Source organism: Homo sapiens, chromosome 9 (genome assembly GCF_000001405.40).
Source record: "Homo sapiens chromosome 9, GRCh38.p14 Primary Assembly".
Classification (NCBI taxonomy): Eukaryota; Metazoa; Chordata; class Mammalia; order Primates; family Hominidae; genus Homo; species Homo sapiens.
Genome location: NC_000009.12, coordinates 118,522,802 through 118,768,952, shown reverse-complemented (window position 1 = coordinate 118,768,952; position 246,151 = coordinate 118,522,802). Strand labels below are relative to the sequence as shown.

At 37.8% G+C, this 246,151-nt stretch overlaps 4 long non-coding RNA genes and 1 pseudogene across 10 annotated transcripts in view, besides 1 other annotated feature; 3 read left to right on the top strand and 2 right to left on the bottom strand.

Annotated features, from left to right (window-relative positions):
• Nucleotides 4,674-5,086, bottom strand: TUBB4BP6 (TUBB4B pseudogene 6; annotated as a pseudogene).
• On the bottom strand, nucleotides 23,641-89,282 carry LINC02578 (long intergenic non-protein coding RNA 2578). Its single transcript, NR_151725.1, has 4 exons — nucleotides 89,229-89,282; nucleotides 85,708-85,826; nucleotides 28,304-28,390; nucleotides 23,641-23,809 (listed from the first exon to the last, which is right to left on the bottom strand). It is a non-coding gene; the product is annotated as a long intergenic non-protein coding RNA 2578 (long non-coding RNA).
• LOC102724929 (uncharacterized) lies at nucleotides 36,195-124,646 on the top strand. 7 transcript variants are annotated; one of them, XR_007061892.1, is made up of 6 exons: nucleotides 36,195-36,239; nucleotides 38,059-38,330; nucleotides 39,916-40,220; nucleotides 62,996-63,126; nucleotides 67,250-67,291; nucleotides 80,950-81,190. It is a non-coding gene; the product is annotated as an uncharacterized LOC102724929 (long non-coding RNA). The 7 variants fall into 7 exon arrangements; XR_930298.4 differs by lacking the exon at nucleotides 67,250-67,291; XR_930303.3 differs by lacking the exons at nucleotides 38,059-38,330; nucleotides 39,916-40,220; nucleotides 67,250-67,291 and adding an exon at nucleotides 124,544-124,646 and having other exon boundaries at nucleotides 80,950-81,048.
• Nucleotides 98,356-99,102: an enhancer, noted in NCBI's record as "NANOG hESC enhancer chr9:121432129-121432875 (GRCh37/hg19 assembly coordinates)". NCBI's record gives its function as "activates a minimal SCP1, AML or CMV promoter by ChIP-STARR-seq in naive H9 embryonic stem cells {active_cell/tissue: H9 hESC(naive)}" and the evidence as "EXISTENCE:reporter gene assay evidence [ECO:0000049][PMID:30033119]".
• A 47,134-nt stretch (nucleotides 124,647-171,780) lies between the features above and the next one.
• Nucleotides 171,781-175,958, top strand: LOC105376249 (uncharacterized). Its single transcript, XR_930297.2, has 3 exons — nucleotides 171,781-171,812; nucleotides 174,737-174,866; nucleotides 175,766-175,958. It is a non-coding gene; the product is annotated as an uncharacterized LOC105376249 (long non-coding RNA).
• Nucleotides 175,959-245,455: 69,497 nt separating this feature from the next.
• The window catches only part of LOC105376248 (uncharacterized), a 6,457-nt gene continuing 5,761 nt past the window's right edge, over nucleotides 245,456-246,151 (top strand). The window contains exon 1 of the long non-coding RNA XR_930294.2: nucleotides 245,456-245,799. This is a non-coding gene — a long non-coding RNA (uncharacterized LOC105376248). The remainder of the gene's footprint in view (nucleotides 245,800-246,151) is intronic.

The window sequence follows — 246,151 nt, the reverse complement described above, 5'->3', positions numbered from 1 at the left end:
GCTCCGCCTCCCGGGTTCATGCCATTCTCCTGTCTCAGCCTCCCTAGTACCTGGGACTCCAGGCGCCTGCCACCATGCCTGGCTAATTTTTTGTATTTTTAGTAGAGACGGGGTTTCACCGTGTTAGCCAGGATGGTCTCGATCTCCTGACCTCGTGATCCGCCCGCCTCAGCCTCCCAAAGTGCTGGGATTACAGGCATGAGCCACTGCGCCCGGCCAGACTTGGGTTTTCACTTGATGAATAAATGGGAACAACATAGAAAGTGAAATACAAGCAAGGGCCATATTGCAGTAGTGTAGTCAGGAGGTAACAATGGTCTGCATTAAACAGTGGCTTAACATGATTGCTTCTTATTGTCTCTCTGCTATCCAGCTGGTTGCTTTCAGTTAGGAGGAACTATATTTTTACACACCAGATCTATATCAGTTTTGGCACATAGCAAGTGTGAAATAAATCTAAGAATAAGGAAGGAAGAAACTCATCTTACATTTCGCCTCCTCAGTGTCACAGGTTGAGTTCTCCTGAAGCAGGGACTGGGATTGGATTTGTTATTAGAAATAACACCTATGAAAAGAAGGAAGGAAAACAGGCTTGGGCAGAGGAAGAAGTTGAGCCACGATGCAGGTCCCCAAAATACTCCAGTTCACCTCTAGCTGATATTACCTGAAAGAATAGAAATCGCAAAGGCACAGAGGCAGGAAGGCACAAACCCCTGTTTGGGAAAGATTCCTGCCTCTGGCCCTTATAAAAGGTACTCATATCTCTCAGTGCTTAGAGAAGGGCATGGGCTCCTGATAAGGATCTAAATCATACTGAAAGTATGAGAATATTGAACAGAGGTTGGAAAGGAAAAAAGTGCTCTTTCATCAGAGGTGTCATTGCATGAATGCCCTTCTCTGCTCCTCAGTTTCCCCCAAGCAAATGAGAGACTTGAAACAGATGGACTTGAATCACCCTCCAAGTTCCGAAATTCTGTGATTCTAAGTAAGAAAACCCAGTTCAGGAAGTCCATTACAACTATGGCTGTCCTTTTCCATTAGTCCAAATGCATCTAGACTCATCAAAATGGGCTTTGACTTGCAGGGACCAAATGTCTTCATTTAGATGAGACGGGGAAGGCAGTCTTGCAAATTACACCATTTCTACCACCTCCATTATGCTCCGAGCATTCTGCCAGTGCTGTTACAAGCCAACAGCACGCAGCCAATTGGAGCAGAAAAGACAATAACCTTAATGGGAAGGAATTGGGAGCTGGGAGACGCCACAGATTGTATTAGGAGAAATGAAATAATATTTAATTTCTCTGGTCATAAATAATCTGTCTGCCAGCATTATGAGCATATCGGAGTTGACAGGGAAAATATTCACCAACATGGGAAAAAAGATCATTATTTTTTCATTATTAGTGGGTAATGGAGGTGGGGGGCATGTCAAATGTGCTTTTTTTTTCCTTTTCTTTTCTTCTGACAGATGGAACTGCAGTAGCATAGGAACTCAGATTAGCTGGTAATCCTCACAATTTGTCTACAAGAGGAAACAACAGTTATTGTGGTGATGCCTCATTCATATTGATAAGGTTCTTAGGTAGGTGTTTTGTTTTGTTTTGAGAGACAGTCTTGCTCTGTCACCCAGGCTGGAGTGCAGCGGCACGATCTCGGCTCAATGTAACCTCGGCCTCCTGGGTTCAAGCGATTCTCGTGCCTCAACCACCGGAGTAGCTGGGACTGCAGGCATGCACCACCATGCCCAGCCAATTGTTGTATTTTTAGTATAGACTGGGTTTCAACATGTTGGCTAGGCTGGTCTTAAACTCCTGATCTCAGGTGATCCACCCGCCTCAGCCTCCCAAAGTGCTGGGATTACAGACATGAGCCACCATGCCCTGCCCGTAGGTAGGTTTAAAAGTGCTTTTCAGTTTGTTTCCTCAAATGCACCTCAGTATGTGAGAAGGTATAATAATCTTTTCGGAGATAAGGACACTGAGGCTCAATAACTGGTAAAATCTTCTGGCAAGATGACTCAAAAGGCTTTGGCTAAATTAGTGACTCACAGACTCCAGGTTTTCCTTTACTACTTTCAAATTTTGCTATGACAGTAAACAACCTGTACCCTGTACTATTCTTTTTAACTTAAGTGTTTTTATTTAAATTGGCTTGCTTTTAACTTGAATAAATTCATTTTAAATAGTACCATCATAAAAAGAAAGTTTTAAGTCACTTGCCTAAAAGAGAATTAGATCGTCATTATTCATGGTAGTTAGGTTCTATAAAGTGTCTGCAAACATAGAATGGGTGAATACTGAATTATTACACCTAAGAAAAAATATAGGGTTAGGTTCCTTCTAGCCTGTAGTCACATGTTGTCATCAATCAATCAATACATACACGTGTTTTATGTATGTTTCTGTTTAAAGATGCCTCATCTAATATATGTTGTTGATTCTTTAACATTCAGCTCACAGCCAACAGCACTATAACTCGTGCCTGAACAAAGCTTATCTAACATATGTTTTTTCCCTGTAAGGCACATTGCAGCATTCCAGTGCTTAGGAACACTAGACAGCCCTTCAGTACTGTGTTTAGAAACCATTTTCAACGACAAAATCACTAACAATAAAACCCACCAAAATCCAAAAACGTAACACTAAATAGACCATGAAAAGGATGCTTGTTTACGGTATGGGATCTGAAACAAGAAGACAGAATGTCACATTACTCAATGTAAGCTGAGAGCAAGCATGTACAAGAACTCAAACTTTTTCACTACTTTGAACATGTCTGAATGACTGCAGAAACTTTGTGAGTATTTCAGGATTGCAAGTAGATTTTAGCAAGTAGCTGAATTCACAAATATGGATCCATAGATAATGAGGATCAACTGTAGCTTTAAATTTGACTGAATCCTAGTTAGATATTTTTAGTGGCCTAAGGCTCTTGAGATGAGACCTGTTTCCTCTTTGTTAAAAAACAAACAAACAAACAAAAAAAATCCCAGCCCTTTGGGAGGCTCAGACAGGATCGCTTGAGCCTGGGAGTTGGAGACCACTTGGGCAACAGAGCGATATCTAAAAAAAAAAAATAAATAATAAAAATAAAAATCAGCCAGGTGTGGTGGCATGCACCTCCTGAGTAGCCCCAGCTACTCAGCAGTTTGAAGACGGAGGATCGCTTGAGCATAGGATGTTGGAAGTGTGATGAGCCAGGATTGTGCCACTGCACTCCAGCCTGAGTGATGAAGTGAGAACTGTCTCAATTTTTTTCTTTTAAAGGGGTGTTAAATTAGGCGTTGAAGACCCATTTTAGCTCAAAATTGGAAGGTTTTATTTTCCTTGACTTAATTCAAAGAGTTGGAAGAAAATTGAAATAAAAATAATTCTGCCATCATGTGATTCACTTTTCCTTAGCATTGGAATTGTGTACCATCTACAATTTTTGAGTGCCCTTTTCAATTTCAAGAATGCTTTCAATCATCACAAGTATTACATACAAACATTTCAGAACTACCAAGGTTACAAATCCACATTTTGGGGAGCAATGTGCTAGAAATATGAAAGTCACCTAGATTTCTGGGTGCTCAGGTTTCCTCACAACATTGTGGTAGGAAAACATTGTCCTGGTGTCTCGTCTATGAGGATGAGGCTAACTCTTTGGCAGTGACAACTCTTTGGCAGTGACAACTCATTGCACTATTGAGCTTGCTTTGCGTGCTGTTGTGGTTTCTGAGAGAAAATCCTCACTTATGAAATGTGCAGAAAGCTGAAGGAAATCACGGGGGTTTGAATGGTTGACCTGTCTTCCCTATGTGTTTAAGGATTCTTTTGATACTTAAAAAAAAAAAAAAGAAAAAGAAAAGAAAAAAAAAGCCAGAGAGGAAAGTTGGCTTCCTTTTCAAATGCGCCTCAGAAATAAATTCATTCCCTCATTTCCTTTTGCAGAGTTCAGGAGCCAAATCTGAACTCAGCAGAAGAAAGTCATCTTTTGCTATCAATTTATTCCCTTGTTATTGGGAAGGGATCTTCTATGGGCTTGAGTCTCGTTTTTTGTTTTGTTTTGTTTTTTGTTTCTATGTCAGAGTCCAGGCACAGGTTCTCCTTTCTTTGAGATAGATTGGTCCAAAACTGCTTTGTATTATCATCTCGTGAAACATACATAGAAAACACGTATTACATTTGTTTGTAGAGTATGGATGAATCAGAAAATGAGATTTGAAGTGCTAGTCATCATAAACAGAGCCAAGCACACTTATTGACTTTCCATGATGAACATTGCTGGTGTGTGAAAAATAGAATTATCTAAGGTTTTTAAAACAATGGATTCTTGGTTGTAATTTCCCAAGGCTCTAAGCAAATCATTTAGCTTTTTAACTGTGGACTTGGTCAGTCCACGTTTATTTATTTTATTTATTTATTTTTATTTTTATTGTTTAATTTATGTAATTTTATTATGTTTCTCTGAGAGGCTTTTTAATTTTTTTTACTATGAAAAGGTTGTAATAGAGGTGAATACACAGCAAGTGCACACACAGTGAGGTGTTGCTATCACAGAAAACACTGTGAGTGATTAAAAAATACATGCCACTTCCATCCTTCACCTAGTAACAGAAGGGTCTAAGCCACCTTTTCCTTGGCCCACTCCTCAAACTCTCTCTCCTCCTCTGTATGGTGTCTTGGTACTGTTAATACTCAGACACCAGGTTGTTCATGTTGCTCTCGACCTCAGCGAACTCCACGTCATGCATGCCCTTGCCTGAGTACCAGCTTAGGAAGGCCTTGCACCTGAACTTGGCTGTGAACTGCTCCAAGATACACCTGAACCTGAACAGCTCCTGGATGGCCGTGTTGTTACTGATGAAGGTAACAGACATTTTTAGCTCAAGGGGTGGGATGTCACAAGCAGCTCTTTCCACATTGTGGGGGATCCAATGAGCAAAGTAGCTGCTGTACTTGTTTTGGATGTTATACGTTTGCTCATCCACCTCCCTCATGGACATGCAGCCACCAACAATGGGAGCTGCCATTAGGTAGCAGCCATGGCAGGGATCGCAGGCAGCCAACATGTTCTTGGCATCAAACATCTGCTTGGTAAGCTAGGTCAAGTGAGTTCATTGTGAAGATATCCAGGTTTGCAAAGGTATTTTGGTCCTGCCAATTATTGCATGTGACCAAGAGAAATGATGTACTCAGTTTCTTTGCTTCTCATTTTTGTATTTATAAAACAAGAGTAATAATACCCACTTAAGAGAACTGTTGCGAGTATTCAGTGAGGTTATTTAGGTATAGTGAGAGCACAGGGCAACTAGGAAATTATTGAATCCATAGAAAATTTCTTTCAATCTAAGCCTCAGATTTCTTAATAAAGAGAAATTTTACCATGTAGAGGGAAGTGGTATAACAGAATGGTAAGGAAGAAGCGTTGGGAGATAGACAGGCCTGAGTTCCAATTCCTCTTCTGCTACCTACTAGCCTTGTGAACTTGAGAAAACAAGATAGCTACTGTGCATCTCAGATGTCCCCTTTGTAAAATGATTTAAAAATAGGCTTTCTGAGATGTTGTTATGGGGTTTAAAGTGTGTAAAGCACTTAGTGACTGAAGCTATGTAAGGGATAAATAAATTCTAACGTTTGTTTTATTTGTCTATTATGTTTCTCTGAGGAATGTTGATAGCAACCTGTCTTAATCATCCACATAAATACTGTATGCGTTGTGAACTCTTAGGAGCACTGGCTGTTACAACATGCTAGAACTTGGTTATCAAAGAGCCATAAACTCTCAAGGTTGGAAATGACCTTGGAGTTCATCTAGTTCACCTTCTATCATGCCCAGATGGCCATAAAGATATCCCAGATGAATATTTGCCTCGCCTCTGTTTCAATGCCTCCAATCACTAACTCTAGTGAGATACTCATCCAATCGTCTTGCAGCTTCATTTGTTAAGAAGTACATAATTGAGGTGAATTTCATCATCATACTTAAGTCTTGTATGACTTCATACATAAGTCATACAGGCCTTACTTCCAGATGTAAGTCCTGGTTCTGCTACTAGAGACAGACAGAGCACCTGTGACACTCTTTAAGGACTTAAAAACTCTTGCTTTCTTTTGTGGCTGTTATGAGTTAGGGGCTAGGTCTTTTGCCAGAATCACATAGACTTGAATCCAGGCATCCTCACTCTCTGTGTGTTGTCAGAAATATTAATGTCATTCATTAAAACTCAGTTTCATCAGTTTTACTACAGAGTAACACACATACGCACATACACATACATACACACAGAAACACACACATTGATTCCCTCAGATACAGTGTGAGAATTAAATGAAATGGTACATTCAAAGTTTCTAAGACACTACTTAGCACAAAACAAGCATTCACTCCTTGTAGCCATGTCTTGACTATTGTAATAAAATGAAGCAAATTTTTTTCCTCTGGTTATTTTTTGCTCCAATAGCATATTTCCCTGATTTTGAGTTTTCTCATTTACTGCCTCAGTTTCTCTCCCCTTAATATGTCCTCTAAAAGCATAATTAAGAACTAGTCTTTGTATTTCAGACAATCTGATCAGTACAGAACAAAATAGAACAGACATCTCCCTCCTTAAGCAGTCTAATATCGCCTTAATTTCATCAGAGTTACATCATGTCACAGATCGATACTGAGTTTACGGTCAACTAATTGAGAGAGAACCCAGGGCTTCTCTCTTTTTCTTTAACTTTCATTGCCAACAACATTTCACCAATTCAACAGGATGTAGAAACAAAGACCAGGAGAGATTGCTTTACTTCTCTAAGGTTATGCCAAGGTTTGACCAAGGTTTCAGGCCCAGAAGGCAGGTCTTCCAACTCCCAGGACACAGTTTTTTAAAAACAACTGTACTGTTTCTCATACTTCACTTCCACACAGATTGTTTGACAGCTTTAAATTCTTTTACTTTTATCTCACCTCTGGAACGAAGAATCATTCTTGGTGTGAGAAGAGGGATATATTTGAGGAGTACGAATGTGGGCCAGGCTGTCAGGTCGTGGCTCATCTCTTCCTGAGGCAGGCAGCTTTCACAAGGGTGATCCCAATGACCTGGTGTTTCTACTTTCTCATCAGTGACCCTCACTGACTCTGGGGCCTCTAGACCTGGGCAGATCACAAGTGCTTTTACCTTAGAAACCTCAAGGGGTGGAGGCACCAGTGAGGGAGACTTCTGATCATGCCTCTTTCCTCCCTGATACTCCTCAGAAGACCCTCCATCCAAGACCTCTGAATGCCTCCACTGCCGCTGCTTTCTCCCTCCATAAGCAGCCCTCCCCCAAGGCAAAGCATCACTGCCTTGCCCTCCAGATTGCCTAACAGCTGCTCCTGAGAAGTACCCAAGTAACTGAGCTTCTGCAGGAAATGAAGCGCAGCCAGTGGCTGGCTGTGGCTACTGGAGAAAGATAGAGGCATTCAAAAAGTCCTTCGGTGGAAACTCAGAGGGAGAATTTTGAAGTTCAGCTGTGGAGGGTGGGAAAATAAGACACAAAGAACACAGAAGAGATACAAGGAGCACAATACCAGACAACTACAGGGTAATTTCAAAATATTCTGATGATCATATTTTTTAAAAGTACAGATTTGTGGATTCCATTCCTAGTAACTAATTTAATCCACTGTATAGCTGAGTCATTGAGAGCAAATATACAGTTAATCAGTTTCCTCAGTTTGCAGCATACTCTCATAGAATTGGTTCATGCAAGACTGCTTTCCAGTTTTATTATACTAGATTATTTGCTTTTGTTTTATTCCTCTACATGCCTTCTCTCCACTTCCATTCTTCATGCACGACACCACATCCTGCTCCAGGCATCTGCTCTAATGTACTTGATATATGTGTTTGGTATGAAAAATATTTAGGTTCTTTGTATTTCTAACATGGAATGAAATTGCAAGTTGTCACATGTATCCTTACAACACACACACACACCCCCACGTGCACACACAATCACTGAAAAGAAGCATGTTCTTGGACCCATTAGAGAACTGAGGTTGCAGAGCAAACCAATCTCTTAACTTGAAAATATAGGCAAATACAGAGAATATTCACACTTGAAGCGGAAGGTACTAGAAACCTTTAAATAGTAATTTTGATGGTTTTGTGAAGGTAGAATGTAGACTAGTATAAAAGTGAAAATTTTCTAGGGCCACAGACTTAGTAGATTCCTCATACATTCATAAGATTTACCAGTAGGAACCCCACCAGGTTCTCATGGTAAGGAAAGAGAGAGATCCACTAGTGACTGTTGCAAGAAATGGAGAATAGTAATGATAGTGAAATGGTTCTTCATAACACATGAACAAGGCCCCATCAAATGGCACTGGATAATACTTACAGGGATGCAGGACACAGACTCTCTCTGAAGAAGAGTAATTAGAGAAGTCTAAAGTCGACAAGAGAGACAAAAGAAAAATAAGAGAAGGGTTTGAAGCTTCTGTCACGTAAAGCTATACCAAGCATTAAGCACGTTTAATTCATAACAAGAGTAGAATAAAACTAAACATTAAACCAGATTCATCTCAATCGCTATTATGCAATATATTATGTCTTTCAACAAAAAATTACAAGACCTTCTAAAAACAAAACAAATAAACTAAAAAAACCCCACACAGTCTGATGAGAAAAAGTAAGCATCAAAAGAAGATTCAGATATGACATAGCAGTTTGAAATATAAAAAAAAGGATTACAGCCAGGAACGATAGCTCACACCTGTAATCCCAGCACTTTGGGAGGCCAGGGCGGATGGATCACGAGGTCAGGGGATTGAGACCATCCTGGCTAACACAGTGAAACTCTGTCTCTACTAAATGTACAAAAAAAAAATTAGCCGGGCATGGTGGCACACTCCTGTAGTTCCAGCTACTTGGGAGGCTAAGGCAGGAGAATCGCTTAAACCCTGGAGGTGGAAGTTGCAGTGAGCCGAGACTGCGCCATTGCACTCCAGCCTGGGCAACAGAGTGAGACTCCATCTCCAAAAAAAAAAAAAAAAAAAAAAATTTAAAATAACTATGTTTAACATGCTAGGAGTTCTTAGGAGTTGTAATAGAAAAAGTAGACAACATGGTAAAACAGATGAGTAATTTCTATCATTTAAATATGTCCCTCAAAATTCACATTGGAAATGTAATTTCTAATGCAATTAGAAATTATGAGAGGTGTGACCTTAAGGGGGCATGCAGGCCATAAGGGATTCTCCCTCATGAATGGATTAGTGCAACTATTAAAAGGGCTGTCAGGAGAGAGTTCTCTGTCTTCTGCTCTTCTACCATGTGAAGAACAGTGTTTCTCCCCTCTGGAGTAGGCAGTATTCAAGCTTTGAAGTGGAGACTAGATTCTTACTAAACACCAGATGCCTGCACCTTGATCTTGGATTTTCCAGTATCCAGAACTATAAGAAAAAAAAAATCTGCTTTTTAATGAACTATCCAGTCTCAGTTTCTGCTATAGTAGCACAAAACAGGCTATGCCAGAATTAGTAACAGGAGTATCATGTTGCTATAATAAATACCTAAAAATGTGGAAGCAGCTTTGGAAATGGGTAATGGTAGAGGCTAGAAGAGTTTTGAAGTGAATGCTGTAAAAAACCTGTATTGCCATGAATGGGGCATTAAGCATACTTCTGGTGAGGACTCAGAAAAAGAGAAATTGTAGAAAGAGCCCAAGTCTTAGAGAAGATTATCTAAGTGCTTGTGAACAGTATCTTGGTAGAAATATGTACAGTAAAAGGTGTCCTGATGTGGTCTCAGGTGGAAATGAGGAATATCTTCATGGAAACTGGAAGAAAGGCCATTACTACTATAAGATGGCAGAAAACCTTGTTTGAAAGGTGTCCATGTCTTAAGACTTCATAGAAGGCAGAACTTAAGAGCAATGAACTAAGATATTTGGCAGAACAAATCTCTAAGCAGGAAAACATTCAGAGTGCTTTGTTGCTTCTCTTAACTACTTATAGTAAAATGTAAAATGTGAGAACAATTTAAAGATGGAATTTATAATTAAAAGGGATGCAGGATGTAAAGATTTGGAAAACTCTCAATCTAGCCATGTGAAGATACAAAATTTTGTTTAAGAGAGAAAATCGAGGGTGTGGCCAAGCAACCATTTGATAAGGAGATTAGTAAAAATAGAATGAAGCCAGGTGCTATTCATCCAGACAATGGGAGAATAACCTTGAAGTCATTTTGGAGATAATCAATAATGTCCCTCCCATCACAGCATCAGAGTATTAGGACGTTCAGGGCAAAATGGTCTCAAGGAATGGGTTCAGGATGCCTGTGAGACCTCAGGTATTTGCTGCCCAAAACCACCCTGAGTCTAAACTCCTCACATTTTGAAGTGTTCCTTGGCTTCCCCAACTATGGCTTAAGTGTGCCCAGCTCGGGCTACAACTTTGGAGGACACAAGCAGTGAACCTTGGCAGTGTCCACTTGGTGCTAACCCTACATAGGGTGCAAGAGCTATGTGAAATGGCTACCTCCACCCAGATTCCAAAGAATGATTCAGAGAGACCCCAGTAGGGCAATGCCCAGTCAAACTGTGGGGTTGGAGCCACTGAAGAAAGTCCTCACTAAGACAATGCCTACAGAAGCCATGGAAATGTGGCTGTTCCCAAGACCCCAGAGCTACCAGCATGTAGTACCAGCCTAGGAAAGCTGCAGGGACTCAACTGCAACCTGTGAGAGCTGTATGAGCTCTGCCTAACCAAGCCATGTAATCAGAGCTGCCCACAGCCTTGTGGACCCAGCACCCACTCCAGTGTGCTCAATAATTGGGACATAGGGTCAAAGAATATTATTATCCAGGAATAAGATTTAATGTTGTTTGCACTATTGGGTTTTAGACTTATTTGGGAACAGTTACTCCTTCTTTCTTTCCTATTTCTCCCTTTTGGAACAGGAATGCCAATGTTATCCCTGTACCACCATCGAATTTTGGAAGTACATAATTTGATTTCCCAGGCTTACAGCTTGAGAAAAAAATCTCAGAATGAATTGTTCCTTGAGCCCTACCCATATCTGATTTAGAAGAGACTTTGGACTTGGACTTTTTATTTAATATTAGAATGGGTTAAGACTTTGGGAGCTATTAGGATGGAATGGATGTATCTGTATGTGAGAAAGACATGAATTTGATTGGAGGAGAGGGGAATGGACAGAATATGGTTTTAAAGTGTCTCCCAAAACTCATGTACTGAAAATTAAATCCCCAGAGCAACAGTATTGAGAGCTGTGGCTCTCTGGGAGGCATTTAGGACATGAGGGTTCTCCCTCATGAATAGATTAATGCCACTATAAAAGTGGCTTGTGAAATGGTTTCTCTCTTTTCTGTTTTTTCTGCTATGTGAGGAACAGTGCTCCTCCCCTCTGGAGGAATCAGCACTTAAGCTGCTATCTTGGAAGCAGATGCCAATGTCTTGAACTTGGACTTCCCAGCCTCCAGAACTGTGACAGAATAATTTTCTATAACTTATAAATTACTCCGTCTTAATTATTCTGATATAGCAGCATAAAATGAACTAGGACAGTAATGTGAGGATAAAGAAAGAAACTCTAAGAAAGAATCCAATGGAAATGCTAGAAATCTAAAACACTGTAACAGCAATGAAGAATGCCTTTATTGGACTCATGATTATACTGGGTGTGGCTAAGAAAAACAGCAAGCTTGAAAATGTGTCAGTAGGAATTTACGTAACTGAAATAAAGAAAATGAGAGAAAAACAACAGCAAACAAACAGAATAAAATATTCAACTATGTCACAATTTCATAAAGTGTAACATAGTTATAGTTGAAATATCAGAGGAGAAGAAAGAAAGAAGCAGAATGGAAACTTGGAGAAATAATGGCTGAGAATTTTTCTAAATTAATGAGAGACAGCAAATCATAAATTCAGAAATCTTTTTTTTTCTAATCAAGCAAGATAAACACCAATCATCATCATCACCATCATTGTCATCAACATCTATACATAGGCATATCATATTCAAATTGTAGATAACAAAAGACAAAGATAAAATCTTGAAAGAAGTCAGATTTGAGGAACTGGGGGAATTTGCTTATAAATGAAATAATAGTTATATATCATCAGAAGACATGCAAATAAAAAGAATGTGATGATATATTTTAAATATTGAAAGAAAAAAAAAGAGCATCAACCTAGAATTCTACACTGAGAGGCATCATCCTTTAAAAGTTAAGAGAGGAAATCATAATTTCTTCAGCCAAAAACTGAGGGAATTTTTCATCAGTAAACCTGATTTTTCAGATATATTACAAGAAGTTCTTCAGGAAAAAGAAAAACATGTAAGTCATAAACTTGGATTTACATTAACAAAAGTTTGGATATTGGGAAAAAAATTTATGATGGTAAAGTAAAATCTTGTATTTTTATTATTAATTGGCCAAAACAATAACTATTTATTTAAATTAATAATAGTAATAACATATTAAGTATTTATAATATATAAATAGATAAGTGAAATAAATAACAGCAATGGCATGACGTATAGGTGGAAATAATTTGAAATACTCTGTTAAAAAAATACACTATAGTCCCAGCACGGTGGCTTATGCCTATAATCCCAGCACTTTGGGATGCCGAGGCAAGTGGATCACCTGAGGTCAGGAGTTCGAGACCAGCCTGACCAACATGGTGTAACCCTGTCTCTACTAAAAATACAAAAATTAGCCAGATTTGGTGGCACACACCTCTAATCCCAGCTACCTAGGAGGCTGAGGCAAGAGAATCACTTGAACCTGGGAGGCGGAAGCTGCAGTAAGCTGAGATTGCTCCACTGCACTCCAGCCTGGGCGACAAAGCAAGACTCCGTCTTAAAAAAAAAAAAATACACTATAAGTGATGTGGTATGATGTTATTTGAATACAGATTTAGATTAGAGAAAATTTAATTTGCAAATTCCAGACAAACTACTATTTTCTAAAGAAGTATAATTCATATATTAACAGAGCAGAAAAAAATGGAATAATATAAAATTCTCAGTAAAAACCAAGAAGGCAATAAAAAAGGAGAGGGCAAAGAAAACATCAACAAAAACTCTTACCAACACTATAAATGAATTTAACTATGTCAGTAATCAGCTTTAGTATGAACAATCTAATTATACCAATTAGCTTCTTGGTGTAGATTAAAAAAAAAGATTCAACTATATGTTGTCTACAAGAAACTCACTGAAAAAATCAAGACTCAGGCTCACAGTAAAAGGATGGAGAACAATATGCCAGACTAACACTAATCAAAGAAAGAGTAGTTATATTAATTTTATACAAAGCAGATTTAAAAGCACAATAAGAAATATTATCATAGTTAAGGATGAGTATTACTTAAATTTGGGAAATTTTGGTCAATTCCTCAAAAAGAAATAAAAATTCTAAACATGTATGCACCTAACAGCAGAGTCAGTTATATTTAAGAGTCGAAAGACAAGAGGCAGAAACTGTTAGAAGTAAGGAGTAAGGGTCATATCCACTATTATAATTTAAAAATTCAACAGTGTTTTTATTTTTAGTAATTGGTAGAAAAATCAAGCAGAAAATTAGTAAGGATGTAGTTTACCTGGACAGCTAAATCAACTTGATCTTATTGACAATTTTAGAAAAATCATGATAAAAACTTTTCAGCAAACTAATAACAGAGGCAAGATTCTTCAACTTGAAAAATAATGTCTACAAAACAAACAAACAACAACAACAAAACCCACTATTGCTTTATGCTTAGAAACTGAATACTTCTCTCCCAAGATGAGGAATGAGTCAAGGATGTTCTTTCTCAGCACTCCTATTCAATATCATACTGCAGTTCCTAACTAGTGCAATAATTAAAGAAAATGATAAAAATTATATGAAGATTAGGAATGCACAAATAAAACTGTTCTTGCTTAGAAATAAGGTGATTGTCTACATAGAAATTCCCTAAGAATTGACAAAAACAACAGCAACAACAACACTCCTGGACCTAATTAGTGAATATAGTAAGGTTGCAGGAAAAGGGTAATGTATAGAAATCAATTGCTTTCCTATATACCAGGAATGGACAAGTGAAATTGGAAATACCACCACTACCGCATACACAAAAAAAACTTTATAAATCTAACAAAGTATCTATAAACTGATTAAACAAGTTAAAGAAGATGTAAATAAATGGAGAAATGTTCAGTGTTCATGAACAGAACAGCTCAATATTATTATGATGTAAGTTCATCTCAGTTTGATCTACAGAGTCATTGTAATCAACATCTCAATAAACCATTTTATAAGTATTAACAAACTTATTCTAAAATTATACAGAAAGACAAGTGCCCTAGAATACCCAACACAATATTGACCAAGAATAAATTTAAAGAACCCACACACTGAACTTTAAGATTTATAAGACTTAGGTAACTAAGAAAGCATGGTATTCGTGAAAAAAAAATATCTCCATAGGTCAATGGAATAGAATATATTGCCCAGAAATTGATTTATGCAAATGAAGTCAATTGACCTTTAACAAAGACACAAGAAACATTTAATGAAGAAAATATGCTTTTTTCAACAAATTGTGCTGGAATAAGTGACATTCACATATCAATTATATATATATATACATATATATATGTGGAGAGAGAGAGAGAGAGAGAGAGTCACATTTTCTTCATTCATCCATTGACAGACACTTAGGCTATTTCCATATGTTGGCTATTGTAAACACAGTAGTGAGATATCTCTTTGAGATACTGGTACTTTGGATATCTAATCAGAAGTGAAAATCCTTGATTATACAGTAGTTTTATTTTCAGTTTTGTGAGGGGCCTCCAGGCTGTCTTTTATAATGCTTTGACTAATTTAAAATTCTACCAATAGTGTGCACATATTCCCTTTTCTCCATTTCCTCTCCAACACTTGTTAGTATACGATTTTAAAATAATCCCCTTTCTACCATGTGCAAGGTGATATCTTATTGTTTTGATCTGTAGTTCTCCAATGATTAGTGAAGCTGAACATCTTTGTGTATTCTTACTGGGCATTTGTATGCGTTTAAAAAAACATACTATTTGCTTCCTTTGCCCATGTTATTAATATGATTGGGTTACTTGATTTTGTTGCTATTGAGTTGTATGAATTCCTTATATATTTTATATATTAGCCACCTATCAGATATAACATTTGCAAATATTTTCTTCCATTCCATAAGTTGCCTTTTCATCTTATTATTTCTTTTGCTGTGCAGAAACTTGTAAATTTGATGTAGTCCCATTTGTTTATTTTTGCTTCTGTTGCCTTTGCTTTTGAAGACATATTCATACAATTGCCAAGATTAATGCTGAGATCCCTATGTTTTCTTCTAGTAGTTTTATGATTTTAGGTCTTATATTTAAATATTTAATTATTTTTGAGTTTATTTTTTGTGTATGGTATAAGAGAAAGGTCCAATTTTATTCTTTTGCATGTGGATATCCAGTTTTCCCAACATCACTTATTGAAGAGACTATGGTTTCCCCATTGTGTATTCTTAGCATCTCTTCAAAGAATTAGTTGACTTTATAAGTTTAAGTTTATTTCTGGACTCTCTGTTCTGTTCCATTGTACCATGTGTCTGCTTTTATGCTAGCACTACACTGTTTTGATTACTATACCTTAATATACTTTGAAATTAGGAAATGTGATGCCCCCAGCTTTGTTTATCTTTCTAAAGATTGCTTTAGCTATTGGGATTTTTTTGTGGCAACATATAAATTTAGGAATTTTTTTTCTATTTACATAAAAAGCATTGAAATTTTGATAGAAATTGCATTGAATCTGCAGATCTTTTGGTTAGTGTGGACTTTTTAACAATATTAATTCTTTCAATCCATAAACACAGTTCATAAATCTTTCCATTTATTTGTGTCTTCTTCAAGTTGTTTCATCAATATTTTATAAGTTTCAGTCTATAGATCTCTCACCTCCTAAATTAAATCTATTTCTAAGTGTTTTTAATGCTACTGTAAAGGTAATTTTCTTAATTTATTTTTCAGATACATCATTCCTAGCATATAGAAGCACAACTGATTTTTATGTTGATTTTGTATCTTACAACTTTACTGGATTTGTTTACTAGTTCTAACAATTTTTTCATGGCATATTTATGATTTTCCTTTTATCTCTTCTGACTGTATTTTCAAATAGCTTGTTTTCAAGCTCACTAATTCTTTCTTCTTAATCAAGTCTGCTTTTGAGAGACTCTGATGCATTCTTCAGTATGTCAAGTTAATTTTTCAGCTTCAGAATTTCTGCTTGATTTTTTGAAATCATTCCAATTTCTTTGTTAAATTTGTCTGATAGGATCCGAAATTCCTTATTTGTGTTGTCATGAATTTTGTTGAGCTTTCTCAAAATGGTTATTTTAAATTCTTGGTCTGGAAGGTCTCATATCTCTATCATTCCAGCATTGGTCACTGGTGACTTATTTAGTTTGTTTGGTGAGGTCATGTTTTCCTGAATGGTCTTGATGCTGATGGATGTTCATCAGTGTCTGAGCACTGAAGAATTAGGTATTTATTGTAGCATTCACAATCTGTGCTTGTTGCTACTCATCCTTAAGAAGGTTTTCCAAATATTCAAAGGGAACTGAGTATTGTGATCTAAAACTTTGGTCACTGCAGCCATATCTGCATTACAAGGCACCCCAAGCCCAGTAACACTGTAACTTCTGCCAACTTGTAAAGGTACTCCCTTGGTGGTCTTAGATAACATCTGGGAGGGTTCCCTGGATTACCAGGCAGAGACTCTTATTCTCTTCTATTACTTTTTCTCAAACAAACAAAGGCTCTATCTCCATGCTGAGCTGTTTGGAGCTGGAGCACGGGTAACACAAGCACCCTTGTGGTCACAACCACTGAGACTGGGCCGCGTCAGACATGAAGCCAGTATAGTACTGGGTCCCACCCAAGGTCTGTTGTGACCACTGCCTGGCTACTGCTGATGTTCATCCAAGGCCTAAGGGCTCTTTGCTCAACAGGTGGTAAATCCAGACAGACTTGTGTCCTTCCCTTTAGGATGGTGAGCTCTTCTCCTGGTCTGGGAGGCAGGGCCTGGAGTGAGGAGCCTCAGGAATCTACTTGGTGCTCTATTTTACTGCAGCTGACCTGGCACCCAAGCTGTAAAACAAAGTTCTTCCCAATCTTTCCTTTGCTTTCCTCAAGGATAAGGAGTCTCTCACTATGGCCACTACAGCTGGGAATGTGCTGGGTCATGCTGAAGCCAGCACGGCATAGTCTCACCCAAAGTCCATGGCAAAAATTGTCTGGCTACTGCTGGTGTTTATTCAAGGCCAAAGTGCTTTTTAGTCAGTGGTGATAAATCCTGCCAGAACTAGGTCCTTCCTTTCAAGAAAGTGGGTTCACTTCTGGCTTAGGATGTGTCTAGAAATGTCATCTAGGAGCTAGATCCTTGAATGTGGGACTTAGGACTCTGACTAATGTCCTATTCTACGTGGCTGAGCTGGTATCCACATTGCAAGAAAAATTCTTTTTTATTCTTCCCTCTCCTCCAGCAGAAAATATCTCACTAGGTCTCATACACGCCAAGCCTACTGGCTCTGAGCCCAGCAAAGTACTAGGATTTGCCCAGGAATTTCAGTCTTTGTGGCCTAGATTGCCTTCCAAGTGTATTTCGGACCCCAGATTGTTTAGCCCATGGTAGTGCAGCTAGCCAGAACTCAGGTTCTGACCGCTGGGAGGGACATTTCCCCTCTGGCTAGGGCTGGCTTAATGCTACCTTAGTGGGCACAGGTTGAATTCTGCCCAGTACAGCTTTCCACTGTGACGGGTAACATCTAGTTCCAACGCAAAGCCCCACAATCACTGTGCTGTCCCTCTCTCAAGAACATAGATTCTCTCTCCATGCCATGTGGCTGTTGCCAGAGGATGAGGGAGTGTTGATGTTGGCAATTCAAGACTGTCTTTTCTAACCACCTTAATGCCTCTTTTCTTGATAGGATGCTAAAATCAGGTACTGTGATCACTCACTAGATTTTTAGTTCTTACAGAGGTGCTTTCTTGTATGAATAGTTGTTCAATTTGGTGTTCCAGCAGAGGGTGCAATCACTGGAGGATTCTATTTGGCTCTTTTGCTCTGTGGTGTTCCTTCATCTGTTTCATTTATGCTCTGATTGTTGGTATTCCCTTCATTCTGCTAACTTTAGCCATAGTTTTCCTTTATCTAGTTTCTTGAACTATAAAGTTAGGTTATTTATTTGCAATATTTTATTTATCTTAATATGGATGTTTATCACTATAAGCTTCCCTTGCTTTTGTTGCATCTTATAAGTTTTTGTACATTGTGTTTCCATTATTGTTTGCCTCAAACTATTTTTAATTCCCTTTTGATTTCATCTTTGACCCATTGGCTGTCAAGAGTGTGTTTAATTTCCATATATTTTCATAATTTATCTATTGGTTTGCTTGTGTCCCGTAAGTCCCACAGCCTTTCTTCACTCTTTTTGTTCTTTTTATCCTCCTCTGACTGAATAATTCTAAAAGACTTGTATTCACATTTTCAGATTCTTTCATTTGATCAAGGCTGCTGTTGAAGCTCGCTATTGCATTTTTAATTTTATTCATTCATTCTTCAGTTCCAGGATTTTTTCTTGGTTCTTTTTCATGATTTCTCTTTGCTGAATTTCTAATTTTCTTCATGCATTGCTTTTCTTATTTCGTTGAATTGTCTATCTGCATTTTCTTGCATCTTGCTGAGTTTGCTTAACATAATTATTTTGAATTCCTTTTTTTTTTTTTTGAGATGGAGTCTCGCTCTGTCGCCCAGGCTGGAGTGCAGTGGCATGATCTCAGCTCACTGCAAGCTCCACCTCCTGGGTCCACGCCATTCTCCTGCCTCAGCCTCCCAAGTAGCTGGGACTACAGGCACCCGCCACCACACCCGGCTAATTTTTTGTATTTTTAGTAGAGATGGGGTTTCGCCGTGTTAGCCAGGATGATCTCGATCTCCTGACCTCGTGATCTGCCCACCTCGGCCTCCCAAAGTGCTGGGATTACAAGCCTCAGCCACCACTCCCGGCCTTGAATTCCTTTTTATAAAATTCGTAGATCTCTATTTCTTTATGTTCATTTATTGGATAATTACTGATAATTATTGTTCTTTTGGTGATGTCATATTCCCTTGTTTCTTCATGTTTCCTGTGCTCTTGTGTTTATGTTTGTGCATTTAATGGAGCAGTTACTTTTTTCAGAACTTACAAGCTGGCTTCAGTGGGAAAAGACTCTCAGCTGCTGGTGATTGCAAGGTCACTGGTTGGGTGCAATGCAGTGACTCTGGTTTAGCGTGGGAAGCAGCAGTGTGGTCTCCAGGAAGCTCCAGGACACAAACTTTTAGAGTGCCTGTGCATCTGGGCTCAGGGACTTAAGGAAATACTGTGACACCTGCATCCTTGGGAGCAGGTCTACTCACTGAGTTGTGGACCTGTGCAGAACACCCAGAGAGCCAGAGTCTATGACTCTGTGGCCTGCCTCAGAAATTTGTGCTGGAGAAATAGGCTGCAGCTGTGGCTTGAATGCTAAAGGTCCCTGGAAAGGTGGGGTGCCACATCAGCTTAATTCCTGGGGTACAGAATGCCCTGGCAGCAAGGCCCCGAAATGTCGGCCCACAGCAAAAACCCAGGTCTCAAGATGTAGGATGCAGCAATAAATTGAGCCCTAGGAATACAGCTTTTTGGCAGCAGCTTGACCATGGGGACATAGAGCAACAGCAACTCACAAAGATGGTGGGGTACTGTGGCATCCCAGGCCCCAGGCAACAGAGTGCAGTGGTAACAAGGGCCCAGAAATGGTGAAGTGCAGTGGCTACTCAGGAAAAGGTACAATGCAAAAGCATAGCATTGTCTCCTTCTCTGGGACAAGTGGACAGTGTGGACTCCATCTGGGCAGCTTTCTTAGTTGGGCTTAGCATTGATAAAGACTGTGGAGGTCACCAGTGGTGAAGGCTCCAAGTATTGTGTCAGTGGTGAGGACTGGGGTCCTCCTGCTCACCTTTGTCCCATGGGGGAAATATCCCTCTGAGGAGATCCCTCTTAGATCCATGCTGCTCCTGCTGGGGGATGAGGTGACTCAGGCAAAGTGTTTTCTATCCCTTTCTATGGGGTCATCTTTAGTTTCTATGCTGCCCGGAGTTTCTACTACTTTTTGCATTACTCCAGAGTTCTTCCATAGCTATTTTCACTGATATTTATTTATTAACTTGTTGTTTTTTGTTTGTTTGTGTCTTAGAGGGAGATAAGTGTTGGGACTGCCTAGTACATCATCTTGCTGACATCAGTCCTCCTGTAAGATTGATGTTGGATTATTATATTTCACCATTGCAGATACCATATGCTAAAATACGGTTCATGCTGGCCTTGTGTGTGGTGTCCATTTGAATGAAAATCTATTCTTTTGATATTTAAAAATCCATACTTTCCCCATAACCTGATAGTTTATAAATCTGGGGTCATATTTAGGAAAATCTCTTTACCACAGGGTTATAATTCTCTGATGTTGGAACCTATTGACTTAGTGGTATTTTTTTTTTTCATTTATATATGAGCTGCCAATCCATCCTCAGTAGGGCAGAGTTTTAACATTATTTTTCCCCATATAGTGATTCAGTTCTCCCAGCACCAACTAGTAAATAATTTGTCCTTTCCTCACTAGTTTATAGGACTATCTTCATCATATACTAAGTTGCCAGTTATAAATGGGTCAGGTTTTAAGATCTTTATACTCTTTTTGCCTCATTAGTTTATAGGACTATCTTCATCATATACTAAGTTGCCACTTATAAATGGGTCAGGTTTTAAGATCTTTACACTTATCAAGAATCTTTACATTTTTTCACTCTAGTCTGTCCATTGTCATTTAAATATATTACTTTTTATTACTATGACTTTTTCATATGTTCATGGCTGATAGAAACAATTTTTCTTCTTTGCTTTTAGTTTGCAAATTGAATTAGGTCTTTGTGAAAATTTTATTTTTCTATGTAACATTTTAGAAAACTTGTCAAAATCTTCAAAAATGTTGAAGGAAATGTTAAATTCCCAGGTGTTTCAAGATTTGAAAGAAACAGTTTTGCAATGCCACTCAACATTTATTTAGCACCTAGAAAATTGGAGTAACATGTGGGGAACACTTGCCATGGGCTAAACACCGTTCCAGATAATTTACATAATTTATTACATGCATTTCTCATAGAAACTCCATGATAACTTCATGTGAGCAGCTCTATTTTAAAGGACATGCAGAAAGTTAAAGTACTTTGCCAAGGTCACTTTTTAGTTAGTATCAAACTTGGTATTCAATCTAGTCAGTTTAATTTCAGCATAAAGTTCTTAGCCATCAAATATCTTTTTCAGGTAATTACACATTAATTGGACCTTGCAACCCTGTAGAATAGGTTCTGCTTCCTTCAGGAAGCTCATTGTGAACATTTTCACACTTTCTGTGTCCCTGATGGAAGTTATAGCTTTTTTTCTTGGAACTCCAATGACATTTTATCCACATTGCTCTCTGGTGCAACAATAGCGGAAAATTTCTTTGAGGCCAGCAGTTCACAGAGGAAAGATATGAAATTTCCCCTTTCATAACAGCTTTGGGGTAAATAGAATAGAGAACAGAAAACACCCTCAGGGCTGGGAGCTGTGGCTCACGCCTGTAATCCCAGCACTTTGGGAGGCCAAAGCAGATGGATCACCTGAGGTCAGGAGTTCAAGACCATCCTGGCCAACATGGTGAAACCCAAACTCTACTAAAAATACAAAAAAATTAGCCGGGCATGGTGGTGGGTGCCTGTAATCCTAGCTACTCGGAAGGCTGAGGCAGGAGAATCGATTGAATCCTGGAGGCGGAGGTTGCAGTGAGCCGAGATCGCACCACTGCACTCCAGCCTGGGCAACAAGAGCAAAACTCTGTCTCAAAAATAAAGAAAAAGAGAAGAGAGAAAACACCCTCAAGTTGGCTTGGCTCTGCTTGAGTTTGATACAGATTCAGCAGCAATAATTTTAATGTTTAAATAGTATTGGTTATAAAACTATGAAAAAAAGAAGAAATGCTTGCCCCAAGCAAAATAGTTTATTCATCTTTAGGAATTAGATTTTTGTTAGTTATAGATATACTTCTCTGTGTCCTATTATTAGTGCATTGAGGACAACCCCATGACTGCCTAAATTGTGTGCAAATGGGGATATTGTCATTGCCTTCAATTTCTCTTCCCTTTTTCTCTGTGAGGCTACATTACATACTTTGGGCTGGCAGAAATAATCGTTGACATGTTCATGAAATATTAGTTGGTCTTTTTTTTGTAACAAAAAATGTCAAAAAAGTATTCAATTACTTTCACTAAGCTCTGAAAGGACAAAAAAATTAGAGTAAGTGACTAAAGTTAGGACACATAAAGTCTTTGGTGGTCACATTTCAGCAATGCACCAATTCATAAGTTAGCTCTTAAGATAATAGACCATATGTTTATAGAGGTCTAGGTCTTATCTCCCTCATAGACTGTGAGCTGCATCTGGGCCTGTTGAGGTTTGTCTCCACGTTCCACATAATCAGCCAACTTAAATTCCACCTTCCTGACATCTCAATCAGAATATAAAATACGGCTGGGGGCGGTGGCTCACGTCTGTAATCCCAGCACTTTGGGAGGCTGAGGTGGGTGGATCACAAGGTCAGGAGTTCAAGACCAGCCTGGTCAAGATGGTGAAACCTCATCTCTACTAAAAATATGAAAATTACCTGGGCATGGTGGTGGGGACCTGTAATCCCAGCTACTCAGGATTCTGAGGCAGAGAATTGCTTGAACCCGGGAGGCAGAGGTTTCAGTGAGCCGAGATTGCGCCACTGCACTCCAGCCTGGGTGACAGAGCGAAACTCCATCTCAAAAAAAAAAAAAAAAGGAATATAAAATACATGCAATAATGTTCACAATAAAATGTTAAGTGAAGCAAGCAAATGTACATTTGTAATTACTGGAGGCTTCTGAGTATATATGTATATATATTTATTTATATATACACACATTTCTAAACATATGAATAACGATATGGAAAAAGTGAAGGTAGGAATACATCAAAATGAAATAGTGACTAACCCTGGATGGTGGAGTTATAAGTGATTTCAACTTATTTTATGTACTCTTTTTTACTGACAAAATGTATTTATTGAACATTAAAGTAGAAATGACTGGCTGTTGACCAAAATACATTATTCCTGATCCATCATGTAGAGTTTTGCTAAGAAAAAGCTACTAAGCAGGCACTATGTTTCCCAGGCCCCCTTGCATCTGGGGCCCTGTGATTCCATGCTTGCCTTATAGAATGTGAGAGAATGGGAGACGTGTAATTAAAGAAGCAACTATACCTTCTCTATCTACTTTTTTCCTCAGAGGGGACTCTGAGGTCCTAAAAGTTGACAAAGCCGCATGGTAGAAGGAACATGGGTCCTTGAGTTACCCCTTGGAAGCTGCCTGCTAAGTAGAACAACTACATTTTTTGATTATCCAAGCAAAAATTAAGCTTCTGTTGTTAATCAAATTCCTTTGCCTGGTTTTCCCTAAGAACAGAGCCTATAAAAAAATTGTAGGCAGATAGTTTTTTAGGAATTTATTCAGAGAGCCAGAGTGAGGGGGTCACTGAAGGAAGTTAGAGACAGAGAAAAAGGGATTGTAAAGACATATTATTGAGTTGACCCTCACTGCAGACAGCTGGTGCACAATCCCACCAGGACTTCTGAAGAGGCATATAAATTTACCTCAGAACAGCATACCTGTGGAAGGGAAGGAGGGAGCATTTATACATCTGCTCTCATCTTCAAGTGGTCAAGAGCTGGTCCCTGGGGCACTGATTCTCTGGCTTCCAGGCTGCATATGATTGCACAGAGTATGTGATGAAAGTGTACCTTGCTAATCAGTCAGAGATGTCCTAGGGCAGAAAGACGGAGGTGCCTAATGCCTGTCTGATGCAAGGTCTTGCTATGTCATGCCTGAATTAGGCCATTCATGACTGACATGGCTGAAATAAGAGGTGAAGTTCAAAGGATTTCAAGTGGTCACTGAAAATGTATAATTGGTTTATTATAGTATCTAGCCTTGCATTAATTAAAATAAGCACATATTACTCTTAGAATTAGAAAGTACACACACACATATTTATATACATATACTTGTTTGGTTTTGCAGAATATCTCAGTATTTTTACGACATTTACTTCTTTTGATTCACGTTGAAAGTGTAACTAACAAGTGAGCCACAATGGGCATCTTTCCTCCTCAACTATTCAATCACCAAAGCCAATCAATTCCACCTCTTAAGCAGTGATTGGAACTTCCCCTGCTGTCACATCTGTTGACTCTTCTTTAGTTGGGGCCTTCATAAGTGCACCCATGAATTATAGCTAGAGCTCCCAATCCTCGTATTCATTTTTTAATATCTAAAATTAAATTGAACTGCAGTAAATCCCTGCTTAAAACCTACTTCAAGGGCTCCCCATTGTCACAACATTCAAGCTCTTTATGTGGAATTCTACACACTTCATAATCCAGTCCCAACACAGATGTCTAACTTCACCTCCATTATGCCCTAGGCTACACCTGGCACTTGAGGAAGATAGTAGTAATTCTCAGGAAACCCCAAGACTTGTCATGCCACTCTGATTCCGAGCATGCCTCTCAATACTGGGAATGCTCTCCTTAATTATTTATTTCCCCTAGGGCAGGTATTGGCCAACTACAACCCCCCCAGCCAAATTCAGCTCATCACCCATGAGCTAAGAATGTTCTTTTAAAAAATATTTGTAAATGACTGAAAGAAATGTTTAAAAGGTAATATTTCGTGACACATAAATAATCATATGACATTTAAATTTCATTGTCCTTAATACAAAATTTCTCAGAATACATCCATGTTTGCTTATTTGTTCACATATTGTCGGTGGCTTTTTTGGTGCTCTAATGCAGGGGCCTCCAACGCTCAGGCCAAGGACAGGTACAGGTCCATGGCCTGTTAGGAACCAGGCTGCCCAGCAGGAGGTGAGCAGCAGGTGAGCCAGCATTACCACTTGAGCTCTGCCTCCTGTCAGAGCAGTGAGGGGCATTAGATTCTCCTAGGAGCAGGGGCACGAACCCTACTGTGATCTGGGCATGCAAGGGATCCAGGCTGCTCACTCCTCATGAGAATCCAATTTATGCCTGATGATCTGAGGTGGAACAGTTTCATGCCGAAACCAGCCCTATTTCCTGTCCGTGGAAACATTGGCTTACACTAAACCAGTCCCTGGCGGCAAAAAGGTTGAGGACTGCACTGCTCTAAAGCAAGAGCTGAGTAGTTGTGACACAGATCTGCAGCCTACAAAGCCCAAAGTATTTATTACCTGGCTTTTTACAGAAAAACATTCACTGAGAAGTTCTACTCTTCCTTGTCAAGCCTGCCCATGAAGGGTCATTCCAGATCTTTGTGTCCACAACATTTAGTTCTTACCTACAGAAACATGCTTTCCCTAATTGTGAAACATGCATGTACATATCTTCTCCCCAGCCCTGCCTCATTACCTTCTTGGAAGCCAAGATCACGTCTTATTTATCTCTCATTGTCTCCTGGCCATTAACTTAGTGCCAAGTACACAGTGGGACTCAGCCAACATGGTTGAATGTGTCCAGTTCTGAGCCCTGCTTCCAGATACCATGGCTTTTTTTTTTTTCTTTTTGGAAAGTAAGTGGTTAATATCATGGGCTAGGGAGTTTCACTACCTGATTTGATTCTGGGTCTGGCACCTAAAGCTGTGCAACCTTAGGCAAATTATCTTAACCTCTCTAAGCCTCCCTATCCTCATTGACCAACAAAGATACTGATAGCAACTATTTCATAGGCTTGTTGTGAGAATTACATGCAAATTACTGTTCAACGTGCTAAGCACAGTGCGAGTGCATAGTACATTTCCAGTTAATATTAGCTATTATGATGATGTTTGCATAGTTCCTAAAGCTTAAATGAAATCCTGGGGTCTCCTGAGAGACATTGCTGACCAAACAATATCCCCTGCATGCACAGCTCTACGGCATTACTTGTTTTTCGGCTATTTTAACGCACACATTTGTTGTTAAATGAAATGATGTCTTTGTAGAGGCAAGGGAAAAGATCGACTTGAAAACACAGTCTTTTCATTTTATCTAAGAATCTCCCTCAATCTTGTTTTGCCTACATCTATCTTCTTCCCGCTGGGTTTGTTTTCCTTTTCTCTCCGTATTTCTTTCTGCCGGCTATGTCTCTCACTGCTTTCTCAACTAGTTTGATTACTTCATTTTGCTTTTTCATCCCTTTCAGCCTAACTTCCTTCCTCCTCACCTCGGGTGTCTTTCCTTTACTATGTATAGATTTTACTACTTCTCAGCTTTTCTTTTTTTCCTCTCCCTTCACTTTTTGTATCTCCCTGCTTCTATTTACCCTCCCTTTCTCTCCCTCTCTCCTATGTGTTTTTACTTTCTACCTCTCATTTTGTCTTATGAATCTTCCTTTATCTTTGAAATACAGACTTTTCTATCTTTATTCTTTCCTTTTTTCCATCCTATTTTCCTCTCATTTTGCTTTATTTCTGTCATCTCCTTATTATATCTCCTGGCTTTTCTTTTTTCTTCTTCCTTGTTTCTGCCTCCTCACACCACCTACACTGGTTTCTCTCCCTGGGTCCTGTGTGGGGTAGAGGCTGCTCTGGCTTCCAGATGGCCAGTAGATCAACAAAAAGCTATTAGTCCCCTAGCAGAGGAAGAAGTCAAGCTGTTGAGATGCTTGGGGAGCATCTCAAGGCCAGGCAGAAAATGAAGTGGTCAGGAAGGAAGTGGAGGTGGTGTTTAATGGAACAAAAATAAAATAGGTGAGAAAAAATGAAATGGAAAAACAGAGATTTACGACACAAGAGAATTTAGTTGGAATGAGATTGTCATCAGATCAGCTGGGGGGAGAGAATGGAAAAACAAGCTTGTTAAAGTGAATTCTTTCTCATAACCATGAGCTTTTTATATTCAGCTTGCCTGCTTGGCTTCTCAACACAGTTTTGTTCTTTGATAACCATTTTGTTTGATCCTTCCCTTCTCACCATACTTCGCTATTTACCCAGCCCTGTCTGATTTCCATTTACTGACTGATTTTCTTGAGCACTTTTGATTTCTAACCAAGAGGTTAGAAAAAGATCTAGTTTTATAAAGGTTAGAAGTGCAGATTCAGGATTCAGACAGGACTTAGAATTGGGCTTCAAAAATCAGGCTGTTTTTGTTATGCAAGAATACTATGAAATTACTTGTATCTATTACTGAGCACAGGCCTTGGAACAGATTAACTTGAATTACAATCCTGTTTCTCCACTGACAGTTTTGTGATCTTGGTAATTAGTTAACTTTTCTAATCCTATGCATTTTTATCACAGTGATAACAATACTTACTTTCACAGATAGGTTTGAGGTGATAAATAAATGAAATAATTGAGGGCAAGTGCCAGGGACAGTGCCCAGCATACGGTCAAGCTCTTTTAATGTTTGCTGGCTCATTATTACTATTTTAATAAATAGGCCCACCACTCCTTTATTATGAGTTGAGGCCAGCTTTTCTGGATTACCCTCCCACTGCCACTCCAGATCAAATGCTTTTTGGTGCTGCACAGATCGCCTCATGATTAAGACTCACTTTCCTAGGTTGGTGCCCAGGAGACACCATGATTTGCTCAGCAGAAAGATGTGTGTTTTGGTAGACTTCAAAATTGTGTTAAACCTCACCCACCCGCCATTTCCATGCCCTCCCCTTCTTGGTTCCTACTAGGGGAAGGACAAAGGAAAGGTTGAACCATCTCCCAAGAGACCCAGCATAGCCCATGAATTCACCACTTCCAGCTTAAATAGCTATCCAGAATTCAACACACATCACACACAACTCCCCCCTTCCACAGCATTGGATGATTTTAGCTACTGGTGAGAATCTCATCATAAAAACCATTTCTTTCCATGTCTCTCCTTTCCATCACCAACTCCACCATCCCCACAGCCCACCCTTTGGAAACATTCTTTACACCCACCCCGTGCATTTAAACCTGGTATTAAGAGGGTACAACCCAGCTGGAAATTTCCAAAGGTAATTTCACTGAGTCCTCCTGCATGCTTCATTTCAATACAAAGGGGCAGCAGCCTGTAAACCAAAGGGACACAGCAAAGTTTACTGCACACCTCGCTGACCTGGGATGTTGCAGGTGACTCTCAGCAAGTCCCTCTGTTATACTTTACCTCAGTTTCCTCGACGGCACAATGCCAAAGGATCTTTGCAGTTGGTCCTGGCTCCAGCATCACACGTTCAGAATTCCAAGCTGTATTCTGGTGAATGCAGATATCCAAAGAGACTTTGTTTTTACTTCCTGTGTCCATTACCTGGATACTAGTATACCTAAAAACTTCACCAATTTCTGTCCTGTTTCCCAACTTCAGGACATACAAATTCCAAAAGCATGCATGTCCAAAGAGGGTTATAGAGAAGAACCACCTTCCTGGGAAATGGTAGCAGCATTGTGTGACGGTGAGTTACAACTGGCTCTCTCCAATGCCAAACCATTGAATTTGAAAAATAAAGATGTTGGGGTCTGGCACAGTGGCTCATGCCTGTAATCCCAGCACATTGAGGGGTCAAGGCAGGATGATCACTTGAGACCAGGAGTTCAAGACCAGCCTGGCCGACATGGTGAAATCCTGTCTCTACAAAAATTAGCCGGGCAAGGTGGTAGACTCCTATAATCCCAGCTACCTTGGGAGGCTGAGGCACGAGAATAACTTGAACTCAGGAGGCAGAGGTTGCAGTGAGCTGAGATTGTGTCACTGTACTCCAGCCTGGGCCACAGAGTGAGACTCCTTTTAAAAATACAAAAAAGATGTTAGGGGCACCATTTCTTCAGATTTCAACTGTAAAACAAATTCTGAAAAATGATTTTTCAGAGAAAAAATTAGGGATGATCTGTAGTTTGGTTATTTGTCCCTGTCCAAATCTCATGTTTAAATATAACCCCCAGTGTTGCACTTGGGGCCTGGTGGGAGGTGTTTGGATCATGGGGGTTGATCCCTCATGAATCACTTGAGCTGCCCCCTTGGTGGTAAGTGGGATCTCACTCTGCATTCTCATAAGATCTGGTTGTTTAAAAGTGTATGGCACCTCTCCCTCTGCGCCTTCTCACTTGCTCCTGCATTCACTGTGTGACATGCATGCTCCCACTTCGCTTTCCACCTTGAGTAAAAGCTCCCTGAGGCCTCCCCAGAAGCCAAGTGACATCAGCACAATGCTTGTATGGCCTGCAAAACTGTGAGCCAATTAAACCTCTTTTCTTTCAAACTTACCGCTTCTCAGGTATTTCTTTATAGCAATGCAAGAACAGTCTAAGATAGATGAAGAGATAAGAAAGGGAAAAAGGAGTTTGGGTAATAACGTTCTGACAAGCAACCAAGGTAATCCAGTGCAGGCATGGGTCTCTCTTCAGTGTATACTTTATTTTGAGTGCTTCTTTTAGCTAGGAATTGTAATTTCATCAGATGAGCATCTCACATGTTGAAAAGTAGATACCTGTTGTAATGCTGGCTGCATATCTCCAAATGAAACAATAGGCAATGAAAGGGAAAACATGGTTGTAAACAAAGAGACTCAATTATAGCAAACAATTTTATGTTCTAGAAGGAAAAATACATTTAAGGTGATAAAGAGATGCCAAAGAGGGGTGGTTAATAAAATTTAAGAAAAGAAAGAAATAGGAGAGGGATCTTACAAGGTAAAAATTGTTGTATAATAGAAAAGAACATTGGATTGGGAATAAAGAGACCTGGCATCTAATCGAAATGGCACAAACTACCTCATGATGCTGTGAGCCTCTATGAACCTCAGTAGACTCATGTGTGAAATAGGGAAACAAAAAGCTTTTCCTATCTTTCCCATGATAAAAAGTTGCTGTGAGAATCAAATGACATCACAGCAATAAAGGTGCTTTGTTAACTGTACCCACCTAAGGGACATTTTTATTATAAAATGTCGAATTCATTCTAAGCTTATTAAGAGTGGTGCATCCCAGAGAGTCAGGTTCTCAGGTTTAAAATGAAATAACAACTTGTGAATGAGTCTTCTTAATCTTCTTCATGTGGCAGACTTCCTTTTGCCTGAGCAAAAGACTCTGGAGGACTAGAAGTCGCCAGGTTGGATGTGAACTAATGGAGAGACCTAAGGCACTCCCTCTGTTTTCTCTGCTTGATGGGCATTGCTCAGGAGGAGGCATGGGTTTGCTCTTCAGGCAATCTGAGCAATTGATCATCCTGCTTCTTTCTGTGCTGGTCTAGAGCCTTTATTGATAAACAGAAACATGGCCTTTTCTCCCATCTGACAGTAGAAAAATTCTTATAATACAGTCATAGTGTGATAAATACCATTTGAAGTAATGTTCTCCAGTAACCTCACTTTACTGGGAGTTCCTGCCAACCATTTTTAATTATGTGACTATATACACATATTTCTCATGCTGATTGGATTAAACAGAGATGCCTGATCAAAACTAGTCTAGTTACAGTTTCTTCCTGAGAGTTTGGGGTGGAGAGAGAGAGGGAGAGATAATTTTGGGTTATTAGAACTTAAATCCAGATTCTATGATGACATGGGTATCTCCCTCTTTCTTATTCTTTCTAAGTGGACTGAAAAAGTGAGGAAAGTTATTGGTCTGGGAGAAGATTAAACAGATCAAGATAAAATTAACATGGTTTTTTTCACCTGAGTCCCAGTATCAGGCTGTCTTAGTTGTATCTTTACCTCAAGGAAACATGACTCTCTCTTTTATGCTTATAATGAGGCTTCTTTTCCTTTAAGTTATCTAGAATTAGTTGCTGTGTCTTGAAGCCAAATATATAATTTATTCACAAATTCATATTGATTATATGCAAAGAGATCTGATATTAGGAGCTAAGCAGCAAGAGTTCCAGTCTTGACTCTCATGTAATATTTACTATGTGTGTTAGGCTGTTCTTGTATTGCTATAAACAAATACCTGAGACTGTGTAATTTACAAAGAACAGAAGTTTAATTGGGTTATGGTTTTGCAAGTTGTGCAAGCATGGCACAGGTATCTGCTTTGGTTCTTGGGAGGCTTCAGGGAGCTTTGACTTATGGCAGAAGATGAAGCAAGAGCAGGCATCTCACATGGCAGAGCAGGAGCAGGGGTTTGCAGGGAGGTGCCACACACTTTTAAATAACTGGACCTTGTGAAAACTCTCTCACTTTGGTGAGGACTGCACCAAACTATAAGAGATCCTTCCCTATGACCCAAACTCCTCCCACCAGACCCCATGTCCAACACTGGGGATCACAATTTAACATGAGATTTGGGCAAGAGATATATCCAAACTATATCATTACACCCCCTGGACCCCAAAATCTCATCCTTCTCACATTATAAAATATAATCATACCTTCCTCCAAGTCTTAAATAATTCCAGAATTCATTTGAAAGTCCAAAGTCTCATCCAAGACAAGGTAAATTCCTTCCACTTATGAGCTTGTAAAATCAACAACAAGTTAGTTACTTCCATGATGCATTGGTGGTATATGCATTAGGTAAACATTCCTGTGCCAAAAGGGAGAAATTGGCCACAAGAAAGGGGCTATAGTTCCCATGCAAGTTTGAAACCCAGGGTAGTCATTACATCTTAAAGCTCCAAAATAATCTCTTTTGACTTAATGTCCCACATCCAGGGTACACTGGTGCAAAGGATGAGCTCTCAAGGCCTTGGGCAGCTCCATCCCTGTGGTTTTGCAGGGTTCAGCCCTTGCAGCTGCTCTTGCAGGTGCCTAAAGCTTTTTCCAAGCACAGGGTGCAAACTGCCAGTGGATCTACCATTTTGGGGTCTGGAGGACAGTGGCCCCCTTCTCACAGCTCTACTAGGCAGTGCCCCAGTGATGACTCTGTGTTGGGGTTCCAAGCTCACATTTCTCCTCCATACTGCCCTAATAGAGGTTCTCAGTGAGAGCCTGCATTTGCAGCAGGCTTCTGTTTGGGCACCCAGGGTTTCTCATACATCCTCTGATATCTAAACAGAGGTTGCCAAACCCCCTTCACTCTTGCACTTTGTGGGCTGGCAGACTTAATATCACATGGAAGCTGCCAAGGCTTATGGTGGCTTGCCTTTTCCAAAGCAGCAGCCCTAGCTGTACTGGAGCCCTTTGAGCCACAGCTGAAGCTGAAGCTGCCTGGATGCAGGGAGCAGTGTCTCAAGGCTGTGTGGGACAGCACCATCCTGGCCCTGGCCCACAAAACCATTTAGTCCTCCTAGGCCTCCAGGCTTGTGATGGAAGGGAGTGCCTCCATCACACTTTGAAATGCCTTCAAGGCCTTTTTGCCATGTTTGTGGCTATCAGCACCTAGCTTTTTTATTACATAAATCTTATAGCAAGTGGTTGCTCCACAACCTGCCAGAATTCCTCTCCTGAAGAAGTTTTCCCTTTCTCTGCCATATGGCCAGGCTGCAAATTTTCCAAACTTGTACACTCTTCTTTTCCCTTAAATATACCTTCCAACTTTAAGTCATTTATTTGCTTCCATATCTGAGTATATGTTGTTAGAAGCAGCCTTGCCACTTCTTAAACACTTTGCTCCTTAGAAATTTCTTCCATCAGATACCGTAAATCATCACTTTCAAGTTCAAATTTTCACAGAAACCCTAGGGCATAAGCAGAATGCAGCCAAGCTCTTTGCTAGCCAAGCTCTTTGCTAAGCCATAACAAGGGTGACTTTTACTCCAGTTCCCAGTAACTTTCTTATTTTCTGTCCGAGATTTCATCAGCCTGGCCTTCACTGTCCATATTATTATCAGTATTTTGGTCACAACCATTTAACCAGTCTGTAAGAAGTTCCAAGCTTCCCCTCATCTTCCTATCTTCTTCTGAACCTTCCAAACTCTTCCAGTTTCCCATTTTCCAGTTCCAAAATTGTTTCCATATTTTCAGGTATCTTTATAGCAATGCCCCACTCCTCAATACTAATTTTCTGTGTTAGGCCATTCTTGCATTACTACAGAGAAATGCCTGAGACTGGGTAATTTATAAAGAAAAGAGATGTCATTGTTTCATGGTTCTGCAAGCTGTACTAGCATGGCACAGGCATCTGCTTGGTTTCTGAAGAGGCCTCAGAGAGCTTTTGCTCATAGTGAAAGGTAAGGCAGGGGTAAGCATGTCACATGGCAAAAGCAGGAGTAAGAGAGAAAGTGGGTGGGGAGGTGCCACACTTTACAACAAGCAGATCTTTCAAGAACTCATGCACTATCACAAGGACAGCACCAAGCCATAAGGGATCCACACCCATGACCCAAACACCTCCCACCAGGCCCCACCTCCAACATTAGGGATTACATTTCAACATGAGATTTGGGTAGGGACAATTATGCAAACTCTGTCAGTATGCAATAGTTGGAAAGTTGATTACCTTTCTTGAGCCTCAGTGCCATCATGTACAATCAGCAAAAATAGTCTGAGTTATATCAAGGCTGGTTGGAGAATAATGGATTTAGAAGAGTTTTATGAATTATGCAAACATTAAAAAATTATTATAAATTATATGTGTTTTTGTTTTCTTTTAAAATGCACTCTTAGCCTAAATCAGAGGCCTTCTAACCTCAGGTTCTAAACTATATTTTGAATGTTATTCTGTACAATATTTAAACTAGATCTCTCTCTTTCTCTCTCTCTCTCTCTCTCACACACACACACATGCCCTTCTTTAAAATGTCCTGCAGTTTCCTGTCATTGTTCATACCTATGCTCTCTCTCCCTTTTGCACTAGTGTCTCCAGCACTGCTTCCCTAATTATCACCATATCTTTTTTTGCCCATTTCATTTCTGTGCTCTTATTTTTGAAGAAATAACTCCAATGTCCTAGCCTTTATAATTGCTTCTTAGATACACCCAGTGCAAACTCTTACCATTTTCATGAAGAACTTGGGCATGTTATGACACATCTTACAGCCTGCCTGCTATGGTAGTCTGTGTCATCAACTTAGGGTGGAAAACTTGGGCTTGACAGACTAGCAGACACGGATTTGAATCTTGGCTCAGCCTCTAATAAGCCATATAATTTGAGGAAGTTCTTTCGTTTTCTTTAACTGTTCCAAGGAAGTTTCCTCATTGAAAAAATAAGACTGATAATAGAACTTATCTCATGAGTCTGTTGGGAGGACGAGATAAAATGGTATGCAAAATATTTAGCATCCTCCTTTAGCACATAGTAAGTAAGAAATTATAGCTATTATGACAGTTTCTGTCAGTCCTGCCTGGTTTTCATAAGCTTAATACTTTCTTCTTCCATATCTCTGTTCTGTGGAATATAGCCCTGTATACTGCATGGTCCAGAATCTCATATGAAGAGATACATAGATATTCAAACAACAGGAGCACTGAAATGGTATTGGAGGGTGAGAGGATGGGAGAATTCAGAGTATTTGTCCCTCAACACCCACCTCCACTTCCACCTTAGGTGATGTCTATACTCGTGGCTGGTTCTCCTTTGTTTCTCTGTTTAGTCCATTGGACAAATTTCCTGTGGTTCTATGAGACCTTGTCTCAGAATCTAGCAATATCACGATTTGTCTCCTTTCCTTTTAAAAATTAGGGATGGTTGTGTAGTTCAGCTGTTGATAGTCTTGGGGTGCCTCCCTGACCCTCATTGTCTTCTCTTCTCTTCCATCACTTGTGTAATAAATTCCTTGTACTAGGTTTCCCCTCAGAATAGTTTTTATTTTCCTGGTTGAACCTTCATCAACACTGGCCACCCCTACCCACATTCCAGGTAGACTGGAAATTTATTTTAAATAGAACATATATCTACATTTACTAGATTTTCTTATAGAAAAATATGTACGTGAGTAATGCTAAACACATATTTATTGAATTCAATATTTGTACACAGTGATTTACCAACTTTTGCCTGTCTCTTTTGTCAATTGTATCACGCCACTTGTGAGGTTAGGTCTAAGCCTGGAAAACTGAATGAGCAATATCTCCGTCTATTCTCTGATGCCCATGTACTAATGACCAGGAGACAGGTTCAGGATGATCATGGGTTGTAGACTGTGTTCTATGCAGTTTGCTCCTTTTATTCCCTCCTAGATGTAATAAAGACTTTATGCATCAAATTCAGTTCCATCTCATTTCATTTGTCGTGTTAATTTTGTCTTAATTTTTTCATTTACTCTGCCAAGTCTATAGGCAAAAATTGCAGAATTTGAGAAGCCTATTAAGTAAACCCAACTTTTAGTAGTACAGGGTAATATGGTACAGATACAGGGCCAAATGTAGTCTGAAGGCTACCTAGCCATGCCTTGTCTTTTCTGGATTCTAAATAACTGGATTTCGAAAATCAGGCAACATATGTTTCTTCTTTTTAATATGCTTTCCTGCTAAGTCAAGAGTTGCAAACACATGACATTCAGGCTGCCTTTTTCAGTGCCTATTGTACTCCAATCAATCGAAGCTAGTTCTCAGGATAAACTGCATTGTCATTTCTTTTAAGTATTTGTTCTTGCTTTGTTTTGTCTTTTCATGATATAGCCATGGTTGCTGTCTGCCAATACCCATGTTTCTCCTTTTTCATTGGGAAGCAGCCATGGGTTTAGAGGAGATTAAGTGTCCCAGCTCTTCTTGTACTATTTAAAATTTATCTAATCCCATAGGGAACCCCACCCCATTGTTATAGTGATTAATTCAGGTAACAGAGGCTTAAGCCAGTCAGAGGACAACATGCCCATGGTCAGTGGCATTGATATAAAAATGTGTATGTGATTAAAGTTGAATCAATGAGTCATGGGAGAAGATTTTCTAAGGGCTTTATAGAAATAGTTACTTGCCCTTCCGGGTAAGCTATCAAAAACCAACCCACTAGTAGTTACTGGGAAATTGTAGTACAAGAAGTAGCTTAACAATCTTGACCCCAGGAGTGAAGCCAGCCTTATAATGATGTTGAAATTGGCACAAAGGAAGGCAGAGTAGAGAGACAGAAGAAAGCTACTTGCTTAGAGAGACCACTGAGCTACTGAATGAAACATACTGAAGACCTTCCACTTTATGAGGTCATAAATAAGTCCTCTTTGTTGTTTGAGTCACTTTGAGAGGACTATTCCTAAAAGCCAAATTTAACAACACATCCAGCCTCAGACTCAGGTAAGTTCTGCTTCAGCCACCACTTTTTCCCTACATAGTCTCCAGCTCCATCTCTCAGATCACATTAGGCCCATTTTTCTTCTTCATTGTTCTTACTTTAATGGTCCCTTCTTACAGATCTCTACCACCTCCCAGCACCTGACTCACCTTCACAGCTGATTTTCATTTGTTTTACTGCTCTTCATAAGCCATCACTTATTACTCTCCCTCTTTTTTTTTTTTTTTTTTTTTTTTTTGGTATTCTAATACTCAGTAGTGACATCCTTTGGAGAGGGGAAGAAGATAGTTTCATATAGGCTCTGATTTAAATTTCAGAGTTGCAGCCTCGGGGTCAAATTGACTGAACTGACAATTCATTATTTTGCTTTTCTTCTTTTGTGTGTTGTTTTAAATGAGTTTCGGAGAATTTTATAGATAAATGGGACCTTGAAAGATGTACTAGCCAAACCCCTTTATATAATAGCTAGAGAAATGGAGGTTTGAAAATGTTAAGTGGCTTGCCCCATATCACACAGCTGGGGATCTTGAAGAAAGATTATAGCTCAGGTATGCTGACTCCCAGCCAGTGCCTTCATTCTGACCTCATGCCCACTTTCATTCATAACACAGCATTTTACTAGGGGCTTTAGTTGCAGATATCCTGCACAGAGCTCTGAGATTTGGCTGCTCCCAGACGGCACATCAAGTAGACACAGAAATGTTGCTGCTGTCATTCACCCACTGGACAAGGACCTGGTCAGGCAGCCTGACAGGTTCAAGATTCACCCATAATTCCCCAGATCAAGAACTGGCTGCTGTTGACAGCAGGGGAGGCCAGAGTGGTTCAGAGTTTCAATCCAGTCAGATCTATTTTCAGAATGATAATGTGAAGTGAATTTTCTTAGAAACTGGTGAAAGAGTAACAAAGAAAATTTAAAAGCTATCTTATTTTATCATAAAATCCAAAGCTCTCCAAAGATTCGGAAAATGTGTTACTTGAGGCCATTGAGGCTTTAGGGAGGTAGTGTATCTAAATGGTTAAAGACCTAACACTCTGAAGTTAAACCCTCTGGTTTGTAGCCATCTCTGACAGTTATTAGCTCCATAACCTGGAGTAGCTCGTTAACTTCTCCAAGCCTCAGTTTTCCCTTCTGTGAACTGGAGACTAGAGTAGTACCTGATTCATAGGATTTCTGGGAAGGTTAAGTGAGTTAATTTAGGTAAAATGCTTAGAATAATGTCTGGCATATTGCACACCTTAAATAAGTTATTACTATTAATATCAACATCACATTTTTTATGTTCATTTTCGTCAATTACAATGTTTTTATATTTTGCAGAAAAGATGGAAGGTCATATATAAATTTTTTTAAATGAGTGAAAAAGAGAGAAGAGGTGAATAAATGTGAGAACCAGGGAAAGCGAATAAAAAGGATACAAGGAAAGATGAAGGGGAGAATAAGGAGAAATGGGAGGTAGGAGGCAGAAGTGAGTGACTCATTTGTTCTACTCACATACACTGAGGACCAATATTTGACCCAGGTACAATGTTTGTTCCAGGAGTAAACCTTCTTCCTAACTGAACAAAATCAAAAAACAAAAACACAAGATTACTGTCTTTTGTCTTTATAAGAAAGACAAAAACTAACCACAAAAATATAATCATAACTTTCTGTAAAGGCTACATTATGTGGTCAAAGCAGGCTTTCCTGAGGAAGGGACATTCACCAAGAGTTTTCTATAACCTAAGTATCAGGCATATGCGCATACGTTATTACAATTCTATTTATACATTTAGTTTTTCATTTATTGCTTTATACACTCATCCTTCATTTTCTAGCAACTATACCCCAGACCATTTGCATCATGCTTGGAGTATACTGTTAGAATACAGAAAGGCAGCTGTGTAAAGAAATAAGGGTCATGAAATCTGATGAAGAGTTATGAGGTCATATACAAGAAGGTGGGAAAATAAGGAGATCATCAGAAAAAAAAAAGACTCAGAAGAAAACTAGTGGTTTTTGTTGCTGTTTTGTGTTGTTTTTATCAACTCTGTGCCAGCCACTCTGACAATTCACAGATGCCATCTCATTTGTAAAACCATCTCATCTGGTAAGTCATGAAGATTCTAAAATTCAACATAGAGAAAGGGCTGGAGTCCAGGCTCAGAGTCTTTCTCTTCTAGGATAGTACATGGCACTGGGCAGAGGAGGGTTTCAGTGGAAGACGCCTTGCTAATAAAAGGAGAGAGAATAGCACGCTTGGCTGCTGTAGGGAGAACCTGTCCAAGTTTGTCCCTAGAGAGGTGGTAGAACTCTGCCATTAGACAGAGTGGTGCAGAGAGCTTTACACTGTGCTGTCACCTCTCATGCCTACAGCAATCAGGCTCTCCTACTTCATTTCTTTCTTCTGGCTTCTCAGCCAAATCATACCCTCTCTTTTTCAAAGACAGTGTTCTATCTAGCTCTTTATAAAGCTGATGTCAGATAATGCGGCTAGCATACTTACTGTTGAACAACTGCCATATTAGGCTTGTGGTGGGTGTCTGGACTAGAAAAGTAGAGTGAAACTGAATCTTAGTGGTGTGGACCCATTCATGGCTGGGTTGTAGGGAGTACGTGCTTCTGCTGAAATTCAGGACTTATTGTGTGAGCATGTGTTCATGTGCATTTTTATAAAAAGTGAGGATTTTTAGCTATTCTCACATTTTCCAGGAATCAATGACAATAACATGCCTAGTAATTAAATACTGATTATGCATCCACCTTTTACAGACTAAGACCATTGATTGACTAATAGACCAGGTCATGTTTATAAAAAAGCAGAAATGAAAGAGAACACCTGTTCATCAATATATGAATTAGTGCTGTGCAAAACATATTATCATAGGTGAATATAAAAAATAAAAGCTTTATTTTCCTTATTTCCAAAACTTTGGAAATACCAACAGACAGATTGGCCAAGGTCGCACAGTACAAGGTTGAGTTTAAAGTAGTATACAGATGTCCAGGCTTTCAGGATTATATTTTTTTAAGTTTTTAACATTCTTTCATCTTCAAAGGATTAAAGTTATAAACAATTTTACCTATGGGAACTATAAAAATTGAGGATTCTATGATTTTAGAGTAGCATGAATAAAGTATGAACATATTTCTCTCACTTAAATAGGTTGTATTCTGCTTCAAATACATTGTATTCTGCCACTTTATCAACACAATAAGTATGCTATATGTGTTGATAAAGAGCAAATTTTACTATAAAACTATGATATGAATATAAAGGAATCAACTTAAGCATGGCAATAAAGTACCATTATGCTACCCAGAAAGCTGGAGTATGACTAAACTTGGTAAATTCTGAAATTTTGGAAGTACTAATCTGGGCTACAGAGGGCTCTTCCTGTAGTCTAATCAACATAATGAAGCCTGTTTTAAGGATGGAGAGAGCTTTTTAATATATTATTCTTGCCCTTTCTTTCTTACTCCTTTTATTTACTGACTTGTCCAGGCTTCATGATAGCGTGGAAATAACATAGAATTCAAAGGGGAATAGGCTCACATTTAAATGTTGGAGCCATCATTTCATTTTGGTAGTAATAAGAATAAAACTGTAAAAGCTTGTTACATTTGCAGCAGTTGTTTTGTATCTGAAACTGGGCTAAAAACTTTGTATCCATTATCTTATTTAATCCTCATAGTAAACCATCAGAGTTGATCTTCTATTATTCTCATTTTATATGCTTGGAAATTAATACTGAAAATTTGGACTGGGTATCCAAGGCAAGACACCTAACTAGATGCCACCAGGAAGAACATCTCCCACAAAAACAGACCAAAATATCCAGTAAATCAGCATACTCAGAACAGATCATCTGAAGGAATGAACTAAAAGAGATTAGAAAGACAACCCAGACACCAGGATGAAAGGGAGAGGAAGCTGGGAATCCTTCTTGGGGTTGCTGAATATGGGACATGTTCCAGGCCCTGAATGGCTCTGAGTTACGTAAGTCACTAGACCTGGAGAGAGCAGGGCTGTCTTTCCTGCAGGTCCAGGATGAATCTCATCTGTGAACCCCACTGTCCACCAGTCCCTTTCGGAGTCCCTGCCTAGCCATGTCTGCATGGAGCACAGCCTTAACTACCCCACCAGAGCACTTTTGCCAATGTCCACCACCATAGTGGTTTTGTCCAAGCACCCCTGCTGCCCTACCAGAGCACTTTTGCTGACAGCCTCCCATCTGAATGTGTTCTCCTGCAACCCTATCACTACCCGCTTGGAGCACATTTGCCTATGGCACCCCTGATGCTCACGTTAAGCACTTCCTGCCTGTAGTACCCCTTCTGTCCCTGCTGGAGTGCTTCCTGCCCCCAGTGCACCTGCCACTGCTGCCATGCTTCGCATCTACGGTGCCCCTCCCACCCCTGCTGGAGCACTTACACCCATGACCCCCCACTCGCCCCTACAGAGTGCTGTTGCCAGCAGTCTGGGAGCATCCTAGCCCATCAAGCTCAGGCAACACTCAATCTTGATGGGCTAAAGGACAAAGCTGCAGACCTGGTCCCAGCCACCCAGGGTTAGAGCAGGCAACCCAGGAGTGCAGAGCTGAGCCTGAGCCCCCTGAAAACATCCAGAAATAAAGTCATTCAATTACACCAAGCTTGCACCACAGTCAAACTCTCAAGACTGGGCATGATGGCTCACACGTGTAATACTAGCACTTTGGGAAGTAGAGGTGGGAAAATCACTTGAGCTCAGGAGTTTGAGACTAGCCTGGGCAACATAGTGAGAATCCATCTCTACAAAATTTTGTTTTAAAAATCAGCCAGGCATGGTGGCACATGACTATAGTCCCAGCTACTTGGGAGGCTGAGGTGGGAGGATCAGTTGAGCCCAGGAAGTCAAGGCTTCGGTGAGCCATGATCATGCCACTGTACTACAGCATGGGTGTCAGAGTAAGACCCTGTCTCAAAAAGAAAATTCAAGGGAAATAAAGATCATAAAAACATAAAACCAAAAAGTCCCATTGGAAGAACAGCAACTTCAAAGGATAAAGGAACATCAGCCCTCATAGAAGAAAAAGAACCAGCACAAGAACTTTGACAACTCTAAATGCTAGTGTCTTCTTATGTGCAAATGATCACACTAGCTCCCTAGCAATGGCTCTCAAGAAGATTGAAATGATTGAAATGACAGACATAGATTTTAGAATCTAGATGGCAATGAAGCTCATTAAGATAGATATAAGAAAAGATTGAAACCTAATCCAAAGGATCAGTGAAATGATCCAAAAGTTGAATAATGAGATAACCATTTTAAGAAAGAACAAAACTAAATTTCTGGAAATGAAAAATTTACTACAGGAATTTCAAAATACAATTGGAAACATTATCAAAAAAATAGACCAAGCTCAGGAAAGACTCTTAGAAGCGGTAGGCTGCTCCTTCAAAGCAATACAGGCAGACAAAAATAAAATAAAAAAGAATTTAAAAGAAGAATAAAACCTCTGAAAAATTTGGGATTATGTAGAGACCAACAAATGACTCATTGACATTCCTAAAAGAAAAGGACAAAGAGCAAGCAACTTATAAAACATATTTGAAGATATAGTCCATGAAAATTTTCCCAATCCCACTAGAGGTCAACAAACAAATTTAGTAAATTCAGAACACCCTTGCAAGATACTATGCAAGATGACCATCTCCAAGACGCATAATCATCAGATCCCCCAAGGTCAAAGCAAAGGAAAAAATCTTAAAGGCAGCTAGAGAGAAGAGGTAGGTCACTTATAAAGGGAACCCCATTAGGCTAACAGTAGACCTTACAGCAGCAGCCTTATAAGCCAGAAGAAATTGGGGGCCTATTTTTAACATCCTTATGGAAAAGAAATTCCAGCCAAAATTTCATATGCCATCAAATTAATCCTCATAAGTGAAGAAGAAATGAAGTTAATTTCAAACAAGCAAATGCTTAGGGGATAATTTACCACTAGACCTACCTTACAAGAAGTCATAAAGGGAGTGCTAAACATGGTAATGAAAGAATGATACTTGCCATCATAAAAACACACTTAAGCACAAAGCCCATTGACATAATAAAAGAGCTATACAATCAAGTCTACATAATAACCAGCTAACAGCACAATGACAGGATCAAATCTTTACATATCAATTTTGACCCTGAATGTAAATGGGCTAAATGCCCCCACTTAAAAGGCATATAGTGGCACATTGAACAAAGAAGCAAGACCCAACTCTCTACTGTCTTTGAGAGATTCATCTCACAAGCAATGACACCCATAGGCTCAAAGTAAAGGGATGGAGAAAGATCAGGTAAATGGAAAACAAAATAGATCAGGAGTTGCTATTTTTATACCAGATAAAACAGACTTTAAAACAATAATGATCAAAAAGGACAAAGGCATTACATAATGATAAAGGGCTCAACCCAACAAGAAGACTGAACTATACTAAATATATATGCAACCAACATTAATGCACCAAGATTCATAAAACAAATTCTTAGACATCTATGAAGAAATATAGACAATCACACAATCCTGGGGGACTTCAACATCCCACTGACAGCATTAGACAGATAATCAAGGCAGAAAACTAACAAGGATATTCTGGACTTAAACTAAACACTTGACCAATTTTATCTAATAGACAGCTACAGAATACTCCACTTGACAACAACAGAATATATATTCTCATCTGCACACGACACATATAAGACTCTAAAACTGATCACAGCTCAGCTATAAAGCAAGTCTCAATGAATTCAAAAATATCAAAATCATACCAACCACACTCTAAGATCACAGAGCAACAAAAATATAAATCAATACCAAAAAGATCTATTAATACCGTACAATAATTTATGGAAATTAAACAACTTGCTTCTCAATTACTCTTGGATAAAGAATGAAATTAAAGCAAAAATTAAAAAATTCTTTGAAACTAATGAAAACAGAGTCACAACATACCTGAATCTTTGGAACATAGTTAAAGCAATATTAAGAGGAATATTCATAGCACTAAACCCCAACATCAAGAAGTTAGACAAATCTCAAATTAACAACTTACTGTGCCACGTACAGGAGCTAGAAAAACAGGAGCAAACCAATCCCAAAGCTAGCATAAGAAAAGAAATAAACAAAATCAGAGCTTAACTGAACAAAATTGAAATGTGAAAATCTATACAAAACATTAGTGAAATTAAAAGTAGGTTATTTGAAAGACTAAACAAGATTGATAGACTAGCTAGATTAATAAAAATATTAAGAGAAAAGATACAAATACACACAGTCAGAAATGATAAAGGGGACATTACCACCAACCACACAAAAATGCAACAACAACAAAAATTCTCAGACACTATTACAAACACTCTATGCACAAAAACTAGAAAACATAGAAGAAATGGAAGAATTCCTAGAAACACTCAACCTCCCAAGATAAAGCCAGGAAGAAATTAAAATCCTGCACAGACAAATAACAAATTCCAAAATTGAATCAGTAACAAAAAGCCTACCAAACAAACAAAGTCCTGGATCAGATGGCTTCACAGCTGAATTCAACCAGAAATATAAGGAAAGCCCAGTACAAATCCTACTGAAATTATTCCAAAAAATCAAGATGATGGGAATCCTCCCTAACTCACTCTATGTAGCCATCATTATTCTGATACCAAATCCTGACAAAGAAACAGCAAAAAAAGAAAACTTTATGCTGATATCTCTGGTGAACATAGTAGCAAAAATTTTCAACAAAATACTAGCAAATCAAATCCAGCAACACATCAAAAAAGCTAATTCACCACAATCAAGTAGTTTTTATTTCTGGGATGCAGGATTGGTTATGTGATTCACTTCGTAAATAGAATTAACAACCAAAATCATGTGATCATCACAATAGATACAGAAAAATCCTTCAATGAAATTCAATACTGCTTCATCTTGAAAGCCATCAACAAATTAGGAATTGAATAAACATATCTCAAATAATAAGAGTCATCTATGACAAACCAGTGGCCAACGTCACACCAAATGGACAAAAGCTGGAAGCATTCCCCTTGAGAATCAGAATGAGAGAAAGATATTCACTCTTACCACTCTTATTCAACATAGTACTGGAAGTGCTAGCCGGAGCAATAAGGCAAGAGAAAGAATACAAGGCATCCAAACAGGAAGAGAGGAAGTCAAAATATCTCTTTGTAGACAGTATGATTCTATACCAAGAAAACCCCATAGACTCCACCAGAAGGCTTCTAGAACTAATAAATGACTTCAGCAGTTTCATGATACAAAATTTATGTACAAAATCAGTAGCATTTCTATACACTAGTATTATCCAAGCTCAGTCAAGAACACAATCCCATTTATAATGGCCACAAAAGAGAATAAAATACCTCAGAATACAGTGAACAATAGAGGTAAAAGATTTCTACAACAAGAATTAGAAAAAACTGCTGAAAGAAATCAGACATGAGACAAACAAAAGAAAAACCATTTCATGCTCACTTATGGGAAGAGTCAGTATTGCTAAAATGGACATACTGCCCAAAGCTATTTATAAATTCAATGCTATTCCTATCAAACTACCAGTGATATTTCACAGAGAATTAGAAATACTATTCTAAAATTCATGCAGAACCGAAAAACCCTTATTCACCAAAGAAATCCTAAGCAAAAAGAACAAAACAGAGGGTATCACACTACTTGACTTCAAACTATTCTACAAGGCTACAGTAACTGAAACAGCATAGTACTGGTACAAAAACAAACACGTCAACAAATGGAACAGGATAGAGAACCCAGAAATAAAGTCACACATCTACAACCACCCGATCTTTGACAAGGTCAACAATAACAAACAATGAGGAAATGACTCCCTATTCAATAAACGCTACTGGAATAACTGGCTAGCCATATACAGAAGACTGAAACTAGACCCCTTCTTTTCACTATATACAAAAATTAACTCAGGATAGATTAAATATTTAAATGTAAAGCCTAAAACAATACAAACTCTAGAAAAAAACCTAGAAAATACCATTCTGGACATCAGCCTCGACAAAGAATTTATGACTAAGTCCTCAATAGCAATTGCAACAAAAACAAAAATTGACAAGTGGTACCAAACTAAACTAAAGAGCTTCTGCACAGCAAAAGAAACTATCAACAGAGTAAAGAGGCAACCTACAGAGGGGTGAAAGTGTTTGCAAACTATGCATCTGACAAAGGTCTAATAGTCAGAATAAGGAACTAAAACAAATCAGCAAGCAAAAACAAATAGCCCCATTAATAAATGAGCAAAAGACATGAACAGACACTTCTCAGAAGAAGACATACGTGTGGCCAAAAAATACATGAGAAACTGTTCATAGTCACTAATCATTAGAGAAATGCAAATCAAAACCACAATACGATACCATCTCTCACCCATCAGAATGGCTGTTATGAAAGTCAAAATTCAACAAATACTGGTGAGGTTGCAGAGAAAGGGAAACACACACTGCTGGTTGGAATGTAAATTAGTTCCACCACTATGAAAAGCAGTGTGGGGATTTCTAAGAGAATTAAAACAGAGCTACCATTTGACCCAGTGATCCCACTATTGGGTATATACTCAAAGGAAAACAAATCATTCTACCAAAAAGACACATGCACTCATATGTTCATTACAGCAAAAGCATGGAATCATCTAAGATTCCCATTAACAGTGAACTGGATTACAAAAAATGATATATATATATATACTGTGGAATACTACATAGCCATAAAAAATAATGAAATCATGTCCTTTACAGCAACATGGATGCAGCTGGAGGCCATTATCCTAAATGAACTAACGAACTAACGCAGGATCAGAAAATGAAATACTGCATGCTCTCACTTATGAATGGGAACTAAAGGTTAAATACACGTGGACATAAACATGGGAACAATAAACAAAGTAGGGGGTAGGAGGCAGGTGTGGTGGTGAGATTATTCATATACACGAAGTGTCAGCATCATGCAATTTACCCATGTAATAAGCCTGCACATTACCCCCTGAACCTAAGATAAAGTAGAAAAATTAAAAAACACAAAACTATAAGCCTTGGGGGGAAAAAAAGGAATTTGCTAAATGTACATGCACACACACACACACACACACACACACATGCACACACACACAACTTGTTCAAGGTTACCTAATTCTATGGATAATGCCTGGATTCAAATCTTTTCTGGACAGTTCCAAATTTCAGGGACTTAGCATAATAACCAGTTTCTCTCACTTCTGTTTCTGTTCCTTTGAGCCAATCATTTGTCTCTGATCCTCAGTTTTTCTTCATTTAAGAAAAAATCAAAAGGACTAGGCATAATCTCTTAGCATTGTTTTGAGAATTAAATAGGAGCATGCATGTAAAATGTCTGGGCCATAGAAACAGGCTTACAAAAACTTGTTCCCTTCCTGATTCTGAATCATCAATCTTCTCTCTCCTTGGAGTTCTCCTCTGCTATCTCTGCTCCTCTATCCTTTCCTTGCCCTGCCCTGTTGCTTGGGCACAGATGGCAAAGAAGCCAAATGACACAGGCCGTGGTGACTGGTAGCTACATGTCTAGGGTCATGTAATTTCTTCATTATCTTTCTTGATTGAAAACAGCTTTTGTAAGATAAAGTGTCCATTAGTAAATATTGATGCTGGCAGGCAGGGCGTATAAGCTGTCAAACAGCTAAAATGAAGGATTGTCAGTTCAGCAACAAGAACATGGGGAGCCAGTATAAAGTAAAAATGAATAAAAGAGTTTAATGTAACTAAAAGAACAAGCAAACACTCATCAATGATGAACAAAGGCCAAGAAGGTCTCAGGTTGTTTTGTGTTTGGAGTGAGTGTACAGCTTCATGAAAGCTTATGCTCTAACGCGGAATTTAATTTAAATCAATTTGCAAAGGAATAAAAAAAAGCATGGTGCCTGTCACGTGCAATGTGTAGGGAATCAAATATAAGCAAGATGCAGTTTTTGTTTTTATAACTTTACTAACAATAAGGAGATAGTATAGTGTGGTTATGGATTGAACACAGGTTTCACATTGAGAAATATCTGGATGTAAACCCAGGTGGTATGACCTTGTGTTCCTTATGCAAATCTTAATTCCTTCTCATAAAATGAAAATGATAATGCCAGCACCATAGGATTGACGTGAAGGTTAGGAAAGCATGTGACATTATCTTTAGCCCCCAGTACATGCGCTCAAAATTACTGATTTTTAAGAGTGATAAGATATTATCGCATAACATTATAAAACAGAAAATTCTAGGAATAAAAAAGATAGGAGTTCAAAAATAACATCTGCTTGTTTAGATTAGAAATAAGGAAATGAAGCAGGGATGCTGAAATTGTTTGTTGAGGAAAGGTTAGTATTTGGCCATGATAATTTTGTAAAGACTATTAGATTCAGGGAGAGCAGCAAAAACAAAGGTTGTGAGGTTGGGGAGCTTGAAGCAGAGCAGCAAGCAGGAGACTTTTTTGTTTGTCTTTGAATATGGGGTGTGATGATGGGTACTGTCGGGGAATATGACTGTGAGAAAAATTTGGATCTAGATATTGAAGTCTTAGATGCTTGGCCAATAAATTAGGACTTCAATCTCTAGTAATAAAGTTACCAGAAGGTTTCCTTGAGCAGGATGAAATGTCATCATTTATTTTTATTTTTATTTTTTTTTTGAGACGGAGTCTCGCTCTGTCGCCCAGGCCGGACTGCGGACTGCAGTGGCGCAATCTCGGCTCACTGCAAGCTCCGCTTCCCGGGTTCACGCCATTCTCCTGCCTCAGCCTCCCGAGTAGCTGGGACTACAGGCGCCCGCCACCGCGCCCGGCTAATTTTTTGTATTTTTAGTAGAGACGGGGTTTCACCTTGTTAGCCAGGATGGTCTCGATCTCCTGACCTCATGATCCACCCGCCTCGGCCTCCCAAAGTGCTGGGATTACAGGCGTGAGCCACCGCGCCCGGCCGTCATCATTTATTTTTATCAGGCCCTAGTTCCATGTCCAATCTTAAATTTGTGTAGCATGCTTGCAATGGACTGACCACATCCTGTTTTCTCCATGCAAGGATACAATGAGAAGATGGCAGTGTGTAACCCAGAATAGGGCCCTCACCAGAACCTGACCATGTTGGCACTATGATCTCAGCCTTCCAGCTTCTAGAATTGAGAGAAATAAATTTATATTATTTATAAGCCACCCAGTCTATGGTACTTTGCTATATAGCAGGCCAAACTGATGAAGACTAATATTCAAGAGCATTGGTTCAGATGTCCCGTAGTCTGATTTTGAGGATCAGGTGACTATGGCATCTCAGTCAAATGATTTCATCTCTTTCTACCTCAGTTTCTTAATTAGTAAGATGGGATAATTACTAACTCACAGTACTATATGGTGATTACATGAGATAATATGCTGCATTATTTACAATAGAGACTGGTATCATCATCACCTAGGTCAATGAGCTATTTAATAATGCTTGGTAAAAGATAGCTATTATTGAATAATGACGGACCTGGGTGGTAGGTGATGATGATGCTGAATCAGTCTTTCTCCTACAGCTGGCACTCTACATCCAATTTCTTCTTTGACAATGGGTATTGCTCAGCTATGAACCCATGTATAACCATCACAGTTTACAATAGAATGGCTTTGGCTGAATTGCGATAGAGATACCACAGCAGGAGTGATACCACAGCTGGTACATCATGAGGAAGATCCTGCTGAGAAATTAGGTCCAGGGTGGGCAGATGCAATTATCAGAGCTCAGAAAAGTGTCTCCCTTTCAAGAAAATCACTGGTTAGTTTGTTGGAGGAGGAACACTCCCATTTGAAGTTTGGCTCAACTAGCCATGAATTTGCCTGCTGACTTGTCCTAGTTGTATCTCAGACAGTTGACGTTGTTGAGTAATCCTGCAATGTTTATCCCCATGCTACTAACTTTCTAACATTCATGTGAACAAGAATGGATCAATTCTCTATTACTTTCCATTAAACCAGCCTCCTTTGTGTCTAACCCTAAAGTCTAGATACAGACTGGACTCTATGTTTCGAAGTTCCTTCTGCTGCCCTGATTGGAGCTTCACGATAACTGCTAGAGTTTAGGTAGAGCATAGATTGTCTTCCTTGTAAGGAAATAAAAAATATAAAAGGGAAAATAACTTGTTCCAAGATACACATCCAGTTAGTGGAAGGCCTGGTGCCCTGCCCTGGCTATATGAAGTCCCTGGCACTGTACTGCCTCTGTATCTGCTTAGAAATATTTTTTTAAAAAACTATAGAGATGTGTGCAGACAAGACATATAAGAATATTACTCTCAAACCAAATCCTACTACTTGTATGGTACTTCTCCAAATTTTTAAAATGCTTTTCATTACATCTTATCTAATACAGCACAATCATAGGTTATTAGTCTTAATTCAAAACTTAGACAACCCTGAGAGAAAAGAGGGCTTGGGAAATAGGGCCTGTTGGATACCTGAGAAAGATTGGAACTATTTAGCTAAGAGAAGAGAAGGTGGATGAGGAACTTAATAATAATCTTCAAGGGTTATTAAAAGACCAGCTGTTACCCATTTCCACCCGGGGTAGTAGGGAATAAATTGCAGTCATGAGAATTTAGTTACAGCATTATAAAGAATTGTTTTTCTTTAGCTATAAGGTCTATTCGACACCAGTCATGTTACTAAGCAAAACTGTGGACTTTTTCCTCTGGAAACACTCCAGAATAGGGTATGTGTCCTAGTCAGTAATTCCTAAGCACTACTTCTTGAACCATTAAGATCAAGTCGCTTGGGGAATCTGTTAAAAATACAGATTCCTGGGGCCCACTGCAGAGCTACAGTCAGAATCTGGGAGCAGAGACAAGATTCTATGTATTTTATCAAGCCCTCAGGTGAATCTTGTGCTTGGCCACATTCAGAAATCCCTCCTGGATGTAAAATCAGTATAATTTAATGTATCAAGAGTGCACTGAGTGCCTACTTGGTGATTCTACCACTACTGTTAGATTCAGGGAGCAAAGATAATAAAAGGATACAGCACAATTTTAGTCCTTGTGGAGCTTTCAATACGATAATTAAGCACTAATGATGAACTAGAACAAATGTTTGCCTTTAACTTAGTGTGACTAAGGGAAAGTTTCTTAATTCCTTTGGCCTGAGATCCTAAATCGTTGAGGAACTTGAAAAAAAATGGTTCTATAAGGTCTTGTGAATTTTTAAAATAACATAATGCAGAATAAAGTTTATTTTGAAAGATAACAAACAAAGGCTGATACAAGTGTGAAAGGGAACAACAGGAGGGAGACCACTTCATCAAGACAGGACTTACCAGACTAGGCCTCATAGAGAACATAAGATTCAAACTTGACATTGAAAGATGGATAAGACAGTAGGACACATGAATATGTATTTGCGGGGGCTGCAATTTTGGAACACCCACTTTATACCAGTTATTTTCATATATTACAACATTTAATATCTGTAAAGACTTTTGTTGTGATTGTAGGGAAAAGTTTTAGGCTAGGCACTTAGGTTACTTTACAAGCATGATATGATTGGGTGATAATTATTGCATCATTCCCCAAGGTAGAATTATATAGGTTTCTCTGACCTCAAGAATTCTTTGATTTCCATAGCATAAGAAAAGATTTGGGGGAAAAAAATGAAGAAAAGAGAAAGGAGCGAGGAAGGACATGCTGTGGAGATAGAAAATAAAGTATAGGATACTAAAAGAAAATAAAGTACAAGATACTAAAAACTCCAATCTAGTTTGAGTACAGGATGAATTCTCATTTATATTTTATGGTTGTGGTTTTTTATATAATTGAATTTTACTAACTGACAGGAGGGGTGACAGGAGGGGATGCATATGGATTCCAATGAAGAATTTTTTAAAAAGGACCTCAATATTTCAAAAACAATTGTAACTGAACTGAATGTTAGTATAGTTATATTTAGGTAGTATAGTATAGTTAGTACCCTTATATATAGTTAGTCCAGTAAATGTTCAGGATTTTTGGAAAGGGCATAGATTTCCTAAGCAATTGAACACTTTATTATTAAATGGAGTTCCTAAAAGGTTTTTGTTTTTTATTTTATGTCCACAGAAAGAGAGGATTTTCTCAATTCCTAAAGGTTTGGGTTTCAGTAATGTCTGTCTCAAGTATTAATTCAAAAATTTGATGAAATGATCAAGTCATATTTATCTGTGTTCAGATGACACAAATTCATAAGGAGTTGTTCAGAGTAGTTGGGCTTAAGTATCAGTTAAACGTAATTTGGGCTTGGGTTTGGGCCCAAGAATTTGAATTTGAAGTATCAGTTACTTAAGCCCAGAACTGGGCTGAAGTATCAGTTAAACCTAAATTCAAATTCTTATTCTGCCACTAAAATACTTTGCAACACAATAAAAATTATTTGCCTTTCTGAGAGTTACTTGCCTCATTAATAAATAAAATAATAAATTAGTAAATTATTAATGTATTTGTATATTTACCTAAATGTACTATAATTTATAAAATTTATTATTAAATTAATACAATTTAATTTTATTAAATTAAGATGTTTCTGTTTAGATTAAATGATATAATATATAGATAGTCTTACATTAAACATGCATATCTTTTGACATGTAATAACAAAGCAACTTCGAAACTATTCTAAGAGATTAGCTGCTTCTCTGCCCTTAAACAGGTACCTTTTCTACCCTGGTCATCATATAAAATATTCGAAGGTAACTAAGTCATAAAACTCTAATTTAATAATTACTATGTTCTGTCCAATGCAATCTCACAACTTGGAACTAGATATAAAGTGAAAGCTTCTCTCCTCCTCTCATATAGGCCCTCTTCAGTCTAGTAGCCTGTAGGGGAAACAGAGCATATGGATAGCTGCACTCCTTTCTCTTTGTTTTGGCTTCTAAACATTCCATTATTGGAGCAAGCATTCAGGAGGCTATGTCAGGAAGCAAGCATAAAAGTTCTCATTGCACTGGCTGGGTATTTAGCTTCAGTGCTCTTTGTGCGTGAAAGCTGTTTAATGCTGTCCATGTCTCTCTTAGGTTTTTCTGATTCTAACAACCCTAACTCTGAGTGTCTCTCAGTTAACGTTTTCATGATGCATTTCTATTCTAGATTACCCCCTCTGACTCAGCCCACAGCCTTCACCTATACTCTGTTCCTCATGCTTCTCCATGTAACCCTCTTAGACACTGCTAGGCAATTCCAAATCTGTGTTCTTTATCTCATGGCCCAGAGCTAGTTTGTAGGGAAGGCCAAATATCCTTTGTTCTAATAAACTTGGTGGGGATGGTTATTTCTCAAACCACAGCTCTTTATTCTGAGAACATAGGTCACTTTATCCAGGGTCTTCACTTTTATATTTCTGAGATATGACTCAGGGGTTAGATTACAAAAAACATTAAATAAGCTCTTCAAATGGTTTTCCTAAAGTCACATGTATTGATATGAGATAAACAGGGCAGATTCCTTTACTTGTTTCCTGACAGGGGCATGAGACTTACAGCATATACAGAGCTGTCTCCAAAATTACTTCTTTAATCTTCAATTAATGAGTACTTTATAGCCTTAATGAGAGATCAGGGTTGAAGTATTGTCAGATAGATTCTAATCCACTATTTTGAAATGTGTGCTTCTTGGTTTAGAACCTTATTTGGGAATATACCTCAGTCAAAATTTGCATTTTAACATTCTATTACATATATCAAACTGATAATATAATATCTAGCCATATTGTTAAAAAGTAAAAGATTCACGGTCAAGTTCAAATTGCTATAATTGTATCATATTCTTCATCTATAAGAAAAACAGGCCGAGCACAGTGGCTCATGAGTGTAATCCCAGCACTTTAGGAGGCTGAGGCTAGAGGATCTCTTGAGCCCAGGAGTGCAAGACCAGCCTGGGTAACATAATAAGGCCCCATATTACCCCCACAAAAGAAAAACAAATTGTTTAAAAAACTAGCTGGGCATGGTACCATGTGCCTATAGCCCCAGCTACTAGGCAGGCTGAGATGGGAGGATTACTTGAGGCCAGGAAGTCAAGCAAGGGAAAGAGGAAGAAAGAGGAGAGAGAGAAAGAGAGGGGGGGGCAGGGAGGAAGAGAGGAAGGGAGGGAGGAAGGAAGGAAGGAAGGAAAAAGAAAAGGAAAGGAAAGGGAAGGGAAGGGAAAGGAAGAGAAGGGAAAAGAAAAGAAAAGTATAGATATATGGGCAGCTTGTGATGATATATTTTAGGAGAGGATTGGTGACCTGAATATTTCTCTGACAGGAGGTTTCAGGAAGAGCTGAGATCATGGAGGCATCTAATTTACTCCTCCAATATTAGGCCTAATAGTATGAAGCCAATGTAATGGCAGCCAAAAGATTGATATAACTTTATTAATAGCTACTTTAAAATTCCCACATTCAGCATGTGAATATTGAATGATTCAGTACTACTTGTATAAGAAATGCTTTAAGGTGCCTTAGTTTCATGAAAAAATTTTAATAACATTCAACTGGAATAGAGAGCATGCTTTCCTTCCAGTTTTCTTCCTTTCTTCCTTCCTTTCTTCCTTCCCTTCAGTGTTAACTTTCTTCATTTTCTCCCTCCTTTTCTTTTTTTTTTTTCCTGCATCTATTCCCTCCTAAATTATCTAGTAAAAAAGCCATTAGGTAGGCGGATCAAGGTTTACATTCTCCAAGGAAGAAGGTCAATGCCTGAGGGGTGTATTGGATCCTGAACGGGTGAGAAGAATGTTTAGGGGAGATGGCTGGTGCCAGAATGCATGTGTATGTAATTTCTGTATGTATATACACACATATTCTATATAACTTCATTGAGAGGTCTTAGAAACAGAGAAACCTTATAGCAATGAACACATCTAAGATGTACATCTTTGTCTTTAAATAACATTTTCCCCTACAGGGCCAGGGACAGTGGCTCATGCCTTTAATCCCAGCACTTTGGGAGGCTGAGGCGGGTGGATCACTTGAGCCCAGGAGGTTGAGAACAGCCCAGGCAACATAGTGAAACCCTGTGTCTACAAAAAATAAAATAAAATAAATAGCCAGTTGTGGGGGTGTGTGCTTGTGGTCACAGCTATTCAAGAGGCTGAGGTGGGAGGATCACTTGAGCCCAGGAAGTCAAGGTTGCAGTGAGTCGAGATCACACTACTGCACTTCAGCCTGGGTAACAGTGCAAAACACTGTCAAAGGAAAGGGAAAGGAAGGGAAAAAGAAAAGAAAAGAGAGGAGAGGAGAAAAGGAAAAGAAAAGCAAAAGAAGGAAGGAAGGAAGGAGATAAAGAGAGAGAAAGAGAAAAAAAGAAAGAAAGAAGAAAGAGAAGAAAGAAAGAACAAAGAAAGAAGAAAGAAAGAAAAAATAAAAAAAGAAGGACAGAAAGAAAAAGAAAAAAGAAAGAAAGAAAAGAAAGAAATGTGTGATCATTTGCACAAAAGAAAGAAAACTAATGATCCCTAAAAAGATTGCTGATTTCAATGTTGTGGAAGCAAAAGTATCAAATAAGCCTGATACATCTCAGTATACCAGAAAATACACAAGTGCAAAGAATAGTGGTGTGGTATAAAAAAGCGTAGTAACCAGCCTCAAGGACCTCCCAGTGAAATAAGCCTGATGTCAAATTAAATAATTATGGTAATGCATTATAACCATTGAGTAAAATAGGTACCTGAGAGTACATTCTGATATGTTAGTAAATAAATAGGGATAAGTAAATACCAACTAATAAATGGAGAAAGAAGGTTGGCCACAGGAAATCAACATTTGGCAACCATTGTAATAATTCATTTATCCAGCTAATATCAATGGATGCTGAAATTAGTGAGTGGAAATTTGATAAGGAATAGAACGTTTGCCCAGTCTCAAAATATCTCCCATATAATATTAATTAATTACAAAAGTAACTTTACAGTAGAGAAACCTGACAGAAATAACCTAAATTAGGCAATCAAAGTCAGCAGTGAGACAAGTGAAATTGTGTACCACCTGATAGGTTACAATGAGAACACAAGACCTCTTGCTTTATATTTTTGCCAAGGATCCATAATTTAAAACTGAACATAAGTAAATATCAAACAGATTCAAATTGAGTGACATTCTACCAAATAATTGGTCTATGATAGTCAAAAGTGTCAGAGTCATTAAAGACAAGCAAAGGCCAAGGAACCATTCCTGATTGAACAATACTAAAAGGATACGAAAATTAACTTCAACACATAATTTGGAATTGGGCCATCTTTCTATAAAGAACATTTTTGGGAAAGTGAAGACCCTTGAGAGGAATTGCAGAATTGGGTATTAGTAACGCATCCATGTTAATTTCCTAATTTTGGAGATGGTGTTGTGGTTATGTTGGAAAATGTTAATGTTCATAGGCTTTACACACTAAAGTGTTTAAGAGTGATGGGACATCATATCCACAACTCACTCTCAAATGCTTCAAGGAAAATAAAGATGCCTTTATACTACTGTTAAGATTTTTTTATAAGTTTAAAATTACTTCAAATTTTTAAAAAAGAGTAGAGAAAAAAAGTAAAAGTTAAAAATTACTTTCTCTGGTAATATCAATTACACATTTTTCCGACTCAACTGGTGCATTGCCTGATGGTATCTCTTACAGAATGATGGCAGTAGACAATTGATCAGCTCTTCTCGACTCTTCATATGCATGAGCTAATTCATATGCCCAGGGTGCTTTGGTAATTTGTTTGATTTTAGATACAGAAATATTAGTGAGCTATACCATAAGAGTACTGAGCCATGTGTTGAATGCACAGGTCATTTAATAAACAGGAAAAAAAACTACCAAAATACCATTAAGATTGCCTAATGTGGGTTAGAAATCAGATAATAGTTACATTTTCAAATAGTTGCAGCTCTTTTTGATGAAAAAGTGATTGTATTTATTTCTCTAGGTGCAGATGGTAAACCAATCGATTGAAGATTAAGGATACCAATTTTGATTCAAAAAGAGATAGTTGCCTAAGAGAAATACTGCTTTGTAAGATAGTGAGTTCCCTATAGTAAGATCTGCTCAAGCTAGTCTGTGGGATAACTTGTTAAAGATGTGGGAGAACAGATAGAGGAAGCAGAAATGAAGGAAAGCCTGATTTCTAAATTCTCCTCGAACTGAAATACTTAACATTTTATGATTCCCTGAGCAATGGAAGGTAGAATTAGACTAATCAGATGTACTCAAGGAGATAGAATCTTAAATATGAATGTTTGTATTCCTATTCATGAGCATTTCAAAGGTGTTCCACTTCTAAGATATAAGTACAAACTCAAAATATCCATTTTCTCTGCTATAGATTTGATAACCATCTCATGTTGATGGGCCTGACTTCAAGTGGAAGAAAAAAAAAAGAAAAGAAAACCTCCTTCTTTACTGTCAAAATAACAAACGGAATGAGATTTTAGAAGAACATTGACTGATCTTTACTTCATAATTGAAAGATGGGCCTATTAAAGGGACACAGCAGGCCTGATGGAATTGTGTGATCATTTGCACAAATGCTAATTTTGATATGTGGCACTTCATAACTGTAAACATAGCTTGGCTGGGTCCATATGATGTACAATGCATTCTTCCCCCAGGGGGCCTAGGCCTCAGCAAATCACTTACTGAAGGGCCATTTGCGGGGATTGAAGGATGGGGTATTCACTCTCTCTTCTTGCTGTGCTAATGGACAGAGCCTGTCTGAAATGGCAGGATGCTGTGCTTACAAAGGAAACCATCTTCTTCTCCAGATCAACCATCTTTCTGTGTACAGATGTACATATGAAGCCTGAAGAAAGTCATTTCCTTTCTCTGGCCTTAGTTTCTTCACTTATAATGTAAAGAATTTGGAATAGTCTAATGTCACTGAAATGACTCTGCTTGACATGTATTGTGGATTGAGAGAAATAATTTAGGCTTTTAATTAAGAGAGCCAAGGATTCAAGTCCTGCTCAGCCATTTGTGCAATCTCGAGCAAGTTTCCTGAGCTCGTTGAGCATTGCTTTCAACTAAAAACAAGTGAGAATAATAACACATTCTTTACAGGGCACTGGGTGTGCTAGTTGGGACACAGTCCTCAGTACATATTTGCTGCATAGCTGAACTTTTATATATGTAGCTTAATACACACCAATATGTATATGATTAAGTAATCAAATATTTACATTTGTGCACTTTTACCCCTACAAAAGTCCAGGAGGTGATGGGAAACATGGCCAAGCAATAAAGATGTGCCACAGGATGAATAGAATTCACTGCCCCAGATTCACATAGCCTTATCACCATAAGGCAGGTGTTATGCACTAAATGTTTGTCTCTCCTTAAAACTCATATGTTAAAGCCTTAACCACCTATGTGATAGGATTTGGAGGTGGGGCCTGGGAGGTAATTAGGTTTTGATAAAATCATGAGGTTGGGGCCAACATGTTATTTGTATCCTTATAAGAAGAAGAAGAAGCCAGAGTTCTCTCTCTTTTTGTCATGTAAAGTCACAATATGAAGGCAACCATCTGCAAGCCAGGAAGAAGGATCTCACAAGGAATTGATTCAGCTGGCATATTGATTTTAGACTTCCAAGCCTCTAGAATTGTGAGAAATAAATGTCTATTGTTTAAGCCATTCAGTTTATGGTACTTTATTATTGCAGCATGAGCTGACTAAAACAACAAATACTCAGTAAATGTTTGTCAAATAAACACATGAATAAAAGTACCACATCCCAACCCTCACATCCATAAATGAAAGTCCATAGTGTTAACTAAAATTGTAAAAAAATAAATTTTTTAATAAAGATATGCTAACATGCCATCTGCCTTCTATGTATGCAGGTTTTTCTTTTCTTCCTCCTCCTCCTACTCCTTTTTCTTCCTCCTCCTCCTTCTTCCTAGTTCTATCTGGTTTGTTATAATAGCAATGGAAGGAATATTTCTCATGCAGTGCTCTGAGCTCAGATCCATTTAGCTTTGTATGGAAAGGTCTGTAGGTCTGTGTGCAACCTTAATGTAGGTTTCTTATAAGCATTCACTGAAGTAAATTAATCAGAGACTTGCCTTGGTCACACATAGAAAGCCTCTATGAAACCCAATGGGGAATGTAAATTTGGTTGTGGAACCTGAAAGCATATACATTTTGTAAAATCCATCTCAAATTCTTTTGGGAAAGATAATGAACTAAAATATTGGGAAATGCTACAATTTTCTCAAGCAAGAAATAAGAGAATTGAATAAGTTGGAAAGAATGGACTTCTAATAAATGGTACAGTATTTGATGTTTTAAAAAAATCAAATAAAAGGCCACAAATTGAATAAAATAGTTTTTTGTTAATGGTGAAACTTGCAGGGCCAGTTAGAGCTTATTAAAAGGTGATGGGAACTATGCAGATTAGATCAAGTTTGGTAATTGGCTGGTTCTGAATCCATTAGAAAGGTTATAGGGCTGTTTGGGTGGGTTATATTTTATAAATGGATGATTAGAAGTATATTAATGGGCCAAAGGGTTATAAGGATGGGATTGGTTTAGTAATATAATGTCTGGGATAACATTAGACTGGAGGCAAGGTTATATGGATAGAATTAGATTTGGGGAATAGGTCAGTTATGACCATATTAGATGGGTTATGGGGTTGTTTGAAAAAGTGTCCTTTGTTTAATGGCAGTGAGAAAACAAGTATCTAATTAGACTTCCTGTGCATCTGTGGCACTTCTAATACTCTGGTGCCTTTATACGTAGAAATTACCCTCCAAAATATATGTGAGATCTTGGTCAAGATCTTACTAAGAGTTCAGGTGTCAAGCCAAGCCACTAATTCCTAGCAGAGTCTGGTTTTCACTGGCATGTTACCAAAATATAAAAAATGCATACTGGGAAAATAGAAAGCATGAGATTATGTCAATATTTCTCAAAAGTGGGTTCAAGAGGAGATAACATTTGAGCAGGGTCACGGCAAGTTGAATACATACTTGTCACAGAGATGGTAATAGGAGATTGAAAAGGCAGAGTCTAGGAAGAGGGTGTTCTATGAAAACATGTGGGCATGATAAACAAACCAATGCCTTCGAGGAGCTCAGACAGCCTGTGTGCATCTGTGTTGGAGAGAGGGGAATAAAAGAAGGAGGGCTGTACAGATGTGTGTATTTGTGTTTGCAGTAAATGATAAGAAAAGGTAAGATGACAGGGGCTGAAGTTTGAGGGAAGAGTGTATAATTTATAAACTTTGTTAATTATAAATGTGAACTTCATCCTTTCCACAAGTCTACCCCCAAATGTATTCCACAGCAAACAAATATCATAAATACACAAGAAAACAATAAAAAATGAGGATTCTGTGGTCAAATATGTTTGTTAATGCTGTTTTAAATTCTTAGCATCTGCCACTTCTAACATGTTTAACTCACATTAGAAACTTAAAGGTTGTGGCCAGGCGCAGTGGCTCATGCCTGTAATCCCAACAGTTTGGGAGACAGAGGCAGGCAGATCACTTGAGGCTAGGAGTTCAAGACCAGCCTGGCCAACATGGTGAAACCTGTTCTCTACTAAACGTACAAAAATTAGCCGGGTATGGTGGCTCACACCTGTAGTCTCAGCTACTCCAGAGGCTGAGGAGAGAGAATGGTTTGAACCCGGGAGGCTGATCACACCACTGCACTCCAGCCTGGGTGACGGAGTGAGACTCTGTCTCAAAAACAAACAAACAAACAAACACTAAACTTAAATGTGGTGAGGAGTTCTGCAGTTACAAAAATATGATTCCTTGCCTTCTCTAACCCACCATGTTTTAAGATTCTGGGATTATAGATACCTGTTACCTATTCCAACATCCAACAGAATGGTTATTAATATTCCTTTGCATAAATGTTCTAAGGAATATACTGTTGGAAAACATTAGTCTAAGAAAAGGGAAGCTGTTCAAAGAAAGGCTAAGTATACTTAATTTTCTCACTTTAAAAAGAAGACAGAATGATACAGAAAGTTAACTTACTGCAAAGAAAATGGGAAAAATATTGATATTGTAGTAGAATAGTTAATTTGAATTATCTATTCCTAAATGGGTATATGACCTTTAGAAAACTTGATCTCTGTGTGTCTCAGTTTTCTTAAGTATATGATTGGGATAACAAAGGGATTTAAGAGCACTAGATAAGATAATGCTTGTAATGATGAACAGTGTCTGGTAAGTAGTGAGAACTTGATTAATATTAAAAGTTGCAAAAATTCTAACCTTCCCCACAGTCTCAGGTATTCTGGCATGCTCAGTTTAGCCTCATGTTCCTAGGTACAAGTGTAGGAGCTCCTCCTCAGTTTAAGTCCTGGGCTTCCTTTTAATCTACTGTCATATTTGGAAGCATTATAGTGAGATATTTTTACCAGGTACACCAAGGGTGGTAGATTAAAGCTCATGGATTGGGCATCAGTTATCTTCTTGGCTGTTGGATAGTAAGCATACTTGATATAAATGGAAGGAGATGCTCCTATGATTAGTCTAAACATCTAACTGGTACAAGAATCAGGATTTTGAGTTGTAAGCATCCTAAATCACATGAGGAAGGAGCCACCAGCTAACAACGTCATTGTGCCAATACGGCTACTGATCTTAAATATTGGGCTTCTAGGAAATCTTTGCCCAACCTCCATGCTCACTTCTTCCTGGACAGTCATTCCACTTGGAATCTATTGTGTCAGTTCCGAACATTTGCCTGATATTCAGACTTCCTAAATATCCCTCCCTGTCTTCACCAAGCCTCTTGGCCAAGAAATTTTATAAATTCAAAAATGTTATGTATATTTTTTCTATTTATTTCTCAATATTACCTTTGGCAAGTAATCAAACAGAGCCTGGACGTAAACCAAGTTAAGATAATTAATAATAGCTGAAGTGTTTTTCCCCTTCTTTCAGGGACTGGCGGAATTACTCTTAAGAAGAAATAAGAAACAAAACCAAAAACAGTCTGATCTCTGTTTCTTGGGGGGAGTGATGGGGTTCTGAAATCTGTTCTAAGTCAGTTTTCTGCCCATTTCTATTTCTCCATGATTTCTACTCTAGGGCAATAAGGAAACAGTTAAGTTTCCATATCGGGATAAAAATTTGAATCTCAACTCACTATTGTTATGCTGGGTGCAATAATACAGAAGCAAAATTGGTTTACTCTTAGATCTTAAATGTAGACCTTAAATGTTCTTACCACAAAAGAAAGAAAGAAAGAAAGAAAGAAAGAGAGAGAGAGAAAGGAAGGAAGGAAGGAAGGAAGGAAAGAAGAAAGAAAGAGAGAAAGAAACAAAGAAAGAAAGAGAAAGAAAGAAAGAAAAAGAAAAGAAAGAAAGAAAGAAAGAAAGGAAGGAAGGAAGGAAAGAAAGAATATATGGATTACTTTCACCTTTCTTTCCCTCTTGCCTTCCTTTTTCTTTTCTTCCTTCACATCTGTCTTGCATTTTCCTCTCTTTCTTCATGGAAACCCTATTGATGTCAGTTGCTTTTCTCTCTGGTACCCTCAACAATATTTTACACACAGTTCCCTTTTGCTTAGGTTGTATTTTTGTTTTATTTAAAGTTTGATTTGGTACAGAAAAAAATATTCACATTTAACAAGCTAAAACAGCCAAATAAAATTTACTGCAACTTTTGTAGAATTTAATTTGTGCTACAAGACGTTACATTTTTTTTTCTTTTTCTTTCTTTTTTCTTTTTTTTCTTTTTTTTTTTTAAGATGGAGTCTCGCTCTGTCACCCAGCTGGTGTGCAGTGGCGCAATCTCGGCTCACTGCAAGCTCCGCCTCCCGGGTTCAAGCTGTTCTCCTGCCTCAGCCTCTTGAGTAGCTGGGATTACAGGCGCCCGCCACCAAGCCCCACTAATTTTTTTTATTTTTAGTAGAGATGGGGTTTCACTATGTTGACCAGGTTGTTCTTGAACTCCTGACCTTGTGATCTGCCCGCCTTGGCCTCCCAAAGTGCTGGGATTACAGGCGTGAGCCACCGCTCCCGGCCAAGACATGTTATGTTTTTTCTTACTGAAGATTTAATGATTAAATGTGTGTCCCTCCAAACTTCAAACTACTTCAAGAGGACAACGTTGCCTTATTCTTCTGTCTGTCCCTTTTCTGGTCCATGGTTCAGTGCTGAATAACTGTTTGACAAATGATTGCTGGATGGATATGAAAATGAATGAAAGTATTTCTTCAAATCTCAGCTATGAGCATCACACTACGCACCATTTTACAAGAGGGCTGAAGCAGTTTATCTTTATTGTCCATTCCAATTAAGACATGTTGTCTGTGGTTAAAAACAAACAAGCAACAAAACTATAAATAACCTTCAGATGAATTCATTCAGTAACCTGGCTTTATTTCCTTGTAAAAGTCAATCTAACAGATTTTTTTCTTTTTAATATTTAAAAATAAAGCTTGATTTGTAGGCTGAGTCTGGGGCTCTGGTGAGTTCCTTTCATTGTTAGAAACCTGTGAAAACAAGGGGTTTAGATGAGGACAACTGACAGATCCTTCACTATGAAATCACAAATGGGCACCATCATAATAATCAGGCGTATTTATAAATCAGAAACAACTTTCCCAGCAAGACTGCTTTACCTCACCTCCCACTGCATGACTGCTCCTTTCCAGGGCTGTCAACTTGCACTCCTATTGCTAATTAACTCACCACTCAAAGCAGGTGAACAGCTAAAGGAAAGAGCCCTCAATTTTTCCTTCCTGTGTTCATTCCCCCTTCAGGTCCCTGGACTTTGGGACTCATTCTGCTCGACTTGATCCCTGCTCTGCCCATTGATCACATACACACGTTTACACCTGGCAGAAGAGGAAGAGGAGGCATGAAGGAATGGCCTCTTCAGAATGGAGAAAAGGTAGGAATCATCTGGGATTTTTACCAGAGAGAACCCCTTAGGCTGACTCAGGAGTTGAACTGAATGTGAAAGAGACCAAGTAGGAAAGCCAATAAATATACTACAAAGCTTCCCAAGAAAACATCACCATAGCATTCTCAACACAGATTATCTTCCCATTAGAGGATATTTTCCACTGGGAAATATATAAATCCACCCAACTATCCATGTGTACAAGAAAGTGACTTTATCAGCCGTCCACTTTTCTCCATGTCTAGAACCATGTCTCTAGATTAAATCACCATGGTCTCTCGGTTTAATTGCTTTAACAGCCTCCTTCTCCAGAATGCAGCCATCACAACTGGTTTGTAGAAATGGAATTCCACTTTGTATTTCCACTTAACATCCCTGTTGGTTAAACTCTTTTTCCCATTAATTTTAAGATAAAATTCTAAGGCATAATAGTCTATGGTACCCTGCATGGCCTTGCCCCTGTTTAACTTTCTAGCCCCCTTCTGTTCTACTTTGCACTAGTTTTCAGCATAAAACAAACTTTGTCGTGCTTCAGGCCCTCCATACAGGTTACTCCTTCTGCCTGAAACCTTCTTCCTCCCACCTTTACCTGAAATCTGGCTTATCCTATCAACTAAAGCCTAGATTTCACTTTTTTTGTCAGCAACATTTCATTCTATTGACAACCCGTACCCACCAATACAAATCAGTCTCCCAGTTATACTCTGACATTTCAGCTTTTACCTTTCTGCATAATATTGATCATAATTTGTACTTATATGTATATCTACAGATATATAAATATTTATCTCTTTCACTAGACCAGTGAATCAGCCAGAGTTGATTTTTCCCTCCAGGGGAGATTTGCCAGTGTTTGAGGTTATGTTTTGCTGTTAAAATTGTGTGCCAGGGAATATTACTGGCATCTAGTTGGTAGAGGCCAGGGATGCTTATAAGCATCCTATCATGCACAAGACACTTTCTCACAATACAGCATTACCCAAACCAAAATGGCAACAGTGTCAATATTTGAGAAACCATGGCCTAGACTGTAAGCACCATGATCTAGGGGGAAGCCACGCCTTCCTTAAACATTCCCATTTCCCCAGGGCCTAGACTTTACTTGATATATATTGTGCTTAATAGATGTTGATTGGATGAACACATATTCCTTATCACAAATACAGGCTAATCATTTACTGATTTATCATTTACTGAGCGTCAATGGTATATCAGGCCATGTATTTGTCATTGATACTATAATAATACAAGAGTCCATATTATCAGCAGCCTTAAATTATGAAAGAGGAATGAAAAAGTGAGCAATTGATTGAAATTGGGAAAAATTGTAATGCACCGCATAGTATAAAAAATTAGTTTACTTATTGAAGTAGCACAAAGGATGTTTAAAAGAAAAAGTAACATCCTTCATTCACTTAACAAATATTCATTGAAGGCAAATGTTGGAAGGTATCAATGAACAAGACAAGTAAGACCCTTGTCCTAATGGAATTTATATTCTAAAGGAAAAGACATATAGTAAAAGGAACAGTGTAAATCAACAAGATCATTACAGGTGAACTATGTGCTCTGAAAACAATAGGTAAGATGATGAGTTAAAGTATAGCAGAGAGAGTACACTTTAAATAGAATAATTAGAGAAATTACCTCTGAGGACATCGTATTTTGCATGAGGTTTGAATACTACAAATTGGGCAGATGTACAAAAAGATATATAAACTCACTTTCCAAACAAATTAAACAACATATGTAACATATGTAAAAAAGACCTTTGAATAATGCAGGGAGATGAAGGAGGTTGATGAATCTAGAATTCTATGAGATTCAGGGAAAAATGACATCAAATGAAGTCAGAGATAGATTTTTTAAAAGACCTATGACAATTACCTAGGTCATAGTAAAATGCATGAGTTTTTATTCTAAAAAGAATGATAACACACATGGACTTTTTAACATTTAAATTTATATTTTAAATGATCCCTCTGGCTGTCTCATGAACAAAAGTGGAAAGAATGAAGGCAGATAAAACTACTAGTGAGGTATTGCAGTGGTCCATATGACAGGTGAGGATGACTTTTTTTTTTGAGACGGAGTCTTGCTTTGTCACCCGGGCTGGAGTGCAGTGGAGGGATCTCAGCTCACTGCAACCTCCACTTCCTGGGTTCAAGCAATTCTTCTGCCTCAGCTTCTTGATTAGCTGGGACTACAGGCACACACCACCATGCCCAGCTAATTTTTTGTATTTTTAGTAGAGATGAGGTTTCACCATGTTGGCCAGGCTGGTCTCAAACTCTTGACCTTGTGATCCACCCAGCTCGGCCTCCCAAAGTGCTGGGATTGCAGGTGTGAGCCACTGCACCTGGCCAGGTGACCATTACTTTCATATGGTGGTAGAAGTGGAGAATGGAAGAAGTAAATGAATGTGATATGGTTTTCTAAGTTATCATAGATAGAAATTGGTGATAAAATAAATGCAAGAGAAAAAATTAAAAAATCAAAACAATACCTAAATTTAGGGCACAGTGATTTACCGCGGAGAGTATTATTTCAAGAGAAGATTGGATTAGAAACGATGCTTGTATGTTTTGTTGGTGATGGTCACATACTGCAGCTGGACATAGTATAACTGCAACATTAAACATGAAAATAGCAATAGTGGCAACGCTTACATAGTACTATATGTCAAACATTCTCTGCATTTTACAGACACTGGCTGTCTTAATCTTCAAAACAACTTCATATGTGAGATATGACTAGTCTCTCCATTTGAAAAAAGAGGAAACCAAAGTAAAGAGAGTTAAAGTAACAAAGCTTAGAGCAAATAGCAAGTATCATGGAAGTGGAAATATGAACAAGGCAGTTATGTAGAGGAATCTGTAATTCAGACTGTAGCTCTGGGAATCTTAATTTGCGATATTTAAGGAATGGTTGAGATTTGATGTCTATGTAGAAAGATAGTATTACCAACAACAACAAAAATAGCCTTTAAGCTTTGGTAATATGATTGGTCAAACAATGTAAAGAAAAGATGGAAACAGGCCAGGTATGGTGGCTCATGCCTGTAATCCCACTACTTTGGGAGGCCAAGGAGGGCAGATCATGAAGTCAGGAGATGGAGACCATCCTGGTTAACACGGTGAAACTCCGACCGTACTAAAAGTAAAAAATTAAAAAAATTAGCCAGGCATGGTGGCATGCACCTGTAGTTCCAGCTACTCGGGAGACTGAGGCAGGAGAATTGCTTGAAGCTGGGAGGCAAAGGTTGCAGTGAGCTGAGATTGCGCCACTGCACTCCAGCCTGGGTGACAGAGCGAGACTCCGTCTCAAAAAAAAAAAAAAAAAAAAAAAAGAAAAGGCTTTAAGCTTTGTTAATTCGATTGGTCAAACAATGTAAAGAAAGATGGAAACAAATGAGTAGGCAAGTCTAGCTTCTGTGGTAAATTTATATTCTGTTATGTTGGAACATTTGGAAAATATAGGAAGGCTTCAGATTTTCTGGGCTTTGAATGCCAGGCTAAGTAGTTTTATTTTCTGTATGTATTCTGAAGTCTTAGAGAGCCTGTGAGAAAAAAAGTGGCAGCATAGAGTGGTACTTACAGATGACACATCAGGCAGTAGTAGGTGGAACAGTTAAGAGTACTAGTGAATAGAAGTTTTGAAATCATTTAAAAGGTAAGCACAATACCAAATTTCCTCCCAGGGACAAGGAATAAAAGAGCAGAGTAAACAATACATGATGTTAGCAAAAGGAGCATTGCAAGGGGCTGATGCATTCATTTTAGGAGAGCAGCCCAATGTCCCTGGGGATTCTGTCTCTCAAAGTGATATTTCTCCTTCATGCCTCCAATGTGTCCCTTCTATTTCACTTTCCTTGAGGATAGGTAATTTAAGAGCTGTTGGGATTTTGTCAAAGAAAACATTCTCAGTGTTTCAGATTCTCAACAAATGGGGTTGGATGAGAAATTTCAATCTGGCAGAGATATTATATAGTGTGTATAAATCTCTGCACATAGCGTTGAAGATCTAAAATATGCACATCAAAAATCTTCAACACCCAAAATCCATACTTCAGTGTCCAAGTAGTTACTGATAGTTCCTTTTTTTTTCTCAGTTAATTATCCTGTGGAGTGCTCTGAAGAATGTGGAGAGAAAAGTAAATAATATTTCTGATTGCCTTCTATCTTTTAGGCTGTATTAGGCATATTGCCCTACAAGTACCCTGAATGGTGATTAGATTGTTTATTTATCTCGCATAATTGACTTCTCTACTTATCTGAATTTACCATTAAACCACATGTTTCCTTGGGCTAAGAATCAAAGCTTGTATAACACTGACATTTGAGAACATGGGCCCAACAGCCATGTTTTCTGGGTTTAAGTTCCAACTTTCATTCTATAAATAGGTGTATAAACTTTGACAGATAATTTAACCAATCTGGGCTTAACTTCTTCATTCAAAACTAGAAAATGTAATAGAAATCATGATGAGGATTAAGAATTAATAAATTTAAGCTGCTTGTCTTATTTTGCATCAATAAATGTTATTATTGACATATCTCCCATATATAATTGGAGATCAATAAGTATTTGATGTCGGTATTGTTGGATATTGTGATGGTCTAATGTGGGTTGCTTAAGGAAGTGTTTTTGAAGGCTATGTGAAGCAGATCAAGACATGCTTAATGTAGTGTGGCTGTACTGAAATTGTATTGGTTGTTTTAGTGTACTTGTGTTGAAGGTGGGAGGCAAGTTCAAAGGAAAACAGGAATTCAGGTCCTAAAAAAGTGTGTGCAATGAAACAGTGTTCAATATATGACATTAATGAGTGACAAGGGGTGCTTAGTGCTCAAGTGTTCTATTCAAAGGTCCACGGAAATATTGTGAGACTTTGGAATTTATAACTAGAAACTCAAATATTGTTTAAAAACCATTATTTCTGGGCCAGGCATGGTGGCTCACACCTGTAATCCCAACGTTTTGGGAGGCTGAGATGAGAGGATCCCTTGAGCCTTGGAGTTGTGTAACATAACTCCAGATAGGTAACATAATGAGAACCCATCTCTATAAAAAATAAAAAATAGCCAGGTATGGTGCTGTGCACCTGTACTCCCAGCTAGTCAGGGAGCTAATGTGGAAGAAGTGCCTGAGCCCTGGAGGTTGAGGCTGCAGTGAGCCATTATCACAGCACTGCACTCCATCCTGGGTGACAGAGCTGAGACCCTATGTTAAAAAAAAAAAGATAAAAGAAATGGGACAACTTCTCACCTAAGATAGTAAAAGTGGTCCATAATTCAACAAAATGTACAGTTGGAGATTATGAAACACAAAGAGGAGCTTTTTTTTTTACATGAGTGCATGAAAAATATTTGTAATAGAAGCAAAGACAAACTAGAGAATTATGACATAACCTCAGAGACCATGAGGTGGGAAAGAATAAGCAAGCTTCAAGAAAGAGTTGTCAGAGGAGACTTAGCTTTATAAAGACAAGAGGAGAAGGAACATTTGGTGACAAGGTTCCTGATATAAAGGAGGCATTTATAATGGTGATTAGGTTATAACTGGCACAGAAATAAAGGTCAAGGAAATTTTCAGAAACTAGGAAGCATAGATTTTAAATGAAAGATTAAGGTAGGATGTGTAACTATATGTGTGTCTGTGTTGGAAGAGTAGAGATGGGTGAAAAGACTTACATTTTAATGGTGGACAAGGATGCTCAGGATGAGAGGCAAAACTGTGTCAACTGCACTTTTGATTTCAGGACAATTCGGCCTGAGAATCCAAATCCTTTTGAAAGCAATGAAGTGAATTTGCAAATTTCTAAAAAAAAATGAGAATTTGATGTGACAGAAAATGTATTATACATAATGGTAAAGTAACGGTTCAAAGTCCTCAAAATTAAATAGATATATAGGATGGATATAAACAATAAATAATTAGTTAACAGATATAGTTTAAGAGATTATTTAAAACAACCTTTCCAGAAGGCTTAGGATGTTGGTTAAGACTATGAATGAGCTTTGAAGAGAGGCTGCCTGGATTTGAGTTTCAGTTTCATCTTTTCACAAATATGGTGTCTTAGGGAAGTTAACTAAACCTTATGTTGCTTCTATAAGATGACTATAACAACAATAGTCATCTTATTGAAGTGTAAGACTTACACTTCTATAAGATGTGTAGAAGTATAGCTGTATAGATGTATAGAAGTATAACTCTTATACTTCAATAAGATGACTGTAACACATCTATAAGATGCCTATAGGGAGGCCAAGGTTTGCGGATCATGAGGTCAGGAGATCAAGACCATCCTGGCCAACATGGTGAAACCCCATCTCTACTAAAAATACAGAAAATTAGCTAGGCATTGTGGCGCATGCCTGTAATCCCAGCTACTTGGGAGGGTGAGGCAGGAGAATGGCAAGAACCAGGAAGTCAGAGGTTGCGGCGAGCTGAGATCGCTCCACTGCACTGCAGCCTGGTGACAGAGCGACACTCCGTCTTAAAAAAAAAAAAAATGACTATAACAACAATACTAACAAAATAAGAAATTTTATACTTATAAATTATTTAAAACAATTCTTGACAAATAGTAAATATAATTTACAAGAGTATTTGTTAAAACACACAAATGCCACAATTTATTTATTCATTCCTCTACTGAAGGACATCTTGATTGCTCCCCACTTCAATTCTGAATAAAGTTTATGCATTCATGTGCAGATTTTTGTGGGGATGTTTTCATCTCCTTTGGGTAAATATATAAAAACACAATTGCTGAATCATATGGTGAGAGTATGTTTAGTTTTGTAAGACACTCCCAAACTCTCTTTCAAAGTGTCTGTACCATTTTGCATTTCCAGTAGGAATGAATGACAGTTCCTGTTACTCCACATCCCCAACAGCATTTGGTATTATCTGTGTTCTGGCTATTGGTCATTCTAATAGATGTGTTGTGGTAACTCATTGTTGTTTTAATTTGCATATGATGTGGAATATCTTTTCATATGTTTACTTGCTATCTCTATATCCTCTTTGGTGAGGTATCTGTTAAGGTCTTCAGCCCATTTTTAATTTTTTTTTTATTTTACTTTTGAGTTTTAAGAGTTCTTTGTATATTTTGGATAAGAATCTTTTATCAGATGTGTCTTTTGCAAATATTTTCTTCTAGTCTGTGGCTTGTCTTCTCATTTTCTTTACATCTTTTGCAGAGCAAAAGTTCTTAATTTTAATAAAATTCAGATTGTCTATTATTTCTTTCATGAATTGTGCTTTGTGTGTTGTATTTCAAAAGCTACCCTCATATCCAAGGACATCTAAATTTTCTTCTATGATATCTTCTAGTAGTTTTCAAGTTTTGACTTTACACTTAGGTATATGATCCATTTTGAGTCAATTTTTGTGAAAATGGTTAGGTCTTAACCTTAAACCCAAAGGTATAGGTATTCAGAAGTGAGTCTTTGAGAGATGATTAAGCCATGACAGCAAAGCCCTCATGGATGGGATTAGTGATCTCATAAAAGGGCTTGAGGGGGAGAGTTTGTCTCCTTTTTTTTTTCTTTTGGCATGTGGATGTCCAGTTGTTCCAGCACCATTTGTTGAGAACATTATTTTTGTTCTGTTCCATCGTATTGCCTTTGCTCCTCTGTTCAAGAACCAGTTGACTAAGAGCTCTCTTTTCTGTTCCACTGGTCTATTTATCTATTTCATAAATACTGCACAGCCTTGACTAAAGTCACTTCATGGTAAGACTTGAAGTTAGGTAGTATCAGTCCTCCAAGTTTGTTCTCACTCAATATTGGATCAGCTATTCTGTGTGTTTTCCCTCTCCATCTAAGCTTGAGAATCAGTTGGTCAATATCTACAAAATAACTTACTGGAATTTTAAGTGGAATTGCGTTGAATCTATAGATCAAATTTGGAAGAACTGACATCTTGACCATATTGAATTGTCCTATCCATGAACATAAAATATTTCTCCATTTATTTAGTTCTCTGATTTCTTTTCTCCAATTTTTGTAGTTTTCCTCATATAGATCACATACATATTTATTAGATTTACACCTAAGTATTTCATTTTGGGGGTTATATCTGTGGTACACTTAGATAATGGAATATTATTCAATGCTAAAAAATAAATGAGCTATCAAGCTATGAAAAGACATGGAAGACCCTTGTGATGGTTAGTATTGTGTGTCAACTTGACACACATTGTTCCTGGGTGTGTCTGTGAGGGTGTTGCCAAAGGAGATTAACATTTGAGTCAGTGAACTAGGACAGCCAGACCCATCCTCAATCTGGGTGGGAACCATCTAATTAGCTGCCAGTGCAGCTAGGATAAAAACAGGCAGAGAAATGTGGAAGGACTATACTGGCTAAGTCTTCTGGCCTCCATCTTTCTCCCGTGCTGGATGCTTCCTGTCCTCAAACATCGGACTCCAAGTTGTTCAGCTTTTGGACACTTGGACCTACACCAGTGGTTTGCCAGGGGCTCTCCAGCCTTCAGCCACTCACTGAAGGCTGCACTGTTGGCTTTCCTACCTTTGAGGTTTTGGGACTCAGACTAGCTTCCTTGCTCCTCAGTTTGCAGATGGCCTATTGTGGGACTTGAGCTTGTGATCATATGAGTCAATACTCCTTAATAAACTCTCCTTTGTGTATACATTTATCCTATTAGTCCTGTCTCTTTAGAGAATCCTAATACAAATCTTAAATGCATATTACTAAGTGAAAGAAACCAAGATGAAAAGGCTGCATACTATATGATTCCAACAATATGACATTCTGGAGAATGTAAAACCATGGAAACAGTAAAAAGATAAGTGGTTGTGGTGGTTGGACAGTGGAAAGGAAAAATAGGCAGAGCACAGGTGATTTTTAGGGCAGATAACATAAATGATCTGTATGATATTAGAATTGTAAATACATGTCATTATACATTTGTTCAAACCCATATAATGTACAACACTAATATTAAACCCTAATATACACTATGAACTTTGAATGTTCATGGTGTCAACGACAGTTTAATTGTCATCAATGTACCACTCTGGCAGCAAGTGTTGATAATGAGGGAGGCCATACACGTGTGGGGTCAAGGGATATGTGGGAAATCTGTACACCTTCATCTCAATTTTGCTGGGAATCTAAAATTGATCGAATAAATAAAGTCTTTAATAATAATTTTAAAAAAATCCATACCACTATGGTTTGAATGGATGCGTCTTTTTAAAATTCCTGTGTTAGAACTTAAACCCAAAGGTGTTGGTATTCAGAAGTGAGCCTTTGAGAGATGATGAAGCCATGATGGCAAAGCCCTCATGGATGGGACTAGCCCCCTTTAAAAGGGCTTGAGGAAGTGAGTTTGTTTCTTTTTGCCCCTCTGCCATTTGAGGACACAGTGTTTATCTCTTCTCCTCCAGAGGACTCAGCAAGACAGTTCCATGTTGAAGCAGAAAGCAAGTTCTTTCCAGACACCAAATCTACCAAAACCTTGACCTTGAACTCTACAGCCAATAGACCAATGAGAAAAATTTCTATTGTTTATGAATTATCTAGCCTAAAGTATATTTTTCTCATTGCCCTGATGGACTGAGACATTTACCAACTGTTTGACTTTGGGTAAATTATATAACTTCTATAAGACCCAGTTCTCATATTTATGACATAAAAATAGAAAAATATGTGCCTCACAAAGTGTGATGATTAAATAAAAATTAAATAAGATAGAGCAAGTAAAGCACATAATATAATACATTGCACATAGTGGTCACAGGGTATTTTTTATTACCTGTTACAACCTGATATAGTTTGGATATTTGTCCTCACTCAAATCTCATTTTGAAATACAATCTCCAATGCTGGAAGTGGGGCATAGTGAGAGGTGTTTGGATCATGGGGGTGGATCCCTCATGAATGGCTTGGGCCATCCTCTTGGTGATAAGCAAGCTCTTGCTCTGAGTTCACAGGAAATCTGGTTGTTTAAAAGTGTATGACATCTCTCGCCCTCACTGTCTCTTGCTGCTTCTTTCAACAAGTGATGTGCCTGTTGCCCTCACCTTCTGCCATGATTGAAAGCTCCCCAGGGCTTCACCGGAAGCCAAGCAGATGCCAGCATCATGCTTTCTATAAAGCCTACAGAACCTCTTTTCTGTAGGTTCTGTAGGTTTTCTGTAGGTTTAACAGCCAATTAAACCTCTTTTCTTTATAAATTACCCCGTCTCAGGTGTTTTTGTTTGTTTGTTTGTTTGTTTGAGACGATGTTTCGCTCTGTCGCCCAGGCTAGAGTGCAGTGGCGTGATCTCGGCTCGCCGAAAGCTCCGTCTCCCGGGTTCACGCCATTCTCCTGCCTCAGCCTTCCAAGTAGCTGGGACTACAGGCGCCCGCACGCCCGGCTAATTTTTTTGTATTTTTTAGTACAGACGGGGTTTCACTGTGTTAGCCAGGATAGTCTTGATCTCCTGACCTTGTGATCCGCCCGTCTCGGCCTCCGAAAGTGCTGGGATCACAGGCGTGAGCCACTGCACCCGGCCTCAGGTATTTCTTTAATAGCAATGCAAGAACGTCCTCATACAGTACCACTATAATAGCAACTATTTATAAAATCACAGCAATTATTTTGAATTTAAGGTTTTTAGACTTCATAAAAAGCACAAATTATCTGGAAGGAATTGCTTAATTAATAAACTTTAAAAATATTTTGCAGTATTTTATATTTTAATAAAAATTAAAGCTTCTTCCTCAGTTGATCATCTTTTCTCTTAACAATTCCTCATCGTATATTTATATGATAAAAAAGCATATCTAAACATATTAAATATAAAATAAACAATAACAAACATATTATTCTTAGCAGAAAGCAGGGTGCCATATTATTCTTAGCAGAAAGCAGGAAAGAGAAATCAATTCTGTTGTAACAGGGAGAGGGACTTTTAACTTTACAGACATTAAAAAGCTACTCAGGTGTACAGAAGGAGGTTATAGAATTCAATGAAACTAAGCACAGTATATATTTTGTACATAATGCATGCAAACAAAAATCAGAAGAAAACCAGTATTTATTTACCTTCTGCCATGAGAATGTGTTGCTCTTGACCAACATGATTGTCTGCATTTTCCCAACAGCTGAGTTTCTATAGGATATGCACTATGCCTTGGACACTCTTGTGGACTTACCTATCAAATTTCCTAAAATATAGGAGGCATTTAATAAATATTTGACAAATGTATGTGTTCATAAAGAAATCAACAGAAATCTAAAAACAAGTGACTACCTTATCCTCAGGGAATGGATAGAGAAAGTGAACATCACACATTTTTAAATCAAGATTGTATGTTTGTCACATACTAATCTGAAATATTTTGTAATTACTATGTCTAAGGCATTATTCACGAAGAAATTCTACTATTTAGTTGTCCTTTACCTCCTGTCTCTTTAATAAAAACTGAAGAACTGACCACAATTTTGCTACTGTTTATGATTTTTGTATTAGAAGACAAAAGGGGGCTCCTTCTTCCCTTATGAGACCAAATTCTCAAAACTATTTTTGCTACCCCATATGTAAATTTTACTTCCTCCAATGTGCCTTGATGCATTTACAATGACAACACTGTCAGTCTCATTTTCCCATTCTTTCATAATTGTCTGAGTACCTCCTCTAATATCTTCTATTTGTTAGTCATTGATAATTACCTGCCCCCACCCCTCATTTTTTTCATCTGTATAATATCAATGTCTGCTTCAGAAGGTCTTTTTATACTTTCTGGGGTGTCAATTTTTGAATTCTGCAAAAGTAATTAAGATTTTCCCTAGTCCTCTTTTTAGTGCATTTTCTTCATTTTAAAATCGGTTGTTAAAATTCAAGATGTCTTGTAACAACCCTTCCTGCAATTAAGAGACAGACGTGTGTCTGGATGTTTTAGTAGGAGAAAAAAAATCATTCAGCAAACAGCTGTGGTTCAGAAAAGAGCAATTCTGTGTTGTCCATGGTGCTGAATGTGATTTTCTGTGGGTATGGCAAGGCATTAATGGCTTGTCCAAGAATCCAAATAGAATTTGATTTTTACCAACCACATGAGCCAGTATGGAATGTGTAATAGAAAACTGAATGCATATAGATTAAAAGTAGAGTACATGTCATAGCATTAAAATATGACAATTTTATTCATTGTTTTCCCTCCATAATTGGAAATGTTTTAAGTAATACAAACAGATATAATGCTTGATTCCCATCATTTAGAAAGATGTTTCTTCATAAGTTTTGGGTGTTCAAATTTTCCTGTATTACTTAACCTATGATATTTCTTTCTTAGCTCATTACTTACTGGTCAAATAAAGCATAAATTAAAATAAATTTTATTTATTGCCAAGGCATTTGTTGAAGACCTAATATGCACAATGTCTTGTATGCCATATGTTTTCGCAATACATATTTAAGTGTTATAATACATGTCAATATCATTTATTTTAAAAGTTTACTTTTGTGGCGAAGGCATTTGGCTGCAACATCTTTAACTATATGTACAACTTCTTAGGCCTTGATGAATAAAGGGATATGAAATTCTAAGTGTTAGACTGGTCAGATTCTGACTTCAGCACTGAAGCAGAATGTGAAAGAGACTTTTTTAAAACTTATGCTAGTGGCTTGCCCATTGCTAGATAATCCTATCAGGATCTAGGGACAGAGAAAGATAGGATGGAGAGAAAGATTTAAATGCAATTGAATGCCTGAAATTTGTCTACAAAAGGGCAGATATGGCATGTGGATGCTCCAGTGAGATCAAGTGGTTTAAGGAACGTTCGATGACTGTTGGTGCATTACCCATGGGTTCTTTCACTTTGAATTATTCCACTATGAAATACTCGTCTGCTGGCTGCAGAGAGAGGATGACAGAGAGAAAAGAAACATGTTTGCCTTGTCTAAACTTTGTAGAGAGGCTGTCGCACATAGGGCAGGCTGTCTTCTCTCATTTGTGTGAACAGGCCCTAAATCACTCTTTTCAATTCACTGCCTCTTACTATGGAGACTGTAGTGCTTGGTTCTTCCACGATGCCATAGTTACAGAGGGCTCCCATGAAATGTTTCAGTAGGTGCATTGTAGGATTTCAACAAGCCCTCCCCTCCCAGCTATTCTACTAACTGTTACTTTCTGGACACATACACTCCACCAAACTAACAAAACTCAGAGTAGCATTGGCAGTAAAATTCTCATGAAATTTGAATGTGCTAATTAACATCTACCAGTGTTAACATGTGGGATTGACCTCTGTGAACCTTACAATTAACACCTTTCTCAAGAGTCTATTCTGAGTATGCATTTTCTTTGGACTTCACACCCTGACCTTTTTCTTGTATCTTATCGGTGCAGTTTATGAAGTAATCCTTTTCCCTGTTGTTAAAAGCGAGTGCTCAAGTCACAGAGTTGCATATCAGCACTCCAAATCACCATATGCATGACCTACCCCAAAGATTCTCACTGAGTGAGACTTTGGCAAATTTAGCAGGGTGATTCTAGCTTGTACTGTACAAGTCATTCATTGCAGAGAATTTAGAATTTTTGGTTCCCCAATATTAATTTCCTATTGAATAGTAGTAGCATAACTATGGAGAAGGCACCCTTATGCATTTCCAGATGCATTTGGGAGAGATTTACCACCTAAATTGACAGCCATTGATAACCCCTTCTTACAGTGAAACTAACTTATGAAATAACTACAAGGGTTGTAATTACAGCTCCAGTGTCCTGAATTCAATTCTTAAGTTGTCTTGGTCTCATGAGAGTAATATATAGAGGAGGTGAGTTTAGAAAAAAATAAAGTCAGTACAAAGTAGCCTCTGAATATTTAGATAGGTATGGTTATAATTTTTTTCATTTGTTAAATGTGTATAATTGCATCTGTCTTACCTAGAGTTGGGATTATTTTTCTCTTCAGTTAGGTTTATGTTTATGAGAAAAACACTATAAAATTCTAAGAACTATTACAAATAAAAATGTGTTAATTGATTTGATAAATTTTTAGAGTGTGTGCCAAAAGTATACTATTTTAATTCAGGAAGTTTTTTTATGCTTTATTTTATTGTTTCAAGTTTAAATCTCAAAAATTGGCTAAATACCTCTCTAAGCTGCTTGTTCAAACCAGTTACCACCAGAACTCATTTAGAAGAAAGAAGTACTTTGTAATGGATCTGAATGGAGTTTATGGTATCACGTTCTTAACAGACAGTTGTGCAGCCCTAGGCATGATCGACACAATTGGTGGGTGCTCTCTGGAGATCCCCTAAAGATACAATAAGTGGGATAAATGGGCAATGGAGAATGAAGTGAGTTGGAAAAGTGCCTGTTTGACTTAATAAATACTAGAAAGGAAAGATAGGGCAGGATTTATCTTCGACGAATAAATCTGATTTACTTGGACTGTATACACACATGCATGCATGTATTTTTGCACACATGCATGCACACACACGTGTGCACACACATGCTGCAATTTGTCTTTTACTTTAAATATATCAAGCCTTCTTGGGCTTTATTCTGACAGTAAGTTGACCCACCTTGACTTCAACTGTAGTTAAAGAAAACCCTACCTCATCCAGAGCATAATTTGTCTCTGTCTGTTGCTGTAAGAAGCCATATCTCTGGTATTTGATAGTCAACCAAAGAGAGAGAAGACAGCCTAAGGGTTCTCAAGCTGAAATTGCTTCCATGTAGAACTGTTTATCAATGTGCTCACTCCACTTTCTCAGCTCTTTTCTTCTGTGGCTTACTTTCATAATGCAAATACCTTCAAGCTACCCCTGGGAAACCTGAATGTCTGAATTTGATGCACTCTTATGCTAACCTGGTACCCTGTGTTCTTTTAATTAATATGTAATTGGAATTACCAATATTTAATGAAAAACGATTTGATGCTAAATACTTAACAGACATAATTTAATTTTTATAGCAAATCTATGAGGTAAGTATTGGTATCATTCTTATTTGATAATTGAAGGAACTAAGACCCACGGAGGCCAGTAGAGATAATAAAAAACCAGTCATAATAAAGGCAGAAACTGAGACTTAAGCAGAGTAACCCAGTTTTTCTTGATTTAAAAAATATTCCAGCTTTCTTAGGAATTAAATTCCAAATGGTATCTCCTCTCTTATTCCTATAATACCATGGCTTTCTACATTAAATTCAAAACCGTAGGTAATGCATCAAGAACATCAAGGCAAATATTGAATGTCTTCATTCAATATTTCTTGTTAATTCTAGGAAATTTTATACAATCAAATAAGTTCTGATTTCTGTCTATCCTAGTTCATGTCTATGCAGCCTCTTCTACCTCTAGGGAATCATCAGTATAAGCACTGGGCTTATTTGCAGCTCACAGTCTGCAGCTAAGAAATCTCGAGACTCAGGAATTATCTAGGCTCAGCCTGCCAGCACCACTGCATTCAACTCACTGAGGTCTGTATTTTGAAAGCGGTGGATTCCAGTTACTCTTCCTTCTTCTAGTCAACATTTTCAGTACTGTTGTGCTACATCTGGTTTATTTTGTTAGGAAAGGGAAGGGTCAGGGAGCTCTCTTGAGAGAGAATGTAGGGATTTATAACCCTAGATTCTGCAAGGGAAGGATAATATTTAACAAAAAGCAAACAATCAATAATGATAATTCCAATACCACTGCATCTTCAGAAAGTAAGATTTTTTTAGTAACTACATATTTGTAGAAAATGTTTAAATCATATCCTTTGATTGAATGTCAGATTCTTATCTGGGTAGGTCGAATCTAATTACATGGGTTCTTAAAAGTAGAGAATATTTGCTGACTGTGATAAGAAAGAGTTGTGACTATGGAAGAATGGTCAGAAAGATGCAGTATCATTGGCTTTGAAGATAGAAGAAGGGAGCCATAAACTAAGAAGTTAAGTGGTCTCTAGAAGCTGGAAAAAGCAAGGAGACAGATGTTCTGCTAGATCCAGATAGGAATACAGCCTTCCTGACTTCTTGATTTTAACCCAGTGAAAATCATATCACACTTCTGACCTATAAACTGTAGAATAACATGTTTGTGTTAATTTAAGTCACTGAGCTTATAGTATGTTTTATGACAGTTATGGAAATACAATAAAGTTGACTACTTAGACATCCAGACAAGCTGAAATCTATGCTAGATTTCCCAACTCAGGCTCTCTCTAGATGTCCTTATCTTTACTTTTTTTATGGCCCCTAAGGTGAGGTTTAGGTCTACTACAGTTTCTAAACAAAACTTGTCTGGGTAATGATGCTGCAGCCTTGATTCCATGAATGGTAAGGTTGTGATAACAGTCCTAAGTTTAAGTGCTGACATCGGCAAATCATAGACATTCCACATCCATTGTCCAAGAATGGCCTAGCCTGTAAGACTACACTTCTTGATTTGTGGAACAAATATCTATTTTATACCCACTATGTGCCATTGTTATGCTGATGCCAGGAATCCAGGAGAAAACAACATGTGGAGTTTATACCTTAGAACAAGGGTCAGCAATTGATGGCCCATGAATCAAATTCAGTCCACCACCTGTTTTTATAGTTTTCTATAATACAGGCATGTGTTATAAAAAAAAATTCATTCATTTATTTTCAATGCTGCTTCTATGGTAAAGGGGTAGAGTGGAGTAATAACAACACACACTGCATGGCCCACAAAGCCTATGATATGTATTATCCAGCCATATCTAGAAAAAGTTGGCTAATCCTCACTCTAGAGGGAAAACAGACAATGAAACAAATATGTACAGATATGAAGAGTATTACGAAGAAGCATAGGGTGCTCTGGAAGTACCTTAGGGTATGGAGATGACATTTAACCAAATCCGACGTAACTAACACTTGAGTTACAGGTCATCACACTGGCTTGGTATCCCCTGCTTTCAAGTGTCTCTACCCTCATTCTGTCAGATCATAGTTTCCTATCATTTAATGGAACCAGACAAACAAATATTCAAACAGAGAGACAGACAAGCATTATCATGACCTCAAGTGCCAGCTCTCCAACATCCTAGCTGTGTGGTGTTAAATAACGACATTAAATGGCTTCTGAGCTTCTTATTTCTAAAATGGTCATAATTTCTATAAGGATTGATTGGAAAACTATACAGCAGTAGCTTGATTGCATCAATGATCCCACTAAAGACATCTTTGTATCCACAGCCCCTGGTGTCTGGACCCACTCTGTAACCTTTTGTTCCCTCCTGTATTAATCAGAGTTCTCTAGAAGGACAGAACTAATAGGATAGATGTATATATAAAGGCAAGCTTATTAAGGAGTATTAACTCACACGAACACAAGGTCTCACAATAGGCCATCAGTAAGCTGAGGAGCAAGGAAGCCAGTCCGAGCGCCAAAGCTGAAGCACTTGGAGTCCAATGTTCAAGGGCAGCGTGGGAGGATGCATCCAGCAAGGAAGCATCCAGCATGGGAGAAAGATGGAAGCTGGGAGGCTAAGCCAGTCTAATCTCTCCACATTCTTCTGCCTGCTTTTTATTCTGGCTGTGCTGGCAGCTGATTAGATGGTGCCCACCCAGAATGAGGGTGGGTCTGCCTCTCCCAGTCCACTGACTCAAATGTTAATCTCTTTTGGCAACACCCTCACAGACACACCCAGGAACAATACTTTGCATCCTTCAATCCAATGAAGTTGACACTCAGTATTAACCATCACACCTCCCATGCTGACTTCTACCTTGGCCCTTTAACTTTCTTTGGTCAATGAAGACATAGAAAATGTCATACAAGGAGAGACTCCAAAATGTCCTCATGTGTTAATGCTTCCTCTTTTACTTCTCAGCCTTCCCCATGAGAACATGCCTAAGACAGACTGCTGAAGAAGGCGGCAAATGGAACAGCGCTGAATCAGCCTGGTCATCCCAGTCAAGCCTCCAGACATGTAAGCACCCTCCTCTGATCTGCAGAGCTGCCTGGCCCAAATACTGTTGACCACTCTTGAGTAAGCCCCACCAAGATCAGCTGAGAACAGTAGAACTGACCAGATGACTCTAACCTCATGAATAAATCCAAGTGTTTTTTTATTTGCCTCTGAGGTTTCATGGTTGATGTTTTCATATATATATATATATTTTTTGCAGCAGTTAACTGAAGCATACAGGAAATGGGATAAACAATGTGCCTAGCATGTACTCAATAAACGGTACCTCCTACCTTCCCAACACTGTCACCTGTATGATATAAATATCAGCAGGTGTCATTTCAGAGTATGCTGTCATTATTACACTGATTGGGGTGATGTTTCACTTCTCCTGGGTTTCCAGGTAACAGCATGCTTGCAAACACACACACACACACACACACACACACACACACACACACACACACAGTTAAATAAACTGTGGGTTTCACCATCTGCATTCTTAAATAAGTACCTGCCTGTTGCATTCTAAGGGGACCAAAGTCCCCTCCAAATCTCAACTTGCTTTCTCTTTAGGGCCCACTATATCTCACACATGCTCCTTTTCCCAGAAGAACTGAGCAAGCTACATCACGTCGGGGTCAGCACAGCCGGGCTTATGAATTAGGTCTGGAGATGGTTTCCAAAGAGACGTGTTATTAAAGAAACAATGCCTTTGTCTCAGCAGCAGGGCTAAGTGCTGTTTATTTCCAGATGCTTTCCTGGAACACAGGGAAAGGAGTGCAGCTGCACGTCATTCATGGAGTGGCTGAAGCAGGATGGGGACAACATTCAGAGGAAATGACCAGGCTCATTCAGGGGTGGGGACATGATGCAATTTGTTGTCCCTGAAAGAGAAAGACTCAGTTTCCTTCTTCATGGGTCTGCACCTGCTCCAAACTTCAACACTTTTTTGTTTGAATGACACCATCCATTTCTCCTTCACCTAATTGTCTAAGCTTTAGCAATTCTTAATTTATCCATATAAATATCTTCTTAATTCTTTTTTCTCACCCCTATATTATTCATTCTGATTAAAATAGTGGCTCTGAATACAGGCTCTGGAGAAAATCTGATTCAGTCAGAATCCATCTCCATTTGTTTTTGGACAAGCCTTCTTCAAAACTTGCTTTTCATTAGTGGAGATGGTGATGTGAGCCTGTAATCCCAGGTACTTGGGAGGCTGAGGCAGGAGGATCGCTTGAGCTCAGGGGTTCAAGTCTGCAGTGAGCCATGACTGAGCAACTGCTCTCCAGCCTGGGTGACAGGACAAGATCCTGTCTCAAAAAATAAAAGAAATAAAAAGGAAAAAATAAACTTGCTTTCCTTATAATGGCAGATATAAAAAATAGTGCTACATTATAGGTGTGTTTTACAAAATAAATAATTCAGAATTAAATGTTCATCTCAGTATTTGGCAAAGAGCAAGCAGTTAGTAAATATTTGTTCTTAACTATCATCACCATCATTTTATTATTATTGTTATTATTATCCTGGCTGAATCCTGGTGTTTGTTGGACTAAACATCTCACAGGTCTTCCGTTTGTCTATCTGAGTCCACCGTCCCTGTACTCACTATATAAGTCACCTTTCTGGCTTTCCAACTAGCCTCACCAGTTTCTCTGTCTTGCTCCTAATCTTTCTTCACTGGCCCATCATCTTTTTCTAGGATAACTTCTACTCTTTGTAACATCATGTGTTAGTTTCCTAGAGCTTCCACAACAAAGTGCCACAAACCTAGTGACTTAAACAACAGACGTTTAGTTTTTACACAGTTCTAGAGGCTGTAAGTTTGAAATTAAGGTAGTGACAGGGCCATGGACCCTCTGAAACTTTTAGGGAAATACTTCCTTGCCCCTTCCTACCTCCCGGGAGTTTGCCAGCAGTAGTCGGCAATGGTTGGCTTGTAGATGCATCATTCCAGTCCTACCATCTCAGGGAATTCTCCTTATATGTCTCTGTCTTCACAGGGCCATCTTCTTATAAGAACACCAGGTGTGTTGAGGCCCACTCTCCTCCAGTATGATCTCATCTTCACTAATCACATCTGCAATAATCCTATTTCCAAATAAGGTCTCATTTTGAGGTACTGGTAGTTTGGACTTCTAGATGTATTTAGGCAGGAAGGGGACAATCTAAAACATGGCTCTTCAGAACCCACCTCGGTTTACCTCTCAGGCCCTGTTCCTCGCCACTCCCTCCACACTCTTCTCTCTGGCTATAAGAGTATTTTTAGTGAGTTGATGATTCCATGCCCTCTCTGTTTCCTCAGAGCCTTTTCATAGGCTGTGTACTGTGGCTATCACATAGCCAATGCCCTCCCTTGGTTGATTTTCCACCTAAGGTTTACTTGTTCTTAAAATCTCAACTTGGTCATACCATGTATTATAAGAAGCCTGAACTAAACCCTCTGGGTAGTGTTAGGTATCCTTCTGTCATTCCTCTATGGCTTTTGAGGGGTTACTGCCTAATGGCACTTATTACGTGGCTTTCTAACACTTAATTACTTTTCTGTCTCACCAACCAGGCTGGCTATGTCTGCCTTTTGTATGGCTAGCTCCTAATGCATTGTCTCTTACATAGTAGATTTCCAATTATTGTTAAATGAATGAATAGCCATCTATTATGATGACTATTAACTTAAAACATTAAATAACAAATGTTGGTGAGGATGTGGAGAAATTATAACCCTTGTTACAATCTCACATTGCTGGTGAGATCGCAAAATGGTGAAGGCACTGTGGAAAACAGTGTGGTGTTTCCTCAAAAAAATAATAAAGGTAGAATTACCACTTGAATTACCACGAAAGAAGTAATTTTACTTGTGAGTATATACCCAAAAACATTGCAGGCAGGCACCTGAAACAAATATTTCTACACTTATGCTCATAGCAGCATCATTTACAACAGTCAAAAGATGAAAGCAACCCAGTGTCCATAGATGGATGAAGATGAATGAATAAACAAAATATGATATATACATACAAGGGAATATTATTCATTCTTAAAAAGGAAAGAAATTCTGACACATGCTACATCATGACGAACCTTGAAAATGTTATGCTAAGTGAAATAATCCAGGCACAAAGGGGCGAATACTGTCTGTTTGCATTTGAATGTAGTACTTAGAATAGTCAAATTCATAAAGACAGAAAGTAGAATAGGGGTTCATAGGGGTGGAGGGGAGGAGGAAATGGGAGGTTATTGTTTAATGGGTATAGAGTGTCAGTTTGGGAAAATTAAAAAAGTTGTAGAGATAAATGGTGGTGATGTTTGCACAATGACAAAAATATATTATACTTAATGCCACTGGCCTATAAATTTAAAATGGTTACAATGGTAAGTTTTATGTTATATATATTATCACAACAAAAAATAAAAGCTACCCCAAGCACCTCCCCCAGAAAATAAGTGAATGAGTCCTTTCTATGTATCCTGAAATGTCTGAATCAATCATTTTTGAATAATTAACTGAAACTTAATGCATCTATATGCTGGTCACTGTCCTCAGCACTATGCAAATATTAATTCATTTAATCTTCATAACACCTTATGCTGTAGGTAATATTATCATACCAATTTTATAGATGTATATACTGAAACATAGAGGCAAAGCAATTTTCTTAAAGCTAACAGTTCATATGAGGCAGAACGGGGTTAGAACAGGGGCAGTCTGGCTCTCCAGTCTGGACTGTTAACTCTCATAGGTCAGATCATGTTAACCACTGCCATACTCACCATATTCAGGGATCCAGGTTATGGGCACAGCAATGTTCATACTACTTAGTTTTCCACGAGGGTACTTAAATCAGCCCCATACAGGCTTTGTTTCTATAATATTCTTCCATGTTCCTTACTCCAGGAAAAAGACCTCCCACCTATATTTTTAACATTTTCTGAAGTTTCTTGCTTAAGTGATGTTCTCCACATTATTTTTCCTGATTAACTGTTTCTATGTAAAAGCTATCCTGTAACTTTTAGTACTGCAAAACTGCCAACTGGCTTTTCTCACAATTTTGTGTGTCAGAAATTTTGAAGGGCTTGGATAGGCAGCTTTTCCCTGATGCATGTGATACCCACTGGGGACAGCTTAGGGTGGAGGATGCACTTCCAAGATGAGGGCTTCTTCTTCTTCTTCTTTTTTTTTTTTTTTACTATCATTTTCTTTATTTTTTGAGATGGGGTCTCACTCTGTCGCCCAGGCTGGAGTGCAACTCCGCTCACTGCAAGCTTCTCCTCCCGGGTTCACGCCATTCTCCTGCCTCAGCCTCCCAACTAGCTGGAACTACAGGTGCCAGCCACCATGCCCAGCTAATTTTTTTGTATTTTTTTGGTAGAGACGGGGTTTCACTGTGTTAGCCGGGATCGTCTTGATCTCCTAACTTCGTGATCTGCCCACCTCGGCCTCCCAAAGTGCTGGGATTACAGGCGTGAGCCACCGTGCCCGTCCGAGGGCTTTTGAACTCACAGGTTGGCACCTCAGTGCTTCTTGTCCTCCCTCCCCTTCCCTGCCCTCCCCTCCCCTTCGTTTCTCTCCTGTTCCCTCTGCTTTTAACCTTTTTCTCCTCTTGTTCTTCTTCCTCCTCCTCATCCTTCTTTGTCTCCCTCTCTCTCTTTCTCTCCCTTCATATGACTTCTTACCATTCTAGTATACGGTGACTTCACTTGCTTGGGCTTCTTAACAGCATGGTGGGTGGTCTCAGGGCAGTGGCATTTTTTACATGGTGACTGGATTCCAAGACAGGGATAGCAGAAGTTGCCTAAAGAGTTAAAAGATTTGTTTAGAACTGGCACAACATCATTTCCAACATATTCTATTAGTCAAAACAATCACAAGACCAACCCATATTCAAGGGGTTCAAGAGAGAGGCTTCACCTTTTGATGGAGTAATGGCAGTTTCCATTGCAGAAGAGCGTGTGGAATGAGAGGTGTCATTGTGGCCACCTTTGTACAATATTTCACTATCTGTAGTTACACTGTATCTTTATCTCTATCTCTATATTTATATCTATATCTAGTTGGAATCAGATACAAAACTTGATAGCTAGATAGAGTAATATAGATATAGGTAGCTGTATCCATCTATAGGTGAGTTTGTATGTGTATTTATTAGATAATACTTCATCCCAGTCAGTTGTATATGTAGCAGAATCCCAATTTTAATTAAAGATAAAGATAGTATGCATTGACTCAACATCCAAAGTGAAGAAGAGGCAGGGAGAGATCTTGCTCATTTTAATCATAACTGAGTCAGGCAATCAGATACCTTGGAACACTGTCTTTTCTTACCTAAGTTTCTTTTCTACCTACATTTACTTGTGTATGTTGGCTTCAGAATTTCTCTAGAACTGGGAAGAAACATAAAACAATTATAAATACATAGCAGAAGCCTGAAGAGAGATACCAGAGATGAAGATGACTGTCCAAGGATCATCTACATAGAGACTGACCATTTTTTGCAGATGTGAAATGAATGAGGTCTTTAAAAAAGATAACAGCCCAAGTAAGGAGAAAAGACATTTAGATCACAGGGAAGTCTTGATTTTCAGGATGAAAACTTTTATATTATAATGTATGTATGAGTGTGTATGCGTGTCTGTCTGGCCAGGGAAAGATTTCATAGACCCTCGACTAGAGTAAGTTACTAGTAGTAACTGGTAGTAAACACACTCTCTGCCTCACCTATTTCAAACTGAAGTTGTAACCTTAAGAAAGAAATGAGATAACACATTGCTTATTGGGAAAAGACTGCAGTTGAACTTAGCAGACATGTTTCTGGTTCTCCATTTTCAGCTGATGGAAATGGGTACCTGAGGCAAGTTTTCTAAGTCTTTGGAGGTTGTTTCTTAAAGTTATAAGATGAGAAACCTGGGTTATATGAGTATTGGAGGCTCTTCTAATTCTAAAAGATTGTGACTCTATAAAAATGCTTTTGCGAAGTATATAAAATTACACAAAACAGGATTTTATGACTTTTAAAGGTTGATTTATTCACAGTGCCTGTCTACATTGATCAGTTTGCCCATATAAATGTCAACCATTTCATTTTATTTGCACTGATGGACCTAACCAAGGTTATGAGTACATTCTGACCATATCCACAAGGCCACAGCCAAATGGAAATTCCTGGTAAACATCATCAAAGGGGGAACTACAGATAAGCTTTTCTTCATGCAGCTGCTGTGGTTGTGGCAAGCTTTTGGTAAGTGAAAGTTTTATAAATTTAGTTGCTTCTTAATTACACTAGAAAAACTGTTATTTAAAAAAACTCCATGGTGACTCACATATATATGTGTTTCTATATATACATATACACATACATATGTAAATATACACACACACACATACATAAAGTGCCTTTGTAATATGAATCCTAATGGCTTAATTAATGTTTTGCAAATTATAATTTGGGTATGTACAGTGTTCTTAATACTCAGTCTACCCATATTGCATAGTCAAATACTTCTATGATATTTCCTCTATAGAACGAATTGATACGCAGGCTGATATCTTCCAAACTGATCAGCCAGACATATTTTTCAAGTGGAATTTTATCTCAGCTGTCCAAGTCAATGTTTCCACTGCTCAAATTCATCAGATAATTGCCACCATATCAGTTTGACTTTGACAGCCAGTCCATTTTCTACTGCTTTTCACTGCTTCTTTCTAGTCAGTCATGTTATCAGTTTCTGTCTGACTCACTTATTCTTCAATAATTTCTTTTCTTTTAGCTAAATGTATGTGTGCATGTTTTGTTGACTGTAAATAAATTCATTCTTGCTACAAAAGAATTTAAATAGCACCACCATTTATAACGTAAGATATAAATGATTTCACTCTCTTACACTTCAAGCCTCTAAGATGACCACTGTTCATAGTTTGGCATATATTTCTTTCAACTTTTCAAATTTTAGTTTAAAATTTGATAAATTATATTCATCTGTTAAGAAAGCACATATAGAACCACATTCCACATTATTTCCTGAATTTGTGTCATAGCCTATAGGATTATTTTCAAATCATTTATGAAATTGACACCTCGATTTTAGATATATTAGCTGCTTTTATTTTCTATTTCAATATTGTATTGAACATATTCACCCCACCTACTAATTGTTTACTTAATGTAAATTCTTAAAATTAAAATTCTTAATTTAAGTCATGTGGACATTTTTTTTTTAGGAAATTACAGTCAGAACAAAAGTGCATAAGGATGCTTGTTTAACCATATTCTTGCTAAAACTAGACTTAGGAATCTTTTGAAATATGTTTTTCTTTCTTTCCTTCTTTAATTAGTATTGGTAGGCATCTTTTCATATTTTTCTGGTTATTTATAGTTTACTTTTGATAACTATGTAATGCCTTTAGGTTTTCTTATTCTGATGCATTTTAACTTTCAACATAAAGTTTTTCCAAACAATTTAAAAGTGTTGAGGTTAAGTCTTTTGAACAGACCTCATAATGAAAAAAATTCATGCCCAGTGTAAGTTTTACTCACTTATCCAAACTTACTCCCTGCTTTTCCTCACTATTCCAGCTTAAACATTCCTTCCCATCTTTCTCATACACTGTGCTCATCATAACTATTGGATAATTACTTATTTATCCTTCAAAAGCTCATCTGCCCCATAAAGCTTTTCTGTCTCCAGTTCAAGCTCTTCCCCCATCAGTGCCTCTCATAGCTGACACCTTTAGAATCCAATTTTGTGACACCTTGCATTTCCTTCTCTTGTTGCCTTCAAAAGCAAATAATTCCTTCTGGTCCAGAATAAAATTCAGTTCATTTGAATATTATTTCAAATCATACAATGGATTTAGAAAATCTCAAGGAATCAATAAGTATTGGTAGAATGGTTTATCCATTTCTAATATTTTGCCTTTACCATAAGCCCTCAAATGCTAATTCTTCTTGTCACTCCAGTTTTGAGCTATTGTGCTAGCTATTAGATACTAGCATGCTTCTATCTGGTTCCCTTTCATCTGCTAATGGATTGCATACTCTCAGCTCCTGAGAGTGAATACATAACGTGGGTCTATGCAAAACAAATAAACAAGTGCATAAATGAAGAATGAATGAATAATCTATTTTCCTGACCACCATAATTATTTTGGAAATAGATACATGAATCAGCCTTATCATGCTTCCCTGGGACTTTTCTACCTGGAAATACTGCTCCTTTCCTTGGAAGTCATGGTAATACAAAAATGTCAACAGGGCTGGCAGTAGCATTCTTCAGAACACTATGAATGTAACCCATTTAAAGATATAGAAGAGCCAATATATAGACAGAGAAAGAACAGGTGTGAGGAGGAGTCTAATGGACAAATCATTTGAGCTCTGAATCAGGGCATGCCTGCTCTCTGTATTTCTTCTGTATCTCCCATATATGAGAATCTCAAGAACTGACTTTAATATCTTTGGGTTCCTCTACATATTATGGAACTATTCCTAATAAAAACTATTAGTCCCTTAAACTTCCCTGCCAATCTGGAATGTTCCCTTTGGATTTTCCTTCTTAATTTACCAATTTCTGAATCCTAGATTAAGATTCTTACCCTTAGTATAATACCTTCCTTAAGCCTGCCACTAAATGCTTGTCTAAATGCTTGGGGGATTTCCTGTGAAATATTTTTCATTTGACTGAAGGAGTGGTTGGAATAGAAGACAAAATAGAAGAGAAAGAAAAGTTTGGGGTGGTAAGAGAAGGTCTTATTGAAAAGTAACAGTTGCCTCCCTCTCCCTCTCCCTCTCCATCTCCCTCTCCCTCTCCCTCTCCACGGTCTCCCTCTCCCTCTCCACGGTCTCCCTCTCCCTCTCCCTCTCCACGGTCTCCCTCTCCCTCTCTCTCCACGGTCTCCCTCTGATGCCCAGCCGAGGCTGGACTGTACTGCCGCCATCTCGGCTCACTGCAACCTCCCTGCCTGATTCTCCTGCCTCAGCCTGCCGAGTGCCTGGGATTACAGGCGCGCGCCGCCACGCCTGACTGGTTTCTGTATTTTTTGGTGGAGAAGGGGTTTCGCCGTGTTGGCCAGGCTGGTCTCCAGCTCCTGACCGCGAGTGACCTGCCCGCCTCGGCCTCCCGAGGTGCCGGGATTGCAGACGGAGTCTCGCTCACTCAGTGCTCAATGTTGCCCAGGCTGGAGTGCAGTGGCGTGATCTCGGCTGGCTACAACCTCCACCTCCCAGCCGCCTGCCTTGGCCTCCCAAAGTGCCGAGATTGCAGCCTCTGCCCGGCCGCCACCCCGTCTGGGAAGTGAGGAGCGTCTCTGCCTGGCCGCCCATCGTCTGGGATGTGAGGAGCCCCTCTGCCAGGCCGCCCAGTCTGAGATATGAAGAGCACCTCTGCCCGGCCGTGACCCCGTCTGGGAACTGAGGAGTGTCTCTGCCTGGCCGCCCATCGTCTGGGATGTGAGGAGCCCCTCTGCCCAGCTGCCCAGTCTGGGAAGTGAGGAGCGCCTCTTCCCGGCTGCCATCCCGTCTGGGAAGTGAGGAGCGTCTCTGCCCGGCCGCCCATCGTCTGAGATGTGGGGAGCGCCTCTGCCCGGCCGCAACCCCGTCTGGGAACTGAGGAGTGTCTCTGCCCAACCGCCACCCCGTCTGGGAGGTGAGGAGCATCTCTGCCTGGCCACCCTGTCTGAGAAGTGAGGAGCCCCTCCGCCCGGCAGCCGCCCCATCTGGGAAGTGAGGAGCCCCTCCGACCGGCAGCCGCCCTGTCCAGGAGGTGGGGGGCATCCCCCGCCCGGCCAGCCACCCCATCCGGGAGGGAGGTGGGGGGCATCCCCCGCCCGGCCAGCTGCCCCGTCCGGGAGGAAGGTGGGGGGCAGCCCACGCCCGGCCAGCTGCCCCATCCAGGAGGGAGGTGGGGGGTCAGCCCCCGCCCAGCCTGCCGCCCAGTCCGGGAGGGAGGTTGGGGGCAGCCCCCGCCCGGCAGCTGCCCCGTCCGGGAGGTGGGGGGCGCCTCTGCCCGGCTGCCCCGTCTGGGAAGTGAGGAGCCCCTCTGCCCGGCCGCCACTCCATCTGGGAGGTGTGCCCAACAGCTCATTGAGAACGGGCCATGATGATGATGGCGGTTTTGTCGAATAGAAAGGGGGGAAATGTGGGGAAAAGAAAGAGAAATCAGATTGTTGCGGTGTCTGTGTAGAAAGAAGTAGACATAGGAGACTCCATTTTGTTCTGTTCTAAGAAAAATTCTTCTGCCTTGGGATGCTGTTAATCTATAACCTTACCCCCAACCCCGTGCTCTCTGAAACATGTGCTGTGTCCACTCAGGGTTAAATGGATTAAGGGCGGTGCAAGATGTGCTTTGTTAAACAGATGCTTGAAGGCAGCATGCTGGTTAAGAGTCATCACCACTCCCTAATCTCAAGTACCCAGGGACACAAACACTGCGGAAGGCCGCAGGGTCCTCTGCCTAGGAAAACCAGAGACCCTTGTTCACATGTTTATCTGCTGACCTTCCCTCCACTATTGTCGTATGACCCTGCCAAATCCCTCTCTCCGAGAAACACCCAAGAATGATCAATAAATACTAAAAAAAAAAAAAAAAAAAAAAAGAAAAGTAACAGCTAAGAAAAAAAAAAAAAGAAAAGTTTGCAGAATGTGCAAAGAAAAAAAGAAAAGGAAGGGTCACAAAATTGTAGCACATTTGTTCTTGGATAATTATGTGCACATTTCATAGTGATGAACAGTATATCACGACAAAAATAACTGCATATAAAACATTTTAACAAAACAGGCACAGTGTTGCATACATACTGTAATTACAATATAAAATAATAGGTATTAAGAGTAACAGAGAAGAAAAAAATAACTTTGCTTTTAGTGTGGTAAAATTATAGGTGAGATTTTTTCTCTGCAAGTATTTACATTAATTTTACAGTTTAAATAAAATTTTTTTCCTCTATTTTCCCAATTTTCTACAATGTGTTCATGGTGTGTGTGGTGGGGGCTGAGAAGTGTGGGATGAGAGAAAAACATGTGGACCCAATAATCTCAGCTCCATTACTTCTGTATGGGATCTCGTCAAGATGCTAACATCTTTAGTCTTAATCTCACCTTCCGTAAAACGATGAAAAAACTGACAGGTTCCAATGCAAAAGCCTACTTTTTAAAATGTAAATTACATATCTTAAGTGTTGGCTTATTAAACTTCTAAGGCTATTCTTTACTTCCCCAAAGAACGTATCTGCTTCCATTTTCTTGATGCACATAAAACACTCATTCTACCACCACCAAGATTTTATTAGAGCCACATTTTTTTTTTCTGCTTCAAAAATGTCAGCAGGACAAATATATTGAATTCTGATTCCTTAAATTGGTCTCCTGTGTTGAGGAGACAATATAGAATAGTTGAGATATGGTGAACTGAAGCATGTATATTTGGCTAAAGAATAAAGCAACTATTTATCTCCAGAAAAAATGTATCAAGTCCCATTACAATAAAGAAACAAACTGTATACGTCTTAGAAATATACATTTTTAAAAATAAATCCACTCCTTGAGCCATGAATATGCAATCTCAGAGCTACATGAGATGTAATGGATCTTTCAGTTCTGTGGTTGATTAGAATTTAATTAGTTATTATGTCTTTGAGGTCTAATAGAAGGACATGTTCATTGAATACAGTTTGTTTTTGTTACCCAGCATTCATTTACTCTTCTTTTGCAAAAATCTCAGATTTTATTTGAAGAGTGGCATCTTTCCTCCACTCTCAATCTATATATTCTGTTGGAGTTGAGTCCATCTGTAGCTCTAAGGGGAGCTTAAGGAAATAAAATGCTGCATACTGCTAATAAGATTGTTTCAGGGATAGATATGTTGCTACGTCAAGCTAATCAGAGACAAAGGACTAAATTCTGGGATATATTTTAAGCTATCAGAAAAGCAGACTCACTCTTTTTTTTTTTCTGTTAGATAGGATTTAAAAAAGAGGTAACCCCAGAAGATACTAGAAGCAATATTAGAACCATGGGAAAACAAAATTCTAAGAAAATAGAGGCAAAATGGAGAAAAATACATGATTGGGAAGGAAATGATGAATTCTCATCATATCATTTGTGCCCCTATATCCAGCATTGTCAGAAACTAGTAACCTTGATTTTTCAAACATGGGATCCATTAAACATTTTTAACCTATGTTAAGCTAATTTGCATCTGGGTTTCTGTTAATGGAAACCAAAACACCAAGCTGTTACACAGAGGGAATGATTGGGGTGGAATGAGAAACATCTTTAGTCCTGAATATCATTATTTTAAGAAGGAAGAAAGGAAAAGAAAAGAGAAAGGAAGAAAGGAAGGGAAAGAAAGAAAGAAGAGAGAGAAAGAGAGAGAGAAAGAAAGAGAAAGAAAGGAGAGAGAGAGAGAAAGAAAGAGAGAAAGAGAGGAAGAGAGAGAGGAAGAGAGAAAGAGGAGAGAAAGAGAGGGAAGGAAGGAAGGAAGGAAAAAGAAAGAAAGCAACCCCGTGATAGCATGTGTCCGCACCCTCTAAGATGTTGAACGTTTCACTGAAGCATGGCTGGGCATAATGTCACCATGTCCCAGCACAATTTCTAGATGTTGCTCTTTTGAATAAACATCATCAGCACCTTCTCTTTTTACAGTGGAAAAAGAAATGTTATTTTGCTTTCATCCCTGTTGCCATATTCCCCTGCGGAACCACTTCAATTTAGTGGAGTAGAAAGGGACCCAGCGGTTTGCGTCTACTGTTATGAATGTGGTACTTGAAATGCCAGAGTCAATGACATGAGACGCAGGGCTTCATTACTTCTCAGCTCACCCAGACTCAGGCTTCCCAGGACCCAGAGATAGTTTGCTGCCAGAAAGATACGTTTGAATTTCAATGTGTCAAGTCTTTCTTCCTGTACTTTCTATGTTGCAAGCTGCAAATGGCTTTTAAAATCTTGAACATTGCAGTGACTCAGCTCTCTGCCTTTTACCTCTGCCTAGTACTAAATTGGATATATTTATTTCCAAGTTGCTATAATAAATAAAGAAATACGTAGTCTAGGGAAGAGCATGAGTCTACAATCACAAAACATCCAATACATAAGAACATTTCATCTAGACAGTTCACACTTTAGAGGAGGAAACATGGAGAAGGTGAGGCACAGAGCACTTGGACTGTGAAGGCCAGTTCTGAGGCTCGGTTCTATCTTTTCCTAAATGAGTACATTTGATGAAATGGCTGAACCTTTCTCCAGCCTCAGTGTCATCATAAAAGAGGAATGATAATAATGCCTCTTTCACAAAATTGTGATAATATTTCATTATTGAGAGCTATTATTAATCATAACCAGTTTGCAGTGAAGAATTAGGACTAAGAAAGGGAAAATTTACCCATTCATTCAAGAAATATTAAAGGTGTGCCATAACAAAGGAAGGAAGGAAGGAAGGAAGGAAGGAAAGAAAAAAAGGAGGGAGGGAGGGAGGGAGGGAGAAAGGGAGGGAGAGGAGGGAAAAAAGAAAGAAAAGAGAATAAAGAAAAGAAAAGAAAGAAAAGTAAACATATAGCATCTAGAGCCAACCCAGTCATACCAGAATACAAGTTTTTGCCCTAGCCTTTAATAACTTTATGACCTAGGGCTTTATTTGTTCTGCCTCCCATTCCTTGCCTATAAGAGGACTTACCTCATTGGGTTATGGGGAAGACTTTATGAGATTAAAAGCAGTAAGTTGTCAGGGCGATAGCAGTCATGTAGTAAGTACCTAAACAAGTGTTAGCTGTTTTTATGTTTACTGATACTGTTGCTGTTTAGTAGCTGCTGCACTCTGCAATTATCTGAGGACGTGTTGCTAAACAACAGACATTAGAATGTGGCTGCTTTGAGTTGAGGTTTTGAATTTGTTTTGGACAACATGAATTTTCTACCCTAGCTCCAGGTCTCTGTGCAGATTACATCACCTCACTATGTCTTGGTTTTCTCATGTCTAAAATTGGAATATTAACAGCACAAAATTTATAGGGCAGATAGGAAGACTATAAAAATGTTATTTCATGTAATGCACTTAAGATAACTGATACATAATAAATAATACTCTATTATTCAGTCTATTATTAAGAATGGCTTTTTTCAAGGTCATATGGGAAATCAAAGGCATAAATGGGGAGTTTGCTCATATCATTATACGAAAAGCTGTTGACCGGCAAGCCTTCAAAAGCTTTCTGACTCCAAAATCCACATTCTTGCCCTTACACCATATTGTCTCTCTTTTTAAGTTGAGGAACATCAGAGCAAAGCCAAGGGCAATATTAGATTTATTTTACTATCATTTCAAACATAATCATTGTGGGGTGCCATATCACTTTTGAAATGTATATGTTTTTAAAAAGAAACAAAAATAGCTATGATAACCAACAACTGCTTGCAAAGTAGATTGTGCTAACCTCTCTACTCCCCATTTGCAAACATATTTGGATTACATCTGGAACAAAATCATTAGTGGCAGGAAGACAGATGTTCTTCAAAGTTCGGGTGTGCATATAGACATCGAATATTTATGTAGATGTTATTTACTCATTTGCTTCTTTACTGTTCCAAAAAGATGGATGTTGAGCTTTCTCAAGATTTATTTCTTCTTTCTTTGGTTCCCAAGGTGACAAATCAAAGTTCACCCCAGGAACTTTCAAAGTATATCATGGTGGGAGAAATCCGTCAGACGTGGAATAATATTAATAACTAACATTGTGCAGATGTCAATCAGCATAGAGTCTTTTCTCAGGAATAATTTAAAGATCTTCTTCAAACCAAAGCAGTATGTATATGGTAAAGAAAACACAGTGCATACTTCCATTAATAGATTGACTAATATAACAAATTTTACTCTAGAGTTTACTTTTAATTATAATTAATGGCAGGTGTGGTGGCTCATACCTGTAATCCCAGCACTTGGGTGGCCAAGGCAGGAAGATCCCTTGATGCCAGGAGTTCCAGATCCGCATGGGCAACAAGGCAAGCCCCTGTCTATACAAAAATTAAAATAAAAAAGGCCGGGAGTGGTGGCTCACGCCTGTAATCCCAGCACTTTGGGAGGCCGAGGCGGGTGGATCACGAGATCAGGAGATCAAAATCATCCTGGCTAACATGGTGAAACCCCGTCTCTACTAAAAAAGAAAAAATACAAAAATTAGCTGGGGGTGGTGGCAGGCACCTGTAATCCCAGCTACTTGGGAGGCTGAGGCAGGAGAATTGCTTGAACCCAGGAAGTGGAGGTTGCAGTGAGCCAAGATTGTGCCACTGCACTCCAGCCTGGCAAAAGAGTGACACTCCATCTCAAAAAAAAAAAAAAAAAAAAATTAGCTAGGCATGGTGACGTGCACCTGTAGTCCCAGCCACTTGGTAGGCTGAGGCAGGAGGATCCCTTGAGTTTCCTTGTGGCCTAGGAGTTCCAGGCTACAGTGAAACGTGATTGCTTCAGCTAACTCCAGCATGGGTGACAGAGCAAGATCCCATTTCTAATATATATATGCATCATATATCTCATATATATATATATATGTACACACGTATATATATATATACACACACACACACACATATATGTATATATATAGTATCAGGTTTATTTTGAAGGCACATACTTAAGGGAGGGAATGCATGCAATATGATTGCCTATGACTAAAAACGTACATAATGTGCTATGGATGATATAAACAAATAGGAAATTTGATGAGGGTAAGTGTAGAAGAATAGGAGGCTATGTCCTTGAGCTATACCTATTTAGAGTGCTATAAAATTCCTGCATTTATTTAATAGAGTATATTGGAATTTGTATCACCTTGAGATAGTTAACTACAGAAAGTGAAAAAAGATTGTATTCTCAAAAGGAACATAATACTTTAGCTATATTGCTTGGTAAAGCCCATTTTGAAGATACCATATGAATTTATTTGTGGACCCTAATCAATATGTGTAATCTCTAAGTCTTCTCTGCTTCTATAGAAAAGAACTAAATTCAAACTCACATAATAAAATGCTTTGGAATCCATGGAAAAAAGAAAGTGGTTAATGTCCAATAGAATGGCTATTATAGATAAAGTGTGTCCCTCCAGAGTTCACAGTCTTAACCCCCATTGTGATAGTATTAGGAGGCAGGGCTTCTGTGAGATCATGAGGGTGAAACCCCCATTAAAGGTAATAGGGCCCTTCTAATAAAGACCCCACAGAGCTCTCTTGCTCTCTTTCTGCTATGTGAGGGCACAAGGAGAAGAGGGCTGTCTGGAAATCAAAAAGAGGACTCTCACCAGGCACCAAATCTGCCAGCACCTGCATCTTGAAATTCCTACGCTCTATAACTTTGAGAAATAAATGCTTGTTGTTGAAGCCACCCCGTCTATGGTATTCTGTTATAGCAGCCTGAACTGATAAGACAGAAGCCAAATCCAAGTATTTATTTGTTTGTTTGTTTTTATTATGCATTACAGGTTTCCTTTGTATATTTTCTCATGCTGTCACTAAATGTAGAGTGTACTTTCCACCCATATCTGCCTGTCTAATGTATTCCAATTTTAAATTTAAGCTGCATTCCCAGCTTAAACTTCACTCCACAGAAAGCTTGCTCCAAATCACTTATTTGAGTTACAGCCTCCTTTATCTTTGTTTTCAAAGCACTTTGTCTATTCTTATATTTTAAGATTTTATAAATTGTATTTGGGTTTTTTGCTCACATCTTCCACAGTCATCTGTAACTTCCTCAAGAAAACAGGCTATGATTTATTCATCTTGCTCAGCATGTCACATGTCACATAGTAGATATTCAAGGAAACCTTGTTGAGATAAAGAATACATCTTTTTGTTTGTCTGTATGTTTAATCTCTGACATCATCTAGCCCAGTGCCCAACATATAAAAGGAACTAAATGACTGTTAGGTAAATATTGATATTTGACCAAAATCAATTTTGCTTGTTTCACAAACGTTATGATTGAAATAAACCTTTTTTTTTTTTTCCAGTTTATCATGATCCAAATCACAAAATTACCCATTTTGGACTTTTGGTTTTTGTCTTTGACTTTCTCACATCTACTTCCACGAGTCCTTTTGTTCCACCGAAACACTTGTTATTCATGGAAAACAATGTCCTACGGTGACTAATTATGTAATAAATGAGAATGACCCAACATGGTCTTTTTCACACGCACTCTAGTACCAAGTGTTTTCTCTTGTAATCCACTGCACTCAAAACACAAAATAATTGTATTAACTGGGGGCTGTTGAGGGTATTTTTTTTTATTTAAAAGAAATGTTAATTTGTTATTAAATCTCTTGTTGAAAGACTAATAGCTTAATGAATGCATTAAATGTGTACAAATTAGTTTTTTTTTCTGAATGCATTACTTAGTTTCAGATTGAAAGGGGGTGATACATCATCGTCATCTCTGCGGGAATTAATGAGGCATTAGGCCATCTCCTGTCATGGAGGCCAGACTTACGAACGATTCGCTGTATTGCACATGCAAGCCTTGTCCTATCCTCTCTCTCCACCCACCGCATACATCTTTTCTGGGCTTTCTGCTTCTGCAGCCTAAGCTTTGGTACTTGAAATACAAATGCCAGCTCACCATCAGTTTGGAAGTGAAAAGTAGTCTATTGCAAGTGACAAATGTTGTTTACCGTTACTGGAAAACAGGGTGGAACAATGAGTGCATATATTAACATCACAGGGGATGGGTTTGGTAGTCATTCAATTGCTATCTTGCCCTGTGAAGACACATAACCTCTCTCCATTTCCCTCAATCACCCACTCACTCTCAGACATCTACATTAAAATAAAGAGCCTAAGGCAAAGCAAGCTATCTTAACTATAATAAGTGACAAGGTGTTCTCCACTCAACAGCTTTTCTCACCAGCTCTCAATCTCTCCCCATCACAAGCACAGCTTTCTCTGCCTGCATCTTTTGATACATTTGCCTAATCCTGCAGTTCCCAAATCAGCAGTTCCAAACCTCCATGAACAAGCAGCATTTAAAAGCCTTCAGTTTAATTCAATGACATAAAGTATGTCTTACTTGCATTTATTTTTATAATTAGCAGGTATGACATTTAATTCTGTTTCAAGAATCTTTGAGAAATTTTCAGTGTATCTTGAGATAATTGAAGATGTCACGGCCTATTCAAAAATCAGAGGTGAAGATCACTGGTATAGACATTAGATTAAGCATAGTAATAACATCTGTGCAGGACATGGAAACATTATAACAATGTTCACCAATATTTCTTTTACACTAAAGAAACAATGTTTCATGCTGCAGGGCTTCTTTAAAAAGATTTGTTCTCCCTTGTATAAATACTGCCCACCCCATGGAACATCATTTTTCTTACCTGCCCAGCTAGAATCACAAAACTTCAGGCACCGATCTATGTCTCTCACTAGCCACCAAATTTGCCCGTTGTCTTCCATTCCTATTTTCAGTTCATACTTTACACTTAATGCAGGTTGGTCCCTATTTTATGACATAAATCCCATTCCAGCAATTCTCTCTCAGCAGCTTTGGGTAATTTGCCTTCAGCTTTGGTATAAGTTCATTCTCTTTTGCCATATTGGTCCTTAGAAGCAGATTTGGGATAAGTGTGTCCACGACCATTATCAATGACATAGTTAATATTGAGTAATCACACACTCTTTATCCAACTAATGGTTCTTTTTTAAAAATAGGAACATGCTTTATTAATTAACATTCTTTTTGTTGTAAGCAACAGAAACCTATTGCCTAGTCTATTAGATTAAAAGGAAACTAATTTATTAGAAGGAAAATGGGGTAGTTCAGAGCATGGAAAACTGGATGGAACAATCTTCAATCTTAGGAGTCAGGGCAGATCCCAGAACCTCAGCAACTTTAGCTCTTGGATCTTCTTTTAGAGCTCTGCCAATACTGTGACTACATTTCTGAGACGCGTAGAAAGCGTGTCTTCAGAATTTCACCTGCCAACCTCAGAATATGTATCTATAACTTGATCAGTAAAATTTAGCAAAGGGCCGGGCACGGTGGCTCATGCCTATAATCCCAGCACTGTGGGAGGATCACTTGAGGTCAGGATTTCAAGACCAGCCTGGCCAACATGGTGAAACTCTGTCTCTATTAAAAATACAAAAAAATTTGCCGGGTGTGGTGGTGGGTGCCTGTAATCCCAAATACTTGGGAGGCTGAGGCAGGAGAATCACCTGAACTCTGGAGGCGGAGGTTGCAGTGAGCAGAGATTGCACCATTGCACTCCAGTCTAAGCAACAGGAGCGAAATTCTGCCTAAAAAAATAAAATAAAATGTGGCCAAGGAAAGAGAGCATCGCTCAGTGGAGACAAAGATTTTGAGGCCTATTCAATTTGAATTGGGGACTTTGACAGAGAAAAGAGCAGTATACTGAATGCACCTATTTGAGAAGCATAAACCAAATCTTTCCTTTCAGTAGCCTTGGAAGTTCCACACTTCAGCTAACACACACATCCCTCTCCACCATCATGGATCCAATTTCTTAACCATTGCATTTAATGTATAAAAATAGCAGTGCCCAAATGAAGAAACTTTCTTACTCAAATTGGGAAACAAGAACTAATTGGACATGGAAAATCCTATTTCTTACTTTGTTATTCCTCCTCCCCCAATTAATATAAATAGAAAGATAGGCCTGGTGCGGTGGCTCACACCTGTAATCCCAGCACTTTGGGAGGCTGAGGTGGGCGGATCACCTGAGGTCAGGAGTTCGAGACCAGCCTGACCCACATGGAGAAACACCATCTGTACTAAAAATACAAAATTAGCCAGGCTTGGTGGCGCATGCCTATAATCCCAGCTACTTGGGAAGGCTGAGGCAGGAGAATCGCTTGAACCTGGGAGGCGGAGGTTTCGGTGAGCCGAGATTGCGCCACTGCACTCCAGCCTGGGCAACAAGAGCAAAACTCCGTCTCAAAAAAAAAAAGAAAAAAGAAAGAAAGAAAGAAAGAAAGAAAGAAAGAAAGAAATAAACACTAACATGTATGAGGTAATTGTCAAGGTATTGGATAAGGTCTTACATCTATGAAACTCTGAAAATCAACTGATATTCCTTTCAGAGTATCCTTTTAGAAAAATCAGCTGTCCTGGCCGGGCGCGGTGGCTCACGCCTGTAATCCCAGCACTTTGGGAGGCCGAGGCGGGCGGATCACGAGGTCAGGAGATCGAGACCATCCCGGCTAAAACGGTGAAACCCCGTCTCTACTAAAAATACAAAAAATTAGCCGGGCGTAGTGGCGGGCGCCTGTAGTCCCAGCTACTTGGGAGGCTGAGGCAGGAGAATGGCGTGAACCCGGGAGGCGGAGCTTGCAGTGAGCCGAGATCCCGCCACTGCACTCCAGCCTGGGCGACAGAGCGAGACTCCGTCTCAAAAAAAAAAAAAGAAAAATCAGCTGTCCTGCAAGTAATCAGAAAAGTATCTTCACTTGAATAGTAAATATTGTGAATTGAATAAAAATGTTTCTAATATGTAAATATTGCTTCCTCATGTTTCATTGATGTATTTTAGTGCTTCTCCTCTAATTATAAATGTAACATAGGCTGGGCTATGTAATTACTCATGTAATCCCAGCACTTTGGGAGGCTGATGGGGTGGGGGTGGGTGGGTCACCTGAGGTCAGGAGTTCAAGATCAGCCTGGCCAACATGGCGAAACCCCGTCTCTACTAAAAATACAAAAAATTAGCTGGACGTGGTGGCTCACGCCTGTAGTCCCAGCTACTTGGGAGGCTGAGGCAGGAGGATCACTTGAACCTGGGAGGTGGAGGTTGTAGTGAGCCGAGATCACGCCACTGCACTCCAGTGTGTGCAACAGAGTAAGACCTATCTCAAGGAAAAAAAAAATACAATGATACATACTGTTCTAAAACATGTATTTTTATTATTATACATTAATAATAATACATTGTTATGTATATTAGTCATAAATTAATTGGAATATTTAGAGGAGCAAAATCAATAAAACACCAACAATTCTATCACCCAGTGTTGACTTCTTTTAACAATGTGGTATACATTCTTTTAGATTTACTATAAAATGATTTTAATGTCTGCAGACCACTCCACTATATGGATGTATTTGAATCTACTTAATAATTTTTTCTCATTGAATATCTAGCTTATTTTCAATTTTCTTATCAGTAACACCATTGCAATGATTTGTTTTATGCAAATTCTGTACATATTCTTTTTCTAATAATTTTTTTCCAGTTTGAAAAAAGTGGAAATTTTTGTTCAGGATACATGGATTTTTAAGTCGCCTCTTAATACACATACCTGTATTTGTTTTCAAAGATTTTTCTGCATGTATTATCTCATTTAATTTTCTCAATTGTACTGTGAGGGAGGCAAGTGAGGTATCATTATCCTTTCTCACAAGTGGGAACACTGAGATTACAAGCGTTCTGCCCAGATCATGCAACACTTAAGTGACAAAGCCAGGCATCTATTTCAGGTCCTTCTTCTCCAATTATTTTTTAAACACAGATGTGCTGCTGTCAGAGTAAAGGTCCATTTCTAATCCTAAAAGAAAAACATGGCATAATAAGAGAGCTACGCTTATTGTCTACCTATTCTGTACCAGGCACTCTGTTAGACATTTTAGATACATGTTCTCATATAATCCTCACAGCAAACTTATGTGATTGGTTTTATTGTCTCCTTTACAGATTACAGAACAGAGGATTAGTAAGGTTAAGTAACTCCTTCAAGGACACAGATAAAAGGTGGAGCAAGGATTTCAACTCCAATTCTGAAATGCATGCTTTTTCTTAAGCTATGCTCCTTAATTATAAAATGCTAACCAAAATGGATTTTCTTCCATTAAAACCAATGTCTGAATGAGCTTTGCTGTCATTGAGTTTGAGAGAGTGAGAGAGAGGCAGAGAAAGAGAGAGAGAGAGAGAGAGAAAGGGAAGGAAACAGAGAGAGAGAGAGAGAGGTGAATATTGTAGAATAAAAGCAAGGTCAGGGAGAATTTTTTCAAGGTCGAGCACAGAATCAGCCAAGGTTGAAAAGGAAAACTCTAAGCCCCCCACATCCTCTGACTGCACTGGAGGCCGAAAGAGAAAAGGAAAGAGAGCTGGAGATAAACTGTATGAGGCACAGTACATGTTGTACTAATAAATGTTTAACAGCCAGAGTGGAGAGGGTAGTGATTTGTAGTGCTTACCAATCTCCTTGGTGTAAATACTCCCGCAAGGGCTGATTTCCATCTACCATCAAGCTTGTAACACCAAGAAGGGTGATTTTGTATAAACTTTCATGATTGGATTTTCATGAATGCAATTCTGTTGGGTCTCAGAGAGGCAATTCTTGGAATTTGACATTTGTTACAATGAAAAATTAATAAATAATGCTTGAATCTTTATTTCATAATTTATATCAGGAGATATGCTAAGCACTAGGGAAAGTGAGTTAAACCAGATATAGCTGTAACCTGAAAAAAAAAAATCTTGCAGGCTAGTAGTGAGAAGGACATGTAAACAATTTAATGTGATATATGAGTAATAAGAGAAGCATGGCCTCAAAATGGTGATGATATATTAGCATATTAAAATGATCAGCTCCACTCCAGAAGGCCATCTGATTCTTTTGCACTTTGGTCTATAAATTTGGCCCCATTGTGACATTGCACAATCTACAGTAATCAAGAAAAATACTGTAAATAGCCGGCATTGAGTAAGTGATCTGCACAAAGATGTCTTACGTCTCAAGCAATGGGGTTCCCTTCGGTCTCCCCACTTCTACTGACAAACATGCAATGTAATGACATTCTCAGTGGCTCTTCCAACTGTATTACACTTGTAGATAAAGACTGAAACTATTTTTAGATACTTAAAAAATTACCAAGAGAGGCACTTTCATCATTTATTAATATGCAGGCTCTTTATTTTTATTTATTAATGAAGTTTAGAAAATGTTTCTTGTACAGCATCAAGTGGCTTTCTTATAAAAATAAAATAGGACTAATACAGGCTCCAACAGTCTTTTCCAATCTAGTGTTCACCTTTGTAATATACAGCTCTTCTCCTGAGAATCACAAAATACAATTACTGTTTTGATGCTTCTGAGCACCAGCAAAGGCAACTGAGTTAAATTCACAAGACTAAGATAATTAGGCAAAGTCTTAAGTATTTCATTTATTTGAAAAAAATTGGGTGTATTTCTCATTTATTGAGGCTGTTCAAGACAGGACTTGATAATAATTTGACAGAAAAGTTTTTTAAGCATTGGGGGTGGAGGGGATGGGTTAAACTTAATCAGTGTTTCCCAGGCTATATTCTGGAAACTGGAAAAATTTAAGAGATGTGGCACAGAAGAAAGGAATACTATTCAAATAAGTTTGGGAAACACTGTATTTTATCTAGAACTCTGTCTGAGAGTTTCACAATATGTTTAGATGTAATAAAGGATCTGAAAAGTTCTTAAGAAACTAGTTTAAATTGGCCGGGCACCGCGGCTCATGCCTGTAATCCCAGCACTTTGGGAGGATGAGGCAGGTGGATCATGAGGTCAGGAGTTCAAGACCAGCCTGTCCAACATGGTAAAAACCCTGTCTCTACTAAAAAAAAAAAAAAAAAATACAAAAATACAAAAATTAGCCGGGCAGTGGTGGCTGGCACCTGTAATCCCAGGTACTCAGGAGGCTGAGGCAGGAGAATAGCTTGAAACCAGAAGGCAGAGGTTGCAGTGAGCCGAGATCATGCCACTGCACTCCAGCATGGGCGAAAGAGTGAAACTCTGTCAGAAAAAAAAAAAAAAAAGAAAGAAAGAAAGAAAAGAAAGAAAGAAAGGAAAGAGAAAGAAAGAAAGAAAGAAAGAAAGAAAGAAAGAAAGAAAGAAAGAAAGAAAGAAAGAAACTAGTTTAAATCGATTAGCTTCAGATTTTCCAAATTGTCGAGTTTCAGAGAACTTGTTAAAATCAGGGGACTATTAACTTACAACATATTCTTGCATCTCACAAAGCATCAAGTTATGCTAACTATGAACTAGAATATCATTAAAGTTTATTTTAACATTAATACTTTGTCTTCACCAGTTTCACATTCTATTAAGATAATAGTTCAACCAATATAAAGTTACCTATAGCCATAGTAAATTTAAGTGGAATATCAGCCTTTCTTACCTTTTTTTACCTAGTTAGTCTAGCTCATTGTTCAGATCTCAGTGTAATCAATACTTCCTCAGAGGAACATTTTTACTCTGTGTAGCCCTTTCAGGACACTTAAAATTAATTTGTATCATTATCTGATTAATAAATTTCTCCTAGTTGTAAGCTGAAAATGCCATGACAAAATAGAGTTTATTTTGGCCAAAAGTTGTATTTACCATGGCTAATATGATGGCTGTCCAGCATACAATTTGCTTAATAAATATTCATCAAATGCTTAAAGAATGAAGCATCTCCTAGAAATTTAAGGATACTTCCCTCTCAATGTCTAAGTTCTATCTTGGGCAGAATATGTTAATGACTTAAATCAAGGCTAGAAGACGTGTTTATCAATTTTTTTTTTTTTTTGTAATTAACACAAAGTTTGGAAAGTGGGTAGGGAATGATGAACGAGGGAGCAAAGCAAGTCTCCTCAGGCTGGGTCAATGGGCTGGATCCCTAAATGCAGCCTTTAATAAGGATAGATGGTTGGCCTGCAAAAACAAAACCCCATGGAAGAATTCCAGTATGAGGAAAACAAGGCGTTATGGCATAAGATATTTTCTTCTAAAACAAAACACACACACATACTGACACACACAGAGAAACAAACTGTCACTGATAGCTCAATATCCATCAAGAGTGAGCTATTACTAACACAAATGTATGTTAACTCAGACTATATTAAGAAGTAAAACATCAAGATTTGGGAACTTAGAATTACAGCATAATGCTTCAGAGTGTAGACTCTTGAGGTGGACTTTCAAGATTTGAATTTTGTATCTCCTGCTTCCTAGCTACACGACTTTGAGGTAATTACTTAATATTACTGGATCTAGGTTTCCTCATCTGTAAAATGAGAACCTACCTCAAAGTCGTTATGAAGATTCAAATAGTTAACAGAGTCAAGAAGCTAATCTCAGCTATTCTTATTAGTCATAATAGTAAGATTAGTACTATCACTGATGCAGGAATTCTGTTTTGAGTTTGCACAAGAGGACTCAGTTAAAGGGGGCATTAGAAGGCAGTATAGTATATTTGTCAGCTGTACATACTCTGGTGTTAAGGAGACTTGGATTGAAATCCCTTGCATGCTGCTTACTAGTGAACTTAGGTTGCTGAACCTACTTCTGCCCTTACTTCATTCTTTATTCGGGTTAACTGAAAGAAGTAAATGGGAGGCACCTGAGAATCGCTTAGTTCTGTGTCCATAATAAGTGCCGAAACCCAACAGCAAGTGAGAATCTCAAAGGGAAATGAGAAGATGATTGAAAAAAAGAAGCCAAGCAAGAAATCTAAGACAAGACAAAGAACAATGTCCCCAGTATTTTAAAACACTGGAGGGGCAAAGAGAAAAGTGGGCTACAACTTGAGGTCTCACCAAATAGGTATAAGCTACAGAGAGGCACATCTCAAGGTTAGTTCATTAAGAAAATAAAAATTAATAATTAACAATTTCAAGTAGTCATAGCTACCCCTAAACAGGATAGGAAGCCTTAGAAGATATTAAGTTTTTACTACAGAAATTGCTTATGATTACACTGCACAACAATGTGTAGGAGTTAAACTACATATTCGAAAGTTCCTCCCAACACTCTGTATCTATAGTTCTGAACATCCCATTAATAGTCATACGTTAATGTCCCTTTGTTCCTAAGTGCTCTGACTCAGTTGATCTTAACATGGAAAGAGAGACAGGTGAATAGGAAAGACCAGGGAAATTGATTTTCTTTCCTTAAAGCAAATTTCCATTTCACCACCTATTGCTCATAAACACCTGCATACATTTCTGAACATCCCAACACATGCCTGGGATGCTCTTACTCATTAGCGGGTTGGGATACTGACACGGATTCATTGCCACATTAGTACTGCATGTTGTGCTAACTCTATAGAGTATCTTCCATTCTGGAAGTCTGTGCAAATAACATCAAAATGCCACACTTCTAAGGTGACAGGGGGCAACGATGCTTAAAAATGTTAAATCTCTTTTTAATTTGAAAGGGAGATTTCCTTGATGTTGAGGTGAAAGCAGGAAAAAGCAAGGAAACAAAATGCAAATGTCAGGGCAGGATTTTCCCTTCACGCAGGGTAAAAGACAACATTTAAAGGAAGATTTAAAACATTTAAAGATTCAAAACATGTAAAATAAACGCGTGGAAGCTGGAAATACTCCTCATGGAAGCTGGTAATACTCCTCATAAGAGTTGATTGAATCATGATAAGTAAAATATAATAGCAATATCGGTTTTCTTCTTAAGGTACAACAGGCACTATGCTATGAACTTCACCTACATTGTCTCAAGTTTTCATCATGCAAGTGTCAGGATTTTCAATATTATTTTAAAGATGAGGAAACTGAAGTTTGGAGAAGGGAAGTTGCTGAAAATCACAAAGCCCAGATGGAGTCCAACCAGGATTCAATATCAGTTACCTTTCTTTCTTTCTTTTTCTTTCTTTTCTTTTCTTTTCTTTTCTTTTCTTTTCTTTTCTTTTCTTTTCTTTTCTTTCTTTCTTTCTTTTTCTTTCTTTCTTTCCTTCTTTCTTTTTTTCTTTCTTTCTTTTCTTTTTCTTTCTTTCTTCCTTCCTTTCTTTCTCACTCTTTTCCTTCCTTCCTTTCTTTCTCTCTCTTTTCCTTCCTTCCTTTCTTTCTCTTTTCCTTCCTTCCTTCCTTCTTTCCTTCCTTCCTTCCTCCTGCCCTCCCTTCCCTCCTTCCTTCCTTCCTTTCTTTCTCGGAGTCTTGCTCTGTCACCCAGGCTGGAGTGCAGTGGCACAATCTCGGCTCAACGCAGCCTCTGCCCCACCAAGTTTCCAGTGATTCTCCTGCCTCAGCCTCCCAAGTAGCTGGGATGACAGGCGCCCACCACCATGCCCAGCTAATTTTTTTTTCTTCTATTTTTAGTAGAGACAGGGTTTCGCCATGTTGGCCAGGCTGGTCTTGAACTCCTGACCTCAGGTGATCCACCCATCTTGGCCTCCCAAAGTGCTGGAATTACAGGTGTGAACCATCTTGCCTGGCCTCCCCCTCAAAATTCTATAATATTCTTATTTTAAATGACTTTCTCCCCTTCATATCCCCCCTTGTCTAAAGAACCATGCAAGTGTACATACCACCATCATAGCATTTAGGTCTCCTGTGACTTACAGTTAGTTGGAACACAAACTCCTTTAATAATGAATGCCTCAACCAAATGATGGTCATTTTTATGTTCTTCAGGCCTAGGTCGGGCGCAGTGGCTCACGCCTGTAATCTCAGGACTTTGGGAGGCTGAGATGGGTAGATCACCTGAGGTCGGGAGTTTGAGAACAGCCTGACGAAACATCCATCTCTACTAAAAATACAAAAAAATTAGCTAGGCTTGGTGGCACACACCTGTAGTCCCAGCTGCCTGGGAGGCTGAGGCAGGAAAATCACTTGAACCCCCGGGAGCAGAGGTTGCAGTGAGGCGAGATCATGCCACTGCACTCCAGCCTGGGCGACAGAGTGACTCCTTCTCAAAGATCAAATAAAATAATTAAAAATATATATATTATTCAGGCCTAGTCCTTAGAAATAATACTTGTCCATAGACTAGCACATAGAAATAATATCATTAATATTTATAATATATGAATAACTGCTAATGTTTATCAAGAGGTTAGCATATGTCAGATTCTATTCTAAGCACTTTTCACGCACTAATTCATTTAACAGTATAAGAAACCAATGCAGTAGGTATAATTATATCCATTATGCAGAACATTTAAGTACCTTAGATACTCAATTACGTGAACATTTCTTTTCTTATCCTTGCAAACTGCTATAATTTTACTCTAAAGTTTTGCTCACCTCTTGCCTTCTGTCTCTTCCAAACCATCATTTACAAGGCTTCCAGAATTATCTCATAAAAGCCAAGGTTACATCAGGCCATTCCCCTGATGGTCCCATTTTCTGCAAGAAAGAGTCCAAGCTCCTTAGTCTGTCCATTCAGCGCTTCTTAATCTGACCTCAGCCTGTCTTGCATGTGTGTTTCCACCCTCCTTCATTTGCCCTGTGCCCTAAATCACCTCTGGAGAGCTCAGATCTCTAAGCTAAGTTTAATGATGTTCTTCATCTCATAACATCCTTTCCTGAACTTGTGTGCTGAAACAAAGCAAATATTCCACTGAAGCCTGATTATACATAGGCCAACTGAACATCATGTCCTACCTGGAATGCTGAAATAGTCTTCGGCCTGATTTTTCTACTTCTACACTTGACCCTGCCCTCCCAGAAAGGTCCTCAACTGTAGCCTAAGAGAACATTTTTTGAAAAGTAAGTCAAACACAATTTACCTATGTAACAAGCCTACACATGTTCCTCTAGACCCTAAAATAAGAGTAGAGGAACAAAAAAATTCAAATCATGTCACTGCCCAGCTCAGATCTATGACTGGCTTCTCATATAATCGGAATAATATCCATACTCCTTACTTTGCCCTCTAAGACCCTACGTGGTTTGCCTCATGCCTTCCCTTTCGCCTCCTCTTCTCTGTGCTTCTTGTTCATTCTTGTCAACTATGTGGTTATTCCTGTTATTTTGAGACCACGAGCTCACTCATTGCTCATCCATTGTTGCTTCAACAGTCTTCTACTTATTCTCCAACCTGGACTTTTGGTTAGATCTCTCCTTGACGTTATTCACATCCATGCTCAAATATTATGCTTTCAAGATAGGACTTCTCTGGTCTCCGTATTTTGAATGTTCCCTGTTCTTCCATATATTCACTAATTCCATACTGGTTTATCTTTCTTCATAACATTTCTGCCACTTGAAATCATAGTGTATACTAATTTGTATATTTCTTTCTAGACTGCCTTCACACTCATAAGTTCTAAGCTTTATTAGATTTAAGGATTTGGCCTATTTTATTCTTTGTGTTTTCTTAGCAAATGATACTGGGTGCATCCTAAGTGCACCAGCATGGCACATGTATACATATGTAACTAACCTGCACAATGTGCACATGTACCCTAAAACTTAAAGTATAATAAAAACAAACAAACAAACAAACAAACAACAAAAAAAAAGAATTGTTGAATGAATGCTGGTCCATGGAATTTTTCCCTTTACTCTAAGACAAATTATGTGTTCTTTATCACTTTGCTTCTCCTCAATGGATAGTGTTGGCTAATTCATACCCCTCAGTTCATGACAAATGTTTATGATCCATCCTTACAAAGATATGTTTCTATATTATTTATTTTATTCCCATGTGCCCCCATTTCCCTCTCCACATCACAGGGTTTAATGAGTACCCTTTTGTATTAGTCTGTTCTCACACTGCTAATAAAGACATACCTGAGACTGGGTAATTTTTAAAGGAAAGAGGTTTAATTGACTCACAGTTCCACATGGCTGGGGAGGCCTCACAATCATGGTGGAAGGGGAATGAGGAGTAAAGTCACATCTTACATGGTGGCAGGCAAGAGAGCTTGTGTGGGGTAACTCCCCTTTATAAAACCATCAGCTCTTGTGAGACTTATTCACTATCACAAGAACAACATGGGAAAGACCCATCCCCATGATTCAATTACCTCCCACTGGGTCCTTCCCATGACACATGGGAATTATGGGAGCTAAAATTCAAGATAAATTTTGGGTGGGGACACAGCTAAACCATATCAGCTTTTGTTTATATGAATTTTTGTATGTATGTTATTATTTTGTAGTTAACATATTTTTAATATGTATAAATGAAAACAGTATGATTCTCATTCTATTTGTCCTGTTTTCTGGACCCATCCATGTTACTATGTGCACATCTAGTATGTAGTGTCTCCTGACCTTCTGGTTCTCCATTGGACAGCTGACATATCTTAACCTGCCTCATTCTCCAAGGAGGTGCTCCCACACTCCTTGCAACAAATCCTACAATGAACACCTTTTACTCATCCCTTTGTGTAGGTCCATGAAAATTCTTTCTTTCTTTTTTTTTTTTTTTTTTTTTTTTTGAGACAGAGTCTCACTCTGTCACCCAGGCTGGAGTGCAGTGGCACAATCTCAGCTCACTGCAACCTCTACCTCTTGGGTTCAAGCAATTCTCCAGCCTCATCCTCCCAAGTAGCTGGGAATACAGGCACATGCCACTGTGTCCAGCTAATTTTTGTATTTTTAGTAGAGACCGGGTTTCACCATGTTGGCCAGGCTGGTCTCGAATTCCTGACCTCAGGGAAGATTTGTGGAATGGGACTATTTCTACACTTAATCTGACTAGGCATAGTTGCAATGCTCTCCAGAATGCCTATACATCTATTCTACAACCAGTGGTGCATGGTGGCTTCCTATCCTCATATCTCTGACAACATTTTCCATGATTGAGCTTTCTAATTACTTTTTCAATGCACTTTCCACATTATGGCACATTATGGTGCACAGTACTTCATGTTATCTGGTCACCATCTCTGTCATTGCTGTATGCTGTGCCTCCTAAGGGTGGGGTTACACTGTTATTTTTGTATTCCAAATACAAAAAGTCTAGTCCAGTGCCTGTCACAAAATGTGGACTTAATAGAATGCGTTAAATGAAAGAGTAAGCTATATTTCTTCACTTTAGCTCAGCCCCATCTAGAACATGTATTCACTTTAAAACTGCTATATGCCAAATGTTGTTTTAGATGATACAGATGCATTTTTTTCTAAATCTTTGAGTAAGTTTCTATTCTCTTCTACATATGAGGAAACTGAGGCTAAGCCTCAGTTTTAACATCACAGCTGAGGTGGTTCAAGCACGGGGTTTGAATGCAGATCTGAGTGACTAGAAAGCCAAAGCCATCCCCCTCATTTTTCTGTTTATGTTGATGGATTCTCATGGTAATAAGATAAATGAATCAAGTAGAATTTGTTTTTATATTTTTATATAAGTACTCTCTCTCTCCCCTACAAGTAAGATGAGATTTTCTCTGTGCCATAAACCACAACTCCTGAACTCTATGAAATAACAATATCCCACATTCAGGACGTGTTTAAAGTCACCACCACTCGCAATAATCCTTGGCATTTAGGAACACATTTTTTTTTTTTTCTGGAGAGTTTCTTCTTTAGGGATATCAACACAACTAGCTGTTAATCTGGACATAAAATCCTTGCTTATCTATAGAACCCTAAGCTAGAGGATTTTTTAAATGTCTGGTTGAAGTATATCAAATCCATGTATATATGTTAATTTCTTACTTTGTGCTGGACACTGCTAAATTCTGACAAATGATGATGAATAGGGCAAACATAGTCTGTTACTTCAGAACTCACCAAAGGATATGAGCATGCAGAAAAGGTAGAGACAAAACTAACAGAGAAGAAGTGATAGGGCAAAATGTGAAAACATTACAGGGACACTTAACCCAGCCCTGGAGCAAGGGAGACTTTTGGAAGTAAATGATGGAGATTAATAGGAGAGGAGACAAAGGTGGAAGAAGACAAAGGTGGAGGAAGAAGAAAAAGTGTATTCTAAGAAAAGAGAATGGAGTGTGCAAAAGTCCAGAGGGGAAAAAAAGCCTTGTGTATGCAAGGAAGTAAAAGAAGTTGAACAAGGCTGGAGCGCAGATTGTAAAGCGAAGGGGAAACTCTTACAGTTAAGACTGGACAGCTCAGCAGGGTCCAGGTCACACTGGCTGATTATAAAGTGATTTTAATCTATGTCTGAGGACAGTGGAGACCTATTCGATGGTTAGCAAAGCAAGAAAATGACATGTTCAGATTCGTGTTTTGGAAGATTCTCTTGGCCACAGAAAAAAATAAGATTAAAAGTGGGAATGGGGATAGGAGTTGATACTAGAGGTAAGAGGACCACTTAAATGTTTATTGCAGTGATGCAGGGGAGTGATAATGATGTGGACAAGAACAGATGGGATAGAACTAACTGAGTAACATAGTAAGATAAACCTAGGGACTGATTGGATAAAGGTGGGGAGAGTTAAGGACCATGCCTAGTGCTCAATATTAATCCCCTCACACGCCATAGAATGTAGATTCTATGTTCGTGGTCTCTGTGATGAGCTTTCTGAAAGGCACTTCAGCTAACTCCTAAAAGTACAAAGCACAGCACATTTCTAGGACAGGAAAGGTAATCAAATTAATTTTTTTGTGCTCAGCTTTCATTTTAACTTCTTATTGAACCTGAGTCCGTGATGTTTGAACTTCTAAGAGTTTGCTTCTGGTTCCTGTTTCCTTCCAACTCAAATCAATAGAGCAAATGGTGAGTGAAGGCAATCAACCTTTAGTCAGGATGGTTTAGCAAGACAGTTATTGCAGAGAGTTTCTGTTTTCCTGATCTTGGATCTTTTCTTTGTGGGACCTTCACTAGTACCACCTCATGACCTCTTTCTCTGACTCATTCTCCCAACAGAAGTTGGAATGAATTATTCGATTGGTGAATTCGAAAGGAGAAATAGAGTATGTATGTGTTAATTGCTAACATTTTCAACATCTCCAAAATACCACATTGACTTCTCTAGATGAGGTAGTTCAGATGAGTTCACAACTCTCTGGAAAAGGGTCCTTTTCAAAGCTTATTTTTATATAGTCAATTGTACCGTTATTCTTTTCCTATTGTCTTCTATTTACATTTTCTTTTAAATTTCTCTTTCTCTCTCTTTTTATTTTTGCTCTCTCACCTTTTTGTCTCACTCATGTCTCCTTTAACTGGATTCTTATTCCTTTGTTTCAACATTAAAAATACCAATTTTAGTGATTATTTTAAAACCATTTTGTGTTTTTAATACACACACTCTCTGACCCTCTCCCGACCCCCTCCCATTCTCTCAGAAGAGATCTGAAAGATGGCATATCTATTAATTAACAAGTCTCGCTTTGTCATTCTAACTTACTTCAGAATCAGTGTTAATTTATAAATAACTATCTAGTTTTGTAAAAATGACTAACTGGGAAATATCCAAACATTCAAGATCTTCCTTCCCAAGCCAATTATACATCTTTTATAGTAATTTTCATTACGTCCATATTTAAACCTGCTAACCCTGCCCTGAAGCCAAATCAGCCTGTGGAGAATCTAAGATGTCCTAGAATGTTTCCTGGAATGTCTTTCTATTTTTGTGTTCTTGTGCATCTGTCATTACTAACAAGAAGAAGCTCAAAACACACGGTTTCCAAGAAGCTGCCCTTGATATACTTACATATTTATATACTGTGTTGCTCCAAACATTTTTATTCTATACAAAAACCTCACTAAACATTTTCTACTTCTTCTAAAATTCTCCCCATATCCACAGTTTTAAAATCAATCACTCTATCTATCTATCTATCTATCTATCTATCTATCTATCTATCTATCTACCTACCTATCCAATTTATCTATCAATTGAGAGTAGAACAAATTATTTCCTTTTTAGAAGACTTACATCAGGCTCAGGAATCATTAAGCTTACAGTCTGGGTCAGGGATGATGTAGGAATGATTGTCTCTCCCCACAGTTCAGGGAAGTATACATGTACTTGCTCTAATAAAGCCTATATTGGTTTTATAACCAATCATATTAGGTTCTTGGCTTTGATTGCTCTGGGTTTGATGTTCACTAACTCAAGAGCAGAATTCAGTAACCATTTATCACATTTCTCTTTGGTCTTATTGTTAGACATGATGCAGAATTATAATAAAATATAATAAAAATACTTTTACATTTGCATCTGGTTAAACTATAACCATTCTACTTCTGTTCCATTAATGATTTCAACTCCCATTAGTGTCTATACTTTCACAGGTACCATGTCCTTTATTTATTTTACATCTTCCAACACAATTCATTTGGCATTCCGTACTCAGTAAGTGATCAATACGTGCTTGTTAACTGAGTTAGTGAGAAATTGAGTCCTTGGCATCTGCCCTTGCAAAGGAGAAACATTTCCCACCCAGAAAGTGTGAGGAAAAGAAATCTAGAGAGAGAGAGACTATTTGGAACCTTGGCAACTCACATGTTGTCATATTGCTTCAGAGTCCTGCGCCCTGTGTTTAGGGAGTAAGGAAAAAGGATGATCCAACCTCTGATCAAGGACAAATGACGGCAAGGAATCCTCAGAGCAGCAAACAGGAAAGTTGATGCTAGACAGAAGTTCAATCTCCCAGGGAATCTCAGGCATTGGAAGCTATCCTCGTTGTCTGGGCTCTCTAGAGCCACTGACATGGGAAATTCAAATGTTAGAAGACACAAGTTCAGAGCAACATTTGTCATAGGTGGCTATTTCTGCCACAATTACCCGTGGCTCCCAGACTCATCATTTGTAATTAAAGTAGGGGTGTTTGACATTTTCCATCATTGCAATTTCTGCTACCCTATGACCAAATGACATGGCACCCCTTGAGCCTTGATGACGGGCTGAGAAAGAAAGATCCCTTGGTTTTAGACCACTCAGCCTGCGTGGCCTACAAGTAACCATTTGTCATTATCTTCCACCATTTCATTACCTGCACTGCACTGCCACCTCCATGCTTCTGCTCATGGTTTTTCTTCTGTTTCATAAGCCCCACATCACTACATTTCTCATCTCTTAAGGCCTATTTTTTTAAAACTTATTCTCTATGAATCCAGGTAGCAGAATGTAATGATTGCCAGTGTGAACATAAGAGGCAGGCTTCTGGGATTAAAATTCCAGCTCCCTTACTCACTAGCAATATGACCTTAGGCAAGTTAGCCTCTCAGCCTCAGTTTTCTGGAAGTAGACTATTATGTGCATACGAATTTACCTTCCTCATGGATGTGATCGGGAATAAATGATTATGTGTGTATGTCTATATGTGCATTTACACATGTTTATTTCTGTATCTATTATTATGTGCATACTAATTTACCTTCCTCATGGATGTGATCAGGAATAAATGATTATGTGTGTGTGTCTATATGTGCATTTACATATGTTTATTTCTGTATATATGTACACACCCATATACACATACAAACTTAAAATAGTGCCTGACATTTACTAAATCTTAATAAATGCTGGGTGTTTGCTATTATCGCTCTTTAATTTCTTACTGTTGAAATCCTTATAGTTTTTGTGTTGTTCTCTCTGTCTCTCTGTCTCTCTCTCTCCCCCTCCCTCCCTCTCTGTCTCCCTCCTTCCCTCCCTTCTTCTTCCTTCTCTCTCTCTCTTTTTCTCCCTCTATTTATTTCTCACTTCTCATATACATTAGTTTGTAGTGTAGCCTTGAAGTCATGGAATTTATAAATATCACCGAAGTGGTATTAGTATTAAAACCTCATTCTCAAAATAAGTCTTCAAAAAGGTGACTCACATGTAAACACAGACTAGCTGAGGCAATACGCTCACCTTGTGTGTTCTTTCTTTCCTGCTCAGCCTCTTGAATTGTCTTTGCCCCTACCTGCACTAAAGGAAGATTTGCTTTCTGCTACCATTTTCCACCATAGAGGTGCTAATGTTCCTGTCAAGAATCTCCACATTCTGCCAATCCTACCAATCCTTGTGATGCTGACAGAATATTGGACCTGTATAGGAATGAGTGCAGAGTAGAAAGTGAAAGACACAGACAAGAGGACAGAGCTTTTCTTTCCAAGCTCTGTATCCAATCTTAGCTCCTGGTATTCAAAGCATTAATGCTTGTGCTCAGGGTAGCTCAAGTCCTGGTAACATCCATCTTTCAATCACTTTCCATGATATTTTTTTCTTGAATCTTCTCAGCCCCTTTCTTTATTGAATTGCTCTTCTCCTCTCCTACTTATAAAATTAAGACCTCTCCTATCCACAAAACAAAATACATGTGAATTAGCTACAGATTTGTGTGTGTGTTTGTATAAATGCTGACCACTTGCATCAACCTTATATGTTTTGAATATATAACAAAGAGAATGAAATACAAAATACATAGGAATACTACAGAAAACCCCAAGCCTTCTTTGACTCTTTAAGAAAAGTGCCAATAGCAAGAATATTTCAAAGGCTTTGTGTGTATGTTTGAATGAATAACTCACATCAAAGCAACTCACATACTAAATATCATTCCATAATTATAACACATCCGGAAGTAGGCAAATTTAATATTGTTTGCTCTTTCATAAGGCAACTGATGATTAAGTGATGAATCAAGTCCCAACAGTGATTAATCGGCAAGGCTAAGATTTGAACTTAAGTTATCTGATCCAAAGTCTAAAATTTACTACCAGACATACTAATTCCCCAGCATAGCAATGGCTGTCATTCTTATAATATCAAAATAATTTCCACCTGCTTTATAGTTTTATTTGTAACTCATAAACTTGAATTTACATAATATAATTTTGACATAGTATTTTATTCAAAGAAATGTAGTGCAACAATAATGGATAATTATGAAATTTAAAACATTTCTGGGAGGACCTCAAAGAAGATCAAAGAAAGTAGTCATCCTTCCAGCCTGCATAGATATTCTTGTTTATTTTCATTTTACTATTTTACCCCCATCCTGGGTAAATATAGCCCACTCTGATCCAAATTCATCATAATGCCAGGAAATAATACCAGAGTTAATACCAGGAAAGGGGCTGAAAAAGACCAACTTCACTTTATGGGATGAAACCATGTAAGAAAATGAATGACGAAAGACAGATTTTTTCTTTTGAAGTTAAAATAAAAGGGATGGTAAGCATTTGCAATTTAATCTCCCACTTAAGCTCCATCAGATATCCCAACAACTTCTTGTGAGACAAGTGTGTCTGGCATAAGTATTTTACAGAAAAGAAACCATGCGTCGAATATACTATTTGGATTATGTGCTTCTACTGCAAAAATATAAAGACCTGAGTATACACAAATATAGAATGGTAGACGCATACTCCACCACACTTCATTTCCCTGACATCCTTCAGCACATGCATTTGATGCTCAGTTAATTAAGATCCAAAACATGTAGTGAAGGAAACAGATTCTCTGCTTATTTACCTAAGTTGTGATGTACATAGCCCTGAAATTATAGCTTCATCTTATGATTGTGCCAGCCTCTAATTCCTGGTATTAATCAAAGGCTGGATAAATGACAGGCTGTGGTAGATGGTGAGGGACAGCTATACTCAGGTCTTGAATTTCTTGAATGAGCTACACTCAGGATGAATGTGAAATGGCCTGCCACTCCCTACAGCTGCCTTCAGGAGTTCCAATCACAAACTTGACCACAGCCCCTTTACTGCAGTTATTCTCATGGTTTGTCAGTCACAGCTCTTTCCTCTGGTTTAGATTTGTCATTTCTCACATCTAGTATTCTAAAGCTAAAAATAAATAAGAACAGGCATCTGACTTCAGACAGGAGTTTGTTTTCAGATAGATTTTTATGTCCTCTCACCAGGAATAAAGATGCTGGAGCTTCTTAGCTTCTTAGAACTACTTTCATCTGATCTAATCTTTTCCCCATTCCCATTATACTCCAGCCACACAGGTCTCCTTTTGGTCACTTGAGCATGTTTACTCGGGGCTTTTGCACAAACTCTTCCCTGTTCTTGCAGTATTTTTCCCCAGAACCTTTATACAATTTACTTATCATTTAACTTTTTGTTTAACTATCACCTCTTCAGAGAGATCTTGCCATATACCTTAGCTCAAAGACCCTGTGTTGTTAGACTGAGGACCATAAGGAGCAGATGCCAAGACAGAATTAAACGTGGCAAGGAATTTACCAGGGGTAGTGCGTGTCAGAGAAAATGGGGAAGGAGCTCAGATAAGCTGAAGAACTGTCAAACAGCAGAGTAGTTCTGAGAGTGAATGGAGGAGACAAAGAGTGAACAAAAGTTGGGTAAAAGTATCTTAAGATGCTTTGCAATTCTAAGTAAACTTTGGCATGTTCATACGTGGTTCCTTGACCCAAATTTGTATGTCAGAGATTTCAAACCTCTTTCAAGAATGACATTATCTTAGAATCTTTCTCAAGCTCAGTTGCTGGCTGGAAATGGCCCCTAGAAAGTCTGGCCCAGTTGCAAATGGGGTGATAGCATAAGAAGTAGTAACTTCACACATCTGGAGATCTGAGTGTTATATTCTCATGGCTGCCACATACCCTTCTCTCCACTTTCTATCTCTATCTTATCTCTCTGTTTCATTTTCTACCTGAAACTGTCTGCAATTACCTCATTTATTATTTATGCTTTTACAATTGGTCTTCCTTCTGAGGTTGAAAACTCCGTGAACATAGGATCATTATTTACCTTCATACCTAAAACATGTTTCAGATGCCTAGCAAGTGGAAAGTAAAACATACTCAACTTGCTAAATGACTGAGTCAATAATTGTTAACAGATCGTCACTGAACCCATTTATCTTTTAAAAAGTAAACATAAAATATGCTCCTAAATGATCTATGAGTTATTTCTAGAAATCCTCTTTTGCTTATTGTGACATGGTAGTTCCATCTCTTAACAGTAGTGTTTGTTCTTTTTCACCCACCTGACAGTAAAACATCAACTCCATAACTCTTTCATTAGCTCTATCCACATATTATAGCTAAATTCAAATCTCAACTAATACCAGCCAATGAGGCTAGCCTAATGATAAACTTTGGAAGAACTGTAACATTTATTAAATGCTTACTTCTAAATGAATAGCATTATAGATTGCTCAATTTTAGCACTTGAATGTATAGTGGATACTTTCCAGCCCAGTTAATGATCCAGTTCTTCCATTTTATCCTGAGATTTCACATCCAACCAAACATTTCTAGTGATTTCAAAGATTTACATTACTCACAATTTAGATATTAACAAAGTACTTTTTGTCTCTGTAGATTTCTACACCATTTTGGTAGTGCAGAAAGTATATATCAGATACACTTTCTTCTCTGAAGCTCTTTTTAATTATTTCTTTTGTACAGATAAAAACTTTATGAAGTAAGAGGCTAGGACTAGCAGTAAGTTCTACATTTGCAAAATGCTTAATCGGTGTAAAATGAATGTCAATGATCCCAAATATACACTGTGCAACTACTACGTGCAACTTTGAATTCCCATCAAAATCTGCCTCCTTCTGTTACACTGTACATATACAATTCTCTTTATATTGTATGATAATCATCCGAGATAATTCATTTTGGGTTTTGAGACTTTTTCTTAAAAATATCCTCAAAGCTATTTTATTTTCCACTTTTCAATTTATTTATGTATATATTTTCTTTAAAAATAAAAGGAGATCAATAAAATATTGTGATTATCAGTGTCCTTTGTATTTTCAGCCAGATCATTTCTCCCCCAAAAAACAAATTCAATCATGTCACTCACTTCAATGGTCCTCAATTTTCTTTGCCCTTGGAATAAATTCCAAACCTATTATATGTCTTCATCTTGTAGCTATCCCTTCTACTGCTCTGGTCTTACTTATCTTCATTTATTTCACAGCACACTGTTGGTGCTCACCACACTGTGTTTCTATTTTATTTCTAGACCTTCCCTCTTAGAACTTTCCTTATCCCTACTTTTTTCCACTGTTTTAGTCAATTTGCTACTTCTATAACAGAATATCACAGACTGGGTAGTTTATGTTTAAAAAAATATGTCTTGTAGTTCTGGGAAATAGGAAGGCTAAGACCACGATGCTGGCATCTGCTCCCCTTCTAGTGGGGGCTTCGTGCTGCTTTATAACATGGTGGAGGGCCTTGTATGAGGAGAGGGCAAGAGTATGAGTGTCAGCTCAGGTCTCTCTTCCTCCTCCTAAAAAACAACCAACCAACACATGAATTTGGGGGTTAAATTTCCAACACATAAAATTTGGGAAACACATTCAAATCGTAGCATCCAACCCCTGATCCCCAAAACTCATGTCATTTTTACATGCAAAATACAATCATTTCACCCCTAAAGCCCCAAAATTTTAATTTTCTAGCAATAACTTAAAATTCCAAAATTTGGAGTCTCACTAGATTGGATATGGGTGAGAGTCAAAGCACAATTTATCTTGAGGTGAATTCCTTCCAGCTATAAACCTGTGAGATTAAACAAGTTATCTAGTTTCAAAATACAAAGGTGGGACAAGCATAGAATAGATATCCCCATTCCAAAAAAGAGAAATAGGTAAGAAGAAAGAAGTAAACAGGCCCCAGTCAGTCCAAAACCCAATAGGGAAAACCACATTTTGTCCTAAAGCTGGAGAATAATCTCCTTTGACTCCATGTCCTACATTTTGGGCACACTGGTGTGGGGGTTGGGTCCCCAAAGCCTAGAAAAGTGCCACTCCCATGGCTTTCCTGGGCTCAGCCAACACATCAGTTCTTGTGGGTTGGAGTCAGATGTCTGTGGTTTTTCCATGCTAGAGCTACACACTAGGGCTTCCACCGTCCTGGTCTCAGAGGTGGCTCTGTCCCCATGGTTCCACTAGACATCACTCTAGTAGGGATTCTCTTCAGTGGCCTTGCTTCCATGATTCCAATAGGCATTGCCCTAGTTGGAGCTCTCTGTGGTGGCTGTGGCTCTTTCCCCACATTTCCACTTGCCATTGTCCTAGTAGGGCCTCTCTGTAGTAGCTTCAACCCTGTATCAAGTATCAGCCAGGGCCCCCAGGTTGTTCACAACATTTTTTGAAAGCTAGGTGGAGGAAGCCATGCTCCCATAGCTCTTGCAGTCTGTGATCCTGCAGACTTAATATCAGATGGATGATGCCAAGACTTGCTGCTGCTTGCATCTTCCAGCACAGCTAGTTGAGCTACGTTTGGAGTTGCTTGAGCCACAGCTGGGAGGACCAAGAAGCACTGCACCCATCAGTGTAGGGAGTGGAGAGTTGAGGCAGTCATGGGCAATAAACTCATAGAGGGCATCCCAAGCCTATTTCCTGAAACCATTCTGCCCTTTGAGAGAGCTCTGGACCTGTCATGGGTGGGGCAGCCTTGAAGATCTTTTAAATGCCTTCATGCTTTGTTCCCATTGCCTTGATGATCACTTCAATCAGTACTAATCTTCTTAGCAAATAGTCACTGGGTCACACCCTTGGTTTTCTCTCCTAAACATGCTTTTTCATACTTTACATGGCCAGGCTAAGAGTTCTCCAAATCTTTTTGCTCTGCTTCCCTTTTAATTATAAATTCTATCTTTAAATCATCTCTTTTTTCTATTGTTTCACTATAAGTAGTTAAAAGTAGCCATGCAGTAGTCTCAATGCTTTGCTGCTTACGTATTTCTTCTGCCAGATATTCCAGCTTGTCAATGTTAAATTCCATCTTTCGTAAAGCCCTTGAGCATGAACACAGTTCAGCCATGTTTTCTGCCAGTTCAAAACAAAGATGGCTTTTACTCAAGTTTCTAATACCTTGTTTCTCAGTTCCATCTGAGAGGTTGGAATGGCTTTCACTGTCCATATTTTTATTAGCATTCTGATTATGGCCACTTAAATAAACTCTAGGAAATTCCAGACTCTGTAATTCTCTTGCCTCCTTCTGAGCACTCACCAGAATCACACTTAATGCTCTGTTAATGGCAATGCAGACCTTTTCTAGACTTCTCCATATTCTTGCAGCCTCTGCCCATTACTCAGTACCAAAGCTTCCATATTTTAAGGTATTCATTATTATTAACAACCCCACTCCTGGTACCAATTTTCTGTCTTAGTTTGTCTTCTCCTGCTATAACAGAATGCCACAGATCAGGTGATTTATAAAGAAAATGAATTTATTTCTTACAGTTCTGGAAGCTAGGAAGTCCAAGAGCATGGTGCCAACATCTGCTTTACTTTTTGGGCGGGTCCTCTTGCTGCTTCAAAACACAGTAGATGCATCATATGGGGAGAGGGCAAAAGCAAAAGCAGCTCAGATCTCTCTTCCCCTTCTTATAAAGCTACCGGTCTCATCATGGGGACCCCACTCTGATAACCTCATGTAATCTGAATTACCTCTCAAATGTCCCACATCGAATCAACATACAATATTTGGGGATTAAATTTCTAACACACTAAATTCTGGGGGCACATATAACCTCTATTAACCTGGTATTATTTCTCTTTAATTTCTTACTCTTGGAACCCTTATAGTTTCTTTTTGTGTCTCTCTCTCTCTCCCTCCCTCTTCCTCTCTCTCTCTCTCTTTCTCTCATATGAGGACAAACATAACCTCCTCAATCTGGTTTGCCCTTGCCAGTGCTTCAGATTTCAGCTTAGAAGTTCACTACCTTCAAGAAGCTGACTCTGATCTCTTCTCCATCCAGGTTATACTAGATGCTCATCTCCGGGGCTCCGATAATAATTGTTAGTTTCCTATCATTTTGTATTTCACACTGTGTTAGAGTTAACTGACTATATGCACAAAAGATTAGTTTTGGTATAATTCTGGGGCTTGCAGAGTGCCTAATAGTAAGCAGACGTTTGTTGAAGAAAGAAGAAGGAAGGGAGGAAGGAAGGAAGGAAAGAAGGAAAAGATGGGGGGGAGAGAAAGAGGGAGGGAGGGAGGATGGAGGGATGGGAGGGGAAGAGGGAGAAAGGAGGAGAAAGGAAGAAGGGCAGAAGGAGGAAAGAGGGAGAAAGGGAGGGAGAAAGGAAGGCAGGAAATAGGGAGGAAGGAAGAAAAGAGGGGGAAGGAGGAAGGAAGGCAACCAACAGAAGTCCTGATATATACCCAATGCCCTTAGAGCTTATTCATAATTGAGTGAATCAGAATCTGCACAAGTTTAGTCTTATTGACCATAATTACTCTGTAAAATAAAGAATATATAGATTTTATATTGACAATGGGTCATTAGTAATCTATGACAACTTTAAGAAAACTATACTTATGTTTTGAGGAGTGCAGTAGAGAATAACTACCACATACTCACATAAATCACCCCTTAGTGTCCCTTAATTCACTCAATAGAAAAGCCAAGTACTATAGCTAGAAGAAAAAAGCCAGCCCCATCAAAGCATTTTCCTACTGACGAATGCAGGGTTACAGGGCTGACTTGAGTTATAGGGACATTTCTTTCATACTCTCTAACTAATCTATTAAGACAGCTTCAGGTACAAATCAAATCCACCAACCAGAAGACCACTGAGCTGTGTGTGATTCAGGAATCACATACTTGCTATGCAGTTTTGGGATTCTCATATCCCCTCTCTGGGCCTTGATCATAATACATGCCAGATTAATGAGTTTAACTAAATGATATCTGTAGTCTCTTCTGGCTCTGAAATTCTGTTGTTCTAGGTTTCCAACACCCCATCCGCTTTGAGAAGACATCAGTGTCCCTCTATAGCTGATTGCTCCCTCCTCCATCATGCACTGTCCTCCTCCCACTGAGGACAATGCATCATCCTGGACCCCCAAAGTGGTATCAGGCAGCCAGACAATCTCATTTACTCACAACTAGTTCCATCATCAGGACCCGGTATATCCAATGATGATTTACCACATGTCGTTAATATGTTTGTTATATTTTGTTGGCAGAATATGAAAGTTCATCAGCAAGCCAGCACACAGGGAAAGCATATTGAAATGAGCATTATGGATCTGTCAGGCTGGAGTTTATGGCCTTTCTCAGTACTACACTGTAAGTACAACAATCCCTGATTGAGTCAGCAGCCTCCTGGGTACTCATTTGCCAAAGTGTAGGGAATTTTAATGCTAAGTTTATCTGCCTGTGTTAGGCAGGCAGAATTGTGGGTAGGTGGGAAGATTGCCTTGGCTTAGGAGTTTTATAAACAACTCTGCAAGTTCCACAGATACCAGGAGTGAAGCTTTCAGTGAGTTTGGCCTCTTATCTTCTTATCTTCTTATAGATTTTGGAGATGTAGTATCCTGGAATTTTAATACTCAGTTTGCAAATCCTCCTTTTAAAACCAATGCATTGAATTGCAATGAAAAACAGGGAGGAAGAAAGAAATAATTCACAGGGGACGGAGACTGTAAAAAAAAAAAAAAAGATGAAGAAAAAAGGGGGAATGAGAATCATTAAAATCCCAGTTACTGAGTATGATTGTTGCAAATATCCTCACACCTTTTTTCCTTTACAGTCAAATTCCACGATGGGTTCAGGCTACCTCACTGGGGAATTGGGTTCTCAGAACAGGACTTGGTAGCTGCCGACACTGTCTAAAGAGATTACACAGCTTTGTAAGTCCAGACTAATGCATTGGGAGAATGGATTTTGGGAACAAATTTTCTGTTTCTTCTTTCTGTAAAGCATAGAAAGCACGAAAAGAGGGGAGTGCATTTCTACCTATGGGAAGAGATCTGATTCTGTGATTTGGGGGAGGGTTGGATATTTTTCAGTGGGCAGTTCAAAGAAGTTTCCCTGGCTCAGACTCAGGTGTTATTAGCATTAACAGAGTTATCTCATAGTAACAATGTCAATCACCACCATTTCTTCTTCCTCAGCAGGAAGGCTTATCCATTAATGTTTCGTTTTCTTGTTCTTGAGCAGGCACTTAGTATTCTAGGAGCTGGAATCTATTTTTCATGCCAATGCCATGCAGCTGTTGGTCACCTGGCTAATGCTGGGGCCACTCTACATTCCACAAGCAGGGAGCTGTGGTCACTTGGCATTCCAGAGGCATTCCAAAGCTGCAGGTCATTCATTATGCCAAGGTTAGTTTGTGGGCCTGCAGAGCCCAGAGCCCTGCGTGCTAGCCTGTGCTAGTTGCAATTGGAAATTCTGAGGGAGATGTAACTCCACTGGTGGCAGAAGGCCCATGATGGACAGGAGAGAAAATAAAAATTAACTTCAAGGAAGTCTTAACTAGCTCTCAGAGAGTATGATGAGGACAATATCTGGGGCACACAAAGTCAAAGATGGATATTTTTTGAGAAGAGAAAGAAGAGTATAAATCTAAATCAGATAATACATTGCTTTTTCTTAATTAGATGAAAAGCAAGATATGACATAATTATAAAGCATGCTAGTTCTAAAATCAGTCAAGATTGGGTTCAAATCCTGCCTCTGCTTATTAATTGTATGACTTTGAGTGATATGTTTATCTTCTTTAAATATTGGTTTCATCTGTAAAATAGAAACAAGATAATCTACCACTTTAAGATAACATCCTTGAAAGACAGTGCCTAACTCAAAGAAAATACTCTATGGATTTATTATTATTTATTTATTACTATTATTGTTGTATTTGTTGAAAAATACCTGAATTGAAAAGATGAAGATAGCGCTAACCTTCCTTAATGAATTATGAATACTCATTCACTCCTTTCCAATTTCTTCTATGCTAGATCAGGCATTGCATTAGGCATAGAAATTATTTTTGCTGAATCTGGACAGATTAAGCCTGGCCTGTGACTATATGACCATAGATTTAATCCAAAAGGCACTCAGTGACTATATTCTGTGTACAGTCCTCTTTTCCAGTCTCTGTGGTTAGCACAAAGATCAAGGGTACTTACTCTTCACCTTAAGAAAACTATGATACATATTTAGGAGAGAATATGTGTTTACAATTAGGCACTCTGTAACCATATATGCTGAGGAACAACAGCAACAGAAAGTACATAGTCTTTAGTACCTGGAATTCAGAGAATGATCAGACCAGACAGTAGTTCTTAACATGTATGTGAAGACATTTATTTGGCCCCACAGTTCCAAACACTATTATGGTGGTGGCATGCTGGCTGTACCGTCTTCAGTATTATCTCATCATAAATTAAAGTCCAGCAGAACAGGTAGCTGAAGCCAGATAAGAAAGAACCTTGATTTTCAAGCTAGGAGTATAAACCTTATTTACAAGGAATAAAGGGAAAAAGAAAAAAATAATTTGTTTGCTTTTCTTTTTGTTGTTGTTGTTCTTACAAATAAGTAGCATAATTTTCCCTCATGTATCTCCCAATATTGAAGTGTTCAATATTGGAACAGAATATACATGTACAATATATCATGACCATCAACCCAGGACAAGAAATCTGTGATCTATGTTTTATGGGGCAAAAGTTACAAGCCAGACTCTGCGGATAGACAGCAATAGTGGTGGGGATAGCACTACAACTACAGGGAGGCACTCTGTGACCTGCTGTACTGTTGGGAGCCAGGACCCCAGAAGGGTGCTACACACAGGACACCTGAACTGTGCATTGGCCAATAAGATCAGACAAGCAAGAGAAGTCTCTGTATACATGGGGTCCTACTTCAGAGGGTCTTAAACTATGGCCTATGAATACACAGAGGTGCATGTTTCTGTTTTTGTTTTTGTGACTCAACAGCAAAGGCAGGCATATTGCAGACACCTGCAGAAGTGGGGGACCAGCTTAATGCAAGAGACCACCACCTCTTACAGGCTGGTGGGTACTTACAGGTATGGATGGAAGGGGTCTGGGCCATATGGCTTGCTGCCCATTAGATTGATCAGATTTTCCCATGATGAAATGGTTCTGGCCCTTGTTCCAGCGGAATGTGGTGTTCCTTGCACTTTCTCCCAGCAGAATATGATAGAGATGTTTTTTAGTTGGGCCTTTGCCCAGTAGGCTGTAAGAATGTTTCTTTAGTTGGACCTTTGTCCGCTTCACAGTTAGGTGGTTAGGCAGGATGTTTCTGATGGCGGGAACCTCCGTGGAATGTTTTACTTTGAACCACGGTCTGCAGAGTTGCAGGGGGCTTACAAAATGGTGCAATTTGGACTAACATTCTTGCCTTCTACTTTAGTATAAAAAGAAGAGGGGCGTTGTTGGTTATCTGGCTGCTTCCTGCTGAATAGGGACACTGTAATCAGGGTTTCAGTTTTGGAGCAGTGGGTGTCTGATTTCAGAGTTGTTTTCCTGGAAGCACTGATACTGGACTTGGCAGAGGAGAAGGATGGTATCAATGAGATTCTTGGTGGATGCCTGGACAAGGGAGTTCAGCCCATACTAAAGATGAGTCATTCTGTGAATCCAGCTCTCCCCAAGTTGGCCTTGTCTCTCCAACTAGACTGAGATGTCAGCCAGAAAAAAAAAAAAAGTCTGTTTTACACTTTATTTTGTAGTACCCAAAGTGCTAATGACTAGCTGGGTATGGTGAACACCTTCAGTAAAATTATCGACTTCCTGACTGGTCTTGGGTCACTGAAGTTACCTAGCTCAGTCTTATTTTTGCATATTAAGGTGCTACAGAGAGGCAAACCTATTTCTTAGACTCAACACTTTCCTTTATTCCAAATTCCACTGTGTCTCTCCACCCTCAACCGCATGGGCAGAATTGTTGCAGGAATTCAAAGGCAGTAGGAGAATCCAGGACCGACACAGAAAACTCCCGCCCACTACCTACCCTCCTACCCCTACTCCCCCACCCCAGAGTATAGCAGCCCATATGCACTTCCCATCCATTTCTGGGAAAGGTAAAATGTGCTCACCAACTCGGGCCCTCAGGGAGACCCTTAAAATTGTGGGTGCATGTTAAAAGTGGATTCTATAATTCTCACCAGGAGAACTTCTCCCTGGAACAATTCTTAATGACCTCAAAGAAGTAAGGGTTAAAGTTTCTATTAATTATAGAACCCTATTCCATTAATAGGGCTCTAAAAGAAACAGCAAATCGAGTTGAAAAGAAATTCTTAGAGAACATCTTATGATTCTTCCAACGATTTGTTGACTCTTTCCTTATTCTAAAAGCTGGGAATATAAGTTTTAGGGAAAAATGCATGTTTTCTGCCAGGGTGGGCCCATGTTTGGTGAGGAATATAACTCATATAATTTGGGGGGTTCTTTAAGTAAAGAATACCAAAATGACAAAAATTTAGACATAAAAATAATTCTTATGTAAATTTAGAAAGAACATTATATTAAATTACAATGTTTATCTGCTGACAATAATGAAATGCTGACAAATATTTTACAAAATTCAGAAAAACAATATAATTTGTGTTTATAGCCTGCAATACCACATTTCTATAATATTGTTTACATTTTATATGCATACTTTTGATATCTTCATATGGTGTTTTAAAGTTATTTTCTATAGAATGATTAGAAAGTTAATTAATTTTTTTCCTCTAGCTAGATCTTTTCTGACAATTTGAAAAAGTTCCATTCAGCTTCACAATTCATGATTGAAAATTAGTAAATAATTATTTAACATTGATATTATTTTGAAAAAACTGGTTCAAATTTTCTTGATAGATAAGGTTAATATTTCAGGGGATTTCAAAGATTTTGGTGCAATGATGTATCTATTCTTTGCATTGATAATGCGTTCACCATTCATTGCCAGTTTGTAATCAATGTCCATAGTGTATTGTATTATGACTTTTTATGCTAATTTTGTTGTTGTCTGTAGTTCATAAAAAATCAGCAAGAACTGAATAGAAACACACAAAGAGGGAGGCTGAGGTTGGCGGATCACGAGGTCAGGAGATCGAGACCATCCTGGCTAACACAGTGAAACCCTGTCTTTTCTAAAAATACAAAAAAAAATTAGCTGAGCATGATGGCAGGTGCCTGTAGTCCCAGCTACTTGTGAGGCTGAGGCAGGAGAATGGTGTGAACCCGGGAGGCAGAGCTTGCAGTGAGCCAAGATCACACCACTGCACTCCAGCTGGGGCAACAGAGCAAGACTCTGTCTCAAAAAGAAAGAAAGAAAGATACAAAGATTTGACTGGGTGAGGCAATTTTAGAATTTATGACTAAGTCCTCAAAAGCATTTCAACGAAAAGAAAAATTGACATCTGGGGTCTAATTAAACTAAAGAGCCTCTGTACAACAAAAGAAACTGTCAATAGAGTGAACAGACCACCTACAGAATGGGAAAATAATATTTGCCTACTACACACCTGACAAAGATCCAGTATCCAGAATCTGTCAGGAACTTAAACAATGAAACAAGCAAAAAAAACACAACCCCCTTAAAAATGGGCAAAAGACATGAACAGGTACTTTTCAAAAGAAGATACACATGCATATGAAACAACAAAAAAAGAAAAACACACATATGAAACAATACTCCACATCACTAATCATCAGAGAAATGCAAATCAAAACCACAATGAGATATCATCTCACACCAGTCAGAATGGTTACTGTTAAAAAGTCAAGAAACAACAAATGCCAATGAGGCTGCAGAGAAAAAGAAATGCTTATACACCATTGGTGGGAACATAAATTAGCTGAACCACTATGTAAAGCAGTTTGGAGATTTCTCAAAGCAAGATAAATCAGATAATAAAACAGAATGAGCATTTGGCCCCCAAAATCCCATTACTTGATAAATATCCAAAATAAAACAAAACATTCTACTAAAAAGACAGATGCACTCATATGTTCGTCACGGCACTATTCACAGTAACAAAGACACAGAATTAACCTAGGTGCCCATGAATGGTGAAATGGATAAAGAAAATATGGTATATATACATCATGGGATACTATTCAGCCATACTAAATAATGAAATCATATCCTTTGCAGCAACATGGATGCAGCTAGAGGCCATTATCGTAAGCAAATAAATGCAGGAACAGTAAGTCAAATACTGCATGTTCTCATCAATAAGTGCAAGCTAAATATTGGGTACTCATAGACATAAAGATGGCAATAATAGAAACGTGGTACTATTAGAGGAGAGAGGGAGGAAGGGGAGTCAAGAGTTGAAATCTACCTTTTGAGTACTGTGCTCATTACCTAGGTGATGGGATCATGTGTAACCCAAACCTCAGCATCAGGCAATATACCCAGGTAGCAAATCTGCACATGAACCCCTTGAATCAAAAGAAAGAGTTGCAGAATTACATAGTTTCAAATGAAAGGAATCAGGAACAATAATTAGGAGAGAGTGCAGTGAACAAGCAGGGCAAAAATGGTTTATGAGACTGGAAACATGTCATGCAATGTAGGAAGGCTGGTTGGCAAGTGGCTGAAAACATAATCGTATTTCCAAATTTTAGAAACGGACACCTGTTATCACTAAACTTACAAAAAGTCATGGTTTAATACTAAGATCATTAGCATTAGAGGCAGACAAATATCCCTTTGAGTCTCTGCTCTACCCCTTAATAATCTGTGGAATCTAACAATAGCTTAAGACACAGAAGTGATGACAAACTACACAAAAATGTACCCCATCAAACCCTGCAAATTATATACCCACTTAAAATTTCCTTTAGCTAGATCCCAAAATGCCCACACCACTGGACACAAAGCAAAATATAATGAATGGAGTGTCAGGGTAAAAATAAACAGTGGTCTTTTTAATATAATGAAACACATACTTTTTAAAAATTCTGGAAAATAGCCCCCAAACCCATAACCACATGATTACATTGCTATCATAACCTCCTGGGGTCTTGAAACTTAAATTTCATTTGCCTGCTGGTTTATCTGCCTGCCTGCATTCTTTGCAGTTTCTATGGAGCTCACATTCTAGTTAGAGAAGACAGACAATAAGCACATCAACAAAATAATAAATAGACCATTTTAGATAGCTATGAAGAAAACAAAGTAGTACATACGACAAAGAGTTACTGTAGGAAGGGAAAGAAGCAGTCCCTTTGATGGAGGGGTTGGGGAAGACTTAGCAGAGGAAACCAACATTAAGCTGAGCTCTGTGTCTGCAGAATTCCAAGCTTTTACATCAGCAGACTGAACCATGAGGCCCAGAGCACTGGCATGGCTAATCTAAACCTGCCACACCAAACCCCCAACCCTGGCAAACCACTGACAGAGCTGGGACTATGGCTGAAATATCTAGAACCAAATTAAAATTTTTTGCTACCACTCAGGGATTTCACATAAGGTATTACTTTAGATATTTTTAAAATATAGAAACTGAGACAGCTCTTACTGCCTCTAGGAAGTTCCTGGTAAAAAGCGTTATTATTGTTATTTTTTAATCATCAAAAAGCCAAAGAAAAGCCGAGCAATCAATTCAATGGTCAAGCTGCCATTTCACTTTTTAAAGATAATCACAATGGTCAGTATAACCAGTTTCAGGGCCATAAAATCGTTTATAAAATAGAGCTATGAAGTCTGTAAGGGATCAATTAGGCAAGTCTTCCCTAGATTATTTTGATTACATGTTTCTATCAGAATACATAAATCAGTCAATTAGTCCAGGGGCTAGGACTGGTACCTAATGCCAACTCTTGTCAGATCAGTGGTGGCATTAGATTCTCATAGAAGTGCAAGCTCTATTATGAAATGCACATGCAAGGGATCTAGGTTGTATGTTCCTTATGAGAATCTAACAGTTTCATCCTGAAGCCACCAGCCCCTACCTACACCGCAGTTTGTGGAAAAATTGTTGTCTATGAAACCGGTCCTCATGCCAAAAAGTTTGGGGACCACTGATTAGTCAGTCAACTGATAAAAGAGACCAAAATATAGACAGGGAGGACACACAGTCAATATAAACTTATTGATTGATTGATTTGCTATTTATATTAAGTGTATTACAAAAACATATACAAGAAGCATACATTTTATTTTATGTATTTATTTTTTGAGACAGGTTTTGTTGCCCAGGCTGGAGTGCAGAGGTGCAATCATGGCTCACTGCAGCAGCCTTGACTTCTGGAGCTCATGGGATCTCCCACCTCTGCCTCCAGAGTATCTGGGACTACAGACATGTGCTATCACGCTTGGCTAATTTTTGTATTTTTTTGTAGATACAGGGTTTTGCCATGTTTCCCAGGCTAGTCTTGAACTCCTGGGCTCAAGCAGTCATCCTACCTCAGCTTCCCAAAGTACTGAGATTATAGGTGTGAGCCACTATGCCTCGGTGGAACATGTATTTTAACAGATGCACTAGAAATCAATGAAAATAAAGGAGGTCCCAGAATTGTTTTCCACACCCCAATAGATCATTATGATGCACTTTGCAAAGGCTTTGTCTTTCTTTGGACACAACTGATTTAGTCTATTACTTTCAATTTAAGCATAGAAAAACTGAGGCCAGACAAAAGAGATGTGAAACTAATAAGGATGACCCAGTATAACAAGTGAGCTAAAGGACTTTAAAATAAACTCCTCTTTATTTATATGCACAGTCTTTTAAGCTATCCCTGTTATTTGTTAAAATTGTAGTTTTTCACATGCTTTCCTATATTCTTTGAAATCTCCTCCTTATTCCCTAGAGATGTATGCTTTTCTTCTGATCTCTTCTCAACAGTGAGAAATCCTGGATCAGCAAACCTCTGTCGCCAGATCCCAGCAAAGAGTAAACTTCCTAAAGTCTACAGGCACAACATGATCTCAATCCATTTCTCTTAAGGATTCCCAGAGCAGACACAGCCTCCTAGCCTGCTTAGGAATGCAGCACTGCACTTCTCAATAGCATTTTATGACACATTACTCAAATCAAATTTAAAAGCATAACTGAGCAGAATTAAATTAATGCCGTCTGGTAATGTCAGCAGCACCAGAACTGCAACAGACTGGCTTAACTCCTAAACCTGCTAAAGCTTCATGATACATATTCAGTTTCCTCTGTTATTGAAAGAATTTGTGTATACCGTGTGTGTGCCTGTGTGTGTGTGTGTGTTGTGGGGGTGGGAGCCTGGTGTATGCCTGAGCAGTGTTTTAAAGCACACAAGTAGTTACAAATACTTAATAATCACATATGCCTCATAGCCATGATGTTTTTGAGTTGATATTTACATATTTTTGATGTCCCACAGAGTATGTTTAGCTTCGTTATATCATTTGGTCATCATAATCACCCTTTGAGGAATTTATCTCCTTTATTTATTTATTTGTTATAGTTGAACTTAAGTTTCCTGACTCCAAATTCAGCATTCTTTCTACTCCCTAAGTTCAATACTAATGATAACACTACCTAATCTTTTGAAGATCTCCTCAACCTCCCTGTTGCTAAAGCCAATATTCCCTTTGTAATCTTCATCTTAATTGACTCAACAGAAACATTTACTTCATGATTACAGTTGACCCTTAAACAACATGGATATGAACTGTGTGGATGAATTTAGATATGGATTTTTTTCAATAAAACTTACACCAAATGTGCCTGCCTTTCTTGTCTTCCTTTCAACCTTCTCCACCTCTTTTGTCCCTGCCACCCCTGAGACAGCAAGACCAATACTTGTTCCCCCTCCTCTTCCTCAGCCTACTCAATGTGAAGATGAGGATGAACACCGCTGTGATGATCCACTTCTGTTTAATAAATAAAAAGTGTTTTCTCTTTCTTTTAATTTTGTTAATAAGATCTACTTATTTCTCTAGCTTATTTTTACTGTAAGAACATAGCATAGGATATACATAACATAAAAATATGTGTAAATTGACTTTATGTTATTGATGAGACTTCTGGTCAAGAGTGGGCTATTAGTAGTTAAATTTTGGGGGAGTAAAAAATTATACACAATTTTTTGACTGCAGATCGTCAGAGATCTTAGTCCTCACATTTTTTAATGGTCGACTGTACTTTCTCATTTCTGAAACAAGTTTAGTTCACTTGGTTTCAAGATACATATTCTTTATTTTTGTTGGGAACAGGCACCCCAAAATCTGGCCATAAACTGGCCCCAAAACTGGCCATAAACAAAATCTCTGCAGCACTGTGACATGTTCATGATGGCCATAACACCCACGCTGGAAGTTTGTGGGTTTACTGGGATGAGGGCAAGGAACACCTGGCCAGCCCAGGGCGGAAAATCACTTAAAGGCGTTCTTAAACCACAAACAACAGCATGAGTGATCTGTGCCTTAAGGGCATGTTCCTGCTGCAAATAACTAGCCAGACCCACCCCTTTATTTCAGCCCATCCATTCATTTCCCATAAGGGATACTTTTAGTTAATCAAATATCTATAGAAAAATGCTAATGATTGGCTTGCTGTTAATAAATACATGGGTAAATCTCTGTTCAGGGCTCTCAGCTCTGAAGGCTGTGAGAACCCTGATTTCCCACTTTACACCTCTATATTTCTGTGTATGTGTCTTTAATTCCTCTAGAACCACTGTGTTAGGGTCTCCCTGATCGAGCTGGTCTCGGCAATTTTTCTTCTTACCTCAGTGAACAGTTAAAGAGTCTTTTTTTTGGGTCCCTTTTATCTTCTCACTTCTAAACACTGGGTGTCTTAGGGCTCCATTTTTTCTCTATCTACAGTCCCTTCTTGGTTACCCCATTGAGTACATTGTTTTAAATGCCTCTTTACACTAAGGACTTTTAAATTTACATCTTTGGTTATGATGTCTCTCTGGAGCTCCAGGTCTCTATATCCAACTCTTCCAAGCATCTCCACTGCATGTCTAACAGGCATATCAACTATTACCGATGTCCCAATCTTGCCCCCCAAGACTTGCGTCCACAGTGTTACTCATACTTTTCAATAGAAACTTCACCCTTTCAGTTTCTCAGGCCAGATGACTGTGGTATCCTTGTATCCATGTATACCTTCTTTTGTATATTTCACATGTTATCTGTCAATGAATCTTGTTCACTTTATCTTCAAACTATGCCCAGAACCTGACCATTGCTCATTTATCAACAACTATCACCCGACCCCAGGACAGCATCATCTTTTGACACAGTATCCAGAGAATTCCTTTCAAAAGATGGCATCATTCCTTCAATGAGTGTCCATCTTACTCAGAGTGAAAGCCAAAGTTTTATAGTGACTTACAGAGTCTTACTCTGTCTTTTTGACCAACTCTGGCATTACTTCCAAATAGTCTCCTTCAGTTCACTCTAACTCAGTCACACTGGCCTCCTTACTATTCTAGATCACATTAGACATACTCTCACTTTGATACATTTGAATGTACTATTCTCTTTTATTTGTTTTTCAAACCTGAAATATAATTGCCCCATATATCTGAAACACTTGTTCCATCATCTTCTTCAGCTCTGTGATCAACTGTTATCTTCTTATTCAGACATTCCCTCATTACCCTACTTAAGATTGCATCATCCTCTCCACCACATCCTCTATATTCCTCTCCTGCTTTTGTTGTCTTGGCCATTATTGTGTTGGAGGTGGTATAGAGTGAACCACTTTCTAATGCTATGCTATTCATTTTACTTATTTGTTTTTTTATAGTCCATCTCTTCTCCAACAGATTATAACTTCAACTAAGGCAGGCAATGTCTAAGCATAGTGTCGCCAATGCTTACAATAGTATCTAGCACATAGAAAGTATATAAAGCAGATTTATGAGTACATGAATGAATGCTTCACTCTTGTGTCATGACTTACAGTTTCCAAAGTTCATTCATTTCTCCCTACAGTCTTATTGTGTTGAGCCTCATGAGCAAATCTGGGTATTAAAAAGACAGATTAATCTGGGTATTAATTAATCTGGGCAAGATTGGTATTAATTAATACCAATGGGTATTAATTAATCTGGGCAAGATTGGTATCTGGCCAATACTTAGAAAAGTGGTTGTCTTTATTCATTTTAATAATCATATGCCAGGCAGTTTCCACATATTTATGCATGTTATCTAAATTTATCATCACAACTATCCTATGACCTAATTGTAAGTCTGTTTTATTAATTCATTTATAAATCAATTAATTTATTAAGCAACTACTTATTAACCTTCTACAAAGTACCAGGCTCTGTGATCCAGAAGCAAACAGCAGAGCGTTGCACATCTAGCAAGGGCTAGAAACAATATTCTGAGTCTTACTCCACAGTGTGTAACCATACACTATAGTAATAATCAAAGCAGCGAAGTTTCTTTAGGGTACTTTATTTGTTAAGATGCCTCTAGTGGCCACCGACAGGGAAACCATATCTCAAATGGGAGCTTATTTCACATACCAAGAGACCCAGAATGTCCAGCCCTGGAATGCCAGAAATCTGGCTTCCCTCTGGGAACAAAGCAGGTGCAATTTTAGCTTTCTATCCAGATATGCCAACATCCATTACAAGAAAGTGAACATTTCTTTTGGAATCATCTTGGGAAACAACAACAAAAACCTTTCCCAGAAGTCCTGAGTAAATCTCCTTGCACTGTCCCGAGTATGGTCACAGGATGCTGCTAAGCACATCCCTAGCAAAGACATGATCAGTGTTCCCTAGGTATTCTGGATTTATTGCTGGAGTCTGGAATAGAGTTTTCCTCCCCTATATAATATGGTTTGGCTGTGTCCCCACCCAAATCTCATATTGAATTATAGTTCCCATAATTCCCTCATGTCAAGGAAGAGACTTGGTGAGAGGTAATTGAATCATGGGGGAGTCACTTCCATGCTGTTCTCGTGATAGTGAGTTCTCATGAGATCTGATGGTTTTGTAAAGGGCTTTTCCTGCCTTCGCTCTGCACTTCTCCTTGCTACCCCCATGTGAAGAAGCACATGTTTGCTTCCCCTTCTACCAAGATTGTAAGTTTCCTGAGGCCTCCCCAGCCATGCTGAACTGTGAGTCAATTAAACCTCTTCCCTTTATAAATTGCCAAGTCTTGAGTGTGTCTTTATTAGCAGCATGAGAACGGACTAACACACTATGTAGAGCAAAGGAGCAGTAATGATTTTAACAAGAACTGTCAAAAAGAAAAATGGAGGTTAGGCAACCACCAGCATTTGTCATTAATACAAACCAAGGTTTATTCATGGTCTAGTCATCAACAGTGGACACATGAAATACATTTTATAAATAGTTGTTGATTTGAGTTAGAGTAAGCAACAGAAAAAGCAAATACAAGGAATAGAGAAGCGGGAAAAAAGGGGTGGGAGAGGAGAGGGATTTTTGATCCTAATGCAAAGGGGAGAGAGACCACAACTCTGAATTGGGAGTGAGGGAACCCATTCCTCATGATTGCCCTGGCATTCAACAGCTGTGTGACTCAGGGCTAATCACATAATGTCTCTGTGACTCAGTTTCAGCACTAGCAACTCCAATCTAATAATGCTTATTTGTCCACATCTCATGAACACCAGAAGATTTAATAAGATGCCTGTGTTCAGTGAAAAAGAAAAAGCAATACCTGGACAGTCCAGTTTAAAGTGTGGTTGTTCTCCACTTACAAATATGAAGAAAACTAGAGTGTCTACAGCACAAGGACAATTTAGTTAAGCAGATGATTAACTGAACACACATACATCAATACATGCATTTACGCCCCTATACATGCACACAGCCCTACAACACTTTCTCCTTTAAAAGTATTATTATTTATTGACCTTTAAGCAATTATTGTTTTCTAGAAACTGGTTAAATAATTGATAAGCATGGTCTCGTTTAATTTTATAACTTATGGGTTAAATACTACTATAGAATAATTTTCAGTCTGAACGATCTAGATTCTTTAAATGTCCGCTTCATTTTATATATACGTACTTTTTCTCCCCCATTAAATGGATGACATTTCAGTGAATGGCTATGTTTTTCACTGTTTCTCCTAAATTTAAACACAGAGCTTCAGCCATTTTCCTTGCACCAATGAACCACCCTATGGTGCCTTGAACTGATCAGGTAAAACTCACTGAGGAAAATTTAGCACCAGCCAGTTGCTAAATGCTGAGCTGGGTCTGTCTATTTCTTAACTGCTCTGTATTTGCTCATCCAGTCCCAGCATTGGCACTTGGTGCACATTAATCCCTTGTGATATATCCCTCTCAGCAATTCCTCAACAAAAACCTTGACTGTGGAATCTTATTGACGATAGCAAGCTAGTGTTTCACAATGGACTCCTCCTCAAAACACTTTACTCAGATGATATGCATATCATATATGAGATATGAAAGAGAGAAACGAGGTCAGAAAGAGATTCAGAAAACTTGAGTGATTTGGCAGGTCTCCCATGAGAACTCTGAGGGAAGGACCAGGGTGAGGCCAAGAGCTACAGATATGAAATCAGGAAAGGTGGAGACTTACCCACAGCTCTGCCAATGTCATACTGTGTGTTCTTGGGCAATTCATTTTAAATCTCCCAGCATTAATTTTCTCATCTGTAAAAATGGGAAGAGAGAATTAAGCTAAATTTGGAAAGTACCTGGCAGAGGTGTCTGAGGCAGACACTGAGAAGCAATCATGATACTTTTTCCCATGGAGTTAGCGATGGGTCCCCATGTTTTTCTCAACACACACTCCAGGCTGCCTGGAACAATCCAAGCTGGGCCATCATTTAGAATATATCTGTCATTCCTGGACTAAATAATTATTAACATCCATTGTAAATCTAATATTTTAAGAATATATTGCTGCTGTGGAAAGAATCATGAACTTGAGATCAGAAGACCAGGTTTAAATTCTGGTTCTGATATTTATTACTTCTGTGACCTTAAGTAAATCAATTCATACCTTTGGTCCACTTTATTTTTGTAATCTGAAAAATGGGAATAAAATATCAATGCCTTATGATCAATGTGATGACCAAATGATATATAGGCGAATGCACCAAAATGCACAGCATAACCTGGCACACTGTAGACATTTGATCACCCATTAAAATTTAAGTTGATGGATATCCCAGTTACACTGACTTGATATTTACAAAAATATACATGTATCACTGATCACATGTACCCTGAAAATGTGTACCTCTATTATGTATCAATGAAAACAAATTTAACAAAATTTATTTTGAAGATGACACCTGGTGTGACAAATGCACACGTGATGAAGTTGATACGGATGCTGGAAGCTAACAGGAAAGTGGAGGAGATAGGGAGGGTAAGTCCTTCTGTAAAATTTCAGCTCTTCCCTTTTTCCACCACTGCTGCTGATGGGTCCTACAGTTCTGGACCTGGAGTTATTATCAGTGGCCCACACATATTTCAATGCCCCAAACCAATTAAGAGGCTATGTCTTCCTCCTTCAGTTCTAGATATCTGGCTCACAAACCCACTTCCGCATGGCCTGTCTAGGAACTGCCAGCATCTGTCAGTTCCCTCCTTGCCTTTTCCCCTCCCCTAATCTCCTATCTTGATACTCAATGGGATAGAAGTTTCACCAGTATCTTAACTCAGTGGGTATCTTTGCTTGGTTCATCTATATTTGTGTGTATCTTGAGAAAAGATAGCTTGAGGTCAGGATGTGGTGCTAGGGGCTGCTTTCCTTCCACATCATCATCACCACCCTAGATGTCTAGGCCCTTAGTGTCTCTTCCCAAAGTTTGTAATTATGTTTCTGTTGAAAGATAGTTGTTTGGCAGTCATGGTGGCTCACACCTGTAATCTCAGTAGTTTGGGAGGCTGGGTTGAGAGGACTGCTTGAGGCCAGGAGTTCAAACCCAGCCTGGGCAAAATAATGAGACCCCCGTCTCTACAAAAGAATAAAAATAAAATAGCCTGGTGTGGCATGTGACTGTAATCCTAGGTACCTGGAAGGCTGAGGCAGGAAAATTGCTTGAGCCCAGGAGTTCAAGGCTGCAGTGAGCTATGATGGTGCCACTGCACTCCAGCCTAGGCAACAGACTGAAAAAAAAGGAAGAAAGATAGTTGTCCATACAGCATAGTTATTGGTGTGTTTGTGTGTGTGTGAGAGAGGGGTGTTAAAAGATTAAGGTGCAAGTAGAAGTTTCCCTTGACAGTTGATCATAGACTTATTGCTAGCAATTACAAGTACTCCTCCAGAGCTCCTCAATCCAGATGAAATGTGCTGCATGCTACTGAAATAGAGATGGGATGGTCTTTAGTCCACACCTGTCCCTGTGCTGGTTGCAGGTGCTCCATCTCAGGCAAAACAGGGCAATCTCCTTTTGATGACACATCTCACTGTTCCTCCTTTCTCATTTTGCCCCAATCTATAGGATGTTATCTAGTCTCAGGCTGTGTGTATGTGTTGCGCCGGGGGTTGTGGGGTGAGGTACTGATTATGCATGTGTACATTTTATATATTTTTTTTCTAGTTCAGAATCACTTTATGACTTTCTCTGCTGTAAATGTAGTGTTGTTTAAAACAGGACAGGGCTTATGTCCAGGAGTGTATGCTGGGGGGGCACTGGTTCTGGGTCCAGAGAAGAAATTTGATGAGTTCCTAATTAAGTAAAAAATTAATATTTGTAAAGATTTTCCAGTCACATTACTTTTACTTGGACATCTTTAGTATATCCAATGAAATAATAATTAGCCTATAAATCATAAATATGTTCCAAGCAGGGCAGATGTTATTTAACAAATTTGTATAGCCAGTGGTGGCATGGAGCTGAGTCAGGAGCAGCAGCTGGGAAAAGCTAAATTATCTTGAAAATTTGAATAAATTTGATTTTGAAGTTTGTGAAGGAATCTGGGAGGGATGGTGTCTGGAAGAATCATGGAATAGAAAGAAACGAGAGGGGTAATAAGATAATATGAGGCCTGGATACCTTGTAGGATGAAGCAGCCATGAAAAATCCTCAATCAAGCAACAAAGGAACTCTTATAACCAAGAATATGTAATAAACAGTTTTGAGTGGTGAAATGGTTTGGCTGTGCCCCCATCCGAATCTCACCTTGAGTTGTAACAACCCCCATGTGTCAAAGGCAGGGCCAGGTGGAGATAATTGAATTATGGGAGTGGTTTCCCCATACTGTTCTTGTGGTAGTGAATAAGTCTCAAGAGATCTGATGGTTTTATAAATGGGAGTTCACCTGCACAAGCTCTCTCTTGCCTGCCACCATCTAAGACGTGCCTTTGATTCTGCTTTGCCCTCTGCCATGATTGTGAAGCCTTCCCAGCCATGTGGAACTGTGAGTCCCTTAAACCTCTGTACTCTATAAATTACCCAGTCTAGGGTATATCTTTATTAGCAGTGTGAGAACAGACTAATACAAGTAGTTTGAATTATTGTGATCTAAAATTCTTCTTAGCTCCCCAAATTTTGCACTAAATATTCTGCGTATAAAGAATATACATTCCTTGTAAGTTGTATTCCTAGATATTTTATTTTCTTTGTAGCAATTCTGAACGGAATTCACTCATTTTTTTGGCTCTCTGTTTGTCTAATACTGGCATATAGGAATGCTTGTGAGTTTTTCACATTGATTTTGCTTTCTGATATTTTGCTGAAGTTGCTTATCAGCTTAAGGAGTTTTGGGGCTGATGACAATGGGGTTTACTAAATATACAATCATGTCATCTGCAAACAGAGACAATTTGATTTCCTTTCTTCCTGTCTGAATACCCTTTCTTTCTTTCTCTTGTCTGATTGCCCTGGGCAGAATTTCCAATACTATGTTGAATGGGAAAGGTGAAAGAGGGCATCCTTGTCCTGTGTGGGCTTTCAAAGGGAATGCTTCCAGGTTTTGCCCATCCAGTATGATATTGGCTATGGGTTTGTCATAAATAGCTCTTATTATTTGGAGATATGTTCCATCAATGCCTAGTTTATTGAGTGTTTTAGCATGAAGGGGTGTTGAATTTTATTGAAGGCCTTTTCTGCATCTATCACTGCTCAAGGAAATAAGAGAGGACACAAACATATGGGAAAAAATTCCATGCTCATGTATAGGAAGAATCATTATCGTGAAAATGGCCATACTGCCCAAAGTAATTTACAGTTTCAATGCTATTCCCATCAAGCTACCATTGACTTTCTTCACAGAACTAGAAAAAAAACTTTAAATTTCATATGGAACCAAAAAAGAGCCCGTATAGCCAAGACAATCCCAAGCAAAAAGAACAAAACTGGAGGCATCACGTTACTTGACTTCAAACTACACTGCAAGGCTACATAACCAAAACAGCATGGTAATGGTACCAAAACAGATATACAGACCAATGAAATAGAGCAGAGGCCTCAGAAATAATGCCACATGTCTACAACCATCTGATCTTCAACAAACCTGACAAAAACAAGCAATAGGGAAAGGATTCCCTGTTTAATAAATGGTGCTGGGAAAATTGACTAGCCATATGCAGAAAACTGAAACTGGACCCCTTCCTTACACGTTTTACAAAAATTGACTCAAGATAGATTAAAGACTTAAACATAAAACCTAAAACCATAAAAACCCTAGAAGAAAACCTAGACAATACCATTTAGGACATAGACACGGGCAAAGATTTCATGACTAAAACACCAAAAGCAATTGCAACAAAACCCAAAATCGACAAGTGGGATCTAATTAAACTAAAGAGTTTCTGCACAGCAAAAGAAACTATCATCAGAGTGAACAAGCAACCTACAGAATGGGAGAAAATTTTTACACTCTATCCATCTGACAAAGGTCTAATATCCAGAATCTACAGGGAACTTAAATAAATTTACAAGAAAAAAACAAACAACCCCATCAAAATGTGGGTGAAGGGTATGAAGAGACACTTCTCAAAAGAAGACGTATATGTGGCCAAAAAACATGAAAAAAACCTCATCATCACTGGTCGTTAGAGAAATGCAAATCAAAACCACAATGAGTTACCATCTCATGGCAGTTAAAAAGGTGATCATTAAAAAGTCAGGAAACAACAGATAATGGAAAGGATGTGGAGAAATAGAAACACTTTTACACTGCTGGTGGGGGTGCAAATTAGCTCAACCATTGTGGAAGACAGTGTGGCGATTCCTCAAGGATCTAGAACCAGAAGTACCATTTGATCCAGCAATCCCTTTACTGTGTATCTACCCAGAGGATTATAAATTATTCTACTATAAAGACACAAGCACACTTATGTTTATTGCAGCACTATTCACAATAGCAAAGACTTGGAACCAACTCAAATGTCCATCAATGATAGACTGGATAAAGAAAATGTGGCAGATACACTCCATGGAACACTATGCAGCTATAAAAAAGAATGAGTTCGTGTCCTCTGCAGGGACATGGATGAAGCTGGAAACCATCATTCTCAGCAAACTAACACGGGAACAGAAAACCAAACACTGCATGTTCTCACTCATAAGTGGAAGTTGAACAATGAGAACACATGGACACAAGGAGGGGAACATCACATACTGGGGTTTGTCAGGGGTTAGGGGGCAAGGGGAAGGAGAGCATTAGGATAAATATCTAATGCATGCGGGGCCTAAAACCTAGATGACAGCTTGATGGGTGCAGCAAACCACCATGGCACATGTATACCTATGTAACAAACCTGCATGTTCTGCACATGTGTCCCATAACTTGAAGTATAATAATAATAAAAAAAGAGTATACATGAAATACGTGTAGTGTATGTGAATACATGTGTATGTATATATAAGGGAAAAAAATTCAAAGACAAATGTTAATTTGACTCAGCTCAGAGCAGTCTCTGGGTATGCGAATAATGCATGGGACACAGAGATGACTCATACATGTCTAAGCTATGTATTTAAGCCATAAACCTCCTCAGAAACTTGATGATATCTCATGAGATTTAGAATTCCAAAGGTGGCAAAATTTGGGACCTGAAACAATCTTATGAAGATCTCAAGCATCAGGAAAGCTCATTGAACATCCGGGTCTGAACAATTCCTGTAACCAAGATCAAATGCCTTGTCCTCTAAGGAGTCTTCTTCAAATACTACTTGATAAAAATTAATTACTTTTTGAAGCTCTTATATAACTTTGTGTATATAACTTGTTATAGATTTTTATGTTTGTGCCTGTCTCCCTAACTGATCCTCAGTGCTATACCTATTTGTTAGTATTTTTCAGAACTCATTCCTATGTTTTGTGCAATGAATTAAATGTTTCTATGATACTACCTTTCTCCTTGCTTCTTAATAAAAGGCTGCATCCTGTGCATTGGCTTAAGACTAGAAACAATAATAATAAATCCAGTCAGAAGCAGCAAGGAATGGAAGAAACTGTGAAAGCATGTGAAGAAATATCCAAAATCTGCAGAATAAAGTAAAAGACTAACCAAAAAATGTGAACCTCATAGATGAATGCAGAGATTTTACTAACAGGAAGAAAATCTCTGCATTACATCTCTGCATTCAAATGATTGCATCTTACTCTTCCATTTTCTACCGTTTTCTTCCTCCTACCCTATTCTATTTAAACTCTAGACAAAAACTAAAGGCTCCATTCCCAGTAGCCTGCAGTTAGGTGAGATCCACTTCTATGGTGATGAAGTAGTAGTCAGAGTGGGGTCACAGGTGCCACTGCAGTGGGCAAGCAGTCTCAATGTGGACCTAAGTTGGCCCTTGAAGACATTTCTGCTCAATGACTCTAATAATCTGTGGCCATGATCAAACATTGAACTTTAGGCCCACTACAGATTCAATAAGTTTTGGTGCATTGGGAGGAACTGAAAATACAATATGCAATGCTGGTTTCATGTTGAAAAGTCCACTAAGCTTTAAGTAATTAACATAGCAAACTTTGGAAACATACTCTGTTGACACTTCAAGTTTTTGTCAGAAAGCAAGCTTCAATTGTTAAATTGCACCTTCCCCCATCCCCAACCCTAGGAAGTTTCCATACTATGTTCAGTGGTCATTGGACATAATTTTCCCGTTTTCATTCTCAGGAATATTCATGGAATACTCTCTGCCCCACCCTATTCTACTTTGGCTGAGGGAAGATGTTCAAATTGTTCAAAATCAATTAGATGGACTATTAGTCATTCAGAGGCTAATTGCTGTTATTATCTCATTATTCATCATAATCCCAATAACATAAGAATAATGCAAAATTGAAAAGTTAAATCCAATTTGCTATGCAGTCATCAGAAAAGATCCTAGTGATTTCTAAACATGGACCTCAAGATGGAGTTTCAAGTCTCTTGTCCCTAGTCAGTTTAGCAACTGTTGTCAGACCTGTACTGTTCTAGGTATCAGGCCTAAATTTTCTACTGGAGTACAGCCCTGTGTAGGGTGAGAATGGGGTGGTGGGAGAAAACAACCATAAAAGGGATGTGGTCATTGACTCAATGAAGCTTTCTGTCTTCAAGATATTATGTATCTCTTTATTAATATAAAAAGACAGAAATAATAAATAACAAATTAATTAAATGTTATGTGTGCAAAGTGCAGGGAATAATTTGTCCTTTTTTTTTTTCTGGGATCCAGGTAATTTTAAAACCAGGTCTTAAATGATATCTAGCACTTTATTTTTTCAACAAAGATAAGAGAAACTCTTTTTTGCAAAGGAAACTGAATGCACAGAAGGAATGCAGGTGATTTTAGGAAGTGGTGGTATTTCTGATGGTCTAGGCAAACAATGAGTGTGTCAGAAGAAGATGGGATGGACAGAATTTATAATTGAAGATGAACCTGAAAGGAATATTGGAGTGGGACTGTGATGAGTCAAGAAGGTAGGCCCAGTGGCTTAGATTTTATATTGGGGGCAGTTAGAAACCACTGAGACTTTTAAGTGGGGGAAATGTTAATAGAATTCTCATATTCAGAAAGAGAACTCTGGCCCCTATTATGAAAGTTGGTTTAGAGGTGAAAGAATCTGGAAGAAATGAAGAACAACATGTAAGTCATTGTAAAAATTTGGGTGAGATTAATAAATTGAATCTGTGCTCTTAAAAATCTTGTGATCATGAATATTCTTTTAAATGACTCCACACAGTGGAAGGTTCTATAGCAGTGAAAATGAATATATTGTAGGTATAAATGATATAGATGCATTTTAAACATAACATGTTGAATCAAAATAAAACCAACTGTTAAGACTACTTACAATGCAATAGCATTTTTAAAAAGCTAACAAATTAGCAAAGCTAAATAATATGCTTAGAGGCATGTATATTGTGATAAACTACATTTTATAAGTGCAAGAAAATCAAGCAAAAATTTCAGGACAGAATTTATTTTTAAGGAGGAGGGAGGAAGAAAAGATCAGAATGGGACATACTCAGGTATTTCAAATAGAAACTGCCATTGCTGTTTAGACCTTAAGTTGGGCAGTAGATTGAAGTGTTTCTTTTATTATTATGCTTCTGAATGTATATATACATTTCATATGTCCTTTTGTGTTTAGCAAATATTACATTAACTAAAAATTTTCCTCAAATATTAATTTTAGGAGATCAATTTTTCCAAGCAAAAACAAGTGAATGATTGAGCAAATTACCCTTCTGTCCTCTGACCTATTCTTGTCTCAATATTCTAAATTATTCAGGAGAAATATTTCTGCTTTTTTATTATTTGGTGAAAGTAATTTGGAAATGGGTGTTATTTATGATGACTACCATACTGCCTCTGGCCCTTTAAATGAAGTCAACTCTTTCACACATCTTGTGGGAATTTCACAGAGAATACCACTGTGAAATCATGGGGTCTAAACAAGTTCTCCCTTGTCTCACTTACATGCTTCCACGCTCCCAGCACCCAGATCTTCAGCCCTCTAATCCCTGGTCCTGGGACCTGGCTTTTCACATTTGCTTCTATAACATGTACAGTAATGATGCTGAAGGGCCTGCATAAGCCAAACAATATATGAAGCATTTTACAAGATTCCACTAGCAACTCCAGGAGACATTATAATCTGGACTTTGCAGGTATAGGTTCTAGGGCTCACAGAAATAAGATAGCCTGCCTCCTATATTCAGGTGGTAAATGGTAGTACCTGGTTTTGAACACAGGTAATATGAGCCCAGAGTTCATGTTTATAACCACTTTGGTAAATGCCTCTGTCTGATTAGCATTATAAACTAATCACCTCCCCTTTGGCTTTGATGGGTCTATGCCATTTTCAGAGAGAGCAATGCTATCCACCAGCCCACTGACAGGTCTAGATACTCATGGAAGGAAGAGAAGGTTCAGAAAATATCAGCCAAAAAAGTAAAGACAACATTGAAAGCTGATCCATCCCAGATTTTCAAACCCATTTTCTGGGCATATCCATGATGGAATATAATAGTATAATAATGCAGAGACCAGAAAAGGGAACTAAGATATTGTCTGGACCATGATGTGTGCTATGGAATAAGATAAGCATGGTGGGAAGATGAAGGGTGACAGTCTAAATCACAGTGCCTACAGGAACACTGCAATTTAGGCATCTGTTGGAGCAGGAATGTGTCTCTAAAGAGATACATTATCAGAAGTCTTGGCAAAAGAGGACAGAAGAATCCAAATTCTGAGCCATCTGTTCCCTGTGGAATAGAGACTACCATTGTGACTCTTTGCATTAGGATCAGAGCTAGGCAAAGGAAAACCAGGCTCATTAAAAACAAAGGCCATGGATTCAGCCAAGCCAGCTGGAGTTCATGGCTGCCATGCAATTCTGGGGACCAAGAGCATGGACCCCAGGGGCAGACAGCCAAGTTCATTGGTCAGGCTTAACATTTCCTGGTCAATGCCTGTCTCACTGGCATAAGTATAAATGAAATAATGAAAATAAAGCTTCATGGTGTGATTGGAATATGCAAAGTGTTGAATATGTAGTAGGTTCAAGAAAAAGAAAGTAAGCATGTTTGAGAAATATCATCATGTTTAAGTTCGCTTACCAGGGGCAAATATGGAAGTCCATACTCTGTAGCTTTGCTAGTTTAGGAGTGATGCTGTTCTCCCTAGCTCCTGCAGGGCAAAATCACTGGTTGAAAGCTCATCTATTCCTTATACCTGAGTGTGGCTGGTGAAGACATGGGCAAACAGAGGTGAGAGTTGGGTGGCCCCACCAAGGAGAACACAATGAGGACTGGCACTAAACTCAACTGGAAAAGCTGCTCTCAAGCCTGAATTATAATTGCTGGGTTTTCTTGTGGTGGTCGTTATTTCTTTGTTTAATCTCTCCCAGTTGACAAATCTGGTAGAAATACCTCCTGGGGCCTGGTTGATTGAATACTTAAAAGTTCATGAGGGGAGATTATGTTTCTATTTAATTCTACTGATTACCTTTGGTTCAAAGTCATTAGGTAAGCTAAGGTAAATTATTATTAGCAGGAATCTTATTAGTTTTGTCCACCATTTCATGTATTCAGAAAGCATCAGGAATCCAGGAAAATGTTAAAAATAGAAAGAATACTGATCAGAGGGGGAAAGTCATAGCTTCTGGCCCCTCTTAGTCAATGTTCTTGTTGAAAAGCTTTGCATCTTTCCAGTAGGAATCAGAAAATCATAGAAACACTATCACAATTACAACCCTCCAGACTATGATAGTTGTTGCAATGAGGTATTACAATGCAACATGAACTAATAAAAGGAAGGCATCAAATAAAAGGGATGATGAGAGTGAAAGCCTTCATGGAAGAAGTGGCTTCTAGGCTGGGATACAGAGGAAGGATAGCTCTGAGAATGTTCACACCATGGTGAGTCTTGGAAATAAGGCCAAAAACTGAGTTTTATCTCCAAAAGTCAAGAGACAACATACCGACCAGAAAAGAACAATTGAGCAGATTAGGAAACAGAATCCTGATGATCTGTGTGCCGTTGGGCAAGCTATTTATATTAGCTAACGTATGTATGAAGAAGGAGGTCCAAGACAATATTTGTGTGATTCAGAGACTTTGGAAAGATGTATTTTATATGTATATATGTGTATGTGCTCATGAGATAAGTAGCACTCTTTCCTTTAAGCCATAAGCCATCCCTTTAATTGCTGATCAGCTGTCCATCAAGGCCAGAAGGGTGCTCTTGCTTGTCAAGTGTCTGTTCCATCCCTGTGTAATTGGCTCCTGAATGTCCTGATACATCGCTGGCCATGATCCTGCTTGTTACTTACTGGAAGATATGGGTTGGGGGCAGAAAAGCAAAATGGCATCTTCAGAAGATAAAAGAAGGAACAAAGATATTTACGTTTCCCTAGCTCTATGGGTCCATCAAAAATTAAGGTAGCAAATTAAATGTTTCTGAAAGGTAATGCTAGGTGAGGACACAAGAATTGAAAGAGTTTCAGAATCATAAGAAGGATGCATATAGACAATTACGTGGTTGCACCTTTGAAGAAAAAGGCTACCCATAAAACCCTGAAGAGGCACTGCAGTGTAGAAAAACAGCCAAGACCACGATCTTGAGGTCAGAAAGTTTGCACTGTAATCTCAGGCCTGCTGCAACACCATGTGGGACTCTGGTAAATGACTTACCTTCTTGGAGATTCTGATTCTTGTAAAATGGTCATAACAATGTTTATGATGAAACATTTCTAGGAAGAGTCAATGAGTTACTCAATGAGTTGGTATACCTACAGGTGCCAGGTAAAACATTTCGCATGCCAAAACAATTCAGAATTGTTGGCAAAGGTTTATTTGGGCTTAAGTATTAAAAACAAAGACTGAATCTAAGGTAGACTCTTGAGGCAGAGGATGGAGTTTAAGAGTAACTATGATTGATCTGAAATCTTAGTGGTGTTTCCATATAGCAAGCTGGGTCACAGGAAAATTGGAGTGTAAGGTGGTTCCTTGGACTTTAAAACACGAATCTGTGCTTCCTCCCTCCAAGACGTCATTGTTCTAGTTTTTTTCACCTACTTCTTTATTCTATACTTTACATCTACTCTCTATAGCCATAGATTCTGTCTGGTAGATTCTATTTGCTGAACTCTATCACTCAGTAATAGCCTTTTATGGCTGGTCTTTTGGCTTCTCGTTGCACCTTTCATTCACTTATTTATTCACTTATTCAACCAACATCTAACACATATTTATTGTGTAACAGCAATGTCTGCCATGCTAGTGATACATTAATGTCATGAACAGACAATAACCCCTGCTTACAGACACTTTGCATTCTAGGTAGGAGATATAGACAGTAAATAACCTACTAGATTAGAGGATAATCCACACAATAGAGACAAGTCAAGCAGGGACAGAGGATGAGAAGTGACCTGGGTGGGGATAAGTGTTTACAGTTTTTAACAGAGTGGTCAGAGGTCTTCCTGAGAAGGTGAAATTTGACAAAGACCTTTATGAGGCAAGAGAGTGAGTCATGCAGATATGTCAGAGAAGAACATTGTAAAGGAAATTAAAAATGAATGTGAAGGTCCTTGCATGGGAGCAAGTGGTCGGAACATTAAGGAGAAAAACAGAGGCCAGAGTGGCTGGAGTGAAATGAGCAGGGAGGGCAGCAGTTGTTGGAAGTGAGGTTAAATAGGTAAGGCAGGGATCCAGGTTGTGGAGAGCCTTGCAAACTATCTTAAATGCTCTGGTTTACTTTGAGAGGAATGGGAAGCTATTGAACAAAGGAATTACATTCTGGCTGCTATGCTAAAAATAAATCTAGTTGAGGCAAGGGCAGAAGATAATGGAATAATTCACAGGAGAGATGCTGATGGCTACAAAGGGGGCAGTAGAAGAAGAGGTGGTAGGAAGTGGGCAGATTCAGTCTCTTTTTAAGTAAGATCTGCCAGCCTTTGGTGGTGCACAGACTGTGCGCTGATAGAGAAAAATCAAGGTATCAACTGCCTCATTTAATCTGATTTTGCAGTACACATTTCCAAGAGTAAGGGTGTGACTCTGAGTAGAAATTTTCCTACCAAGCTAACTCATACTCTTCCAGTTTGCATATAAGTTGGTTGCTCTATCTAGAGCAGTTGTGGTGGACAAGCATAGGGGTAGGAAATGTTAGCCTGTTCCATGCTGGAAATCAAGGCTATTGTGCTGTTCTTTCAGCAGGGGATGTGAACAGAGACAGTTAACCATAGGAGGGACTTGAAGGGGCATTCCCTTAGACAGGAATGAGTTATCACCATGATTGGAATGTCTTTTCAGTAAGTTAAAAGTCTTGTTATTTGCCTCCTTTTACATAATGGAATATGACGGCTATAATGGTCACATAATAAACTCAACTTCACAAGCTATGTCATGATTATTTAAGACTAGAGTCTAAGCCCTCTGTTTCTTTTTTTTTATTAATTTTTTTCTCTCTTCCCTATGCTCCAATATTCATTTTTAAAGGTGAATCTTTCCCACTATTCATGTCTCTGCTTCTCAGATTACAAAATCTTCAAGTGATGGTTTCTGTTCTTGACACCAGCATAAGGCAAATGGGTGTGCAGTGGCACTAGTGTCATCCTGCTGGGGAGCAGACCCCAAATCTGCCAATTATTAATTAATTGATTGTTCTTGGGCAGGACACTTCATTGCTCTGAGTCCTTAGTTTGGGTTTAATGTTTTTGTGTGCATTTTACAGGGCTTTTTTTTTTTGTTTTTAAATTAACAAGATAATGTATGTGACATAGTACAGTACCAAGACCTATATTAAATTCTTTGAAAATTATATACTAATACTATTTATTATTAGTAGTAATAGTATTCATATCTTGGCTAGGCAGATGAACAGATATACAAATAGATGAAGAAATATCCTGTGATGTCTTTTCACAAAACGCCACTTTTCCTTGATGAGAATCGCTTGTTCTTTGATCTGTTTTGGCAGCCTAGCTAAATGGGTGGGAATTCCAGTTTTAAACTATACCCCCCAGGTTACCTAAATAGAATGGGTAAAGCAGAGAAAATGGCCAATAATGTCAAGAACAGAGTCCATCTAACAGAAAGGACCCCAGCTGCAAGATCATTAGCCCCGGAAATTATCTACGCTATTGTTGATCCAGAATGCACTACTACAATTTTAAAATTAATTTAGCCTAATTACCCCCACTTAATAAGACAACTTGTCAGTTATCACCACTCCCATAATCTTCTTCATTTCCATCTCTTTTTAGCCTAAATTATCCTCTTCTAAGCTTGTTTTTAATGTATTGCAAAAAAAAAAAAAAACTCCTTGGAGGTATAATTAACTTTTTCATTCAGAATCCTAATTTCCTCTCCAGCTCTGTTGCTGCAGTATTTAAACTATTTATTATGCAAACTTGCAGAACTTAAACTATGAATTATGTACAAATCTCTGGATGAGAGCTCTGTCCTAAAAATGGCATTTCAGTGTCTTTCTAGTCCAAGGTAAGCAAATGTGGGGAAATGAATGTTGTAATTTACAAATGGGCTTACATTCGAGAGTAAGCTTTTTAAAAAATGATTTATCTATGCCAAGTATTTTAAAAATCCTTTGAAGATACATAGTTACTTAACTCTTTCTATCAATTTTATTTGTTGCTGTCGGAGATGGAGATTTTGTTGTAGCTTTTAGTATGGAAGTCTAATGACAAATACAGTTTTTCATTCATTCATTCACTATGTCAATCTTTTATTCATCAAATACTTATTGAGGGAGGTGCAATTCAGGATCAACTGAATGAGGCATGGAATTTAAACAGTAAATGCAAGGTACTCAGTCCCAATTCTTAGGGAGTATATAATTTAGTAAGAGATAAAGACACTTAGACAACTACAGTATGGTTTATATAGCACAATAAGTGCAATGGTAAAGGGAAATAAGGCAATGCAGAAGACAGAGGAAGACATCCAAACAGATTATGGAGGGAGGCAGGGAAAGTGGCCGAGATAATTTGATGTTAAATTTGTGGTTGAGCGTAACCTGTAGAAACCAGATGGGCAAAGGTAGGGGCAAGGTATTTGTTTCTGTGTATTTGTAAGTTGGAAAGAGTGGGTAGAACTGAAATAAGCAGAGAGCAAACAAACATGTATACAAGTAAAGAGGTCAGAAGCAGCATGACCTATTCAAGGATTGGAAAAGAAAAATAATCATCACGGTTAAACTTAGAGAATGAGGAGATGCATGAAATGGAGCCATGAAATAAGGAATCGATAGCCATATGTTTACATTGCTTACATTTATTTTCCGGTGTATATAAAAATTCAACTTGCCTTTCCAGAGGCAATATTTTAAAAGATCTCTATACTGAAAGCTAGAATCTAAAATTAATAATTTTTAGAATTATCTGGTGGCATACATAATCAGACAGAATCCCAGCAACTAAAAACTTGAAAAAATTCCTCTAAATCTTGTTATCTGTGTCTTCTATGAAATTATGTGACTTCTCTAAGCTCTAGTTTCTTCATATGTCTAAGAGCAAAGGTAATGGTACTAGTAATTCATGGATAGTCAGTTGACAAAACTATTAAATTTTGTTATTAAAGTTCAAATGTGGGACATTTGACTACTCAAATACCTGTTCATTACCATCTTCACCACCTTCTTCTAACAATTTCCTCCTAAAGTGGAGGAAAGTAAAGCACAGAAAAAGCAATGAGTATTCTTACTTTGCTCCAGGCACTGTTCTAAATTTTTAACACCTATTCGATTACTTAAACTTTGCAACAAACTATGAAGCTGGCACTATTATTCTCCCCATTTTAAACATGAGTCATAGAAGCATAGAGTTTTAAGGAATTTTTTTCTAAAATTAGCTAGTGGTGTATCTGTGATTTGAATCCAGGCCATCCGAGTCTGCAGCACCTTTGCTTAATCACCACATAATAACCACGCATTAGAGTTGAAATAAATACGCAAAAGACAGCACATTATGATCTATGCTGAATTAATTGTGATTGAAATTTCACGTGACTCGTCATGATTTCAAACAAGAGAGCCCATTCTGATCTCAATGGGGCAGGAACCCAGTGTATGACACAGAGTAAAATCTTCTTGATATTTGTGAAGAGGGATGCACGAATGAAGAAATAAAAGCTAGAGAGGAGGATTCCAGTGAAATAGAAAAGAGGCTCAGCCAAAGTCATGTGACCCGTATCTTAATTTGAACTACTCAGTGGTCTGTCCTGTGTTACCTTTGGAAAGTACTTTCTCTGTCTACAAAGTTAGTTTGCACCATTGAAAAACAAATAGGCTATTAAAACTAACCACTCAGGTAACTTTCACATTGGATATTTTATTCTAAAATATCAAAATGAGTAGTTCAACTTCTTAAAGTGATATTCTTGAGATATAACTTGATGTTGAAGAAAACTTTTTTTTGGCAACTTGCCTAATATCATTGAAAGCAATTAAAACTAAAGTATTTTTTCTTGAAATCACATTTTATTGCACCAGCTGTGGAGTTTATTTGTTTGCTCAAGTTCGCCCAGTTGGAGATAATATCTTTCTTTTATATCCCTATTGCACTTTCTCAGTCCCTTTGTTATGACATTTATAACAGTCTGGCTAATATTAAGATTATTTGTGTACATTCCTGTCTCTTCCATTGAATCAGAGCCCCCTAAAGGCAGAGACTACTTTTATAATCTTTTTACCTCCCACTGTGCCTAGCATTGTGCCCAGCATGTCATAACAACTCAGTGAATACTCATTGACTTGAATGAACTCACATTTCTGAAACTTGACTCAATTTAAATTTTAAAAATCATTCCATTTGCTTTTTTGTTGACGTTTTCTTTATAATGGCAGAAATCAGCTTGCATTTTACAAAAGCTTTGCAACTGAATTTATTTTTTCTTATTTGTCAAAATCTATATAAAAAGAGAAAAAAATTCTAAATGAAATCAAAAGATAACAGCTATAATAAGATTAACCTACAGCAGCTGCAGCACCAGTAATAACACTAAAAGAATTCTTCCTATTCCAGAATGCCTAAGAAATACATATATGAATCTCTTAAGAAACTTAATTTTAACCATGGCTAAATTAAATGGTATTGTAATATCTCCAGATGGATCTCAATGATTGCACACTGATTAGTGCCTACAGTGGGACAGGGTATACTAGTTACATATTATAATCTGGAGAGAAATGTGTATGTCAAATCAGAAGACAGGATTTCTAGTCTATTCTTCACCATTTACTTTCTAAGTGATCGTGAGCAAGCAAACCAGCTGATTCCACCAGTTTCCTGATCTATAAATATGAATGGTAACATTTATCTTGTATGATTACATGGTAGTTAAGGGTGCATATTCCATAATTAGAATTTGAGGATACCAATTTCTAGTTCCACCACTAATTAGAGACATAATTTTGGGCAACTTCCTTAATACTCCTATATTTTATTTTTCTCGTCTGTAAGATGTGGGTAATAATAGTACATTCTCCAAAGAGTTGGTGATAATTGTTTGTATAAGATATACTAAGTAATAAGCATTTCATGATTTACAACTGTTATTATTATTATGCCCTTATATTACTGAATCATGGTGGGAATCAAATAAGATAATTTATGTCAGGAATCTTGAAAGTGACTTTAAAGCATGCAGATAAGAGAGATTATTATTAATAAAATGTTTACATGTAGCAAATAATTCAACATATTTTTTCTTTTAAAAGAAAATGAGTCTCTCTCATTCTCTGTCTCATGAGAGAAAAATGTTCATAAAGGTATGCATAACTATGGAAATAGTGCTTCTAAATTTGAAAAATAATAATAAAATAATAATATTGAGTAATATGTGACACAAAAGTAATACATTTCATTAATGTCTCATGACTTGGCAAAGGCGGGACAACATGTACACTGTTTCCAGAAATGGCCTGATTTCTAATATGTTTTATTCCCTCCAAAACTAAGCCTTAAAAAGGTTCTTCAAAATGGTGCCTTGAATATGCTACTGTGATGAGCAGAACTAGGACAAGCAGATATGCAGCATCTAGAGAGTGTTGTCAAGCCTCAGCTTTTCTCACAATCCTAGTGGAAACAAATATGAGGAATGGATTCCCCTTCAAGTCAAAAGAAAGCCTAGAGACTAGTGGGCGATCATTGTGAATTGTTGACCCACCATGTCTTTTGAACCTCCAGAGGTGTAGGTTTATATGGGTCATGCTTAGTGTGTTGTATCTGCTGGCATACTTGGGAGAGGAATATTTGAAGTGAGAAGAGAAGAGAAGACTAGGGAACACAAGAGTCTGGGCCCTGCTTTCTATCAGGGCATGGACTATCAGCTGCAACTATGCATTGTTCTACAGGCCAAATATTTACGCACTTCCCATCTCATTAGCCTCCCCTACTTAAGGTTTCACGGGAGCTCCAGGGAGCAGTCAAAAGAACATAACAAGACACCCAGTAGGGTCTGCAACTAGATAGAGAGGAAGCACGGAAAACAAAAGTCTGCAACTAGATAGAGAGGAAGCACAGAAAACAAAACAGAGTTGGAGGTGAAAAGAAGTCAGCCTAAACAACTAAAACATTATTAAAGAAAAAAATATGTATAATCATATACAATCTTATTGCAATATATACCCTTGGATAAGATTATTTAATATTATAAAACATCACTTTTCCAGTAACTAATATGTGAGAGTAATAGAGAACACAGAAAAAAATCACAAAGTAAAATACATAAGGTAATAAAAATCAAGAATGCAGCTATAAGTGACTTTGATAAAAATACAAGATCTTTAGTACACCATTAGTAGAAGTCTCAAAATAGGAAAAATAAATAAATATAGAAGAAAAAAATTAAACAAATAATAGAAAATATTTAGAAAATCATTTTGAAGCTGGATTTATTCTTTGAATGTAAGGTTCATTCTAATATATCAACATAATTCTCTATATTATCGTACGAAGGAAGAAAACTAGCCGAATATAGTGAAAGATTCTAAAAAGATATTTAATAAATTCATGAACCATTCTTAAGAAATTGTAGTTAAATAACAATTGAGTAAGATTATGTAATATGATAAATATCAGGAAAATGAAAAAAAATGACTGCTACCTACATTAGCACTCAAAGATGTTTTGTATTCTACCAAATATCAAAAGCAGAAAAATTAAATAATTTTAATTAAATATTTGAGGACAATAGATTTAAAATTCTTTTGCTTTAACAAGGTTATATACATAGAAAACCTCAAGTTTCAGTTAAAAAAAAAAACTAAGAAATAATAAGAGATTTGGTAAGGTGGCTGGATATAAAATAAATGTACAAAATAAGCATATTCTTTCTATTCTTGCAATAAGCAATGGAAAAGGGCAATCAAAAAATAATTAAAATAGCCACCAATTTATAAAATGATTAGAAATAAATTTAACATAAAGGAACAGGATCCCTATATAATTTTAGTGAAAGATACAAATGAAACAAAACGAAATAAAACGAAAACCTGTTAAAAAGAATGGCATGCCTTTGTATGCGAAGACACATTACAATAATGGACCAATATTAAAGTAATTAATATAAAATATGAGATTAAAGTATAATATAAAAATTAAGTCAATTCCAATTGGAAGGACCCCATGTAAATTTTATCTTTCTATCTAAGTATATATTCATCGCTTATTTATTAGGCAAAGAAGACCATTTGAAAATGATGTTAAAGTTTATATAAAGTCTTAAATACTATACAAGAAAAGCATCAAAAGAAGAATAGCAAATGTTGCCTTGCCTTACTGATATTAGAATGTATTATAATAGCCCTGTGTTTAACTCAGAATATTGGAATAAGAATAGAAAATGAATTAGTTTGTCTAGGCTGATAATTGACTACGTATTCTGACACATTATGCAGTCACATTAGCCTTGCCATTTTTTAGATAAAGCATGCCAGGTATATTCCGGTTTAAGGACGCTTACATGTGCTGTTCCCTCTACTTCAAAAGCTTTGCTATTAGACATACACATAAATTGCTCTTCAGCTCCATTCAGGTGTCTGTTCAAATGTCATTTTATGAAAAAGGACATCACTGGGCCCCCTTTCTAAAAGAACATTCTTGAATCTTTATCTCCTACGTTACTCTATTACCATCAAATCTTTATTTATATATTTAGCTAGCCAGTTGTTATTTTCTGATTTTTCCATCTAGACTATAAACTCAATGAGAACGGGAAATTTAGTTCTTTTGTTATGTATTAGAACTTTAGGACTTAGAAAATTTCATGACATGAAATATACATTCAAAATCCTAAAATAAGTCAAAATATTTATATGAGAATTTAAAATGGAACAAAGGCAGCATATTAATGTTGGAGAAAAGAATGGTTAAACTAAATGATGCTGGCACAACTGGCTACCCATCTGGAAGAAAATTAAGTTTGAGTCTGTTTCACATCATAGATAAAATAAATTCCAGATGGTTTAGAAACTTAAATACAAAAATAAATGATTAACTAAATAAAAGTATCACAAGACATTTTAAGCATAGGGAAAACCTTCATAATCAAGAAAGTAAAGGGAGGAAATAAAAACAAACGTATTTGTTTAATAAAAAATTAGAATATTACATATGTATATATAGTGTGTGTTGTTAATTATAGAATATTATATATATATATATATATACACACATGCACACACACAGTAAGTAGCTAACATTAGACTGGGAGAAATATAAAATATTTTCCAACCTTATGACAGAAGAAATGGTTTGAAATCATTTTTGAAATTTATTACAAATTTAAAGAAAAAGGACTAAAGAAAAGTAAGCAGTTGTCATTATCAAGTCTAAATAGTAAGTGAAAATATGAAGTAATATTTATATTTTTTGTAGTCCAGGAAATAAAACTTACAAGTATATTGAGCAATACCTTTATGGTCCACCACATTAGCAACATTTAATAAGAGATCATTTTTAATTTCTAGTAGAGTAGCAGAGTTTCAGAAGAAAAAATACTCTCATACATTGTTTGTATGAATTTGCATTGTTATAGGACTTGGAGAACAATTTGGTAATATCTACTAAAACTAATTATATTCATATTCTATGTGTTAGTCAGCTTTTGTTGTGATAGCAAAGAATCTCTCAAATCACTGTGACTCACAGCAAACACTTATTTTCTAGGTCTGAGGATTACCATGACTCTGCTATTTTTGGTTGTTTTTCTTTCTGGAAACTAGGCTCAAAAAGTAGTCACTATCGAGGCCCTGTTGTTCTCACGAGGTAGGGCAAAACTCAAGAGGGTGCTCAGAATTTACGCTTTAAAGTCAAATTCCTTTGATTATAACAAGTCCAAATTCACTGAGATGGGAAAATGCACTCAAACCTTAGGTATGGGGAGGAACAGAGTTAATATTTGCTGAGTAATAAAGGAATCCACCATAATATTCAACTCAGAATTTCCAGTCCAGTTAATCTATCTTTTGGAAGTGAAACATAATATTCAACTCAGAATTTCCAGTCCAGTTAATCTATCTTTTGGAAGTGAAACATAAACATCTATTTGTGTGAAAAGCTGACCCCCAAGCATATTCATGACTTGATGTCCAGACCTGTGAATAGGTTACCTTACATAATAAAAAGGGCCCTGTATACGTGATTAAATTAAGGATCTTGAGATGGGGAGGTTATCCTAATTTATCTGTGTGCACACAATGGAATCACAAGGGTCTTTAGAAGAGAGCAAAGAGGACCAGAGTTAAAAAATAGGATATGTGATTATGAAAGCAAGAGTTTGCAGTGATGTAAGGAAGGGACTACCAGCTAAGGAATGAGGCAATTTCTAGAAGATGAAAAAGACAAGGGAATAATTTCTCTTCTACAGCTTCCAGAAGGAACTGCCAACCCATTTTAGGACTTCTGATCTCCAGAATTATAAGAGAATAAGTTTTTAAGCCACTAAATTTGTGCTAAATTGTTACAGTGACAATAGAAAACTAATTATCTCTCTCTCTCTAAATATATAGATATATATGTGTGTGTATGTTATATACACAGGAAGTATATGTAATTACATACACACACTCACAGACACACCCACTCATATAAGGACGCTTATTTTAACATTGTTGCAAGTGTCAAAAACTGGAAAAAAGGCAAATTCCATTCAGTATTAGAGGGGATGAACATTGCACTACACTACAGAATATGTCCAAACTGCAGAATTCTTTCAAGCAAGTAAAATATCAGTTATAGCTACAACAATTTACTTGGAGAATATCCCAAATGTATTATTGAAAAACTCAAGATGTTAAAAGTGTATGTAATACAACCCTATTTTTTTAATGAACCAAGATGGTAGTATTCATTTTTAACAAACAGAAACATAGTATTTACATTACTGCTCATCTTTGCATTCTTTCTTTATATACACATACTATATATAAATCATACCTATTCTAACATATATGTATGTACATATATATGTTGAATATGGCAAAAATGCATAAAATTATATCAAGGTGTTGTCATGATTACTTAGTTGTGAGTGGGGTGGGGGGAAAGCCTGGTATCAAATTGGTTGGAGGGAAAATAAGAGAGGAGGAGCACATAGAAAGCCAAGCTTAAAAAGAAAGGCTGTAAAATATAATTCTGATAATATAAATTATATATATGTAATTACATGTGTATTAAAAATTAGTGGGTTACATATTATAACCATGTGCATTTCCCTGTGGGGTTGCATATAGCTTATTTTTAAGTGGAGAAAAAAAATGCAGAGATGTAGTATAATGTAAATAATGTAATTATATATGGTAAAAAATTAACAAACATATGTATTGTATGATTCAATTTATATAATATTCTTAAAATGACAAGATTTTATGTATTTATTTATTTTTGAGACAGAGTCTCACATTGTCTCCCAGGCTGGAGTGTGGTGGCATGATCTTGACTCACTGCAGCCTGTGCCTCCTGGGTTCAAGTGAGTCTCCTGCCTCAGCCTCCCTAGTAGCTGGGATTACAAGCATGCCCCACCATGTCCAGCTAATTTTTGTATTTTTAGTAGAGACAGGGTTTCACCATGTTGACCAGTCTGGTCTTGAGCTCTTAACCTCAAGTGATCCATCCACCTCGACCTCCCAAATTGCTGGGATTACAGGCATGAGCCACCACACCCGGACAAATGACAAGATTTTAGAGATGTGTAACAGATTTATGGTTGGCAGAAATTAAAGAAGGGGAGAAGGAAAGGAGGAGGGGATGGATGTAACTATAAAATGGTAGCATGAGGGAATGTTGTGGTAATGAGACAGATCTATATTTCAATTATTGTTGTAATTACATGAATATGCATGCTATAAAATTACATAGAGCTACCCAAATTTACACACTCACACACATGAGTGCCTGTAAAGCTGGTGAAAACTGAATAAGTTTTCTGGACTGCATGACTGTTTGATATTATACTATAATTATGTAAGATGTTATTGACAGAAACCAGGTGAAGGGTACACTGAGCCCCTCTGTACTATTCTTATGAATAAACTTCTGTGAATCTATAATTATTTCAAAATAAAAGTTTTTTAAATGAACAAACAAAACTCTTAAATATTTGCAAATGCTTGCATAGGTCAGTATAATCAAAGAGAAATATGAGGAAAGATATATAGTACATGGTTATCTTTGGTTACTTTAGTAAGGAAGAATTGGATAGAGAAATGTTAGGTAACTGGTTATACTTTTTTTGCATTTATTACAACAATTTTTGTATCATAAAATAGGGCAAACAAATATGTTTAAAAAATGAATTAAGCTTTTGATTAAAATTTTAAATAATGAAGTAGACATGAAATATTTTCCGGTTTTATTTTCTTTTGTTTTAACTATCAAGTAACTACTATTTTCTTATCAAAAATTGATGACTCATCAGTATATTCTCAGGATCACTATGCATTAATTAATGCAAAATATTTATTAAGAACCTATTATAAACCAACTATAATAACGGGCCATTGTTGTACAGAGAAAATGTGAGGATTTTTTCTTCCTGCATTTGAAGAATTTATAATTCAGTGGGAAGCAAGACTGGAGAGATGGGAAAGCTACTACCAACAGGCTTCCTACCTTACTCCATTATAGTTTAGCTCTAAAGGAGACATCCCTGAGCTAATATTTCAAAATAGCTAGAAGAGAGAATTTGAAATGTTTCCAGCACATGGAAATGATAAATGTTGGAGGTGATGGATATCCTAAATGCTCTGACTTGATCATTATACATTCTATGTATGTAGCAAAATATCACATGTACTCCATATATTTATGTCTAAATATTGTATATTAATTTAAAAAGAGGAACAGAAATAGTTTAAGATAATCTGTATTTTTTGTTCATCATACAACTAATAAGTACTAATTGCTTTTAAGACACTGGAAAGATACAGAAAAAATATGCAGAGACAGTCATAAACATTTTGGATTCTTTCCTTTTGCTCTTACATATAATATAACAGAATTATATTTATATAGTAGACTACAGTGTAGTCTTATAATACATTATACTTTGGAGGGGTTTAACATTTAAATTAAATTAAAACAAATTATCAGTAATTTTCATTTTTTCTAATACTCTTAGAAACATCTTTTATTTCTGTTTTTAATAGCTTTATTGAGGGGCAATTGATACATAAAATACTGCACATGTTTGATATCTACAATTTGACGTGCTTGAACATATATATACACACATGAAACCATCCCCACAATCAAGGTAATAAACATACACACCACCCCCAAAAGTTTCTTTCCACTCCCTTTTTTTGAGTGTGTAGTAAAAACGCTTAACTTGAGATCTACTCACTCAAACATTTTCCATGTATAGTATTGTTTTGTTTTGCTTTGTTTTGTTTTTTGAGACGTAGTCTCACTCTGTCGCCAGGCTGGAGTGCAGTGGTATGATCTCAGCTCACTGCAACCTCCGCTTCCCGGGTTCAAGCGATTCTCCTGCCTCAGTCCCCAAGTAGCTGGGACCACAGACACGCACCACCATGCCCAGCTAATTTTTGTATTTTTAGTACAGATGGGGTTGGTCAGGATGCTCTCGATCTCTTGACCTTGTGATCTGCCCATCTTGGCCTCCCAAAGTGCTGGGATTACAGGCGTGAGCCACTGCACCCAGCCATAGTATTGTTAACTATAGGAGCCATGTAGTACAGCAGATCTTACTCATCTTGCATAACTTAAACTTACTCATCTTGTATAATTTAACTTCACACCCGTTCAGCCATTTCCCGTTGTCCACTCTTCCAGCCACTGGTAACCACCATTCTACTCTTCGCTTTTATGAATTTGACTATGTTACATACCTCATTTAAGTGGAATGATGCAGTATTTGTTTTTCTGTGACTAATTTCATATAGCATAATTTCATGGTTGTTAACATTGTAAAATTATTCAGTTTCACAAATACATATTGAATCTTCAACCAGCATTGTACTGGGGACTGGTTCTGCACAGTTAGTTGAGCCAGCATAGCTGCTACTGGCCTTCAGCTTGAGTTAATCATTCCCCTATTGTTATAAATGAAATTTGTTTACACATTTTTATTGTGCATATAAGGTTGTGGTAAACATTTCAGTACATAAAATTTTTTCTGGTTGTAGGATTACTGCCTCATGATATATTCCAGGAAGTAAAATTATTGCATCAAAGGGAAAATAAAAATTTTTAAGACCTTTGATATCTCTTGCCACACAAATGAGATGAAGAAGTTCACAAGTTCATTCCAAAAAGTGGCCAACACCCAGGACACACAATCAATCACTGTGACTTTGATGTAAAATATATTAAGTAAAAAAGGCTGGCAACGATGTATAGATACATTTTTCTCTAATATGTGCTTGCTCTATGGATGAGACCCAAGTGAAGCTATCTTGTCCTCAAAAGGGGAAGAAATTTAATATTTACTTACTTGGGGTTAACTATGTGTCAGATACTACTTTACATTTGCTATTTTATTTATCACAATATAAAAGCATCAACAAATCAATTGATAAACTTTTGCATGTATAAAAGGCTGTAGTTTATATAGTGCTTTCATTTGCATGATTTTGTTTATGACTAACACAGTTTGTCCATCTAAAAATGTGTTTTCATTTATCTGTATTTCCCTCGAGTTCTTTCACTGAATAAACTTGTAGGTGATTTTTTAGAATAATATAAAAATATTCAAAATGTGATTTACATTTGAAAAAGGAGGGAAGAAAAGAAAGTCAGCGAAAATGTTTTAAGGGAACTTTATAAAAGCATTTGAAGATTTGAAAGGCGATTTGCCCTCCTCCTCAACAATTTCCAACAAAAGCTCAATTTGGTACTTCTCCTTCTTGCATGTGTCCCTTTAATTTTGTGGGACTTTAGCTTGCCTTCTTTTCTGATATACCAATGAAAGGGAAAGTCAGACAATGGGACTATATTGATCTGAAATGCTTCCTTCTCTTATTCCCCTCCCACCTCCTCCTCACAACTAGATATCCATCCCAGAAACACTTTTCTTTCTGATAATGAAATTCTATTATTGCAGTTAATACTGTCAGCTATTCTATAGGAGGATGTGTAAAATAAAACAATTTTTTTGATGTAAAAGACCCATTCACAGAACATAGATTTAAAAGAAAGAGAAGAAAATTGCATCTTAAAGATAAATAACAGTCAACTTCTGTCCAGAGTAGTAGCAGCCAAATATAAATAAAGATTATTTAGTGAAGTTCTTGAAATGCTTCTCCAGGAGGTACAAATAATGTCAGTGAGTGGTTTAGGCTGTGAGGCTGTTGAACAGAAGATAATAGAAATCTGGTTCGTAGTCAGATGTTTGATGCTATGAAGATAAAAGCTATATAGTGATAATAGCAATAATTATAGCACTCTACCGTCTATGAAATAGACCTATTTGCTGGCTTTAAGTGCATTCATAAACAAAATTTCATTTAGGTGTCACAGAAATCCTGTATGGTAGACAAATCAGTTATTATTAAGTCATCTTGCAGACAACCAAACTCGGAAAAGTTAATATTTGCTCAAATGACCCAGTTAGTTAGTGTGGGAGCCTGAATTAAGTCCAGGTTTTATAAATCCAATTCTATTTATTCCCTCCTTTTTATAGCGTGATGGGAGGTAGGGGGGCAACTTTGTGAAGGAGGAGACTATTTGTATATGCCTCTATTATCCCTGAACTATTCACTGTAATCTTTGCTGAATCAGGGAATGTGTATCAGAAGATAAAGACAGAGGATGGAATATGAGAGACAAATGAATGTCCTTCTTATTTTCGAAACATGGAAATATGTTGAGTTTGACAAAATAGAGACTGGTGGTTTTGACACCCATCTTAAGCATGATTCTAGAACAATAAGTTGTTAGAAAGATTGAGAGGTCCCTGAGAGAGCTGCGATGGCATATTCACCTTATCTCTCATTATCTGGGGCTCAGCTTGACAGTGGTTAAAGGGAAACCAGTGATTCCTAGGGCTCAGCATAGTTTTATGTAGTAAAACTCCTGGCTGTGGGCAGTATTTTGAGGTGCCCTGAAAGGACCATAACTGCTTAAAGTTCTTATAATCTCCACCAACCTCCTCCAGTTACTTATATGAATAAATATAGAATGCTCGCTCTGCTCACTGCTTTAGGAAAAGTGTCTAGTACCCGGCCCCTCCAAATTAATTGCTATCTTCCACATAAGATTTTCAGAGCTGCCTCTGTGTTAAACTAGCCTCATTTTCTCCTATATTAAGTTTACTAGACCAGAGAAATTTGGTAGAGAAGATATATCTGCACTTGAGCAAGGCATTTGTCAAATAGCTCTCCTAATATTCATGTGAAAAAGGCTAGTATAATTAGAAGAACTAGTGACTGGTTGAATAATTTTATCCAAATGAATTCATATGTATCTAAAGTAAAATTTCTAATTGGGTGCCTTGGGAGGGGGTAGGAAGTAAATGTATCTTTCTGTTTTTAGCTTGAACCTTACAATTGTGACAAATTGTGACAAAAATTGGAGTTGGGTTTTTTTTGTTTATTTGTTTGTTTTTGTTGTTGTTGTTTTTGTCTGAGTAGGAAAGACTCTTCCCTTAACCCTTTGGAGAAGTGCTCATCCCAGGTGATTCTAGGGGCACAGACAGTCATTTTATTCCCACTCCTCTGGCCACCAGCATAGGCATAGGATCCAGAGAACCCATCACCTCTGGATCCAGTAACTAATGAGATCCTTTACTATGTTTCAAAGCCTGTTCTATAGTACTTAGTGTCTTCATAATCTAGCAAAGTTGGGCATTATTCTCCTCTAGTTTGTAGTGAAAGAAAGTATAGAGGGGGAGAGGGATCGTTTTTACATTTACTCAAAGATTACTCATTTAAAACTTCTGAAAACTGATGCATACCTATGACATTTTGTTTTCCAAGCTCTTCGCCCAGGATTGAAGTTTCCATTAGGCACAGTAGGCACAGGCTCACAATACTTTTAGGGGCGCACAAAAATATTTTGATTTTGATCGGTTTTTAAATAAAAAGAAGAAAATATATAATAATATTGAATCTATAACAATGAATTCAGCCTAGATTGTATCCTTGTTTATACCAAAGTGGCCAAAAAATTTATTTAAATATTTTTTATGGGGAAGAGTTCCCCCATGCAAAGTACCTAGGACATACAAAAGGCATGATGCAACCCTGCCTCCATGCCAGCCCTACTTCCTTGCAACATGCAAGGGAGAAGAGGAATTATATGTTTAGTGGAGAGTGGTTGGGTATGAGAGAGGAAGATTGGAACAGTGGAAAATGTGTTGGAATAGATTAATGAAGAACAAAATGGGCCTTTTGCAGAGCAGAAGGAGGTGCCATGGCTCGCCCATGCTTTGTGCTTACTTTGCTTGTATTGTCTCAATATCCTCAAGAATGCAATGGGGTGATTCCTATCTTTCCTGGCTCCCACATAGGTACCTGGGGGGCCTTCAAGCAATTTTTTATTAACTGATCAAGAATGATTCATTTTTGTTTTTTCTGAAGACCTAGTCAATGAACTTTTTTAAAAACCCAAGCAGTCTGAATGTATCACCAATAGCTACAGCAACTGATATTTGTGTCATTTAACTACTTCATAGTTAAAAAGTGCAGGCTTGGCCGGGTGTGGTGGCTCACACCTGTAATCCCAGCACTTTGGGAGGCCAAGGTGGGCAGATCATGAGGTCAGGAGATTGAGACCAACCTGGCTAACATGGTGAAACTCCGTCTCTACTAAAAATACAAACAAACAAACAAAAATTAGCCAGGCATGGTGGCATGCGCCTGTAATCCCAGCTACTTGAGAGGCTGAGGCAGGAGAATTGCTTGAACCCGGGAGGCAGAGGTTGCAGTGAGCCGAGATCACGCCACTGCACTCCAGCCTGGGTGACAGAGCAAGACATCGTGTCAAAAAATCTAAATAAATAAATAAAAGTGTGCAGGCTTTGGATTCCAATAAACCTTTGTCCAAGTCCAAGTCCCACCCTTTCTCAGCAATTCACAGCCCAGATATCTGTATTTTTGCCAGTGCAGTCTTAAATTATAGTTTTCAATTATGTTTTTATAGAGGAAAGGGGCCAGGATGGCAAAATAAGTTATTTAAGTTTCCCAGCAGTATCCTTGGCTGTTAGGGAGATACAGAAAAACCATCCCAGAGTTGGACACTCTGTAGTTATTCAGTAAATGCTGGCTATTGTCTCTATTTGTATGTACCCCCATCTTGCAGATGAGAAAACAGATTCAGATAGCAAAAATGAATTGCTCAAGATCACTAACAAAAAGGCAGGGTTCAAATTTGGTAAAGAGTCACTGAAATGGCCGAGGCGTCTCTGAAGGTGAGACTGCTGGCAAATACATCAGAAGATTGTAGGTTGCTGTGAGAAGTCAAGGATTAATATAAGCTCAAGAGAAAACTCCTCCTACCTCTTATACCTTCCAGTCCATTTTTTTTTTTCCAGAGACAGAATTTCACTTTTTCATCCATCTGGAGTACAGTGGCACATCATCGCTCACTATAACCTCCAACTCCTGGGCTCAAGCCATTCTCCCACTTCAGCTTCCTAAGTCGCTGAAACTACAGGCTAAAGCCACCATACCTGAATACTTATTTTTTCTTTTTACTGATTTTTTTTTTGTAGAGATGGGGTCTCACTATATTGTCCAGGCTGGTCTCAAACTCCTGGCCTCAAGTGATCATTCTGCCTTGGTCTCCAGTCCCATTCTCATCTGTTATTATTTCTGAGTAGCCAATAGGTTGCCTGGATTATACATGTTTATTGGTTCTGGCTCTGTTAGCATTCTAAAGATTTCAGATTTTAGTTCTTGTTTCATTAGGAAATTTCCAAGGAGACCAAAAGAACATGGCCATTTTTAATACAGTTATCTCTTATTTACCATTTTTACTATAAAACTCCACCAAGTTCAGAATTATAGTTACGTAAACCACATGAGATTTTAGAGAGTTATGATGTAGTAATATAGTCATGCATCGCTTAACAATGAGGATAGTTTCTGAGAAATGCATTATTAGATGATTTTGTCATTGTGTAATCATCAAAGGTGTACTTACCCAAACCTACATGGTATAGACCACTACACACTTAGGCTATATGGTATAGTCTATTGCTGCCAGACGACAAACCTGTACAACAGGGTACTGTACTGAATACTGTAGGTAATTATAAATTATGGTAAGTATTTTTGTATTTAAACACACTTAAATATAGAAAAGATACATTAAAATACAGTATTATAATCTTGTGTGACCACCATTGTATATGTGTTCTGCTGTTGACTACAACATCATTATGTAACACATAACCGCAATTACAACAATAATAAAAATAATACTCAACCTTGACCTATCTATAGTGCTATATAGTTTGCAAAATGCCTTTAAATGTTATCTCATGCCATCCTTACAATCATACTGGGAAGTAGTTAAGACAAGTACTATCATCCCCAATTTACAGATGAGAAAATTGAGGCCCAGTAAAGTGAATTGATTGCCTAAAGTTATATATTTTGAGCAGTCTCATATCCACGATTTCTGCTTCTGCCTCCATATCCTTTGTGATAATCTGGTAAATTTCCAAGTATTTCTGTAGCCATTTTCTCAAATAACTCACAATGGACACTCAGTTTTTAGACTTTATGTCTGGAAGAACACAGGTAGTGTCTATGGTTACAATTTAACATGACATAATCAATGGTGAATAAGAACTTTCTCTATGCAAAACAAATTGTGTAATTTTACTGGAAGAAAAAGGAATGGTGAAAACATAGCTCTTGCCCAGAAGAACTTAACTATTTAGTAAAGGAGGTAGATATACTGATAGCAAATCACAAGTAAAAGCATGCTGAATTAAGAATCATAGCAAATACACATGCACACATCAGGATGAAGAGAGGGAAGAGAAATTACTTCTTATTAAGAGACTGGTGAAAGATTATAAAATAACAACACTGTTAGGCCTTGAAGAAAAATTATTGATAGAGAAAGAAGAGAGAGAACAGATTAAAAGAACCACCATCAGAAAATGTATGCATGCAAGTACCTAACATGCTTGCACATTGGCAAATATTGTAATTCCCATTTTATGTAACACATCAGCCAGCATAGGCACAGGAGCGTTTATCAGCTTCTCTAAAGTTTTAGATCCTGAAAGCACTAGATGTAACTTGCTTCTCAATCTGATGTTCTTCCCACAACTTTAACCAGGTCCTGAGAGGCCTAACGTGTCTTTTTATTCAGGGCTCAACCACTGAATTTCCAGATGCCTCTTCCACTCTTTCTCAAAGATTCACAGGGTGACAGTGGTTCACACATCTTTGCAGCCAGTATCCACTTCCCATTGTAAGCCATCTGTTCACATTAGTGAGGAAAAAGAATCTGTACCTTACCTCTGTTTGTTCCTACTTATCCCTATTACCAAGATCCCACAGAGCAAATGGCCTTGTTATGTGGTAGAAATAGGCAATAAAAATATGTTGCGTTTGGCATTCAGAGTACTTTAGAACCAAGAAACTCCAAGTAGCTTTTAAAATATTCATCATGTTTAACCATATTTAATCACCGAGTTAACCCATGGCTAAAGAACACTAGACGGGGAATAAAAAGAACTGGGTTCTGGCCACTATTCTGCAAGGTCACCCTTGCCAAGCTTTTCCTCTGTGAGCCTCAGGTGCTCATCACTTAAAAAAAAAAATCATGAACCAAAGCTCATGGGCTGTAAGATTCTGTGCTAATTGTCTAAATGAAGGAATCACAAGGGCATCAAATACAAAGATTTGGTTACACTTCAGATATCTTTGGCAGGCTTAGAATAAGCAACCAATCTTTTCAAAAGAAAAGTTGTTTTACTCGTTTGTCCCAGTGACTCTTGGGGGAAAATTGCTAAAGAATAGAGACAAAGAATTCTGTCTTTGAGGTATTCTGTCCTTATCAAAGTCAGTCCAAAAATTCATTTTTGTATCTGATCTATGTTTGGAGTCAGTTCTCTCTCTCTCTCCTACTTGCTCCTCTGCCTTTCTTCTTCCTCATCTATTATAAGGCAATTGTAGCATAGTGAGCAACTCTGAATATTAAAGACAGACAAGCACAGAGCCACAGGATTTCATATAGCATTTGTTACTTCCTTGCCATATGGGCTTGCCTGAATTACTTTGCTTCTTTCTGAGGCTTGGTTTTCTTATCAATTAAATGGGACTAATAATACTAATTTATAGAGTTGTTGTGTGGGTTAAGTAGGATGAAGTATTTAAAGAGCCAATATAATGCCTGGCAAAAAGAACCCAGTAAAAACTCCAATGAGAAAATCGGTTAGATATCCTTCCCTTTCTATTTTTAGAGGCAATCAGTAAAGTGACTGAAAGTGAAGTCAGACAGACCAGCCTTCAAATTATGCCTGCACAGCATCTACTTACCACCTCTAAACCTGAACTTCTTAAGCTAAAATGGAGATCACTCTTTCTAATGGGAATTTTTGGGAATGTAAAATAAGGTAACGACTCTGTAATACTTTGTGTCTGGCTATATACACAGTAAAGTTTAATTATTTTCATTGTCACTGATTATTCATTTATTACCTCATTTGCATTCTCCATTAACAGTAGTTCCAGCCTACAAAATATTTCCTGGGCACTTAATAGGTGCTAAGTTCTGTGCTGTGCACTGGGCACACAATGACATACATGTTCTATTAATTCACTTACCCAGTATAAGCTTATAGTCTAGAGGTAAAAAAATAGACATATAGATATTTCTGATACAATAGCCTAAGTAAGCACAAGAAACTATGGAATCCCTAAGAAAAATCTTTAACTTGACTAGAGGAGTATGTTCAGAGTTGATTTCTTCAAGGAGATGATCAGTGGGTTGAGTCAAGAAGGATTAACAGCTATGGCTTGGCCAAAGGAGGATAAGAAAATGTGTGTTCTAGAAGGGAGAAAACCAAAGAATAGTGATTCTAAAGCTTTGTGTTCCATTAGAATCACCTGAGGAGCTTTGAAAGCTCACGATGCCTGAGCTTCTTTCCCTACCAGTAAAGCAGAAGTCCTGGGGATGGGACTCAGACATCAGTGCTTTCAAAAGCTCCACAGGTAGTTTCAGTGTGCAGCCAAGTGGGGAGCCCCTGGCTTAAACCAGTGTGTGGATGGAAACTGTTCTGTCCTGGAATAAGCAGGGGCCAATGAGGAAGCACATGAGTAACAGGGCACAGTCTTTACACTTGACTTATGTGTGGTGATTAGACATTCGGGAGTTTAAAAGGAGAGAGCAGAGGGTCAATCATATTTGCATTTTGGAGGGATTGCTTGGGATGTAACTCAGTACTGAATTCCAGAGGAAGCAAAAATTTTAAAAAAAGTAATGTGATGTGCAATCTTCAGAAAGCATAGAATCAGTCAATCACGACTGGAAGAATGTGCTTTAGAAATTCCTTAGTGACATGTGGGGTTTATAAATATACTGATGCCTAGGGCTTTCCTCAGACATCAGAAAAAGTTTTAGGGATGTGGTATTTTGGTATTTGCATTTTCATGACGTTCACCTAAAGGGATTGAGAACACCTGCCAATGAACCTGAGTGACCATCTCATGAAGGATATTTAGTCACTGAGGTAACAAAAGTTCATGGCCTATGTGTGGGTCAGGCTGGGTTAGTAACAGGGTCAGTTTTTGGATAGAAGGTTACTAGAGCACTCAGCCGTCTCTAGTAACCTTTGATCTATCTACCTTTGATCTAGTAACCTTTGGCCCGTCTCTCCTTTGATCTATTTTTCTCCTTGCCCTTCAAAGTGCTAATGCCTACAATTCCACCTGTCTTTATTTCTATCAAAATCAGTACTCCCATTAAAAAAAAAAAAAACCTGAAATGTGCCACTGACCCTTGACTGAGACTGAAATCACAGTCTGAATCTGGAACAAACAGTGGAATGGAAGGGCTTATCTGCTCTGAAGAGAGCTATAAGTTTCAGCAAGTCCTGGGTATGCGGGGGAGACCTCTTTGACTAGGGTGGGGGTGTGATCACTTACTACATACATACATAAAAGCAGACCCCTATCAGCACCATCAGGCAGATCAAGGATGGATCAACTCATTAAACAGCAGCTAAAGCCCACACTGACATGGGCACATCTGACTCAATACTTCTTAGGGAAAATCTGGGAGAGGGATGCTCTATCTTGACCCTAGTGAAGAGACACAGACCAGGAGGAGACAGGCAGCCACCCCAAACCTCCTTCTCCTAGCTTCTTTAAGGAGCCAGACTTCTATAAGCAAGCGGCCAGTGCATTTGTATGACTCAACAGTGACACCCAGTGACTCTCTCTGTCAGTCCCAGGTGGCTGTTCCCGGAGGATCTTCTGAGGAATACATTTCAGCCTCCATTACCTAGTACTGAATCAGCAGAAGCAATCACATCAAATTCAGTCTTGAAAGAGACAAACATAATAAAAAATCCCAGTTTGTATTAACATAATCATCTAACTGTTGAAGCATATTCTTCTCCCCTGTTGGGCCATGTCTGATGTCAAACATAATACCACCATGTAGTACTGTAGCTTCTTGATGTTAGAATCACAAGGCAGTGATTATTTATAATGTAAGTAGGACCATAGAGACAGGCACGTAACAGGGCCACATCATTACATATTGAGCCAGCCGAATCTAGACATGGAGAGAGAGATTAACAATTTGTATTATAACCAGATAGAAGAGACCAGCATAACCCATGGGATTCTAAACTATGGCACACACACACACAAAAAGATAACCTGAGCACTTTTAGCCTAGAAAAAAAAAACTTCTTCATGGAATGGGGAGAAGAGTTGGGATGCTTTCTTTCGGATGTCGGATGGGCGGGTAGAAACAGAAGGGATTTTACTGGTTTTATTTGGTCCCAAAGAGCAGAAATAGAGTTGACGAGTGGAAAGTACAGGGAAACTGCTTTACGTTCAACATAAGGAAGCACTTTATAACAACTGGATCTACTGGGAAATGAAAGAAATTCAGAAAGCAGAGAATTGTATGTCATTTAAAACATAGTGCAGGCATGTCTTTTAATAATTCCAGTTTTTAAAAAAGGGAGAATGGATCAGGTAAATAATTCAGTAACTTTAATAAGTCAAATGACAGGGACGTGGGTGGTCAAGGGTGCAGGAAGATAATTGGGCATAGCATTTAGGGCTGATTGAAATCTTTCTCCACTTATCACTGTTTTTTAAATAATTAAAACGTGTTTCCTTCCTCATTCTCATTAGACCAGTAATCTTTGTTTATCCATTTACATAGTGGAAGATGCTTGCACCTTCCACCTACATTCACCTACCTGTCACATGAAAAACAGATACCCCCTACTTGCCTCTTCCAGTTTCCTTTTCCCTCATTGTTTCTATACCAAGAACAGCTTAGCTAGAATCAGGATCTGATCCTTAGCGCAGTCAACAACGGCTAGGGAAGAGATCATTACATTATACAAGTGTAGATAAGTGATGATTGTCCAATGCACTGAATGATCTATTGTCAAGAAGCTTAGAAGGAAAAAAAGTACATTATGGGAGGGAATGAGTGCACAGAAAGGCTGTGCTGTGGTTTGAATGTGTCCTTCCAAAAGTCATGTAGAAACCTCATCCCCATTGTGGTAGGATTAAGAGGTGAAGCCTTTAGAAGGTGATTAGATCATGAGGGTTGTGCTTTCATGAATGGAATTAGTGGCCTTACAAAAGATACTCGAGGCGGCTCTTTTATTCTTCTGTCACGTAAGGACACATAGAAAGCACCATCTATGAAGCACAAGCCCTCGCTAGACACCAAATCTGTTGGCACCTTGATCTTGGGCTTCTCAGCCTCCAGAATGTGAGCAATAAATATCTATTGTTAATACATTATGCAGTCTAAGATATTTGTTATAGAGGCCTGCATAGACTAAGATAGGCTAGGAGACTAAGATGTGCTATTTTCTCTTTAAATATTAACTTCCCTGAATCTCTGATTAATTTTAAATAATGTCAAATTTATCTCCCAGTTTAGCCATTCCTGTTATTCTCTGCTGTGCCTTACCCTAATCTGCTAATTGGAATGGATTACGGAAAGAAAAAAGTATAAAGAGAAAAATGAAACAACAGAAGGAAAGGTGCAAATCGAGAAACTGGAAGGTACAAGAGTTAGTTTGGGGTACTGACTTGGTTGTAGACTGGTCTCCAATGAGAAAAAGCATAAGTAAAAAATTATGAGGCTTCCAGTTCAAAATTGAGTTAGTATTTGGTATAAAATATACCTGGACTAGTGTTTGAGGTCCAAGCAGCTGGAGTCTCTGGTAAGTAACTAAGCAGGGTATCAAGGCTATAGCCAAGCAAGTTGGAGTTCAAGATTAGTCATCAGATAAGGCAGAGATATAATCGACCTAGAACTGAGGCATACACCCTGTCTAAACCCAAGTGTCCATTGAGATAGTTTCAACTACTGGAAATAGCCTGTGCTATATATATATATATATATATATATATGGATTTCAATTTAGGTCTTCATGGGTAATGTAAATTGAGGAAAGTCACTTCCCTTTCCTGAGCCTTAGTTTCCTCATTTGTAAAATGGGAAAATGGGATTATAGGTACTAACCTGATGATAGGATCCTACTGATTTAGGGATTAGAAAAGACATTATGTTTAAAGTGCCTAATACATTGCCTGGCACATTGATAATCGTTATCAATGTTATGAGGAACCTAGGTGGGAACTGGGAAGAAGTTGGGCAATGGAGCCCATGCCCACAACAATTCTGTGCGTTTGTAGAAATGTTGGATATCGAAATTTCCTGACATAGTCCCCATATGTTCAGTGCCCTGGTAAAGCTGATTTGACAAAAATTCTTGATATCAGCATTAGACAACATTGAGGAATGCAATGGCTTCTTTGTTGCACATATATTTTCCTTTCATATTCTCTTACTCTACCAATTTTTCTCTAGTCTTTGCTATAGCAACCAGCTGTACTCAGGTGTAGCCTAATAGCACCTGATCTCGGCTGCACTGCATATATCTTGCTTTTTCTCCCAGGGCTTATCTGGCACAATCACATGGATCTACCGTAAGAGCTTGATCAGCCATTCTGATGTCTGCACACACTGGGAACAGATAGGGTGTTAACATTTCCTGGAACAATGCTTTACCAATGGGCAGGAACTAGTAGGTAAGTATTCTCTTTTTTCCAATCTCAGAGATTTCTAAGGCACATTCCATACAGCTGTTGAAATATCACAAACAGGATTAAGCTCCAGTTTTTCTGTAGTTGTAATCAGCTCAGTAACCTTGGATTGGCTGCTTTTCTTCTTTCCCAATTTACACTTCACTAATCCTCCAAGCCTGTGGCTTGGAAATAAACCTTCCCTGGTTTATTTCTCAGGCCATCCATCATGTACCACAGGAGCAAATGACCCCAAATAAACTACCTCCACAAAGGCCCGTGTCTCAGGCTCTGCTTTTTAGGAAGAATTCAAACCAGAATTCTACAATGCTAGCATAGCACTAAGAGCTGCGTAAGACATCAGGGATAATTTAGTCAATTACCACATTTCATGGATGGGTATGCAGAAACAGAGAGAATTAGTGACTCCTTCAAAGTCACAAACATAGGCAACTTGTGCAAAGGGGAACCCAAAATGTGAAAGGGGAGCAATTGGGGGATGGGAGAAAGGGACTGAAGAGAAAAGAAAGACAAAGTTGCCTGGGTGATGGAAAGAAGAAAGAGCAAGCCATTAAAACATCTTAGCACAGTGGGGATGACATGTATTGAATTTACCCTGTCAGCAGAGCAGAGCGCAGCACCCACCCTGATAAATGCCAGGTCCCATTGCTGACACTTGATAAAGGTTCCATCTAACAGCAGAGCAGCACTGAGAATGGGGTGATGGTGGCACTTGCTGTTTTAATCTCCACTGCTTTCCAGTGTGTAACATGGAGTAGGTGCTCAATGAATGTCTGTGAAATAATGGGCAAATTAGTGAGGCAAAACTCCTTCAGCATCTCCATCATGAATGCCCACATACCTGGCCTTTCTGTGTGCAGTTAGGTATCTAGCTATATATGAGTGCACACTTTTTTTTCTTTTTTATTATTTTGTGCTGTACATTAAAAAAATAGTTTCAGGGGTTTGTATCACAGTGAGTGTAGCCGCCCTTGGGTTCCTTGAGTATAAGTGTGTGTGTGTGTATACACACACAGTGTATTATATATATAATACTCTGTATATATATATATACACAATACCTGTATACATGCATGTATGTGTGTGCATATATTTATAAATACACTCATACACAGAGTTATGCATCACTTAATGTCAGGGATACTTTCTGAATAATTTGTCAGGGGATTTTGATGTTGTGCAAACATTATAGAGTATGTATAACATAAGCCTACAGAGTGTGTATAACACAAGCCTACAGGGTATAGCCTACCACACTCCTAGGCTCTATGGTATAGCCTAGTGCTTCTAGGCCACAAACCTGTACAGCCTGTTATTGTGCTGAATATTGTAGGCAATTACAACACAATGGTAAGCATTTGTTTATCTAAACGTAGAAAAGGTACAGTAGAAATACAGATAAAAGTTAAAAAGTGGTATACCTGTATAGGGCACTTACCATGAATGGAGCTTGTAGGACTGGAATTTGCTCTGGGTGAGTCTGTGAGTGAGTGATGAGTGAATGTGAAATTGTAGAACATCGCTGCACACTGCTATAAACTTTATAAGCACTGCACACTTAGGATACACTAAACTTATAAAACACATTTCTTCAATAATAAATTAACCTTAGCCTACTGTAATATTTTTACTTCATAAACTTTTTATATTTTTACTTTTTGACTCTTCTGTGATAACATTTAGTTTGAAACACAAGCACACTGTACAGCTACATAATTTTTTCTTTATATCCTTCTATACCCTTTTCCCAATTTTTAATTTTTTTTTTTTTACATTTTAAACTTTTTTGTTAAAATCTAAGACACGGATTGGGTGTGGTGGCTCACACCTGTAATCCTAGCACTTTGGGAGGCGAAGGCATGTTGATCACCTGAGATCTGGTGATGGAGACAAGCCTGACCAACATGGAGAAATCGTGTCACTACTGAAATTACAAAAAAACAAAAAACAAAAAACAAAATTATCTGGGCATTGTGGTGCATGCCTGTAACCCCATCTACTCTGGAGACTGAGGTAGGAGAATCACTTGAACCTGGGAGGCGGAGGTTGCAATTAGCCGAGCTTGTGCCACTGCACTCCAGCCTGATTGACAGAGTGAGACTCCATCTTAAAAACAAAAAGAAAAACAAAAACAAAAAGAAAACAAACAAAAAAAGCCTAAGACATGGCCATACACATTAGTTTAGCCCTACACAGGGTCAGGATCATCAATGTCACTCTCTCCCACCTCCACATCTTGTCCCACTGGAAAGTCTTCAGGTGCAACAGCATGGATGGAGCTGTCATCCCCTGTATTTCCTATGATAAAAATGCCTTCTTCTGGAATACCTCCTAAAGGACCCGACTGAGGCTGTTTACAGTTAACTTTTTATATATATGTGTGTCTGTGTGTGTGTGTGTGTAGAAACAGTATAATCTAAAATAACAATAAAAATATAGTATAATAAGTACATAAACCAGTAACATAGTTGTTTATTGTCATTATCAAGTATTAAGTAGTGCACATAATTATATTTGCTATACTTTTATATGACTGACAACATAGTAGGTTTGTTTACTCTGGCATATCCACAAACACATGAGTAATACATTATGCTACAACATTAAATGTCTACAAGGTCACTAAGTAACAGGAATTTTCAACTCCATTATAATCATATGAAGCCACTGTCATACACGCTGTCTGTTGACCAAAATATCATTATGTGGCACATGACTGTATAAATATTTCTGGTTACTCAAATCTTTGATAATCCTATCACATCACATGACTGTATATTAGCAGCTCTTTACTCTTCTTACATCAAGGATTTGGAGATTCAGAGCTCTTCATATGCTCATTTGTGTAAACATGCTATCTTTACTTCCTTTTCCTAGTCTCATATAATTTTTTAATTGCATCAATACTAATTTTCACAAGTTGCAGTTTCTCAAAATAGCTACTATTCATTTAAAGAAACCAAAATCAGAAACAGACATAACCTATTAGGTACCATGTGTCAGGCACTGTGCTGTTTATTAGAGCTAAACTGGTAAAGACGGTGCTTAGCTTTGGAAAGACTATAATGATAGAAACTTGTCTTCTTACTTGACCCCTGAACACCTTGACTTATTATGGTAGGCATTAACCTGAACTGATTTTCACCCTGAATACTTCTAGAAATTCTGCTGGGCAATCGTTTTATACTGACAAAATGCTATGCTTTGTCTTATGGGGAAAAAAAGCTACCAGTGCTGAACTTAAAATTATTCTGCTTAAAATTGTACATATCTTTCTTTCGTAGCCTATGTTGGATAGAGTATAGTAAAGAGTATCCATGATAATTTTTAGCTCTTACAACACTTTGAATTACTTGGCCAATATTTTGTCTTTATGGTGAGACGCAACAATATGAGAAGCGTGTCTGCCTCTTTCACAACTGTACACTTACCCCTTGGCATAAGACCTAAGACATTTGTTTTGAGCTTTACACAACAGTATCTTGATTTTCTGATAAGATAAATAAATAAATAACATATTGTGGACATATTTCTCTCTCTCTTTTTTTTTTTTTTTTTTTTTTTAGACAGAGTCCAGTTCTGTCACCTAGACTGGAGTGCAGTGGCACCATCTCGGCTCACTGCAACCTCTGTCTCCTGAGTTCAAGTGATTCTCCTGCCTCAGCCTCCTAAGTAGCTGGGATTACAGGCACCTGCCACCATGCTCGGCTATATTTTTTTTTTGTATTTTTAGTACAGATGGGGTTTCAGCATGTTGGCCAGGATGGCCTCAAACTTTTGATCCTAAGTGATCCACCCACCTTGGCCTCCTGAAGTGTTGGGATAACAGGCGTGAGCCACTATACCTGGCTGTGGACATATTTCTCAATGGTGAGAAATATATAAATATATATTATTTATCATCATTAATGAAGGAATTTTGTATCATAAAGACCAATGCTATTGTAACTGAGAATCTTTGGATATGATGTTGAGATTGTCACAACGTGTAAAAGAGATGTAAGGACCCTATGTCCTCTTCAACTTGCAAGCTCTATTTTTACCCTTGATAAATTATAATCTGGCTAATATTTTATTAGAGAAATAAGGGTGATAAGTTACCAAAAAATATAAACTCTAATTTTTTTTTTTGTATCTTGCCCAAATTCCTATCTAAAGGGTCTGGGGAGTCATGACCTACAAACCACAAATTCTCATCAGATGGGTTTCATTTAACCCTACATATTGTGACTTATTTTTCAAGGCTGACTCTGGCATAACATTATGAGACAAGGAAGAAAATCAAAATATCTTACCTCCAAAACATGTTTTTTGTCACATTTTGAAATGGCCCTGCAAGCCGTCCTTTGTGGGAGAAAATTCACATCTGTAAGGAATCCCTATTAACATAGCTAGACCTTTTCCTTCCAGGCCCCTCCAATTCTGAATAGATTAACTAAGAGTCTAGCACCCTTTAAAGGATCTGAATAGGAAACATTTTTCATCTATTGTTTCTAAGGGCAGCGGCTATGAGACTTCAAAAGAACCTTCGTCTCCACAATCTTTTACCTTAACCTGAACATTTACTTTCTATTGATCCCAGGTCCTTAGACAAAAACTCAACCAATTGTCAACCAGAAAATGTTTTATAGCCTGGAAGCCTCCTTTTCCCCCTACCCCTGCTTCAAGTTGTCCTGCCTTTCTGGAACAAACCAATGTATTCCTTAAATGTATTTAATTGATATCTCATGCCTCCTTAAAATCTATAAAACCAAGCTGCACCCCAACGACCTTGGGCACATGTTCTTAGGACCTCCTAAAATCTGTGTCATGGACCATTGTCACTCACATTTGGCTCAGAATAAATATCTCTTAAAATATTTTAGAGTTTAACTCTTTTCATCGATATTCCAATAACCTCATGACATATGAAAAAATGAGGCTGGATGGGATACAGTGACTTACCCAATAGCTCACTTTTTACCAATGGAAACCTAGGTCTCAAACCAAGATCCCCCAATACTTTGGTTCTTTTAATAATAGCTTGCTATCCCATCGAGTCAATTCCTAGTTTTCCTGGTCACTGGATGTACTAGTTCGTTTTCATGCTGCTGTGAAGAAATACCCAAGACTGGGTAATTTATGAAGAAAAGAGGTCTAATTAACTCACAGTTCTGCATGTCTGGGGAGGCCTCAGGAAACTTACAATCATGGCAGGAGGGAAAGTAAATACATCCTTCTTCACATAGAGGTAGGAAAAAGAAGTGCAGAGCAAAGTGGAGAAAGGCCTTTTAAAACCATCAGATCTCGTGATAACTCACTCACTATCAGGAGAACAGCTTAGGGAATAACCCCCATGATCTAATCACCTCCCACAAGGTGCCTTCCTCAACACATGGGGACTACAATTCAAGAGGAGATTTGGGTGGGGACACAGAGCCAGACCATATCATTCCGTCACTGGCCCCTCCAAAATCTCATCTTTCTCACATTTCCAAACACAATTACGACTTCCTGACTGTTCCTTCCTGACTGTTCCCCAAAGTCTTAACTCATTTCAGTATTAACCCCAAAGTCCAAGTCCATAGTTTCATCTGAGACAAGGCAAGTCCCTTCTGTGTAGAAGCCTGTAAAATCGAAAGCATGCTGGTTACTTTCAAGATAAAATGGAGCTACAGGCATTGCATAAATGCACAAAATCCAGATGGAAAAACTGGCTGAAACAAAGGGGCTAGAGGCCCCTGCAAGCCTAGAATCCAATAGAGCAGTCATTAATTCTTAAAGTTCCAAAGTGATCTCCTTTGATTCCATGTCTCACATCCAGGTCATGCTGATGCAAGAGAGGTGGCCTCCCACGGCCTTGGGCAGCTGTTTCCCTGTGGCTTTGCAGGGTACAGCCCCCTCCTGCCTGCCTGCTTTCACAGGCTGGTGTTGAGTGTCTGTAACTTTTTTCAGGCACACAGTGCAAGCTGTCAGTGGATCTCCCATTCCGGGGTCTGGAGGATGGTGGCCCTCTTCTCACACCTCTACAAAGCAGTGCCCCAGTGGGGACTCTGTGGGGAGGCTCTAACCCCACATTTGTTTTCTGCACTGCCCTAGCAGAGGTTATCTATGAGGGTTCCACCCCTCAAGCACACCTCTGCCTGGACTTCCAGGTGTTTCCATACATCCTCTGAAATCTAGGCACAGGTTCCCAAATCTCAATTTTTGTCTTCTGCACATCTGCGAGACCAACACCACATGGAAGCTGCCAAGGCTTTGGGCTTGCACCCTCTGAGGCCATGGCATGAGCTACACCTTGGCCCCTTTTGTCCAGAGTTGGAGCTGCTGGAACACAAGGAACCAAGTCCCTAGGCTGCACACAGCAGAGGGGTCCTGCACCTGGCCAAAGAAACCATTTTTTCCCCCTAGGCCTTGGACCTGTGATGGGAGGGGCTGCCATGAAAGTCTCTGACATGCCCTGGAACATTTTCCCAATTGTCTTGGTGATTAACATTTGGCTCCTCATTACTTATGCAAATTTCTGTAGCCGGCTTGAATTTCTCCCCAGAAAATGGGTTTTTCTTTTCTACCACATTGCCAGGCTGTACATTTTCCAAACTTTCATGTTCTGTCACCTGTTGAATGCTTTACTGCTTAGAAATTTCTTCTGCCAGATACCCTAAATCATCTCTCTCAAGTTCTAAGTTCCACAGGTCTCTAGGGCAGGGGCAAAATGCCACCAGTGTCTTCACTAAAGCATAGCAAGAGTGACCTTTACTCCAGTTCCCAAAAAGTTCTTCATGTCCATGTGAGACCACCTCAGCATGGACTTCATTGTCCATATCACTATCAGCATTTTTGTGAAAGCCATTCAACAAGTCTCTAGGAAGTTTCAAACTTTCGCACATTTTCCTGTCTTCATCTGAGCCTGCCAAAATGTTACAGCCTCTGCCTATTACCCGGTTCCAAAGTCGCTGTCACATTGTTGGATATCTTTATAGCAGTGCTCCACTACTTGGTACTAACTTACTACATTAGTTTGTTTTCATGTTGCTATGAAGAAATACCCTAAGACTGGGTAATTTATAAAGGAAACAGATTTAATTGGCTCACAATTCCACACGGCTGGGGAGGCCTCAGGAAACTTACGATCATGGTGGAAGGGAAATCAAACATGTGCTTCTTCACATGACAGCAGGAGAGAGAAGTGCTGAGCGAAGTGGGGAAAGGCCCCTTATAAAACCAACTGATATCATGAGAATTCACCATCAGAACAGCATGGGAGAACCGCCCCCGTGATCTAATCACCTTTCATGAGTATTCTCCCCCAACATGTGGGAATTACAATTTCAATTACAATTTGGATTACAATTCAAGATGAGGTTTGGGTGGGGACACAGAACCAGGCCATATCACTGGATAACCAGTGCAAAAACTATACAATAGTAATTATATTAGCCTAAGATTTCTCATATATTCATATGCTCTTCCTTTTGGATGCATTTTTTTCTATAATAAATTTTTTCCTATAATAAATGTTTTCTATAATAAATGTTAACAATTTTATTCCTCATGAGATTTTGATTATAAGCAACATTATTAAATCCTTACTGGATGTAGTCTGAGACACAGATAATAAGTAACTCAAAAATAAATTGTATCACTTAACTTTTTCATATACAAACTTTCTTTATTTTCCTCCATTTATATATATAGTTTTGCCTCCCTTTTTAACTTCTCAGTCTTCATTTTTTTGAAAACTATTAAGAATCTCAAAGTTACGATTGTAACTTACAATTGTCCTAGAAGCTGGTTGTCTTTGCCTCATTCCGCTCCCTTCAACACACTCACTTTTGTAAATGATGATTACTAAGCATTAAACCAAAATTGGGCTAAGTATTCTCACCGTCACATAGATGAAAACAAAATAAATTTTACTCTAGAGTCTGTGTCAAAATAAAGGAGTAAAAGTGTAAAAGCACAGGTAACAGTAAAAAATCATGTTGATGAGGTTGATGATGGTGATAATAGTGTTTATTAGGTGCTAGACACTCCTCCAAGATTTAACATAGTTTATCTCATTAGATCCTTATTGCAGATAGTTGTTGATGCACCCATGCCATGTCGCTTTCTTTGTCTCAACTAAATTCATCTTCAATTGAGGTGGACAATTTTTAGGATGCTGTTTCTTCCCTCAAATGCTGCATCTCTCTGGTTTCCTGACTGCCTTTATCCAGAGCCACAGGAGTTTTCTCAGCCTGCAGCCAGGGCATCGTGGAAATGTCAGGACATTGATGCATCCAGTGGTAAACCTTAACCAATGAAGGATGAGAGTTGTTTGATGAATACCCCAGTTTCTCCACCCCTTGGTAAGACAACTGTGCAGCACATTCAGCAAAGTTACCCAGAAGAATTCAGTAGCCCGCAGGGGTAGTATTCATTGATGAATAGTTTATTTCTCTTTTTCTATCTCACATCCCCATCCCTCCTTTCAGTACTTTCAGGTATTGAAGAACTACCTGCTCCTAAGCCTGTCTTGGCATTTGCTTTGGGGGACAGAGATGGGTCTAAACAGTAAGCCTCAGGATGATATTCTGGAATAGGAACATTCACTAGCCAGATAAAAACAAGGGGCTGATGGCTGCTCTTTGGGGTGGTGATAACTCATGTCATGTTGAAGCAACACAATTACTGACTTTCACATGTGGTGAATTGAAGTGAAATACAAGTGGAAGGGAAATGACTGGCACATAAAAGATATGGGGACAATAGCAATTATAAGGTCCTAAAATTGGAAGAATTTTGGTAAATGCCCTAAAGGCCAAAAAAAAAAAAAAAAACCTCTGCTGGCTTAGTTTAATCACGATCGAATCAGGGTGTCCTATGAAATAGGGAAAGACCTCCATGACAGTATTTTTTAATTCCGAAGAGACCAATTCATTATCAACAGAGAAGCTGGGCTGATGCTTTTCTCAAAAGTCAAAATGCTCCTTAAAGAAAGTAATGAGGGAGGAAACTAACATGAAATTGCTTATCTCCAGCAGGCAGATGGCAGACCATGATGAAAATCAGGTCCAATATTAGATATACAGCTACTGTAAGTAACTACAGAAGAGACGGATTATTTAGTCCCATTAGGTCTCTTATGCTAATTAAGTGCCCCCGTAAAGAGTAAAACTCAAAGACTTAGAAATCATATAGCTGGGTAAATGCCCCTAAGAAAGTGAAATTTCTAAATTTCTGAACTTTCCAGTTTGGAAAACAGCCTCTTTGCCCTTGCCAAAGAAGAGTAGATTCTCATTGTCTAAGACCATGCGTAGACATAACCTAAAACAGATCTCTGCCAAGATAGCACTTTTCTTCAAAAAGCTTCATCATCTTCTCTCATTATGTCTCTACTAGTAACTAGAATCATATCTTAAGATAGCCCATATGAGGAGATATTGGAGGAAATAGATTATTCAGCAAAAAAAGAAACAGTAGGACCCGGCTAATATCTACTGAGAAGATGTAGGGAAAATGTGAAGGTAAATCTTGAATGTGGGTTAGAAGGCTGGATAAGGGAGAGTTGAGTTTATTGATATGGGTATTTTTCCATGATGAGGAATTAATATCTTAGACAAGACAGAATCAGTCAATACGATGCAAGGACGGATCACTGATGCTTAGGCATGCTGGTAGCTTATGGAAAATAACATGGATATGTAGGAACTACATAGGCAAAGTATTGAGAAAGAAGTCAGAAAGCTCATGTCAGTGAACATATTAGCCAGAATATATTAGGTGAGAATAGAAAAGCCACTGAGTGACTGTGTTCCCAAAGAGAGCCGAAGGCACTCCCTTTAAGAAACAAATAAATAAAATGCTATAGTGGTGATATGATAACAGTATTGTTAAGCTCAATTCTATTTTATTTTTTATTTTTTGGTTGGCATATTCTGTAGGCTATTTTTGATTAGGGATACTGCTATGGAAGTAGAATCCATTGTGTCAATAGGTGGTAGACTTTTAGAAAATATAAGACCAAGTTGTAGCACCACCAGACAAAGATTATTGGAAGTAAGGTCAAGTTAACATTCAGAAGGCCTTGAACCTCCAGAGATTTGTGGTAATGGCCAGTAAATCCTGGTGTCTCTAGGACTGATATAAATGGGAAGCTCACAAACATATTTCTTGATTTTCTAACAAAAAAATGTTAAGAGCTGATCATCACAAAGCTATGTCAGCTGCTGCAGTGAAAAAATCATGGTCACATTAAGTTTTCGGTCTGAGGCTGACAGTAGAAAGGAAGATAGAATGACCTTGATAAAGAAGCCTATGATACTCTGCAAATGTATGCAATAAATATAATTCCCCATTTCTTCTGCAAAGGAACATATAATCAGTGTTGTGCTGGAGCCAGCTTGTACCAGCATTAAGAGCAAATTGTGCCCATCTCCTCCTAACTTTATGTCTAATGACATGATGTTGGTAGATTTAATTAGAACTTTATAAAAGTTCCACAGGGGTGGAACTTTTTATACCATGGGAATTAGCAAATGCTATAAATCAAAGTTTTATTTTTTTTGTCAAAAATCTGATTGTTAAACATTTAACAGGCCATCACTACCTGTTACACTAGAGTACACTAGAGTAACTGTATTTTGGAGTGAATGAAAATATTCAGATATTTCTAGATATTTAGAATCTGTGTTACGAATTGATAGTGATACCAAGGGATTCAAAATGTCCTCTTTTAAAATCATGGTATATGGTAGGTATAGGGTAGGTAATAAGTGGAGTCATGGTCCCAGGCTATATCACAATGACTCCATTGGGTATACAAACTCACCTTATGGTAATTTCCCCATCCTTGAGTTTATAATTGGGATAGATATACTTAGCAGCCGAAGTAGGGAGCAAAAATTATTATGCTCTAAAAGGCCAAGTAGAAGCCCCTGAAATTATCTGCCACCCCTGGCCAAGAAAGTAAGTCAGAAGTAATTCAAGATCCCAGCTGAAATTTCAGAAATCGATGCTACTCTAGAAGACTTAAAGAATATAAAGTGGGCCTATGCCATATTCATTTAATTTAGTGAAATGGCCTTCGCAAAACCCAGATGAATAATGGCAGATGTTAGTATATTACTATAAACTTCACCAAATAGTAGCCTCAACCACAAGTCTCCTATATGAGCCAAGTCCTACAAAGGACAGCCCACAATTAATCAAGTTTCTCAACACAGACAGTGAGCCACCATGAATGCATTCCTTATCAATTTAGTAAAAGCCCTATACAGATCGGGGTAACTGTCCCAGTTATCATGAGGATGTGGTTTGGTCCTCTGAAATGGGGGCAGAGAGGAACATGTTTGAAACATGGATGATTCGCTAGGGTTTCTTTTAGTGCTTTCATGCCTGTTGGTCCATTCCAGCAGTAAGGGGATAATAGCATGACTAGTGTAAACTAACCAGGGCTATAACCCTCTGTGGATAAGTTTTAGGATCACTGTATTGGTCAATATAAAGATAAAAGAGAAAATCATATTGAGTGACAGAAAAGGAAATTGATGAAGATCAATTTTGGTCTTGGGAAGGAAGCATCTGAAACAGCAGTTTATTCCATTTATCCTCACATTTTAGGTCTTTTTAAGAGATTGTGGATGACCTTTATCTTGGAGCATCAAGTCAACAGAGTGGATCCAACATGTGGTAGGAATAGATCAGTTTGGTGTAAGTTGTGAGATTTTTTTAAAAAATTCTGCTGTCTGATCCAGAATATTTCCAGATTAAAGCCATCAGCCCAAATCTGGCTTTAATCACTGCTTTGGTGGACATTTTCTGGGATTCTGACCGCTTTCCATCTTGAGTGACTGCATCTCACTGCCATGCTGTCTGAGGGTTTGCTCTATCCATAAGAAAAGGTCTAACCTTCAACCAAATGATAGATGAGACTCAGTGGATAAATGCCCGAGTTTTCTCACCTCTTGGTGCAATAATTGTCAGGCAAATTCTACATAGTTCTTTAAGGGATCCCCAAGACTGAATAGCAGTATTTCATTTATTGATGCAGAATCTGAGGCTTTTCTCTTTTCCTATCTGACATTTCCCACTCACTTCCTTGTGCTTTTGAGATCACTTCACATAAAAACTATCTGTACCCAAATTTCATCCCAGTGTATGTCTTGGGTTAGAGTTGGGATAAGTGTTCTTCCTTCTCCTTAATGTATTTTTTAGATCAACACCCTGTCATCCACCTTCTTAAACTGCCACCCTCGGCTTTCAATCTTCTTTTTAATCTACACCTTTATTGATTCTAGATGATTTCAATACACAGTAAGCGATTCTTCTGGCAACTTGGCATGTCAGGTCTCAAACTCCTTTCCTCTGGTATTGGCCATATTCTAGTTGCATTAGCACCACTAATTGTAAACCTTCCATAATCTCAAAATCACCCATTTTATTGCTACCGTCTGCCAATTTTCTGTTCACTCTCACTAGTACTCAGATTCTACCAATTCTTCAACCATAGTTCAACTTAAAATTTAATGATACAATGACTTAACTATATTTCCATCCTTCTGTACCTTCTCAAAATCTTCTCTAGGAGACTAAATTCCATGGATTACCATTATTCTCACTTTCACACTCTTTTATCCTTTTATTGTATGGCTAAGCACTAAGTCTGATAAGCTATAATTCATTGTGTACATTTTTTCTATTCTGAAGCAGCTAAACATGGCTGAAACCAAACATTCATGCCAAAATGATGCATTTTAAGCCCATGTTAACATGTCTCAGATAAGTTCCTGATGATGTCATGTAAACCTCCTATATTTTTCTATCCCATGCACTCTTCTACACACTCAGATGCCCAATGATATGTTTTTTATTCTCTTTTCACAACTTCAGAACCTGCTTTTTCATCTTCATATGCAGCTTTTGATTTTGTATCCAGCACTGCAGATAAAATTCTAAGCAATTAGATAAGAATTTCCACAGTACCTGTCACTATGTGTACCTACATACCTGCTTCTGTTCCATATTCCCTCCCTTTACTTCTGTTGTTATGAAAGAAAAATCAGAACTTCTTTGTATGGCAAAAAATGTTATTTGAGGAGCAGGCTTCATCTCTTCTTACCTATTCAAGGTAATTGATGTAGAAACAACATTCCTCCCCTTTCTTTCCCTCATCATCATCATCCTCTCCTTACTAGATTATCTCATTTAGCATAGATTTTTTCTCCAATTTATACATGTAAACATGTTTAAACATGAGAGTGGGTATATTTGTGTGTGCAGACATGAATATAGATGGAAGGAGAAATGCTGTATAGATGTGGCTTTGATAAATTAACATTCTCTTAATCATACTTCCCCAGATTATTGTGTCATTAATATTCTCCTCATTAGAGAAAACAACCCTATAAAGATCTATATGTAGTCACCACCCCTAATTTTTCTCTTTTCTCTTAAACATACCCAACAAAGATTTCTTTTTCTCCATCATGTTCACAAAAAATGTTTCCGACTGAGGTCATTAGTGACCTCCACATTGCTAAATCCAATTGCCACTTCTCACTCTTTGACTTTTATTAAACTATAAGCACTGTTTGACACAGTGTGGCACTTCATCTTCTTTTCTTTATTTGGTCTCCAGGATACCCTGTTTTATGGATGTTCATTTTCCTTCATTGCTTGCTTCACATTCTCTTCAGTCTCTTAACACTAGTTCCCCACTCTGTAGTCTATGGTCTTCTCTATCTACATTAATTCTCTTGGTGAGCTTATTCCACCCAAGAACTTTGCATTCCACCTATACACTGACAGTTACCATGTTAATATCTCAAGTTAAAACATTCCTCTGAAAGCTATACATGTTTATGCAAATGTCTACTCCTCTACATTTAGAAGTCTGGTAGACATCTCAAATGAACATGTACAAAACTAAAGCTCTGTCTCTTATCTTAGGCCCCCATATCCAATCTATCTGTTATAAATCTTTTAACAACTACCTTCAAAATAAGTCTAGAATCTAACTTTCACCATTCCCACCACTCTGTGCTAGTCTACAGTTTTCGGATGTGTTTCCAGAACATAGACCAAAGACTGGAACATAGTCATTTCTTTAAAAATATTTTCTAAAAATAAAATAACTATTTATGACTTCCTGTAATAATGAGTAGCTTGGATTTTCCAATCTCCCTGCTGATAATAATTGCAAACTCCAGGCGAAATACATTTTTAAAAACTACTTACAGACATGGAAAATAAATAAAAATAGGCAAACTTGGAAGATATTTGACCCATGAAGACAAAGGTCAAATGCATTAAGTGCTACCCAAAATGACATGCTTTTACTACTGAGGACACTGACTAGTCTACATAACATGTAGCAACCAGAGCTCAAACAGAAAGCTGCAGTCTTATTGGCTAATGAGTCATAAGTTGGAGTTTGAGAATGCTACAGTGACTAGACATCCAGGAGGAAATCCAAGAAATGAGCCCCAAACCAAGTTAAAGAGGAAAAAGTTCTTCAAATTTTAACTTACACCTGAACTATGCACTTGTGGGTGAGAATCCAACAAGCCCAGAGTGGAAGCACTGGTACAATGCCATAATGGTAGAGCAGAGATTTCAGTGGCTGCCCATTGCAGGGAGACAGAAATTACAGTGCAGTCCCACATAGGTAGAGTGCCTTCCTTGGCAAATGCATTGAGTTTTTCATTGACGCCTAGAAAGACCACATATTAGAAGTACAATCTACATCCAAGATTAATGGTTTACCCTAGGACTGAGACCAAAATGGAACTAGACCTGATCTAAAATAAATAAACAAATCAATAAAAGCCTCCACAAATGTAAGGTAGTATGTTAGCAATTTAAATGCCCCAGAACATAAAATCAACATTCTTCCAAAGGAAATAGCAGAATACAGAATTTCTTGGTGTCATTCACAGTATCACAATGTTTAAAGAAATTTACTAGACATGTGAAGAAATAGGAAAATATGGGTCATAATCATGAAAAAATGAATAAAATCATAATTACATGTTATCAAGAATTGGCAGAAAAAATTGAAAAATAATTATAAATTTAACAATCCACAAAAAATGAGTATAATAAATTTTTTAAAAGAGCATATTATGAGATACATGTTAAGTCAAATACACATTCCATAAGAAAGGTGAATATAAGTGAATCAGGGGAGAGAAAGAAATTAGCAAAGCCTCAATAAACTATGTGTCATTATCAAACCATAACATATTTGTAATTGGAGACCCATAAAGAGAAGAGAGAGAAAATGGAATAAAAATTATATATTAACAGAGATATTAGCCAAATACTTTCCAGAGTTCATCAAAAAACAGTAATTTACATATCTAAGAATCTCAGTGAATTCCAAAAGCGATAAACAGTGAGAAAACTAGACCTAACCACATCATGTTGAAACTGCTTAAAACTAGAGAAACTTAAAAATAGTAAAAGAGGCAAAAAAAGAAGAAACTTTACATAAAGAGAAACAATGATTAAGAAAGAGACAGACATAATAAAGTCAAAAAAATGTTTTAAATTACTGAAACAAAGAAAAACAGAACAAAACCAGCAAACAAAATGCCCCACAACTTTCAACCAAATATTTTCTCTTTAGTAAAAATGTTGAGTTAAAGAAAATATAATTTCAGATAAACAAAATCTGAGAAAATGTATCATCAAGCAATCCACACTACAAGTAAAGCTAAAGAAATTTCTTATGCTGAAAAGGAAATAATACATTCTTGGAATCTGAATCATCAAGAAGGAATGAGAACACTGGTCATGTGAAACATGTGGGTAAATATAGAGAATGTTTTATCTTTCATTTTAAAAAAATCTTTAAAGGTCACTTGAATGTTTAAAGAAAAAAGAAAAAAATCATATAGCAGGACGTATATGTAGAAGTAAAATATATGGCAATAACAGTACAAAGGCTGAGAGAAAATTTAGGTCCAATTATTCCGTTATATGGTCCTTACATTATATATAAAATATTCTGATATTGATTAAAATAAAACTGAAAACTAAAGGGTGAATATCTTAATCCCTAAAGCACCTATTTGGGAAAATAAAAAACAAGCAAGCATAGAAAAATAGCTAATACTCAATCCAAATGAAAAAAGAAAAAGAAAGAAAGAAGGAAAAGATAATGAAGAATAGGAGCACAGTAATTGGAAGAAAATAAAAAGAAAGATAAAGAATAAAAAACCAAACACAAATATTATGAGCAATATCAATAATTACACTAAATGTAAATGGAGTAAACACTCCTTTTAACTGTAAACAGGCAGAGATTCAGAGATTATCTGACTAGATTATCAGACTAGATAATAAAGTCAAGAAGCAACTATAAATCCATGTGTCTGTTTTTGTACTAGTATTATGTTGTTTTTGTTACTGTAGCCTTATAGCTTAGTTTGGAGTGGAGAAATATGATGCCTCTGGCTTAGTTCTTTTTGCTTAAGATTATTTTGTCTATTCAGGCTCTTTTTTGATTCCATATAGAATTTAAAAATAGTTTTTTTTTTTTCAAATTCTGTAAAAAAAATGTCAGTAGTTTGATAGGAATAGCTTTGAATGTGTAGATTGCTCTGAGCAGTATGGCCATTTTAACAATATTGATTCTTCCAATCCATGAGCATGGAATGTTTTTCTATTTCTTTGTGTCATCTACGATTTCTTTCAGCAGCATTTTGTAGTTTTCCTTGTAGAGATCTTTCACCTCCTTTGGTAGATGTATTCCTAGGTATTTTCTTTTTTGTGTGTGGCCATTGTAAATTGAATTGCATTCTCAATTTGGCTCTCAGCTTGAATGTTATTGGTATATAGAAGTGCTACTGATTTTTATACAAAACAGATATGTATACCAATGAAACAGAGTAGAGATCCTAAAAATAAAGCCTCACATCTACAACCATCTGATCTTTGACAAAAAAGTTGACAAAAATAAGCAATGGGGAAAGGACTCCCTATTCAATAAATGGCACTAGGATAGCAGGCTAGCCATATGGAGAAAAATGGAACTGGACGCTTACCTTTAACCATACACAAAAATTAACTCTAAATGAATTAAAGATTTAAATGTAAGACCTTAAACTATAAGAATTCTAGAAGAATACCTAGGAAATACCACTCTGGATATTGGCCTTGGAAAATAACTTATGACTAAGTCTACAAAAGCAATTGCAACAAAATCAAATCTGCCAAGTGAGTCCTACTTAAAATAAGAGGTTCTGGACAGCAGAAGAAACTACCAACAGAGTAAACAGACCACATACAGAATGGGAGAAAATATTCACAAATTATTATGGATCCAACAAAGGTCTAATATCCAAAATCTATAAGGAATTTTATCAATTCAACAAGCTAAAAACAAATAACCCCATTAAAAAGTGGACAAAAGACATGAGCAAATATTTCTCAAAAGAAGACATACAAGCAGCCAAAAAACATGAAAAAATGTTCAACATTACTAATCATCAAAGAACTGCAAATCCAAACCACAATGAGATGCCATCTAACACCAGTCAGAATAACTATTATTAAAAGTCAAAAAATGACATGATTATGAGGCTGCAGAGAAAAGGGAATGCTTGTACACGGTTGGTGTCAATGTAAATTAGTTCAGCAATTGGGGAAAGCAGTTTGGAGATTTCTGGGAGAACTTAAAACAGAAACCATTCAACCCAGCAATCTTATTGCTGGGTAGCCAAATGAAAATAAAACCTTCTACTAAAAAGCCACATGCACTCATATGCTCATCACAGCACTATTCATGATAGAAAAGACATAGAATCAACTGAGGTGCTGATCAATGGTAGATGGATAAGTAAAATGTGGTACATATGCACCATGGAATACTAAACAGCCATAAAAAGAACAAAAACATGTCCCTTGTAGCAAGATATATGCAACTGGAGGGCATTAGCCTATGTGAATTAACACAGAAACAGAGAGCTACATACCACATATTCTCACTTATAAGTGGACCCTAAAGATTGTGCAGACATGAACATCAAAATGGAAACAACAGACACTGGGACTACTAGAGGGGCACAGAGAAAGGGGGGCAAGGGCTGAAAAACTACCTATTGGGTATTATGCTCACTACCTGGTTGAAAAGATCATTTGTACCCCAATCCTCAGCATCACACAAGGCATCCATGTAACAAACCTGTACATGTACCCCCTGAATCTAAAATAAAAGTTGAAATTACTTTTTTTAAGAAAGAACCAGCTATAAGCTGATTATAAGAGGAAATTTTAAATACAAAGAAACAGACAAGGTGAAAGTGAAGGATGAAAAAACAATATGCTATGAAACCACTAAATCTGTGAAAGCAGTTATAGCTATATAACATACAAAATAGACCTCAAGACAGAGTATTATTATAAACAGTCATTTTATAATGATGAAAGGATCAATTCACCAAGAAGATAAAGAATCATGAATGCATAGGCACCTAGTAACAGAAATTCAAAATACATGAAGACAAAATTAACAAAATTAAATCTTAATTTTTGATTAAGTTTTTAATAATCCTTTCTCAGAAGTTAATAAATAAGAAAAATTATCTCTCAGTAAAGATATAGTAGACATCTACCCAGCCTAGTTTAATAGGTGTTTCCAGAATTAATTCAACATCTGCACAATACTAATTTGTTTCAAGTGCATATGAAACATTCGCTAAGATACGCCACATGCTGGACCATAAAATATGTATCAACAGATTAAAATAACTGAAATCACAAAAAGGCTATATCTTGACAATAAGAAACTAAGTTATAAATCAATAACAATAATATCTCAAAAAATTTTCAAATATTAGAAAATCTTTAAAGATGCTTCTAAATTACATGTAGGTCAAAGAAGAAATTATGATGGAAATTTTAAAAATTTGACAACAGATAATACTGAAAGTACAATATGTCCAAATTTGTAGAACGTAGCTAAAGCAGTTCTCAAAGGGAAATGAATAGCTTTAATTTCCTATATTATGGAACAAGAAAACCTTAACATTTATTATATAAGTTTCCAACACGAGTAGCTAGAATAAGAATATTAATGTTAAATAAATAGAAAAAGGAAATTAAAAATGAATTTAATATAGCACAGATTATCTATAGGGAAAAATCAAAAATGTCAAAATTAGCTCTTTTAAAATATTATTAAAATGAACTGATAGATTATTAAAATAAAGAGAGAAAAGATAAATTACCAATTTCAGGAAATGAAAGATTTTATATAAATTAAAAAGAACAATAAAGAAGTATTATGAGGAAATGTGTGCTAATGACAGCGTCTAAAAGAGACAAGTTATTTGAAAAACACAACTTTATAAAAGTTGAATTAAAAACATAAAAAATAAAAAATCTAAATAAAAACCTCCCTATACTGAAAAATCCAGGCTTAAATCACTTCACTGATAAATTCCTTCAAATATTTAATTGTACTTGACACCAATATTATTCAACCTCTTTCAGAAAAGGCAAAAGGAAAGGGTATTCTGTAATTCATTTTCTGAGCCCAGCATAATCCTGTCACTAAAATGGAACAAGGACATTATAAAAAAAATGCAGTCTAATATTTATCATGAACAGACATGCAAACATCTTCAATAAAATATTAGCAAATAGAATTCAGCCATATTCATAATAACCAAGTATGTTTTATCTCAGTAATGTAAGATTGGATTAATGTTCAAAGTTCAACAATGCAATTTGCTGCATTCACAGAATAAAAGAGATAAAACAAACAAACATAGTAAAGGTAGGAAAATCATTTGAAAAGCTCAATGCTTGTAAAAACTATCAGCAAAATTGAATAAAAACATTCTCTTAAATTTATAAAGACAATCTGTGAAAAATTAAAACATCATAATTGATGGTAATATATTGACTATTTTTCTCTTAAGATTTTGAGAAAAGTAAAATAAATATGCTTTCATCACTTCTATTGAATATTGTACTACTGGTATGATAAGGCAAGTAAAAGAAGTGAAAATAAGGATCAGAAAGAAGGAAGTAAAATAAACTGTGTTTACTGAAAGTATAATTACATAGAAAACTATAAAGAATGTACAATGCTCAAACACACCCCAACATACAAACTAGCACAAATAAGTAATCTTAGCATAGTCATTAGATACAAGGCCAATATATAAAATCAACTGTTTCATAAAATTTCAAGAAGTGGAAAACAAAGTTACCACAAAATAATGTCATTAATTATGATCGAAAGTCATAATACTTAGGTAAAAAATTTAATGAAAAAATGTAGAAAACCTCTACACCGAATACTACACATAACAAATACTTCAGAGAGAAATCTAGACCTGAGTGAATGAGAGATATACCTAGTTCAAGAGCTGACTATATATTAAGATATTAGTTTCCCCCAAATTGATGTTTTTTCAATGCAATTCCAATCAAAATCCCAGCAGTGTTTTTTGTAGAAATTAACAAGCAGATTCTAAGATCTATAAGTGATTACAAATAGCTCAGAATAACCTAAACAATATTTCAAAAAGGGACATAGCTGGAGACTCATATTTCTTAATGTAAAGACTATGAACTACAGTAGTCAAGATGATGTAGTACTGGTGTAAGGACAGGCAAGTAGAATAATGGACCAGAGAGATTCCTATAATAAACCCACATATATATTGTCTACTGATTTCAAGAAATGGTGCCAGGTAATTTAGTAAGTAAGAATAATTTTTTCTCAACAAATGATGTGTTATAAAATTGGATCTGATTTAAACACACACACACACACACACGCTTACTTCTACCTCACACCATATATAAAAGTTATTTTAATATTTATCATAAACTTAATTGAAAAAAGCTAAAACTATAAAATTTTCATTAAGGAAAGAAAAAAATCTTGAAAACTTGTGGTAAACAAGCATTTCTTTTAGAAAGGATAAAAGAAAAGCCCACTACAAAAGAGGGAAAAAAGGTAAATTGAACTTCATCAAAAATAAATATTTCCGTTCTTCAAAAGATACTGTTAAGGAAATAAAAAGACAAATCAAAGACCTGAAGAAGATACTCACTATATATAAGTGTGTGTGTATATCTAGGAAAAGGAGTATATTCAGAAAACATGGTCATCAGCCATCAAATGTAATAAAAAGATAAATAATCTAATTTTCAGTGGTACTGTTGCCCAATCATACCTCAAAAGAAAATACATAGATAGCCAATAAGCACAATTAAAGTTTCTCCATTTATCATCACAAAATTAAATTAAATCCATAATTATACTTTATATTCACTAGAATGGTTGATATTAAAAAGTCTCTAAATACCAAACATTAATGAGGATGTGGAACAGCTGGAATTTTCGCACATTGCTAGTAGAAGTACAAAACACAATGACTACTTTTGAAAACTTCTTAGAAGTTTCTTATAAAGGTAAATTTACACCTACCCTAAAACCCAGTAACTCCACGCCAATGTGATTACATGAAAACACACATCCACAAAAACATCTTGAATAAGAATATTCATATTAGCATTATTCATAATAGTAGAAAGCTGGAAACAATCCAAATTCTACCAACAGAGGATTGGATAAAGTAATTGCAAACTATTAATACAATGGAATATTATTCAGAAATATAAATAATTTTTCATACACATAATAATACTATTGATTTTCAAAAACATATTGAGTAAAAGAAGACAGATATGAAAAATAGCATTTGGCTATGCTGAAATGAATTTCTGGAACTGGCAAAACCAGGCTATGCTGAAAGAACTCAGTTAAGTGATTGCCTGAAGGGAAGGGTAGATGTACAGCAAAGGTGCCTGAGACAACTTCCTCAAATATGAAAATATCTCGATTTGAGTGTTGGTTATTTTGGGTATAGATTCCCAAAACTCAACAAACTGTAAACTCAAAATATGTGCAGTTCACGTACATTTATCTCAATTAATTTTTTTTTTAGATAGGGTCTTGCTCTGTTGCCCAGGTGGGAATGTAGCAGCATAATTACAGCACACTGTAGCCTCCACCCCTAGGCTCAAGGGATCCTCCTACACTACCTTCTGAGTAGGTGGGATTATAGGCACATATCACTGTGCCCAGCTAATTTTTGTATATTTTTGCAGAGATGGAGCCTGGCTATGTTGCCCAGGTTGGTCTTGAACTCCTGGGCTCAAATGATCCTCCTACCTTGGCTCCCCAAAGTGCTGGGATTATAGGCATGCGGCATGATGCTGGGCCTCAATTAAATTTTTTAGTTGAGGTAGCTAACATGTGTTTATTGAGTGCTTCCAACATGCCAAGTTATTATTTTAAACACTTACATCAATCATGTTACTTATTTCGCAGAGCAATCTTATGGATGCTCTTTCTCATCGTACAGAAGAGGATGCTGAGGCACTGGTAAGTTTGGCACAGTCAGAAAGCAAAAACATTGCAGAGCTGAGAGTCTATTCCAGGCAGTTGTATAACAGAGCAAGGACTTTTAATGTCTACGCTGTAATCAAACCCTTCCAAAAACATCTACAACCTTTCACAATGATTGACACTCAGCTCTGAAGGGTCAAAGTTCATAATCATCCCCTGCCAGGACTGAAAAGTTGCCATCACATAGTGGTTGTTTGGAATGGAAATGAACGCTGAAGGATGTCTGCAATGAATGGTGAGGAAAGATATTACAAGTTAAATGGTGACTAGAGGCTCCAAACAGCATCCTTGAACCCCAGGCAGCGAGGCAGGCTGTCAAGAACCATCAAGGGGAGAGAGCCGCTCAGCATGAGGCTGATAAGATAGCACCTAGAATACTGTAAACAATTCTGGGCATCTCAACATGAGAGAGCTGTCAAGGAATTGGAAGAGATTCAAAGAACATCAGGGAGTATGATGAAATGACTGGAGGGATTTATTTATGAGAAAAGATTAGAAGAATTAAGTACTGTGTACATAGATGGGGCATAACTAAGGAGGGACATACTAACAACATAAATATTTGAAGGACACACACACAGGAGAAGCAGAAAGATTGTTAATGTTGCCCCATGGAGGTTTAAATAGAAATTAGAAGATGTAACATAGAAATTAAAATGTTGTCCAAGTATCAGGATACATGTCCTGACAATGAGGTCAATTAAACTTTGAAGGAGCTCCCCAGAGGACACGTAGAAATGCAGTTGTCAGAGCTATTGACCATTAGTCCTGACACAGAGTAACAACATTCTAAATACTCTTGGCTCTAGAAGGAGAAAAATGTGATCTGTACAGAAATTATCCCTATCTCTTTAGGTATATCACGGATAATAACAGTGAAGCTATTTGCAATGCTTCAAGTACCTTATTTTAAATACTAGCAGTGATTCTTTGTGAGAGGTATTCCACTTTCTTTACAAATCAGAGATGCTGAAGTTCATAGAAGTTTTATAGATCTTGCAGATGTTAAGGTACAAGGCCAGGAGTCCATTCCAGTGTTTAGAACTTCAAAGCTTATATCTTTTCCATGAAGAGATAGGTATGAGCAAGTCTTGCGCTGAACATTCTGAATATATGGCTTGTAATTCTTTGTAACAAAAAAACTGGTTGTCAATCAATGCCTGAAGTGCCCAAGAGAATACTTACCTGACACAAGACAATCTTAGGCAACAGCTGGATTTCAGGACAACAAATATGTTTTAAAAGGTGTTATCAAGCTTCATAAACTTTTCCCTGGGAAATGTCTGTTTCGTCACACATCCCTGCATTGTGAAATTGCAAAGTCTCACAAAACTTTATGTCTCCTTTGGCTCATTAACTTACGCATTCATAATTTATTTACTTGTTGAGTTTTATATATGCATTGGGCATTGTAGTGAGAATACAGCTATGAATAAATCAAAGTTCAGGCCCTCAAGAAGCTTACATTCTAGTTGTGGAGAAAGGTAATAAATAAATACAAATGTAAGAAAATGACAGGCCATGATAGTTGCAATTAAAAAGTTATAAAACAGAATGAAGAGATGGACTAGGAGGGGGATGGCAGTTAGCAAGTTTAGACCTGGAGGTCCATGAATGCTGCATTACAGAGAAGTAGCATTTAAAAAGAGACACGACTGAAGCAAGGAAGTGAGCGTCATAAAAGTCTGGAAAAAGGAATGTCAGGCAGAGGAATGCGCAATGGCAATTTCTGGGGTTGGAAGGGTTGGTCTGTTTGAAAAACAGTAGTCAAGAGGTCACTGTGACTGAGTGGGAGGAGGGAGTAGAAAAGGTTGAGATATGAGATGAAGACAGGGACTGGACTCTAAAGGATAAGCTGTTCTTACTCTGACTGCAATCAGAAATTATTGGAAGGTTTTGAGCAGAGAAGTAATATGATCTCTATTATGTTTTTAAAAAAAATATTTCTAGGGGCCAGGCGCGGTGGCTCATGCCTGCAATCCCAGCACTTTGGGAGGCTGAGACAGGTGGATTACCTGAGCTTGGGAGTTCGAGACCAGCCTCACCAACATGGAGAAACCCTGTCTCTACTAAAAATACAAAATTAGCCGGGCGTGGTGGCACATGCCTGTAATCCTAGCTACTCAGGAGGCTGAGGCAGGAGAATTGCTTGAGCCTGGGAGGCAGAGGTTGCGGTGAGCTGAGATTGTGCCATTGCACTCCAGCCTGGGCAATAAGAGCAAAACTCTGTCTCAAACAAAAACAAACAAACAAACAAACAAAAAATCCTTCTAGGTATTGTGTTGAACAAGGACTGTAGGTAAGTAAGGATGAAATCAGAGAGACCAGTTAATGGACTACTGCTCTAATTCAGATGAGAGATAATGGTAGCTTGGACCAGGGTGGCAGCAGGAGAGCGAAGGAGAAATGATCAGATTTTTATAGTATATCCAAAAGAATTGTCCAATGAGTTGGGATGAGAGATAAAAACATATAACATTATATAATACATCATGTTCCATTGCAGATACCTTTTCTCTGTCTTCACTTCCAGATCACAAATCCCTGAAAAACAAGTGTGACTCATTATGCTTACAGCACTTAGCAAAGCCTGGAACATATTACCAGGTTGATAAATGTAAATGTGTTGAATCAAAAGTTCATCTTCTATGACTATGTAGCACCAAATGCAAAAACCGAGAGATCTTGTTTATGTCACTTCACAAACATATATCAGTTTCTTCATTTTTATTTTGAAGAAGTCTGCTTAGATCATTGGCTTTGCCAACTATTTTCAATTTAAGGTTATAAACTTTTCAAAAGGCTTGATTATAGCAGAGTCAGTAAGAGTCATTGTTCAAGATTAAGGCAGCCTATAATCAAATCTCAGCTCTGCAATTTCTTTGCTGTCTGACCATGACTAATGTAATAGTCCCTCTGCTTCTTCATCTGCATAACAAGAAATTCCCCAGGGGTTCACACAGGTTTTATGAGTGGGAGCAAATGTACCTGAACAAGATTCTGGGCTTAGCCCCACTCCCGTTTCATTCAGGACAGTTATACTTTTATAAGTTTTTATATTGATTTTTTATGTAAGATTTCATTATAGAAGATGATTTTGTGTGTAGAAGTTGAATAAGAAAGCCCTGGATGAAATAGAACCTACATTTTCTTCTAATGGAACATCCATTTGGTCAATCAAAAGCTTATGGAATACTATAATGAGGCAGGTGCAGTTCTAGTTGCTTCAGACAAATCACTGAACCCAATAAGCAGAGCTCTTACTCTCAAAGGGCAGTGGGGACTGTGTTCTTACATAGGAGATCCCTGGAGCCCTCAAGGATGATATGCTTCAGAGAGCCGTTGACTGTCTAATGCTGTACACAATATTTTGTAAGCCTGTACGTATGTTTGGTTTGCCTAGAAAGACCATGTGTTGTTTTCATTAAATTTTGTTTTTTGTAAATGAAAGAGCACATTTTATTAAAATATAATTAATCAAATTCTTTAAAAAGTTTTGGTCTCCAAAAATTAACAACCACTACACATAATGATTAAAATATCTTCTAGCTTTCTTATCCTGTGTTTCTATTTTTTTTTCTGCAATATTGCTAAGATAGAGGATCTACTGGCAAAATAAAATATGCACTGTTGTTTCCTTTATACCTATAAACCTTAATTGCCACAAAAGTATTTTTTAAAATGCAGGCAAACTGCATTCCAGATGAGTCCAAATGTAAAAAAGCATCCCACACTTTCCCCATCTATGCAAGTGAATGGATAAAAAATAAAGTAGAATGTGACTTATATCTGAAAATGTTCATTCAATTAAGCGTGTGAGTGTTTGTCTGTATGTTTTCAACATTGATTTCTTTTTAACAAATAAATTTGCTTAAAGATCATCTACTAGAAAGATAAGGAAACCGGCGAAGATGAGGGTGTGTTCAAAACAAGAAACCATTAAAAATGTTGAAGGCCACCGCCCATTGGAAATCAATCAGAAGTGAACGTAAAGCGTTTCTACCGTAATAATGGAAGCTGGCAGGAAATGGGATTCCATTTATGCAATTTTGATTTGTAGGCAAGGCTTTCTTTTTTTTAATTATCAGAGAGCTGAGGTCTATTCCCAGCTTTACCACAAATTAGTTTTGTGATTAAAAGGTAGCAACTTGGTTATTCTAAGTTTTCATTTCCTCATCTGTAAAACCAGAGCTAAAACTCCAAGATCACTGGAAATGTATCTATGGTTTTCAAAACCACACTTCTAAAACTTAGCACATAATAGGAACACAATACAGTAATTTTTGAATGAATGAATGAAGGGTTTGGAAGCCATGTGGTAGTGTAGAAAGAGCTCAAGTAATTAAAGAAATTAAAAGTGATGATTTCCTCATCCTGGTTTCTGCAACCACCGTATGCACAACCTTGTGAAATACGATTTCTGATTCTCAGTTTCCTCCCATGTAAAATTAGCCTCAATGAGATATGTAAAAATATATGAAAGGCATTTTGCCAACAAGAAAATACTTACACAATCTACCCATTAACAGTGATTTCTGAAGCAGATTTTGAGCTCTACTATTCTCTGACTGCACCCTTCACCCATCTTCAGAGTCTAAGGACAAGCCTAGTAATTTCCTGCATTCACAGTTAGCCACCTGCTAGAGAGTAAATTTTAGCTAATAAAATTCAGAGCAAACACCAGAAAGGTACGGCTGCTGCTGAAGCCAAAATTTTCTTCTTCATTTTTCCCTTTTCTGTTCATTCAATTCTCAGATCACATAAAAAAAAATTCTAAAAAAAATAAACACAAAAAACTCTCTGAACAGTGAATGTGTCTGAATTATGTTAAAAGATATTAAATGTAATAAATATGTATTGCTTTTCTCATGAAAGTTGCCAGAGCTATTTTGGGGCTTGATTCAACTGCAACCTCCCTCTGAGACTTAAAGATTTTTAAAATGTGGTTTTATAAGATAAGAGAATTTGGTTTTATATAGTATAATTCTTACTCCAGATTTCCAAAGGAGCATCATAGAACAGCATGTTAGATCCTTGCCTTGTGGGGAGTGCAGCTGGATTCCAGATCCTTTGTGGATCCAGTAATGCATCATGTTGAACTCGGATCAGTTGACTTTATTTAACCATGTAGCAATGTCATGTTTTGCTGACCTGGGTTGGGGCTCAATAAACACAGTCAGTTTACAGGAGGTATGCGTTTTGAGAAGTGGACGTTTGAGATTAAATCAGCCAGCAACTTAGAAGAAAAATTTATGGACAATGAAAAATAGAAAATATGCTAAAAGTAGCAAAGTGAACTGACTCTCTCTGAGGTTTCTGCTGTTGCTTCGGTCTAAGCAACATGGATAGGTGAGAATTCATCAACTCTTCAGATCTAGTAGTATTGTGAAGTGATTCTGTTTCTCTCCATGGCAGAACTAAAATGTGTAATGCAGTTAATTTGCCATAAGCACTTGCTGAGCTCTTTCCTTGCTCCCAAACATATAGCCAAGACCATTTCTTACATACATTTGCTATCTTGTTCCTCTCACTGGGTACCCCTCACAAGTTCTACAGTTGATTCTCTTATTCCTAACTTCAGCATTTCTTTTAATGGTCTCTTGCTACCAAATTCACAAAACACAGACCACCAAATTAGGCTACTCACGCCTCTTTTCAGCGAAGTCTATTCTGTCTTCCAACAATCCTATGGAGAAAGTATTATCATTCCCGTTTTATGAAAGAGAGACTAATACATTTTAAACTAAAGGGGAAAATTGATTCGCCCTGTTGTGTGCTCTCAGAATCTCTTGTTTTCATATTATTGCCCTTATTACATTATTTTATAATTTATTCATCCAAATGCCCATTTTCTAATCAGACAGCATATTCCTTAGGGACTAGGATTCTGTTCATTCATCTTTGTATCTGTAGTGCTCAGATCACAATGAATGCTAGTCAAAATTTTGAATGACTATATAAATATATGCATGAATGAATGAGTGAATATATTAATGAATTAAATATGAATAACACAGATGGTTATATAGTTCTTTCAGGAAGTGGGAGTGCATTATTTCCTAAAGTATTTTGTAAAACTACATTGATGTGAGAATCTATGGAAAACAAAAGCTTTGGATAAGTTTGTAAAATTTAAAGCACCTTCTTCAGAATATTCTCAAAGAATATTTTTACTCTACAAAAAGTCAGAAAGTACAGAAATTTGTTTACTTTCACTTAATCTAGAACTTTCTAAATTTATTTGGCCACAGAGGCCTCTTCCTTATAATTTTTCTCGTCTTCTTTTTCATCCTCCTTTCTTCTTGTCCTTGGTTTTCTACTTTTTGCATAATAATAATTAATATCCCCTCCTCCAAAATAATTATTAAACAAAGAATCACTGGGCTGGAGCGTTATTTGTTCTCAGTCTTTTGGATACTGTTTGTTGGCAGCTACCTCTCCAAGAGATCTCTTAGAAGTAAGAGATTTTATGGAACTAGGAAGAAGACACCTCATAGGTTCAGGTTCAGTCCTGCGGCAGCTCTGCTCTGAATAACTTGTCATGTGCTTGAGAGTTTAATCTAAGTCTTTGATAGTATACTTTTCTCCAATGGATGAAAGATTCCCGGGAGTGTTAGAAACAACTGAGCTGAAGGATTATGGATCCAGGTAAGACACAGTCTTGATGCCTGCATCAAACACTAGGAATGCTTTCCTGGGCAACAGAGACAGACACAAGCCTGTGCATTTTCCAGCCTAAAGAAAGTTGATGAAATCACAAGTCAGTTCTAAGCACTGACTCATAGTCCCTGAAATGGTTAGGATGGAAAATCACGGCTCTGAGTAACAACAAAATGAAATATTTCAGAACACCTTTTCCTGACAGGTTTAAAAAAGCAAAGGAAGCAAAGGAAGGGGGTTGCTGGCTGTGAAAAGTCTTGGATGAATGTATTGAGAGCAGTTATTTTAGTGGTGCTGGTGATAAAAATTAAATGGGGTCCTTACGGGAAATGTGCATTTCTTAGGAAAGTGTTGGGACAAATGTAGGTTTTTAGAGGCATTTTCAGAGGCTGGGCAAAGAGAGGTGGCAAAGAATACAAAGCCACAACAGGGACTCAGTGAGGACCAAGGGAGATGAAAAAAGACACACTTTGCAAAAGCAGAGAAGATAACATTTAGGGACATTTAGGACAGCCTGTAATATTGTCAGTTGTAGCAAAGCTAGGGAGAGATAGAGGAAAGGAAAAAGATAGGAAGGAAGAATCAAGGGAAGGAGAAAAACGGAGGACAGAAAAAGGGAGGGAAAGGGATAGAGAGAAATGCATTAGGAAAGGACATAAGGTGGGCCAGGGGGCAATAGGAGAGAGGATGGCATGAGTGTATATCATGGCAAATTAATGAGACATAGCTTAACAAAATTGCAAAGACCCTGGGGTCAGACAGGCCTGAGCTAGGAATCCACCTCTGCCAATTAGTAGCTTTAGGCCTTAAACAAATTATACAAATTCTCTGATTACTTGTTTCTCATTTTTGAAAGGGGGAGAAGACTCTATCTACCTCACTGAGTCATTTTATTGTTTAAATTATATAATGTTCATGAGGAGTCTATCTCCATAGCTGGCATATTGCTGGCATTCAGGCATAGTCACTTTTTAAAACTTTAGCAACATAAATACTTACGTAAAAAGGAGAAGAAAGCAATGTCCTCGATGTGATTAGCTTCAGATATATACATTAACTTAAATTATTATTATTAGTAGCAGCATCATCAGTTATTTCAGATAATCTTAAAACATATGCATGTGATTTCAACAGTGTGTTATGTAAAATATTAATCCTGTTGGTTGCTCATGAAAAGAGAGGAATGCATTGATTGTATGACCTTTATCTAAATCTGCTTAGTAGATACTGAATAGCTTTGGTTGAGGAGATTTTGGGTATGATCAAAGGTTGGCAGAGTATACAAGTTCAAAAAGCAGTACTGGGTCTCACAATGGTCCAGATTTAGGTGTAAAAGGGGTCCCTAAATAAAGCAGGTTTCCATCTCTTTGAGTAGACACTGCCATTCAGTTCTGCTTTTCTTTATGCACCCCAAACCTCTTTGCCTTTAGATGCCAGTGGGTTGAATCCTGCTGCTCTGTGGTGAAAGTTGCCATTGTTTCCAAGTGTTTACCAGCAAAATTGTAAAAAAAAAACAAAAAAACAAAAAAACAAAAACCAGACTAAGTCTCAGTTTCCAACCTCCAACAAAGAATCTAGTCCTTCCAGCTTGAGGTGGGAAACATTCATGGTCTAATACACTGAGAGTGGAGGGCTTAGGGAAAAGTTATCAGGAATGGATCAGAAATCTGGAGGAAAAAAAAAATTTTTCCCCTGAGTTGTTGGTGAGTCATTATGGCTGTTTGCATTTTAAAGACACCAAAACATCCCCCACAGAAAATAAATCTGTTCAGCTTTGTTCAACACAGCTTTTTCAAAACACACTTTATCCCAGAACCTTTTCTTTTCTTTTCGAGATGGAGTTTCACTCTTTTTGCCCAGGCTGTAGTGCAATGGTGTGATCTTGGCTCACTCTGCAAACTCAGCCTCCCAGGTTCAAGCGATTCTCCTGCCTCAGCCTCCCAAATAGCTGGGATTACAGGCATGCACCACCATGCCCAGCTAATTTTGTATTTTTAGTAGAGATGAGGTTTCGCCATGTTGGCCAGGCTGGTTTGGAACTCCTGAACTCAGGTGTTCCGCCCACCTAGGCCTCCCAAACTGCTGGGATTAGAGGCGTAAGCCACTGCACCCGGCCCCCAGAAAGTTTTAATCTAAGAGCACATTATGGAGCTGTATGTGATCTATGGGGAAGGTGGGGTTTTAGAGCTAAAGGAAATGGCATGGAAATTTTAAATGCAGACAGACAATAATGATCAGTGGTTCTACACAGTCCCATTTCTAAAGTGAGGACAGCTGAGACTCAAAGGCATGAAATATCCAAGGTCACATAACTAGGTGGTGGCAAGGCTAGTACAGACCCGATTCTCTGAATTTCCAGTTTAGTATTGGTCTGTCTCATCCTGGTAATTTCCAAGAGTTACTGTTATTGATGTGTTACCAGATAATCTATGAAGCCGGCTATGACTTGAACCCCTAGCCCATTAAGCCTTCAAAGGTTGGTATGTTGGGATTGTATCTCTAAAAGGAGCCAATGGAAAAATCACATTTGAGTCACTTGGCTGAGATGCAGTAAACCTATGAAGTGAAGGGGGCCTGGAGAAAGAACCAGTAGGATACTCCTTCTAACTACGACGTTCTTCAGCTACTCTATTTGTTCAAAGGTTTCTAGTTTCTGTGAGAGAGGTTAGTAGTAATTATCAGTCAACAGTGACCTTTTCTGGCATGAATTCAGTGATGAGCAAGTGAGAAGTAGTAGAGAGAATGTGGCTGAATTTGCTATCCAAGCCACCCCCTTCTCTCAGTCAGCCTCTGTATTCCACACCCCCCACGTGTAAACAATTCTATATTCTAGCTTCTTAACTTTGTTGTGAGTTTTCATCATAAATCTTTAAATGAATGAGCTCCAAGATCATCCCATAAAAGGTAATTAGATGTTTTTGCAGCCAAAGTGCAGCTGTTTTGCAGGATTGGGCCATTTGGCAACAAAAATTTTGAAATAGAAGATTAAGATCACAATAAAATAATCATATGTATTTATGTATGTATTTATTTTATTCATTTTGAGACAGAGTCTTGCTCTGTCGCGCAGGCTGTAGTGCAGTGGTGTGGTCTCAGCTCACTGCCACCTCCACCTCCCAGGCTCAAGTGATTCTTGTTCTTCAGCCTCCAGAGAAGCTGGAACTACAGGCAAGTACCACCACACCCGGCTAATTTTTTTTTCTTTGTATTTTTATTGCAGATGGGGGTTTTGCCACATTGGCCAGGCTGATCTCAAACTCCTGACCTCAAGTGATCTGCCCGCCTCGCCTCCCAAATTGTTAGGATTACAGGTGTGAGGCACCGCGCCTGGCCGACATCATCTTTACATGTTTAATTTCTTCATTTGATGCCTTGCTGGGCTCCTGCTACCCTCACCTTTTCTTTACTTTGATAACTGTCTTAGCTTCCAAAGATACATGCTTAGCCTCATACGGAGAACTGGGACCAATTCTCCCTAATGTAGAAGGGCTCAAGAATGTTCATTCAGTCATGAGCAAGACTGAACATAAAGCTAGTTTTACTGAGGTTTAGTTCCAATGTGTCTCACTTTTAGTAACGGTGTTCTGCTCTATTCTGATTAGATATCTCTCATGTATTAAGGTTTCAAGAGCTTGGTCACTTTTTTTCTCTTACGTGCCTGAGTTCCAGTTTGGATAACATGCCAGGTAGTGATGTGATTATGACTTTGAAATCAGACACTTGGATTTGAATTTCCTACTACCACTTACTAGCATTGTGACTTGCCTAAACTCAATTTTTTGTTTTTGAAAAGTGGGGCTGATTATAGCTATCCTAGAGAAACTCAAAATAGATATTGCATATAAAACACCTGCTGTTCTATATGTATTTAGAAATGATAACTCATTTTAGTATTTTCCTAGGTCTTTCAGAATCGAATATTTGTTAATTATTTTATTCCTCTTGTTCTTCATTACCGTATTCCACTTAATTTTTGGCACACATGTCTGCCACCTCCACCTAGATCTCCTGAATGCCAAAAGGTCATGGACTCTCTGGACATAGGTTTATTTATTCTCCATAGTCACGGAGATTCGTCTTCAGCTTTTTTTTCCAGTGGGATGAGTTTGTGTCTGCTGACACCACTGAGTATGTCTAGTTTTCTAATCTTAAGCTCTTCCAAACTGGTCTCTTTATCAAGGATTTGGCTTCAATTCTTAGTCTTTATGTTGGATATGCACCACACAAACCATATGCCATTGTCTGTGTTCTTGAGAAATTAGAAATTGCTTGTCTTATAAAACACATACTAAGATTTTTAAAAATAGAATTGATAAATATGATATTTATATAATTTATAATTTTCAGTTCTATCTTTAAATCAGTACACTTTATATATTCTATCAAAATTCCTCAACAATTTAATATAGTTTGACAATTCTCTTGTAATGAGAATCAGGGACCAGACATCACATAAGTCATTTAAGCAAGCTTTGAAATAAACATCCAACAGGCAAAATACATGAACTTTGCTTAGAATGGTTTGTGAATTAGGCGTCATACTATTTGTTTGCTTTTAACTTATTTTATAAACATTTAGGCACCTGATATGAGCAAGGATCCATGATGGTTGCTAAAGGGGAGACAGAAAATTGCACCTTGTACTTACAGGTGAGAGAGACAAAGTTTATATAGATCAATAATCCAATCACTAAACAAGATGAGATGAAGAAAATTCAGTATGAAAGCAATTAATCTCAGGATTGCAAATTAAAGCATTGGCATTTGAAGAAAAGAGGCTCTTTCAAATACAATCTGAATGGTGTGGTCAAGAGTAAAAAAGAGAGATGATGAGGACTTCTCTTCAATTTCATGCCAATGGGCTTTGAGGCATTCTCATACCAATGTAAAAGATAATTATTAATAGATGACAGGATAAAAAAAGGAGAGTGACTCAAGATTTTAACCAAGAAGCTTATGATAAGGAGACCTAGTATGCATATGTGATTGAAGGCAGTATTATACTAGGAAGGTATCAATTTCTAAAACAAAAATGATATACAACTGATATTGTACTGAATATTATAAATTTGAAGAGGAATCTGTCAGCCTCCAGAAAGCACTCAGTCTAATGAAGAAGACAAAAAGTCTGCTGAAATATGAATGAAGTTAGAAGAGTCAGGGAGGTAAGAGAAATGTACATGAGTAGCAAATTGAATACAACATACCTAGGCACACGAGGTAATATTTGGGAAAGGACAAGTGTCACTGGAAAGATATTAAAGAATCAAAGTAGTCTTTGTAGACAGAGAGAGGATACTCCAAGAACAGGGAACAGTTTTAAGAATAAAGAGACATTTATCAAAGATAATAGGAAAAAGTATGTCTAATTTACAAAAGGCTCTATTGTTACCAGAACTTTATTCAAACTATCTGAAACCAACTTTTAGGTTAATGCCATGAAAACCATCTAAGATGTGTTGTAGGTGAAAGTAAAAATTGCCTCATAAATTTTAGGAGGAAAGTATCCTATGCATTGTTAAGAGAAACCAGGTACATCTTTGAGGGCAAATTAATCTTAGGAAATTTAGATCAAAAGAGACAGACATACAATTTTAAAAAGTATTTCTCAGTGTACCTTGCGGACAACAGACCCTTGAAGATTGGATGAGGTTGTCACATTATGGAGATTGGGCTCATTGTATTCTTGGAAGGGTCAGTCACTCATAACTCCTAATGTGAGTCCTTAATCACTGAGCTGAGACTGTGACCTTTGAGCCACTGAATATTATTACTCATTTACTCACATACTTTAAGTCACAGTAAGCAATGCTTGGATGCAACTCTGAAGTCTGTGAAAATCTATTCAAAGAACAGAAGTCCATAAAGAATAATTGACTTTAATTTTTACCACTCCCTTTTAACTGGTCTTTTAATGTCACTCTGATCTTCACATTGATAAGTCAAATGATTGAAACTTGAGCAGAACTGGTTACTCTGCCATGCTTGAAATATCTGCAAGGTTTTATACAGGTGAGCACTCCTCCCTCCTTGATCCATTCTCTTCACTTCTCTTGTGGAACATCATACTCTCCTGGTTTCTTCCACATTCACTGACGATTCCTTCTCAGCCTCCTTTGCTAACTCCTCTTCATCTCACTGACTATTGAACATCAATATACTTCCAAGCTTAAGATTGAATTTCTCTTCTTGATACCTAACTCCTGTAATAATGTTACCCCATGATTTTAAATATCATCTATGTTCTGTGACTCGCAAAGTTTCACATTTTCTTCTAATATCAAATTAATATATACTAGTGCCTATTCAACATTTCCCCTTAACTTCCTAAAAGTCACCACAAACATTAAAAGTCTGAAATTGAATTCTTTTTTTAAAATTATACTTTAAGTTCTGGGATACATGTGCAGAATGCGCAGGTTTGTTACTTAGGTATACATGTGCCATGGTGGTTTGCAGCACCTATCAACTCGTCATCTAGGTTTTAAGCCCTGGATGCATCAGGTATTTGTCCTAATGCTCTCCCTCCCCCTTGCTCCCCACCCCCTGACATGCCCAGGTGTGTGATGTTCCTCTCCTTGTGTCCATGTGTTCTCACTGTTCACTCCCACTTATGAGTGAGAACATGCAATGTTTGGTTTTCTGTTCCTGTGTTAGTTTGCTGAGAATGATGGTTTCCTGCTTTATCCATGTCCCTGCAAAGGACATGAACTCATTCTTTTTTATGGCTGCATAGTATTCCATGGTGTATATGTGCCACATTTTCTTTATCCAGTCTATCATTAATGGGAATTTGGATTGATTCCAAACCTTTGCTATTGTAAATAGTGCTGCAATAAACATACATGTGCATGTGTCTTTACAGTAGAATGATTTATAATCCTTTGGGTATATACTTAGTAATGGGATTGCTGGGTCAAATGATATTTCTAGTTCTAGATCCTTGAGGAATCGCCACACTGTCTTCCACAATGGTTGAACTAATTTACACTCCCACCAACAATGTAAAAGTGTTCCTGTTTCTCCACATCCTCTCCAGCATCTGTTGTTTCCTGACTTTTTAATGATCACCATTCTAACTAGTGTGAGATGGTATCTCATCGTGGTTTTGATTGCATGAAATTGAATTCTTATTCTGCTCTTTCTCTACTTCCAAATCTACTCTATTCAGAAATTTTCTTATATCAATTAATGATAACTCTATCTCTACTTTCTCAGACCAAAAGTATTAGAGCCATTTTTGACTTCTATATTTGTTTAAAACCCCATTTCCAATATTTTAGCTCATTCTGTTTGTCTTACAGTCTAAGTATATCAAGAGCTACTTCATTTGTCACCACCTCCACTGCTACTGCCATGGTGCAAGTCACCACTATCTTTCATCTGGACTGTAAATAATAACCTCCTAACCACTCTCCCCACTTTCATCCTTACCACTCCCTCCACATAATTTGTAAACAAAGAATTCAGATTCATTATGTTAAAATGTGATTAAAATAATGCCAATAGTCTGTTTTAGTTCTCCTAACAATTAGGTCCCTATATCACAGAGAGTGCAATGGCTTCTACGGCCCCACGTGACCGTGGGTTCATACCTCTCTGATCTAAGCTTACTCTCCTCAGTGCTAGATTCATTGCTTTCCTTGTTCATTAAACATTAAGGCACATGTGTATCTTGATCTTTGAACTTGCTGTCTTTGCCTGAAGTACTCTTCTCCACACACGCAACATTTACTTCCTTGATGTATTTGCCTAAGTCTCATGGTCTTTTTGGTGCCTACCTTCACTACTATATTTTAAATTGTATTCCTTACTCCCTGAGGTCCCTTACTCTTCTTCTCTACTCTATTTTTTATTGGATCTATTACCTTCTAACATATCATATATTTGCATTTGTTCTCTTTATTATGTGCCTCCCCAACACACCGTAATTCCATGAGGGCAAGAATTATATTTTTTCTATTGATTTACTTCCAGTGCTCAAAACTGCATCTAAAACATTTGTAGCAGAAACTTAATTAATGTTTGCCGAATTAATGAGTGAGAAAATAATAAATGGAAAGTTGAGGATATACAGTATCCTAAGGCCAGGAATAATCTTAGAAACCATCTACGGTAATTCATTTACTTTTCTACAAATAAAGAATCTGAACCTTTGAGAAATAAACGAATCGATTTGTAATTAAGAACATAGGTCTCCTAATTGTTCAGTCTGACATTTTTTTCTTATTATGTCTACAGAGCTAAATTCAATGCCTGACTTTTAGCAAGTGTCCAATGAGTTCTTATTTATTTGTTTATTTATTTATCTTAAGAGACAGGGTCTTGCTCTGTTGCCCAGCCTGCTGAACAGTGGTGCAACCATAGCTTACTGTAATCTCAAACTCTTGGGCCCGAGCAATCCTCCTGCCTCAGTCTACTGAGTACCCAGTAGCTAGAACTACAGGTGCACACCACCATACCTGACTGTTTATTTATTTATTTTAATTTTGAGACAGGGTCTTGCTCTATCACCCAAGTGGAAGTGCAGTGGTACCATCATGGTTTACTGCAACCTCTACCTCTCTCCTGCACTCAAGCGATCCTCCTACCTCAGTCTCTCGAGTAGCCAGAACTACTGTGCACACCACCATGCCTGGCTAACGTTTGTGTATTTTTTAGGGACAGTTTTTGCCATGTTGCCCAGGTGCTAGTCTCAGACTGCTGAGTTCAAGTGATGCACCTGCTTCAGCCTGCCAAAGTGCTGGGATTCAGGTGTGAGCCACGGCGCCTGGTCCTGGCTTTTTAATTTTAATTTGCATAGGGACTGAGTCTCATTATGCTGCCAAGGCTAATCTAGAACTCCTGGCTTCAAGCCAGCCTCCCACCTTGGCCTTCCAAAGTGCGGGAATTACAGGCAGGAGCCGTCATTTCGTGGCATCCATGAGTTTCTTTTGAAAGAACATGTCTAGTGTTCTTTCCAGCACACAATATTGTCCATGTTATCTTGTCATTTCATGAAGCTGTGAGAAGTGGTTAAATGGAATATATTATTTCCAAAGTTTATTTTAACAGTTAGATTTTATGGAAAAGACATTCTAAATATCCTAGCTAATAGTTAAATAATAATTTCTTTTTTCTATTTGTACATTACCTCACACCATTTCTAATGTCTATGATAAACTCCCTCCCCTCCCAAAATAAAGGATATAAAAAATGATCTTTCTTTGGAATGTGAAATAAGTAACTTTTCAGTAAAATCGGAGGTTAGCACTTCTAGCTACCTGGACTAGATTCTTGACCATAGTTGGCATAATTTGGGGAAGATGGCAGGACTGATTTAAGTACAGTCAGTGTTGTTGATGGGAATGGAGATGAGTGTCAAGGAGATTTATGTTGGCTCATGTTTACAAGGAATATTTCAATTTCTGAAATCCTATTTTTAACCAATAATCACATTTTCTTCTTCCTTCTCTAGTTGTTTTAATGCAAAGAATAAGCAATACATAGTTTTTGTTCAATATATATATTTAATACCTAATCATCTTTGTGCAATAATGCTGAGCATAACAGATACAGCATCATCCTTATTAAGTTTACAGCCCACAAATGACAGTGAGGGGCAGACATTAATAAAATAATTACACAAGCATATAATTAATATGAATTGTGGTAAGGGCAATGAATGAAAATTGCAGATTGCCATGAGAATAAATAACTGGTCTGGGGATGGAGTGGGCCATAAAAAAAGCCACCATTGAGCTAAGACATAAAAGATAACATTATCTTTCAGGTCTTTGGGGACAAAGGATGAAGAAGAGGTAAAAACCCATGAAAAGATTCTGTAATTGGGTTGCAGGGAGGTGACAGCTTGGCTCATTGAGTTACTGAATAAAGGCCAGTTTTGCAGGAGTAGAGAATAAAGAGAAGACACAGCTACCCATGTAATTAGGTCCAAGTTTTAGTCCTTAGGAGTATTGGGGAAATTTTGAGATGGAAAAGACTGAGTTCCCCAAAATTCAATTGTGTACATGAATTAACACATTTAGGTTTTCAGATAGAAAGTGTCATAAACAGTAGTTAAAATGAGAAATTGTTTTGGAACATTATTTTTTTCTAATTCGACCTTTTCCCAGATGCCAATAGAAGTCTAAGTGCCTTGGTATTTGTTAGTATTGCCATGACATATGCACACATCCTAACTTATGTCTTCTTTGCTTTCTACAGAATCTCAGCTTAAGTAGATTCCCCTGTCATTGTTTCTCAGAAAGCTCTCCCAGTGTCTGAGTTTTTAAAAAATGAGTTCAATCTTGGTTCAGTTTGAGGTTTCAGTTATAGTTCAAGCAGGTCTTGATTTGCCTGAACCAGTTTCTCTTCCCTGGGCAATATCAGTCTTGCCTAGATCCACTCTTTAGATGAAATAGAGTTGATAGTTTCAATTTCACAAGAACTTATATTAGAAGCTATTTCTCTTTTAAATAATAACAGAATTCCAGGCAAAGATGGTCAGGCGGCAAAGTTTCATAAACCTGTGACTGATAGGCTAGTACTGGAATTGATTCAAATGTTTAATTATTCGTTGAGAGAAGGTTGGCTAGAGGCTTCACACAAGAAGAGACTTTATTGATTTTATTATTCAGGGAAGGTAATAATTTTGATATATATATATATTAAAAAAAACAAGGACCAATTCCTCCATTAAGCAATAATGACAAAATGTTTGTCAAAATACTGCTGGCAACAGAGAAAATGAAGGGGCCAAAGAGGCCTTCTTCTTTATTTTATGTCATTAATGTTGTGGTCTCTAAACCTGCAGGGGAATGTCACAATAATATAGGTTTCGTTCAAGATATTTTTGAAGTTGAGAAAAGATACACCAATTTGTTTTGAATTTATGTTAGTATCAGACTAATGTCTTTGACTGAGTACACTGTAACCACAAACCCAGTAACCAAAGACATCAGGCTATATTTTTAAGGAGGCTTACAGTCATTTAGCATAGGTAGATAATGGCCATCTGAGATCCAAGGTAACTAGGTCAGGCAGTACAAAAAGATTAATATACTTCATATATTGTGAGTGAACAAAAGCAGATCGAATTTACAGAGGGCTTAAGAATAGGTAAGAGATGAAACAACAATATAACAAATAAATTGTAATGCTCAGAAGCAGCACAAGTAGGGAAAAAATTATTCACTAAATTATATTTAGAACACCTAAGTTTTAGGTCTATTTCTACACCTAACTAACAGCCTATTTTTGGGAAAAGAATTTTGTCTTTTTGGCTTTCAGTTCTTGCGTCTCTAAAAGAGGGCTAATAAAAAAATCTCTAAAACCCTTTCCCAGCTCTATGACATTATAAAGGATTATTGTGAAAATGACAGTAGGGTTTGGGAGTTACTAGTAAAGCTGGCTAAAGGAAAGTTAGATGAAGGAATGAAATAGGAAACATTAAGTGTATTTCCAAGGAATGAGGTATGGAGGATGTAGTATGAGGGACTATGTGGATGGGTAGAGTTTATAGAAGAAGAATAAACTGGAAAGGGTGAAGTTCTTTCTTAAGTAACTCGTTCCAAGACTGCAGCTATCCATGCTAGAATTTGGAATTCCAGGATTAATTCAGTAAGCACAATTTCAAAACACTAAATTTTAAAAGTAAAAAAGTAATCTTAGTCAGTTACGCAAACATTCAGGTTGGTTTACACATATGGCTAGGATTATAAAGATACAACAACAGAACAGTAACCAGCAATGCCAGAAATTTTGTTTATCCCTCTCAGAAGGGAATCAGATTTGGCAACTATGTATACAATCTCTTTCCTCATATCTATTGAGCACCCAATAAAGGACAATATGCCAAGATCTCACATCTCATGTAATCCTGAAATATAAGTATTACTATTCTCACTTTATATATGAATAGGTGAAATGCTAAGAAAGTAAGCTGGTGATAGAGCTAAAATGCAAATGCATATGTCAAGCACTAATTCACAGCTCTTTCCAGAACTATGCAAGAACTACCTCCAAAGTGCTCTACCTCTTCTTATTGGTTTGAACCCATTGGATTTTCTAGACTACTAATCATTTCAGGTATGGAATCAGCAGGTCTTCAGTGAAAGATACGTAAACCAAAAAGATGCATCCAAAAATAGCTGAGGTGATAAGCATTTAGGGAACAATATTTTATACTGTATAGATTGGTTTTTAAAATAGTTTTTCCTGAGCTTATTTTCCTGTGAAGTTTATAGGAAATTAATGTTGGAGATACCATAAAGATGCTTTTAATAATAAAGGAAGGGCATGAGTTAATGATCTTCATTGCAGATATGGTGTTGGCACTAGAAGAGAGGTGAGATATATGGCAGACAGTTTAAAGGTGATTTAACTAAAATTGATGATTTATTGGATGTGGGAAAATGAGGGAAAGGAAAACTGGGTTTGGTTTGGAAACCAGGATGAACAGCACTCATAAACAGGAGGAATTCAGTGGTGTAGAAGGAGACCCTTTCCTTTTCCAGCCAATCTGCCTTAATAAGGTGTTGATGCTTATGTGCTAGTTTGAGCCACCTGGTGATACATACATAATTGCTATTCTCCTCTCTAGATATATATATAGTACAGCCTCACTCTAAGCTACAATTCCTGGCTTGGCCTCCCTCACAATCTCATTGAAACCAGGAGAGTTATCCTGAAGTCCTACCCTCCTTTACCTTTTTAATAAAAGTAAAGAAGGTTGTCCACTGACAACTGAGTCAGGTATGTACCTTTCAGTGTGAAATATAGTCGTCAATCGTCCCAGAACTGTCTTTGTAGTCAATCAGCCTAAAAATGTAGATCCTTAACTTTCATTTAAGTAATTTCAATAAAACAAAGCTTTGGCTAAAATAATTCAAGTCTTTGTGGCTCATTTAGAAATACATCTTTCTCCATTCTTTAGTTTTCTGTATATTGTTTGAGACAGTGTCTTCTGTGAGGGCTCGTTCCAACTACTTCTTGAGACTGCGAGTCTTCAATCACTTGAGACTAGGCAAGTGTGGACAAGTTTAGTAATTTCTCCAGGGTTTCAGAAGATTTCCCTGGACTCCAGGAATGAGAATGCATCTGTTTTAGGTCCTCACCTCCCTATAAATTGCCTAGAAGTCACTGTAGTTAGTATTGATACATTTCATGAGAAAAGAATGTGGCCCTGTTCACTCCTTATTATTCTGAGGAGTGACAATGCCCATGAATTGAAAGAAAAAAAAAACTTCCCATTACCATTGCACATTGATATGACATCAAGCCTTATAGTAGGTAACAGCTTAAAGGAAGAAGGCATCGAAATAAAAAAAAAGCGTAATAATATGGGTTCATGTGCTTTGGGAAAATGTAAACAGTTTGAATTATTAAACTGTCAACTTGTCGGAACAGAGACAAACTCTAGTCTGGAGCTAAATCCCTCTGTGGCCCAAGCCAGGGCAGTGCAGAGCACAGAAGGAAGGGAGTGGAAAAAAGATTTTAAAATTCAAATGTCTCCTGTCCTGATTGTGAGTTTCTATTGTAATTCCCCAAGAGCCAGATAGCTAGTCTGTCTCTTTCAGTCATAGGTGTATTTACTTATTCTGAGAGCTGTCCATAGGGAGAAAAAGAACTAAACAGGAATAGAAGCATGTTCTGGAAGAGAAAAAGAAAGGAAGGCATCATCATGGCAAGGTAGAACATTTTTAAAACAGGTGTTGTGGTAGGCTGCTTCTACAGAATCCAAAAAAGAAGCGTTTATTTAAATGCACATGGATTTATGACATACAGTCTCTTTGTTATATTCCCTCATTACAGGTTATAAAATATATTCGGAAACCTTTGGAAATTAAGATCTATTCATAGAACATGGCTTGTTTAAGGCTGCACGGCATCTGTTCTATACACAGTATACACACACTCACACACACACACACGTATAAGAAAGACAGATAGATGGATACATACATATCCATATGCTGACATATACAGTATCACTTTGGCTTATAGGTCAGAGCACTTACCATCTACTTTCTCCCATGACAGACTCCCCACCGGAAAGTGAAAAATTCTGAAGATGTACCCCTGTGTTTCAGAGGTTAGGATATCTGTATATCTGCATACCTTGAGAATTTCTGGAAAATTTTCTTCTCCCAAACAAAGAGGAATAGGATGGGTGAGAGGGGCAGATTTGGGGGAGAGAAGTCATTTGATTATTTTACCTTTTACTTATGTATTTTTAAACTTTGTTTTAGGTTCAGTGGTATATGTGCATTTGTTATATAGGTAAATTGTGTATTAAGGGAGTTTGATGTATAGATTATTTCAGCACCCAGGTAATAAGCATAGGACTAGATATGTACTTTTTCAGTACTCATCCTCCTCCCATACTCTACTTTCAAGTAGGCCCCACTTTCTGCTCTTCTCTTCTTTGTGTTTATAATTTACTAAATTTCTAGCTTCCACTTACAAGTGAGAACATGCAATACTTGATTTTCTGTTCTTGTGTTAGTTCACTTAGGATAAAGGCCTCCAGCTCCACCCATGTTACTGCAAAGGACATGATCTCATTTTTTTATGGCTGCATAGTATTCCATGATGTATATGTACCATACTTTCTTCATTTAGTGTACCATGGATGGGCATTTAGGTTGATTCTGTGTTTTTGCTATTGTGAATAGTGTTGCGATGAATATATCCATGCATGTGTCGTTATGGTAGAATGATTTATTTTCCTTTGGGTATATACTCAGTAATGGAATTGCTGGGTCAAATGACAATTCCATTTTAAGTACTTTGAGAAATTGCCAAACTTCTTTCCATAATAACTGAACTAATTTACATTCCCACCAGCAGTGTATAAGCTTTCTCTTTTCTCTATAACCTCACCAGCATCTGTTACTTTTTGGCTTTTTAATAATAGCCATTCTGACTGGTGTGAGATGGTGTCTTATTGTGGTTTTAATTTGGATTTCTCTAATGATTAGTGATACTGAATATTTTTTATATGCTTGTTGGCCACATATATGTCTCCTTTTGAAGACTGTCCATTCATGTCCTTTGCCGACTTTTTAATGGGGTTGTTTGTTTTTTTCTTTTTCATTTAAGTTCCCCATAGATTCTAGATATTAGACCTTTGTTGGGTGCATAATTTGCAAATATTTCCTCCCATACTGTAGCTTGTCTGTTCACACTGTTGATGGTTTATTTTGCTGTGCAGAAACTCTTTAGTTTAATCAGGTCCTATTTGTCAACTTTTGGTTTTGTTGCAATTGCTTTGGCATTTTCAAAATGAAATCTTGGCCAGGTCCTATGTCCAGAGTGATTATCTTCCAGGGTTTTTATAGTTTTAGATTTTACATGTAAGTCTTTAATCCATCTTTAGTTGATTTTTTTTTATGATGTAGGAAAGGGGTTCAGTTTCAATCTTCTGTATATGGCTAGCCAATTATGCCAACACCATTTATTGAATAGAGTCCTTTCCTCATTGCTTATTTTTGTTGACTTTGTCAAAGATCAGACAGTTGTAGGTGTGTGGCATTATTTTGGGGTTCCCTATTCTGTTCCATTAGTCTCTGTGTCTGTTCGCTACCAGTACCATGCTGTATTGCTTACAATAGCCAAGTGAGGTAATGTGATGCCTTAAGCTTTGTTATTTTTGCTAGGATTGTCATGGCTATTCAGGCTCCTTTTTAATTCTATACGAATTTTAAAATAGTTTTTGTCTAATTTTGAGAAGAATGTCATCAGTAGTTTGATAGGAATAGCAATGAATCTGTAAATTGCTTTCGGCAGTACAGCCATTTTAACAATATTGATTCCGCCTATCTGTGAGCATGGAATGTTTTTCCCTGTGCCTGTGTCACCTCTGATTTCTTTGAGTAGTGTTTTGTAATTCTTATTGTGGAGATTTTTACCTCCTTAGTTAGCAGTATTCCTAGATATTTTACTCTTTTTTTGACTGTTATGAATGTTAGATTTTTCTCCATCTCTTTACTTTGAACCTATGGTTGTCATTGCATGTAAGATAGGTCTCTTAAAGACAGCATACAATTGGGTCTTGCTTGTTTATCCAATTTGCCACTCTGCCCCTTTTAACTGGGAGGTGTTAGCCCATTTACATTCAAGATTAATATTGATATGTGCAAGTTTGAAACTATCATCGTGTCGTTAGCTGGTTATTATGCAGACTTGATTGTGTGGTTGCTTTATAGTGTCAATGGTCTATGTATTAAATGTGTTTTTTAATGGCCAGTAAGAGTCTTTCCTTTCCATATTTAGCACTCTCTTCAGCACCTCTTTAAGGCAGGTCTGGTGGTAATGAATTCCCTTGCATTCGCTTGTGTGAAAAATATCTTATCTCTCTCTTACTTAGGAAGCTTAGTTTGGCCAATATGAAATTATTGGTTGGAATTTCTTTTCTTTAAGAATGCTGAATATAAGCTCTCAATCTATTCCGGTTTGTAGGGTTTCTGCTGAAAGGTCTACTGTTAGCCTGATGAGGTTCCCTTTGTAGATGACCTGCCTCTTCTCTCTAGCTGCCTTTAACATATTTTTATTTCACGTTGATCTTGGAGAATCTAATGACTGTGTCTTCGGGATTTTCATCTTGTGTAGGGGTTCTCTGCATTTCCTGAATTTGAATGTTGGCCTCTAGTGACGCTGGAAACATTTTCATGGATGAAATTTTCATAGAAAAATTTTCATGGATGATAACTTGCAATATGTTTTCCAAGTTGGTTACTTTCTCTCCTTCTCTTTCAGGGATATCAATTAATTGTAGACTTGGTCTCTTTACATAATCCCATATTTCTTAGAGGTTGTGTTCATTCTTCTTTAGTCTTTTTTCTTTATTTTTGTCTGACTGAGTTATTTTGGAGAACTGGTCTTTCAGCTCTGAGATTCTTTCCTTAACTTGGTTAGTTTGGCTGGTAATTATGAGTTTTTCAGCTCTATCAGAATAGTTTATTTCTTAAAATGTTGATCTCATCTTTCATCTCCTGTATTATTTTATAGTATGCCTTAGAATCCTTGCATTGAGTTTTGACTTCCTCTTAAATCTTGATTTTTGTTTCTATCCATATTCTGAATTCTATTTCTGTCATTTCAGCCATTTCAGCTTGATTAAGAACTGTTGCTGGGAACTACTGTGATCATTTGGAGGTAAGAAGAAACTCTGGCTTTTTGAGTTGCCAGAGTTCTTGTGCTGTTTTTTTTCTCACCTGTGTGGGCTGATGTTCTTTCAATATTTGAAGCTGCTATCCTTCAGATTTTAAAAAAAAATTTCCTTTTATCTTCTTCGATGCCCTTGGAGATTTTATTATAAGGTGGGTTCAGTCAACTGGCTTCGTTTCTGGAAAATTTTAGGGGGCCAAGTCTCAGCTCAACACTCTTGGGCTGTGTACTTTAACTTAAGGGGGCTTGTATTGGACCCCCAGCTTTGTTCTCTGGTCCCTTAAGGTTAGGAACCTGAGGCACTGGAGAGGCTGAGGTGTTGTTCCTAAACAGCTGACCCCAACACTCTAAGCCAGCCAAAATGCTTAATCAGGGTGGTGGCACATGAATCTGTGCTTATTCACACATGCCAGCAGCAGTGGCAGGGCAGCGATAGTGCAGCAGGGTGCATGCTTGTGAGTTGGTGTGGGGCACTAGCAGGCATAGGGCTACAGACTTCCACAGGTGCATTTGCAGCAGTGGCAGAGGCAATGCAGGGTTGGAGATGGAGCTGCTAGTGTCCACTTGCACATTCATACCAGTGGCAGTGCAAAGTGGATTTGTTGGTGGATGCAGGACTGCCAGACTCCATGCATGTGTTTATGGTGGCAGCAATGGTGACTCAGGGCAATGGGTAGGGCCACTGGTCTTCATGTGCACATTTGCACCAGCAGTGGTGGTGTGGGGGGAGGTGTACTCAAGTAAGCAACGGTGGTGTGGTAGGGTGCATGTGCATGTGCGTACTTGCCTGCAGGGTAGGGAGGTGAGGTCCTGATATGGTTTGGCTGTGTCCCTACCCAAATCTCATCTTGAATTGTAGTTCCCATAATCCCCATGTGTCATGGAAGGGACCTGGTGGGAGGTAATTGAATCATGGTATCTGGTCACCCCCACGCTGCTATTCTCGTGATAGTGAGTGAGTTCTCACAATATCTGATGGTTTTATAAGGAGCTTTTCCCCTTTTGCTCAGCACTTCTCCTTGCTGCTGCCATGTGAAGAAGGACGTGTTTGCTTCCTCTTCTGTCGTGATTGTAAGTTTCTTGAGGCCTCCCCAGCCATGATGAACTGTGAGTCAATTAAACCTTTTGTAAAAAAGTAAATTGCCCAGTCTTGGGTATGTCTTTATTGGCAGTATGAAAATGGACTAATACAGGTCCACCTTGGACTAGTCTATGCACACACCAGCAAAGCAGTGGGGTTGGTTGTGGATGTGTGTGTACAGGTAAAGTGGCTCAGAAGAGACTGTGATGGAGTGTGGGGTGAGCTAGTGTGTGCCAGTGGGGGCTGCTCTGATGGAGCTCTCTGATGGTCAGGCACAGTCTTCTGGTGATACAGCTCTCTGATGGTCAGGCACAGTCTTCTGGTGATACAGCTATTAAGTGGGGCTCTAGGAGGGACCACAGTTGGGCATCTTAGGCTGCACTGCAAAGGGTGCAGCCAGCCTGGGGTTCTGGGAAAAGAGAGCAGACAGGGAGGCAATCAGATCAGACTGGCCATGTCTCATGGGCAAGACTGCCCTGCCCTGTCCAGGTCTGATAGTTCTCTGAGGCCAAATCTCCTAAGGGAGCATAATGAGACTGGGGGAATGGGCATTCCTCGCCATGCTCCACTAGAGATGTTTCTGCACCAAATCCTCTGGGGCTCTGCACAGGCTGGAGTCCTGCCCCTACCGTCTCTCTAAGCAGCTCTCTCTTCCAGCTCAAGTGTCTATGGTGGTCATGGGGTCTCCTACTGCCAGGGTTCCAAAGGTCCATAGTAAGAGCTAATTGCTCCTTGCCTGTTCAACTCATCTCATCCCCAGGAATCACTGGGGGCCAGGAACAAGTCCCAGTGCATGGTAGCCCTATGCTGTGTTCCCAGTTTCCTCCCCGTTCAGGCCAGTGTCTGTGTTCTCCCTTCATTCACCTTCAATGCCTTCCTTCTGAAGATCTGCTCAAAGTGTATCAGTCTTGTCAATGTCCTTGTCCTTTGACAGCAGATGTTCCTTCTGGATGCATCCAATAGGCAATCTTGTTGTGAGCTAGTTAAGTTGATTCTTTTAAAGTGACACCAAGATCTTGGCAATGTGGTCTTCAAATCTTGTTTAAAGTCTACCGTGAATAATTATTTCTCTGAACCTTGTCCTATTTCACATTTTGGAATGACCTCTCCTGTCCTCTTTATGTGACCAATGGCTACACCCAAAATAAACGAATAAATGAATGAATGAATTAGTTGATTCAAAATTATTTGCCACCGGGTGCAGTGGCTCATGCCTGTAACCCCAGCACTTTGGGAGGCCAAGACGGGCAGATCACCTGAGGTCAGGAGTTTGAGACCAGCCTGACCAACATGGAGAAACCTTGTCTCTACTAAAAATATAAAATTAACCGGGCGTGGTGGCACATGCCTGTAACCACAGCTACTTGGGGGGCTGAGGCAGGAGAATCGCTCGAATCCGGGAGGTGGAGATTGCAGTCAACTGAGATAGCACCATTGCTCTCCAGCCTGGGCAACAAAAGCGAAATTCCGTCTCAAAAAAAAAAAAAAGTATTTGCCACATTTGAAGATAAATGTCTCATGTGAGTAACAAAAACAACATATGAATTAATTATTAGGCAGTGTGTGTGTGTGTGTGTGTGTGTGTGTGTGTGTGTGTGCCTGTGTGTGTATTTTTTATTTCACAAAGCTGTTTTTAAAATACAGGTATATTACCTGTTTGTTTGTTTTGTTTCCACAGCATTCTCCATGTTAACACAGAAACGTGGGCATATTTCATATTTTACGTGAACATCTATTCGCCCAACACATGAATCTTGAGTGTTGTAGTTGGAATATGAATTAGTGACTTTTTGCTCATGGGTCTGATTTTCTATATTTCTCTTCATGGTTCTCATAGAAACAGATTTTTTGCCAGGATAATAGGATCATCTCCCTTTTTATTCTTTGATTGTTTGCTGTCTGTGGCTTTTCATCCTTGTGTCATCATTCGTTGGTAGAAATGTAATTACCTATCTTGTATTATTGTCAAAATGTAATCAAGAAAGTTTGATCGAGAAAAAGGGAGAATTCTGCCTCAACCAATTCAGTTTTACCATGAGGAAAATATTTTCTACTAACGTTGTTTGGCTTTCTTTTTTTAAAAAATAATACATTTCCTCCTTCTTTCTCTTCATCACTTTGGTTTATCTTTTCTTTTTTCTCTTTATTTTTCATTCCTTCTCTGATCTTTTCTGCTTTTCTCAGATTATCTTGTTAGATAATTTATTTCATTATTTTCATGAGAAGAATTATAATCAGTTTATTATGTATTTGTCTCCTTCTACTAAGTTATAGACACTTAGAAAGCCAAATTTTGCATACCTCTAAAAACCAAGCCCATATCTTCCAATTATTAGTTTCTAGTAAGTATCAATTAATTAAATGACATCCCTGAGAGCTTCTGAAGATCAAATTTAATATCTGCTTCTGATAGTATATGAGCATTTATGGGATGTGGTTCAGTTATGCTGAATTATTTTCAGCCATTTGCATAAACTATATGCTTATTTATTTACGTTTAACTATTGCACATGCTTCTCCCTATCTCTGAAATACCTTACTTTTGCTCTCCACCCTAATCCAAAGAGTGTAGCTATCTAATTCCCATTCTTTTCTCAATTCTCAAAACACATAGTATCACTTGTAGAAAGACTTCTTCATTCACCTAAATCCTTATTAAGGTTAGAAACCTGCTTGATGCTGACATAGCATTGTAAGCCTTCATCACCACAGTCTCATTATATTCATTACTATGCTTTTTTTTTTTTAAACTTGTCATTATCTTGCACAAGAAAGTAAACATCCTGTGAGTTTAGGTGTCAAAGGAGGTAGTAGTGGTTGTGTTTGTCCACTCACAGAAATCACCCAAAAATCTGTCATCATGTTTGGCCTATAGAATATGCATATAAAATAAATGAATGTTTGCTAAATCATTAGTGTTTGTGAACAGATTGCTTACCTCTGTGTCTACAATGTACATCAAACTAGATTTGCTTGCTCTATTTGTATGCATTTGCTTTCAGATGAGACTTATTTTGTTAATGAAAAAAAAAGAGTGTTATTTAGTCAGTCTCTAGGGATTGTGCCTACATCTGGATACATCTATGGAAGTGGGTCATCCGTGTGTGTGTTACCTGTCAGGTACCTCTTTTTGAAAAAACATTAAGAATTATTGGATTAGACAATGTAAGTGGAAACGTTTTATGAACAGTCAATTCCCTATAAATGAGCAGGGATGTGACTAGTATTACTTATTGTGAGGCCAAGTGATTTAGATTTTCCAAAATGTAACTGGGACGAACAGATAATTCGACTGGAGTTTCTGAGACGATACACAGAACACTCTCCATCGAAAGTTTTCTATAATTTATAAAGCTCTGCCTTCCGCTATTCAGATTTGAATGTTTTACCCTGCAGAGGACTGCCACACAGATGCAATTAGGGGGAGCAACTCTTATGAGCATACAGTGATCATCTCTTGTTGTTCTAGATAATGACTGGCCACATCATTTTTGCTACTTAAGCTCATTTAATATAGAGACTATGGCTGATTCAATTAAAATCACTGAAGACACTAAAAGAAAGCACTACAGAGGAGTGAACTCTCAATCGAGATAATAAAGTGACCCCGAGATGTAGAGGGGCAGAAAAAGTATGAGAGAATGACAGACAAAGAGAGAATATCATGCATTCGCATATGACTGGTTGAGTGAATGAATGGAATAATACAACCAAATATACATTTCCATTAGGTTGAATAAAGAAGTCAATATTGAAGAAACAAAGCTTAAGGTAAGTATCAAAGTGCATTTAACTTTTTCCTTAATGCTAAAAGTTTGCTCTATACAAGGTTGTCACATGGCTAGCTTTACACTATTAGTGAGTCAAAGCATGGATAGTGTTTAGTAAGACTCAAATACACAATCAGAACATGAAGAGTAATTGAGCAATTTACATTCTAAAATTGTTTATTGATAATTGAATAATTACACTTTGCTTTACCTCTTCCAAACTCTTGATGGAGTGAGGCTCAGGGAAGAAAAAAATTGGAATGGGAGAAAGAAAAGAAAAATGAAGGAGGCAAAAGGTAAAGGGATTGATTCTTATTGAGGTTGTTATATAAATCCTTATACTACAGGATGCTTTGAATACCTCCTCTTTATATTTTGTTAATACAATAGCCATATGAAATTATTTTTTCCTGTTTTACAGAACAGAAGAACAAATAAAGAAAGAAGTTTCCTTTATGGTGTTGTAGGAACTGGTAAGGATAAGCTGACTGCAGCATTGAATCTGATAAACAACATGAGAGGCTATGGAAGGGAAAAGAACTTCAAACAAGGAAGATGTCAAAAACAAAATTTCTCATGCAAATAGGCACCAGGACTTGTATTGCAGTAAAATAGGAAACAGATAGCTATAGGAGAGGAATCCAATAATTAAAGTACCTAAAAAATATTTCAAAAGCTCCATTCCTCGACCATATAGATAACATGACAGGCCAAATCAATTTTGTACAAATTGTAGCATAGATTCAAATTGCCTGTCCACAAGCTGAATCCAGCCCACTGTGACCTGCATACTACTCTGAAAATGGGGACATTCCAATTAAAAATTCAACTGCTGAATTTTCTTGAAGACCCAATTCTATTGGGCCTATGTTCCCAGATGGTAAAATTGCCTGGATAAATATATTTTTCCCTGTTAGATACAGTATGCAGCCTCTACTTGTCAATAACTCTACCAAACCTGGGTAATTATTTCTGTTACTTATGTGGTACACAGAAGATTCTGAGTTTGTGACCAGAGGCTTAGAAATAGACTTTCATGAATTAGAAGGATGGTTGAACAGCTGTGTATTACATCCTGTGATAGTTATTGAGTAGGAGGGAAGGTAAACATGATTAAGATGCACAATACTCTCCTGGAATTCAGAATCCATCACAATAACTTGAATGATTGAAAATATGCAGAGGTTAGTGGAAAGTGCCATGGAGCTGCAGAGAAGGAAGAAATTAGTTTTTGAGGAAGAAAGGCAATATTCAAGAGTGGAAGTAGCATCTCAGCTAGATCTTAAAGAAGAAATAGGGATTTACACATTTCTGATTGTAAAAACATCCCACGGAGGAATCAACAAACACAAAGCATATAAAAATATATACCAAGTATATAAAAATATATAGCATATATAGCATGTATAAACATGAAAAAATATAGCATGTTGAGGAGGAAATGGAAATATATTGTGATTATAATACTAAGTGAAAATTGAGGGAAATGACAAATGAGTCAACAAATGGAGATGGAACAAAGGTGGATGGTCTTTAAAATTTATGCTAAATTATTTAGGCATTATACTATAAGCAATGGTAGCCATTGGAAGGGTTTTGGGGTTTCAATGGGGAATCACTTAACTTAAAAAATGTACTGAAAAAATTTTATGTTTGAAAGTGAGAGTGAAGGAGGTGAGAGGTAACCATGAGTTTTGGTAGTGATAATGAAGTCAGAACACAGATTGAACCGTCCTTTCTCAATTAATTTGATATTTAATTAATTTAATTTAGCATTAATCAGTTCAATATAACATTTGTTAATCATACTATAGGTGTAAGGAATCATGGTGGATACTGGTGCTAGAATTCTGAGCAAGAATGGTGCAACATCCACCATCATATTGTTGAGATTCTAGTGTAAAATGGGATTAAATTAATGGAAATAACTGAGACTGAGAAGGGAGAGGCTGAAAGAAGCTTTTAAAAAATTTTTAAATACTTCTAGCTTCTTTTCACCACTCTGAAACCATGCTACTTTCTATTTCAATTGTCCCTGCAATTGAGGCCTAAGATGAAACTACTGAAATATTGCATTTAATTGTCCCTAGGAATGGACTGGAAATACAATTTCAAATATATCCAGTGATTGATCCCAGAACTTTTATTCAATTCAACATCTTCTGCTACAATTTTCCTTGCCTTGGACTTTAAGCTCCAATTGGAAATGTATGTGAATGTGATTATCAATATAAGCGCATGTGTGTGTGTATATATATATTGATATAAGTGCGTGTGTGTGTGTATAAATGACTTCATGGCAATTTTGCTTTTATGTTGTACTTCATTGCCTGATCTTATAATAATGCAATATTTTATAAAGACAGGTGTTTTAACTCTGAGAGCAGTGCCTGTGCCTTTAGAACTCTTGCTGTTTTAAGAAGGAAATGTAGAGAGGAATAAAGAAAGAAGAGAAAATAAGGCTTTACTTTTTCATCAGTAATCACTCTTTGGCACATATTTTCTTATCTGTGTACCAGACGTATTGCTCAGATTCCTAACTTTGCAGTATTTTCTTTGCTACTTCTTTGTTTTTGAAAGAAATGCTCCAGGGAAATGAGAACAGGGTTTGTGATTTGAACACTATTGTTTTTTCCAGCAAATTCCAATCCCTTCTTGCCTAGACCTCTGTGGATGGAAAATGACTAAAATGATAGTAACTTATCATCTGGTATGGAGTACAAGGGGTGTTAGAAGCCTGTATACTTTTAGCTCTACGATACCAGTAAGCGACTTCCCTCTGTAGGTGGCAGTTTTCTCATCTGTAAGCTGAAGAAGAAAGCTGAGTAATTGTAAGGCAGCTCTGAGGTCATATATAAGAATAATTGAATATTTGAATAATTTGAGCATTATATGGCATGTGGTGAGGCCCTTTGCCAAACAGGAATGAGAACTTTCAAGGCATTGTTTAAACAGGGAGATTTTCCTGTCCAAATACACTGTCTAGAAATTATTGCCCAGTCACTTAGGTTGAAATTATTCTTATCTGCACTTTAGATTAATAAATTCTTGTTCATATATATATATGTGTGTGTGTGTGTGTGTGTGTGTATAGTCTCACTTTAATTATGTTTTCTTATGATCAATGCTGTAAAGTGCAAGGATTCCTGGCTCCATAGCTTTTGCCTCAGTTTCCTCATTTATAAAATAGAGTTAATTATAATAGTTGATGTGAAGATTGAATGGGTTAATTTACTTAAAAATGTCCAAAGCAGTGCCTGTCACATAACTGGCACTACATAATTATTTGCTTTAATAGCTATCATCTGAAAGCATAAAATTCCAACAGAATAAGTGATTTAAAGTGTCCCAGTGCCACATAACCATGTATGACGTGCAGGTGGAGGGTGATGGTCAGTGATGTGCATGAATACTGGGAGATAATATTGTTGGTAGTAAAACTAAGGGCTTAAAGGGCAATTCTTGCAGGTGATGGAAATTTGATAAAATTAATAAAAGAATCTTAAAAGATAAGTGTGATGGTTAATATTGAGTGTGAACTTGATTAAATTGAAGGATGCAAAATATTGTTCCTGGATGTGTCTGTGAGGATGCTGTCAAAGGAGATTAACATTTGAGTCAGTGGACTGGGAAAGGCAGACCCACCCTCAATCTGGGTGGGCACAATCTAATCAGCTGAGCTGCCAGAGTGTCCAGAATAAAAATGAGGCAGAAGAATGTGAAAAGACTAGACTGGCTTAGTCTCCTGGCCTACATCTTTCTCCTGTGCTGGATGCTTTCTGCCCTCAAACATTGTACTCCTAGTTCTTCAGCTTTGAGACTCTTGGACCTTCGACCACAGACTAAAGGCTGCACTATTGGCTTCCCTACTTTTATTGAGACTCGGACTGGCTTCCTGTCTCCTCAGCTTGCAGACGGCCTATTGTGGGACCTCACCTTGTGATAGTATGAGTCAATACTCCTTCATAAACTCCCCGTTATATATGCATCTAACCTATTAGTTCTGTCCCTTTAGAGAACTCTAATACAATGAGGAATATAATAGAATTAAATAAAATCTTAGTTTCAAGTTCAGAAGAACATTGGCCACACCCTGTCTTCCAAAGTATTTCATCACTCCACGCAGCAGTTAACAGTAGAACATGGCCTAAACCTGAAGATCAACAATGGGTGGATAACCTAAGGGTTCTCCAAAGTTTAGATTGAAGAATGTCTTTCTTCTCTAACTTCTCAAACTTCTCTAACACTTTCTCACTTTCCTACTCAGAGTCTATATTTCTTCACAGGTAATTTTATGTTATTCTCCTCTGTTATGCAAAGTTCTGATTACTTCTGCCAGAACAAATCTGTTTTTGCTTTATTTTCTTTCTTTTTTTTTTTTTTGAGACAAAGTCTCACTTTGTCTCCCAGGCTAGATTTCAGTGGGCATGATCTCAGCTCACTGCGATCCCCACCCTCCTGGGTTCAAGCAATTCTCCTGCCTCAGCCTCCCTAGTAGCTAGGTTTACAGGCACCTGCCACCACACTCAGCTAATTTTTGTATTTTTTAGTAGAGATGAGGTTTCACCATGTTGGTCAGGCTCGTCTCAAACTCCTGACCTCAGGTGATCTACCCGCCTCGGCCTCCCAAAGTGCTGGGATTACAGGCGTGAGCCACTGCACCCAGCCTGCTTTAATTTCAAAGCACATCCGGTAGACTAAAATTCAGCACATAATATCATGTATTATCATTGTCTTCCTTGTATAAGTGAAGTAAAGAAAAGTAAAGATATAACCTAAGAACTGGATTTAGGTAGTTATATATTTATCAACTAATATACAGAAATCTTAATGAATTGGCTAATTCTGTGTAACTAGCAAACTCTAGAGCTTTAATTTAGATCCAGATGCATTACACAAAAACCCATCTGCTTTATAGAGTGTGTTAGTAGTGTTTTTTAAAGTTGCTTCATATTATAATAAATCTAACATCATCAGTAGGAAGTATAAATTCTTGATTGGGACCTAGTAATTACCTAGTAATTACCAGGAGAGACCTGGTAATCTCTTCAGTGAACAAGTGCTTTCAGATGATTGTTAAACTGTTAAAGAAGTTTAAAGACACTGGTTGTAGGGATGGAAAAGGAAAGCATGAAAAACATCTATGCATAGAAAGAGAGGTGGACATGTTTGATGGATCTGCATCCATTTCCAATTAAGCAAATTTTAGAAAACAAATATGTTTAAATAATGTTAGAAAATATAGTAAACCATTCCGGGGAGGGAAAAACAAAAAAATAAGTCAAATAGAACTGATGGAGCTCACATATACCAGACAATCTTGGAAGGCTAAATGCCCAGCAGAGATTACAGGATACCCCAGTTTCTGTGATATGATCAGCCATTTCCAAGAGTCACAATTCCTCTCTAGGGAAGGACGAGGCCTTAGGCATAAAGGGTACAACTGAAATAATGCTTTCAGAGAAGAGAATGTAAAAAAATGCGCCCCGAGATAATTTTCCAAGCCGACAATGGGGATTGAAGGGAGGAGAGAAAGTCATTTTCAGGTCAATAATCCCTACTGCACAGCCACTGTGAGCTGTGTGAATCACTGAGCACATTTCAAGGAACGGCTGTCATGTGTCTCTAACTGATTCTCACTGCAGATGGACTCCAGGGTACTTGGGATCTATTTTGAGGAGGCTGCAAGCAGTAGAAGCCTGCTGGTTCCACTGTAAGAAAACCTCAGCCACCCTTGAAAATGTGGGGAAATAAAAACCTTCAGTCCAAGCACATTTCCCCCTTGTTATGATACATATTTCTTATATTTCTTTTCCTCCATTACTGATCTCACCCTCCCTTCTCTGTGCTCCTTCTGTAGGCAACGCTATCATTTTTCTTTCTCCTAAGTCTGTGGGCAAAACATGCAACTTGGAGTTTTCTACATACCCTGAAAGAAGAGAACAAAACAAGAGTTCATGTACATATTATATGTTTTTGTCAGTCCGCAGTCATAAAATCCTCCCAGGGGCAAATATTTCTCTCTTTCTCCATTCCCCAGGTGAATGTTGATACTCAGGGCTACCTTAGAAACCTTCTATGGAAGTTGGAAAATCCTTCTTATCTGTGGTTCTTGTGGTAGGCAGAATAATGGCACTTACTCACTAAAGGTGTCCGTGAACTAATCCCTGGACCTATGAGTACACAACCCTCCATGGCAACGGGATTTTGCAGATGTGACCAAATACAAATATTGAGATAGGGAGATGGTCCTGGATTATCTGAGTGAGTCAATATAATCACAAAGATCCTTAAAGGAGGAAGGGAAGATGGTCAGGGCAGGAGAAGGAAATGTGACAACAGAAATAGAGGCTGGACTGAGAACAATGCAGCTCCACAAACAAAAGGCAAGGAAACAGATTCTTCTCCAGAAGGAGTACAGACTTGTCAGCCAATTTTAGACTTCTCACCTCAAGAACTGTAAGATAAAATATGTGTGCTCTTTTGAGACACTAGGTTTGGGGCAATTTGTTACAGCAGCAATAGGAAAATAATACGGTCCAGAATGACTGAGAAAAAGATGGCATCCTCAATTCGACTGACCAGGAACATTCATGTTGGACAATTATGTGTGTAAGAAATTAAGCTTTATTGTGTTAACCCATGGGAATGTTCATATGTGCTTTTAAATTTGGGTAGTGCAATCCTAAATATTACAGACTTTACCCATTATGCTTTACAATATCCTGAGAAGTTCCATGGACACAAAGTTGGATGTTATTCAATCTATCTCCATCATTGTGTACTCCAGTCTTCTGTTTTCTTCTTACTTCCTCATAGCATCAAGTTCAATTTGCTTTTGCGTCCTCTTCTTATGCCTTTTGTGACTATGACAGCCTCACAATGAGACGTTGTGCCAAATCCTTTAAACACTTATGCATTTTTTTCATGCAAAATAAATAAAGTGGATAAATATGGTAAAACAAATGGAGCGTCTCAATGAGGAATTACCAAAAACACAATTTTAAAATGCAGTTATCTGCAGTGCATCTGTTCAAACATCCTTACTACCATTTTTCTCTCTAAATTTTGACTTGTCCTTCTGGTGGCCCAATTTTATCAGGCTGGGAGTAAGTTTCATTGGCAATAGGTTTGGAGTTTCAGGCAAGACAATGGGAATTATTCATATGCCAATATCATCTTTCTAAGGTTTTTCTGTTTTTTGTTTGTTTGTTTTGTTTGTTTGTTTGTTTGAATGTGGACATTGATAGGCTCACTGCAGAAACCAGGATGTATTTTCAAAGGGCTTTACAATTATTCCTACCTGCCCTTTCGTGCCACATTTATTCTGTCTTCTGTAGCTATCTGTGCTAGTCAAGGTAGCTTGGAAACAATACATGCCAAGGCTCTATGCAGCAGAAGAGTTGCAGGATGTAAGAAGCCTGGGCACCTGAGTCCCTGAGGAATTGCTTGGAGATGAGTTACTTGATGCAAAAGCCACTTTTGAATATTTCTGAGAGTGAGATCTAAACTTTCATTTTGTCAAGCAATCAAACTTTGGAGTTGCTTGTTGTAACAGTTGTTTTGCTCTTCTACACACAGATGGGAATGAAGGTATAGAGGACTGTTCAGGGAGATTCTTAAAAGAACAGACATGGCCATGGAACATATCACTTCTACCCAGAAACCATTGCATAGAGTTTGATGAGCACAGAATAATCACAGCAAACTGTTATCACTTAATACAATTCCTGGTACACAGTATCATGAGGGATGTCGTGATTTTAGTGAGTACAGAGCACTGGGGAGAGGGAGAAAATAATGAAATGAAGAAATCTGGTATAGTACTACCATGTCATGCCTCCCATCCCTTGGCACAGTTAGATGTAAGGTAAGCACTACCAGATCAAATAATCATGGTGAGTCATATAGGTTCCTGTCCAATCAGGAAGTGTTTTGTAGTTGAATGAGTCCAGGATAATAATTTAAAATCAAAAACAAGAAAGGAATCTGGACTTGACAGCTTCACGGATGTCTGATGTTTGGCTAATTATTCGCTGCATTCTAGGCAATGTCTGGTGGCAAGGGCTAGGGCCAGATAGAAAAGAAGGCAGGAAAAAATATAATTTAAGCCCCAAGGCAAGAATCAGATAAAGAATTAATAGAAGCATCAATTACAATGTAGAAGTTTCTTGTCTCATGGCTTAGAGGAAACTTGAGTAAGGAAAGAGAGGCAAAATAATATGTGGACTGGGACAGAGGCTAAAACTTACTGTGTATGTGTAGTTGTCCCATGCTCCCTTATTAATGACAATTTAATGAAAAGAGCATGGTTAAATGCTAGATTAAATGGCTTTTTCAGGATTGGATTAGAGACATGACAATCTGAGTGTAGAACTGCAAGGACCTGCTGCCTGCAACGAGAAGAGAAGGAATCATTATAAACACCAGTGTAAAATAAAAGTGCATACCAGATGACCTAGTGAACAGCCCAAGCCATAATACAAAATTCCTCTTTCCATTCCATTGACAATAACTGGGATAATGATATGGGTTTATTCCAATATTCCAGACTGTCTTCTAGAAAAATAATAATTGCCATGACACGACTGCCTATCACAGGCCAGGCACTGTATTGCCCCATAGAATATAAAGTGTGTAATTCATCTACTTTTGCAGAAGGGAGTAATAAAGTTCAAAGAGGTTACTTAACTTTCTCATGCCTCTATAATGACTAAGAGGTTGAGAAGGAATGTAAATACCAGTCTGCCTATTTCCAAGTTTCTGTTTTTCTTTTTTTTTCTTATCATGATATACTGTCTTCAAAATTCTAGGATGACAAAGAAGACTGTCAAGCAACGAACTGTCCTGAATTTCCCAGAATCAGATTGAGACTCGAAAAGACACTGGATTATATGTGGTCTAAGTTCATCATTGTAACATATAAGATGATCAATGTTGAAGTGATTTGCCCAAGGTCACATACGATGGTGTCCAAGCCAAGAGTTTCCAAGTCTCTTGACTCCCACCAGGCACCTTACCCACATGCCCAGCATCTGAGTGTTTCATATAATCATTTTCCAGTCCTTTTCATCCTTTATTTTTGGAGTGGGTGCCAAGTTCCTAGCTCTAAAGCAGCCAGGGAAATGTCTTCAAGCCTAGCTCATAGCACTCTCTGTTGCATTGATTTTTAAAGAGATTTATGGCATTGACCTGATCTCAATGAAGAAACTAAATCCAATTCGCTAAGGAATTACAAGCCTGTCTGATCAATAATCTATTTATCTCCTTCACTTTGCCATCTTTAGACACTCCAATCTTGTCATGGGAAATTGAAAGCAGTTTAAAAATATAATTATGCAGCCTCAGGAAATGTCTCCAACATTTCTGAAGAGTTTCAGTTGCCTTTAAGGAAATACTACCGTGGTTTTGGCAATTAAAATCACACTCTGGTCACTAGTCAAGTACCTAGCCTGAGTTCATTAATATAAATAGTGTCAGGATAACAGGAGCCCATAATTGCAGCATTTTCCGTACTGTCAGTATTCTATCTGGAATATTGGGTTCAATTAAAGGAGCCTCTTTAGAGCAACCTAATTTTAGAGCTAATTTTTAGATTTAATTTTACCTATTTTTTAGAGCTACCTAATTGAACTAAGCCATATCCAAAGGAAAACAACCAAAGTGGTAAAGAAAGTAGAATATTGTGAAAAATTAGAAATATTAAAGAAGGTAGATATTCTGCTGATATAGAAAAAATTAAATAAATCCAAGGGAACTTGAAAGACAACCTTAAATAATCAAAGACAGATACATAAAAAAGAAGCTTGTTCCATGTAGACGCAGATCGCTACTATAGAATACAAGCAGACATGTTAGCTGGGAAATTTTAGTTTGATATAAGAACAACCTTTCTTATGATTGTAACTTTTATAAAATGAAACAATCTTTCCTGGAGGTAGTCATCTCTAAAATGAGATTCAACCCAAATAATGACCTCAGGAGTAGAATGGATTTGAAATGGGAAACAGTGGGTTCAAGTTGAGGATGAGCATGACAGATGCTCTTTTCCTGCACACTGAAGGAAGCATTTAATGTGCAGGGTCTATTGCTACCTCCTCATTTGTACTGGCCCACTTGTCCTTGCTCTCTTCTTCTTGAAACTTGGATTTCTGGCTGTATATTATTGCTTTAGGACTGACTTCTAACTCCTTCAGAGAAGTGATGCTTGAGATACCTCTTTAGGACTGCTTAGTCAGTGACAGTTGGCTGTGGTTTCTACTGTAGCTGTATGTGTATGACTATATGATCATGTACATGTGTGCCTTGCTTATATGAAAAATGTCACTCTTTCCTCAAGAAAGTTTTGTGAATCTTAGTGCACTGGTTAATTCAAAGAAATGAAAATATTGAATATTATTACTACAATATTTATTCCATAAAGATTTTAACTTCATACTTAGATTCTTCCCCCTATTGCATACCATTTCTTTTGCCCATCATTATCACACTGTCTTGATTTGTAAGAGTATCATCCTTGCTGCTAGATACATTATCCTAATACTAACTTGGATTGGCAAAGTCTTTGGCTTAGAATTTTTTACATGCATAACCTGTCTGACCCCAGTTTTTTTTTCCATTGAATTGCCACTACTCCTCTTGATGTACACATTCCTTGAATTTAGAATGCCTTGAAAACCTCTCATAATTTATACCATCTTTTGCCTTTGTTCATGATATTTACTCCATCATCCCATTCCAATTAGGCAACATACTACCCATGTCTAAAGCTCTGCTCAAAAGCAATCTTCTCTTTGAAACATCAGTCACTCCTGGGCTCTCTACATTTCTTTTAGGTGTTTATCTCACCTAATTTTGGAGTAATTAGTGTGTTTTCATGTCTCCCACCAGAGCCTAGAACAGTGGTTCTCAAATTTGAGCACATATTAGAATCACATGGACAGCTTATTAAAACACAGATTCGTGGTTCAGGTTCCAGAGTTCCTCATTCTGTAGGTCTGCAGTGGGGACTAAGAATTTGGACTTCTAATGAGTTCCAAGTGAAAGCCAAGATTGCTGTTTTTGGGAACACACTTGCAGAATTTAGACTGGCATAGACTACAAATGCTTGGTTAGTTGGGCCCATGACATCTGTTAGAGATATCATTGAGATTGCAATGTTAACTGATGACATTATGGGCATTTTGAACTATATGTTTCTCTTATTTTGGGAACATGTCCTATGAATCACAGGCAGATCATGGCTGTCTACCCATTAGATGCCAGCAGCACTCCCTCTCCAGTTGTGACCACCAGAAATATCAGTACACATTGACAAATGTCACTGCTGCCCCTCAAATTGAAAGCCTCTGGGTAAGAGAATACAGAAATACCTGACTTTTAAAAATTCAAATAGTTTTCATCCTGAGAATTATACAAACCAAAATTAATATCAAATGAGAATAAGATAATATTTTTAAAGCAAGTATTCATGCCCTTTTCATTCCAACATGGGATTCCTATAGATTCCAGTTGAAATATACATAATTCTATCTCATTGTAAGCTATTCTTGGATCTTGAAATCTTACTGTGATTGGATTTACAATACAGAAACCCAAGTGATGATCAGTTTGCTTATTCGGTTTTATTAAAAGTGGATACAACTTGCTTGTATAGGTCTTCCCAAGATATATATTTTTTGTCCTTTTTATTAGACCAATAGCACAGAATTTGAGAGCAATGTAAGATATAAGTATGAAAAAGAGCACAGCAATTTAATACACAGTAACTCTGTCCAGCTGTAAATAGGGCCCTGTATGTTTCTTGCAATCTGAAGGATTTCCATTTTCTTCCCTTGGAAAAGAATAAAAAAACAGCAGACAGAGAAACAGCAAATGCTTCTTTCTCTGGTTTTCCCTCCTCCTATGCTTTTCACAGAACAGGCATCCTGTATTTGTTGAATAAGTAATTGAATGAACACAGATAAATGAAAGCTATGGAGGAAGCTTAGATAACATTATCTTGAAAGTACTGCTCAAATTGAAAATTCTATTATTCTATGAGCCTACTGTCTGATTTTCAGAAATGTGTCACAAGACTTACTAATTAGAGCCTAATATCTAGAGAACATGAGTGTGAAACCCAGACCGGTTTCACACTAAAGAGCAATCCCAGGGGAGTGCTGGCCAGGGTATTTCTAACCTTAGGGCTTCCTGACTTCCACCTTCCTTCTACCAGAGCAGCTCTGTGACAATTGTTTTATTCAGGGTAACGGTTCACTTGAAAAGGTATTCTGCTTAAATACAAGTAAAAGATTGAAAGCAGACTCCCAAGAAATATTTCTTAAATTACCAAGATGTGCTATGTTCTGCATTAACTATCTTCTAATCTATCCTTACAGAAGTTCTATAAAATTAGTCTTGATGACTACATTTTACTCATAAAAGAACAGAGCTCAAAGAGGTAAAGTGGCTTTCCCAAGGGTGAGCACCCTGGGATTAGCACCAGAAACGAAATCTGGGCCAAAGGTTTCCGATTCCATGTTATTGTTTCACTCACCATGAAGTCCTCTGTCATCAACACCATTAAGCCACACACACTTCCCCACATGACTCAGCTTCCTCCACTCTAAAAATATGTTATGGAGCTAGCTCCATCTCTGATAAGGACAGTATTTTTGTTTCTTTCTACGAGCTGAATTTATTCAGGCCTACATGTGTTGATCTCCTTTTCCTCTGCAAATCTCTAGATAACACAAATATTACCAACCCATTGAAACACAGCAGAAGACATAAAACCCAATACTCTGCCAGTCTGTTATAGTCAGAGTGTGATTCAGAATTATAACACTAGTTGAGACTTATTTATTAAGCACTCCCCACCATCAGGCACACCACCAAGATTTCAATGATGTTATTTGATCCTTAGGATGAGCCTTTTAGGTAGGCACCATCACTATCCCTCTGTTATAGATCAGAATAGCAAAGCTCTGTGTGGTGGTACCATCAACATTTCACAGGGGCTCAGTGTGGGTGAGTCACTTGTTTAAGGTCAGAACCAGAACTCAAACCCAAATCTTCTGATTCCAACTTTTACAACTATTTCCACTACTGCACAGTAGGACCAAGCTATGTATTGACCCGTGTGTCCTCCAGCTTTCCTCATGGGGTGACATGATCTACTACTAAAGGGTATCAATGAAAGATGCACATTGTATGTCCCTCAGGGTCATAGATAGTGAACATAAACTTAAAGAATTCAGGCTTTGGGCCAGGCGTGGTGGCTCACACCTGTAATCCTAGCACTTTGGGAGGCCATGGTGGGCAGATCACTTGAGGTCAGGAGTTTGAGACCAGCCTGGCCAACATGGCGAAACCCCCTCTCTACTAAAAATACAAAAAAAAAAAAAAAAAAAAAATTAGCTGGGCATGGTGGTGCACACCTGTAGTCCCAGCTACTTGGGAGGCTGAGGCATGAGAATTGCTTGAACCCAGGCGGTAGAGGTTGCAATGAGCCAAGATCGTGCCACTGCACTCCAGCCTGGGTGACAGAGTGAGACTTCATCTCAACAAAAAAAATTAAAAAAAAAAAAAAATGAGAATTCAGGCTTTGAAGTCAAAAAACAGTGTTGGACACGAATCCCAGCTCCAATTTATTATTTGTAAAATTTTGGAAAGTCACTTCTTATCTTCAAATCTCATTTTCCTCATTTGAAAATTGCAGATAATGACTGCATCTCCTTCATCATATAATAAATAAATCATTTTCCCAGTTGAACACACAATAACCATTCAAATTGGAAATAGTAACTACTGTAATAGCTGAAAAAAATTCAGATGTACAAAGAACACTGAAAATATAAAGAAAAAGTTGAAGTATCACATACTTTTAATTCTAACAGCTAAGGAGAGGGGTGTTTTATGATGAGCTTGAGTAAGATTAAACTATTTTTTGTCCTCAAAGTATGCTTTAGGGTTGCTATTTTGCCCCCTCTTTACATAAGGAAACTGGAGCTCAAGTATGCAAAATGATTTTATTGAAAAATAGTGGCCATAGGAATTTGAATTGTGTTCCGTTTGCTTCCAGTTTAGTGTGAGTGTGATCAGTGAAGGCCTTGTGGACTGCATATATCTTAAAATATAAGAAGTCACCTGAGCACAGGAATATGTGACATATATATATGGACAGGCCATACATTGAAAGAATTGTGTTTCACGTGTCCCTAATTTTCTTCTCTACTTTCATTCTCTGCATCAATGAAAAGGATTCAATATTTTCTGAGCAAACAATCTTTGTCTAGAGAATCAGATATATTATGTCATTTAATTACTCTCTGTGAGGTGAGTATTCTCTCCATTTTAAAGATAGAGAGAGTAAGGCCCAGATATTTTAAATCACTTGGCTAAGAGTATACAGTAAATAACTTCCAGATCCCGGATTCTGAAATTCAAGTCTTTTCTAATTCATGATCTCCTTCACACTACATATGTCTGCTAGAATTTTCCACATTACTCACTTTCCTAGGCCAAACATACTATCTCATGTTTTATTCTCTCTCTACAGGGGGTCCTCAGCTATGTCACATTTTTATCTTGTAAAGAGGAGAAAGAAATCCTGGAGAATTGATATCTAGCCCAAGAGACAGGAAAAGACCACTTTCCTCCAATGACTTCATTTATTTTTTTCTTTTTCTCTTTTTAATATCTAATAATGTTTGCCACAGAGGGCTGTTCTGTAGGTTGCTGTTATATGAATTGGTACCTATGGGAGAAACTAACTCTGCTTTGAAATAAGCAATTTGAAAATATATAATAGTCTATTTGGAGTTGCAAAGAAAGACTGCAATTCATAACGCTCCATATGTCCCCAAGTATGCTCCCTGGACATCTTTGTTGCTGGAATATTAGTGAATTATATGCTGCAGCTTAGATCACATAGTTCATGCATTATAATTTTGTTGTGAAAGATAATCTATTCTTTTCAAGGTGTTGATTGGACTTCCTAAATGTAATTGGCTTTGTTCATTTGCACATATATCAAGCTCCTATTATGATTCTCTTAGATAAAAGTTTTGATGGATCCCTAGTAATTAAAAGACAAACTCCACATTCTTTGGCACATGATTCAAAGTCTTCCAAATATTTAGTGTCTACCTAACCCAATGTTTCTATTTTCGTAGTCCTCAATACCATGTCTCCAGGCCTTCTCTTTTGTGTCTATAAAAACCTCACTCGTCTTTCTTGTTTCAGATCATGTATCATTGAAGGTGAGAATGAGAGTGGTTTTAGATATGTGTTCTATGTTCATGGTTGGGCTTAACAGGTTCCCAACCTCATAATTGTATATAAGGCTGTGAATGTATTGGACATGTGTACTTTTACAGGTAAAGAATTCATAGTGATTTGCAGATTCTAAAAATATTGATCACCATCTAAACATAAAGTAATTACTACAGGATTCACCAGTTACTAATATGTTGATCTATACTGATGGTGATACTCATTGTCTTTTGATTATCAAATCATTTATATTAAATTCCTAGAACTGCTCTAACAAATTACCACACACTTTATGGTTTACAAAAACAGAAACTTATTGTCCCATAGTTCTGGAGGGCATAAGTCTGAAAGAAAGGTATCAGAAGCATTGGTTCCTTCTGGAAGCTCTGAGGGAGAATCTTTTCTAGCTGTTGGTGGCTACTGGCAAACCCTGGCATTCCTTGGCATGTAGACATCACTCTCATCTTTACTCTCATTTCTACATGGCTTTCTTCTCTTCCTGTGTCTCCATATCTCAAATCACCCTCTGCTTTTTCTCCTGTTATTTAATTTTAGGCTTGCACAGTCTCATCTCACGTCCTTGAGCTGAATTGTATCTGTGAAAACCCTTTTCTCTAAATAAGGCCATCTTCACAGGTTCTAGGTGGATGACATAATATAATCATGACTGGAATCATATAATATTTGTCTTTTTGACTGGCTTATTTCACTTAGCATAATGTCATCAAAGCTATCTATGTTGTAGTATATGACAGGATTTTCTTCGTTTTTAAGACTCCATAACATTCCATTGCATGAATATGCCACATTTTTTTTTATCTGTTCATCTGTCAATGGACATTTGGGTTGTTTCTACCTCTTGGCTATTTTGAATAATGCTGTAATGAACATCGGTATTCAAATATCTCTTGAAATATTGCTTTGTTTTGGATACTTACCCAGAATTAGATTGCTGGATCATATGGTAATTCTATTTTCAATGTTTTTAGTAACATCCACACTGTTTTCCATAATGGCAGCATCATTTTACATTCTCACTAACAGAACACAAGGGTTCCAATTTCTATCTTCACCAACACTTGTTGATTTTCTTGTTGCTGTTCTTTTAATAGTGGTCAGTCTGATGGGTATGAAGTGATAGTTTATTCTGGTTGTGTTTATTTGTTTGTTTGTTTTCTTGTTTTAAGACAGGGTCTCACTCCATAACCTAGGCTGGAGTGCAGTGGTGTGATTATGACCCACTGCCAACTCAACTCCCTGGCCTAAACTGATCCTTCCACCTCAATCTCCTGAGTAACTGGGACTATAGGTGCACATCAGGCTAATTGTTTGCTTGTTTGTTTGTTTGTGTGTGTGTAGAGGAAGGGTTTTGCTATGTTGCTCTGGCTGGTCTTGAAATCCTGGCCTCAAATGACCCTCCCACTGTGGCCTCCCAAAGTGCTGAGATTACAGGCATGAGCCACCATGCCTGGCCCTCACTGTGGTTTTAGTCTACATTTTTCTTAATGATTAGTAATGTTGAACATATTTTCTTATAAATACTGGTCTTTTTTAATATCTTTAGTGAATTATCTACTCAAGTTCTTGCTCTTTTTTAAATTGAGTTATTTTTCTGTTATTGTTACATTATAAGAGTTCCTTATATATTCTAGATATTAACTCCTTATTAGACACATAATTTGCAAATATTTTCTGCCATTCTTTAGATTGTCTTTTCACTCTGTTGATTGTTTCCTTTTATGCTGAGAAGTTTTGAAGTTTGACGTCTCATTTGTTAATTATGGCTTTTGGGCCTATGCCTTTGATGTCATAACCAAGAAATAATTAGCAAATCCAATGTCCTGAAGTTTTTCCAATACATCTTCGTCTAGAAGTTTTCTTGTTCTAAGTCTTAAGTTTATATATTTAATCCATTGTGAGTTAATTTTTGTAAACAGTGTAAGATGTGGGTTCAGTTTCATTAATTTGTATGTGAATATCCAGTTTTCCCAACACTGTTTGTTGAAGAGACTCCTCTTTCTCCGTTGTGTAATGTAGGTACCCTTGCAAAGTTCATTTGACAATATGTGCATGGTTTTATTTCTGGTTTCTCTATTCTATTCAATTTATCTATATGTCTGTCTTTATGCCACACCATCTCGATTACTATTTCTTTGTGGTATGTTTTGAAATCAGGAATTGTTGTTTTTTCCTTAAGATTACTTGGACTATTCAGGGTCCCTTTAGATTTTATATGAATTTGGGGATGGCCTTTCTATTTCTGCAAAAACTGCCACTGGACATTTGAAAAGGATTGCATTGAATCTGTAGATAACTTGGATATTATAGACAGTTTAACAATATTATGTCTCCTAATCCATTAACAGAAGAGGTCTTTCCATTTATTTGTATCTTTTTCTTTTTTAAGGAATGTTTTGTGGTTTCCAGTGTACAAGTATTTTGCCTCTTCAGTTAAGTTTATTTTTGAATATTTTATTCCTTTGATTGCCAATATAAATGGGATTATTTTCTATTTTGTTGGTTAATGCTAGCATTTACAAGCACAACTGATTTTTGCATTGCTTTTATATCTTGCAATTGTGAAATTTATTATTTTTAACAGTTTTTTGGTGGATTTTTAGGGTTATCTAAATATAAGAATGTATGAAAGTTTCTGCAAAATTATTATTTTAGGAGAAGAGATTGTACATGTCTTTAAGGAGTTCAATTATTGGGGAGTCAGGCTTTTGATATATAAAATATTTAAAACTTCAAATTGGTCACTTATTTTCCAAAGTTTTCTAATTCATTCAAAAATGATTGCTTGACATCAGAGACTCTATAATTATTTTCCAACTGATATTTCCAATCATCTACTTGTCTTTCCTATCACACCCTACATTCTAGTTAAATGGGATATTTTAAATACTCTAATTAGACTTGACATTTCCCAATACCTGTGCTTTTTCACAAACTAGTCTTTATGTGTACAATTACCTTCATTAAGTTCTATGTCCTGGCTAAATCCTATTTTTTTTAATTGCAGAGATATTATTGGTTTCATATGTAACAGCCATTCCCTTACTTTAAGATTCTTAAATGTGCTTCAGAAAATGCTATACTCATTGTCACCATGGGGATTGAATCACAATGAATCTAAGTCAGTATGGTTCCATTTCTCTTAATAGTGATTGGTTTACATGTGGCCTTTTACTTAGTTTTAGCCAAGAAGACCATAAGAAAATAACTGTTGGAGGGGCTTCTGGAAAAATACAATATTGCTCTTAAAAAGAAATACATGAAAGAACATTTCTGCTTCTGCATGTACAGTCAGTCAATATGACATCTCATATTTTCTAAGATTTAAAAGAAAGATGGGGCAAATGTGTATGGGGAATAGTGTCATGAGATGGAGTGGAAGAGCGGGTAGGTTACAGGTCAAGTAGGACCTGGTAGGTCATGGTGAGAAGTTGAAAACTTATTTTAAATGCTATGGGAAACTATACAAAATTTCCAAGAGAGTTAGTAACACAAGCTTGTTTTTCAAAAATCACGCTGGCTGTTTTTGTAGTGCATGGATTGAAAGAGGTAAGAATTGAAACAGAAAAATCAATTAGAAGGTTACCAATGTAGCCTTGGAGGGAGTGGTATGATGGGAGGAGAAGACGTTTAATACTCATCGCTAAAATAAATGTACGCTGTATTGCAAATAACTATATATAACCATAATTATGTAATGTAGGCTGAATATATCACCACTAAACGGGTGGGCAACAGGATCAAGATTAGCATCAGAGAGAGGTCATCGGGAAAACAGAGAGCAGCTTATACTCACGCTGTGGGAGGAAGTCAGTCTCTACACCCCAGGGAGATGCAAGCAGGCTTCACTCTGTGTTTTTCCTCTGCAATCATTGCGTTCCCTACAGGACAGGTGCTGCTT